The sequence below is a fragment of the Oncorhynchus mykiss genome, chromosome 12, assembly GCF_057628025.1.
Source record: "Oncorhynchus mykiss isolate SJ-2025 chromosome 12, ASM5762802v1, whole genome shotgun sequence".
Lineage (NCBI taxonomy): Eukaryota > Metazoa > Chordata > Actinopteri > Salmoniformes > Salmonidae > Oncorhynchus > Oncorhynchus mykiss.
This window is the reverse complement of record NC_143033.1, coordinates 52,312,377-52,600,734: the sequence shown is the minus strand read 5'-3', so window position 1 is coordinate 52,600,734 and position 288,358 is coordinate 52,312,377. Positions and strand designations below refer to the sequence as shown.

Sequence of the window (288,358 nt, the reverse complement as noted above, 5' to 3'; positions counted from 1 at the left end):
CTTAATGTGAAAAGGCTTTGTTGTCAAAATCCAGGATTTAGTGTAAAATTAACATTCCCAAATTCCCAAGAGAAACTACCCATCAAATATTTTTGGGGTTTCTTAAAGGGCCATTCCACCAAAATGGTACAAATGTAATATTTTGTTACTTTACCTAAGAATTTTTAGAGAAAGTAGTGTTGTTGGCAATCAGCATATCAAATATACCTTCCTTGGCAGATGTAGTGTGAGTGGATCGTTGATGGAGTGATGTGGTCATGCAAACTGCAACGCCGTCTCTATGGGTCGTTTATATTGACCTGTCTTTAGTCAAAGAGGAGAGAGTGTTGCTGTGTCGCCTGGGGCCCAACCCTGAAGGTATTGGTCTGTTTTGTCACAACAGTAGAGGAAGAGGACAGAGCAATTCCTTCTGAGACAACACATTCCCTCTATTCAGAGAGTGAGAGAGAGATGCAGAGAGACCCAAGAAACGTACAAGAGGTTGACCTACAACTCAGAGCAGAACAGAGCAGTACCTTCAAGCTGCAGACTGGACCCTATTCCAACTAAACTACTGAAAGAGCTGCTTCCTGTGCTTGGCCCTCCTATGTTGAACATAATAAACGGCTCTCTATCCACCGGATGTGTACCAAACTCACTAAAAGTAGCAGTAATAAAGACTCTCTTGAAAAAGCCAAACCTTGACGTAGAAAATATAAACTATCGGCCTATACCGAATCTCCCATTCCTCTCAAAATGTTTTGAAAAAGATGTTGCGCAGTAACTCACTGTCTTCCTGAAGACAAACAACGTATACAAAACGCTTCAGTCTGGCTTTAGACCCCATCATAGCACTGAGACTGCACTTGTGAAGGTGGTAAATTACCTTTAAATGGCATCAGACCGAGACTCTGCATCTGTCCTCGTGCTCCTAGACCTTAGTGCTGCTTTTGATGCCATTGATCACCACATTCTTTTGGAGAGATTGGAAACCTATATTAGATATTAGATATTAGATATAGATATATAGATATTATCTGTTGGAAAGATATCAGTTTGTCTCTGTGGATGGTTTGTCCTCTGACAAATCAACTGTAAATGTCGGTGTTCCTCAAGGCTCAGTTTTAGGACCACTATTGTTTTCACTATATATTTTACCTCTTGGTGATGTCATTCAGAAACATAATGTTAACTTTACCTGCTATGCAGATGACACAGCTGTACATTTCGATGAAACATGGTGAAGCCCCAAAATTGCCCTCGCTGGAAGCCTGTGTTTCAGACATAAGGAAGTGGATGGCCTCAGATGTTCTACTTTTAAACTCGGACGAAACAGAGAAACTTGTTCTAGGTCCCAAGAAACAAAGAGATCTTCTGTTGAATCTGACAATTCATCTTGATGGTTGTACAGTTGTCTCCAATAAAACTGTGAAGGACCTCGGCATTACTCTGGGCCCTGATCTCTCTTTTGATAAACATATGAAGACTGTTTCAAGGACAGCTTTTTTCCATCTACATGAAACTGTCCAAAAATTCAGAAAAATGTATCCATGCTTTTGTCACTTCTAGGTTAGATTACTGCAATGCTCTACTTTCCCGGATAAAGCACTAAATAAACTTCAGTTAGTGCTAAACATGGCTGCTAGAATCTTGACTAGAACCAAAAGAATGTATAATATTACTCCAGTGCTAGCCTCTCTACGCTGGCTTCCTGTTAAGTCAAGGGCTGATTTCAAGGTTTTACTGCTAACCTACAAAGCATTACATGGGCTAGCTCCTACCTATCTTTCCGATTTGGTCCTGCTGTACATACCTACACGTACGCTACGGTCACAAGACGCAGGCCTCCTAATTGTCCCTAGAATTTCTAAGCAAACAGCTAGAGGCAGGGCTTTCTCCTATAGAGCTCCATTTTTATGGTCTGCCTACCCATGTGAGAGACGCAGACTCGGTCTCAACCTTTAAGTCTTTACTGAAGACTCATCTCTTCAGTAGGTCATTTGATTGAGTGTAGTCTGGCCCAGGAGTGTGAAGGTGAACGGAAAGGCACTGGAGCAACGAACCGCCCTTGATGTCTCTGCCTGGCCGGTTCCCCTTTCTCTGCCTATAAACCTATTACAGGGGCTGAGTCATTGGCTTACTGGTGCTCTTCCATGCCATCCCTAGGAGGGGTGCGTCGAGTCACAGACGTGATCTTCCTGTCCGGGTTGGCGCTCCCCCTTGGGTTGTGCCGTGACGGAGATCTTTGTGGGCTATACTCGGCCTTGTCTCAAGATGGTACGTTGGTGGTTGAAGATATCTCTCAAGTGGTGTGGGGGCTGTGCTTTGGCGAAGTGGGTGGGGTTATATCCTGCCTGTTTGGCCCTGTCTGGGGATATCGTCGGACGGGGCCACAGTGTCTCCCGACCCCTCCTGTCTCAGCCTCCAATATTTATGCTGCAGTAATTTGTGTCGGGGGGCTAGGGTAACTCTGGAGTATTTCTCATTTCTTATACGGTGTCCTGTGTGAATTTAAGAATTCTCTCTCTCTCTCTCTCTCTCTCTCAGTGGACCTGAGCCCTAGGACCCATGTCTCAGGACTACCTGGTTGCTGCCAGGTTTCAACTGTTCTGCCTGAGGCTATGGAACCCTGACCTGTTCACCAGACATGCTACCTGTCCCAGACCTGTTGTTTTCAACTCTCTATAGACAGCAGGAGTGGGAGAGATACTCTGAATGATCGGCTATGAAAATCCAACTGACATTTACTCCTGAGGTGCTGACCTGTTGCACCCTCGACAACCACTGTGATTATTATTATTTGACCCTGCTGGTCATCTATGAAGATTTGAACATCTTGGCCATGTTCTGTTATAATATCCACCCGGCACAGCCAGAAGAGGACTGGCCACCCCTCATAGCCTGGTTCCTCTCTAGGTTTCTTCCTAGGTTATGGCCTTTTTAGGGAGTTTTTCCTAGCCACCGTGCTTCTACACCTGCATTGCTTGCTGTTTAGAGTTTTAGGCTGTGTTTCTGTACAGCACTTTGTGACATCAGCTGATGTAAGAAAGGCTTTATAAATTAATTTGATTGATTGATTTCAGGTCTTGAAGTCAGTCAGTGCTGTGTATATCAGCATAGTTGAAAGTCCTTATTGGTTATATTCCTATAGACAAGTTAATATAGGCCAATCAAAGATTAAATCCATGAACAATAATACAAATCTACAAAACTCATGCCAATGTTGAACAATAAACAGTACTATTTAATTTGAATCTGACAAGGTTTAGCCAACATTAGGTCAATTAATACAAACCACTATCACTGTGTAACAACCCCAACCCTAGGTTGTAAGCTGAAAATAATGTTTTTCCCTTTCCATGGCTGATGACAGCACACATCAACAATGATACTGCTGAGCATGAGACGCCTGCCCATGTCGCACAACTGTCTCCTCACATCTCTCCGTATGCACTTTTTTATCTTCTTCAGCACAAAATGGTCAGTGTGTGAGGAGGTCTCCCATCTGGACGTATGGAAGATAAACAAACCATCCTTTAATTTATTTCAACTTTAGATTTACCTCTATGTGATTTGACATGCTGTTCAAAAAGTGATGCTTGGAACATAATGTCTACAGTGTACTACTCAAAAGAACAGCTGCAGAAACTAGAGCATTCAAAGCTATGTTTTTTAGGCCACAGAATTCAATCAAATATCTGGACGAACAAGTCTTACTGTTTCTCTGTGTGCGTGCGTGCGTGCATGCGTGCGTGTGTAATATACTCACATACACTACCAGTCAAAGGTTTTAGAACACCAACTCATTCAAGGGTTTTTCTTTATTTTTACTATTTTCTGAAATGTAGAATAATAGCGAAGACATCAAAACTATGAAATAACACAAATGGAATCATGTAGCAACCAAAAAAGTGTTAAACAAATCAAAATAGATTTTAGATCCTTCAAAGTAGCCACCCTTTGCCTTCATAACTTTGCACACTCTTGGCATTCCCTCAACCAGATTAATCACCTGGAATGCTTTTCAATTAACATGTGTGCATTGTTAAAAGTTAATTTGTGGAATTTCTTTCCTTCTTAATGAGCCAATCAGTTGTGTTGTGAGAAGGGGGTGGGGTAGCCCTATTTGGTAGAAGACCAAGTCCACATTATGGCAAGAACAGCTCAAATAAGCAAAAATAAATGCCAGACTATCATTATTTTAAGACATGGTCACACTAAAAAAAGTTGTTGCGATTAAGTCAAAATAACTTCTTTCATCTATTCAAGTCAACTAAATTAAGTTAAATCGGCTAAGATCTATGTGTTCATTTAACTTTTAAGTCAGAACCAACTACCTCTGGTGCACATGTACTGTTGTGTGGGTTTGAGTCTGGCTTTGAACTTCTTAATTATTGTGTACCTATTGTTTAATAGTGGAAAACATTTTTTTATTTTTGAAGAAAGGAAATTGTGGAATATGAGCCCTGTGTGATTGACATCAAATCTAGATGGCCAGCACTGTCCACTTGACAGACAAGTGTTTATCTAAAATCTGCACAAGGTCCAAGGTCAGGAGCTTGTCTCCCTTTCAGACCTTTGTGCATTTTGAGATGAAGGTGATTAGAGAACTACAAAAGTTAATGTAATACGCTTTCAAGAAACGTATTCCTTTTATCTGTAGTGCTCCTAGGCTGGGTGTAAAAACTCTGACTGTTTATACGTCACACAAATGCAGTGTAAGCGTTTCACTGACATTTATGGCTATTAACCATTGTTGTTTTCAAAGTATTTCTGCCATTTAGTTTCATAGCTTGACTCTGAATCCCTTAACTTTATTTAACAATGAGCGCAGTGGCAGTCACAGGCTGTCATAGATACATTTTTCAATTATCCCAACTCAGACTTAGCTAGTTTCCTAGTTATGTATATTTTAATCACACGCTTCTGGGTTTTTCGGTGGTAGTTTCAGTTTAAACTGCAAAATCAAGATATATTTCCCCCAGTATAAGTACTGTAGCTCCATTACCATGGTAACCCTTTGGTATGAAATTGGCAACGGATCATTTTAATCACTTTCCTACATTAAATGCTTATAGGCTTTTTAACAAGTGTTTTTTGAGTTTTGTAGCAATGTAATTGGCTATTTTGCTTGATGTCCCTGGTGCTCTGGCAGATTAGGCACCCCCTTGAGGCAGAGCGGGGCGGCAGGGTAGCCTAGTGGTTAGAGAGTTGGACTAGTAACCGGAACATTGTAAGTTCAAACCCCTAAGCTGACAAGGTACAAATCTGTTGTTCTGCCCCTGAACAGGCAGGTAACCCACTGTTCCTAGGCCGTCATTGAAAATAAGAATTTGTTCTTAACTGACTTGCCTAGTTAAATAAAGATAAAAAGTGGTCTTGTCCCTAATATTCCTTCCCTGGTATGTTATGCTCTTCAAACATGTTGCTCTGGAGCGTATGAGACTGGAGTCTGTGGACCTAAATAATAGATTTCATGAAGGCCTGGACAGTCATCTTTCCAAGCTCGTTGAATTCTACCGGGCCAAGAGTGGTGGAGGGATGGAGCTAAAACACCTTTTGGACAGTCTTGACAGTCTTCTCTACAGTTACCTACATTTTGGTGTATTGATAATTGCATTTCTTGAGGACGTGAGGTATACAACCCTAGAACAAAACCTTATGCTATCTTCCAGGAGAGACATTTCCAATGAATCATGATGCACTGTAACGTTCAATGGAGTCAAGTTGAATATCTGTCGCCATCTGAAGTGAATATAACACACAGGCCAAATCAAATGTGAACCAACTACAGTATGTAAGGACAACTCTTTTAGCAATCTTTTACATTTACTCAACCTTTCTCCCTTGCTAGACATTCAGTTGAGAATAGTGATTTAGCATGCTTTTTGTCCAGAAGAAACTACATCTTTATCTTGGACAGCAAAGCAATAATCACAACCATACATTAAAAACAATACTAGGTTTGGGCGATAATACCTAACTACCATGTAAACAACTATTGGTAGCTGTTGTTGACAGTTGTGAAATGTAAGTATGCTCAAGTTGTAGCATATTTGAACGTATCGCACACAGAACTGCAGTGCTCTTAATGATACAGTTGATCTCAGAAGTTTACATACACTTAGGTTGGAGTCATTAAAGCTCGTATTCAACCACTCCACAAATTTCTTGTTAGCAAACTATAGTTTTGCCAAGTTGGATAGAACATCTACTTTGTGCATGACACAAGTCATGTTTATTTCACTTAGAATTCACTGTATCACAATACCAGTGGGTATAAACACCATGGGTCCACGCAGCCGTCATACCGCTCAGGAAGGAGACGCATTCTGGCTCCTAGAGATGAACTTACTTTGGAGTGAAAAGTGCAAATCATTCCCAGAACAACAGCAAAGGACCTTGAAGATGCTTGAGGAAACAGGTACAAAAGTATCTATATCCACAGTAAAACGAGTCCTATATCGACATAACCTGAATGTCCGCTCAGCAAGGAAGAAGCCACTGCTCCAACACCGCCATAAAGAAATCCAGACTACGGTTTGCAACTGCACATGGGGACTAAGATCATACTTTATGGAGAAATATACACTGGTCTGAAGAAAAAAAAATAGAACTGTTTGGCCATGATGACCATCGTTATGTTTGGAGGAAAAAGGGGGAAGCCGCTTGCAAGCCGAAGAACACCATCTCAACTGTGAAGCATGGGGGTGGCAGCATCATGTTGTGGGGGTGCTTTGCTGCAGGAGGGACTGGTGCACTTCACAAAATAGATAACATCATGAGACAGGAAAATGATGTGGATATATTGAAGCAACATCTCAAGACATCAATCAGGAAGTTAAAGCTTGGTCGCAAATGCGTCTTCCAAGTGGACAATGACCCCAAGCAAACTTCCAAAGTTGTGGCAAAATGGCTTAAGGACAACAAAGTCAAGGTATTGGAGTGGCCATCACAAAGCCCTGACCTCAATCCTATAGAACTATTATGGGCAGAACTGAAAAAGCGTGTGCGAGCAAGGAGGCCTAGAAATCTGGCTCTGTCCGGAGGGATGGGCCAAAATTTACCCAACTTATTGTGGGAAGCTTGTGAAAGGCTACCCAAAACGTTTCACCCAAGTTAAACAATTTAAAGGCAATGCTACCAAATACTAATTGAGTGTATGTAAACTTCGGACCCACTGGGAGTGTGATGAAAGAAATAAAAGCTGAAATTAATCATTCTCTATACTATTATTCTGACATTTCACATTCTTAAAATTAAGTGGGGATCCTAACTGACCTAAGACAGAGCATTTTTACTAGTAATACATGTCAGGAATTGTGAAAAACTCCAAAAAAGGTGTATGTAAACTTCCGACTTCAACTGTATGTCAAATTCCCTACTGTTAGAAATTTAACATAATTAAAGTGGCACTGTGAGGAATTCCAAGTTATATACAAAAGCTGTCAAAACAATATTTCTTGCTATTTCAAAAGTATAAAAGACGATTTTGATAGGACAGTTAATCCCTACACCACGGTAGTGCTGATTTTGCCATTTGAACAGGAATTGCAATCAGTTTTGCTTCAACATTGTTTGTAAGTGGGCTCACTCCAGTCCGTCTTCAATATTAACTTTGCATTATAGGCTGTGATTTTGTGTAACGAATAATTGTCCGATCTAAAGTATTTATATTTTTTAAATATCTAGAAAAATCGTTTTGACGGCTTTTGTAAGCTGGCTCCTCTGTCCTCCACTCGTTACCTGTATTAATGGCACCTGTTTGAACTTGTTATCAGTATAAAAGACACCTGTCCACAACCTCAAACAGTCACACTCCAAACTACACTATGGCCAAGACCAAAGAGCTGTCAAAGGACACCAGAAACAAAATTGTAGACCTGCACCAGGCTGGGAAGACTGAATCTGCAATAGGTAAGCAGCTTGGTTTGAAGAAATCAACTGTGGGAGCAATTATTAGGAAATGGAAGACATACAAGACCACTGATAATCTCCCTCGATCTGGGGCTCCACGCAAGATCTCACCCCGTGGGGTCAAAATGATCACAAGAACGGTGAGCAAAAATCCCAGAACCACACGGGGGGACCCAGTGAATGACCTGCAGAGAGCTGGGACCAAAGTAACAAAGCCTACCATCAGTAACACACTACACCGCCAGGGACTCAAATCCTGCAGTGCCAGACGTGTCCCCCTGCTTAAGCCAGTACATGTGCAGGCCCGTCTGAAGTTTGCTAGAGAGCATTTGGATGATCCAGAAGAAGATTGGGAGAATGTCATATGGTCAGATGAAACCAAAATAGACCTTTTTGGTAAAAACTCAACTCAAAGAAGAAAGAATGCTGAGTTGCATCCAAAGAACAACATACCTACTGTGAAGCATGGGGGTGGAAACATCATGCTTTGGGGCTGGTTTTCTGCAAAGGGACCAGGACGACTGATCCATGTAAAGGAAAGAATGAATGGGCCATGTATCATGAGATTTTGAGCGAAAACCTCCTTCCATCAGCAAGGGCATTGAAGATGAAACGCGGCTGGGTCTTTCAGCATGACAATGATCCCAAACACACCGCCCAGACAACGAAGGAGTGGCTTCGTAAGAAGCATTTCAAGGAGTGGCCTAGCCAGTCTCCAGATCTCAACCCCATAGAAAATCTTTGGAGGGAGTTGAAAGTCTGTGTTGCCCAGCAACAGCCCCAAAACATCAATGCTCTAGAGGAGATCTGCATGGAGGAATGGGCCAAAATACCAGCAACAGTGTGTTAAAACCTTGTGAAGACTTACAGAAAACGTTTGACCTCTGTCATTGCCAACAAAGGGTATATAACAAAGTATTGAGAAACTTTTTGTTATTGACCAAATACTTATTTTCCACCATAATTTGCAAATAAATTCATAAAAAATCCTACAATGTGGTTTTGTCTGTCATAGTTGAACTGTACCTATATGATGAAAAGTACACGCCTCTCTCATCTTTTTAAGTGGGAGAACTTGCACAATTGGTGGCTGACTAAATACTTTTTTGCCCCACTGTATGTGGCTGCTAAGTAGTCATTACTGTAGCTACAAGGAAGTGTAGATGACTTTGGAATAGGAAAAATGGTTGGTTTCGTTAATGGTGATAGAATCAACACTGCGAGAGAATAATGGCAAACAAGCTGCAGGGGTAGAGGGTGATGAGAGATGTGATGAATCAGAAATGGCCCCCAATTACACTCTACCAGGTTTAATTTAATCCACCATCCACCCGGAGACATATGAGTACACAAACGCACGTGCACACACAAAGCATTTTTTTTACTATCCTTGTGGGGATATAAAATTGAGAACCATAAAAAAATATATTTTTCCGAATATTAACCCCCCCCCCCCCCCACACACACACACACACACACACACACACACACACACACACACACACACACACACACACACACACACACACACACACACACACACACACACACACACACACACACCACACACAGCTGTGACAGAGACAGCTGGAAACTGTTGACTTGCGCTTGTTAATCACAACGATTCTCATGGTTGCTTACATGATGACATTGTCCGTGGTGTGATGGGCATCCTGCAGGGGTATTAGGAGGCATTATATGGCCAGCCCACTAATGTGGCTAAAGACTCACCGCCACAACTCATTTGTTTAATTTCATGAATTATTAATCATTCCATTGAACTTCTGTATGATATGACATTGATTTGAATGCTTTTTTATGTTCAATGTGGAGGGAATTCAGTTGCAGACAGAATTACGGAAGAAAGAGTCATTACAATATACATCCAAAACATACATCCAATAATTGATTGGTTGAGATCAAAAAGAGGCAAAAACAGTGTCTTAATTTTATACTTCTTTGGAATCCCAATGATCAATGGTAATAATAGAATGAGTAAACTTTGTATAAAAAAATTATCCTGAAGCCTGGATAATTTGCATTACTCACAGATTTTGTGCCTTCTACCTGACATCCCTGCAGTGCTAACTAAAATTATAATTTGGTCTGTGAATAACTAGACATGTTCACTCAACACTCCCATAATTGCTTTGAGAAATGTTTTCGTCCCACCTGTTCCGTGAAAAATCGAATACAATCAAACCCAGTTTAGGGAATGATTGTGGTTTTGTGGGATAATTGTGAAATTCTTAGGGTGAATTACCCAGTTACGAAAGAGGATCTGACAAATCCACTACTTCATGCACCAAAACCAAGCATATCCAATAGTTTTTAGTCACAGCTCCAGCATGGGAATAGCTACAGTGCAGGCTAATTCAACTGTGTGTGGGCCTAGGCATAAAAACTCAATTTACGACCATCAGAAGAAGTGGACCAAAGCGCAGGGTGGTGAGCGTACATTACTTTATTTTTAATGTCGCCAACAAAAACAATAAACGATACAAAACGACCGTGAAGCTTAACAGGGCATTATTGCCACTAACATAGATAACTAACTACCCACACTGAAAGGAGGGAAAAATGGCTACCTGAGTATGATTCCCAATCAGAGACAATGATAGACAGCTGTCCCTGATTGAGAACCATACCCTGCCAAAACATAGAAAACAAAACATAGAATGCCCACCCCACCCCACATCACACCCTGACCTAACCAAATAGAGAAATAAAACGGCTCTCTAAGGTCAGGGCGTGACGCCAGGGGCAAAATAAGGCTGGCATTTTACGTGAAGCTGATGTGCAACATGCTGCAGAAATGTTATACGGGAATGTAAAGGTAGTTATGTGTAACAATGTACGCTGAGAGTCGGGAAGTAAGTTCAGGGAGTGAATACATTTAATTAATAAATAGCTGAACAAAACAAGAAACACAAACAGCGCACCGACATGAAACCGCAACAATGACGACTGGGGAAGAAACCAAAGGGTGTGACATATAAAGAAAGGGCAGGTAATCAAAGAGGTGATGGAGTCCAGGTGAGTGTCATTATGCATGTAACTCTTGTGACAGGTGTGCGACCTAACGAGCAGCCTGGTGACCTAGAGTCCGGAGAGAGAGCACGTGACACTATGTTTCTTCGCCAGGAGAAGGCTAATCACATTGTGGGATACTGACTTGGGGAATGGTTGGTTCATGCGTGTTGCAGGGTTGGAAATACATTTTGGTCGTTTTTGAAGTAGTTGGATGTACTTTATTATAATTTTTTTTAAATTAAGTGTGACATTGTTTATTGTTAGTGGTGGCACCACTTTAAAGTCGCTAAATAGAATTCTGCACATGAAGAACAGCAATTACGGCAACATTACCACATAACATTTTACACATTCATATGAATACAAATTGCTGCTGAGGCAGAGGCATTTTGCAGCAAAAGTGTAAAATAATGATTCAGAATAACAAATGTTCTGTGCCACTGATACTATACCAATGACTTACATTTGCCCTTCAGTCAAATACAGAACATCTGTTCATATATATCCATTACATTTAGACATCTTTTAAAAACATTTATCGAAAATTGTATGTTTAGACTTTTGGGGATTATTAGACACTTTCAAGCAAGGCTGGATTAATGCAGTGGTTTAATTAAATGGGATTTTTTTTAAATCCAACCACAGGAGCCCGCTCTTAATCTTCAAAATACACCAGAGAACATAATTTAACCACAGAGGATCAATAGTTTCTAAAAAGTACTGTGGATTAAGTTTTTTCACAAGCACATACAGGAAACTGCCAAAATAAAGGAAACACCAAAAACAGCCTCTTAAGGGTTGATCCGATCATTCTGTCCTAACAACACCAGTCAAGCACCCAAGATAACTGTCTAACTTTGGCTAGCTTGCTAGCCACTTCCAGACACAAATCAACAGCTCACTCTGACCATTTTACTTACCCTAGCAGAGCTGGTTAGGCTGTTTTTATGTTATCCAGAGCGTTGGTGATTGCAACTGTGCCAACGTTTACTCACTCCGGCCATATTCAACGGGTGTTGAGTGTTCGTAAATTTGTCAGTTATTCTCTGCTCTGGCACACTCACATGAGAGTGCTCTGAAATCTTAGTAAATAGCCAGAGCGAATTGACCAGCTATGTCTATCAACAGCTGTTGCAGTGACATCATGAACATTCTATTAAAATGGATAGTACGTAGTGGAGTCTTTAGTTAAGACATGTAGCTAGCTAGTTAGCTAAACAATTAACCATATTCCCAACTCATAATGTTGCTACCCTGCATGAATCTGCAGGTAGCCAACCGACCAGGTTCAATGTTAGCTAGCTAACATTAGGCAATAACTAGCAAAGCACATGGCTCTGATATACGAATAATAAGATCATACACGTAACGTTAGTATACTTTAACTTGAAATGAAAATGACTGACAAAATTATAAACGGGTAATATCTGAAAATGTAGCTAGCTAGACTATCTTGCTGGATGGACACTTCTCCCTCTCTGTCACGGATGCCATGGTTGCCCTTAGTTTGAAGATGTAATCCGGAGACAGGTATCTTCTCCATCATTTTAGTTATCATACTCTAATTTCAAAACTCGGTCCTCCAGAAAGTGGAGAGCAACACTTATCCAGTTCTACTACGCAATATATTTTTTTAAAGCAGCGTTTGACAGGATTACCTAGACATACTGACCAGCTCAAACAGACAGAAGGGTGCTACATGGCAGACCAATCCGAACTCATCTCTCAGCATATCCAGCCCAATCATGGTTAGTGGGAAGGTTGCTCGCTTTTTTTGTGGCTAAACCAACTAAACTTGTAATTTACAATTTTATTAATATTTACTGATGGCATGAAAGTTCACATGTTCCCAAATGCATTTCTGCCAAAATACGCAATTTGATTAAAAAACATTTACACTCAAATGGCTCTTCTGAGCTCTTCTGAGAAGTATTGACTATTGATTGATACGCCTAGTTTCCTGCAACGAGCAATGGCATGGGCGCCCGCACAATTCTTTTTTATCTGAGTTGTGAAATTTGCGCCATCGGTTTTCTATCCCTCATTTGCATGTCACGTCAATGATATCATGTCACCATGTGGGACTGTGGGTCAATAAACATTGTCGGAGTGGGCGCCCTGATTCTAGTTTGTGAGCTAGGCAGGCTACTGCCTGGGAAGGTCTCCCACTCAGAAATATGAGATGGGGAGGGAGCGGGGGTAGGTTGACCTCAGGTCTCCCCACTGGAAGCCTGAGGTAGGGGGAGCGGTGGAATCTATCAAATAGCCCACCTCTAACTGTGTACAGTACTAATGCAATTAGTTGTGCAATTTAGATTGTGTGTTTCCTGTTTGAAGTGCAATAGTGTAATAATCAGGTTCTCTTCTTTATAAGTGTGTTATAGGATTTGTGCGTTTTTTGTTAATAGGGTAATAATTTATTATCTTTTCATTTGAATTTATATACTACAATTTGTTTCTATTTGTCTTTGTTACTTCTTTTTGATATTTATGAGTTATTTTTGTATTTATTTTAATATTTCTATAGTTTTAAAAGTTATGATTATTTATTTGTGTTCCAAATGTCTGAATTAAAATTACATTTAGTGCAGAATGGTGGTTTCTTTTGGGGCAGGTAACCTAGTGGTTAGAGCGTTGGGCCAGTAACCGAAAGGTTGCTAGATCGAATCCCTGAGCTGACAAGATAAATATCTGTCGTTCTGCCCATGTACAAGGCAGTTAACCCACTGTTCCTAGGCCATCGTGGTAAATAAGAATTTGTCTTAACTGACTTGCATAGTTAAATAAAGGTTTAAAAAAAATCCCAAATAAAAAACAAGTCACATATGCACTTTGAAAAGGTTACTCGCAATTACGGAACTGTTTCTTAAAACCTCAGATGTAAAGTCTCCTGTTTTGGGGACCTGCATATGTCACAGCCACTAACATATGCCTGGAATCCTAACATAACGCAGCAGGGGAGATTGGTTTCATTGCTGTAGTATGTTCAGAGATCGGTTTATTACAACCACATGGGCTGGCAAATGGCAGGTCAGGGCAGGCAGGGGTCAATAATAAGAGACAAAGGCCTGTGAGACATGGGTTTAATTCTAGACACATGAAAAGTAGCATGTACAGTATACAAAGGGTACCGGGCAACAGAAGACGAACAGCAGAGGACCTAATGATCTTGGAGCGAGGGATAATGATATCGGCTTCCAGGGGTGTAGCTGCGGCTATAGCGGAGTGCCAGCGCATCTGGCTTGACATTCTTGGATACCGGCCGGTGCTGCGGAAGTGAAGTGACCTGGGTCTTACTGAACTCATTCCGGAGGTCCTGGTACTCCATGGGAATGGTGGAGAGGTCCGGGGCAATTTCCATGGTCCCAGGAGGACGTTCCAGGGCAGGCAGAGCTAACTTCAGGCAATGAGCGTGGCAGCTGTGCCATCAGAGTCCCTGGGTTCGCGCCCAGGCTCTGTCGTAACCGGCCGCGACCGGGAGGTCCGTGGGGCGACGCACAATTGGCCTAGCGTCGTCCGGGTTAGGGAGGGATTGGTCGGTAGGGATCTCCTTGTCTCATCGCGCACCAGCGACTCCTGTGGAGTTGTAGCAATGAGACAAGATAGTAGCTACTACAACAATTGGATACCACGAAATTGGGGAGAAAAAAGGGGTAAAATTCAAAAAAATAAATTTAAAATAAATTTTAAAAATTACGGGAAAATCAATACCACAAAACAAACAATACCTCACAATGATGGGGTGCAAAGAACTGAACTAAATAGTTTGTGATAATGACATAGTGGTGTGTTATCGGGATTGTGAGCTGCGTTCAGGGGATCTTTTTGTTTGAGAGTGTGAGCTGGAAAGTGGGCTGCATTCAGGGGATCTACGTGTTTGAGTGTGTGAGTTGGAAGCAGACATTACACACAGAGAGTCCTGCCGAAGCTGTGGTAACTTCCAGGCAGCCTCTCTCCCAGACAACCGAGCCTCAAACTTTTCTCATCCCCGCCACAAATTCCTCCGGGCCGAAGCATGCGATTGTTGTTCCCAAATGTCCGTAGCCCAGGCAAGAGCCCTCCCAGACATCAGCATGATTAGATACGCCATCTTAGAGCGATCAGAGGGAAAGGAGAAGAGCTGCAGCTCGACGACGAGGGAACTCGGAGTGAGAAATGCCTGACAGGTTCCCGTCTCTCCATCGAAGCGTTCAGGGGAAAGTGGGGTAGCGGCACTGCTAATGCCCAAGTTACTGAGGGGCTGGGAGGGTCCCATCGTGGTAGGCTGCCTGACAGACAAGTCGCGGAATTGCTCCAGCAAATTGTTCAACGCATGGGCCATGGTGTTCGGCCAACGTCTGGAGCCCTTCCATAAGACTGAAGCAGCTCCTCGTGCCAACCAATGGTGGCTCCTTGGGAGGAGATGGCGTTGCGGAGCTGGTCCGAGTCTGCTGGGTCAGTCATGACCAGTTCGTACTATCACGTAAGACCCAGATGCAGACAGTGTAGAAGTATCAGGAGTTTATTACAACCACAGTGGCAGGCAAACGACAGATCAGGGCAAGTAGGGGTCAGTAATCCAGAAAGGGTGTAAAGGGTCCAGAACGGCAGACAAAATTAGGGAAGGTAGAATGTCAAAAACCGGGAAGGACTGGAAAACAGGAGCAGGAAAACAAACACTGGCAGGTATTACGAACAAAACAAACTGGCAACAGACAAACAGAGAACACAAATATAAATACACAGGGGATAATGGGGAAGATAACCATTTTCACCAGAAAGGTGAGATTTTAACTGTTCTTGGGGTATGCAGCATTACTAGTTATTGTTTATGTCTCTCTCATGATAAATAATTAATTTAGGTGATTATGTAGATTACATTTTCTATTATATTTAGTTACATTTAAGAGGTTCAATGTATGCCTTGCAGTGTGAAACAATGATTGAGTCAGATGGAATATTGATGATGGCATTATAAGCTCAGTTAAAAAAGGTACAACTTTGTTATGGATAATTTGTGTAAGCCAAAGTAGCTATTACCCTGGGGCATACTCCACGTAGGCTATATGCTGTCTAATTAAAATATTGATAGTTGAATTAGAACCTCATTATTTCAACAGAAGGGCAGGTGATACAAATTCTCAGAACCTATTCATAGAACCCAGAGTCCCTTTACAGAAAGGTTTAGTCTACCATAAAAAAAAGTCAAGTGAATTGATATTCAAGGCAGGCAAGTGAATGACTGGCTATTCAAGGCAGGCAAGTCCTCTGTTCCATCTAGTCATCTCATAACCATGGAAACATACAGTTTATGACAGGTCTTTCTTTCAATCAAGATCCAGGTTGACCGATATGGTTTAGCCACAGAGGGCTGGCGATCACTGTCCTAGAGGATGCCTGATGAAGAAAGACTGGACTGACTGCGGAGCCTTCCTCCCCAACCTTTGAAGTCCAGTCAGAGTCCCTCCCCTCAGTCAAATGTACACTACATGGCCAAAAGTATGTGGACACCTTCTCATCGAACATCTCATTCCCCCTTTGCTGCTATAATAGCTTCCACTCTTCTGGGAAGGCTTTCCACTAGTGGTTGGGACATTGCTTCAGGGACTTGCATCCATTCAGCCATAAAAGCATCAGTGAGGTCGGGCACTGATGTTGGGCGATTAGGCCTGGCTCGCAGTCGGCATTCCAATTCCTCCCAAAGGTTTTTGATGAGGTTGAGGTCAGGGCTCTGTGCAGGTCAGTCAAGTTCTTCCACACTGATCTCGACAAACCATTTCTGTATGGACCTCACTTTATGCATGTGGGCAATGACATGCTGAAATAGGAAATGGTCTTTCCGAAACTGTTGTCACAAAGTTGGAAGCACAGAATCATCTAGAATGTTATTGTAAGCTGTAGTGTTAAGATTTTCCTTCACTGGAACTAAGGGGCCTAGCACGAACCATGAAGGTTGTAGTGTTCTCACAGGTAGTGTTCTCACAGATTTGTCCATCACACCGTCAGATGGTGAAGCGTGATTCATCACTCCAGAGAACACGTTTCCACTACTCCAGAGTCCGATGGCAGCGAGCTTTACACCACTCCAGCCGACACTTGGCATTGCACATGGTTTATCTTAGGCTTGTGTGTGGCTGCTCAGCCATGGACACTCATTTCGTGAAGCTCCCGACGAAAAGTTATTGTGCTGATGTTACTTCCAGTGGCAGTTTGGAACTCGGAAAAAGTGAGAGTTGCAAACGAGTACAGACGAGTACAGAGTACAGCTTCAGCATTCGGCAGTCCTGTTCTGTGAGCTTGTGTGGCCTACCACTTCACGCCTGAGCTGTTGTTGCTCCTAGACATTTCCACTTCACAATAACAGCACTTACAGTTGACCGGGGCAGCTCAAACAGGGCAGAAATTTGTTGGAAAGGTGGCATCCTATGATGGTGCCACGTTGAAAGTTACTGAGCTCTTCAGTAAGGCCATGTTACTGCCAATGTTTGTCTATGGAGATGGCATGGCTCTGTGCTCAATTTTATATACCTGTCAGCAACGGGTGTGGCTGAAATAGCTGAATCCACTAATTTGAAGGGTGTCCACATACTTTGTATATATAATGTATGTATTGCACTACAAGTAAGTAAGCCTTGTCTCCATTTCCTGTTTCTGTAGCGTAAGGTTGGTTAATGTATGCCACATGGACAGGACGTTACTCTACAGGTAGATGAAGGAATCATGTCTGCTCTCTCTAATGACAGTTCGGTGATGCAAAGTAGTTCCATATACCACACAAGGCAATTACTGTACATAATGATGCCACATAGGATCACAGTATAGCTAACAGTCACTGAGAGAACAGAAAGGTTAAACTTGTGACCTCATGCGGCATGCAACTCTCTCGTGTTTGTTTTAGTTTTCTCATCATCCCCCGTTAGGTGGCAGTCACCTGGTCCACCCTCAGAGAGGCTTCACCCCAGAACCCACAATCCCGATCATGGTGAACACTGACCTGAATAGAATCGTGCAGTAAGGAAAATGGGTTGAGCCCTTAGTGGGATAGATCTGTAACTCATGTCAACTTAGGACATTGATATTACATTTGGAGCACACGCAACTACACACATAAACACAGACAGAAACACACATACACACACACACACACACACACACACACAAGCTTAAGACAAGCTGTCTTAAGCGAAGAGACCATAGGGTCACATTGCCTGACTTGTCATATGAAGTGACAAGGCAATAATACGGTTGGTAGGGAGAGAGCAATGAAGGCTGGGCTGCATGCTTATTCTAAGTTCAATTCTTAGCAACAGAGAATGAGCTTCAAGAGTTCAAACCTTAATTTTTTTAGTTGGCAATAACCAACTCCAATCAATTCACTGAATTGGGGAAAGTAGTTACAATTTAGGAGCAATGGTGCAGGATGATGGGATCGTTTCATTGAGACTTTCACCATTGACAAACTCTCTAAATTCCTGCAATAGCAGAGTAGAGTCTACGCGGGCAGAAGTCTGCAACGAGTTGCGCATTGAATTTGTAGTAGTCTGCCTCTGCAAAACGACCCGTTTCACAAAGCCTCCCCTTCTGTGATCTGAATTCCAATTATTTGTTTGCCTCCCAATTTGTATTGGCTCTCTGTCAGGAAACTGGAGCTTGGCGGTGCCCCTCTCTCTTTTTCACTCTCCTCCCCACCAACTCTCTCTCTCTCTCCCCATAGTGTTGACTCAGCCTAATGAGTGGAAAGCCTTGGAAGTTGCTCTGTGGAAAAGCCTATTGCACCATGGCAATGTTGCTGCTCATCATTAACTGTGTGGCCACGCATAATTTATATATTTATTTGTTTATTTATTTGTCTGCCAGTTGGGCTTTGGTGGCTTTGGTCAGGCACTATTGCTCCACCAGTTAGCCTAATCCCAGGATGCATTAGGCCTGGTCCCATGCTGTCTATTGAATGGTTACGAATATAAATAGCATATTTCTAAGGAAATAGTATGGAGTTGTAATGGGCTGCCGATAAGAGAATATGCCCAAAAGGCTAAATATTACTAGAGTTAACTTTCTCCAAACTTAAAAACGTTATTACACAATTTTAAGATTAAACATAGGCTACCTTTAACATCTCTCTTTCACTTTTATATTGTTATCGGGTTATTAATCAGGCCTCCACATCTATGTAATTATGTACAGTAATTGCCTTGTGTGGTGTATGGAACTACTTTACAAGACAGAAAAGAGAGCAATGAGTGCTAAGTCCTGTCACGTTCGTCATATTGATGAGACCAAGGCGCAGCGTGATTAGCATACATGCTTCTTTTAATGAAGGGAAAAACACAAAGAACACTTAAACAAACTAACCAAAACAACAAAGACCGAACGTCCCGCTATGACCAACGTGTGCAGACACAGGCAACTACACATAGACAATAACCCACAAACTATCCAAGGCATATGGCTACCTAAATATGGTCCCCAATCAGAGACAACGATAAATAGCTGCCTCTGATTGAGAACCAATCGAGGCAACCATAGACATAAAGACACCTAGACTGGGTAACCCCATAAACATACAAAAACCCTAGACAGGTAAAAACACATACAGTATATCAACCTTGTCACACCCTGACATAAGCAAAATAATAAAGAAAACAAAGATAACTAAGGTCAGGGCGTGACAAGTCCTGCTTAATTGCAAGCACTTTATACATGCAGTAGTTGGTTACGGTATTGTAACTACTGTATATAGTGTTGCCTTCAAAACCATAAATTCTCCTTAGTATTTAAGATAAATTGTGAGAAACTATTCACAAAGGCCCATGTGATAGCAATGGGGACTTAGTGGAATATCATTGCATGTCATGTTGTCTTGTCGCTGCATGCGTCCTCTAGCCATTAGAATCATTGCCATGCTCCCTTCCTTTGCCAGGTAGAGTAAATAAAACTGAATTTGAGGCTATGGGTCCTGATCAAAAGTAGTGCACTAGACAGGGAATAGGGTGTTATTTGGGACACAAACTAAGTGTGTGCTGTATGTAGCACTACTGATCCTCATGGGCATGCATCAAACTAAAAGAACCTGGAATAATGGGCTGCAACAAAGCTGCATGTTCTGACAAAGTGCATCAGTTTAAGTTAAACCTCTCCAGTTGGAGCTGAATTGCAGATGAAGAATATCCAGAATTCATTGCATGTGACTGTACATGCGCACATTGGGCTTAATCCTATTTTAGAGATGGGTATGCATAACTCTAATTTGGACGCAAATCTCCCATTGACACCAATGCATGCCGAGGGCGAGACTTAGAGTTAAATGTGCATACGTATCTTGTTTGGTTTAGCACAATATTGACATAGGGACTCTTTGGGGCATTCCGACATAGCAAACCAAGTGTTACCAAGTCTGTGCTCGTCTGTATTATCCTATTTTTCATGCAAAGCATGACTAGCCTCACGCTGTCATACTTCACGTGGGATGGGGAGTGGATTTCTAGAATATAAATTAAACTAATTAAGATCATCAAATTATGATAATTCCAGTATGAGACAACTGGTGTGTTATGCATGTCAATGTCAAATTAAGGGTTATGGTGTTTAAGTGATGCCAAGTAAAAAAAAATATACTGACAGACAGGCTAATTTACATAATTGAGTTTTAGTCAGTGCAGGCATTGGTTTATATTCTCCTGATTTATTTATAGAACATTTAAACCTGTACAGCCATTCTCACTGCTGATGGCAGCAGTCTCTTCCTTTATTCGCATAATGACCTAAAGTACTCATTCTCCAGGTAATAGAAAATACAATGTATTCTGTCTCTTTTGGTTGATCACTTTCACTCACAGCCATGATACCCCAACATGTGCATCTGATTTACCTCTAAACAGAACAACAGTGAGTCATGAGTCGCAAAGTTCACTGCTACAGTAGCTAACTCCTACATTCATTTTAATGTCAAAAGGAAAAGCTACACACATGACGTGGAAAAGGTTGTGTCATGGTCTCATCTGGTTTAACCAGTGTTAATCCACACCTCTTTGACCCTGATCGGAGGTGTCATCATCTCCGCTCCATCACCCCGCACCCACACTGTTGCCCCCCTGCACCCTGTATCTGCTTCGCTGGGACTGGGCTAAATCACATTGCTCTAGAGTTAAAGGAGATGGGCCAGTGTAATCTCTACAGTGAGACTGGCCTTTCATTTCAAATGCTAACCCCTGTCCCCCTGTGGGACCAGATAGGAGGAAAATGGGATATGGAAATAATGATGGAGCCATGGAGGGGCAGCCTATACAGTCCTCTTCACCCCGGGACCACTGCCCTGCCATGGCCCTGTATAATACGATGTGGAATTGGTTACTGTGGCTCAATGTGAGTGATACTATGACTCCAGACTCTGTTCGAGTCAAGCAAACCCAAAACATCTCCTCGTGACGCGGCCCAGTCTTTCTGTAGAGACAATCAATCACTCTCAGAAAAATATACACACAAACAAAACCTATTAACTCCCCACCACTTACGTATGTAGGTTTACATAAAGAATGCATTTGTTTACTTTCCCCTTCGCTATGATCAATGCTGCTCTTCCCAACGTGTTGTCTCGGCTTAACCTTGATTGACTTTGACTCAGAGTTCTCATGATGCTGAACAATGGAGGGCGGTGGTTGCGGTACCTCCTTGCCCGTCCAAGAAAAATTGTGATATATTGATCATTTTTTTGACCCGTGACGCGCGCCAACAGAAAGACACATCAATCCCAGATTAAGCATCCGAGCGAATGAAACAGCGCCCCTCGGTCTCAATATGTGTAGACCATGTATCTGATGCTGACAGGAAGACGTGAAGCAAGAGGGCTCACTCTCACGAAAATCTGTCCTGAACAATGTGTTTCTATGGGTTTCATATACAGATCTAAACTTGTCGCCTGCCCCACTTGTCGCCTGCCCGTTGGGACAACGACTCCCACTGTTAGGGCGGAGACATGAACATCTCGGCGTCATACATTTTAGTCATTTAGCAGAAGCTCTTCCCCAGAGCGACATACAGGAGTAATTATGGTTAAGTGCTTTGCTTAAGGGCACATCGGCAGATTTTTCACCAAATTGGCACAGGGATTCAAACCAGCGACATTTTAGCACAATGCTCTTAACTGTTAGACTACCTGTTGCCCATTATATATAGATCTCAGGTTTCAGGTAGCCATTTACTGTCACGACTTCCGCCGAAGTCGGCCCTTCTCCGTGTTCGGGTGGTGTTCGGCGGTCGACGTCATGGCTTTCTAGTCACCACCGATCCATGTTTCAGTTTAGTTTTGTCTGTATTACACACACCTGGTTTCAATTCCCTTATCATGTTCCTTATGTAACCCTCTGGCATTCTGTTCTGTCCGTGATTGTTGGTGTCTTTAGTGGTTGTTGATTGTGCTAGTGTGTATGTATGTTCCTATTTGGAATTTGACTTTTTTGAGTAAACTCAGTTGTGTTGCTCAAAACCTGTGTCCTGCGCCTGACTCCGCTACATCTCTGCACCCAATCGCTGACATTTACGAATTGGAAAGGAAAGATGCTGTGTGCACAGTGCACTGTTCGGATGCTGGTTTGCCAAAATTATATAATTACTACTGTCTAAATTAAATCATTCAAAATACTTCACCAGAGAGCATGACTTAGCCACAGACGAACATTAGCTTCTTTAGAAAAAATTGATGTGGATAGTTTCAAATCACAAGCGCGTAGGCCTATTCCTATTTGGGAAGCCAAGCTGATTATTGAGTTGCAGCTGTCACTGAAAAGCATCTAACATATGTGTGAAGATAAAGTGTCTTGAGGATAATTTAAAATGTTGGAGACAAAAAGAAGGGGAGGGGTGTGTTGCTAAGATACGATGCATCTCTCTCAGAATGCACTCAGCTGTCTCCCACCAATTATTGCGCATTCATTGTGTGAATTGTTTGCCCTTCAATAGTTTATTTTTATCATTTCCCATTACATAAGTTGGCCTAGTAAATGTACCATTAATACACGTCATTTGGTTACATACATCTCTGTTAATGCACGTATTAATTAGGATACAGTCATTTACCATTCTCATTCTTGGAGTGGAAACATTGTTTGTCGAGTTCTCAACGTGCTACACTTGTGAGAAACACGTTTTCGTTGATTTTGAAGTTATTTAAAATTTGTTCATTACCTTTTGTTTGGAGTGCTCCATGTGAGCAATGAGAATGTGTCTGGTTCCTCTGTCCTGATAATGTTGAGGGAGCGCTCGCCTGAGCACACATAGAACTAGCATACCTGGCCTGCTACTCGCAAATGAAGGAAAGTGCCCATTTGGGGATGTCTAAGGTCAGATTTTTTAACTCACCTCATCCACTCCTAATAAGCTGAGTTTCTCCGTATTTTTGTTCTTCACATCACACAGTATCAAATCAAATGTATTTGTAAAGCCATTCTTACATCAGCTGATGTCACAAAGTGCTGTACAGACCCCCCAGCCTAAAACCCCAAACAGCAAGCAATGCAGGTGTAGAAGCACGGTAAGTCAAAGAGGTCTGTTTTTTAACATCCATTGCGAATGATAATAATTCCTCAGTCTTTGAAAAATCTTTTCAATACCCTCCCGGTCTTGATAATCACCAAGCCTCTTTGTGAAAGAGTAAAATATCATAATATGATGATCCCATATATTCAGTGTAACTGTCATAAAATACCTTGAACATTTTTCTCTTACACAAAAACAGCTGTCTGTCCTGAGCTCACTGGTGCAGGACACTCTGAAGACCTGGAATAGACTGTTGCAAGTTGCTGGCAAGAGCTTCGGGCAGGACCCAGTTGATTGATTTGATACAATGCACTTCACTAGTGATAGAAAGGGAGGAAGACCGAGTAGGGCAGTGGTGGTTGGTGCTGTTTAAGATGAGGAAGGGACATTTTTCTATTCCAGTCACCCAGCTCAATGTACCATAGATAGGTTTAGGCTACTACATGATACTCATATTTCCCTATACCCATAATGAGGTTGCTACAAACTAGCCTGTGAATGAAAGTTTACAACGTAGGTACACGGGTCCAGATAATGCTTTTGAAATTAAGGTGACAGACATTGACACAATCAATACCGCCTTTCACACTCTTATCTGATCTACGGTGTAATCATTAGTTCAACAGTTGCAAATTTCTATTGGACAAATTCTAGTATGTTTATCCCTGTTTTGTTCCATTTGCTTCCGTTTAAGAAATGTTTTTCAACATTATCAGCAGAATGAATACACCCATGATCAACGCAAACACAGTTCGCTGTCATAGCAGCCACATGCAAACAGAATGATCTTTTGCTCATTGTATAATTCCTACTCACATCCACACGCTCTCCTCCTCTCACCTTTTCCCTTCGCTTGTGGACTTCAGTGCACAATACAACAGCTGTCTGTAACCAGGTTACAGCAAGCAGTTTAGCACATACACCGGCTGGCCAAAAGCTTACCTTGACTTGTAAGAGTTCCAGTGTTGGATAGCCATAGCCAGCCAGCTAAGATAGCCTCCCTCTCTGTTTGAGCCAGGCGTTTGAGTAGGCTAAACTAGCTAGCTGCATTCACTAGCTGTAGTAGGCAATGGAAAGTGAAAGGGAAAAAAATACTTAAATATAGCTCTCTCTCTTCTCCTTCATTTTTGAATAAATTAGTTTTCTCAAAACTGTTCAACTATTGCCTTTCTCTCTCTTTGAGTCAACTATTCACCATATGTTAAGCACTGTAGTGTAAGCTAGAAGTAGATTTTGTTTTCAGTGCTAGATTCATTCACTGATCCTTTGATTGGGTGGGCAACAGCTCTGATAGGTTGGAGGATGTCTTCCGGAAGTTGTCATAATTACTGTGTAGGTCTATGCAAGGGGGTGAGAACCATGAGCCTCCTAGGTTTTGTATTTGAGTCAATGGACCCAGAAGAGGACGGAAACTAGCTGTCCTCCGGCTACACCATGGTGCTACCCCAGAGAATGCTGTTGAGGCTACTGTAGATCTTCACAGCAAAACAGTGTATTTTAATAAATTATTTGGTGACGTGGCTATATTTAGTATTGTTTTGTCTAAAAAGGATAACATTATTGTTTCACTATTATATTTATATGAAATTCACTGAAGAGGATCCTCCCCTTCCTCTTCTAAGGAGCCTCCACTGGAGTAGAGAGATTAATGTGATTGAAAGAACCTGCATTCTCAGTAGGATATTTTCTACTGTTTTGTTGTGTTGGCTTTAGGCCTATGTATCATACACATCTTCGGCACACGAGGAACTGCCTTGCTCAGGGGCAGAACGACAGATTTGCCTTGTCAGCTGTGGGATTCGATCCAGCAACCTTTCAGTTACTGGCCCAACGCACTAACCACTAGAAGTAATAGTCGTTCTTGTAAATCTACAAATCTCTGAACCCTCTGCTCTCTGCGCCTGACTCCTACCCACCACTCCTAGTAACCCGTGACAGAATCCCGCACCTGTTTTATGGAGTCAACAGGAGCAGCCGCACCTCCTCTCCCATCGATGGAGGGTCCTTCATCATACAACCATTCTCCACCGGATTGGGTTGGCTATGGACCAGATGATGGAGAGGATGGACCGATGGGAGAGGAGTAGTCTCCCTACCTCTCCTCCAGCGCCTCTTCCACCAGCACCACCTACCCCTCCTTCAGCGTCCGGATCCGGTGCCTTGCGTCTGGCGCTCCCCAGGGAGTACGATGGGACGGCGGCTGGGGGCCAGGAGTTCCTACTACAGCTGGAGCTGTACCTGGCTACAGTTTGTCCGACTCCCTCGGGGGAGGAGAGCGTGAGCGTTCGTCTCCTGTCTGGCGGGTCGAGCCCTGGAGTGGGCCAACGCAGTGTGGAATGGCCCAGACTCGGCGAGGCCAGACTGTGCCGGAGAATTAAATCTACAAATCACTGAACCCTGACTCCTACCCACCACTCCTAGTAACTCGTGACAGTTCTGCTACGTTGGCCTCTTGAGTTCCAATCGCTCATTACTTTAGCCACTAATGGATCATGGTGTTTCAACATGTCCATATGGCAGAGGTTGGTTCTCTTGCATTAGTTGAATTTTTACTTTTAGATTTTTATCATTTCACTTCAGATTTTTATGATTAACCACATGATAATGACTTTGAGATGAAACTGTTCCAGATGAAAATCATAACTGGCACGCAGATCGATAGATACTGTATCATAGGATAAATTGCAAGCTTCCCTAGACTTGAAACCCACGCCTCGCCTATGGACTTTACTATTACATCCATTAAAAAAGCTTCCGTGAAAAAAATTTGCCCCCTATGGAAATCAAATGCCCGTCCAACTGATTAATTCTGGCACTGGCCCTGGGTGGTTGTTTCAAATCTGAAGGGTAAGATGAACAGTGACATGCTTCCTCTCCAGCATGCCTCAGCTCTATGCAATTTATTTATCTGTATTTAATTGCCACATTACACTCAGTTGTCATATATAGACAGCAAGTAGACAGAGAGAGTCTGTGTCATCACTTTACCTTTACAAGTGATGCATATAGATGGGGAGTGGGTAAACAACATGTCCGAATTAATCCTGCTGGCGCTCCATCGGCCTCATGCTCTCTGGGAATCGCCATACCATTACTTATACATGCCAGAGTTATTTGCAAGTAGCAAATAACACAGTGGGTCAAATGAACCAAGGCCACAACACTATTATTTTTAGTATATATCACATGGAGCCAAATGGCTGGAGAAAGCAAACTCCACTGCTGATGCTGCTTATTCCATTATCATGGTTCAACAATGCTCTTTGCCATGATCCTAGTTGTTCTGAGTGGGAATGCTGGCTGGTGAGTGGTGAGTGATTTCTTTAATAGCCACCCCAGGGCTGAATATAGGCCATCGATTTCCCTCAGAGTGAATTCTATTTTAGGGCTGCCTCCCTGTGTACTCACTCTCTCTCCCAGCTCCGACCCCCAGCTATAACTGCAGCCAAACCAAATCACATGCCCAGCCGCGGCTCCTACTGTTTGTGTGTCTATACTCTAGTCCAGGGGTGCACAGTTAGAATTCAAGCATTAAAATGTCTAACGTGCGCTATGATTTGGGGGCATATGTAGTTCTTGTATATGTATAGCTAATAAACAAAGTACTACATTTCAATAACATTGCAACAATATTTATTGCACATTTTTAATGCAGACACATGAAACATGAGGTACAATTGTCACGCCTTGACCGTATAGAGCCTTTTCTATGTATCTTTTTGGTTTGGGTGGGCATTCTATGTCCTTTATTTCTATGATTTGTGTTTCTATGTGTTGGCCGGGTATGGTTCTCAATCATGGACAGCTGTCTATTGTTGTCTCTGATTGGGAATCATACTTAGGTAGCCCTTTTTCCCCTCCTTTAGTGTGGTTAGTTTACTTTTGTTAGTGGCACTATAGCCCTGTAAGCTTCACGGTTGTTTCTTCGTTTGTTGTTTTGTTGGCGACATTTTAAATAAAAGGAAAATGTACGCTCACGACGTTGCACTTTTGGGAATGCTAGCTAGCAACTTACCTTGGCTCCTTACTGCATTCGCGTAACAGGTGGGCTCCTCGTGAGGCAGGTGGTTAGAGCATTGGACTAGTTAACCGTAAGGTTGCAAGATTGAATCCCTGAGCTGACATGGTACAAAAAAAAATAAAAAATCTGCAAAATCGGCGTCCAAAATTACCGATTTGCGATTCTTATGAAAACTTGAAATCGGTCCCAATTAATCGGCCATTCCGATTAATCGGTAGACCTCTAGTTCATAGTGGAGAAAGAAGACTCACAACTGTATGTGGAGCCAAACATGGTCAAGGTGTGTAGTGCTACTTGGGTTAGACCAGGGAAAACAGTCTCAGACACAGCCTGCAGCCAGAAAGTGTCATGATCAGTTAGTTGAAAGTGCTCTCTTAGTGCAACATTTGCTTGTAGACCAATCAGTTCCAGCTGTAGAGATCCAGCATGTGCCCATTTGAAGGTCTTTGTCACCTCCTTTAAAAATCCCCTGACATCTGTGATGAAGAATGGATTCTCAATTAGAAGAAGGAGCTGCTGTCCAAGGCTGAAGCTGTCAAAGTGATTTCTGAAGTTTCCAATCAGCTTGTCTATGAAGTCAACATGAGAAGAAACATATCTCACATCCTGAATCTTTTCCTGCACTTTTGGGAAGTGTGCACAGTCTCCTTGAAGATCTTCCTTGAACACTTCCAGTTTCCTCTGGAAGGAAAAGGGAAAACGATGTTGCCTTCTGACTCTTGAGCTCTACTAGGAAAGCTGTTATTTCCTTTCGAATGGACCAAAAGCGTTCCAACCCCCTGCCTTCACTGAGCCATCTTACGTTGTCGTGCAGCAGTAGGTCATTTGCATTTGCCTCAGCTTCTTTCAGGAATTCTCACAACAGGCCGCGCGGTTGATGAAATGAGGATTCCCTGAGGAAGTTGATGAGTTTCATCATTGTATTCATCACTTCACTCTCATGACAGATTGGCGCACAGGACAGAATGATGAATGATGCAGTGGTAAGCTGTGCGATCAGGGTTGTCCTCATTCAGCCGTGCCACAGCTCCTAACTCGCTTCCTGTCATGGCAGGGGCCATGAGGTGATAGAGACCACAAGTTTTAGATCTGTCGCCCTCTTCTCAGCTTCTCCTTTATGGGCGTGTATATGTCCTTTCCTCTTGTATGTGTCTCGAGTGGTGTTACACCCAACAGGTCTTCACATAATTCCTTCTTCTTTGTGTGGTAAAATCTAACATACACCAGAAGCTGGGCATTATCACTCACATCAGTAGGTTCATCAACAGCTAATGCTCTGCATGGTTCACTCCGAATAGCCTCATCAAGCTGTGTGAATACATCCTCTGCTAGTATTTCTCTTTCTTGCTGTTGTTGTACGTGGCAGTGGGATTTGCTTGATCTTTTCACACAGCTCGTCTTTTTGCTTTTACCGTCAAGTAAAGTTACAGCATTCATGCACTCCATCACCACTCCCCCGTCAGTAAATGGCTTTTGGTGTTGACCCAAAACTCCAAGCTATTTTTAGGGAACATTAGTTTGCACTTTGTTGGGCAGTGAATGCATGGGAGAGGACACTGGTGAACGGATCATACTGGGCTTTGAGTTTGTTTATTTTGCGTGCCCTCACCTCAGACTGCTGTGGATATGTTTGCTCAAAAGATCTGTGCTTTGTCTCGTTGGCTTCACGTTGGCACTTTTTATTCGAGCCACGGTCTCTGAGCATATCAGGCAGAGTGGTTTGGCACTCCCTGCAGGAAGGATAAAGGCATATTTGTCTGTCCACTCTTCTATGAAAACTCAACTTTCCTGACTTTTGCGCACGCCATTCTATAATTTCTCCTCTCGCTTCCGCTTCTCTCACTGTCTCTCTCTCTCTCTCTGACAACATCAGTCTCCTAACATGCATTGTAAACATTCTCTTTGATTGGCTGAGTTTCGTGAAGTGATTTAAATAACGCACGTGATTGGACAATATGGGGCGCTGTCTGGGACCTTTCCAGCTGCGCTGAGCCAGCACAGTATGTGTACATTGAAAAAAAAGGGTTGCATCATCAGTATTTCATTTAACAATTATTTGTGAGAAATATGTCGAGGTCCAGATAGAACCTTCACTCGGTCCGGACCTGGACACCTCTGCACCTCTAGTCTATGTGGGTCTACTCTGCTGTCTTCTGGAGTCACTTTGATCAGATCTGTTTCATGTGGTAGGTCATGCTGTGCCTGGATCGCTCATTTTTTCACAGCAAGGACTCATGTTGTGTCGGTGTATGAACTTAGTTCGCAAAATCAAGGCTGATTTCTTCTTAGGTGGTCATTGTCAATATTTCTGTTCAATAGTGATGTTATAATATCTATATATATATATATATATATATATATATATATATATATATATATATATATATATATATAATAGCTTATTGGATCCATTTCAGCTGATGATAATTTGAGAAAGCCACCTCATGGCCTGTCTAGGGTTTCAATAAAAAAAATAGGGCAAATCTGTCTTAGTTGTGTATTACATTGAGATGTATGCGAAGAGAAAAAGGGGAGGAGCCTTCCAGTTTCTGTTCCATCAGCTGTGGCCCACAGGATTCTGGGTCACTTAAGCAGAACATTTCACATTAGCAAGGCTGCAATCTTCTGTGTGTGTGTGTGTGTGTGTGTGTGTGTGTGTGTGTGTGTGTGTGTGTGTGTGTGTGTGTGTGTGTGTGTGTGTGTGTGTGTGTGTGTGTGTGTGTGTTTTTTTAACTATACTAGTAGGGACCAGAAGTCCACACAACAATAGTAAACAAACAAAAATGTAACCAACTGGGGGAATTTTGTTGGTCCCCACAAGGTAAAATGCTATTTCTAGGGGATTTAGGGTTAAGGTTAGAGTTAGTGTTAGAATTAGGTTTAGGGTTAGGAGCCATGGTTAGTTTTAGGGTTAGGGGCTAGGGTTAGATTTTCGGGTTAAGGTTAGGGTCAGAGTGTGGGTTAGGTTTAGGGTTAGGGGTTAGGGAAAATAGGATTTTGAATGGGACTGTCCCCACAAGGTTAGTTGTGTGTGAGACCATGAGGACTAGGATTTCTCCCTCAAAAAGACACAATCAGGAGACTTGTTTGCATAAACACCTCTAATTTGTTTCTCTTTTTTTCTTAAGCAAAAACGTTTATCTTGCAGACAGTCGGTGTCCTAACTGCACTGAAGAACCAAGATGTAGCAGTTCAAAGCAAACACCAGTTTCTCTATATTCTGTTTTTATCTGTTCCCATCATTGCAAGCAGCCTATGTAAGCCTGATTCAGATGAGAATGGACCATTTTCCAGCACCGCAGAGCCTCAGCAGGAGGCCTGCGTAAGCCCCAGCCAGTCGGCAGCGTGATTTTGCAGTAGTACCATGCATGTACTATGTGACTTCTCTCCTGGCAGTCTAATGGCCCCTGATTCACATTCAGATATGCTATAGCATTGCTGATTTGACCTTGACATTTTCTCCAACATCTGTGAATCTATTTTTCTTCTTTTTATTTCTTACAATGGAGGGTACTGAAATAGGGGCCATTGTGTTTGGCTAGCTGCCATTTCCTGCTTGTTCAAATACATTATGGACATGTGGTTTAATAGTTGGCTTTAGATTTAGTTGATTGCATTGCGTAAGTGCTCTGTCACTTTAAGTGTCTGCCTCAAGCTATTTGTTAACTGCAGTTTAGATTGTGGATCTGTGGATGAGATGAATTCCTGCATGCACACAGTGTCTGACTGATTGAAGCACTCCTTAAATTAGAATGCAGATTGCTTCTGACTTCTGATTGTATGCAGGAGACACACAATACTGTATACATAGCAGTATTGGCACCTCAGTATCAGCAGCATCTTGTCTGACTACAGGAAATAGAAGGGGTGGGGGGTGGGTGAGACGAAGTAAGAGTCACTTAAGGGGCCTGAGCGGGCAGGTGCTGCCACCCAATCTGCCAGTCCGTCACGCCGTCTGTTTCGCCCCGCCAAAGTCCTGGCGTCACCCACTCAGATCCCAGCTTCCTGCCTCTGCCCGCTTCCCCCTCTTCCCCCACACCCACCCTGGCCTCCATATGGCCAAGCAGTTTGGAGCCACCAATGGGCCCCAGAACCCTGACTTCATACCTCTGTGGCTCAGCCTCCCTCTGCCTAAACATATGGCCCTGCTTCGGTCCGATGATACATGATCCACTGATGCCGGCCACTACGCACAAGGCCAGCCAACAGACGTTTTATCCCGCATGGAGGTCAGTGCTACTGGGTTACCAGAGTGTTTGCTTTCTCCATTTTGGTCATGCGGTTTCACTCATTTTTTCATTTATTTTCCTCTTGCGTCTTCCCCAACAGTGCTGGGTTACGATATGATGGGTTGTTGTAAGTGAGCTGAGGAGTGAGGATGATCCCATGATGCCATGTAGCCTCTATAGTGTCTCTCAGCAGTCCTCTATATCAGTGTTTTGGTCCAGGGGACGCCAAAGGGTGATGCTTTTTGTTTTGCCTTTGCACTATAAAATCAATCTTTATTATTCACATACACATATTTAGCATGTTATGTGCTGTTATTAGATGTTATTGCGGGTGTAGCAAAATGCAAAACTCCATGGCTGATTCAATGATCAACTCATCATCAAGCTTTGATGATTTGAATCTGCTTTGTAGTGCTAGGGCAACAACAAAACCCTAGAACCACTCCAATTTTCATACCGCCCCAACAGATCCACAGATGATGCCATCTCAATAGCACTCCAGGCTGCCCTTTCACACTTGCAAAAAAAGGAACACCAATGAGAGAATGCTGTTCATTGACTACAGCTCAGCGTTCAACACCATAGTGCCCACAAAGCTCATCACTATGCTAAGGACCCTAGGATTTCACACCTCCCTCTACAACTGGATCCTGGGCTTCCTGACAGGCCACCCCCAGGTGGTAAGGGTAAGCAACAACACATTTGCCATGCTGATCCTCAGCACTGGGGCCGGGGGTGCGTGCTTAGTCCCCTCCTGTACTTCCTGTTCACCCACGGCTGTGTGGCCAAGCACAACTCCAACACCATCATTAAGTTTGCTGACTACACAAGGTTTGTAGGCCTGATCACCGACAATGATGAGACAGCCTATAGGGAGGAGGTCAGAGACCTCCCTCAATGTGAGCAAGACAAAGGAGCTGATCATGGACTACAGGAAAAGGAGGGCCAAACAGGCCCGGCCCACATTAACATTGACAGTGTACACATCTATCATGGTCCAAACACACCAGGACAGTTGGAAAGAGGGCACGACAACACCTTTTCCCCCTCAGGAGACTGAAAAGATTTGGCGTGGGTCCCCAGATCCTCAAAAAGTTTGACAGCTGCACCAAGTTATTTTATTCTGTTACTTTTTATTTTATTTAGTCAATCTTTTCTTAACTCTTTTTCCTTGAACCGCATTGTTGGGTAAGGGCTTGTACGTAAGCATTTCACAGTACAGTCTACACCTGTTGTATTCAGCACAAATCATTTGATTTGATTCCATTTTTTGATGGGGGGGTAGAGGAAGTTGTTTGTAGGGGTTCACTTCCAGAGTCTCATTAACTATCTCTGACAGAGATAGATACTGTCCCACTCAAACAGTGGATCAGCTAGTCACTTAGATCCACCTCCTAGCTTCATTTCACTGTTGATCAAATGCGTCAGAGTCCTTGCTTCCAGTGAATCTGGTATATTTGCTCCATTAGCCGTTAACGGTTTGGGGTAGCACAGAGCATGTTCGACCAACCTTAACTTGGTGATACTTCCTCAATTCCCCACTTAGATGACAACCAATGTCTTCTAAACGTCTATGTCTAGTTGCAGGGTGTTTGTTCGATATATATATATATATATACACACACACAGTACCAGTCAAAAGTTTGGCCACACCTACTCATTTCAAAGTTTTATTTGACTATTTTCTCATTGTAGAATAATAGTGAATACATCAAAACTATGAAATGTCACATTATCAAGGCACAGGGCGAGACCCAAATGCAGACCCAGGAGGCAGCTGGTTGGAGTCTTACAATGTGTATTCCTCCAAAGGGTATGCAAGAGACTGGTTGTTGACAGGCAAAAGGTCAAAACCAGATCAGACTTCAGGAGGTACAGAATGGCTCATGGTCAAGGCAGGCTGGTACAAAGTCCAGAAACAGACATGGGTCAAAACCAGGACAACTAGAAAAAGGAGAATGCAAAAAGCAGGAGACCGGGAAAACCGCCGGTTGACTTGGAAACATACAAGACGAACTGGCACAGAGAGACAGGAAACACAGGGATGAATACACTGGGGAAAACAAGCGACACCTGGAGGGGGTGGAGACAATAACGAGGACAGGTGAAACTGATCAGGGTGTGACACCTATGGAATCACGTAGTAACTAAAAAAGTGTTATCCAAATCTATTTTATATTTCAGATTCTTCAAAGTAGCCACCCATTGCCTTGATGACAGCTTTGCACACTTAAAATCTTCTCTCACTGATCGAGACAGGTAAGAGTCATCATGATATGCGGCCCTGGTGATGTGCAGGTTGACTCATAACTTGCGGCGGGTTTAGGGTCATGAAATATTGTGTGAATTAATGGGTGGCGGGTTGGATGAATAAATAGAAAATTATGCATTGAGAAATCCATAAATGTGTCATTATTGTGCAATTCATATCTATATGCTACATTAAGGTTTTCTTTCAAGATTTCTATCTGGCATTAGTGCGTAAGCTTATACTTTAGGACCTAACTTTACATGCACCAAGTACAAGTACATGCCAATGAAAAAGGTGACATCGATCCATTGAGGCAAAAAAGGACATATGAGTTTAATTCAATTACAGAAAAGCTAAATGGCAACCTGGACTCAGGGGTAAACTTAACATAGTAAATGTAAATCCGAGCCCCACCAATTGGTATGGTATGTAACGTTTCGAATGGTATGTGTTAATTTGTGGATGTCCATCATCCATTTCTTATGATATGTTACGATTTACAATTCCTAATATATATTACGAATTGCAATTCACACAATAAATATTATGAATTCGCAAAACTTATGCTATGTTACGAATTCCAATTTGTCAAATTCCAACCATAACATTAGCTAGGTGGCTACAGGGTTAGGGTTTGGGTTTAAGGTTAGGGTTAAAGTTAAGGTTAGGAGTTAGGTTAAAGGGTTAAGGTTAGGGTCTGGGCAGTGTTTGCCAAACTCGGTCAGGCGTGATCCCAAGGGGTGCATGTTTTGTTTTTTGACCTAGCATTACACACCTGATTCAAATAGTCAAAGCTTGATGAATAGTTGGTTATTTGAATCACCTGTATAATGCTAGGGGAAAAAACTAAATGTGCACCCTTTGGGATCATGAGGACCGAGTTTGGGAAACACTGGGTTAGGGGGAAGAGTTAGCTAAAATGCTAAGTAGTTACAAAGTTGCTAATTAACTAAAGTTTTCTGTGATGAGGTTGAAACATTTTGGTTGCTAGACATTCGCGTTATATGCCTTCCCATCCACCTAGACCAACCACCTTACTTTTTGGGGGGTGGCAGGTAGCCTAGTGGTTAGAATGTTGGGCCAGTAACCAAAAGATTGCTGGATTGAAGTTAAGCCATTAAACCACTGTTCCCAGGTAGGCCGTCATTGTAAATAAGAACTTGTTCTTAACTGACTTGCCTAGTTAAATAAAAGTTATTTTTTAAATTTACATTTGTTTTTGCCTTAGGTAAACTTTTGTCTCACGTAACCATACCAAACGTAACATACAGTATCATACTAATGTGAAGGTCGCGGATTTACATTTACTGTGTTACGTCTAGTCTATGAGAGCAGGCTGGAAATGAAAAGTTGAAAATAAAGAGAAGGTAGGGCCAGAACAGTAAAGATTTGGTAAAGTTGTAAAAGAAGGTGATAGCAATCAATATGTTATACTATATATACAAAAGTAAGTGGACACCCCTTCAAAGTAATGCTTTCGGCTATTTCACCCACAACCATTGCTGACATCGAGCACACATTGACAAATATTGGCAGTAGAATGGCCTTACTGAAGAGCTCAGTGACTTTCAATATGACACTGTCAAAGGAAGCCACCTTTCCAACAAGTCAGTTTGTCAAATATATGCCCTTCTAGAGCTGCCCAGGTCAGTGCTGTTAGTGTGGAGTGGAAACGTCTAGGAGCAACAACGGCTAAGTTGCGAAGTGGTAGGACACTAAAACTCACAGAACGGGACCACCGAGTGCTGAAGCGCGTAGCCCGTAAAAATCATCTGTTGTAACACTCACTACCAAGTTCCAAACTACCTCTGGAAACAACGTCAGCACATGAACTGTTCGTCGGGAACTTCATGAAATGGGTTTCTAAGGCTAAGCAGCCACACACAAGGTTAAGATCATCATGTTCAATGCCAAGCGTCGGCTGGAGTGGTGTAAAGCTCGCCGCCAATAGACTCTGGAGCAGTGGAAACGCGTTCTCTGGAAAGAGGAATCACACTCCACCATCTGTCAGCCCGATGGACAAATCTGTGTTTGGTGGATGCCAGGAAAACGCTACCTGCCCAAATGCATAGTGCCAACTGCAAAGTATGGTGGAGGAGGAATATTGGTCTGGGTCTGTTTTTCGTGGTTCAGGCTTGGCCCCTTAGTTCCAGAGAAGGGAAATCTTGATGCTACAGCATACAATGAATCTGTGCTCCCAACTTTGTGGCCACAGTTTGGGGAAGGCCCAGAAGAGTGGAGGCTGTTATAACAGCAAAGTGGGGACCAACTCCATATTAAAGCCCCAATTTAGCAGGTGTCCACATACTGTTGGTAATGTTGTGAATGTGTGACGGTTGTGAGGCGCTATACAAATTTGGCAGTCACAAGACGGGGACTTAAAATATGTCAAGTGAACTGTAGGCTACTGTTCAGATGAGTTATATGCAATAGTAATTTAAATCTGGAGACTGCCTGTAGGTCTATAGGATAACCTCTCACATACCCTTATATTCAGAGTGGGTGGGTTAAATGCGGAAGACACATTTCAGTTTAATGCATACAGTTGTACAACTGAATAGGTATCCCCCTTTCTCTTTCCCTTATATGATCCCTATAAATATATTTGCTCCGCAAGAGAATCAGATACGACAGAGAACATTACTGAGGTAATTGTATTGATATAGGACATTGTTCTGGTGAGCAAGGATTTATGTCGTCTTCAAGGGCAACAAGTAATGGCAGAAGAGAAGCTGCTTGTATCAAATTTTTGACAAAAAATGATCTACTAAAATGTTGGAAATTACAAGGATAAACATTGTCAATTTTTTTTTCCTGTATTTGTGCTTTAGGGTCAAATCAAATCAAAATCTAATTTGATTTGTCACATACACATGGTTAGCAGATGTTAATGCGAGTGTAGCGAAATGCTTGTGCTTCTAGTTCCGACCATGCAGTAATAACTAACGAGTAATCTAACCTAACAATTTCACAACAACTACCTGAAACACACAAGTGTAAAGGAATGAATAAGAATATGTATTATGGCCAAACGGCATAGGTAAGATGCAGTAGATGGTATAGAATACAGTATATACGTACATATGAGATGCATAATGTAGGATATGCGGCCCGGAGATTTTCACATTATCACAAATAGTCGATCGATTAACACCAATTGCAGGATAACAAACATCTGACCCAAGCATCACTAGTGGACACCCACTTCATTTTAATACATTTTATTTAACCTTTATCTAACTGGGCAAGACAGTTAAGAACAAATTACTATCTACAATGACGGACTACCCCGGCCAAACCCTAACACAGATGGCGCTGGGCCAATTGTGCACCGCCGTATGGGACTCCCAATCACGGCCGTTTGTGACACAGCCTAGAATCAAACCAGGGTCTGTTGTGATGCCTCTAGCACTGAGATGCAGTGCCTTAGAGAGCTGCATCACTCAGGAGCCCCTTATCTCAATCAATGAGACATTTCAAATAGGCAAGATGGTGGTGAGCATATTGTTGGATGACAAAAAGTCAGAAAATATCAAATCAAATGTTATTTGTCACATGCGCCGAATACAACAGGTGTATGTATACCTTACAGTGAAATGCTTCCTTACAAGCCCTTAACCAACAATGCAGTTTTAATAAGAAAATAAGTGTTAAGAAAGTAAACAATGATAAATACAAATAAAAAAAATTCAAAGAAAAAAATGAAATAATTAAAGAGAAACGTAAAATAGCAGAAACAAGGCTATGTACAGGGGTTACCGGGGGCACCGGTTAGTCAAAGTAAATGGTAATATGTACATGTGTAGGTAGAGGTAAAATAGTCAAGGTATTTGAGGTAATATGTGCATGTGTAGGTAGAGGTAAAGTGACTATGCATAGATAATAAACAGAGAGTAGTAGCAGCGTAAAAATGGTGGAGGGGGGGTCAATGCAAATAGTCCGGGTAACCATTTGATTAGCTGTTCAGAAGTCTTATGGCTTGGAGGTAGAAGCCTTTTGGACCTAGACTTGGCACTCCGGGACCGCTTGCCGTGCGGTAGCAGAGAGAACAGTCTATGACTAGCGTGGCTGGAGTCTTTGGCATTTTTTAGGGCCTTCCGCTGACACCACCTGGTCTGGAGGTCCTGCGTGGCAAGAAGCATGGCCCCAGTGATGTACTGGGCCGTATGCACTACCCTCTGAAGTGCCTTGTGGTCGTAGGCCGAGCAGTTACCATACCAGGCAGTGATGCAACCAGTCAGGATGCTCTCGATGGTTCAGCTGTATAATTGGAGGATCTGAGAACCCATGCCAACTCTTTTCAGCCTCCTCAGGGGGGATAGGTGTTGTTGTGTCGTCTTCACAACTGTCTTGGTGTGTTTGGACCATAACATTTCGTTGGTGATATGTGACAGTTCGTTGGTGAGGGCCCTGTTTGGCCGTCATTTTCCTGTAGTTCACGATCATATCCTTTGTCTTTATCACATTGAGGGAGAGGTTGTTATCCTTGCACCACACTGCCAGGTCTCTGACCTCCTCCCTATAGGCTGTCTCCTCGTTGTTGGCGATCAGGCCTACCACTGTTGTGTCGTCGTTGTCCAACTTAATGATGGTGTTTGAGTAATGCTTGGCCATGCAGTCATGGGTAAACAGGGAGTAGGACAAGAGGGGACTGAGCAAGCACCCCTGAGTGGCCCCTGTGTTGAGGATCAGCGTGGCAGATGTGTTGTTACCTACCATTACCACCTGGGAGCGGCCCATCGTGATTTCCAGGATCCAGTTGCAGAGGCAGGTGTTTAGTTCCAGTGCCCTTATCTTAATGATGATCTTTGAGGTCAGTATGGTGTTGAGTGCTGAGCTGTAGTCAATGAATAGCATTCTCACGTAGGTTTTCCTTTTGTCCAGGTGTGAAAGGGCAGTGTGGAGTGCTATAGAGATTGCATCATCTGTGGATCTGTTGGGGCATTACGCAAATTGATGTGTGTCTAGGGTTTATGGGATAATGGTGTTAATGTGAGCCATGACCAACCTTTGAAAGCACTTCATGGCTACAGACTTGAGTGCTACGGGTCAGAAGTCATTTAGGCAGATTACCTTGGTGTTCTTGGGCACAGGGACACTGGTGGTCTGTTTGAAACATGTTGATATTACAGACCCGGTCAGGGATAGGTAGAAAATGTCAGTTAAGACACTTGCCAGTTGGTCAGCGCATGCTCTGAGTACATGTCCTGGTAATCCGTCTGGCCCTGCGGCCTTGTGAATGTTAACCTGTTTAAAGGTCTTAGTGCCAGCATTGGTTTGTGGTGGTAAAGAGACAGCTATGAAAAATATAGATAAACTCTCTTGCTAAATAGTGTGGTCTACAGCTTATCATATGATAGTCTAAATCAGGCGAGCAAAACCTTGAGACTTCATTAATATTAGATTTTGTGCACCAGCTGGTATTGACAAATAGACACAGACCGCCACCCCTTGTCTTACCGGAGGCAGCCATTCTATCTTGCCGATGCAAGGAAAACTCAACCAGATGTATGTTATCCATGTAGTCCTTCAGCCCCGACCCAGTGAAACATAATATATTAAAGTTTTGAATGTCCCATTGGTAGGATAATTTTGATCTGAGCAGTTTATTATGAAATGATTGCACGTTGGCTAATAAGACTGATGGTACAGGCGGGCCCCCCCGACATATGGCCCCTATATGTTTGTCTCTTCATGCGAATGACAGGGATGTTGTCCGGTGTCCGAAGTAAATCCTTTGCGTCCGACTCGTTAAAGAATAAATCTTTGTCCAGTATGAGATGTGTAAGCACTGTTCTGATATCCACAAACTCTTTTCGGTCATAAGAGACGATGGCAGAAAGATTATGGGTTTGGCCTTCGAAATAACTATGCATACACACAAAACACATCATGCCTACTGTAAAATATGGTGGTGGATCTTTGTGGTTAAGGCGCTATTTTGCTACCACTGGTCCTAGGGCCCTTGTTAAGGTCAACGGCATCGTGAACTTTACCAAGTAACAGGACATTTTATCCAAAAATCTGGTTGCCTCTGCCAGCAGGCTGAAACTTGGCCACAAATGAATCTTCCAGCAAGACAATAACCCCAAGCACACATCAAAATACACAAAGGGGTTAATTTACCACAAAATCGACATTTTGCAATGACCATCTCAGTCGGACTTTAACCCCACTGAAAACATGTGGTTTTAATTGAAGAGGGCAGCCCATAAGAGCAGACAAATTATGTCAAGAATCTGGAAAGATTCTGTATGGAGGAATGGTGTAAGTACCTTCACTATGTTTTCTTCAATCTCATAAAACATTTTAGAAAAAGTGTCATTGCCCTCTCACTGGGAAAGTGTTGGACTATTGAAAACAGGGGATTCAATCATTTTGACCTTTATATTTTTTTGTTGTTAAACCCAAAATCTCTTTATCTGTGCATTTGTATTAGTTTAAAATAATATAATAAAAATAGCCAACAATATAGGTCACTATTATATTATTTAGTTCATACAGTCTTATTTGCTCATCTTTATCAAGGAATCAAATAATTCCAGACCCTGCTGTATATGAAAGGAGTGTTACAAAATAGTTTTACAAAACTTTTAAAAATCACTATATAAAGAGGAAAAGGAATTCAATAATTATAATTACTTACATGGTATTACTTCTTCATCGTGAGAGAAATATTGAGTTTAAAATGTATTGATGTACAAGCTACTGAAGGAACCGATTTGTTTTCTAAATCAAGCATATTTCCCTCGAAAATCAGTTTTAGTTCACATCACTTGAAATGCAATCAGAAAATGTCAGACAAAAATATGTTTTGAGCAGCCACACGTGAATAAAAAAAATACACATACACTGACAATAATACAATACAATGTCTCTCTCTCTCTGTCTAATCCCACGCTACTATCTGTGCAGTGTTTGGCAGCGGCTGCAGTCTGGTCACGTCCTCTGTGCTGGATGCCGTTCAAAGATGTGTGCTGTGCCACTCACCGTGTGTGTCCTACTCTGTGCCGCACCTGTTCCTCTGCCCTACACCACGCAGCACTGGCAAACTGACAAAGTCCCCCCCCTCCCCACCCCACAACAGCTGCCACGGCAGGAGGTTGGAGGAGTAAAATAAATGACAAACATCTGCAGCACACAGAGTAATTGGGCAAAGTATCTGTAAATTGGGTCTGGTGGTTTTCTATCTGCTTGTCCAAACGTAGTGATGAGACACGGAAAGGAACCGGGAAGCGACAATATGACAGTCATCTCGCCAAATATGGCATTTATTTATTTGTTTTTCCCATGAAGGAAATCTAATTTGGAGTCGATGAAACTTATGCCACAGCAGCCAGAATTAAAACGACTTGAAAGAATCCTATATATATCCTATATTATGTTTATTATGGGTGATTCAATTCGCCAGTATTTTGAATTAGATTATATTTTTTATTACCGGGATGCAGATTTAGTGGCACAGGATTAATAACCCAGATACCATAATCAGAATATTGCAACCAACCCCTATGGCTAATTGCCATATATTGAAGTTTGAAGCCCCATCCAATCTTTCATGCCAGACCTCACTGTCCTTGCTGTCCCCAAAGTTGAGGCCATAATTAGGTACAAACCTATTACTTTGATTAGGACTGGTTTGTGATTGCATTGCCTCGTGCTGGGTTAATCAGGACAGGGAACGTGGTCATCAGCGTCGAGGGACTTCTGATGACTGTGTGCCATCTGGGCTAACGATATAGGAAACTTTCTGAAAGCCTTAATCATCGTTGCCCTGTCAGAGGTCTCTGAGTGCTGTATCTAGCACCAGGGGCTCTGCTGAAAGCTGGACAGACAGAGGAGAACTGCTCTACAGGGGATGGCCAGTCTCTGAGAGTTCAGAAAGGGCCCTGTTCATCCACTGATAAAGGCTTCTGTGCTTGCTGGCAGTGGCTGTACAATATCTGCTGTGCTAGTTGTGGCTAGCCATTTGCTCAGCTCCCTGGCTGTCCAGCGAGCCCTTGTGTGGAAGAGGAAATTGAATAATAAGCTCATCTGGAGATCTACTTTGAAGTGGGGAACATGTGCTCCCAGCTTCCAGAATTTAGGTCATGTTTGAAATGCTAATCAGGCAGCATGTAGTCAGGGTGCTTGTGTACTTTGCCGGTGCAAAGTACGGGCCTGTGTGATTTGTTTTTATTGTATATATATTTGATTTAATCTTAGTGAGAGGGGTAATGCTTGATATCTTCTTTGACACTCTTGCCCTTCTTGCCTCTTTACTGTAGTCTTTCAAACTTAGTGATTGGAGAACATGCACATACAGTATACATTACATCTTCATCTTATAGGCACCAGTTGAAACCAACCAGTTGAGTGTCAAGGGGACATAAATGCAGCTGAGGCCCCTGTACCTAAACATCACTTAGTAGAGTTCAAGAGAAATAGATTTTCTTTATTTAATTAGGATCCCCATTAGCCGACACCAATGGCGACAGCTAGTCTTACTGGGGTCCCACACATAATGAAAAAGACATTACAGACAAAATACTTCACAATTTACACACATTTAAAACATTAACATGTCGAATGCGTATGTGTGCATGTTCTTTGACTCAGGGGGTTGACTAGTAGAGCTGGAGGAGGAAAAAGATAGAACTCTAGAATCAGTATAGATCTCGAGGGAAAAATCATGTCCTTGGTGGCACCAGACACAGTGACCCTTTCACCTTGCACTAACAAGTACCTTCTATCACCACGAGGGTCAACTGCATGTCAACTCCTCTATTCCCTCAGGCCAGGGGTGTCAAACTTATTCCATGGAGGGCCTTGTGTCTGCTGAATCTTTTTCTTCTTCTTCAATTAAGACCTAGACAACCAGGTAAGTGGAGATCCTTACTAATTAGTGACCTTAATTCATCAATCAAGTACAAGGGAGGAGCGAAAACCCACAGACAAACATTGGAATGAGTTTAGACACATGTGCCTTAGGCTAACAGTGGAGCATGATGGGGCCAATGGAAACCTTTAAGGCAGATGGAACACCTCTGGTTCATCCCAGACGTGGAGGTTTGAGGGTTGTGGGCTGTTGTCCTTTTGGTGGTACTCACCTCTCTCCTCCAGTTGGTTATTTTCCATCGTCCGCTTACTAAAGCTTGTGATGCAGAGAGATTTCCTCATGAAAAGGAGCAGTGGAGAGTTTAAGATCAAGTATACATGGCTTTTATTAAATGCAGCACATGCAGAGGGTGAGAAAAAGCTGCAGGCAGACCCTCTGTCACCGTCTCCTCATCCCTCACTCTGGTTCCAATCATGGGACTCCAGTCTGGTGAGGGTTGCATTAGCTCTGCACCACTGGCCACAAGGACCGCTCTTGCATAGTTATGTTACCCTTCACATTCCTCTCTACAAAGACTCCCCAGAAATACTTTTCCTGCCAATAACAGCGCTGTCGGTGGTGGATAATACTTTTTCCCACACTCACTGTCTTGCCCTTTGATGGTTTTGAGAAGACAACAGATGTGGATAAAAGTCAAAGCTCAGCTCTAAGTGGAAATCATCTTTGGAGAGACTTTTTGAAAGTTATTTGATGTTTAAAATAGTAATTAACGTTAGAGACAAAGAACGCCCAATTTAGCAGTCAGGTGAAGTAGAAATCAGAGCCCAGAACAAATTATTATCATTACATTCAGTCACAAAGCCAAATTAGGAAAAAAATATATATTCTTTGGCTTTATAAAACAACTCAGAGATGAATTAATGTTCCAGTCATTTTTGTAACGCTCAATAAAATGTCACTATAATTATCCTGGAGGCATTGAGTACTGTACATGTTCATAAAAAGCCTTGTGTTCTCAGCCTAGACTGACCCCTCTCCTTCAACTCGGCTTGATCTCAATTATCTTTTGTGGAAGGAAACAAGAACACAGAGAATTAGTAGAGCTTTACAGATTATCAGATTATCTCCCTGTTGTTGCTCTCCTCAGAGACAGACCATTTAATGTGATCAGATGCACATTGAATCAATTAAAATGTCATCCTGTAAAACTATACGCTCTGACAGACTTTGAAAACAAAATACACCAAAAATCTAATTATTCACAGTAGACAAACCTAGCTTTTTCATTTTGCATGGAAAAAATGAAATCCTCACAGCTATCATTTCCAGTGACCATCAGCTTGTTTGTGCATTTGATATGAATTATACTTAAGTCAATCTGACCATGACTCCATCTTGCTCCCCTCCTAAAGGCAGAAACGAAAGCAGGAAGCACCATGCTTAGGTCTAGCCAACGTTGGTCTGACCAATCGGATTCCACGCTTCAAGATTGGTTCAATCACGTGGACTGGGATATGTTCCGGGTAGCCTCAGACAATAAGATTCACGTACACACTGACTCGGTGAGTGAGTTTATTAGGAAGTGCATTGGAGATGTTGTACCCACCGTGACTATTAAAACCTTCCCTAACCAGAAACCGTGGATTGATGACATCATTCGCGCAAAACTGAAAGAGCAAACCACGCATTAAATCATGGAAAGGTGACTGGAAACATGACCGAATACAAACAGTGTACTTATTCCCTCCGCATTGCAATCAAACAAGCAAAGCGTTGCAATTAAACAGTTCAAACACGAGACGTATGTGGCAGGGTCTACAGACAATCACGGATTACAAAAAGAAAACCAGCCCCATCGCGGACATCGACGTCTTGCCCCCAGACAAATTAAACAACTTATTTGTGCGTTTTGAGGACAATATACTGCCACCAACACTGCCCGCTACCAAAGACAGTGGTCTCTCCTTCTCCGTGGCTGACGTGAAAACATTTAAACGTGCTAACCCTTGCAAGGCTGCCGGCCCAGACGGCATCCCTAGCATCGTCCTCAGAGGCTGGTGTGTTTACGGACATATTCAATCAATCTCTATCCCAGTCTGCTGTCCACACATGCTTCAAGATGGCCACCATTGTTCCTGTTCCTAAGAAAGCTAAGGTAACGGAACTAAATGACTATCGCTTCATAGCACTCACTTCTGTCACAAAGAAGTGCTTCGATAGACATGTCCAGGATCACATCACCTCACACCTGACACCCTAGACCTAGACTCCAATTTACCTACCGCCCCAATAGGTCCACAGACGATGCAATCACTTCTGGACAAGAGGAATACCTATGTATGAATGCTGTTCATTGACTACTGCTCAGCATTCAACACGAAAGTACCCTCCAAACTCATCAGCTATTATCTTTACACCTTTGTCTGGTGAAAAATGTATAGGGGTCTACTGTTAAAGGTCTACCGCCCTCCCTCAGTTAACCTTTGTGCACTCTAGCAGTTAGCTAATTTGTTGTCTTATTTTACTAAATCTGTAGTTATAAACTAAATTATGATTGAGAAAAGCTTGCGCAAGGCTACCTAAAACGTTTGACCCAAGTTAAACAATTTAAAGGCAATGCTACCTAATACTAATTGAGTGTATATAAACTTCTGACGCACTGGGAATGTGATGAAAGAAATAAAAGCTGAAATAAATAATTCTCTACTATTATTCTGACATTTCACATTCTTCAAATAAAGTGGTGATCCTAACTGACCTAAGACAGGGAATGTTTACTAGGATTAAATGTCAGGAATTATGAAAAACTGAGTTTAAATGCATTAGGCTAAGGTGTATGTAAACTTCTGACTTCAACTGTGTGTGCAGATGTGTATGGCGGGTGTTCTGCAGTGAGTTCTCCACTGAGTTCTGCAGTAACATCTAAAATGCTTTGAATTAATCAGCTCCTTGGAGAATGCTGTCCATTCCAGCACCATAGATAATAGGCTACTTGGGTGTTTACCCTGTCTGCTGCGCTATGTTGTGTTTGTCACTTTTTTTCTCATGTGTTCCGATACCTCAGAGCCCCCGGAATCACCATTCCCTCTTGCGGTCACTATGCGTTCCGGGACGTCCTGATTTACAAATGAACACTTGCGTTTCCACAGGCAGCCCAATTCTGATCTTTTTCCAGTAATTGGTCTTTTGACCAATCACATCAGATCGTTTCCCATCAGATATTTTTCAGAGCTGATCTGAATGGTCAAAAGATCAATCAGTGAAAAAAGTATCAGAATTGGGCTGCCTGTGTAAACACACCCCAGGTTCACAGTCCATGTAGTTAAGTCTTGTTGCTTTTTGTGCTATGTTGCTCTGTCTGCATGCCATGTCTTGCTTGTCCTGCGTGTGCTCACTGCTCATTGATTGTCTGTATTGTAATTGTTTAAAATAACCTGCCCAGGGACTGCGGTTGAAAATTAGCCAGCTGGCTAAAACCGACACTTTTACTGAAACGTTGATTAATGTGCACTGTCCCTATAACAATAAACTCAAACTCAATGTTGCCCCTCACTTCCTCTATCCAAGGACCCTTTCAAATCAGTATTATTCCTTATGAAGTGATGTAGTGCGTCTTTAAATTGGACATATGATCATGTTCGTTGTCAGCTTGAACAGTCCACTAATAATGGTATTATGATCATAATGGCACATTTGGGACATGCTGCTGAGTGCGCTAGAATGAGCTGATGATGTTGACCATGGTCATGTGACCTGTCCCAGCTGAACCTGCTACTGTAATTGGGCCTGGAAGCAGACGTATAGAAGATGAATGTATGTTCCACACATGTATGTGTTCAGGACAAATGTACTGAGCAGAAAGAGAAGGCACAAGATAATAGCGACCATTTCTGGAAATGCATAGGCTAGTGTACTTTCATACTACTAAGGTCAATCCAATATCTCTGGGCTTTTTTGCAGATAGAACGCCATGATTGTGAGTTCTGAGGCTGCATTGGCAACTGCCCTTCCCTGACTGGAGTGGACTTTTAACGGAACACATGCTAACCACCAACATACTGTTCCCTCATTTGGTCACTCAGTTTACCATAATACCAGTTAACCTCATGCAGCCTGATTACTGTGATTAAGACTCAACATACATGGTAAGACTCTAAGGATCAAGCAGGGCTTTCTTAAACCAGGAAACTTGATAAAAATGTCCTCTTTCTTTGGCTATCTGCATATGGGTACAATGATCATTGATTGTGAGTTACAAGCATCAGTATCACATGTTGTTTGAGGTCAACTGGTAATGTGTTTTTCATTTTCCTCTCTAAGCTGTCTCCTGTCTCCAGAGATAGACTAATATTATTTTCCTACAATTATTTTGTCACAAGAAAAAAAGTGCAATTTTCTGAGTATGAACTGTGAATTAATTTCATGTTAATGAATTGGCCCCTGGCAATGTGACTATTCTCCCTGAAAGGGAGACTGTCTACGGGACAATTACATGCTAACTAATAAATACTTTTTAAAATCAGTACTACTGACACACTCATAATCTCAGACTCACTATTAAGACAATCAAAAAATGTCCATAATGATGGTACAACTGGGTGCATGCAAGCATCTACTGGTAAGATTGATATGGTTTGTGGTTTAGCACAAAGGGCATAAGTGCTCTTATACCTGCACCCGAGTGGAAATGAAGGTTGCTCTATGCCCACTCAGAAAATGGAGAAGGCTTGAGGATGGCAGGGGATTAGTTTTGTCAGGAAGAAGAAACCCACTGTGCACTTCAATTCAGTGTCTATTTCATGTTGGTTCAGTGTAATTTCATTGAAATGATGTGGAAACAACATTGATTCAACCAGTGTGTGCCCAGTGGGAAACTGTAACGGTTTTCTAGGTGTGAAGGAGAGTCGGACCAAAATGCGGCGTGTCTATTGCAATCCATGTTTAATGAAGTAACACACTAAACACAAACACTACCAAAACAATAAACTTAACGAAAACCGAAACAGCCTATACTTGTGTAACCTAACACAGAACAAGGACACTAAGGACAATCACCCACGACAAACTCAAAGAATATGGCTGCCTAAATATGGTTCCCAATCAGAGACAACGATAAACACCTGCCTCTGATTGAGAACCACTTCAGACAGCCATAGACTTAGCTAGAACACCCCACTAGCTACAATCCCCATACATACACACCACATACAAAAACCCATGCCACACCCTGGCCTGACCAAATAAATAAAGATAAACACAAAATACTTTGACCAGGGTGTGACAGAAACGTAGAGTCTGTCGTAGACTTACTGCAGACATTTCAGACAGAGTTCTTTGAGGGAAAATCTAATAAGTCCACTCATTTCTGGCAATATTGCAATAACAATATAAGAAGCAGAGCCATTCTAGATACTCCTCATTTCTCTTTTATCAGATATGTGTGAATTGTCAGGTGGATTGCGTGTCAAACAGTAGATGTTGAAAAGGCTGCCCTGGCTGACTTCAAGGTGGAGAGTAAAATTACAAGTTTGTAATACTCTTTTAATTCATATTTCATGGACTCTGCATGGTAATCATACTTTCTAGTCCCTTTTTCTTATCATAACCAGAACAAACGACTCTAGGTTCTTTGTCAATCTATTTACACATCAACATGTTACATATCTGGTAAACCCATAGACCACCCGCTCACAAACAAAATCCAGTCACCCCATGGACAAACAAAGACAGCAACTCAGACACACACATCTTCACGCTAGCAGGCAATTCCATTCAACCACTGTTTGATAAAAGGATAAACAACAATGGAAAGTTAACTTTAAGCTTTGTAATCTTCATTTCACTATGAAATATGTCTGTGCATCAGCATGGCGTTCATATAAGAAATTACTCATAACAAATTTTACACTTACAGTAAAGTGAGCTGATGATCAATAGCGATGAAGGTCGTGTCAGACATGCAGTGCATTGTGAATGGATGAGTGTGAGCTTATGCCTCCTCCTGTGTCCTTCTCTCTCTCTGAGAGGTGAACTCATACAGTCTGTTAGTGTCCTAACATCCCACCAGGTCCCAGTTGGACATCTCTATCTCTGTGTTTAATGTTGCATGAAGTCATCTGAAAAGAGTAAACATTTGTTATGTGAGCTGGGTTTTACCCAAATTATTTGCCATCCATTACACATTTGGCCATGGGAAGCCATGAAAGCAATAGCACCTACAGCAGGGATGGACAACTGGCGGCCTGCAGCCTCCCTTTTGTTGTCCCATAGATTAACCCCCCCCCCCCCCCCCCCCCGAAAAAATTAAATACATATATTTTAGGAACTCAGTAAGGGTCTCAACTTACTGCTGAGAGGTAGAATAGTAGAATACACAAGGTGCACATTCAAAATTTGATTGTGCATCAGCAGTTTTTCTCTTGTTATGTCAGTCACCGACAGTCACTCAATTAGCCCATGTCAGCATTTTTTATAAATCCATTTTTATTTGTCTTCTGCGCCAAATACAACAGGCAGACCTTACCGTGAATGCTTACTTACAAACCCTTAACCAACAATGGAGTTAAGAAAACTAAAGTAAAAAGTAAAAAATAAAAAGTAACACAATAAAATAACAATAATTAGGATATATACAGGGGTTACCGTTACAGAGTCAATGTGCGGGGGTACAGGTTAGTCAAGGTAATTTGTACTTGCACGTAGGGGTAAAGTGACTATGCATGGTTAATGAACCGTGTGACATTTTCTTGTTTGCTTATGACCTTATACAGCTCATGAGTGCCAGCATCGGTTTGTGGTGGTAAATAGACGGCTATGAAAAATATTGATTAAAACTCTTGGTAGATAGTGTGGTCTACAGCTTATCATGAGTACTCTACCTCAGGCGAGCAATACCTCGAGACTACCTTAATATTAGACATTGAGCACCAGCTGTTATTGACAAATAGACACACACCCCCACCACTCGTCTTAGCTGTTCTGTCCTGCCAGTGCACGGAAAACCCAGCCAACTGTATATGTGACCCATTTCAGGAAACTAGTCGTATGTCGCTGGTCACTACATCCCAGGAGAGCCGTTTGAACGTAATCTTATTTTTTTAATCAAAATACGTTTTTTGTCAGAAATGCCTCCTCAAACATGTGAACTTTCATGTGCCCTAATAACAAACTTGTATGCCATCTGTAAATACTAATAAAATTGTTAAATTACGAGCCTAGTTGGTTTAGCCACAGAAATAGGCAGCAACCTTCCAGATAGCCATGATTGGCTGAGATAATATGTGGGATGGACATGCCGAGAGATGAGTTTGGATTGGTTTGCTACATAGACTGTAGTGTGCTATTTGAGCTGGTCAGTATGTGTTGGTAATCCTGTCTAACACTGCTTTAAAAATTTTTTTATTGCGTGGGTAAAACTGCGTAAGTGTTGCTCTACATTTTCTGGAGGACCGAGTTCAGTGGAATTCAAGTACGACACCGGAGATGGAGAAAACCACTGTCTCTGGATTACATCTTCAATCTAATGGCAACCATGACAGAAGGCGGGTCCATCTATGATGTATACTAGTAAGAAAGTGGTTTCATTGTGTACTGTTAGCTAGCTAATGTTCGCTAGCTAACGTTACATGTATGACCTTATTATTCGTATCTCAGAGCCATTTGCTTGGCCAGCTATTATTGAACCTGGATGGTTAGCTACCTTCAGATTTATGCAGGATAGTAATGTCATGAGTTGGGATTATGGATCATTGTTTAGCTAGCTAGCTACATGATTTAACAAAAGACTCCACTATGCAAGTATCCGTTTTAAAAAAATGTCACTGTGACAACTGTTGATAGACATTGGTTAGCTACCTGCAGATGCATGCAGGGTAGTAATGTCATGAGTTGTAATTATGGTTCATTGTTTAGCTAGTTACATGTCTGAACAAAAGAGTCCACTATGCAAGTAATATTTTCAATAGAATGTCACTGCGACAACTGTTGATAGACATTGGTGAGCTACCTGCAGATTCATGCAGGTTAGTGACATCATGAGTTGTGATTATGTTTCATTGTTTAGCTAGCTACCTAGCTAGCTACCATGGCTTGTGAAAGTTTTCACCTCCCTTGGAATTTTTCCTATTTTGTTGCCTTACAACCTGGAATTAAACTTGATTTTTTGGGGGGGGTTTGTATCATTTGATTTACACAAAATGCCTACCACTTTTAATAAGCAATACAACTTCAGCATGCATAGCTATTATCCCCCCCCCCCCCCAAAGTCAATACTTTGTAGAGTCACCTTTTGCAGCAATTACATCTGCAAGTATTTTGGGGTATGTCTCTATAAGCTTGGCACATCTAGCCACTGGGATTTTTTACCATTCTTCAAAGCAAAACTGATCCAGCTCCTTCAAGTTGGATGGGTTCCGCTGGTGTACAGCAATCTTTAAGTCATACCACAGATTCTCAATTGGATTGAGGTCTGGGCTTTGACCAGGCCATCCCAAGACATTTAAAGTTTCCCCTTAAATCAAGTGTTGCTTTAAACCACTCAAGTGTTGCTGGAAGGTGAACCTCCGTCCCAGTCTCAAATCTCTGGAAGACGGAAACAGGTTTCCCTCAAGAATTTCCCTATATTTAGCGCCCTCCATCATTCCTTAAATTCTGACAAGAATCCTAGTCCCTGCCGATGAAAAACATCCCTACAGCATGATGCTGCCAAAAACTGTGGGGGTGATGGGAGGTGTTGGGTTTGCGCCAGACATAGCATTTTCCTTGATGGCCAAAAAGCTCAATTTTAGTTTCATCTGACCAGAGTACCTTCTTCCATATATTTGGGGAGTCTCCCACATGCCTTTTGACAAATTGCTTATTTCTTTCTTTCTTTCTTTTTTCTAGCCACTCTTCCATAAAGCCCAGCTCTGTGGAGTGTACAGCTTCAAGTGGTCGTATGGACAGATACTCCAATCTCCGCTGTGGAGCTTTGCAGCTCCTTCAGGGTTAATTTTTTAATGATTTTCTTTCACCTTTATTTAACCAGGTAGGCTAGTTTAGAACAAGTTCTCATTTACAACTACAACCTGGCCAAGATAAAGCAAAGCAGTTAGACACATTCAACAACACAGAGTTACACATGGAATAAACAAATATACAGTCAATAATACAGCAGGAAAAAAAATGTATACAGTGTGTGCAAATGAGGTAAGGCAATAAAATAGGCCATAGTGGCGAAGAAATTACGATATAGCAATTAAACACTGGAGTGATATATGTGCAGAAGATGAATGTGCAAGTAGAGATACTGGGGTGCAAAGGAGAAATATAGATAAATAGAATGGGGATGAAGTAGTTGGATGGGCTATGTACAGGTGCAATGATCTGTGAGCTGCTCTGAAAGCTGATGCTTTAAGTTGGTGATGGAGATAAGAGTCTCCAGCTTCAGCGATTTCTGCAGTTAGTTCCAGTCATTGGCAGCAGAGAATTGGAAGGAAAGGCGGCCAAATTAGGAATTGGCTTTGTGGGTGACCAGTGAAATATAACTGCTGGAGCGCGTGCTATGGGTGGGTGCTGCTATGGTGACCAGTGACTTGAGAAAAGGCCCCTGCCTTTACCTAGCAAAGACTTGTAGATGACCTGGAGCCAGTGGGTTTGGCGACGAGTATGAAGCGAAGGCCAGCCAACAAGTCGCAGCGGTGTGTAGTATATGGGGCTTTGGTGACAAAACAGATGGCACTGTGATAGACTGCATCCAATTTGTTGAGTAGAGTGTTGGAGGCTATTTTGTAAATGACATCGCCGAAGTCTAGGATCGTTAGGATAAGTCAGTTTTACGAGGGTATGTTTGGCAGCATAAGTGAAGGATGTTTTTTTGCGAAATAGGAAGCCGGTTCTAGATTTATATTTGGATTGGAGATGCTTAATGTGGGTCTGGAATTAGAGTTTACAGTCCAACCAGACACCTAGGTGTTTGTAGTTGTCCATATATTCTAGGTCAGAACCATCCAGAGTAGTGATGCTGGATGGGCGGGCAGCTGTGGGCAGCGATCGGTTGAAGAGCATTCATTTAGTTTTACTTGCATTTAAGACCAGTTGGAGGCCACAGAAGGAGAGTTGTATGGTATCGTCTGGAGGTTAGTCAGCACAGTGTCCAAAGAAGGGCCAGAAGTATACAGAATAGTGTCATCTGCATAGATGTGGATCAGAAAATCACCAGCAGCAAAAGCAACATCATTGATGTTGACAATTTTGGCAGATAATTTTAGACAGAGAGGGTCCAGATTGTCTAGCCCGGCTGATTTGTAGGGGTCCAGGTTTTGCACCTCTTGGGGCAGGGCCAGGTGGAAAGCCAGGTGGAAAGCATGGCCAGCCGTAGAAAAATGCTTATTGAAATTCTCAATTATTTATCGTTGGTGACCGTGTTTCCTAGCCTCAGTGCAGTGGGCAGCTGGGAAGGAGGTGCTCTTATTCTCCATGAACTTTTTTGAGTTTGTGCTACAGGATGCACATTTCTGTTGGAAAAAGCTAGCCTTTGCTTTCCTAACTGCTTGTGTATATTGGTTCCTAACTTCCCTGAAAAGTTGCATATCACGGGGGCTATTTGATGCTAATGCAATACACCATGGAATGTTTTTGTGCTGGTCAAGGGCAGTCAGGTCTGGAGTGAACCAAGGGCTATATATCTGTTTCTGGTTCAACATTTTTTGAATGGTGCATGCTTATTTAAGATGGTGAGGAAAGCACCTTTAAAGAACAACCAGGCATCCTCTACTGACGGAATGAGGTCAATAGCCTTCCAGGATACCCGGGCCAGGTCGACTAGAAAGGCCTGCTCACTGAAGTGTTTTCGGGAGCGTTTGACAGTGATGAAGGGTGGTCATTTGACCGCAGACCCATTACGGATGCAGGTAATGAGGCAGTGATTGCTGAGATCTTGGTTGAAGACAGCAGAGGTGTATTTGGAGGGCAAGTTGGTTAGGATGATATCTATGAGGGTGCCCGTGTTTACGGATTTGGGGTTGTACCTGGTAGGTTCATTGACAATTTGTGTGAGATTGAGGGCATCAAGCTTAGATTGTAGGATGGCCGGGGTGTTATGCATGTCCAGTTTAGGTCATCTAGTAGAACGAGCTCTGAAGATAGATGGGGGACAATCAATTCACATATGGTGTCCAGGGCACAGCTGGGGGCAGAAGGTGGTCTATAGCAAGCAACAACAGTGAGAGACTTGTTTCTGGAAAGGTGTATTTTTAGAAGTAGAAGCTTGAATTGTTTGGGCACAGACCTGGATAGTATGACAGAACTCTGCAGGCTATCTTCGGTCTCTTAATTTCCTCCTCTGATTAATGCCCTCCATGCCTGGTCCGTGTGTTTTGGTGGCTTGGCAGGTTTGTTGTCATGCCATATTATTTCAATTTTAATATTGGATTTAATGGTGCTCCGTGGGATGTTCAAGGTTTCTGATATTTTTTTGTGACCCAACCCTGATCTGTACTTCTCCACAAATTTGTCCCTGACCTGTTTGTAGAGCTTCTTGGTTTTCATGGTATTACTTCCTTAGTGCTGTTGCAGACTCTAAGGCCTTTCAGAACACATGTACAGTGGGGCAAAAAAGTATTTAGTCAGCCACCAATTGTGCAAGTTCTCCCACTTAAAAAGATGAGAGAGGCCTGTAATTTTCATCGTAGGTACACTTCAACTATGACAGACAAAATGAGAAAAATAAATCCAGAAAATCACATCCAAAGGGAGGAGAATTTGATTCTAGAAAAGGTGTTTTCCATGAGAGGACTATACATCCTTCATCTCAACCTTAGAAGTATTTTTCCCAAGATTGAGGAAATTCGCCTACTCTCCAGTAACTGTAAGGTGTGAGTGCTTTGCCCAAAACATTGTATGATGATTCGATTAAAAAAAATTGTTGTAATCTGTTTGCCTTATACCAGCTGATTAATGAGCCCACCAGGGTCTGTCCTTCGACCCAAACCATCATTGACCTTGTGTTGGGGTCGGATCGATCAAAGGATATCAAACAGTGGGGTTGTGTGCTCAATGATCATTCCATAATTTTCTGTAGTAGGAAGATTCAGAAAACAGTTTTTGTCATAACTCAATAAAAATGATTTAAAAAAAAATTAAGCAAAGAACAGAACCATGGATAAATGATAAAAAGTTTGTCACATGTGCTCCCTCTCCGGTCTCTAGGTCACCATGCTGCTCGTTATGGAGCACACCTGTCACCATCGTTACGCGCATTATGACACTCACCTGGACTCCATCACCTCCTTGAATACCTGCCCTTTACATGTCACTCCCTTTGGTTTCTTCCCCAGTCGTCATTGTTGCTGTTTCATGTTGGTGCTCTGTTTGTGGTTCTTGTTTTGTTCATTTATTAATCAAATGTATTCACTCCCTGAACTTGCTTCCTGTCTCTCAGAGAACATCGTTACAATTTTAAAGGCAATTAAGCGTGGAAATGAATGCTTTCTGGAGTTCAGGAAATCCAGGGCAGATTATATAGTTAGAGACTAAGAAATTAGGTTAACAGGATGACATAGAAGGCCAAGAAAGATTATTTTAATGACAAAATAGTTGAAAATAGGAACAATCCAAGTAAATTATGGAAGTGTCTGAAGCTGTTAGGCTACAATAACAGATTAAAGACCAAAACTCAATCTTAGCTTGGACAGTGGAAGAAAGGTTACATCAGATAAAACCATGATTGCAGGCAGTCTGAATAGCTATTTTAAAACTATAGCAAATACATTAGTTAGCAAGTTGTCAATTTTGTTCTTTTTTTATTTGATCAGGTAGGCTAGTTGAGAACAAGTTCTCATTTACAACTGCGACCTGGCCAAGATAAAGCACAGCAGTTCAACACATACAGCAACACAAAGTTACACATGGAATAAACAAACAGTCAATAATACAGTAGAAAGAAAAGTCTATATACAGTGAGTGCAAATGAGGTAAGATAAGGGAGGTAAAGGCAATAAATAGTCCATGGTGGTGAAGTAATTACAATATAGTAATTAAACACTGGAATGGTAGATGTGCAGAAGATCAATGTGCAAGTAGAGATACTGGGGTGCAAAGGAGCAAGATAATAGTATAGTATGGGAATGAGGTAGTTGGATGGGCTGTCAATCAGGTTGCTATGGGGAGAGTCATGTCCAGCCGTTTTACTCATAGCAGGGGGTTCAAGTAGATGCTTTTTTATTTGAAAAGGTGCCTGAGTCAACTGCTAGAGAAGCTGAAAGAACTTGACCATTCCAAAGCAACTGGCCTTGACAACATCCCTGACAGATTCTAAAGGATCCTGCAGTAGTTATCCGACCCCCCCCCCCCCCCCCCCGTGTAACTCACATTGTAAATCTGTCTATTGAACTATTGTGTTTTCCCAGTGAACAAAAATTTGCAATTGTCATTCCTTTATATAAAAAGGGAATAAGTTAGATCATGGAAACTATCGGCCTGTCTCAATCCTGTGTGTTTTATCGAAGGTCATGAAAAAGATTATGTTCATGCAGATTGACAGTTATATTTCCTTACATAACCTGTTATATGAGCTCCAATCTGGCTTTAGGAAATCCCATTCCACTGACACTTGCCTACTATATCTAACTGACCAACAAGGAAGGAAGTCGACTGAGGGAAATGTTGTGGTATGGTTATGTTAGATCTCTAAAAGGAGTTTGATACAGTGGATCATGAGATTCTGTTAATCGAACTAAGAGCCATGGGCTTTAACAACTTAGCAGTAAAATGGGTTATCTCTTATCTGCAAGGAAGAAAACAGATTGTGGATTTGGATGAGACCCTGTCTAAACCCAAAATCTTGAACTGCGTGGTATCCTAAGCGAGTTTGCTGGGTCCCACTTTTCTTTTTATTTTATATAAATGATCTGAAATCTGCCTGGACATGTGACCTTTTCCTCTATGCAGATGATTGCACTGTTGGTTTACCAAAACAAAAATGTGGTTGCAAAAGCCCTCAGTGCTGAACTTCTGAATGTCAGTAAATGGCCGTATGACAACAAGCTGTCACTTCACCTTGGAAAAAGAGAGTCCATCTTGTTCGGTGAAACTGTGGATATCCCCTTGATTTTAAGGTGGTAGTAATCACAGCAAAATACTCTGTTAATTATCTTGGATGTGTGCTAGATAACCGTTTGACAGGGGAGAGCAATGGCACAAAACGTTATCTCCAAAGTGAACCATAAAACATGGTTTCTGGCGAGAACCTCCAAATACCTGGATAATAATTCAATATGGGCATTAGCAGGGGCTCTTGTTCAGTGCCACTTTGACTACGCATGCTCTTCTTGGTACAATAGTGCCCCCAAGAGAATAAAAAATGAATTGCAGACATCTCAGAACAAATTAATCAGGATTATTCTTAAACTCCAACAATTATGCTGTGGTTAGAGCGTTGGACTTGTAACCGGAAGGTTGCAAGATCGAATCCCCGAGCTGACAAGGTAAAAATCTGTTGTTCTGCCCCTGAACAAGGTATTTAACCCACTGTTCCTAGGCTGTCATTTAAAATAAGAATTTGTTCTTAACTGACTTGCCTAGTTAAATAAAGGTAAAATAAAAATATTAAAAAACATAAAAAATCTTTACCATTCCCAGGTTGAAAGCCTGTTTTCTCAGAATGCCATTTCACATTTCTAGTTACAGCCTAACGTTAGACAGCTAACTAGCTAACATTTAACTTATTTGTTTAACTTTAGCCAGCTTTGACAATCGGTTTGAGTTGATAGTACTCTATGGATTGTGCTTATGGTTCACTATTTAGCTTTCTACACGTCTAAACAAAAGACCCCAAATTAAAGCTTGCTGTTAGCTAGATAAGGTTAGCTGAAGTTAGATGGCTGGCTAGCTAGCTAACATTACGTGTATGAACTGTGTGTAGTGATATCTCAGAATGCCATTTTGCATCTATTGTATAATAACGCAAAAATGATTGTATCGGGAACTTGTCTTTCAGCATCAGTAGAACATGCCTGAGTCTCCTCCACCAGTCATACCAAAATAATGTTCTAATGCCTCCCATTAGAAAGAGAGCTTGCTTGGGCCAGCTCAAGTTACACTTGAAGCATGAGGACTTGCAGCGAGTGGTGAACTTCATCAACAACTACGCAGAAGATAATGCAACAGTATTACCTGGGCGCCACCCAGGACACAAACACTTTGGTGGAAAGCTGCTGCCATCCCATGTGGCAAAAGCAGCAGTGTGGCGTCTCTACAAGGAACCGATGACAACACTTGGTATGTAAAGCGTAAACACATTTTGATTATTTAATTGACTTCCAACGTAATTGGCACTATTGATCTCGCATCATTTCTGTCTCTGGGGGCCCGTACTGAACCAGCAAACAGTCTGGACCTTCATTTCCTGATCACAGGCCACACCAAGTTTGCTTCGGCCTCATCAAGCAACGCTTCAGAAAGACCAGAGTGAATACTTTGTCAGAGATTGCTGGTGTTTTGAAGGACAGCACTGTGACAGGGGTCAACATCCCACAGCTGGTTGGACTGGAGGATGATACGGTGTTGGTGGAAGGCTATGGCTGGCAACAACCCCTGACTCCGTACTTCAGGCCGCTGCCACAGATCAAGCAATACCAGCACTTCAGGTGAAAATCATTTTCATTGCATTATATGAGGTTATTCTTCTTATCTAAACTTGGGAGGTGAATTGATGTTGTGCAGGGTAGTAAGGTCTTCTGATTTTTTGTTGTTGTTATTCCCTGTTAAACAGCTTCAATGCTCTGGAGCCTGGGGTTGTCGCCAAAGAGCGTTCGGACTGTCAGGAACAGGTTTCCGCTGCTGCGCAACGCTGACATCCTTCGTCCCATAGATGGTCTGCCTGAACACGCACCACCTGGACTGGACACAGCTATGCAAACATATCATTTTGAGAAGAGCAGGGAGCTTTGTGACAAAGAGGCTATGGACATCACATGCCCTGCACCAAAGGCAAGGGCAGGACAGAAACAGGCTCTCCGAATATAGATTCCCTTGTTCATGGGTGGTTTGGAGGGACCAGTCATCAGCACTATTTGCAGTGCCTCATTTTAAATTACTCCCTCCTAACACACACGCTATAGTTCCTGCTACTATTTTTTTTATCCTGCTGCTCAGCCACTTTACCCTTGATTGAATGCATATAACTACCTCGTCTGTCACTGATATCATCATTGATATTGTTCTTGTACATACTGTATAATATTTTCTTTATATTGACATTATTTCTGATATTGTTACTATGCAAGTAACCATTTGTCTGTACCGTTTACACCTTCTGTAGAGACCATCCACTTAGCAAGATTTAGCAAAATATTGATATGTAAAATTAATATTGATATGTGTGGTCATAACATGTTTTTGTGGCATACCACAACAATATAAAGTGACCGTATCGAGTGTCCACCACATAAATATATGGTGCATGCATCTGCTTATGTACTGTACATGTGCACCTCACTCAGGTTTCAATTCAGGTTACATGGCCTTAACTTATGTATGGAATACTATGTGATAAGTGCGTGTGTAACGGTACATAAAGTATGCTAATGTCCTGGTGTGAAGTCATTTGGGCAGTGAAGTAAAGTACTTCAGTAAAAATACTTTAAAGTACAAACGTTTTTTGGGGGGTGGGGTGTATCTGTACATTACTTTACTATTTATATTTTTGGCAACTTTTACTTCACTACAGTCCGAAAGAAGATAATGTACTTTTTACTCCATACATTTTCCCTGACACCCAAAAAGTACTCGTTACATTTTGACAGGAAAATGGTCCAATTCACACACTTATCAAGAGAACATCCCTACTGCCTCTGATCTTCCAGACTCACTAAACACAAATGCTTTGTTTGTAAATGATATCTGAGTGTTTGAGTGTGCCCCTGGCTATCTTCAAAAAACAAAATTACAAAAATAGCAATTGTGCCATCTTGTTTAATATAAGGATTTTTTTTATTATTTATACTTTTACTTAAGTATGACAATTTAGTACTTTTCCCACCACTGGATGTGGCTGGGGGTTAAAGCATTTCTTTCACATGACCCATCAATTTAGATAACTGTGTCTGGGTAAGCGTCATCCAATATGTATTTTAAAAAAAAATTCTGGACACTTTCTGTTTACCTGGAATTTTTCCTTATTGTAGGCTACTACCACTTTCAGTCTTAATCTTTACTACACTACTCACTGTTTACCACATGACCTCACATGTGAATCTTTAAAGAGATGGGTGGGGCTGCCTTAAGAGGGTGTGAACAATGCTGAGTGTGTGCAGACAAAGGAGAGCTCTCCAGTAGGTACCAAAACATTTAAAGGCCCTTTTCTCAAAAGTGAGTTTACAAGTTTATCAACATTCAAAGCAGAATTACGTTCCCATTGTTACTCAAAAATGCAGTGTGTGATATACCATTTTGTAGCTCTGAGTCTCTACTTTTATCCAATGTTTTACCCAACAAACACTTTTGCTACATAAGACCGATTTGAGCCGGTCAGTCACATATGGTCTGCCTTTTTGGTGCCTGTTGTTAATCTTATTGTGATTGTCTTGTATGTATTAGGGATTGATTGTTTTATATATTAAGGGTATGTGAGACAAGGGAGATGTACCTGTCCATAGTTGTTTATTAGGAATGGGAATTGTACAAATTATCTCATGTTATGAAACAAACAATTTTGTCTGTCATTGACTGTTGCCACTACAATTGCCGCCCAACCTTGTTGCATTCGCCATTCCCCATTCCCTCTTCAAAAGGACCACAATGGAAATAAGCTTTTAAGCTTTATTGTGTTATCCTTGATGATTTTCTTAAATTGTATGTGGAGGTGTCACCGGCTAGACGGCCTTATATATGTATATATTTTTTAAGTTGTCTAATATCTTCAATCAATCAATCAAGAGAGATGACAAGTGCCTGAATTAGGACCTGCTCCGCTTCCTGTGTGAGGAAAGGTATTATTCTACGGATGTTGTAGAGCATGAACCTGCAGGAGCGACTCACTGCTTTGATGTTTGCAGAGAATGACAGGGTGTTGTATCCAGGATTACACCAAGATGCTTTGCACTCGGGGTGGGGGACACCGTGGAGTTCTCAACTGTGATGGAGAGGTCTTGGAGCGGGCAGGCCTTTTTGTAAAGGTTGAGCTTGAGGTGGTGAGACTACATCCAAGCCGAGATGTCTGCCAGGCATGCAGAGACGACTGTTGCCACCTGGGTGTCAGAAGGGGGAAAGGAGAAGAGTAGGGGACACAGACACATGCATACACACACACACACACACGATAGCATACGCACTATACACACATGTATAGTTCAACTCAGAAGTTTACATACACTTAGGATGGAGTCATTAAAACTTGTTTTTCAACCACTCCACAAATTTCTTGTTAACAAACTATAGTTTTGGCAAGACGGTAAGGACATCTACTGTGTGCATGACACAAGTAACTTTTCCAACAATTGTTTACAGACAGATTATTTCACTTCTAACTCATTGTATTACAATTCCAGTGGGTCAGAAGTTTATATACACTAAATTGACTGTGCCTTTTAACAGCTTGGAAAACTACAGAAAATTATGTCATGGCTTTAGAAGCTTCTGATAGACTAATAGTTATAATTTGAGTCAATTGGAGGTGTATCTGTGGATGTATTTCAAGGCCTACCACAAACAGTGCCTCTTTGCTTGACATCATGGGAAAATAAAAAAAATTGTAGGCCTCCACAAGTCTGGTTCATCCTTGGGAGCAATTTCCAAATGCATGAAGGTACCACGTTCATCTGTACAAACAATAGTATGCAAGGATAAACACCATGGGACCACACCGCTGTCATACCGCTCAGGAAGGAGACGCGTTCTGTCTCCTAGAGATGAACGTACTTTAGTGCGAAAGGTGCAAATCAATCCCAGAACAGCAAAGGACCTTGTGAAGATGCTGGAGGAAACAAGTACAAAAGTATCTATATCCACAGCAAAATAAGTCCTATATCAACATAACCTGATAGGCTGCTTAGCAAAGACGAAGCCACTGCTCCAAAACCGCCATAAAAAAGCCAGACTACAGTTTGCAACTGCACATGGGGACAAAGATCGTACTTTTTGGAGAAATGTCCTCTGGTCTGCTGAAACAAAAATAGAACTGTTTGGCCATAATGACCATAGTTATGTTTGGAGGAAAAAGGGGGAGGCTTGCAAGCTGAAGAACACCATCCCAACTGTGAACCACAGGGGTGGCAGCATCACGCTGTGGGGGTGCTTTGCTGCAGGAGGGACTGGTGCACTTCACAAAATAGATGGCATCATGAGGTAGGAAAATGATGTGGATATATTGAAGCAACATCTCAAGACATTAGTCAGGAAGTTAAAGCTTGATTGCAAATGGGTCTTCCAAATGGACAATGACCCCAAGCATACTTCCAAGGTTGTGGCAAAATGGCTTAAGGACAACAAAGTGAAGGTATTGGAGTGGCCATCACAAAGGCCTGCCCTCAATCCTATAGAAATTGTGTGGGCAGATCTGAAAAAGCAAGGAGGCCTACAAACCTGACTCAGTTACCCCAACTCTGTCCGGAGGCATGGGTCAAAATTCACCCAATTTATTGTGGGAAGGTTGTGGAACGCTACCCAAAAAAGTTAAACAATTTAAAGTTAATGCTACCAAATAATAATTGAGTGTATGTAAACGTCTGACCCATTGGGAATGTGATGAAAGAAATAAAAGCTGAAATAAATCATTATTTCTGATATTATTCTGATATTTCACATTCTTAAAATGAAGTGGTGATCCTAACTGACCGGGAATTTCTACTAGGATTAAATATCAGGAATTGTGAAAAACTGAGTTTAAATGTATTTGGCTAAGGTGTATGTAAACTTCGAATTCAACTGTACACATGGATTTTGTACTGTATATGTGTGGTAGGGGTTGAGTAGGGGCCTGAGGGCACACAGTCTGTGAATGTATTGTCATGTTTTTAAAATGGTATAACCTGCCTTAATTTTGCTGGACCCCAGGAAGAGTAGTTGCCTTGGCAGCAGCTAATGGGTATACATAATAAATACAAATACAAATAGTCAAGTGTCAACGGCATAGCAATGATAGGAGAGACCATGTGAGGATATGCCAGTAAAGACAAAATCGGAGAAGGCCTTGAACTGAGCCCTGGGGGACACCAGTAGAGAGCCTGTGATGCAGACAGAGATCCTCTCCATGCCATCTGGTTAGAGGACCAGCCAGGTAGGATGCAATCCAGGAGTGTGCAGAGCCTGAGACACCCAGCCCTGAGAGGGTGGAGAGGAAGATCGGATGTTTCACGGTGTCAAAAGCAGTAGATAGATCCAGAAGGATAAGAAAGTCAGCTCTACACAGAGGAGAGCGGTCTCAGTTGAGTGAGCCACCTTGAAGCCTGACTGGTCAAGAAGATTGTTCTGAGAGAGATAACGAGAGAGTTGGTCAGGGACAGCACGCTCAATTGTTTTGGAATGAAAAGAAAGATAGGATACTCGTCTGTAGTTTTGGACTTCAGAGTGTTGTTGATTTCATGAGGAGGGGAGTGAATCTGGCCATCTTGAAGTCAGAGGGGATGCAGCCAGTGGTCAGTGGTGCGTTGATGAGGGAAGGGAGAAATAGGAGTAGGTTTCCAGAGATGATGTGGAGAAGGGAAGAGGGGATGGGTTCGAATGGGCAGGTTGTCAGGCGGCCAGACATCACTAGCCACAGGATTTCTTCTGGAGTGAGAGGGGAGAAAGAGATCAAGGCATAGGGTCAGTTGCAATTTTAATCATGTAAATCTTGGTGGGCCAAACCAAAAATGTATTTTTTTTAGATGCATATCAGCAAGGCCACTACACAACATAACACTAAACAATACATGAATTGAATACAGTACATGAATACAAACAGTGCCCACAAACTGTTAGGGCCTACATAAAGATATCCCAACACCTTACCACTGCTACACCTGGCTATCAGCAGAGCCTTGTCCGGCAGCGAAACAGTTAATTCAGCCTCATTTACTGCCTTTAAAAAAAACATAGCTGATATGGCTGACTTGCTTAATTAAACAAATGTGGTTTCTACTGACAAGTGAGATGTACAAACTATTGCATAAGGGAACGACGAGTGGATGAGAGGTAATCCGTAATTTCGATTAAGACATTAATGAGCGAGCTAGGACGGACGTAGTAAATATAACTCTTTGTTCAGCACTTTTACGGTATTCTCCCTGTACACCAAGTCAGCACCGTAGGATAAATAAAGGGGGCACATAAGCAGACAGTGAAAGCTCTAACAATATTAAATAATTATATTATCCTAAAACAGGCTATAGGCTACATGTGCACCACCAGTCAGAACAGTAGGCAGAATTAAGAGGGGGAAAAGGGAACAAATTATTGGGGTGAAGCACATGGGCTACTAACAGCTTACTACACAACATACAATTAGTATTACTTTCTTATCTACAGTATACATATCTCCCTGGCATATTACATCATTTATACAGCAGCATACAAGACATTGTTGGACTCACCTTGTTGTGCTGTGCTCACTTGAACAGGAAGGTGTTGCGGCGGTCCTTCTTGGGCAAATTTTGTCATCAAACATTGTAATTCTCTGGATTTATGGTGCTTTCAAGACAACTGGGAACAAGGTTGAATTATGATAACGTCACTGATCTTCCGATCGGAGCTCAAGAAAGAGGCCTGAGTTCCCAAGAGTGTCTCAATAGTGTGGGTACAGCTGTAGAAGCACTGAGCGTATCCCTGCCTCAGCAGACACTGGTACACATCCCCTGTGATGTGTGACAGCTGTCTCTCTTTGTGTTCCTCTGCCAGGTTATGGGTTACTTGTCATATCATATCAGTGCTCTACCTCATCATCCTGCCTCACTCTTCTGTGTGTGTTCTGTGCAGCCAATGGACTCCTCCAGATGGAGCACAAGTGTTTTAGAGAATTCACATGGGAGGGTTTTCGCCTGCCTGGATTTGAGATCAAAATGAATGAGTAGGGGAGAATGGGGTGAGATGAACCATTTTTTACATTCAACATCACTACATCAAGAGAAATATGGTATTATTTATTTCAAAGATTTCTACATAAGGTACCAATTAACATTTTAGTAACAAATTCTCATTCCAGGGATTTTCTTTATTTTTACTATTTTATACATTGTAGAATAATAGTGAGTACATCAAAACTGTGAAATAACACATTGAATCTTGTAGTAACCAAAAACAGTGTTAAGCAAAACAAAATATATTTTATATTTGAGATTCTTCAAATAGCTACCCTTTGCCGTGATGAAAGCTTTGCACACTCTTGGCATTATCTCAACCAGCTTCATAAGGTAATCATGAGGACTACAGGAAAAGGAGGATCGAGCACGCCCCCATTCTCATCGACGGGGCTGTAGTGGAGCAGGTTGAGAGCTTCAAGTTTCTTGGTGTTCACATCACCAACAAACTAACATGGTCCAAGCACACCAACACAGTCGTGAAGAGGGCACGACAAAACCTATTCTCCCTCAGGAGACTGAAAAGATTTGGCATGGGTCCTCAGATCCTCAAAAAGTTCTACAGCTGCACCATCGAGAGCATGGTTGCATCACTCTGCTCGGGCTCTGACCACAAGGCACTACAGAGGGTAATGCGTACGGCCAAATACATAACTGGGGCCAAGCCTCCTGCCATCCTGGACCTCTATAACAGGCGGTTTTAGAGGAAGGCCCTAAAAATTGTCAAAGACTCCAGCCACCCCAGTCATAGACTATTTGTCACGTTACGACCTTAGTTCCTTTGTTTTGTCTTTGTTTTAGTATGGCCAGGGCGTGAGTTGGGGTGGGCAGTCTATGTTATTTTTTCTATAATTTGGGATTTCTGTGTTTGGCCTGGTATGGTTCTCAATCAGAGGCAGCTGTCAATCGTTGTCCCTGATTGAGAACCATACTTAGGTAGACTGGTTTCACCTTTGAGTTGTGGGTGATTATTTTCAGTTTTGCGTTTTGCTTCACCGTTCAGGACTGTTAGTTTTTGTCGTTTTATTATTTTTGTTCATGTGTTCAGTATTCGTATTAAATACAATATGGACCACGCTGCGCATTGGTCTGACATTTCTTACTCCTCGTCTGAGGAGGACGAAGACAAGCGTTACACTGTTCTCTCTGCTACCGCATGGCAAGCGGAACAGGAGCGCCAAGTCTAGGTCCAAGAGGCTTCTAAACAGCTTCTGCCCCCACGCCATAAGACTCCTGAACATCTAATCAAATGGTTTCCCAGACTATATGCATTGCCCCTTTCTACGCTGCTGCTACTCTCTGTTTATTATCTGTGCATAGTCACTTTTATAACTCTACCTACTTGTACATATTACCTCAATTACCTCAACTAACCGGTACCTCCGCATATTGACTCTGTACCGGTACTCCCTGTATATAGCCTCGCTATTGTTATTTTACTGCTGCTCTTTAATTATGTGTTACTTTTATTTCCTTTTATTAGGTATTTTTCTTAAAACTGCATGTTGGATAAGGGCTTGTAATTTCACTGTGTGGCGCATGTGACGCATGTGACAAATTTGACTTGATTTGACCACCTGGAATGCATTTCAATTAATAGATGTGCTGTCTTAAAAGTTCATTTGTGGAATTTTTTTCCTTCTTAAAGTGTTTGTTCCAATCAGTTGTGTTGTGAAAAGGTGGGGTGGTATACAGAAGATTTATTTGGTAAAATACCAAGTCCATATCATGGCAAGAACAGCTCAAATAAACAAAGAGAAATGACAGTCCATCATTACCTTAAGACCTGAAGGTCAGTCAATACGGAACATTTCAAGAACTTTGAAAGTTTCTTCAAGTGCAGTCGCAAAAACCATCAAGCGCTATGATGAAACTGGCTCTCATGAGGACCGCCACAGGAATGGAAGCGCCAGAGTTACCTCTGCTGCAGGGGATAAGTTCAATCGAGTTACTATTCCAAATAAATGCTTCACAGAGTTCAAGTAACAGACACATCTCAACATCAACTGTCCGGAGGAGACTGTGTGAATCAGGCCTTCGTGGTCCAATTGCTGCAAAAAAAACACTACTCAAGGACACCAAAAAGAAAGAGAGACTTGCTTGGGCCAAGAAACACGAGCAATGGACATTAGAACGGTTGAAGTGTGTCCTTTCTTCTGGAGTCCAAATTTGAGATTTTTGGTTACAACCACCATGTCTTTGTGAGACGCGGTGTGGGTGAACGGATTCTCTTGGGAAGTAATACGGTCTGCATTTTATTTTTAGGTTTTCTTTGTTTGGTGCACAAAAGGAGTTGAGTTTTTGTGCGTTATTGTAAAGGTGGAATCCCATGATGGTGCCACTTTGAAAGTCACTGACTTCTTCAGTAAGGTCATTCTACTGTCAATGTTTGTCTATGGAGATTGCATGGCTGTGTGCTCGATGTTATACACCTGTCAACAACGGGTGTGGCTGAAACAGCCGATTCCAGTAATTTGAAGGGGTGTCCACATACTTTTGTACATATAGTATATGAGAGGTAGTGGAAATGTGTACATCATTCATGCTCAAGGGGTAATCCTATAGATTCCTATCTTTCAATGAGACTAATTTTAATTGGATCTGATAAGTGTGTTGTAACTGTTGCCAAATAATGACATTAACATGTATTGCTAGGAATGTGATAGTAGGGTAACTCCACTAGCGGGTCTCGATCCCAGGCCACCAGCACCAATGATGAATTCCCTAACCAATGTCCCAATAAGGGATATCACTAGGGCATGTGCTTATTGGGCCAGTATAGTTAGGCCCTGCCCTTAAGAATCCAAAACCCCTCCTCCCTAGGCACTTGTGTAGATCTGAAACAACTTGATAGGTTTAATCAATACAGTAAATGCACCTTAAAGTAAATCTCAGCCCTGTTAAAGTGCACTCAAGAAAATATTTTATTGATCATTGTGATTCAGGAGTATCAATAAAACAGGTTAATATGCCCCACCCACATTAGAAAACTACACAGAAAACCCTAAAATTGCTGAAATAAGTTTTTTAAAAATCAACGATGAGAGAATAGTCAGATTAACTGATACCTTACAGTATATGGACATGTTGGCATAGGAGGAAGATTGGAGTACTGCGAAACAAGAAGTTGAGTTCAAACCCCAGGCGAGAACATGTTGAACAATAAGTACCGATTAATTGAACATGCACAATGTAATCATGTATGTCAAAGTGCGTCAAATATGTCAATTGAAAATGTTGTATCTTAAATGCACTGTGAGTATCCTTAACCTTACCAACAGACAAAAAGCTTTGAATGGATCAGTGGTTCAACAATCAGGGCTCTCATTGGCTCGGCAACAATAATAAGACGTGATATTTAATGAATTTTTGACAAATGTTTTTGCAACGTTCCAATGAAACCTGTCGAGAACATTCATATTTTACTTTCTGAGAACATGGCAACCATGTTCTGTGTATGTTCGGTGGGACATTGATGGAATATTCCCATAACCCTCAGAAAATTGTACACGTGAATGTTCTTGCAAAGTTTTCAGGAAATGTTTCTAGAAAGTTCATATCTTATATTCTGAGAACATGGCAGCCATATTTTTTGTATGTTTGGTGGGATGTTTATCGAATATTCTCCTAACCCTCAGAAAACTCGACGCATTAATGTTCTTGCAACGTTCCCATGAAACATGTCGGGAACAATCATATCTTGTATTCTGAGAACATGGTAACCACGTTCTGGGTAAGTTATTGCTTGTAACATCAAAGGAATATTCCTATGAAAACATTAGTTAATGGCCGAATGGGTCTTAAGGGAACGTTCTCTAAAGTTGTGGGAACATTTGTTATCAGTCTTGGGCAATGACAGAGTTGTGGGTTCAGGACTCTTGTTCAATTTCTATTCAAGTGGATTTGGAGTGGAATGGGTAGATAAAGGCAGTGAGTCTCAGATGATGTCCTTGACGCCAGCCAGGGACAAACTCCATCCCCACCAAAAAAGGGTTTCTATTAGCTTAAACATTCCTCACCTGATGCCTCACTCACCCCTCCCTCAGCTCACTGCCTATTATTTCACATGATGGCCCCAGAATCCATAAATATACTCCTTTATTTATACGCTCAGTTTACCTTGAAAATGTTTTTCCCTCTCTCCCCTTGAAAAACAACTTTATCTCTGCGCTGAGGTGGCCATTACCATACAAATGAAAGACGAGCACCTGAATTCCACAAAAACAAAATGGAGTGCTGAGAGAGAGAAAGTTTGGAGTTGCAGAGACAGAGATACACTCTCTGGCCAGAGAAACGTAAAATGCCACTAAGTATGATTAATCATGGGGCTGATTGAGAATCGTGTGATCCATTCAAGCCACTTGTATGTTCGATTTTTTTTCCCTCACTGATTGTGCCACTCTCCTGCACTCTGTGACTTTGCACATTTTTTTTACAGCTCTTCTTTTCCAAACACATTTCTACTGGAAAAGGAGGTCAGCCCAACCCTTTGCATCTGGTAAAAGTCGTTTCGGAGTTAGGGATTTGAGTTGAACTGAAACTTTGAGAATTTATTGAACTGATTGAGAATCGTTTGATCCATTCAAGCCACTTGTATGTTCGATTTCTTTTTCCTCACTGATTGTGCCACTCTTCCTGCACTCTGTGACTTTAGTATTTTTTTCTTACAGCTCTTCTTTTCCAAACACACTTCTACTGGAAAAGGAGGTCAGCCCAACCCTTTGCATCTGGTAAAAGTCGTTTCGGAGTTAGGGATTTGATTTGAACTGAAACTTCAGCTTGGATACATGTTTTATGAATTTACATCTTGCGATGGAGAGGATTGCAACATTGCCCTTGTGACAGGGATCTCTTCCCCTGACACCTCTTTCCCTTTTGCCATACTCATGACTTGACCTCACTGTCATGGCTGTACACAGCTTATTATTGTGTCAGAGGAAGGCCCAAAGAATTGTCAAAGACTCCAGTCACCCAAGTCATAGATTGTTCTCTCTGCTACCACACCGCAACGGAGTGCCAAGTCTAGGTCCAAAAGGCTCCATAACAGATTCTACCCCCAAGCCATAAAACTGCTGAACAATTAATCAAATGGCCCCACAGGCCCCGTGCATAGTCACTTTACCCTTACAGTACCTGCATGTACAAGTTACCACGACTAACCTGTACAGGGGGTATATAGCCTCATTATTTATTTATTTTTTTTATTTTTATTGTGTTACTTCTTATTAAAAAAAATACTTTAGTGTATTTAGAAAATATTTTCTTGACTCTGCATTTCTTGAACTGCATTGTTGGTTAAGGGCTTGTAAGTAAGCATTTCCCGGTAAGGTATTCGGGACATGTAACAAATAACATTTGATTTTATTTGAGTCTCTCCATGGACTTTAAGTGACGAGAAACACTACTTCCCAACCCACCAGCACCAGCCCACCTAGCTGTGGAGAGAGGAGAGGTACATGGAGTTTACATGTTCCAGCACATGCTGTGTATTTACCCAGCCTGGTTTTTCACTCTTTAACATCCTTGCAAGTGTCAGGGAGGCAGAACACAGGGATGAATTACAGGGTGCATTATGAGTCCTCAGCATTGCGTTGACGAACTGGTTCATATGGAGATCCTACACCAGGCAGCCTACATCAGAAGCTGCATGTTTTATGAGAGAGATCTTCACTGGAAGCTCTTATTTTTTTCCACTTCTTCCCTCCAAACACAACTCCACCACACACACCCTTCCTCCTGCCGGCCCACCTCCTGGAGTCACAACACCTGCTAAATGCAACTGGGTTATTCTGATCTGGAGGACCTTGCATTGCACTGATGGAGCTGAGTGAACAGACAATGAGATGCAATGGACAAATCACAGAGCAGTGTTCTGACTCAGTTTTTGAAGCGTATACATATTGTCCTACACAATTTCCCAACCAATGGAAAAGGGGCATTGCCATGCTTTATACTGTAAGAAAAGAAAGGTGGTACTGACAGATAGGGCAGCTGGGCTGTTTTTTAAAATGTATTCTAAAAACCTGTTTTCACTTTGTCATTATGGGTACTGTGGGTACTGTGGTATTATGGGTACTGTCATTATGGGTACTGTGTGTAGGATGATGAGGTAAAAAATAGTGTGATCAATTTTAGAATTAGGCTGTAACGGTAAAAAATGTGGAAAAGGGGAAGGGGTCTGAATACTTTCCCGGAAGCACTGTAATTCAATATAAAATACATGGTTAAACATTCACACTGATGTAGTGGCTAGGCCTACCGGAAATTGCAGTCTGGACATGAACATGCCAAATGTAGTCAATAAGCAAGATTACATTTACTAGGCTATTGAGGCCAAAAAGACAATGCATAATTCTAATCAAATTCTAATATAAACGAAACAACAACTTGTTTTAAATTGGCCTTGTCTGAATACAGTTACAGGCAACATACTTGCTATAATATAATAATTGCTATAATACAGATAGAGCCACCTAGAATATGGAGGATTTTACACACATCCAAACTTTTCACAGGAACTGAATATAGATTCAATATGAAGAGACTGGGGGAATGTCCACTCAACGTTATACTGCTCGCAAATGTAAAGTTTTCTAAACATCACAGAACCATCTTACAGATCATATTTCCACTTCTCCAGAAATAGCAGACAAAATTGCATTGCATTCGAGCCATGTACAGTATGTTCTCACTGTCAACCCATGGATGGTGAATCGTTCTAATTAGTATGATTGGTTTTTAATTAAATGAAACAAAAAACAATCTGTTTTTTAAACCTATTTCTAAATAGGATCGGGTCACAAGCATGATATAATATATTGCTTCTCTCGTTCCATGGCACTGTGTGCACAAGTTGACCTAAATGTCTTTACTCATAACATTCACACATCTATACATGAATACTAGGCTCCAGTCAATTGTATCATTGCCTATGTGCGAGGCAGATTGTCCCAAAAAATCTGTGTTTATACTGAACTGAATAGCTTGGAGGTGCATGTCTTTGGTAATCGGTACGAGAGGCCTGAACCTGGTGTTGGGGCTGGAAAAGGCCAGTGCGCCAGTTTTTACCTGACAAAATTGCTAACTAACGTGCGTTTGACACTTGCGCCTCCTTAGCACCAGCTGAAAATAGAGCCCCATGTCTTTGATATTTTTTGGGAGAATATTTTCTACACACTTTTCCCCAAACAGAAGGGACCCATATTGGGACCACTTTTCACAAAATCCTTAATAAAGAGTTGCTAGCATGTAGTCTGGGAGGGTAAGAGAAGGAGCAAAGGAGAAAGTGTTGTACTGAGTGACAATCCCCTGAGAAGTCCCAGCCAGTTGATAGATATGTTAAGTCTCAGAGTGTGAGGGTGTGAGTGGCCATGGGGATCTGCTGTGTGGAACATGTGTTAATGTGTCTGAGAGGATGATGACATCTTTCTTCAGATGTATGTTTTTTGGTCTCATACCCTTGGCAGTTTAGAACCACTCAGACAGTATCAACTTTTTATGAGTGGCATTGAGTTGTTATAAGAAACATTCATGCAAGCTCAAGAAGGGTTTTAGAGTGCAACAGCAGTCATCTTTTGACATTCTCCTTCCAAGAGTTGGCATTGGGTGGAAACTCTTTCCGCTCTGTTGCCATCTGATTAAGGGCAGCTGAATCAGTGTTTGCTAGATTTACATTACTACTCCTCTCTCCTCTAGATGAATCAGATGTGTCCAGTTTGGTCGTGAATAGTTCTGAATAAAATAACAATACCTACTGTTAAAGGAGACACGTGACAATTATAATGATTGTTGGTTTTCTCCTGCTGGGGAGTGGGGACGGTACAACCATTTTTGTGTGTGGACCTCAAAATTACATTTTATTTAACCAGATATAGTTACTATTAAAAGTTATCAGAACTCAGAATAAGACCCAGATGCAGACAGCGAGAGTCACGGGTGTTTATTGACCCAAACAGGGGGCAGGCAAAAGACAGGTCAAAGGTAGGCAGAGGTCCGTCATCCAGGTCAGAGTCAATAAGGTACAGAACAGCAGGCAGTCTTGGGGTCAGGACAGGCAGAGGTGCGTAAACGGGTCAGAGTGAGGCAGGTACAGAATGGCAGGCCAGGTCAGGGCAGGCAGAATGGTCAGAACCAGGGAAACAGAACTTGAGAAAGCAGGGAGACAGGAAACACGCTGGTAAGACCTGACAAGACGAACTGGCAACAGACAAACAGAGAACACAGGTATGTATACACTGGGGATAATGAGAAAGATGAGTGACACCTGGAGGGGGTGGAGACAAGCACAAAGACAGCTGAAACAGATCGGGGTGTGACAGTTATGACATTAGAATTATCGACAGTGAGAATTAATCATGCTAGTCAAGGAACAATTGAGTGCTGGACAATGTTCTTTACAGAGTCAAGTATAATCTCATCTAATGCCCCACACATACAAACCAATTATATATTTTGATTTAGACTTCAGATACTTTCTTCGCTTTCAGGCCCATGGGGAAGGGGTGGTAGGGGAGGACTGATAAGCAACCTTGGTTCCTGGGTGGGATGGAAAGGAGTGGAAAGCAAGCTTTCTTCAGGTTTGGGAGATGGAAGGATATGAGCAGGTGGGGACTGAGGGGGGAATGGGTTTGTGTTACCTTTGTATGCATTTCTTTGATTATTTTTTGTACCTGTAACCCCTATTAGAATAAAATACACAACTAAATATTTTTTTTATTATATCTATGTGTCCACCAGATTGTCCAAAAAAGATCACTGATTTGCAGATGTTACATAATTTGTATGTTTTTCTACTCATGTATGAATACGAAATATAAGAGAACATTATATGCTCAGACTTGTCTTCTTGTGCTTTTTCCCCATTTTTCTCAGTTGTTCTCCAGCATTGATAAGAATAAGAAAGTTGAATAATTTATCAGTGTCTAAAGGCCTATATCCCTCAGCTTTTCAAACAAGGATCTTTCTGTGCTTCTTAATTTAATTATATTTCTGTTACTGAGGGGGTTGTACAGTCGTGGCCAAAAGTTTTGAGAATGACACAAATGTTAATTTTCACAAAGTTTACTGCTTCAGTGTCTTTAGATATTTTTGTCAGACGTTAATATGGAATACTGAAGTATAATTACAAGCATTTCATAAGTGTCAAAGGCTTTTATTGACAATTACATGAAGTTGATGCAAAGAGTCAATATTTGCAGTGTTGACCCTTCTTTTTCGAGACCTCTGCAATCTGCCCTGGCATGCTGTCAATTAACTTCTGCATAATCAATGCTTGGAGTTTGTCAGAATTTGTGGGGGTTTGTTTGTCCACCTGCCTCTTGAGGATTGACCACAAGTTCTTAACGGGATTAAGGTCTGGGGAGTTTCCTGGACATGGACCCAAAATGTAGATGTTTTGTTCCCGGAGCCACGTAGTTTGCCTTATGGTTAGGTACTCCACCATGCTGGAAAAGCCACTGTTCGTCACCAAACTTTTACTGGATGGTTGGGAGAAGTTGCTCTCGGAGGATGTGTTGGTCCATTCTTTATACATGACTTTGTTCTTAGGCAAAATTGTGAGTGAGCCCACTCCCTTGGCTGAGAAGCAACCCTGCATGACACAGGACTGATGGTAGCCCTAAATAATCTGAAAGGGGATTCATCAGAGAAAAGGACTTTACCCCAGTCCTCAGCAGTCCAATCCCTGTACCTTTTGCAGAATATCAGTCTGTCCCTGATGTTTTTCCTTGAGAGAAGTGGCTTTTTTGCTGCCCTTCTTGACACCAGGCCATCCTCCATAAGTCTTCACCTCACTGTGCTTGCAGATGCACTCACACCTGCCTCCTGCCATTCCTGAGCAAGATCTGTTCTGGTGGTGCCCCGATCCAGTAGCTGAATCAACTTTAGGAGACAGTCCTGGCGCTTGCTGGACTTTCTTGGGTGCCCTGAATCCTTCTTCACAACAAGAGGAGGCACGCACAACTCAGGAGGTGCGCACACCATCAAACGCTTCCGAGTATATTACTCATTAATCTTCAGTCTCTAGATAATAAAGTTGACAAGCTCAGGGCGAGGATCTCCTTCCAGAGAAACATCAGGGATTGTAACATACTCTGTTTCACAGAAAAATGGCTCTCTCAGGATATACTGTCAGCCAGTTGGGTTCTCAGTTCATCACGCAGACAGGAATAAAGATCTCTCCGGGAAGAAGAAGGGCGTATGTTTCATGATTAATTAGTCATGGTGTGATGTGATAACATAGATAAGCTCAAGTCCTTTTGTTCACACAACCTAGAACACCTCACAATCAAATGCTGACCATATTACCTCCCAAGAGAATTCTCTTTGGTTATAGTCACAGCCTTGTATATTCCCCCTCAAGCCAATACTACGATGGCCCTCAAAGAATTACACTGGACTTTATGCAAACTGGAAACCACATATCCTTAGGGCGCATTTATTGTTGCAGGGGATTTTAACAAAGCTAATCTGAGGAAAACGAGAGAGCACTCGCTCTGAGAAAACATTGGAACACTGCTACTCAGCTTTTCGAAATGCCTATAAAGCCCTCCCCTGCCCTCCATTTGGCAAATCTGATCACAACTCCATTTTGCTCCTCCCTTCCTATAGGCAGTAACTCAAACAGGAAGTACCCATGCTACGGTCTATCAATGCTGACTATCAATGCTGATATTACCAATCGGAATCAAATGCTTCAAGATTGTTTTGATCACGCGGACTGGGATTTGTTCCAGGTAGCCTCTGAGAATAACAACTTTGAATAGACGGATACGGTGACTGAGTTCATCAGGAAATGTGTAGGAGATCTTGTACCCACTGTGACGATTTGAACCTACCCAAACCAGAAGCCGTGGATAGGTAACTGGGAATATGACCAAATAGAAACAGTGTAGTTATTCCCTCCGTAAGGAAATTAAACAGGCAAAACATCAGTACAGAGAGAAAGTGGGGTCACAATTCAACAGCTCAGACACGAGACACAGGTGGCAGGGTATACAGACAATCACGAACTACGAAGGGAAAACCAGCCACGTCGCAGACACCAAAGTCTTGCTTCAGGATAAGCTAAACACCTTTTTCGCCTGCTTTGAGGATAACACAGTGCATCCGACGCTGCCAGCTACCAAGGACTGTGGGCTCTCATTCTCCGTGGTGGACGTGAGTAAGAGATTTAAGCGTGTTAATCCTGGTAAGGCTGCCGGCCCAGAGAGCATCCCGAGCTGAGTCCTCAGAGCATGAGCAGACAAGCTGGCTGGAGTGTTTACGGACATATTCAATCTCATCCTATCCCAGTCTGCGGTCCCCACATGCTTCAAGATGTCCACCATTGTTTCTGTACCCAAGAAAGCAAAGGTAACTGAAGTAAATGACTATCGGCCCGATATAATAATAATCACAGTAGTTGTCGAGGGTGCAGCAAGTCAGCACCTCAGGAGTAAATGTCAGTTGGCTTTTCATAGCCGATCATTAAGAGTATCTCTACCACTCCTGCTGTCTCTAGAGAGTTGAAAACAGCATGTTTGGGACAGGTAGCACGTCCGGTGAACAGGTCAGGATTCCATAGCCGCAGGCAGAACAGTTGAAACTGGAGAAGCAGCACGGCCAGGTGGACTGGGGACAGCAAGGAGTCCTCATGCCAGGTAGTCATGAGGCATGGTCCTAGGGCTCAGGTCCTCCGAGAGAGAGAAAGAAAGAGAGGAAGAGAGAATTAGAGAGAGCATACTTAAATTCGCACAGGACACCGGATAAGACAGGAGAAGTACTCCAAATATAACAAACTGACCCTAGCCCCCGAACACACAAACTACTGCAGCATATATACTGGAGGCTGAGACAGGAGGGGTCAGGAGACACTGTGGCCCCATCCGATGATACCCCCAGACAGGGCCAAACGGGAAGGATATAACCCCACCCACTTTGCCAAAGCACAGCCCCCACACCACAAGAGGGATATCTTCAACCACCTACTTGCCATCCTGAGACAAGGCCGAGTAAAGCCCACAAAGATCTCCGCCACGCCAGACAGGAAGATCACATCAGTGACTCAACCCACTCAAGTGATGCACCCCACCTAGGGACGGCATGAAAGAGCACCAGTAAGTCAGTGACTCAGCCCCTGTAATAGGGTTAGAGGCAGAGAATCCCAGTGGAAAGAGGGGAACCGGACAGGCAGAGACAGCAAGGGCAGGTCGTTGCTCCAGAGCCTTTCCGTTCACCTTCACACTCCTGGGCCAGACTACACTTAATCATATGACCCGCTGAAGAGATGAGTCTTCAGTAAAGGCTTAAAGGTTGAGACCGAGTCTGCGTTTCTCACATGGGTAGGCAGACCATTCCATAAAAATTGAATTCTATAGGAGAAAGCCCTGCCTCCAGCTGTTTGCTTAGAAATTCTAGGGACAATTAGGAGGCCTGCGTCTGGTGACCGTAGCGTACGTGTAGGTATGTACGCCAGGACGAAATCAGAGAGATAGGTAGGAGCAAGCCCATGTAATGCTTTGTAGGTTAGCAGTAAAACCTTGAAATCAGCCCTTGCCTTAACAGGAAGCCAGGCTGTCACTGGAGTAATATGATCAAATTATTTGGTTCTAGTCAAGATTCTAGCAGCCGTATTTAGCACTAACTGAAGTTTATTTAGTGCTTTATCCGGGTATCCAGAAGGTAGAGCATTGCAGTAGTCTAACCGAGGAGTAACAAAAGCATGGATGAATTTTTTCTGCATCATTTTTGGACAGAAAGTTTCAGATTTTTGCAATGTTACGTAGATGGAAAAAAGCTGTCCTTGAAACAGTCTTGATATGTTCGTCAAAAGAGAGATCAGGGTCCAGAGTAACGCCGAGCTACTTCACAGTTTCATTTGAGACGACTGTAGAACCATCAAGATTAATTGTCAGATTCAACAGAAGATCTCTTTGTTTCTTGGGATCTAGAACAAGCATCTCTGTTTTGTCCGAGTTTAAAAGTAGAAAGTTTGCAGCCATACACTTCCACTTATATCTGAAACACAGACTTCTAGCGAGGGCAATTTTGGGGCTTCACCATGTTTCATTGAAATGTACAGCTGTGTGTCATCCGCATAGCAGTGAAAGTTAACATTATGTTTTCGAATGACATCCCCAAGAGGTCAAATATATAGTGAAAACAATAGTGGTCCTCAAACGGAACCTTGAGGAACACCAAAACTTACAGTTGATTTGTCAGAGGACAAACCATTCACAGAGACAAACTGATATCTTTCCAACAGATAAGATCTAAACCAGGCCAGAACTTGTCCGTGTAGACCAATTTGGGTTGCCAATCTCTCCAAAAGAATGTGGTGATCGATGGCATCAAAAGCAGCACTAAGGTCTAGGAGCACGAGGACAGATGCAGAGCCTCGGTCTGATGCCATTAAAAGGTCATTTACCACCTTCACAAGTGCTGTCTCAGTGCTATCATGGGGTCTAAAACCAGACTGAAGCATTTCATATACATTGTTTGTCTTCAGGAAGGCAGTGAATTGCTGCGCAACAGCCTTTTCTAAAAATTTTGAGAGGAATGGAAGATTCGATACAGGCCGATAGTTTTTAAATATTTTCTGGGGCAAGGTTTGGCTTTTTCAAGAGAGGCTTTATTACTGCCACCTTTAGTGAGTTTGGTACACATCCGGTGGATAGAGAGCCATTTATTATGTTCAACATAGGAGGGCCAAGCACAGGAAGCAGCTCTTTCAGTAGTTTAGTTGGAATATTGTCCAGTATGCAGCTTGAACAAGCTTTCTAATAATCATGATCTTTTCCTCAAAGAATTTCATGAATTTATTCCTGCTGAAGTGAAAGCCATCCTCACTTGGGGAATGCTGCTTTTTAGTTAGCTTTGCGACAGTATCAAAAATAAATTTAGGATTGTTCTTATTTTCCTCAATTAAGTTGGAAAAATAGGATGATCGAGCAGCAGTGAGGGCTCTTCGATACTGCACTTTACTGTCTTTCCAAGCTAATCGGAAGACTTCCAGTTTGGTGTGGCGCCATTTCCGTTCCAATTTTCTGGAAGCTTGCTTCAGAGCTCGGGTATTTTCTGTATACCAGGGAGCTAGTTTCTTATGAGAAATGTTTTTTGTTTTTAGGGGTGCAATTGCAAGGTTAAATTGAGTTCCTCAGTTAGGTGGTTAACTGATTTTTGTCCTCTGATGTCCTTGGGTAGGCAGAGGGAGTCTGGAAGGGCATCAAGGAATCTTTGTGTTGTCTGTGAATTTATAGCATGACTTTTGATGCTCCTTGTTTGGGGTCTGAGCAGATTATTTGTTGCAATTGCAAACATAATAAAATGGTGGTCCGATAGTCCAGGATTATGAGGAAAAACATTAAGATCCACAATACTTATTCCATGGGACAAAACTAGGTCCAGAGTATGACTGTGACAGTGAGTAGGTCCAGAGACATGTTGGACAAAACCCACTGAGTCGATGATGGCTCCGAAAGCCTTTTGGAGTGGGTCTGTGGACTTTTCCATGTGAATATTAAAGTCACCAAAAATTAGAATATTATCTGCTATGACTACAAGGTCCGATAGGAATTCAGGGAACTCAGTGAGGAACGCTGTATATGGCCCAGGAGGCCTGTAAACAATAGCTATAAAAAGTGATTGAGTAGGCTGCATAGATTTCATGACTAGAAGCTTAAAAGATGAAAACACCTTTTTTTTTTGTAAATTGAAATGTGCTATCGTAAATGTTAGCAACACCTCCGCCTTTGCGGGATGCACGGGGGATATGGTCACTAGTGTAACCAGGAGGTGAGGCCTCATTTAACACAGTAAATTCATCAGGCTTAAGCCATGTTTCAGTCAGGCCAATCACATCAAGATTATGATCAGTGATTAGTTCATTGACTATAACTGCCTTTTGAAGTAAGGGATCTAACATTAAGTAGCCCTATTTTGAGATGTGAGGTATCACAATCTCTTTCAATAATGGCAGGAATGGAGGAGGTCTTTATCCTAGTGAGATTGCTAAGGCGAACACCGCCATGTTTAGTTTTGCCCAACCTAGGTCGAGGCACAGACACGGTCTCAATGGGGATAGCTGAGCTGACTACACTGACTGTGCTAGTGGCAGAATCCACTACGCTGGCAGGCTGGCTAACAGCCTGCTGCCTGGCCTGCACCCCATTTCATTGTGGAGCTAGAGGAGTTAGAGCCCTGTCTATGTTGGTAGATAAGATGAGAGCACCCCTCCAGCTAGGATGGAGTCCGTCACTCCACAGCAGGCCAGGCTTGGTCCTGTTTGTGGGTGAGTCCCAGAAAGAGGGCCAATTATCTACAAATTCTATCTTTTGGGAGGGGCAGAAAACAGTTTTCAACCAGCGATTGAGTTGTGATCACTCCCCCTAACTGGTAGGGGGCCAGAGACAATTATTCAATGCCGACACATCTTTCTATCTGATTTACACGCTGAAGCTATTTTGCGCTTTCGTCTGACTGTTTCATCCTAACAAACTTAATCCAAGTTTATACTTTTAAAAGGCTAATTGATCATTAGAAAAAAAAAAAAACAATTATGTTAGCACAGCTGAAAACTGCTGTTCTGATTAAAGAAGCAATACAACTGGCCTTCTATAGACTAGTTGAGTATCTGGAGCATCAACATTTGTGTTTGATTACAGGCACAAAATGGCCAGAAACAAAGGACTTTCTTCTGAAACTCGCCAATCTATTCTTGTTCTGGGAAATGAAGGCTATTCCATGCGAGAAATTGCCAAGAAACTGGAGATCTCATACAACGCTGTGTGCTACTCCATTCACAGAACAGCACAAACTGTCTCTAACCAAAATAGAAAGACGAGTGGGAGGCCCTGGTGCACAACTGAGCAAGAGTACAAGTACATTAGATTGTCTTGTTTGAGAAACAGACGTCTCACAAGTCCTCAACTGGCAGCTTCATTAAATATGCTGGCCGTCTTCAGCCTCAGGAGGCTGAATAAATTTGGTTTGGCACCTAAAACCCTCACAAACTTATACAGATGGACAATTGAGAGCATCCTGGTGGGCTGTATCACTGCCTGGTACGGCAACTGCACTGCACTTCTATCTCAAGGCCATCAGACTGCTAAATTGCCCTCAGTAAGAATTTAGAGGCTGCCGCCCTATATACAGACTTGAAATCACTGGCCACTTTAATAATGGAACACTATAGTCACTTTAAAAATGTTTACATATTGTGCATTACTCATCTCGTTTGTATATAGCGTATTCTATTATATTCTACTCTCTGAGTCTATGCTTCTCCGACATTGCTCGTCCAAATATTTCTATATTCTTAATTCCATTCCTTTACTTTAGATTTGTGTGTATTGTGTGTATTGCTGTGAAATTGTTAGATATTACTTGTTAGATATTACTGCACTGAAACACAAGCATTTCGCTACACCAGCAATAACATCTGCTAAACATGTGTATGTGACCAGTTACATTTGATTTGATATGCATTGTAGCTGACACTCTCAACATCACATATTGGGCTCTAGTTTAACAAACTTAAATATTGGTGCTGACGGTAGCGTTAAAGGTTTGGGGGTGTGTCGGAAATATGTTAGCTATTTTCATCATGGGCGCAGTCGCTGGCGGTGGTGCGAAAGGGCTGGGGTTTGATGAATAAACAAATTGTAGGTGTGTCAAGGCTTGACCCCTCACTGGCCAGGAAACGAAGCATATGTCACACGTCACTACTTCACAGGAGAGGCGTTGAGCATAAACATTTATTTTTGATGAAAATGCCTTTTTTTGACAGAAATGTTTTCGGAAACATGTGAACTTTCATCTGCCTTAAAACCTCTTATGACTGGGGAACAGTATTTTCATTTTTGGAAAAATAACGTTTCCAAAGTAAATGGGATATTTTGTCAGGACAAGATGCTAGAATAAGCATATCATTGACAGTTTAGGATAGAAAACACTCTAAAGTTGCCAAAACTGTAAAAATATTGTCTGTGAGTATAACAGAACTGATATTGCAGGCGAAAGCCTGAGAAAAATCAAATCCGGAAGTGCCTCATGTTTTGAAAGCTCTGCGTTCCAATGCGTCCCTATTGAGCAGTGAATGGGCTATCAACCAGATTACTTTTTCTACGTATTCCCCAAGGTGTCTACAGCATTGTGACGTAGTTTTGTGCCTTTATGTTGAAGAATACCCATAAGTGGTGTAAGTGGTCACCTGATGGCTCTCAGAGTGATTCTCGCGTAAAATACAGAGGTAGCCATTTTTCCAATCGTTCCTACTGAAAAACCAATTGTCCCGGTGTATATATTATCGAATAGATATTTGAAAAACACCTTAAGGATTGATTATAAACAAAGTTTGCCATGTTTCTGTCGATATTATGGAGCTAATTTGGAATAGTTTTCGGTGTTGTCGTGACCGAAATTTCCAGTCGATTTCTCAGCCAAACGTGAAGAACAAAAGGAGCTATTTCGCCTACAAAAATAATATTTTTGGAAAAAAGAAACATTGGCTATCTAACTGGGAGTCTCGTGAGTGAAACATCCAAAGCTCATCAAAGGTAAACGATTTAATTTGATTGCTTTTCTGATTTTCGTGACCAAGTTACCTGCTGCTAGCTGGACATAATGCTATGCTAGGCTATCGATAAACTTACACAAATGCTTGTCTTGCTTTGGCTGTAAAGCATATTTTGAAAATCTGAGATGACAGGGTGATTAACAAAAGGCTAAGCTGTGTCTCAATATATTTCACTTATGATTTTCATGAATAGGAATAAATTCTAGTAATATTTATGCCCGTTGCGGACCCGGGATGGGGTGTCACTAGAGGTTAATAACAAACTAGTATGCTATCTGTAAATATGAATACAGTTGTTAAATTACGAGCCTAGTTGGTTTAGCCACGGGATGAAATCAGGAATCTTCCCTCTAGCCATGATTGACTGAGATAATGGGTGGGCTGAACAAGGTCCCCCAGTGACAAAACAAACCACTCAATCAAATTGCTCAATGTTGCATCATTCCTATTTAAAACTCAGGCTGCAGATGAGAAACTGACACATTTGAAAACTTAAACAAGAGTTATACTTTCTCTCAATAGTTTTTAAGAGAAGGAATTACAAGATTCCTCATTTCTCCTCAACACAAAAAACTTTTTGTGGCACATTCCAAATTCACATCATTGTTATAAATATAATGGTTGTGTGCACAACCTGAGGGCATGTGTATTCAGAAACACTTAGGGCAAACTGTCTGCAGCCTCCTGCTGATTGCAGTCTGTTCTGCACACCAATTAAGGAGTCCTAATGTTATTCTTAAAAATAACCCAAGTTACCCCTTTGCCTATTTATAGCTAACACCCTGAGCGGCTTTCGGCTAGTGGAGAGAGCCTGTGGTCAGCAGCTGACCAGGGGACTGACTGGTTCTAGAAGAGGTCAGGGACCTGGTTACACTGTCAACCTTAATCACATATCTCATTAGCATTTTGCGGCGCAGGATCGATCGCATCCACATTCCCTCAGCATGTTTAACCCTTTGTTCAATCACACTTGTCTGATCCAAATCTGCTCTAATTTATTTGTCTTGAAAGTGGTACCAACGCCCTACCCGACTCAACTTAATCTCAGCGGAGACGGGATGAATTGATCTCGCGTTCTTCTCATCTTAGTTTGTCCAAAGTAAGAGAGGTGATGAAGCTAGCTGCTATGGTGATCACTCCATGTCGTTAATAAATCCTCCTGACGTCGTTGTAATCTGCTACAAATAAAGTCTTATAAGGGGAGCTATGCAGGAACATGGTCATTACACATTAAATACAACCGCTTTTAAAAGATGTCAGATAATACATATTTGAATTATCTATTCTATTCAATGGTTTGCTTATGATCGATCCACCATGAGATTTGTTGTTGATGCTGGGTCAGATATCTATGCAAGGGTCACCAGTCAATAATGTTTACAGTCCGAAGACAGAATATGTTTTGCATATCTCAGACCAAGCAGCTGAAGTGTATTGTAATGACTTCCCACTGTAACGGCGTTCTTCGTTTGTAGAGAGAGAGGACCGAAATGCAGCGTGGTGATTACTCATGTTCTTTAATCAATAATAGACGATACATGAAATAACTAAATGAATATGAAAACAACAAACGGAACGTGAAACCTAATACAGCCTATCTGGTGAACACTACACAAAGACAGGAACAATCACCCACAAACAAACAGTGAAACCCAGGCTACCTAAATATGGTTCCCAATCAGAGACAATGACGAACACCTGCCTCTGATTGAGAACCATATCAGGCCGAACATAGAACTAGACCAAAACATAGAAAAACAAACATAGACTACCCACCCAACTCACGCCCTGACCATACTAAATAAATACAAAAACAACGGAAATAGAGGTCAGAACGTGACAGTACCCCCCCCCAAAGGTGCGGACTCCGGCCGCAAAACCTTGACCTATAGGGGAGGGTCTGGGTGGGCGTCTGTCCGCGGTGGCGGCTCTGGCGCGGGACGCGGACCCCACTTTGCCATTGTCCTAGTCCGCCTTATTGTCCGCCTCCGTGGCTTACTCACCCTGCCCACCCCTCTCAATGACCCCACTGGACAGAGGGGCAGCTGCTCGGGACAGAGGGGCAGCTGCTCGGGACAGAGGGGCAGCTGCTCGGGACAGAGGGACAGCTGCTCGGGACAGAGGGACAGCTGCTCGGGACAGAGGGACAGCTGCTCGGGACAGAGGGACAGCTGCTCGGGACAGAGGGGCAGCTGCTCCGGGCGGAGGGGCTCTAGCGGCCCCTGGCTGACTGGCGGCACTGGCGGCCCCTGGCTGACTGGCGGCACTGGCGGCCCCTGGCTGACTGGCGGCACTGGCGGCCCCTGGCTGACGGGCGGCACTGGCGGCCCCTGGCAGACGGGCGGCACTGGCGGCTCCTGGCAGACGGGCGGCACTGGCGGCTCCTGGCAGACGGGCGGCACTGGCGGCGCTGGGCAGACGGGCGGCACTGGGCAGACGGGCGGCACTGGCAGCGCTGGGCAGACGGGCGGCACTGGCGGCGCTGGGCAGACGGGCGGCACTGGCGGCGCTGGGCAGACGGGCGGCACTGGCGGCGCTGGGCAGACGGGAGGCTCCGGCAGAGGCGCCGGGCAGACGGGAGGCTCCGGCAGAGGCGCCGGACAGGCGGGAGGCTCCGGCAGAGGCGCCGGACAGGCGGGAGGCTCCGGCAGAGGCGCCGGACAGGCGGGAGGCTCCGGCAGAGGCGCCGGACAGGCGGGAGGCTCCGGCAGAGGCGCCGGACAGGCGGGAGGCTCCGGCAGAGGCGCCGGACAGGCGGGAGGCTCCGGCAGAGGCGCCGGACAGGCGGGAGGCTCCGGCAGAGGCGCCGGACAGGCGGGAGGCTCCGGCAGAGGCGCCGGACAGGCGGGAGGCTCCGGCAGAGGCGCCGGACAGGCGGGAGGCTCCGGCAGAGGCGCCGGACAGGCGGGAGGCTCCGGCAGAGGCGCCGGACAGGCGGGAGGCTCCGGCAGAGGCGCCGGACAAGAGGAAGGCTCTGGACGGATGGGCCGGAGAGACAGCCTGGTACGGGGAGCTGCCACCGGAGGGCTGGGGTGTGGAGGTGGTGACGGATAGACCGGGCCGTGCAGGCGCACTGGAGCTCTTGAGCACCGAGCCTGCCCAACCTTACCCGGTTGAATGGTCCCGGTCGCCCTGCCAGTGCGGCGAGGTGGAATAGCCCGCACTGGGCTATGCAGGCGAACCGGGGACACCGTGCGCAAGGCTGGTGCCATGTAAGCCGGCCCAAGGAGACGCACTGGAGACCAGATGCGTAGAGCCGGCTTCATGGCACTTGGCTCGATGCCCACTCTAGCCCGGCCGATACGCGGAGCTGGAATGTACCGCACCGGGCTGTGCACCCGCACTGGGGACACCGTGCGCTCCACAGCATAACACGGTGCCTGCCCGGTCTCTCTAGCCCCCCGGTAACCACAGGGAGTTTGCGCAGGTCTCCTACCTGGCGTAGCCATACTCCCTGTTAGCCCCCCCCCAAGAAATTTTTGGGGCTGACTCCCGGGCTTCCATCCACGACGCCGCGCTGCCTCCTCATACCAGCGCCTCTCCGCTTTCGCCGCCTCCCGTTCTTCCTTGGGGCGGCGATATTCTCCTGGCTGAGCCCAAGGTCCTTTACCGTCTAATTCGTCCTCCCAACTAGTATACTCCATGCCATTGCTGTCCATAACGTCCTCCCTTCGCTGCTGCCTGTTAACACGCTGCTCGGTCCGGGTGTGGTGGGTGATTCTGTAACGGCGTTCTTCGTTTGTAGAGAGAGAGGACCGAAATGCAGCGTGGTGATTACTCATGTTCTTTAATCAATAATAGACGATACATGAAATAACTAAATGAATATGAAAACAACAAACGGAACGTGAACCCTAATACAGCCTATCTGGTGAACACTACACAAAGACAGGAACAATCACCCACAAACAAACAGTGAAACCCAGGCTACCTAAATATGGTTCCCAATCAGAGACAATGACGAACACCTGCCTCTGATTGAGAACCATATCAGGCCGAACATAGAACTAGACCAAAACATAGAAAAACAAACATAGACTACCCACCCAACTCACGCCCTGACCATACTAAATAAATACAAAAACAACGGAAATAGAGGTCAGAACGTGACACCCACCTTCCCCTGTCCTTCCTATGTGTTCTTGTTACTCTACAATGCAGCTCTAAATCACCCAGGCCCTCAGATCTCATATGAATGTCGTACCATCTGTCTCAGTTCAGCACTACTTTTCAGTCCACAGCTGTACATCTGAATTTTGTAGTTGTCAACCTGAAAGGAAAAGTATGACACGCTTTACAATTTATTCATCTAACTCTCAAGATGTACTGCACATTGAACATTACCTGTACATAATCTGTATTTTGTTCTGACATCAGAAGTACAGTGTTTATCACTCATGTCACTCAACATGCAGGTAGGCAATCTGTTATAAGTCCTAGTTGTGGGGGAAGTTGCATACTGTAAAAGCTGATATTTTTTTTTGATACTTGTGAAGGGACATGAACATTCACAAAATCCAGTGGAATATTTTTATGCAATGTTTCTATAGTGTACTTCACAATGTCTCCTCTCAAAATGTTGCATTATTTTGGAACCCCAATTGGTCCTTGTTTTGCAGTTACACCATACAGCCAGACAAGGGACCTAACAGCTTAGCCAAAAAACTTCCAGCCAACCAAATTACACTTTAATACTATCAATTTTCTTTGTTTGGGAGATTTGTATAATTCAAAGTCAACATGCAAAGTCAACTGCCATCCTTGAGTACTGTGATCCCTACACACCTGACGGATGGAGCCTGTGATTCCCCCCATAGAGGTACAGCTAGGAGAGGGCCTAGGGTGTGCTCCCAGCAATACGTCAGCCTGGCAGGCCCCATTGGTACAGTAGGAGAACAGGGAGGGCCACACTGCACTCTTCATGTGCAGCACAAAACAATTGTCTTGAGTGCTGTCTGTACTGTACTTTTGGATTCATTGCCAGTGAAGATAATGTTAAGAGTCACCAAATAGAGTATTTTCAAAAGGTGATTCATGGGGATTCCTTACGTCCTTGTGCAGTATTTTTCTCTCTCTAGTCTGAGGGGTTTCATAACAGGAACTTGATGCCCTTTGATTACACTTACTCAAGTTATACTCTGAATAATATGCAGTGCATGCGGAAAGTTTTCCGACCCCTTCCCCTTTTCAATGTTTTGTTACTTTACAGCCTTGTTCTAAAATGGATTTTAAAAAATGTCCATCAATCTACACACAATTCCCCATAATGACAAAGAAAAAACTGCTTTTAAGACATTTTGAAATATCTGATTTACAAAAGTATTCAGACCCATTGCTATGAGACTCGAAATTGAACTCAGCTCTATTCTATTTCCATTGATCATCCTCGAGATGTTTCTTGCTAATTCATTGGAGTCCACTTGTGGTAAATTCAATTGATTGGATCTGATTTGTAAAGGCACACAACTGTCTATATAAGGTCCCACAGTTGACAGTGCATGTCAACACAACAACCAAGCCATGAGGTCAATGGAGTTGTCCGTAGAGCTCCGAGACAGGATTGTGTCGAGGCACAGACCTGGAGAAGGGTACCAAAACATCTCTGAGGCATTGAAGGTCCCTCAAAACACAGTGGCCTTCATCATTCTTAAATGGAAGATGTTTGAAACCACCAAGACTCTTCCTAGAGCTGGCTGCCCGGACAAACTGAGTAATTGGGGGAGAAGGGCATTGGTCAGGAAGGTGACCAAGAACCCGATGGTCACTCTGACAAAGCTCCAGAGTTCCTCTGTGGATATGGGAGAAACTTCCAGAAGGACAACCATCTCTGCAGCACTCCACCAATCAGGCCTTTATGTTAGAGTGGCTAGGCGGAAGCCACTCTTCAGTAAAAGGCACATGACAGCCTGTTTGGAGTTTGCTAAAAGGACTCTCAGACCATGAGAAACCATTCTCTGGTCTGATGAATCTAAGAGTGTTCTCCTTGGCCTGAATGCCAAGCGTCACGTCTAGGGGGAAACCAGGCACCATCCCTACGGTGAAGCATGATGGTGGCAGCATCATGCTGTGGGGATGTTTTTCAACGGCAGAGACTGGGAGGATTGAGGGAAAATGAATGGAGCAAAGTACAGAGAGATCCATGATGAAAACCTGCTCTAGAGCGCTCAGGACCTCAGACTGGGGCAAAAGTTCACCTTCCAACAGGACAACGACCCTAAGCACACAGCCAAGACAACGCAGGAGTGGCTTTGGGACAAGTCTCTGAATGTCCCTGCATGGCCCAGCCAGAGCCCGGACTTGAACCCGATCGAACATCTCTGGAGAGACATGAAAATAGCTATGCAGCGACACACCCCATCCAACCTGACAGAGCTTGAGAGGATCTTCAGAGAAGAATGGGAGAAACTCCCCAAATACAGTTGTGCCAAGCTTGTAGCGTCATACCCAAGAAGACTGAAGGCTGTAATCGCTGCCAAAGCTGCTTCAACAAAGTACTGAGTAAAGGGTCGACTTATGAATACTTATGTAAATGTGATGTTGATTAATTAGCAAACATTACTAAAAATCTGTTTTTGCTTTGTCATTATGGGGTATTGTGTGCAGACTGATGAGCGTAAAACAACTACTTTAATACATTTTAGAATAAGGCTGCAACATAATAAAATGTGGGAAAAGTCAAGGGGTCTGAATACTTATTGAATGCACCGTATACCATGCTAAATAGTGGAACATGTGCCAAGTTCCCCAGGTGTGTAGGACAAAAAAAAGAGACTTAAAAGAAGACAGCAGGGAGCTCACAATGCAAGTCTCATGTGAGCTAACCATTACACGCATTGTCTAGGCTGAACCTTCTATTGTTGAGGGACACATTTGGTCACCAAACAGCTTTTCGGTACGCACACTCCTGGGCCAACACCAAAGGTTATGGATTTCGTGTCAGGCCACAGTACTCTCCACAGAGTTCCTTTTGGCTAGTTTCTTTCTGAGCTGTGTGTCTGCATGTTAGCATTCCATTAGGCTGGGAGATACAGCCTGATAGATCACCTCGCCCAGATGTCACAGCCATTCTCACTAGCGTGGAAGCAAAAACACAGAACCAATCATCCACCTCACTGAGTGTTCTGAAACACTCAGCTCTGCGTACTTCCACCAGGAGGTTCAAATGCTCCGTGTGGAGGCTGTGGCACTTTACTGGGGAACTGCCATGGAGACAAGCTAGCTAGGATTAGGACGTCCTTAACATTCAATCACAGCTTATTGTCTGTGCTCTTTACAATCAGTTTGGGATATGTTAGTACCCAGCAACAATCATGCAAACAGGAAGCAGAGAGCGATGGAGTTTTAATTGTATTTATTTATGACATTTTAGGGTCCTACTTATCGCCACTGACGTCCATGCAGATTCAGTAGTTCGTAATTGCTCCATAATCACTCAGCAGTTGGTAAACAATTAAGAGCCAGATGATTAAGTGTGGTACGAGTGTTCCTGCTCACTGGCAGAAACATCATAGAAACCTTTGATGAGCTCCGAAGACACTTTTGTCAATACAATAGTTGACCTGTTTTTAGGCTGGCGATGGTTTCTACTAGGAAGGGTTTTGTTGCTAAAATCACTCAAACAGTCCTTCGTGATGTCAATGTATGCATTCAAAGCACTGCCCTACTTCTTTTATCAATTTCAAAGTACAGACCTAGTTGCCATGGTTCCATTGCTTTTCAGAACATATCTATATCGGTGGTGGAAATTCAATGCAATGTGCCTTTTTATTTCAATCCCATCTCAGTGCACTTTCATCACTGTGAAGTGGATATGAGATATTCTCCAACACCTGGATGCTGTTAGCCTGTTGTACTGAACCTTGTGGGACTGGGACCCGTCATCAGAGCCGTGTAGCCTTGGGATCTTTCCATTCACCACAGCCAAAAGACGGTCACAAGGAGAAGGCATGTGGGGTCGAGGTAACCTGATCCACAAACGGAGAGGGAATACTAAAAACAATGGGCAGACAACCCAATTGCCTGGCTGGAGCGGTGGGTGCATTGTTTACACGCAGCAATGTAACCCCTTTCATGTATATTTTGGAGACTAGAGCGCACTTGGCCGCGGAATGTGAATCACTCTAGCTGTCATGTACCTTGGTTTTAGCGCCGGGAGCATGAGAGATAACGCTAATGCGGATCGATCCCTAATTTCTGCTATTTTGTGGGCTGATTGCAGGCATGGAGGCTTGTGACCAGGGGCTGTTACATTGCACACTCAATGTCAGGGCAAATTATAGTTGAAGCAACAACAATACATTCTGGAAGGTTTTCAAAAACGTCCAATATTCCCTGTGTTGAGAGCTAATATCTGCTGTTGTTGTGGATATGAAAGACTTCAGGCAATTGCCTTTGAGGCGATATGATTCACGTTTGTAAAACATAACCTTTGTTCCTGTTCACTAATCCTACAAATGCATCAACACAGACAAAATAATCAAGTGTTTTAACCAAATGTGGTGGAAAACAATAGAAAGTATATTTTCTTGCTCATTCTAGGAATGAGACTTTGTATGATAAAACCACTTGTGACTAGCCCTATAACTCTCGAGAGGCTAAAGTACACTACTTTGGCCTGAAATCATTTCTTGAGCACTGCATGAATGAATGATTTACATTTATTTTCATGTCAAATTGCAAGTTGGCAACCCATCCCTTATGGGAATAATTGACACATACAGTAAACAAACATAACAATAATTCACCATGATATTTCAGTGATAATACTTCTTCCGGTTTTCTCTGCAGTTCGATTTGCATAGAGTGCGTGTGCGGATGAGTAGATTATTAGCTCACATTTTTATTACTGTAAATACAGACTAACACACAGCACCATGGGAGTCTGCAACAGATTCACAGAAGCTGGCGCTGCAGATGGCAATATGTCTGCACCAGCAATGACAACAAAAAAGGGTTTCAGGAATCCCATTTCTCCAGGGAAATAGGTTGTCTCAGTCCACGATACAGGAAGAGAAACAGATTGAGAAGACACAGGGTGGATGGTGATGATTTATCTGTAAAAACCTTTGTAAGACCACTTCTCAGGGTCTTCTTCCCCTCTTAAATTGTGTTTCTTCCTCAAGTGATGTGAGTGGTAGGCCGGTGGCCACGGGTGAACAATAACCAGTTGAAAAGTTAATGGTCTCTGAAATGGTCAGGAAACACTACAGCAATCCCCAAATCCTGGAACAAAATGGTGGAGTTTTTTGGGGGGGAAATGTAATAGATTTGTCCCACTTAGACCTCTAGGTCCTCTGTGATGAGAGAATTGGCTGCAGCGAGGAGGGTTGGATATGTGTGTGTTTATCTGTCTCCCCTGGCTCTCAGCTTTAGCATGTGTCACAGTTTGATCAGAGACGGTGATGAGAGGCTGTCAGAGGTAAGCTGATCCTCGCTATCCTCTCCTTCACAACTCAAATAGGCCATGAGACTTTTATCTATTAGGACTATCAAGTATTTTGGGGGAAAGGTATGATGTAAAAAACTGTAAATTAAAAAATGTTGATAACTTGTTTTCTTAGGATTATTGAAGGTCATGTTGCTCATTTGACTATAAGCCTACAAACCTCCGGCCTAATTTCCACCAAAAAAAACAACTAGACCAACTTTAGTTTTACATTTTTCAACTATATTTCCCTTGTATTTTCAGTTACTTACAAATGACTAAATCTTGGAAACATGCCTTTTCATTTCGTATTATAAAGGTTTCTGTGTGGTCTTTACAACGGGTACACCAGTGGTGGTCAGTGCCGTTTCAGATGAGGGAGGATGATTTTCTTTCATGAGCACAGCCTTATTTCTATTACAGCATATTGGATGACTGTCATTCATATTCCATCACCCAGTTCAATGTAACAGTGATAGGTTTAGGCTACTACATGACACCAAAAAATGATCTACACCCAACGTAGGTGCACACAGGTCGAGAGACAAATTGGATGTGACAGGCAGTGACACATTCTATAACGCCTTGCACACTCTTGCCTGCATCTAGCTGATAGTGGGTGTAATCATTAGTCCAACAGTTGCAAACAAGAGTTTCTATTGGCCAAATTCAGGTATGTTTATCCCCGTTTGCTTCTGTTTAATAAATGCTTTCCAACAGAATCAGTGGAATTAATACACCCCTGATCAGGCGTAAACACAGTTCATAGTTTCATAGCAGCCACGTTGTATTCCTTCTCTCATCTATGTTATGCACTCTCCTCCTTTCACCTTTTCCCTTCGCTTGTGGACTTCAATGCACAACACATCAGCTATATGTCACCAGGAGAAAAAACGTTTCCAAGCCAAACCGCTACACAGTCTACATTGTTGTCACCATATTAGCTAAAGTAACGTCATAGTCCGCATAGCTAATAGAACTAACGCATTAGTAAAGCCGCTATAATGATGCAGTAATGTTAGTGTAGAGTCAGTAAGCAGTTACACTGGCGGGCCCCGGTGGCAATAAATTAGTCAAACCAAAAGCTTAGCTTGACTTGGAAGAGTTCCAGTGTTGTGTTGGATAGTCATAGCCAGCTAGCTAACATAGCATCCCTCTGTTTGAGCAGGGTCTTTTTGTTAGGCTAAACTAGCTTGCTGCATTTGCTAGCTAAGTAAGTGAAAGTGGAAAAAATGACACTCTCTCTCTCTATTTATCTCTTGCTTCTCCTTCATTTAGGAATAAATTAATTTGTTCAAAACAGTTCAACTATTTTCTTTCTCTCTCTTTGAGTCAACTACCTACCACATTGTATGCACCAGCTGTATAAGCTAGCTGTAGCTTATGGTTTCAGTACTAAATTAATTCTCTGATCCTTTGATTGGGTGTACAACATGTCAGTTCATGCTGCAAGAGCTCTGATAGGTTGGAGGACCTCCTCCGGAAGTTGTCATAATTACTGTGTAAGTCTATGGAATGGGGTGAGAAAATGGTTTAGTACGTACTGTCAATGTACTGTAGTCAATGTACAGGAGGACGGACGCTAGCTGTCCTCCGGCTACACCATGATGCTACCCTACAGAGTGCTGTTGAGGCTACTGAAGACCTTTGCAAAACCGCGTATTTAATCAATTATTTGGTGATGTGATTTATATTTAGTAAAGTTTTATCTAAAATGGATGACTTTTTACATTTTCATGAAATTCACTGAGGAGGATGGTCCTCCTCTTTCTCATCTGAGGAGCCTCCACTGGTGCAGTTGACTGAAGCAGTTTAGTTATATGTAAATGACTTGAAACGGTCCACAGTGAAGCAGAGTGATATGTGTTCCACCCGCTCAGAGATGATGGAGGGTCTGGGAAGGCCCTATCTTCCTCCACACTGTCTCCACAGCACCGCTACTCACAGTAAGCAGCAGACCAGAAAATCACCCTAAACACAGCCTAGTGGGAGTCTTGTATGCGAGAGAGAGACTTTATTTGGATAGTCCATCTGTAGATGCTTTACAGACTATCAGTAACATTTCAACTAACTGGGAGAAAAAACGTTTCCATAACCCTAGGATGACCCTAGCCCTCGCCCTGACATCAACCCTGATCTTAACCCTAACCTTAACCCTTACCCTAGCCCTTATTCTAAACCTAACCCTAACCTTAGCAAGCAGTTGCTTATCAACAGATTGTTTGTTGATAGTACGACCATCTGTAGAGCATCTACAGTATAGATGGACTATCCGGAATATCCAAATAAAGTGTGACTGAAAAGAGAAAAAAATAAGAAGAGAAAAACCGAGATGAGAGAGAGAGAAAGAAATGGGTAAAAGTATGGGAGCAGAAATACACAACACTCACACAAAAGAAGAATATAACAGAGTTGGAGTGCTACAGAAAGAAAGAGAGTCCAAGAGAGAGAGAGAGAAGAGACTCCCAGTGGCAAGTCACGATTATGTGACAACCAATATCTGTTCTTCCAAAATCTGGTCACCTATTCTAGCACGTCAACCCTATTCCCAAGAGCAGTCAGTTAGCTTACAGTGTTCCTAGTGTCTTTATTATCTTCACAAGTGCTGAATGCAATCTGTCTTTGACTATCCGTGATGACAGCCACTCTTGTCTGACACGAAGAATGTTCCCAGATAATCTGAACGCGTGTGTATCGGCACTAACAGACAATGAGAGGGGGTGAGGAGAGAAAGAAGAATTCTATGCCAGTGGGGTCCAGCCAGCCATGACATTTTCACTGTGTTTGACTGGAATTTCTGCTGCAACCACAGCTGAGCTGGGGACACATGGTGAGTCACTGACCTCTCCATTAAGCTATTGACTCCTCATTGGATGCTTGGCTGGGAGGTAAGGGATGTCAATAGTGACACCTGTATGGATCCACTGCCATAAACTCAATGCAAGAGAAGGTCACAAACAAGTTCACAAACCGTCACAAACAACACAGCCAGCCTTTTCAGGGAACGATAGATTGTAAACACAGAAAGTATGAATTAAAGCAATATGGCAGAGGTGAGACTGTGGGATATTTAGGAGCAGAGAGGGACAGAGTGATGGCTGCCAGAACCCTCATTTCAGCTTACAGCACTGATGACATCTCCCCATTCCCAATCTCATCACACTATTTCAGCTCCTTATCAGCCGGTACCATGATAGTGTGTGTGTGTGTGTGTGTGTGTTGGTTCTTCTATCCTTGTGGGGACCTAAAATCCAAAGTCCCCACAAGGATACTAAAACAAGGAAAATTCTCCCTCATGGGGAAATGTCCCACTTCCCCATGAGGACAAAGGGTTTTTTAAGCTTAGGGGTTAGGGTTACAATTAGGGTTAGGGTAAGGGTTAGGTTTAGGGTTAAGGTTAGGGTGACGTTTTGGGTATATGGTAAGGGGTTAGAAAATATGATTTTGAATGGAAATGAATGTAATGTCCCCACGAGTGTGTGCGTGCTTGTGTTTGCTTGTGAGTTTGTATTTCTCTTGCAGGATGTGCAAATCAACTTGTCATGTTCCAGTCAGGCCCAGTAAGGACGTCAAGGCAAGGGGCTACCGTGTGTCTCTGTCCCCTGGGTATGGAACATTTCCTGTTCTCACTTTCTCCTCTCATCACTGTGCACACACACACACCACTGGGGCACAGGGATACAGGGAACAGTCACAAGGGCAGGGGGGGGGGGGGGGGGGGGGGGGTGCTGGCAGCCTGATAGATGTTAACCCTTCCATGACATGTGGGGAGGACACACCTACATTTGCTCTCATCACAAGCATTTCGCTACACCTGCAATAACATCTGCTAAACATGTGTATGTGACGAATCAAATTTGATCTGATGTTCAGGTGCGCTCGCTCACACACACAAAAGCTCAAAGAAAAACAGACACACACACAGGTTATAGACATTGACACACACTGGGTCATCCCAGAGAGAGGACAGCATGGTCAGAGGCCCCAGCGTCTATAGAAGGGTCAGAGTTGGCGTATCTGTTCAGACTGTTCAGACTGTTCAGACTGTGCTGGTACTGTTACTTGGTTGTCATTGTGTTCCTGCTCCCAGTTAACCAGTCTCATCCTGTTACTGAGGGGGACTAGTGCACATGTCCACCGTGGATGACTTTGTGGAGGAGAGAGAGTGCCCTTGCCTAATTACGAAGATCAGTTGCTCGGTCACCCTGGCAGAGCTGATTCTCCCCGCCAGTTATTGTTGTGTTCATTATTCTGAATGCTCTTTTTCCTCTCACCTCCCCACACATGGCTCTACAGTTAAGCAGTAAGCCACACAGTAAGCCACACACGGCTAAGGGCTGTTCTTAAGCACGACGCAATGCGGAGTGCCTGGATGCAGCCCTTAGCCGTGGTGTATTGGCAGTATACCACAAACCAAAGAGGTGCCTCAATGCCATAATAAACTGGTTACCAATGTTATTAAAGCAGTATAAAGAAATGTTTTGTCATACCCATGGTATTCGGTCTGATATACCAAGGCTGTCAGCAAATCAGCATTCGGGGCTATAACCACCCAGTTTATAATATGTGTTAGTGCACATCCAGAATGGAGTGCGAGCAGCTGCTCTATACAGTGAGTCTGTAGTGTTATCCAGTGGAACAGCTGCCAGTAGGCATTGCATGTATGATTTCCCCAGCACCTGGACCATGTCAGAGCACCCCACCGCTCCTGTTTTGCAGAGCTTTTGTGGGGAGGGGGGGTTTCTCCCAAAACATTCTATGACAAGCCAGAGAGGCATGTGTGCCCATGCGGAAGGGGATACATTGGAGGCAGGCAGGGAGGCAAGGAGGGGGAGAGGGAAGTATGTTGATGGGCAGGGATGCAGGAAGGCAGGGAGGCTCTAGCTTGCCAACCCCCAAAAAGTCCAGTCAGATCCAAAAGCCTGGATGTGTCACATAATGTGAGGGGCCTGCCCTGGGTGACCGGGGGTCAGTCTCTTTCCATCCCATGACTGACAAACTGACCTTGACTCTGTCCCCAGGAACATGCAGTTAGAGACACATCCAGTGTCCCCTACTATTCAGATTCACTACGATTTGATTGTCCTCAGCAAAGTCATGGCTGAATGATTGTATTCCTGTACGATAGTTGTATTCCTGGAATTGGGAGAGTAGTGAATACAATTCTTTATTTATGCAGTACCTGGCTCAGAGAATGACTTGTGTGGCAGTAAACTTGAATTTCCTGCAGCACGTATCAACCTAGTGAATAATTTCTAATGGATACAGATGTATACCTTTAGAGAATGGCACCTGATGTGACCCCTGCATGAGTCAGGATTTTTTGGGGGCAGAATAATTCCCTGTTAATATTTCAGGATGTTAGGGTCACGGGTTAAAAAGCCTGGTAAACACTTTCTTCCCCAGTAACAATTGACCAGAGGAAGGACAAGTTGCATGAGGCTAACCTTTGATACTGCAGCTCTCTAGAGGATCCCAGAGAAAATATGCTTTTTGGTTTTACAGCAAGGCAACAAATATTTAACAAATTAATACCGCCTCCCTGTCACGCCCTGACCTTAGTTCCTTTTTTTGTCTCTATTTTTGGTTTGGTCGGGGCGTGAGTTGGGGTGGGCATTCTGTTGTTTTTCTATGTTTTCTTTTCTATGTGTTTGGCCTGGTATGGTTCCCAATCAGAGGCAGCTGTCTATCATTGTCTCTGATTGAGAACCATACTTAGGTAGCCTTTTCCCACCTGGTGTTTGTGGGTAGTTGTTTCCTGTTTTTGTGTTTTCACCTTTCAGGACTGTTTCGATTTTCATTTCTTACATTCACTTTGTTATTTTGTATTTTCGTGTTCTGTGATAATAAATAATCATGGACACTTACCACGCTGCGTTTTGGTCCGATCCTTCCTACTCCTCATCCGATGAAGATGAAGATAAGACTGGACAATATTTCTATTAGAATTTAAGAAAAGACACAGACTGTATATAGTCACAACTTGTCAGAACAAATTTTCCTTTGGCCATTCAACAAACTCTGTAGAGTTAGTTACAGTATAGCTGCTATTTGTTGTTTGCTGTCAGAGTTTGTAAGCTGGTCTATCATTGACTGCATCCCCCTCCAAGCACTTAGCAATCCTACAACAGCATCTCATCAACTGGGAACCTTATACATGTAACTCAGACATAAGGAACATATTTAGTGTAGGGTTCCAAGACACCCGGGTGCAGGATGAGGGGACTGGAGGCAAGCTGAGCTATGACCCCGTGGTGGCATATGGAGATGGGCATTGGCTCAAAAGGGGCTCTCTCATTGGGGCAGCTGCCATGCAGTTTGTACTGCACCTCCTCTCTAAAAGCCTTGGGGAGGCAGGGCCCGGCCTGGCTACGCAGGTCACCGTGGCCCCAAGATGTCGGGCAGGAAGTAGGCCGAAGCCAGACACAGTGAGGGCAGGTGGAGTGTTGGGGTTGGAGGAGATGGAACGGTGTGCCCCCCCCCCCCCCACTTAAAGTAGGTCATGTAGATAGCAGGGCATTTGTCATTTATGACAACCCTATTAATCATGGGAGGAGTTGTGTCAGAGCCCCAGGGGCCCCATGGGCCAGTTCTGCAGGTAGGATGTTCCTCTGGGTGTCTTAGCCCAACCTCCATCATGTGTTGTGTCCCTGCTCTCTTGCTCTCTTCTCCCAGGTCTCCGCTAGAAAGTGATTCTCCTCATATCCCATCAGTGTACCCAAGTATCACTCTCTCTGACTCTCTCGTTCTCCTTTACCTATTCTCTCTCTACAGTATGTATCTGTCCTCCTCCTCTGCCCCTCTCCGCTCTTGTCAGATCTGCTGTTTGTAGACATGTCTGCATGTCGAACTGTTGTGGCAGTCAGGGGTTCCTGGCTTTGGCATGTTTTGGGTTCTCATTAGCCCTGACCAGATAACTCTACCCAGCCCTCCCGTTTTACACCTCCACCCTGTGTGTTGTGTCTGGAACGTGGTGATAGGATGGGGGTGTGAATTTGAGACACCTGTTTGAAGGTGGATCTGACCAAACAGGTCGAAGTTCCCGTAGATGAGGACTGGAACACAGAGAAACAAATTGAAGATACAAATAATCAGGTGTTTTCAAATAATCAAATAATCAGGTGTTTTCAATGTGTACTCTGCCTGTGATAATGTTTTCCCTTTGATTATGAGACTAAAATGATTCGCGCCCTTGATAAAGATAAGCAAAAAGACTGTATAAAATAATAATACAATACTGAGCTATTCTGTTCTATTTGAAAATTCATATTCAATGTTTTTTAAACTCCCTTGTCCTTGCCAATGACAAGCATTACCCATAACTTGATGCAGCCACCACCATACTTGAAAATATAAAGAGTGGTACTCAGTGATGTGTTGTCTTGGATTTGCCCCAAACATAACACTCTGTTTTCGGGACAAAAAGTATATTTCTTTCCCACATTTTTGCTCAAAGGGATATTTTTACTCCTGAACATATTTAGGCTTGCAATAACAAAGGGGTTGAATACTTATTGACCCAAGACAGCTTTTCATTTTGTATTAATTTGTAAACATTTATAAAACCTTAATTCCACTTTGACGTTTTGGGGTGTAGATCACTGACAAAAAAAATCAATTTAATCCATTTTAAATTCAGGCTGTAACACAATGAAATGTGGAAAAGGTTCACGGGTGTGAATACCTTCTGAAGGCACTGAATATCTTGAACCAAGCAAACTTAATGGACAAAGGCCCATGCTAAATGAAGGGAAATTACTAAGAGAAAGTTATTATTCACAACAGTGAAAACAGCTATGGATATAAGAAAAGTACAACAAGTAGACTTAAGTTTCCATGGTGATGGAAACGGGTGGTGAGACACAGTTGTCTGTGCAGAGAGCTGATGATGATGATGATCCATACATGACTCCACTGAGGGGCCTTGCTGCCTGGGCCGTCTACTGATAGGCGCTACATATTGCTGTGTGATTCCACAGTCATATTACCTGGGTGTGTTTGAGACACCAGATAAGAAGGGATTTATGACGCCAGTCCTGCCAAGTCAAGGTGAGCTGCAAAGATATGTGGCATGTGGGAGGAGCTGAGGAGTGAGCTCCACCGCAGATGTGTGATAAAGTGTCCGTCTCCCGCCATTAAAACTAAAACACGCCTCTCCATTATCATACCAGCCATGCAGGCCAGTGGGGGCTGGGATAGGTGCAGTATATTGTAGAGACAGTGTATCCTGGTCTCATTCACCCTCTATCCTCAGACCCATGCAGCAGTTATGCTCACACGTTCATACACACACTGCCTGTCCCTGTGGTAGTTGGTTATTGTTGGATTTGTGTGTGTGTGTGTGTGTGTGTGTGTGTGTGTGTGTGTGTGTGTGTGTGTGTGTGTGTGTGTGTGTGTGTGTGTGTGTGTGTGTGTGTGTGTGTGCCAGTGTCTGTGTGTGTCTCAGGTTAAGTGAAAGCATTCTCAGAGTGGTAAATATGTTGAACTCTCCTGGAGGCAGCTCCTCTGGTCCAACTCGAGGGAGAAGGTCCACGTCAGTCCCTCCTGGACATGGCTGCCTCGCCGTCCTGTCCGCCTGCTGGCCGTCGAGTAAAGCTCCAGCAATGTTGTTCCTGCCCTCTCTCTCTCTCTGTTCCTGCCCTCTCTCTCTCTCTGTTCCTGCCCTCTCTCTCTCTCTCTCTCCCTCTGTTCCTGCCCTCTCTCTCTCTCTCTCTCTCACTCTCTCTCTCTCTCTCTCTCTCTCTCTCTCTCTCTCTCTCTCTCTGTGTTCCTGCCCTCTCTCTCTCTCTCGCTCTGTGTTCCTGCCCTCTCTCTCTCTCTCTCTCTCTCTCTCTCTCTCTCTCTCTCTCTCTCTCTCTCTCTGTGTGTTCCTGCCCTCTCTCTCTCTCTCGCTCTGTGTTCCTGCCCTCTCTCTCTCTCTCTCTCGCTCTGTGTTCCTGCCCTCTCTCTCTCTCTTTCGCTCTGTGTTCCTGCCCTCTCTCTCTCTCTCGCTCTGTGTTCCTGCCATCTCTCTCTCTCTCTCTGTGTTCCTGCTTTCTCTCTCTCTCTTTCTCTCTCTCTGTGTTCCTGCCCTCTCTTTTCCTCTCTCTGTTCCTGCCCCCCTCTCTCTCTGTTCCTGCCCTCCTCTCTTTCTCTCGCTCTGTGTTCCTGCCCTCTCTCTCTCTCTCTCGCTCTGTGTTCCTGCCCTCTCTCTCTCTCTCTCTCTCTCTGTGTTCCTGCTTTCTCTCTCTCTTTCTCTCTCTCTGTGTTCCTGCCCTCTCTCTTCCTCTCTCTGTTCCTGCCCCCCTCTCTCTCTGTTCCTGCCCTCCTCTCTTTCTCTCTCTGTTTCTGCCCTCCTCTCTTTCTCTCTCTGTTTCTGCCCCTCTCTCTCTCTGTTCCTGCCCCCTCTCTCTCTCTGTTCCTGCCCTCTCTCTCTCTGTTCCTGCCCTCTCTCTCTCTGTTCCTGCCCTCTCTCTCTCTCTCTCCCTCTGTTCCTGCCCTCTCTCTCTCTCTCTCTCTCTCACTCTCTCTCTCTCTCTCTCTCTCTCTCTCTCTCTGTGTTCCTGCCCTCTCTCTCTCTCTCGCTCTGTGTTCCTGCCCTCTCTCTCTCTCTCTCTCTCTCTCTCTCTCTCTCTGTGTGTGTGTTCCTGCCCTCTCTCTCTCTCTCGCTCTGTGTTCCTGCCCTCTCTCTCTCTCTCTCTCTCTCTCGCTCTGTGTTCCTGCCCTCTCTCTCTCTCTCTCGCTCTGTGTTCCTGCCCTCTCTCTCTCTCTCTCGCTCTGTGTTCCTGCCCTCTCTCTCTCTCTCTCTGTGTTCCTGCTTTCTCTCTCTCTGTGTTCCTGCCCTCTCTCTTCCTCTCTCTGTTCCTGCCTCCCTCTCTCTCTGTTCCTGCCCTCCTCTCTTTCTCTCGCTCTGTGTTCCTGCCCTCTCTCTCTCTCTCGCTCTGTGTTCCTGCCCTCTCTCTCTCTCTCTCTGTGTTCCTGCTTTCTCTCTCTCTCTTTCTCTCTCTCTGTGTTCCTGCCCTCTCTCTTCCTCTCTCTGTTCCTGCCCCCCTCTTCCTCTCTCTGTTCCTGCCCCCCTCTCTCTCTGTTCCTGCCCTCCTCTCTTTCTCTCTCTGTTTCTGCCCTCCTCTCTTTCTCTCTCTGTTTCTGCCCCTCTCTCTCTCTGTTCCTGCCCCCTCTCTCTCTCTCTCTCTCTCTCTCTCTCTCTCTCTCTCTTCCTGCCCCTTCCTCTCTCTCTTCCTGCCCCCTCCTCTCTCTCTCTCTCTCTCTCTCTCTCTCTCTCTCTCTCTCTCTCTCTCTCTCTCTCTCTCTCTCTCTCTCTCTCTCTCTCTCTCTCTGTTCCTGCCCCTCTCGCTCTCTCTGTGTGGAGTGAATGTGCTTCGACTGCAGGGAGTCACTCGCTGTGAGAGGCTCTTTCTCCATGAACACCTCAGAATATGCTGCAAATAAATCTGCTCTCACTAGGGTAGGCCTGAATGCAGTCACATACATCTCTCTATTTGCACAAAATAAGACTCTAAGACAATAATAAGACATTGCATTTGTTGTGACATGATCACACAGTTTCTTTCAGCCAGTTTTCTATGAAGGAATGTCAGTATTTTCTGTATATGTGGCCTATTGAGACATACAAGGCTATATGTGTGCCACAGTTGGCCAGTGGCAGCTTAATTTGGGGAGGACCGGAACAGAATTAATGGAATGGTGTCGAACACATCCAACACATGGTTTCTGTGTGTTTGATACCATTCCATTCACTCCATTCCAGCCATTATTATGAGCCATCCTCCCCTCAGCAGCCTCCTGTGACGCGTGGCATGTGGCCTTACATGCAAGAGGATCAGTAAGGTCTCCTGCCAGGTTGTATTGACCCCAGAGCAGAGCTTCTCTTACAGCTATTTAACTCTGGTATTAATGAGCTCTCCTAGGAGTGGTTGGATCTCGTCTGACTCCGCGCTATTGAACACAACGGGTTTTATGTATGTGTACATTGCTGAGCACTCATCTAATTAGCTGGTATGTATTTGTACTCATTTCTCTCCGCTCCTGCATCGATAAATGCACATGCACATGTTTCTATCCTCACCGCCATCTCTCAGCATCTGTGACTAAATGCCTTGGCCACTTGAGTGCATTATTTACTGAGGCTGTATCCTCCCCGTGGCGCTCTGTTGGCTGTAGTAACGTATCTAAATGTTAGATCTGTTGGATAGCAGGACGAGTGAGGAGGAGACGAGGTAGCTAGGCAGCTCCAGGAGATCATCATCAAACGTGCTCTTCTGCCAAGCCTTGTTTGTCACAGCCGCGACACACCGTTTCATGGATTTCAATTTTGATACAGAATCAAATGAAAAAAGGGGAGAAACTATGACAGCACGGATTATTAATAAGCAAACTGATTTTTTTTTCTCTTCAGTTGTTTGAATGATCACGTTTCCTGGCATGAGAAGTCGCTCTGATTAACCTCTGTGTTCCATGCTGCAGCAACGTGCTTCTCTCTCTCTCTCTCTCTCTCTCTCTTACTCTCTCTCTCTCTCACTCTCTATCTCTCATCAGCCAGCCAGCCATCCTTCACCCGTAAGATCTTTCTGCCATCTAGAGGCCAATCTAATACCATGTGCTGCACTGTCATCCCAGTAGCAAAGCAAAGAGCCAGTATCAAACCTCACTCTTCATTTCAATCATTTTACAGAGGCACTTTTTTTTAAATGATGACACCTTTTAAAGATACTTTCATTATCTGTGATATCTATTGTTTTATTTGCTGATATTTTGATGCCCAGTACACACCAACGATCTGACTAACTATCCAAATAAGGATATGGGTACATTCTCTCTAGTCCATCTGTGTTGAAGATGTGTTGTCGTTCTGGTCTTTTCTTGTCTTTTCTCATCTCTCTGTTTCACATTGCGTCTCACCGTTTTGCATGTGAGAATTTCACCCAGAGTGTTACATAACTTGTATTCCCTTACAAGGATCTGTTTTTCTGTAAGACGGGTGTGTGAGCATCACTTTGGCTTTAACTATGTGTGCTATCGGTGTTCACAAAGTGTAATTATACATAAAGTCTGCGCGGAATAACTTTATCAGCCAAGTGTGATGTAGAAATACAGTAATTATAGATACTGTGGGTGTAATTAGGAGCTTCTTAATGAACAGACTTTCAAATTGGATGTTGCGTGCATGATGGAGTCAGACTTGGGTAGATGTGCCATCTTGTGTAGCCTATTTTCAAAGAGCGCATTTACACATTTACAGTGAATCTTTGGAAGCAACACTGCATCATAACTTTAGCAGTCCAATGTTCTTAGAAGGGAGGTAACAGAAGTTACTTTGCAGTCTAAATGGATTGATAATCAAACGTTCTTTTAGTAGCTTCTTCAATGTAAAAGCTGTTGAATTTGCCACTGTTGAAGGGGCAGCTGGGGGTGAACAGCTAACTGTTGCTGCAGGCTTCATGGACAGGGCAGATATTTCATTTGTTCCTCTGAATGTGTGAGCAGTAGTTTAAATGCTCCTTGGAGTCCCCTGTTGTCATCAAGTGGTAATCAGGGTGACAGACTGACTGAGATGTGTTGCATATGCCTCTACACTGAGCACTGCTCCTCCTCCTCATCTCGCCGCTCGCTGCTCCACCATGACTCTCCATCCTCTTCCTCATCAAAGCGCAGGGATGTGGCTTGGCTCTCCTGCTGTGATTCATATTTTCTCCACCTCGCCGATCCGTCATGATCTGCCCCCTCTCCGCTTTGATCCATATCTGATTGACCCGTGTGACATTCACCTTGCCTGCCATGTCAAACAGCTCCCTCTCTTTGCTCCTACAAAGCCCCTTTGAAGTCCGGTACATGTTTTACCCATGCAATTCTCCTGGGAGTCAGAGGTGTGGCCGTGTCGACCGCAGTGGTCACCTTTCTAGTCAACGACTGGAGAGACACCTGGCATTCATGTTCATTAAGTGCTCAAAAGCAAATGACTTGTCTTGTCACGTGCTCGGTTCAATTCTCTTTGTGCTGACGTTACAGCAAAATCAAAGTAAAATGTCACAAAGGCCACCTGAGCATAACTCTAAAATGGCACCATTTATCCTTCATGTTATACAAAAGCAGTAAAATATACAGCATTAACGCACATCACTCGAAATGGTAGGTCTACCTGTTGCTATGGTGAACCATATATTTCGGACCGTGACACAGTATCCAGAGTAAAATGTGACTCATGGAGTATCCGATATTTGTAATTTCTCAGACATGTTTTCCTACTCCCCTGCCCTGACATCTTCATTATACAAGTGGAAACAATAGCCTTAGTTTACAAGGACATATTTAATCTCCTTCCTCATTTAATTTCACCATGACTAGGAGTCAATCAAACCAGTTCATTTACTGACATAAACAACATTGCTGACATCTGCTTTTTCTTTATTAGATGGGTTTAAATCTAGCCAATATACAGAGGTGAAGTGTGGGAGGCTTTGGGTCCAGTCTATTACACCGTTTTCTGAATCAGGCCTTCAACACGGTCCACGGGAGTTCAGGGGTTCAGGGATGCTGAAGGGCATTTGCGAGATGTGCTGTCTGTGTTTTGAGAGGCGATCAGTTTTCCTGCAGGTGTCGAGAGCTAGACATGTAACTCGACTTCAGTAGCATACATTCCCTCTCCATGTGGTGTACTGTACACGGAAACCATGTAAGTGGAACACATTAGCCGTGTTACAGTGCCCCCTGATGGACACACCTGGGAAAAACACTCCTCCGAACTCCTCTCTTCCCTGAGGCAGTCTGCCTGAGCCCCCTCCCCAAGTCCCTCAGATATGTTTACAGATCGACTCGGCCAAGTGGTCATGACTTGGAGCTGTGTTGAGATAGCTGATTTGCACAAAGCAGAGCTCCAATCCATCATGTGCTCCAGCATTTTGTGAGACAGCTCTTTTCCCCAGCTTTGAGAGAAATCAGGCTTTGCCAAGTAGCTGCATAGCTTCTAAAGCGGTGAAATATCACAGTGGTCCTTCTTCATTTTGTCTGCCAGTGGTTTGTGACTCCCACAAAATTGCTTGACCTCAACCTTTACAGGGAACTGTCCCTCTGTGGGCCTTATCCTTAAAGATTGTTAGGCTTGAATGTCATTTTATGTTGCCCTCCATTTTGTGAAAGGGAGCGGGGAGTCAAGAGAATTAAAATGTATTTCAGGTTCTGGAGCAAGTGGTGCATTGCTGCAACTCGGGGAAGGAGGGAGTGTAGGGTAGAGAAGGAAGGGGAATGCTGCGGACACACTGTTGCTAGGAAACACTTGTGGCTTCTCCTCTTCTCTCTCTCTGTCTCCTTGAAGAAGCCAGAACAAAGTGACTGAAAGAAGCAGCCAGAGTGAAATGTCACTCGTATCCTCCGAGGAGTTTTAGGGAATGTGGCGCATGTACCCAAAAGGCACTCTGAGCCAACATACCCCCATCTCTAATTCCTTGCCATATGTCTATCAGCATAATCCCCCGAACAGATATTTGATTATCAAAGCCGCCCGGCTGAAAAGGCTCAACTCTCTCTGCCACCAAAACCCCTTTTTTCTCCCACCACATTAAGATTCAGAGTGTGTCGACACACCACCAGTGGCCTGGTCCAGTCCTATAACTCCCCCAGGGGAGGGAGGGACTATAACCCAGCTGTACTAGACATAACTGGTGCTGTGCTGTTGGGCACACTTGGTCATCAAAGAGGCTCCCTACAGATTGCCCATCATGTGCTATGTTCACGTGGCAGCATTTGAATGGTCAAAATAGAGTGGAGTGAATTCATTTTATTGATTGAATGGAGTTGCATTGTGTGCCTGCCTGAAAGCTAATTATCTCGTGAACTCGAGAATAATGTATTTTTTAATTTTTATCTTGTTAAGTAAAGCTCTGACAGGCGGGCATGCAGCGGTGAGATGTACTCACGAGACTCAAAGGCTTCCGTCCATACTAACACTGACGTGGCACGGTCGCATGTAAAACCGTACTAGTGCAGGATGAAACACTTGTTTTGGAGATATGATTACACCGGTATGGCGCTGAAGGAGAAAAGTACTGTTTTGGTTCTGAAGGAGAGTTGAAGATGCTGAGTACGACGCTGACGCTGATGAAGATTTACAATGAATAAAAGTCATAGCGGCAATGGATGCGTAGATCTGGTAAGGTTAGCCTGGGTATAGCAGTTTCTTTAGGAGCGGAAACACAGTGGTCCCTTCAGGAGAGAGAGCGAGAGACTGGGCGGTGGATATGTTATTTTAAATGCCAATATCAATATTGGCTGTGGTGGAATGTCCTGTGGCCAGGAGGGATGCACACTCAAGACTGGGCTGACCTGGTTTCACACAGTCTTCTCTTTGTGTTGCCCTCACGACACCCACACAACTCCTCCACAGGACTGGTAAGCACTGCATACACTTTACTATCAAGACCTAGCTTTACACGTTTGCCTATAGTAAAGTCTCTATCTATTTGAGAATGTATTCAGTCTTCTATTTTGAATCAACTCTTCAAAATCGAATGCTTGCCGAACATTACGTAACAATTTTTGTTCCTATTCTTGTTTTTGTAGGTTTTGGAGTTCCCTGTCCAAACTGCCAGAATGCTGTTAAGAATCTCCATGATCTCAGCTCTTCTTGCATACTGTAAGTATATTGTCCAGTAGTAAATGCAGGCTACTTTACCAGCCTGTTAGAGCATGCACCATGGAAGAAGGGTTGCATTTTAAAAGTGGATTTCAGTCAAAACAATAAACACACTCCGTGCCTAGCACCCCCACAACAACAGTGCATGAAGAGAACCATATTAAGTGGCTGTAAATGAATGTCAACAGAATCCTCGGGGGGTTGCATCAGCTTATTGGTGGAATGACTGTAATTTACAGCATGATGGAGTGTTCCGTGCAACATTGCATCTAACTCAGGGTGCTAGGCGCTAGCTATCTGAGTGGCTTTGAAGGACTGGTGAGCAACAGGCAGCATCCCTTTTATTTTCTTTTTTTTCTCCTTTTTTTATTTCACCTTTATTTAGCCAGGTAGGCTAGTTGAGAACAAGTTCTCATTTGCAACTGCGACCTGGCCAAGATATAGCCAAGCAGTTTGACACACACAACAACACAGAGGCACACATGGAATAAACAAACATTACAATCAATAATAAAGTAGAACAATCTATATGCAGCGTTTGCAAATGAGGTAGGATAAGAGAGGTAGGGCAATAAATAGGCCACGGTGGCAAAGTAATTACAGGACAGCAATTAAACAAAATAACACTCGTATTAAGGCAATGAAACTATTCAACTGTCTGTCTCAGTAAAATAAGACACTCTACCATGTAAATAGTTGTGTTGTCTAAGTATCTGGAAACAGGGCTCTGCCTGGTTGTATAAAAACTACCAGTGAGTGCTATTTAACCTAACAACAAGTCCATGTGGACCAGCATGTGCAGCTAGTTGTGTTTGAGATGTGTGTTCATATCAGGGGCTGCCTGGGTAATCAATTAGTATTGATTTATCTAGAAAATCCAACCCCACTGCATTTCCTCGAGGTTACAATGGTGTCGGCGTGTGCCAGAGAAAATTGCTTTCCGTAAGGCCTGACTATGCCTCAGTGATAAGTAGCTAATTTCAATTACAAGGGCGTTCAGGTGCCATGACTGATTGGAAATTCATTGTGCAGAGTAATAGAGTTAATGAAGATCCAACACTAGTGTTGAGGCCTGGGTGGGAGCAATGGATGCCGGTCAGAATAACTACAACCTGCCCATTAACCCCTAAGATTAGAAGTTAGCGCCTTGTTACGGTTTTACCTGTGGAGGCCCCTGCATGCTTTTTACAGCGTTGTTGCAGGACAAGTTAATTAATTGAGAGTGATTGAGAAGTCAACCCCCCCCCCCCTCCCCTCTCTCTCTCTCTCTCTCTCTCTCTCCTACATCCAAGTCCTGCTGTTTGGTTTTGCTCTTGAACGTGAAAAGCAAAGGGATGGAGGGGTGAAGAAGGCCGGAGATGTCATTGAAGTAAAAAAGGATTTGAAGGTGGGAAAAGACAATAAAGGAAAGAAGAAGAAGGTGTTGTTGAGGTCAAAAGAGATCCAACAGTGGGAAACAACAAGAAGGGAAAGAAGCTGACCCAAAACGAAAAGGTCAAAGGGAAGGAGACAGGAAGTCCAAAAAGGGACAAGGAGTTAAGGAACGACACTGTCTGCTCCAGCATCGGTGGCATCTGCCAACGCAGTTCCTACGTCTGTCAGGGGAGGTACCTGAAGGACAAGTGTGCTGCACCTAAGACACACCAGTGCTGTATGCCAGGTGACACACTACTCCATAACACTCTGCTTGGTAGTTCACATTAGGAGTCTTTTGGCTTTCTGCTATGTTCAGTGGTAACACAGTCTCATGTCTTGTCCCTACAGCCGGTGCTTGGAGCGTCCTGTGTGCCGGTCACCATAACAACAGAGTGAGGGGTTGTGACTTGTTTGGCTGTGGGGGCTTCAACTCTAGAAGGTCTCTGACATGGGCGGGGGCCTATTTTATCCTCTTTTGGGGACGTTTCACAGAGCTTATCATACCTCTCTGAGTGTGACACTGCTCTTGTTTAAACCACAGAAAGATGGGTTACGTTACATTATTGACACTATAGGTTGAAACACACGTCTAAGGCGGCAAGTAGCCTAGCGGTTAAGTTTAAGAGTATTGGGTCAGTAACCGAAAGGTTGCTAGTTTGAATCTCCAAAGCCAACTAGGCGAAAAATCTGTCAATGTGCCCTTGAGCAAGGCACTTAACCCTAATTGCTCCTGTAAGTCACTCTGGAGAAGAGCGTCTGCTATATGAGTAACATGTAAATAGGCATGTCTAAATATGCGTTTGCATCAAAGGTTAAACATATTTTGTATGTTTTCTCTCACAGAGATGATGACAGCCTCCACAAGGCAGTGGATGTGGTGTGTGACGATTACAGCATTGTCAACGCCCCCTTCTCAGGTACCCTGAGGGGGCCAGTGGTGGGTATCCAGTACGATGGCGTTAAACTTACCAACTCCGGTGAGCACTTCATACTGTACAGTATACACTTGTAGCTTCATTGATGTAGATTTCACATTCAGCGAAAAAAAACAACACAAGAGACTGGTAACTCAAGGATGCTCCTACACCATGACTGTGAGAGTGGAACCTTGAACAGCACTAACTAATTATTATAACCTTTCTAGACGATCTAGTAGCGTGTAATGGGGCATTAGGTAGGCCTGTGTTCTGTCCAGGCCAGAGGCTGATGTCACGTTATGGAGGAAGTAACGAGGGATTTGGAGGGATTAGCCACGCGAGTGGAGGAGGGCTGAGATCCCACTGAACTCCCCTTTGCCTTTGACACTTGGACCTGGCTGCTTTTGAATTCCCATCAAAGGCAGCTAACGCATAATGATCTCCAGTAATGGCCGTCGTTAAGGCCGCAGCCATGCGTCTGCATTAGCCGTGTGCATCCTGGCCTGATAAGCAGCAGCGCGGGAAACGGGGTAAACAACATTATTCTGGTCCTCGCTACCTCTAATTGAACCGCAGTATGGGAGGGAACACATGTTCTGTCAGACTCTTTCATCTTTGTGCAAACTGTGGCGTGATTAGACCTCACAGGGAACAAATGAACGATCATCTGATTGCAGTGCAGTGTTGAAGAATGAGGGAATAAGCCGTTTTCCACGGCTTCCTAATGTGTGTTAGTGCCAGTTTGTTTTTGCTATCATGGCAAGAAGATCTGGGACTAAATGGGTATGGTTCATATTACTATTGTTTCACGCTTTATCATAACCACGGTCTGATGTGCATCACAAGATGGTATTGTCCCATTGAGCTAAAGCCTGGGCAAGTCTTCAGGTCTTCAGGCAAGGTTGCTCAAGGTTACTCATCACGCAAGGGTCGTTCACCGAGTTATCTCCCTTCCATTAACAGTATTTTCTTAATTTGTATGACAGAGTACTGTGTGAAGATCTTCAACATCCGTCCGTACCGCTACATGGGGCCAATCTCTCAGGGAGAGGCCCTGGGTTACCTGCTGCCCCTACAGGAGCGCTTCTCTGGCATCACTTCACACATGGAGCTGCAGATGTGTGACCGCTCCGACCCATCACCATACATCTGAACACTCCTGGGCCACATGTGACAGGCCTCTATAGACTGAGGCTGGGGACACAGATACTTTTCTGAATCCCAAATACTGATTTCCCTAATATGTGATGGGAAAAAAAACTCTATATATAAACTACAACCATATTTCTCTTGGTATTCGTCTCTATGGTCCTCCCATGTGAGTGAATAGGCCAGGTACAACTGCAATTCTCCTTTGCACCAACAGAGGGCATTAAACAACTAAATGTTCCTAGATGCGGTATTCATAATGTACCACAAGATGATGCTACATCTCAACACAAACCTCTGTGTTGGGCTGAAAATGTATCACAAAAATAGCTCATCCATGCCAGCTTCAATTAAAGTGTGTGTAGGGCCTTCTATTTGGATGGCACTCTGAAGATAACAAAAAAAAGAAGGCAAACACAGTGTACAAGCAGTACACTGTTTTTCAGCTAATTTTAATATTTGTGTCTTTCTAAATGTATCTGTGTTTTTCCATATATGAATGTAGTGCATGTTCAATAAAAAAGGCTATTATAAACTGGTTACTTAAGTAATTAAAGCAGTAAAAACAAATGTTTTGTCATACCCCATGGTACACAGTCTCATATACCACAGCTGTCAGCCAATCAACATTCAGGGCTGGAACCACCCAGTTGATTTTTACAACATCATTTCACATTAAGAGCATATTATTCATGGCACCACTCAGATTCAAGGCAAATTATAGAAGTGTTTATGTCAGATTTATCTTGTGGGAAAACGTGCCAAAAGCCATTTGGTCTGTATCACCTGATCTACCTCCTCACGGTACATATCTGAAATGGGACTTTTGAAAGGATTCCAAAACAGAATCTCTATCACTGAGGATGCCAAATCATCAACATCTTTATCCATTGTATTACCTTCTACAGTTTCATATTTTAGTCAATGCTCTTATCCAGAGTAATTTAAAGGCACAATTGGGGTTGATTTGATTTGATTTGACGTGCCTTGCTCCAGGGCACATCGTCAGATTTTTAACCTAGTCGGCTCGGGATTCAAGCCAGCAACCTTTCAGTTACTGGCCCACCACTTTTAACCACTAGGCTACCTGCCGCCCAGAGCCAACCCATTATACCTGCATTGTTTTTATGCTCGGCTCAGAGTTATACAGTGTGTGCACAGAGTGAAGGAGGTTTTGTACATACACCAACCCCCTGTTGGTGACATCCATGGGCAACAGCTCAGCTGCAACTTGAGTGAGTAGCAGCAGCTTGTGTGAATTTTGGCTCACCACCACCACAACCTTCAAGGAGGGCTCATCCTCATCACTTGATGTGTCAACTATATTTAATGATGACCGAGGCACAAAGACCAGGCACTGATGTTGAGTAACATTGGGTTTCTACCCCCTGTTGTTGGTCTAAAATTATTGTGGGCATGAGGGAAACTTGCCAGGCACATGTGTGGCATTCTTGAAGTTGTGCCTTGGTATACAGTCTTTGGCTGATTCTTAATAAGGATATTTATTGATCTTGTTTCACAGTAGATATTACAATGTTTACATTATAAAATCATATTGAATTATACAGGATACACGGAGTGTACATAACATTAGGGACATCTGCTCTTTCCATGACATAGACTGACAAGGTGAATACAGGTGTAAGCTCTGATCCCTTATAGATGTCACTTGCTAAATCCACGTCAATCAGTGTAGATGAAGGGGAGGAGACAGGTTAATTAAAGAAGGATTTTTAAGCCTTGAGACAATTGAGACATGGATTGTGTATGTGTGTCATTCAGAGGGTGAATGGGCAAGGCAAAATATTTAAGTGCACCAGTTTGTGTCAAGAACTGCAACGCTGCTGGGATTTTCACACTCTGGTGAGTCCATGTCATGTTTCATTCACAGTATATTAAAGGCTAATCACAAAATAACCAGAATGTAAATTAGTTAAAATAAAGAGGCAGGTTAGCATTTTTCATCATGAATCTTGTTCTGGTGGCAGCTCTGCAGAGTGGTCACTAGCTGGCACAGCCACAAAGTCATTTAAACCTAACCATAACCTTAACCCTAACATTAACCACACTGCTAACCTTAATGCCTAACCCTCACTTTAAAGTAAGACCAATAAACTCATTTTAGTTTTCATGAATTATTACGATGTAGCCAATTTTGACTTTGGCCCATCTAGAGAGAAGGGTGTAAATGTGACCTACAATTTGGGGTGTCCACTTTGTACCTCTATTTTTGAAACTAGGAGGCGGGGCACTGCTTTCCCGCAGTTCTGTTAACAACGGCGAGGGCAGGTGTTTGGCAGGCTGGAGCAAGGGACACTGTGTGATAGCTAGGACTCCGGTACACAGCAGGAGAGTGCTGGGATAGATAGCTAGAGAACTAGGACATCGGTAGACAGTGTCCTTCGCCTATTGGGCACCGACCCTATCTTGCACTGACCCTACGCACACTCACTAGACTATATATACACACCATATACACATTCACTCACACACTAATTTATACTCCCAAACAAAACCCAAACACGTTCACATACACTACATACAGTACCAGTCAAAGTTTGGACACACCAACTGTTCAAGGGTTTTTCTTTATATTTCATATTTTCTACATTGTAGAATAATAGTGAAGACATCAAACCTATGAAATAACACATGAAATCATGTGGTAACCAAAAAAAGTGTAAAACAAATCCAAGCATATTTAATATTTTAGATTCTTCAAAGTAGGCACCCTTTGCCTTGATGACAGCTTTGCATACTCTTGGCATTGTCTCAAACGGCATAAGGAATGATTTTCTAACAGTCTTGAAGGAGTTCCCACATGTGCTGATCACTTGTTGGCTGCTTTTCCTTCACTCTGCGGTCCAACTCATCCCAAACCATCTCAATTGGGTTGAGGTCGGGTGATTGTGGAGGCCAGGTCATCTGATGCAGCACTCCATCACTCTCCTTCTTAGTCAAATAGCCCTTACGTAGCCTGGAGGTGTGTTGGGTCATTGTCCTGTTGAAAAATAAATGATAGACCCACTAAGCGCAAACCAGATGAAATGGCGTATTGCTGCAGAATGCTGTGGTAGCCGTGCTGGTTAAGTGTGCCTTGAATTCTAAATAAATCACTGACAGTGTCACCAGCAAAGCACCCCACACCATTACACCTCCTCCTCCATGCTTCCCGGTGGGAACCACACATGCGGATCTGTTCACCTACTTTGCGTCTCACAAAGACACGGTGGTTGGAACCAAAAATCTACATTTTGGACTCAGACCAAAGGACAGATTTACACCGATCTAATGTCCATTGCTCATGTTTCTTGGCGCAAGCAAGTCTCTTCTTATTAGTGGTGTCCTTCAGTAGTGGTTTCTTTGCAGCAAATCGACCAGTCTCCTCTGAACAGTTGACGTTGAGATGTGTCTGTTACTTGAACTCTGTGAGGTATTATTTTGGGCTACAATTTCTGATGTTGGTAAATCGAATGAACTTGTCCTCTGCAGCAGAGGTAACTCTGTGTCTTCCTTTCCTGTGGCAGTCCTCATGAGATCGTTTTTGCGACTGCACTTGAAGCAACGTTCAAAGTTCGTGAAATGTTCTGCGTCGACTGACCTTCATGTCTTAAAGTAATGATGGACTGTCATTTCTCTTTGCTTATTTGAGCTGTTCTTGTCATAATAAGTACTTGGTATTTTACCAAATAGGGCTATCTTCTGTATACCACCCCTACCTTGTCACAACACAACTGATTGGCTCAAACGCGTTAAGAAGGAAAGAAATTCCACAAATTAACTTTAAACAAGGCACACTTGTTAAATGAAATGCATTCCAGGTGACGACCTCATGCAGCTAGTTGAGAGAATGCCAAGAGTGTGGAAAGCTGTCATCAAGGCAAAGGGTGGCTACTTTGAAGAATCTAAAATATTAAATCTATTTTGATTTGTTTAACACTTTTTGGTAACTACATGATTCCATATGCGTTATTTCATAGTTTTGATGTCTTCACTTCTACAATGTAGAAAACAGTAAAAATAAATAAAAACCTTGGAATAGCAAGTGTGTCCAAACTTTTGACTGGTACTGTACAAACACATACACATACACATGACACACACACGCATACTGACACAACACACACACACACACACACCCTTTTACACTCATTATTTGCTGTTGCTATTCTGTTCTTTATTTTACTCTTATTATTTTGTATCCTGCCTTCATGTACATATCTACCTCAAATGCCTTGTACCTCTGTAAATTCATCTGGTACTGGTACTTCCTGTATATAGCTCCATCCTTGTGTATTTTATTTTATTCCTCTTGTTACTATTTTTTAAATATTTTTTAAAAACTCTGCATCTTTGGGAAGAGCTCGTAAGCAAGCATTGCATGGTAAAGTCTACACCTGTTGTATTGGGCACATGTGACAAATAATATTTGATGCAATTTTTCCTTCAGTTCTGTTAAGGACGGCGAGGACATGTGTTGGGCAGGCGTTAGTGAAGGACACTGTGTGCTAGGTAGCAAGCTAGCTAGGACACCGGTAGACAGTGTCCTTTGCCCCAGAAAAATTCTGATAATACATTTATTTCAGAGGTACTATCAAAAGGGTATCAAAAGGGTCACACAAGCATGAAGATAGCATGCTCCAGGGGGGCCTTAATGCAGGAACAAATGGGATGCTCGAATGGGGCGTTTTTACAGACGCAGCATTGCCCACATGCAGGAACGCCCGAATTGCTGGCCTCAATCACACACTATTGGATCAAGCAGAAATCGCTCAGTTCTGCCTCCAGGACAAGACTCATCCCAATAAACGTCAACCTGATTTAAAGTGTCGCAGGCAGGGCTGGTCTGTGGTGGAGGCTTTCCAGTTATCAAATTAGAGTCGGTGAGCTGGGATAGGCTGGGAGTTTGGTTCAGAGAAGTTCGGACATAGCCTACTGCGGGACGGGGCAAGAAGAGTAGCGACTGAATGTGGGACAGGAAATCTGACGTGGACCATCTACGAGAAATAATCGCATTTGTTGCATCCAGCAATCAAGGATCTCACCCGCGTGAATGACAAAGGTTGGGTGGGTAAACTTTGTCATTCGGGTCTGATCGTTCTAAAACCGGGCTGTTGTTTTTAGTGGAAGCGCTGAAAGAGAACATCATGCCAAGGCGGACCGTGCACGAAGTAACAGTTCAAGATGTCCAGAAGAGGAGAAATCCGAACAAACACTATGTGAGTCAACAAGTCATTTTTTTCTATGGTAGAGGACCGACCACATCTGTATATTGTAGGAAAGTACACGCCACAAAACCCTTATTTTCTTCGATTAAAGTTCAGTTATTATATTTTTCGTTCGCTGGCTGCGCTGGTCAGGAAAGGTAAAAACAAAGGGAGTATCAAATTACATTTTACCAAAACAGTTGCTGCAAAAAAAAAGATTACAGTGCGACTTTGTTGCATTAATCTAAATAAAATTAGAATGGAGGATATATATATATATTTCTAGATTTATTTTTTCTTAGACCTGAACACTTGTCAACATCTGGAAATAACGGGGCGTCATGCATGCACTTTCCAGATGCTGGGTGTTATTTTACATACAAATTCAAATACCTTTTAGGCCTATACTAGGCTACTAGTGAAATAATGATAGTAAAGCCTTTTGAACACTGCTAAGAATGTACACCTGCTTATGACTTTATTTTATTTAACTAGGCAAGTCAGTTTAAGAACAAATTCGTATTTACAATGACGGCCTAGGAACAGTGGGTTAACTCCCTTTTTCAGGGGCAGAAGGACAGGCTTTCACCTTGTCAGCTTGGGGATTCGATCCAGCAACCTTTCAGTTACTGGTCCAAAGCTCTAACCACTAGCCGCACAAACTTTAATAAACATACACATCACAAGACAAATATGAATAAGTGTGTTTTCCAAAACTGCTGCAACTTGGATGTTATATGACTATTACAGTAAAGTAGAGTAAAATTCTATGCACCTGAGAAAGAACAATGAGGTCAACATGGCGGTTTTGAAAGGAGTGGAGGGCATGATAGGTGTCTGTGTTTAGAAAACCTGACAGACTTTTCCAAACATCCCGAGGACATTGGTCTAATGTCTATTTCAGAATGGTTGCGAGACAACCAGATTTCTTTCCTGAAGTGGAGAATCTGTGCATTACAGTATGATTATTTGGGTAGCCCTACCTACCAGGCCTTTATGCTCTCCTATAGAGGGCTTGCAATTGAGTCACAAATGTATTTATATTATTTATTGAACCTTTATTTAACTAGGCAAGTCAGTTAAGAACTAATTCTTATTTACAATGATGGCCTAACCCGGCTAAAGCCTAACCAGGACGACGATGGGCCAAATGTGTGCCGCACTGTTGGACTCCTAATCACGGCCGGTTGTGATACAGCCTGGAATCAAACCAGGGTCTGTAGTGGCGCCTCTAGTGCTGAGATGCAGCACCACTCGGGAGCCCAAATCACCTAGTAACCGCACCAGGCGCCATGTTGGAAGACCAGAGTCAGTCTGGTGGAAGTCCTCCTCATCGTCCACATGACTGGCTGTGTTTAACTTCTGGAAGGTTGCCCATTATTTCGTTTTTCTAAGTGTAACAGTATAATTTTAAACCGTCCCCTCGCCCATACCCGGGCGCGAACCAGGGACCTTCTGCACACATCAACAACTGACGCCTACGAAGCGTCGTTACCCATCGCTCCACAAAAGCCGCGGCCCTTGCAGAGCAAGGGGAACTACTACTTCAAGGTCTCAGAGCAAGTGACGTCACTGATTGAAACGCTATTTAGCGCCCACGCTAACTAAGCTAGCCGTTTCACATCCGTTACATAAGGACCCAGAAAACGGAGGCAGTGGGAGAACCTATTTAAGTAGGTAAATATATTTTTAACATGATAGCTACAGGAACTTTGTGTGCAGGCTAACTCATATGAGCTGCTAACATAATGTTTGCTAGCTAGCCAAGTGAATTAAATATCACCAGCTAGCTAACTTAATATTAGCTAGTTACCTAGCCATCTTGAATTATTTATTGTTGTAACTTGAAATGCATTTGTAGCTAGGTACGTTAGCTAGCTAGCTAACAGCCGTGGAAGAGGGTGAAATGACTACTAGCAGTTCCAGCTGTCAGAGAAGAGGGCGTAGTTTACTCTGGATAAGGCAGGTACTGTACCTTTGTGGGAGGATATTCTGAAAAGGTTAGTGAGGAAAACTGAGGACAGAGAGCTAGAGCAACATAATATTCAGTGCTGTCTAATTTGAGTATAATGCAGCCTGTTTCTTTGTGATGTTTTCTGTCCGGAGATACCCAGTCTGCAGATGAGGTCCAAATGACTGTACCAAGAGAATAAGGGTACATCCTTGCATACCATGGATTATATGTGTACCTATGTTAGCAAATTTTGTCAATAAAAATACAGTTGAAGTCACACACAATGTATAAACCTATTACAGCTAGGGCAGGCCAACCCTGCTGGGTGTGCAGGCTTCTGTTCAAGCCCAGCACTAACACACCTGATTCAATTTATCAAACCTAATTAGTTGAAAAACAAGTGTGCTATTGCTGGTCTGCAACAGAAGTCTGTTCACCCAGTAGATCAGGGATCAGTGGAGCGAGTTTGGCCACCTCAGGTATTTCCTTTTTTTTGTTCACCTGAAATGAAGCTTTAGTAATAGCCTACCTGTTACTAAGATGTCTAACCTTTATGAGTTAGCTTACTTGTATACTTTGAAATGATATGAAAGTGTTGTTTCATTGAAGTGAAGTGTATAACTTAATATAATATTCTATGTTGATTTAATCACAATCCTGGAATAAAGATGGGAAGGGAATCTGTCTGGTTCTGTGTTTTATTCTTGACGGAACCTTTTTGGTTCAGTCATAAGCTCTCCAAATTAGTTGTATTTGATTGTCACACTTTTTTCAGGAGATTAGGATATATGTGAATCCATTTTGCAGCTGATAATGACATGCAATGCCAATGCAGCCATAGGCCTACAGTACTACAGCTTTAGCCTTCTGGGCATTTGCAATGCACCCCTTGACATTGTGCATCTGAAGCAGATAATAGCCTCACACACTGTTTACATATTGTTCAGCCATACAGTTGAAGTCGGAAGTTTACATACACTTTCGCCAAATACATTTAAACTCAGTTTATCACAATTCCTGACATTTCATCCAAGTAAAAATTAATTCCCCGTCTTAGGTCAGTTAGGATCACCACTTTATTTTAAGAATGTGAAATGTCAGAATAATAGTAGAGAATGATTTATTTCAGCTTTTATTTCTTTCATCACATTCCTAGTGGGTCAGAAGTTTACACACACTGAATTAGTATTTAGTAGCATTGCCTTTAAATTATTTAACTTGGGTCAAACGTTTCAAGTAGCCTTCTACAAGCTTCCCACAATAAGTTGGGTGAATTTTGGCCCATTCCTCCTGACAGAGCTGTTGTAACGGAGTCAGGTTTGTAGGCCTCCTTGCTCTCGCATGCTTTTTCAGTTCTTCCCACACATTTTCTATAGGATTGAGGTCAGGGCTTTGTGATGGCCACTCCAATACCTTGACTTTGTTGTCCTTAAGCAATTTGCCACAACTTTGGAAGTATGTTTGGGGTCATTGTCCATTTGGAAGACCCATTTGCGACCAAGCTTTAAATTCCTGACTGATGTCTTGAGATGTTGCTTTAATATATCCACATAATTTCCCTTCCTTATGATGCCACTTATTTTGTGAAGTGCACCAGTCATTCCTATAGCAAAGCACCCTCACAACATGATGCTGCCACCCCGTGCTTCATGGTTGGGATGGTGTTCTTCGGCTTGCAAGCCTCCCCCTTTTTCCTCGAAACATAACTATGGTCATTAAGGCCAAACAGTTGTATTTTTGTTTTATCAGACCAGAGGACATTTCTCCAAAAGTATGATCTTTGTCCCCATGTGCAACTGCAAACCGGAGTCTGTTTTTTATTGGTGGTTTTGGAGCAGTGGCTTCTTCCTTGCTGAGCGGCTTTCAGGTTATGTCGATGTAGGACTCGTTTTACTGTGGATATAGATACTTTTGTACCTGTTTCCTTCAGCATCTTCACATGGTCCTTTGCTGTGGTTATGTGATTGAGTTGCACTTTTCTCACCAAAGTACAAACATCTGTAGGAGACAGAACGCATCTCCTTCCTGAGCGGTATGACGGCTGCGTGGTCCCATGGTGTTTATACCTGCGTACTAATGTTTTTACAGATGAATGTGGTACCTTCAGGCATTTGGAAATTGCTCCCAAGGATGAACCAGACTTGTGGAGGTCTACATTGTTTTCTGAGGTCTTGGCTGATTTCTTTTGATTTTCCCATGATGTCAAGCAAAGACGCACTGAGTTTGAAGGTAGGCTTTGAAATACATCCACAGGTACACCTCCAATTGACTCAAATGAGGTCAATCAGTATCTTCTAAAGCCATGACATAATTTTCTGGAATTTTCCAAGCTGTTTAAAGGCACAGTCAACTTAGTGTATGTAAACTTCTGACCCACTGGAATTGTCATACAGTGAAATAATCTGTCTGTAAACAACTGTTGGAAAAATGACTTGTGTCATGCACAAAGTAGATGTCCTAACCGACTTTCCAAAACTATAGTTTGTTAACAAGAAATTTGTGGAGTGGTTGAAAAACGAGTTTTAATGACTCCAACATAAGTGTATGTACATTTCCGACTTCAACTGTATGTTCTCAATTTAAAAAACGACACCAGTAGACAATGTTTGAAACGTACACACAACTACTACTACCAAGTTCAATGCCCGATACTTTTCTCCCAGAAGGTCTGACTGGCACTTGGAGGAGCCACTGTGATAATGAAGATGGTTTGGCTAAGACTAGCACAACAATAACATTGTCAATGCTAAATGTGTTTAAATTGTAAAATTAAAATAAGAGTCTATTAGAAATACATTTTATTCAATGAGGCAAGGCAAAGCAGAGATCACACACAATACTTTTCATTGCACCATTATTAATGTCCAGCATGTTTACAATGTCATAAACAATAGCCTTTTACATGTTGTACAAAATTACATTTTATATATTCATACGGTTTAAGGGGGCATTTCTGGCATGATGACAAGGTGAAGGTGCTCTCTTGTAAAATATCTGTGTGTAGCTGGTGCAGAGGAGTCAGGTGCAGGACAGCAGAGATGAGTTAAAAAAAAGTAACTTTACTCAAAATTACCCAATACATATAGTAATACCAAGCCCACACAATAGGACCGAAATACATAAAACAAACACGCACAAAAACCATGGGGAAAACAAAGGGTTAAATAATGAACATGTAATTGGGGAATTGAAACCAGGTGTGTAAAACAAAGACAAAACAAATGGAAAATGAAAAGTGGATCGGCGATGGTTAGAAGGCCGGTGACGTCAACGGCCGAACGGCGCCTGAACAAGGAGTGGGACTGACTTCGGCGGAAGTCGTGACATCTCTACTTAAATGGCACAACAAAATCATTCAGATTGACCAAAGCACAGCATATGACAACCACGTTGTATAACTGAGGGAAAGGAAAGGGACAAAGTAGTGGAAGTAGAAACTGATGCTGCTGCAGCGTTGCTCGTCTTCACAGTGGGAATCCAGTCGACATGGGTGTCCTGATAGAGGTCAGCTGGTGAACCAACCGTACATAAACAAATGAGAAGCACACCTGATGTTAGAATATCACTTCTTCAGGTCACCTGTACCGTCAGGGCTCTTAATTGTTTTGTTGTGTTTAATTCAGTCAGGGGTTTTTGTGTCATATAAAGATCAAATCTAATGTTGGGCTGGAACAACCAATAGTCAACACAGCATTACAGCTTCGTCCTATGCTGTAATGTCCATATATTTTCCCTCTTATGAATAAAGTTCTCAACAAATTATCATTGGGTCAGTGCCACTGGAGTTTTTTGGGACAATAATGTCTCCCTTTTTCATGGTCAAGGGAATTTACGCAGCAGGTTAGGAGAATTAACGTAGCAGGTTAGGATAATTACATTAAGGTTAGGAAAAAGGTTAGGGTTAGCTAAAATTAAAAGCATTTACTTTTGATGTTAATTTGACAATAGCTCAATCCCTTCTAGCTATGATCCCTTTTCATAGGCCTAGATTACATGGTTTCGTTTTTATTGATTTGTCGTCAGTGTCAGCAGCGTAGGCATAGGCTACCATCGAATTAAAAAAAGATTATGCTAATGTCTCCAGTCATATGAAGTGTAGTAGAATTGCATCAAATGTTTATCAGAGGGCACATTTTTCCTGTGCAAAGTAATTTAAAAAAAAACATCTCTGATATTGCCTAAATTATGACTATCCAATCTACTCATCACATTAGGAATAGGTTAGTATGCTTACATTAGCCTGCAAATGCGATGAGAGACTAATGCAATCCTGCATTTTTATGGTGAAAAAAGTAGCTTCCCCAAAACTTGAATCTCATTGACACATGCTAATAGCTAGACTACACGCTATCTATCTAGCTAGATAATGTTGGCTAATTTAGTCTTGCTGTTAACACCTGGTTGACAAACCGCTAAACTAAACTATAAATCAATCAGACTTACCAGTGATGAAATGATCGGAGCAGATCCTGTACTGACAGCTGTCTGAGTGCAGGTCTGGATGGGTAAAAAGGTTTCTTCGGTTTTCTGTCAGTTCTTGAGTCTTATCTCCTTGGTGTTTCATGATTGCGTGTTATCTGTAAAAAAACTGTTGTCTTTCCTATCTTGTTGCAGAAATTGACCGTGGTGATGAATCAACTTGTTTTAGGCACTGTTATCATGCAGCTTGGGTTAGCCACTCAGCAGTTGTTGTCGAAAGAATTGATGCGGTGGTCTTCCAACATGGCCGCCAAAGTAAAAGTCAACTGGCAACCCTCTATAGGCTACAAACACTGGGGTAGAAAACCATGGCCTTCGGCATGGGTATTTGTTAACCAGGAAGCATACTACTCACTCGTCTATTCCTAAGGTCATTGTCAGCTCAGAGTACACAAGGCATTGATGGAATGTTTGAACAAGGGAGGCGCTTCTGCACACTTCTGTCTGGGATAGAGAGCAGAAGCAGAATATGTCGTTTGAGACTGTTTGGCCCATTTGCGTTTAGTCCTGACTGCGACTTTTTGTGGTGCAAGCTTAACTTCTACAAATGGGCGGTAGGCCTACTACGAAGTCCCTGAGCCATCAGAAAGAGATTGAGAATACCTTGTGTGCACATTGCACAACGTGATGAAGCATGCCTACACGATACAGTATTCTACTTTCTGATGGTGCTATGATCAGTGCATCACAACACTGTTTCCATCGCTGCATCCAAGCCACCTCAGCTTTTCTGTTTTGAATTATCTCTAATGCACAGGGAAAGGGTTAGGAGCTGAGCGTGGGCTGAGGCAGATGGAGGAATGTTTTTCCTATTTAAAAAACCACTCCTCAGTCCTCCTAGGAGATATGGGGTGTGAGTATTGGATGTACGGTGATAATGATGACTAGTTACATAATACTAACATGCCAATGCACAGTGAGCAGCGTGAGGTGCAGGATATAAAGTTCTTGAGCTCCTGTGTCTGCTCCATCTGCTGTGTTTACTGGTTCACTGGTCGTGTGCCATGCGTTGAGTCCTGCATTGAGCTTCGTCCACAGCCTTAGTCACCTACAGGGAAGGCAGGGGAAAAGGGACAGGCCGAGCTGGCCCATCCTGGGACAGAGGCCAACAGAAGCACTCAGCCAGACATAATCACTCTGGAGAGTTTACGTCCGATCACCTCCCAGCCTCTCTTTCGCTCTTCCTCTTTAAAAAAAAAAGTGTTTGTTGTGCTTGTATGCCAGCCAGCACCAGCAGGCCATTATTGCATGACGACAGTCGACAGGCTGCAAGATGTATTATTTTTTATTCACGGTCTAGTACGTTGATCTTTACACACAGGGCTGTTTTCATTGATGTCACAAGCGGAATACCTAAGCCTCTAGTTTTTCATTGCACCCCTAAAGGGAAGATATAGATGAAAATAAAGATAAAGACAGACGGGATCGGTCATTTTGGCTGTTTTTGACGATGAAAACTTCCGGTATTTAGCAATGTAATACAATGTTCTGCTGTCTCACAGTGGTGGTATGTCACATGTCCGTGCATCCTTTGTAAGACTAGACTTCAATAGTGTTTGCCCAATATGCGTGAGTAGTAGGCATGATCATTTCCTATTTCATTGGAAATTATGATCTTAAGGTGTGGGAAGTGAGCTCAGAAGGATATCCCTTCTGTGTCTGTGGACAAGACAGACATCACACTAAATTACCACACAATGAACCAGCTCTATTTACTCAAATGTCATCTTCAAATGTCATCTTCCCTCAAAACCACGTCATTGTGGACTATTGTGTGACCACGAATTAGAAAATAAATCTTGGGATTTTACCAATTCCTTACAGAGATTATTAGACTGTTATTGTTGTTACTATGACAAGAGCATAAATACATGCCAATTGGTATGGATCCTGGTCGTTACACCTACCTGGTATGGCTCTGTAGGGGAAAAAAGGTTTAAAGATAACACCCTTTTTTTATTTTTTTTTATTTTGTAGGTTTACATCATCAAAGTGTCCTGGTCTGATGGCAGCACAGAGGTCATCTTCAGGCGCTACAGCAAGTTCTTCGACCTGCAGGTGAGCTGGGAACTGTTATGGGAAAACCACTGTGCACACCTTGTAGTACAATCGTAGTTTCACACTATATGTCCTTGTCTCAAATGGCACCCTATTCCCTGTAGTCCACTACTTTCTACCAGGGACTACAGATGAAAATGAGCTATCTAGTTAAATCTGGTGCAATGGTTGTACATTGTCCCTGACAAATAACAAAATCAATAAATAATGCCCCTAAGGGCTAAAATACCATTGTGCTATGCCATCGTACAGGTGTACCAATAGGAATACAGTGTTAGTGTCTGTGTTAGTGTCTTGAACCATGTGACTTGGTTTGGTAATTTATATGAGTCGATTCTGAAAATGAACTAATTCAATGGAGCCTGGAGAAGCTAAATGTGGATTCCAACAGATAACCACAAAAATATTTATTTCAGACGAGAACGTCACACAGGCCGTTTATTGCATGTGGAGGGAATTTCATCAGAGTTCCAGTTCCTTTTTTCTGTGGCCATCTGTGTTAAATAGATCATCCAATACTGACAAATGCTATTTCTTCTAATAACAAATTCATTATTATGTCAATATTAACTACTTACAAATAATATAATATATAAAAGCATGATACATCATGGTTTGGTAAGGCTATGAAATATAAGACTATAAACAGTTAGGGCAGAAAGATGACCGTAATCTCTTTCAGAATCTACACTGTACAAAATATCCTGTTGTCTTTAAAGTAACTTTACGGTGCCATTTAGGATGCGAACTTGCACAGTGAAGGAGCGATGAGTCATTTAATCTGGCTGTTGCTGCTCCTCTGCAGCAACAGCCAAGTGCACTGACCCACCTGGATGCATCTCTCTGAGAGCCTGCCAAGGCTGGTGTCAGTAGGGACATAAAACCAATGAGATGGCCCGGGCTGGAAAAGTGCCTCCCACTGTGGAACACTTCACCTGGCTGCTTCACTATTCTCTGGTATTGTAAAGCATCAATGGAAAAATAGTCTCTCTGGGTTCACAATAAGGCACCCATTATTTTGGAAACTATTACCCCCCCCCCACCACACACACACACACACACTGTTCCTCTTTTCCTTCCACTGTCTCTCGCTGGGTCATCATCCCTCACTCCTCTGATGTCACTGCTGCCTACCCTGCTGTCCATCCTGGAGACAACCATTGTTGAATATGAAAGGTTGAGATGAACAGATTGGGCTGGCAAAAAAAATGAAAGATGACATGGTCATACAGGCTGTCTCGTGCATCACATCCCATCAATAGTGGCAAATGCTGTGTGAACCAGACCTCAGCAGAAAATAGTTGTATTTTGTAGTTTATTTGAAAATATCAACTTTTCAAATACTTGAGGTAGTCGAATAGAGGTTATATAGAGTTATCTAAAAGGCAACTATTTTCTTTGATATTCAAATGCAGGTATTAAAAAACTAATAATATTTGAAGGTATATATATATATATATATATATGTATATATATGTATATATATGTATATATGTATATATGTATATATGTATATATATATATATATATATATATATATATATATATATGTATATATGTATATATGTATATATGTCAGTTATTTGAAAACAAAAATATTTATTTGATGAAGAACCAAAAACTATAACAGTTAGTTGAATTCGTCTAAATATACTCTGAGTATACAAAACATTAGGAAGACCTGCACTGTCCATGACAGACTGACCAGGTGAAAGCTTGTTAATGTCACCTGTTAAATCAACTTCAATCAGTGTAGCCTACCAGACTTTTATGCTCGCTTCGAGGCAAGCAACACTGAGGCATGCATGAGATCATCAGCTGTTCCGGACAACTGTGTGATCACGCTCTCCGTAGCCGACGTGAGTAAGACCTTTAAACAGGTCAACATACACAAGGCTGCGGGGCCAGACGGATTACCAGGACGTGTGCTCCAGGCATGTGCTGACCAACTGGCAGGTGTCTTCACTGACATTTTCAACATGTCCCTGATTGAATCTGTAATACCAACATGCTTCAAGCAGACCAGCATAGTCCCTGTGCCCAAGAACACAAAGGCAACCTGCCTAAATGACTACAGATCCGTAGCACTCACGTCCGTAGCCATGAAGTGCTTTGAAAGGCTGATAATGGCTCACATCAACACCTTTATCCCAGAAACCCTAGACCCACTCCAATTTGCATACCTCCCAAACAGATCCACAGATGATGCAATCTCTATTGCATTCCACACTGCCCTTTCCCACCTGGACAAAAGGAACACCTATGTGAGAATGCTGTTCATTGACTACAGTTCAGCGTTCAACACCAATAGTACCCTCAAAGCTCATCACTAAGCTAAGGATCCTGGGACTAAACACCTCCCTCTGCAACTGGATCCTGGACTTCCTGACAGGCTGCCCCCAGGTGGTGAGGGTAGGTAGCAACACATCTGCCACGCTGATCCTCAACACTGGAGCTCCCCAGGGGTGCGTGCTCAGTCCCCTCCTGTACTCCCTGTTCACCCACGACTGTATGGCCAGGCGCGACTCCAACACCATCATTAAGTTTGCTGACGACACAACAGTGGTAGGCCTAATCACTGACAACGACGAGACAGCCTATAGGGAGGTGGTCAGAGACCTGGCCGGGTGGTGCCAGAATAATAACCTATCCCTCAATGTAACCAAGACTAAGGAGATGATTGTGGACTACAGGAAAAGGAGCACCGAGCACGTCCCCATTCTCATCGACGGGGCTGTAGTGGAGCAGGTTGAGAGCTTCAAATTCCTTGGTGTCCACATCAACAGCAAGCTAGATTGGTCCAAACACACCAAGACGGTCGTGAAGAGGGCACGACAAAGCCTATTCCCCCTCAGGAAACTAAAAAGATTTGGCATGGGTCCTGAGATCCTCAAAAGGTTCTACAGCTGCAACATCGAGAGCACTGGTTGCATCACTGCCTGGTACGGCAATTGCTCGGCCTCCGACCGCAAGGCACTTCAGAGGGTAGTGTGTACGGCCCAGTACATCACTGGGGCAAAGCTGCCTGCCATCCAGGACCTCTACACCAGTAAAAATTGTCAAAGACCCCAGCCACCCCAGTCATAGACTGTTCTCTCTACTACCTCATTTCAAGCGGTACCGGAGTGCCAAGTCTAGGACAAAAAGGCTTCTCAACAGTTTTTACCCCCAAGCCATAAGACCAATGGTTACCCGGAATATTTACATTACGCTTCTGCTACTCTCTGTTTATCTTATATGCATAGTTACTTTAACTATACATTCATGTACATACTACCTCAATTGGCCCGACCAACCAGTGCTCCCGCACATTGGCTAACCGGGCTATCTGCATTGACTAACCGGGCTATCTACTATCTCAATAAGCCTGACTAACGGGTGTCTGTAAATAGCCTTCCTACTGTTATTTTCAAATGTCTTTCCAATGTTGTTTTATTTCTTTACTTACCTACGCACACACACACACACACACCTTTTTTGGCACCATTGGTTAGAGCCTGTAAGTAAGCATTTCACGGCCTCCCGGGTGGCGCAGTGGTTAAGGGCGCTGTACTGCAGCGCCAGCTGTGCCATCAGAGTCCCTGGGTTCGCGCCCAGGGACTCCGTTTGCTACTGGGGTCTCCTCTCTCCATATACACACAACAAGCCCTGCCCCCTGTCACTCAAGGAGAGCAGTTTTTTCTCTACTATGAGTCACAACCACTTGCTGTTCACTGGCAGGGACAGCCTTTATGGTCAATGCTGCAGATGCAACAAGATATTGGTGACGACAATGCTGATTTCCTTGCTTCTTAATATGAATCTGCAATCGTTCTATATTACACCATCAGTTTTTGTATCTTACTGGCTGCAAACACTTAGTTTGTGTCTTCTTAGCAAGTTGTGGCCAAAATAAATTGTGTTAACTGCCAATGCTAATCGCTAGTTAGCTGGATACCTAGCGAAATGTACTTAGTCAGAGCAAAGGTAGCTAGCTAATACACCCTGATACTAGTGCTCGTGTACAGTAGGCCTACATCAGTAGGTTGTTTGTGCAATGGTATATTCTAAATCAGAGAGGAATAGGCAAAGCATTAATATTTTAGCTACATCAAAGCTAGCTACATCAGGTAAGAGAAAATAAGCTCTGCATGTTTACTCCTCTCTAATTAGTAATGCAGAGTTGGTCTTTAGATTCCTTGAAGCCAGAACCTTTGTGTAAACCAGTGTTTCCCAACTCCAGTCCTCGAGTACCCCCAACAACACACCTTTTTGTTGTAGCCCCAGAGAAGCACACCTGATTTAACTTGTCAACTAATCTTCAAGCCCTCTAAACTCTAAAAGCATTTTCGACTAGATACAAAATCCCATTCCTATGCATAGGTGTGATGTATAGCTGATACTTTGCTACTTTCTCACAGAATCTCACAGCTGTCACATATTTTCCACATGCGGTAATGGAGCAACAAAACCCTTTAAAAGTGGAAACAGCACAGTCCTCTGTTGAGATCATTGGGCTGCCTGTTGTGAGCAGCATTTTGCACAAAAGCTAAACATGCCCCTACTCTCTGGCACACTAAGATGCTGGACTCTGCAATAAATTGCATCCCATGCTATTCTTTTTAATCTGGAAACAATTAGATATAACATATGCCTAGACTTAAAAATGCTGAACGGAAGATATCTGGGTCTTTATATACAGTACATAGCAGTACTGTGTACTATGGAAATGAAGTGTGAATTCAGCAGTTGTGGATTGAGTGGTTTTCAATTCTGGAATGCTTTGGAAAGGGGGAAAAAATCCATGTGGAAGACTTAACAAGTTAGCATAATGATATATACATATCTAAAGCACTTCAAATGATACATTTTCTGATATAATATAAAAGACAATAAGGAATTCAATAGCGCAGGGATGATCAACTAAATTCAGCCAGGGGAAGATTTCTTCTTGAGCGGATGGACGGGGGGCTGGAACTTAAATAATTACAAATAATTAATAGACAAAGAATTGACTGCAAGAAGCCCAAAATGATATATTTGACTTAAACAATAATTACAAACCTTGAAACAGATTTTCAATTGAAAATCACCTGGAGCTGATTTCCTGGTTGTAAAAACACCAGGAAATCAGCTCCAAGTGATTTTCAATTGGAAATCTTTTACAGTCTTATCTCCAACAATGAAAATACAATAAGAAAAAAAAAATTCAGAAGACTTGGTGGGCAAATTAAAACACCCACGGGCAGAGGTGGGTAGAGTACCACAAATCTGTACTTAGTCCTTTTAAGAAACTACTCAAGTAAGAGTAAAAAAGTATTTGAAAAGTACTTGAAGTACTAGTGTCAAATTTTGTTTGGATTTTTTTTATACCATATAGCAAACAAAAAGAACAATTTAGTGCAATTGACATTTACTTATTATTTAAGCCTGCCAGCATCATCTTGCAGATGTTCTCCAGCACAAGTAGTCTCCAATGAAGACTAACATATAACAAAGTCCGTAGGCTGTACAGTTTCAATTATGGTCTTATTCAAAGTTGACTTAATATCTATCAATGTGCTCTTTCATAAAAAGGTAAATGGCACTCAAGACATTGGAATAATTTACCAATTTCAGTAGCATTAATGAAAATGTATTTCACAATATCATTTAAAGCACATGTAATGGTGAATCCATACTAAAAAAGATTTACACCAAGTGTGAGTAGTCCTTTTTTTGCTCAGAATGAAATGGAAAGGAGGTCAGGTAAGTTTTACAACTGTCAAACAGCAATCAATATCGAAATGTCACTGTCAATCATGTTACTAGAATGCAAATCAGACACATTGGAACAAAACATCAATGTGGGTATTCAGGTAAGAATCATGTAAGTAATACAAATAATCAAACATTGCAGATATCAGTCTTTTTCCTGCCCTGGTAGGATTTACCCTGCATCCTCCTTCTCTTCCGAACCTCTCTTTTCCACTTTGAAGGGTCTTTTCTTTTCTTGGTTGGCCCATTCTCCTCCCCCTCGGTTGACTTGATTTCTAGTAGCTACAGTATATGGGCCAAAAAGCTTACTGAGATGATGTACTGTATGACAGATGTGCTTAAAGGTATTGTCATAAAAACAGAATGACATTTTAAACACACACACACACACACACACACACAGTGAGAGACAGCAATGGAGTGGGAGGATCGGTTGATCTAGGAAACATTAGCTAACTACATGGTTGACACCCCAGCTAGCTTGCTAGCCTAGCCAGTTTATCTAGTGGCAACCTAATGTGTTAGCTATTGCCACACACATCTCATGAATCTGTTCAGTCTTTATGCCAATGACAAGGTGGCTAGTTAGCTAACAAGCAGAGATCATATGGGGAGCTAAAAACAGGAGATTAAACATTCTGTCAGATTCTGGGTTAGCTACCTAGCCATTTAATTTGCACTCTCCCTAAAAACAATTTCAACAGCAGAATTATATCCGGTAAATACATATCTTACTCCAGAAATATATAATATTACAAAGGCAGAAGCTAATTAAGGTGTGATTTACCTCTGATCGCATGTGGCTAAGAGCACACAAACAAAAATCTCCTTAGGAGTGGAGACATGCGCATCACTTCAAGAGCTGTTGTGAAGATACAGGAATGATGGACAACTTTGAGAGCCAATGGACTTGAAGAGTTTTGATGACAAGCTATTTTGAATACATTTCATTGGTCAAGGGGTCGGGAAACATTCTTACAGATGTAAAGGGGAACCAATAGACAAAATGGTGCTAACAGAGAGTGCTGCCTCACTTCTAGTCCTTTGCAGTATTTTTTTCTTCTTACATTGTTAGCCCAGAAAATCTTTAGTGTTATTACATACAGCCGGGAAGAACTATTAGATATCAGAGCGGCGTCAACTTACCAGCACTGCAACCAGGAATACAACTTTCCCGAAGCGGATCTTTTGTCCGAACTACCCAGGGCATTTCAGCTGATTCCAGAGGCTGACCCAAAACAACGCTGCCAGAGAAGAGGTAGACGGAGCGGTCTTCTGGTCAGATTTCGAAGGCGCGCACACCACCCACCACTTCTGAGTATATTACTCACTAATGTTCAGTCTCTAGATAACAAGGTAGACAAAATTAGGGCAAGGGTTGCTTTCCAGAGAGACATCAGGGATCGTAACATACTCTGTTTCACGGAAACATGGCTCTCTCAGGATATGCTGTCGGAGTCGCTACAGCCACGTGGATTCTTTGTACGTCTCGCCGACAGGAATAAACATCTCTCCGGGAAGAAGAAGGGCGGGGTGTATGTTTCATGATTAACGACTCATGGTGTAATTGTAACAATATACAGGAACTCAAGTCCTTTTGTTCACCTGACATAGAATTCCTCAAAATCAAATGCCGACCGTATTATGTCCCAAGAGAATTCTCCTCCGTTATTTTCACAGCCATGTATATCCCCCCTCAAGCCGAAACTACGACGGCCATCAAGGAACTTCACTGGATTTTATGCAAATTAGAAACCATATATCCTGAAGATGCATTTATTGTAGCTAGGGATTTTAACAAAGCAAATTTGAGCACAAGGCTACCTAAATTCCATCAACATATTGACTGTGGTTCACGTGCTGGCAAAACTCTGGATCACTGCTACTCTTACTTCCGTGATGCATACAAGGCCCTCCCCCACCCTCCTTTTGGCAAATCAGACCAAGACTACATTTTGCTCCTCCCTTCCTATAGGCTGAAACTCAAACAGAATGTACCCTTGTTAAGAACTATTCAAAGCTGGTCCAATTGGAAAATCCACGCTTCAAGATTCTTTTGATTAAGTTGACTGGGACATGTTCCGGGTAGCCTCAGATAATAATATTGATGTATGATTCGGTGAGTGAGTTTATAAGGAAGTGCATAGGAGATGTTGTACACACCATGACTATTAAAACGTAGCCAAACCAGAAATCGTGGATAGATGGCAGCATTTACACAAAACTGAATGTGCTCAATATTGAAACCACCGTATTTAACCATGGAAAGGTGACTTATGGCCAAATACAAACATTGTAGTTATTCCCTCCGTAAGGCAATTAAACAGGCAAACCGTCAGTACAGAGACAAAGTGGAGTCACAATTCAACAGCTCAGACACGAGACGTATTTGGCAGTGTCTGCAGACAATCAAGGACTACAAAAAGAAAACCAGCCACATCACGGACACAGACGTCTTGCTTCCAGACAAACTAAACACCTTCTTTGCCCGCTTTGAGGATACTACAGTGCCACCAATGCGGCCCGCTACCAAGGACTGTGGGCTCTCCTTCTCCGTGGTCGACGTGAGTAAGACATTTAAAAGTGTTAACCCTCGCAAGGCAGTCGGCCCAGATGGTATTCCAAGCGGCGTCCTCAGAGCATGCGCAGACCAGCTGGCTGGTGTGTTTACAAACATTTTCAATCCCTCCCCATCAGTCTGCTATCACCACATGCTTCAAGTTGGCCACCCTTATTCCTGTACCCAAGAAGGCAAAGGTAAGTTAACTAAATTACTCTTGCCCTGTAGCACTTCTAGTCAAAGACCATATCACCTCCACCTTACCCGTCACCCTAGACCCACTTCAATTTGCTTACCACCCCAATAGGTCCACAGACGAATCAATGGCCATAACACTGCACAATGCCCTATCCCATCTGGACGAGAGGAATACCTATGTAAGAATGCTGTTCATTGACTATAGCTCAGCATTCAACCCCATAGCACTCTCCAAGCTCATCATTAAGCTAGAGGCCCTGGGCCTAAACCCCGCCCTGTGCATTCGGGACCTGGACTTCCTGACGGGCCGCCCCCAGGTGGTGAAGGTAAGAAACAACTTCTCCACTTTTCTGATCCTCAACACTGGGGCCCCACAAGGGTGCATGCTCAGCCCCCTCCTGTACTCCCTGTTCACCCATGACTGCGTGGCACGCCTCCAACTCAATCATCAAGTTTGTAGACGACACAACAGTATTAGGCTTGATTACCGACAATGATGAGACAGCTTACAAGGAGGAGGTGAGGGCACACTTGAGTGTGGTGTCAGCAAAACAACCTCTCACTCAAAGTCAACAAAACAAAGGAGATCGTCATGGACTTTAGGAAACAGCAGAGGGAGCACCCCCTATTCACATCGATGGAACAGCGTTGGAGAAGGTGGAAAGTTTTAAGTTCCTCAGCGTACACATCATGGACAAACTGAAATGGTCCACCCACACAGGCAGTGTGATGAAGCAGACGCAACAGCGCCTCTTCAACCTCAGGAGGCTTAAGAAATTTGTCTTGTCACCTAAAACCCTCACAAACTTTAATAGATGCACAGCTAATTCACCGGGGGCAAACTACCTTCCCTCCAGGACACCTACAGCACCCGATGTTACAGGAGGCCAAAAAGAGCATAAAGGACAACAACCATCCGAGCCACTACTTGTTCACCCGGCTACCATCCAGAAGGCGAGGTCAGTACAGCTGGGACCGAGAGACTGAAAAACAGCTTTTTCTCAAGGCCATCAGACTGTTAAACAGCCATCACTAACACAGAGAGGCTGCTGCTAAATGGATCAATAAATGGACTTTAATAATGTCTACATATCTTGCATTACTCATCTCATATGTATATACATCTGAAGTTGGAAGTTTCATTAAAACTCATTTTTCAACCACTGCACAAATTTCTTGTTAACGAACTATAGTTTTGTCAAGTCGGTTAGGACATCTACTTTGTGCATGATAAAAGTAATTTTTCCAACAATTGTTTACAGACAGATTATTTTATTGTTTCACAATTCCAGTGGGTCAGAAGTACATGCACTAAGTTGACTGTGCCTTTTAGCAGCTTGGAAAATTCCAGGAAATTATTTGAGACAATTGGCGGTGTACGTGTGGATGTATTTCAAAGCATACCTTCAAACTCAGTGCCTCTTTGCTTGACATCATGGGAAAATCAAAAGAAATCAGCCAAGACCTCAGAAATGTTTTTGTATACTTCCACAAGTCTGGTTCATCCTTGGGAACAATTTCCAAACACCTGAAGGTACCACGTTCATCTGTACAAACAATAGTACGCAAGTATAAACACCATGGGACCATGCAGCTGTTATACCGCTCAGGAAGGTGAAGCGTTCTGTCTCCTAGCGATGAACGTACTTTGGTGCGAAAAGTGCAAATCAATCCCAAAACAACAGCAAAGGACCTTGTGAAGATGCTGGAAGAAACAGGTACAAAAAATATCTATATCCAGAGTAAAATGAGTCCTTTATCGACATAACCTGAAAGGCCACTCAGCAAGGAAGAAGCCACTGCTCCAGAACCGCCATAAAAAAAGCCAGACTACGGTTTGCAACTGCACATGGGGACAAAGGTCGTACTTTTTGGAGAAATGTCCTCTGGTCTGATGAAACAAAAATAGAACTGTTTGGCCATAATGACCATCGTTATGTTTGGAGGAAAAAGGGGGAGGCTTGCAAGCCGAAGAACACCATCCCAACCATGAAGCATGGGAGTGGCAGCATCATTTTGTGTGGGTGCTTGGCTGCAGAAGGGACTGGTGCACTTCACAGAGTAGATGGCATCATGAGGTAGGAAAATTACGTGGATATATTGAAGCAACATCTCAAGACATCAGTCAGAAAGTTAAAGCTTGGTCGCAAATGTGTCTTCCAAATGGACATTGACCCCAAGCATACTTCCAAAGTTGTGGCAAAATGGCTTAAGGAACACAAAGTCAAGGTATTGGAGTGGCCATCACAAAGCCCTGACCTCAATCCCATAGAAAATGTGTGGGCAGAACTGAAAAAGCCTGTGCCAGCAAGGAGGCCTACAAACCTGACTCAGTTACACCAGCTCTGTCAGGAGGAATGGGCCAAAATTCACCCAACTTATTGTGGGAAGCTTGTGGAAGGTTACCCAAAACGTTTGACCCAAGTTTAACAATTTAAAGGCAATGCTACCAAATACTAATTGAGTGTATGTAAACTTCTGACCCACTAGGAATATGATGAAATACATAAAAGCTGAAATAAATAATTCTATCTACTATTATTCTGACATTTCACATTCTTAAAATTAAGTGGTGATCCTAACTGACCTATGAAAGGGCATTTTTTACTAGGATTAAATGTCAGGAATTGTGAAATTGAGTTTCAGCGTATTTGGCTAAGGTGTATGTATGTAAACTTCTGACTTCAACTGTACTGTATTTTATACCATCTATTGCATCTTGCCTATGCCGCACTGTCATTGCTCGTGTATATATTCTTATTCCATTCCTTTACTTAAATTTGTGTGCATTAGGTAGTTGTTAAGGAACTGTTAGATTACATGTTAGATATTACTGCACTGTCAGAACTAGAAGCACAAGAAACTCACTACACTCTCAATAACATCTGATAGCCATGTGTATGTGACCAATAATATTTGATTTGATAGTATCGATTCATGTATATTGAAAAAAATACACAACATTTGGAGGTTTTCAATTGACAGCGACAATATAATACTATCAATCTAGCTGAATAACTGAATTGATTTGGTAAAGTGTAACAGAGTAAAAAGTAAGTTATTTCCTTTAGACATTGCTTGAGTAAGAAGGCAAGTACAGCCCACAGAGAGTAACTAGAAAAGTACTAATTCATCAGTGGACTTAAGTACCTGGAATGCGTTACAACCCACCTCTGCCCGCGGGCCGCCAGTTAGGCAATCCTGCAATAGGGTATTCTATTCTCCTTGACGTAGCAATTGTGGTCCATTACTTCATTTTGTATGTATGTATTCATGTTTGATGACAATTATTATTAATAAATACAACATATTATAAATGATGTTATATTGTCTGTCTCAGTGAAGCTGATCTATCATAGACAGACTAAACCTTGAGGAATTTTTACTTCAACAGGACAAATGAGATGGGAGTGGTATCTTTGCTTTGCTCCACATTTTTGCCCCAAGCTAGCTTACTGGTGTCTCCTGCCTTTGTTTATGACCGTTGGAAGTGGTTTCTAGTGTTCGTCCAGCCGTCACTATGCCAGACTTGAAATGTGAGAGTTTAGTTTGCTGCTTTCCCTTTTGAATTTTATTTTCTCCCTTTCAAAAAAATCAGCAGTTTGTAAACCATGTGGTGAGCCAGCACATTGCTTACAGGGCTGACCGATGCAGTGGCAGGAAATGCATGTCTAAACCAAGTCTCCTTGCCTCGCGTGCTGTCCGTTGACGTTTCTCAACAGCTAGGGGGGAGTGTTTTCAACAACCCTGATTGAAAACACATGTTGGTCTTTTTAGTATGATTCACTCCTTTTAAACAGCATTTTTCCAGAACCCTTGCAAGGCACAAAAAAAGTTTGATAATGGAGCTAGTGAGTTTGGTGTTTCCTGCTGTTGTCAAAGACAACGTAGTTTTTTTTTCATATCCCCATCGGAATAACAACATTGGTTGTGGAGATGGAAGCATCCCTTTATGATCTTGATTGAAGGAAGCCTTGTGGAGCCAGTCTTCTCTGATCAGCTAAAAGCTGATGACATCAACTTCTCTGCTATGCTTCTCTGACAACTTCTGGGTCTCTTGTGTCCTCCCTCCCTGCTCAGCATTGGTATGTGTCACACTAAAGTAGATTTCTCAATGAGAGATATAGCCCACATCAGAGAGTTTTAGCATGAAGATATGAGTAGGGGTGGGTGAGTGATAGCTGGAGCTTGTAAGGAGGGGTGTTGTGTGTTGGGAGGGGTAGAGTGAGTGAGAGGGAGATTGTAGTCTACTGTTGAGCCGGTTTAACATTCTAGAAAGAGATGTGGTTGTCAGAGGAGGCATGGAACACACTCATTCATGTCCCATTCATTCATGTCCCACTCTCAGATGAAGAGCAGAAGGCTATGATGAGACTGTGTGATGTCACAGAGGAGGATATGAACCAGACAAATGATAGCCGGCAGCCGCAAATGAACTTACTCTCTGACCAAACAAGAATTTTCTGTCCAATTAGTAGGCCTGTATTCTGTTAGGTATAGTAATATAACCCACAAAGGAATGCCTGTTATACTCCCCTGGCTGTGATGTCATACCTCCCAGCATACATCACACCTGGGGCCACATTCGCTGTGGTATCCTTGTTTACTCCTTAACAGTCATTAACAGCCCTCTTTTTCATCAGAATTAGTTAGTTTGCCCTCAAAGTTAGTTCTCATGTTATTGTCATTACACGTGGTAATGTAGGCATTTATACATTCATTCAGAGTAATAAAAAAAACTCTTTAGATCTAACTTAGTTTTTCTCAATTCTTCAATCTGCACCGTAATCCGTAAAGTATGTAGTACTGTTTTGTTTTGACTGAAATAAACAGTACCAATGCCAAGAAAACTCCCCTTGTCCCCTTGTGTTGCTTGAACCCTTAAACCTATCCTCAAGTCATTCATGTGAGTGACGTGTACATGATGTAACTGGCTGTCTGCAGCAGCAGAGACTACAATATACAGACCCCTTTATCCACATTTTGTTACGTTAGTTTAATTCTAAAAATGGATTTAAAAATATATATACATATATCATCAATCGACACATAATACCCCATAATGACAAAGAGAAAACAAGTTTACAATTTATGCACGTTGATATAAAAAAAAAACTGAAATACCTTATTTGCATAAGTATTCAGACCCTTTTCTATGAGATTCGGTGCATCCTGTTTCCATTGACCATCTTGAGATGCTTCTACATCTTGATTGGAGTCCACCTGTGGTAAATTCAATTTATTGGACATGATTTGTAAAGGCACACACCTGTCTATATAAGGTCCCACAGTTAACAATGCAAAAACCAAGCCATGAGGTCGAAGGAATTGTCCGTAGAGCTCCGAGACAGGATTGTGTCGAGGCACAGATCTGGGGAAGGGTACCAAAGTACAGAGATATCTTTGATGAAAACCTGCTCAAGACCTCAGACTGGAGCGATGGTTAACCTTCCAACAGGACAACGACACTAAGCACACATCCAAGACAATGCAGGAGTGGCTTCAGGACAAGTCTCAATGTCCTTGAGTGGCCCAGCCAAAGCCCGGACTTGAACCCGATCAAACATCTCTGGAGAGACCTGAAAATAGCTGTGCAGCAACGCTCCCCATCCAACCTGACAGAGCTTGAGAGGATCTGCAGAGAAGAAGGGGAGAAACTCCACAAATACAGGTGTGCCAAGCTTGTAGCGTCATACCCAAGAAGACTGTAATCACTGCCAAAGGTGCTTCAACAAAGTGCTGAGTAAAGGGTCTGAATACTTATGTGAATGTGATATTTCAAACATGTTTTTGCTTTGTCATTATGAGGTATTGTGTGTAGATTGAGGGAGAAAAAACCATTTTGTCAAATTTAGAATAAGGCTGTAATGTAACAAAATGTGGGAAAAGTCAAGGGGTCTGAATACTTTCCAAATGCTCTGTATTCCCTTCAGTCAGATGGTTTTTCTCATCTGAGACAGCAGCTCTGATTACAGGCCACAGACAGGGTGTTGGAGCGATGGTGAAGAGAGACAGAGTCAGTCAGGGTGTGGCTCCCCGCTAGACGCATGGGAACAATTACAGCGTGTGGGGTATTATTTTCTCTCTCCCTCTCTCTCTAAGGAGGATCTGTGAAATGAGGCATCTGCCTCTTTAGCCAGACAGATAGTCGTCAAGTGTAGTCACTCAGAAGTCTTTTTCCTCTGCTTTCTCTTTGTTCCACAGAGGAAGGTATGCTGTGGTTGGAAGTATGATTTACCAAGCGCTTCCCTAATTGCCATTTACAGGACTGGTGTCCTTGGCTCCTTGCTGATCTTGTCTTTTTCTCCTATTTCTGCACCAGTCTGTTCTTCTCATACTGTAGCTTTTGTTGGGTTTAATTAGAAACAGCTCAGTACATTTTCATTTCATGGGGTGGGTATTATTGGGTCGATCTATCGGAATATGGAGGTGAATGATTTAGTTAAAACTAAATTAAGATGTACATTACATAGGGATTTTTATTTGAAGAGCTTTAATAGATGATTAACTTAATAAACATGTTTAAATCTTGTTTATTGGGAAATATATAGCACATGGTGTGATTTGAATAGTCCTTGGAGTATTAGGTGGAGCATTAGTTTCTGGAGAGATGAAGCGTTGCAGATTATAGGAAAGGATACAGGATAATTATGGATATTGAATCGGGAGGTGCAGGAAGTAACAAGGTTGACAGTAAAATAGGAGTATTTGACTTCCAAGCAGGTAGGGTTTAATATGATGGTAAAGTGGATAGTCATTCATGTAATTAGTGTGGTCAGTAGGCTGTTGATTAACCATGGTTGCAATAATGAGAGGAAGATGGGCACAAGAGAGGTGTGGATATAACATTAGAGTACTTTAAGATAAGATCAGTGACGATAATTAACAAGGTATAGAAGGTGCTTTTTACTCTGCGAATAAAATGTTCTTTACCTCCTTGACACCCATCATATGTCTTTGCCAAACATCCCTTTGGATCCACAGCATTGGAGCACAACCATAACCTTTCTCTCACCTCAAGCCTCTTCACTGCTCACTCTTCTCTGTTTGCTCTGGCCTCACCCACCAACAGACTTATGGTTCCTTTCACTGACAGCCATTTGCAGTGTGGCTATAGCTTTGCATGGAGTTAATTTATGCAGCTGCGTGTAGACTGCGTATTCCCATAGGACAGGACACGGGGTCAAGAACTCTGCTGTTACTGGTCCAAAACCATAGTGCTGACTGTGATAGCAACATTATTGCACGAGTCTTGCAAGGGATTACAAGGGATACCGAGAAAGCTTTACAGCTAACTTTACTGGCATTTTTTATGTATTATTTATTTATTTTTTACCCGTTTTTCTCCCCAATTTCGTGGTATCCAATTGGTTGTTAGTCTTGTCCCATCGCTGCAACTCCATTACGGACTCGAGATAGGTGAAGGTCGAGAGTCCCGCGTCCCCCGAAACACAACTCAGCCAAGCCACACTGCCTCTTGACACAATGCCTGCTTAACCCAGATGCCAGCCGCACAAATGTGTCGGAGGAAACACCGTACACCTGACGACCTTGTCAGCGTGCATTGCGCCCGGCCTGCCACAGGAGTTGCTAGTGCGCAATGGGACAAGAACATCCCTGCCGGCCAAACCCTCCCCTAACCGGGATGACGCAGGGCTAATTGTGCATCACCCCATGGGTCTCCCGGTCACGGCCTGCTGCGACAGAGCCTGGACTCGAACCAGCATCTCTAGTGGCACAGGTAGGTGAAGGTCCACTTAGACCGCTGCACCACTCGGGAGGCCCAACTTTACTGGCTTTTAAGTTGTAGTAAGACCACTAGTAAGACAGGTTTGAGAGAAAAGGCCCCTTCTCTCTGTGAGTCAAATACAGGCCCTTCTAAACAAGCCCATCTATAAATCCAAGCTGTACTTTGGAGAAGACGCCACCAGTGTTTCCTATTGCATGGGCCTTGTGATGGGATGGTCCAGTAGTAATTTTCCACCAGTGCAGGAAGCGGAATGCTCCAAACAGACAGTGTCGACATCACCAGCCCCACCAGCCCCTTCTCTGTGTAGAAGACGTAAAACAAAAACAGAAATCTAGTATTTGTGAGGTCTGTCTATTCTCCAAAACAATGTGAAGAAATCCCCCCCCCCCCCCCCCCCATCTCCCCAGTTCTGACACTGACAATCCACTCTAGGCTCGTAAATTTAATGTAATAGGAAATGAACATTCCTCTTTAATCTAGGAGCACTGTTGTTCTCTTTGACTCCAGGACACGTAGCATATGTAGCCTAGCTACCCCATCGAGAAATGCCATCTGTTGAGTGTATTTCTAATAATTGGCGAAGCCAGTCCTTCTAGGAATTGCTGAATTGTACAAAATGTACAACCCCCCCTGCAGTGATGTTGTTTTGTATGATAGCATGTGTTTAACTCCCTGCGTTGTTGACACACTGTTTTCAGATGGAGCTTCTGGATAAGTTCCCTGTGGAAGGAGGGCAGAAAGACCCCAAGCGCAGAATCATCCCTTTTCTACCAGGTAAGAGTTAAAACACACTGCTAATGGCTGACACTCCCAGCTCATTTGATGCTGTAAGGATGGATGGATGGTAGGCCCCTTACTTGCCCTGGATGGTTGGAGCTGTCTGGCTAATGTTGTCCGAGGCTTGGAGCAGGTGTAGGTTTTTTATAAAACATACAAATCATCCAACAATATGCCTGGCTCAAAGTAAATAAATGGATAAAAAAAAAGCAAGTCAAATGAATTTAAATGACTGAAAATCAGTCTGACTAGCCCACTAGAGCTCAGAAAAACCCTAACTAACCCATGCAGAGACTGGCTGCCATCTTCCTCCCCCCAGGAAGCTCTACACCTGAGCATTTATAACCTGACAGAGACCAGGTGACAAGAAACACTTGTAATTGAACACATTTTTTCAACCTAGGCCAATAAACACTTAGCAAAGTAACAACTTTACAGTTTAGATACTATAGCCTGTACAGTACAGAAATGTACAGAATACTTTTAAAGAGCTCGACTAGAGAGGAACCCCCCCCAATTAGTAATTGAGTGTCATCTTAATGAGCAGACCATGGTCACCTGCACACTTGGTGGCCACACCCATCCACATGCTACAAGACAGATCTCACACAAACTTTTGTAAGTACTGCTTTAGACGAGCAACATAACTAATACACCTTCTGATTTACTTCTCCTGTCTTCTATCATTTAGATTTTAAGGTTTAGAAATGTAGACTAGGTCAAACGGGTAACACACTCAACCAAGATGTATTGATTTGGTGATGTGCCCAAGCAATTATATCACCATGTATACTGTGAAATGGGACTTGGAAGGATACACAGAGTTCACTTTCTAACAGGTGTCATTATGCCTAAGCATCCAAATCAACAAAGCAGCAGAGTTAAGAGAATTAAGAAAGTACGAGCTGCTACATTAAAGTACGAGCTGCTACATTAAAGTACGAGCTGCTACATTAAAGTACGAGCTGCTACATTAAAGTATGAGCTGCTACATTGCACTCTGTGCAATACACCAATGGAATCCACACCCCTCATGAGCACAGTTTTGTTTTTGTCTATAAACTGATTGGCAAAGTAAATTGCTACTCATTTTAGTTCCTGACAGATTGAATTAACACTTGGCTCACTTATTAGCAACTCTTGAAACAAAGCCTTTAGTGTCTCATGCGAGTTATCCATGTGAGGTTTAGGTGTGAAGGCCTCGCCTCGAAAAAGCCCTACCACTGGCCCCTCCCCTGCTGGGTTTGGTAAGGGGGTGTGTGTGGATGGTAGCAAGGTACTAGGTGAGCTGTCGGTCTGGAACTCATTGAGGGGGTCGCACACAGGGTCAAGGGACATCAGGTGCTCAGCTGTGTTTGTTTAATAAACTCTGAAAGGAGAGAGAGAACGAGAGAGGATAACAGCGTAAGAGGGAACAACACAGACCAGGGATACTAGACCATATTACTCCCACGTTGATTAATATACTGTTATAAATATATGAATTCCGAGTACTCTTAACCACGTTTAGTTTCGTTCTCTGTAATAAACTCCCACTAGTTCCAGTCACACAGAGTACATCTGTGGCGACCTGGGAAAACCAGTCACATGGTGGATAGATTTTTTTCCAACTTCTCATTGTTCTGAAAACTACAAAATTGTCCCCAATCCAGAGCTGTTTAAATCACTGAAATGCAGTATGTTTACATTAGAAACCAAGTTGAGCTTTTAAAGTGAGAAAATGATTCAAAGATTATTTTATTCTAATTCCATTGAGGCATGAGAGAAACACCAACACTCAAGCTTGATTGTCACTATTTATTTTTTAAACAGCAACTGCTGGTGAAAATGTGCATTACAGTGCCTTCAGAAAGTATGCATACCCCTCGACTTATACCACTTGGTTGTATTACAGCCTGAATTCAAAATTGATTAAATATACAGTTGAAGTCGGAAGTTTACATACACCTTAGCCAAATACATTTAAACTCAGTTTTTCACAATTCCTGACATTTAATCCAAGTAAAAATTCCCTGTTTTTGGTCAGTTAGGATCACCACTTTATTTTAAGAATGTGAACTGTCAAAAAAATAGTAAAGAGAATGATTTATTTCATCTTTATTTCTTTCATCACATTCCCAGTGGGTCAGAAGTTTATATACACTCAATTGTTATTTGGTAGCATTGCCTTTAAATTGTTTAACTTCGGTCAAGTAGACATCCTAACTGACTTGCCAAAACTATAGTTTTGTTAACAAGAAATGTGTGAAGTGGTTGAAAAAGGAGATTTAATGACTCCAACCTAAGTGTATGTAAACGTCTGACTTCAATTGTATATATTTTTTCTCACCCATCCACACACACATACACAACCCCATAATAAGTAAGTCAAAAATGTTAGACATTTTTGCAAATATATTTAAAATGAAATACGTAAATCTCAATTGCATAAGTATTTACAAGCTTGAGTCAATACTTTGTAGAAGCACCATTGCAGCAATTACAACTGTGAATATTTCTGGGTAAGTCTACAAGAGCTGGATTGTGCAACATTTGCCCATTATTTTATTTTCCAAATTCTTCAAGCTCTGTCATATTGCTAAACAACTATTTTCAGGTCTTGCGATAGATTTAAGTCAAAACTGTTACTCAACTACTCAGGAACATTCATTGTCTTCTTGGTACTCATTAATGTGATGTTTTGGATTTGCCACAAACATAAAACTTTGAATTCTGGAAAAAAAAATATTGCCACATTTTTTGTAGTATTACTTTAGTGCCTTATTACAAACAGGATACATGTTTTGGAATATTTTCATTCTGTACAGGCTTCCTTTAACTCTGTCCATTAGATCATTATTGTGGAGTAACTACAATGTTGATTCATCCTCAGTTGTTTTCTCCTATTCCAGACATTAAACTAAACTGTTTTAAAGTCACAATTGGCCTCCAAGCAATTTCCTTCCTCTTCAGCAACTGAGTTAGGAAGGACACCTGTATCTTTGTAGTGACTGGGTGTGTTGATACACTAGCCAGAGAACACTAAGGCACTGCATCGCAGTTGCTAGCTGTGCCACACGCATGGCTCTCGACCTTTACCTCTCCCGAGTCGGTACGGGAGTTGCAGCGATGAGACAAGACTGTAACTACCAATTGGATACCATGAAATTGGGGAGAAAAACGGGTTTTGATACCCTTCCCCAGATCTGTGCTTTGACACAATCCTGTCCCAGTGCCCTACGGACATTTCCTTCGACCTCATGGCTTGGTTTTTTCTCTGACATGTACTGTCAACTGTGGGACCAAATCAATTGAATTTACCACAGTTAGACTCCAATCAAGTTGTAGAAACATCTCATGGATGATCAATGGAAACAGGATGCGCCAGAGCTTATTTTCGAGTCTCATAGCAAAGGGTCTGAATACTCATGCAAATAAGGTGTTTTTTTATTTGTAATACATTAGCAAACATTTCTAAAAACCTGTTTTCCCTTTGTGATTATGGGGTATTGTGTGAAGATTGATGAGGATTTTTACATTTAAAAAAATCAATTTTAGAATAAGGCTGTACCGTAACAAAATGTGGAAAAAGTCAAGGGGTCTGAATACTTTCCTAATGCACTGTAGCTATGTAGAGAGGTAAGTAAAATAGCACAGTACCAGTGTGTAAAAGAGCAAATCAATTTACTGGGTAGTAGTGTCATGTGTTAATTGCGACCTGATCTTGTTGAAGGCCTAGATGGCAGTGGGCACGAAGGATTTACCCCATTTTGAGGTAAATTGATTTTATTCTGACAAACACAAGTAGATCTTTAAACACACAAACTACCTAGGTCATCATTCCTAAAAGTTTACTGACAATTCCATAATTTTAGCTAATTGATTGTGATTTATTAAAGTCCACTGTATTTCTCGCTGTTTGTCAGCCTTTACAACAAACAAATAACTTTTAAAAAATCATGAAAAATTCACTTGAAAATTTTGAATATGTTGTCAGACACGTGGTGTTTCACATTAATTTCTCACGTCACCCCTCAAATAAAAAAAAAAGCATAATAAAACTCTCCATTATTTTTTTATATTTTTTTTAATGTTTTTTTTCAAATGATTATTTTCACCACTTCCAGCTACATATGTTCTCCCATCCAGGGACCGATCCCTGCAGGATGCTATGTTGCTGGAATAATAACCTAGTCAGTGAAACATTTAGGCCAGCTAGGAGCTTTTCGTCAAACTGCAAGCCTGTCTCCCACAACACTAACATTGACCTATCTTGAACAAATACAAAGTAGATGCAGGTAGTCTGATCTCTATAAAGTCTGGCTAACTAATGCAGTTGTGTACTTAGCTAGCTTACCTTAATTCTATTTGAAGATGATCTCTCCATGATGAGGATATATAATTGGATTCCTCACTATTGTTGACCATCATTGGGACCACTCATAAAATAATAATTGATTGCTGGTAATTCAGAGTGTATTAGCTAGCTAAATCAAACATTGCTATTTATATGAGAAGTCAGTTTATATCAGCTTCAAAGATGATTGATGACTGAGAAAGCAGGAACTGGAAGACTTCATGCACTAGGCTACTATTGGATGACATGAGCCCAATCTGAATTCTCACCCCCTCAACGATTTAAAAGCAGTGGATTGGTGTAAGTATTGGTAGACATTTCATCAACACCTATCTAATACTATTACATATTTGAGGTGAATGAAGGCAAATGGAAAAGGCATCGCAAGAAATGGAATGTGGCTCAAAAAAGGACTAAAGATGACCAAAGCTGCCTTGCTTCCAACAAGTTTACGATGATATCGATTGCTTGCTACTTACAATCTAAATAACCAGCCTGATTTCATTGATCCGTAGCATGTTATCTTGAGTGGGCCAAGTCAGCTGCAACACTCACACGGGGAAGTTTGAGCTAGTGTTTTCACATTGGATTGGTCATGCTAGCTAACATGTCAACCTTGGAAATGAACCATTTCCCTGTAGTAATCATAAAATATTTTTTTACTGAACAGAAATACACTGCCTAAAAAAATAAAGGGAACACTTAAACAACACAATGTAACTCCAAGTCAATCACACTTCTGTGAAATCAAACTGCCACTTAGGAAGCCACACTGATTGACAATAAATGTCACATGCTGTTGTGAAAATGGAATAGACAACAGGTGGAAATTATAGGCAATTAGCAAGACACCCTCAATAAAGGAGTGGTTCTGCAGGTGATAACCACAGACCACTTCTCAGTTCCTATGCTTCCTGGCTGATGTTTTGGTCACTTTTGAATGCTGGCGGTGCTTTCACTCCAGTGGTAGCATGAGACGGAGTCTACAACCCACACAAGTGGCTCAGGTAGTGCAGCTCATCCAGGATGGAACGTCAATGCGAGCTGTGGCAAGAAGGTTTGCTGTGTCTGTCAGCGTAGTGTCCAGGGCGTGGAGGCGCTACCAGGAGACAGGCCAGTACATCAGGAGATGTGGAGGAGGCCATAGGAGGGCAACAACCCAGCAGCAGAACCTCTACCTCCACCTTTGTGCAAGGAGGAGCAGGAGGAGCACTGCCAGAGCCCTGGAAAATGACCTCCAGCAGGCCACAAATGTGCATTTGTCTGCTCAAACGGTCAGAAACAGACTCCATGAGGGTGGTATGAGGGCCCGACGTCCACAGGTGGGGGTTGTGCTTACAGCCCAACACCGTGCAGGACGTTTGTCATTTGCCAGAGAACACCAAGATTGGCAAATTCGCCACTGGCGCCCTGTGCTCTTCACAGATGAAAGCAGGTTCACACTGAGCACATGTGACAGACGTGACAGTCTGGAGACGCCGTGGAGAACGTTCTGCTGCCTGCAACATCCTCCAGCATGACCGGTTTTGCGGTCATGGGTCAGTCATGGTGTAGGGTGGCATTTCTTTGGGGGGCCGCACAGCCCTCCATGTGCTCGCCAGAGGTAGCCTGACTGCCATTAGGTACCGAGATGAAATAATCAGACCCCTTGTGAGACCATATGCTGGTGCGGTAGGCCCTGGGTTCCTACTAATGCAAGACAATGCTAGACCTCATGTGGCTGGAGTGTGTCAGCAGTTCCTGTAAGAGGAAGGCATTGATGCTATGGACTGTCCCGCCCGTTCCCCAGACCTGAATCCAATTGAGCACATCTGGGACATCATGTCTCGCACCACAGACTGTCCAGGAGTTGGCGGATGCTTTAGTCCAGGTCTGGGAGGAGATCCCTCAGGAGACCATCCGCCACCTTATCAGGAGCATGCCCAGGCGTTGTAGGGAGGTCATACAGGCACGTGGAAGCCACACACACTACTGAGCCTCATTTTGACTTGTTTTAAGTTGGTAAATTTGATTTCCATTGATAATTTTTGTGTGATTTTGTTGTCAGCACATTCAACTATGTAAAGAAAAACGTATTAAATAAGAATATTTCATTCATTCAGACCTAAGATGTGTTATTTTAGTGTTCCCTTAATTTTTTTGAGCAGTGTATAAAACGCAACATGTAAAGTTTTGGTCCAATGTTTCATGAGCTGAAAAGGGCCCAGACATGTTCTATACGCACGGGAAGCTTATTTCGCTCAAAAAATGTGCTTACATCCTTGTTAGTAAACATTTCTCCTTCACCAAGATAATCCATCCACGGGACAGGTGTGGCATATCAAGACGCTGATTAAACAGCATGATCATTACACAGGTGCACCTTGTGGTGTGGATATTAAAATCCCACAAAATGTGCAGTTGTGTCACAGCACAATACCACAGATGTCTCAAGTTGAAGGAGTGTGTAATTGGCACGCTGACTGCAGGAATGTCCACCAGAGCTGTTGCCAGATAATTTTTTGTTAAATTCTCTACCATAAGCCGCATCCAATGTATTTTTAGAGAACTTAGTGGTATGTCCAACCGGCCTCACAACCACATGTAACCACGCCATCCCAGAACCTCCACATCCAGCTGCTTCACCTGCGGGAAGGTTTGAGACCGACAGCTGATGAAACTGGGTTTGCACAACTGAGGAATTTCTGCACAAAACTGTCAGAAACCACACGAGGGAAGCTCATCTGCATGCTCGTCATCCTCTCCAGGGTCTTGACCTGACTACAGTCCAGCATTATAAACAACTTCAGTGGGCAAATGCTCACATTCGATGGCCACTGGCACACAGGAGAAGTGTGTTCATCACAGATGACTCCCAGTTTCAACTGTACCAGGCAGATGGCGTGTAAGGCATTGTGTGGGCGAGCGGTTTGTTGACGTTGTGAACGGAGTGCCCCATGGTGGCAGGTATGGTATGTGGAGGCATAAGCTACGGAGAGTGAACAGAATTGCATTTATCAATGCTAATTTTAATGCACAGAGATGCCATGATGAGATCCTGAGGCCCATTGTCGTGCCATTCATCTGCCGCCATCACCTCATGTTTCATCATGTTAATTCACGGCCCCATGTCTCAAGGATCTGTACACAATTCCTGGAAGCTGAAAATGACCCAGTTCTTCATTGGCCTGCATGCTCACCAGACAGGTCACCCATTGAGCATGTTTGGGATGCTCTGTATCAACTTGTATGGCAGCATGTTCCAGTTCCCGCCAATATCCAGTAATTTTGCAGCCATTGAAGAGTGGGACAACATTACACAATCAACAGCCTGATGAACTCTGTGAAGGAGATGTGTCACACTGCATTAGGCAAATGGTGGTCACGCCAGACACTGACTGGTTTTCTGAATCACTCCCCTACTTTTGCATGTCTGCGACCAGATGCATATCTTCATTACCAGTGATGTGAAATCTATAGATTAGGGCGTAATGAATTTATTTAAATTACTGATTTCCATATATCTTTGAAATTGTTGAATTTATATTTTTGTTCAGTGTACATTAATAAATGGTTTAAAGCAGGGTTCCGCAACTGGCATCCTACGGGTTGAATTTGGCCACCCAAGTGCTAAGCAAAACATAACATTTATTAGTTGTTGGACATAAGACTAATAACACCAGCATGATTTTAATGTAGGAAATCTGTTCCACGGTATACCCACACATATCTACAGTATGTGACTGTATACAAATGTAAGCAAGGTTTGAAATTGTTTTAGTCAAATATATCAGTTTTGCGGTCTACAAATTAAATGTTATTGCAGTGCTGTCGGAAAATATTCTGATCGCTTGACTTTTTTCCAAATGTTGTTACATTAAATCATTATTCTAAAATGGATTAAGTCAATCAATTTCCTCAGCAATCTACACACAATATCCCATAATGACAAAGCGAAAACTAGTTTTGGGGCATTTTTGCAAATGTATTAACAAAAACTTAAAGATTCGGCCCCTGACCATCTGCTCAAGAACATATCTGCCTGTGGCTGAATCTAGTTGAGGATTCCTGGTTTAAAGTATTCAAAAATGTTCCAAAACTAAAATGTAGAATTTCTTATTTTTCCCAACAATGAACGGTGCCGACATTGGAATGGTTATCGTATGCCGCATCACATCAACATCTAGGCCTGCTGTTTTGAGTCGTTGGTCTCCCTTGAATGAAATGTCATTGAAGTGGGCAGGTCAAAATTATTTCAGGTGGTTCCCATTTGAACTCCTATGTCTAAATCCTCCCCTCTCCGCACACTCGTCTTTCAGAACGGGACCGGAAAGACATTCTGTTAGTCTTTGACAACCTGCTATGCGAAGCCTTCCAGCAGGGTCTAGTAGCCTCGGATTAACTTCTGCTGCTCTTTGAGAACTGTGGCATGCATGGCCCGATTTGCACAGCAAAGTTCTGTCTGCACTCACGACTACATGGTCAGGGAAACAGTTGCAGAACAAATGGCAAATCAACAAGACACGGAAGTGGTTTTCCTGTCAGGACTTAGTTTTTACTTCAAGGCCTCTCATTTTGTTTTCACTTCTTTGGCCTCTTAGGATCAGAAAAGTCATTCTGTGGCATCTACAAAATGTCTGCTTAGTGTTCTCCCCCCCCCCCCCGCCCCGCCCCCTCACCGTGGTTATGATTCGGCATACAAGTCAGCAGTCGACTCTTCAATGTTGTGAATGAGATCAATTGAATCAATGTTGACAGAGGATTTAATGATGAATGTTTGTATATCCAGGCTGTCTGACGACCTCAGTGACTGTCACAGCACGGAGCTATGTCAGCTTCCACACAGCTTAATTTATTCATACCAGGAGCCAAGGCAAATTTGCTCTTAACTTCAAAATATCAGCTACACAAATGGCGCCATGGAACTGAATAATTCCATGGAACTGCATAAATTGTCTCTATTAAGAACCTATATTTATGTAACACTTGTGTAGCCTATGTCATTTGGTCATGCTTCCCCTAAAGAGAATAACAAAGTATTTTGTACTTAAGTGCTGTTTACCGGTAAACAAAGCAGGCCATTCTACAGCAATATGGGAAGTGGCTGTATGTTATCAGTCAGCATCTGGAACCCCTGTAATTACTTAACACACATACCATCTACCCTCTCCACAGACATGCCTCTTTCCAGCACTCAGCCCCAAACGCAATTCATTAGCCCAGGGGTTCACAAGCTTTTTGCGACTCGGGACCCCTTTTGTGATAGCAAATTCATCAGGAACCCACTTAAAATCATAACACAACTCTGACTTGTGTGTGATTTAAAAATAGCATACAAGGAGTTACACTGTGACTGCTGCAGCGCGTGGCCGGACTAACCAAGTCTCAGGCCTTGGGAAAGAATATTAAAAGAAAAGAAAAGTCCTAGTCTTTGTGTCAAAGAATTTTGCAGTTCATGGTAATGTCTCAATTCTACACATTTTGCCATGGGACAGCAAGACAATTTAGCAGTTAAAGCTTAAATTAGTGCAACATTGTTTGGGGGGGGGATTGTGCATCTAAGGGTAGCCTCTAGTGTAGATTAACAATATTACATTGTATTGTACCCTCTAAACTTGTTCTACAGACCCCTTGGCCAAATTCGTATAATATGTTGTTGCCAACAACACATTTTTAAAAGACACTATTTCACATGACAGTTTCCTGTGCCTACCCTGGGTAGGTATTGTGTTGAGTAGAGGACTTGAGATAAGTTGCTCTCTGGGCAATAAAAGTTGTTTTATACCTCACTAGACGTCACAGATTTGCCATGAAGTCTGCCTATCTGGCCCAGCCTTGACTCTGAACTGTAACAGCCATTTTATTTTGCCCTAAAAATAGACCGTTCATCGAATGCACCCATGATCATGTGGAACATACAAAGAGGGCAGTGTTGAGTCGATTTTCCCCTTGACCCCAGAGAACTTGGAAAAGTGTCAAGAAAGCTTTCTATTTGAGGACTGAGAGTGAGAATAGTGGTCAACTTTCAAGTCTCCTGACTCAGTTTTAATAAACTGTTCTGGGAAAGTGTCTGGACTGTCAGCAAGCCAAAGTAGAGAAAATATAATTCACACCTTTAAGAGGAGAGAAGATGGGGGGGGGGGGGGGGGGCTGTAGCTGATGTCAATGGTGTGCTATCAGCCAGATGGAAACCACATCTTTTGTGTTGGAGACCATTCCAATTACTCCATTCCAGCCATTATTATGAGCCGTCGTCTCTATTTTATACACTCGTCAGCAACAGATGTGGCTGAAATAACCAAAAGCACTAATTAGAAGGGATGCCCACATACGTATGGTACGTGTGTGCAAGCGCGCGCACATGTATGTACAGTGCATTCGGAAAGTATTCAGACCCCTTCCCTTTTTCCACTGAAATAATTCCCCCCCCTCATGTACACACAATACCCCATAATGACAAAGTGAAAACAGGTTTAGAAAGTTTTGAAAATGTATTAAAAATAAAAACACATACCTTATTTACGTAAATATTCAGACCATTTGCTATGAGACTCAATTGAGCTTAGGTGCATCCTGTTTCCATTGATCATCCTTGAGATATATTTTTACAACTTGGAGTAAATTCAATATATTTGACATGATTTGGAAAAGCAAACACCTGTCTAGTTAATGGTCCCACAGTTGACAGTGCATGTCAGAGCAAAAACCAAGCCATTAGGTCAAAATAATTGTCCATAGAGCTCTGAGACAGGATTGTGTGGAAGCACAGATCTGAGGAAGGGTACCAAAACATTTCTGCAGCATTGAAGGTTCCCCAAGAACACAGTGGCCTCCATCATTCTTAAATGGAAGAGGTTTGGAACCACCAAGACTCTTCCTTGAGCTGGCCGCCCAGCCAAACTTAGCAATCGGGGGAGAAGGTCCTTGGTTAAGGAGCAGACCATGAACCCGATGGTCACTCTGACAGAGCTCCAGAGTTCCTCTTTGGAGATGGAAGGACAACCATCTCTGCAGCACTCCACCAATCAGGTCTTTATGGTAGAGTGGCCAGAACTCTACCATTATGGTAGAGTGGCCAGAACAAAACCACTCCTCAGTAAAAGGCACATGACAGCCCACCTAAATGACTCAGGCCATGAGAAACAAGATTCTCTGGTCTGATGAAACTACATGAGATTTTTGGTTCACCGTGTCTTTGTGAGACGCAGAGTAGGTGAACGGCTGATCTCCGTATGTGTGGTTCCCACCGTGAAGCATGGAGGTGGTGGTGTGATGGTGTGGGGGTGCTTTTCTGGTGACACTGTCAGTGATTTATTTAGAATTCAAGGCACACTTAACCAACATGGCGACCACAGCATTCTGCAGCGATACGCCATCCCATCTGGTTTGCGCTTAGTGGGACTATCATTTGTTTTTCCAACAGGACAATGACCCAAAACACACCTCCAGGCTGTGTAAGGGCTATTTGACCAAGAAGGAGAGTGATGGAGTGCTGCATCAGATGACCTGGCCTCCACAATCACCCGACCTCATCCCAATTGTATTTTTTATTTAACCTTTATTTAACCAGGTAGGCTAGTTGAGAACAAGTTCTCATTTACAACTGCGACCTGGCCAAGATAAAGCATAGCAGTGTTAACAGACAACACAGAGTTACACATGGAGTAAACAATTAACATGTCAATAACACAGTAGAAAAAAAAGAGAGTCTATATACATTGTGTGCAAAAGGCATGAGGAGGTAGGCGAATAATTACAATTTTGCAGATTAACACTGAAGAGATAAATGATCAGATGGTCATGTACAGGTAGAGATACTGGTGTGCAAAAGAGCAGAAAAGTAAATCAATATAAACAGTATGGGGATGAGGTAGGTAAATTGGGTGGGCTATTTACCGATAGACTATGTACAGCTGCAGCGATCGGTTAGCTGCTCAGATAGCAGATGTTTGAAGTTGGTGAGGGAGATAAAAGTCTCCAACTTCAGCGATTTTTGCAATTCGTTCCAGTCACAGGCAGCAGAGAACTGGAACGAATGGCGGCCAAATGAGGTATTGGCTTTAGGGATGATCAGTGAGATACACCTTCTGGAGTGCGTGCTACGGGTGGGTGTTGCCATCGTGACCAGTGAACTGAGATAAGGCAGAGCTTTACCTAGCATAGACTTGTAGATGACCTGGAGCCAGTGGGTCTGGTGACGAATATGTAGCGAGGGCCAGCCGACTAGAGCATACAGGTCGCAGTGGTGGGTGGTATAAGGTGCTTTAGTAACAAAATGGATGGCACTGTGATAAACTGCATCCAGTTTGCTGAGTAGAGTATTGGAAGCTATTTTGTAGATGACATCGCCGAAGTCGAGGATCGGTAGGATAGTCAGTTTTACTAGGGTAAGTTTGGCGGCGTGAGTGAAGGAGGCTTTGTTGCGGAATAGAAAGCCGACTCTAGATTTTATTTTAGATTGGAGATGTTTGATATGAGTCTGGAAGGAGAGTTTACAGTATAGCCAGACACCTAGGTACTTATAGATGTCCACATATTCTAGGTCGGAACCATCCAGGGTGGTGATGCTAGTCGGGCGTGCGGGTGCAGGCAGCGAACGGTTGAAAAGCATGCATTTGGTTTTACTAGCGTTTAAGAGCAGTTGGAGGCCACGGAAGGAGTGTTGTATGGCGTTGAAGCTCGTTTGGAGGTTAGATAGCACAGTGTCCAAGGAAGGGCCGGAAGTATACAGAATGGTGTCGTCTGCGTGGAGGTGGATCAGGGAATCGCCCGCAGCAAGAGCAACATCATTGATATATACAGAGAAAAGAGTGGTTTGGGATGAGTTGGACCACAAAGTGAAGGAAAAGCAGCCAACAAGTGCTCAGCTTATGTGGGAACGCCTTCAAGACTGTTGGAAAAGCATTCCAGGTGAAGCTGGTTGAGAGAATGCCAAGCGTGGGCAAAGCTGTCATCAAGGCAAAGGGTGGCTACTTGAAGAATCCAAAATATATTTTGATTTGTTTAACACTTTTTTGGTTACTACATGATTCCATATGTGTTATTTCATAGTTTTGATATCTTCACTATTATTCAACCATGTAGAGATTATTCTACAATGTAGAAAATACTAAAATAAAGAAAAACCCTGGAATGAATAGGTGTGTCCAAACTTTTTACTGGTACTGTGTGTATATATAGTAGTCTGTAGACTGAATGTCCCCCAGGCGGTTTATGCCACCAGTCATAGTATGTACAGACCAGGATGTGACAATTCCAAAAGGAAGGGCAGAAAGTGTATCAGCGAAGGAATCGCTGTCAGCAGTGGCGGAGCTGTGGTGAACACAGTCGGTTCATTGCTCTTGCCTCATGAACTGCGCTCCACCCTGTGAGTGAGTCTGGCGTCACCACCTCGCTCGAAGACACTAACCCTAGGGAAGTGCCCGAAGCAAAGATGGAGAGGGTCTTCCAGTGACGGAGAGCCGAGAGACAGTCTGTGGTCAACTTACATCTTTTGATTGTGGTGCAGACGTGGACACGGGCAATGGAGCAGTTACCCAACGCTCAGTAGTCCTAGTGGTAGTACCAAGATGGACGCCATCAACCCCAGCACTAGGTGACACGTTTTGAGCGTGTCCGAGCGCCCCCCTGTTGAACAGGGAGAGGCACTGTCGGAATGATGTGATAAGGCTGTCAGAGAGTGTGGCCCAACGAGAGATAGAATCCATCTTGACCCGTAGGTATTCTATTCTCTGTGCTGGCACCAAACAACTCTTTCTAGTTTATCTTGAACCCTAGCTCGTTGAGGTGGGTTACAAGAGAAGCCGTGTCTCGTACCACTTGCTCCTGTGTCGGGGATCAAAGCATGTAATCGTCTATGTAAGCAGATACTCTTAGTCCCTTGATTCTCAGGGGTGCTAGAGCTGTCACTACACACTTGCTGAACATTTGGGTAGCGAATGTTAGCCCTAAGGGGACAGCGAGGTATTCGTAGGCTTTTCCTTGAAAGGCAAACCTGAGAACTCCTGCGTGTCGGCAGAGTACTTTGTACCCTCTACTTTTCCAACTAAGTTACAGCCTGAATTAAAAATGGATTACATTGAGATTTGTCTCTTCCCTACACACAATACCTAATGTTAAAGTGGAATTATGTGGAGATTTTCTTTTAAATTAAAAGCTTTGGTATTCAACCCCTTTGTTATGACAAGCCTAAATAAGTTCAGGAGTAAAAATGTGCTTAGCAAATCACAAGTTGCATGGACTCAATGTGTGCAATAGCTAGAGTTTTTAAATAACTACCTCATCTCTGTACCCCACACATAATGATCTGTAAACTCCTGCAGTTGAGCAGTTCATTTCAAAACAGATTCAACCGCAAAGACCAGGGATGTTTCCAATGCCTCACAAAGGGCACCTATTGGTTTGCAACAAAGGCACTAAAGTAAAACTTAAAAAAAATGTGGCAAAGCAATTTAGTTTTAGTCCTGAACACCAAGTGTTATGTTTGGGGCAAATCCAATACATTACCAAGTACCATGCTGCATATTTCCAAGCATAGTGGTGGCTGCATCATGTTATGGGCATGCTTGTAATCGTTAAGGACTGTGGAGTTTCAGAATAAAAACAACAATAAACTGAATGGAACTAAGCTCTGGCAAAATTGTAGACGTTCACCTGGTTGTCTGCTTTCCACCAGACACTGGGAGATGAATTCACCTTTCAGCAGGACAATAACCTAAAACAAAGACAAAGTAACACTGGAGTTGCTTACCAAAAAGGCAGTGAATGTTCTTGAGTGGCCGATTTACAGTTCACTTAAATCTGCTTGAAAATCTATGGCAAGACCTGAAAAAGGTTGTCTAGCAATGATCAACAAACAATTTTATAGAGCTTGAAGAATTTTGAAAATAATAATGGACAAATGTTGTACAATCCAGGTGTGCAAAGCTCTTAGAGACTTACCCAGAAAGATTCACAGCTGTAACCGCTGCCAGGGGGGGTTGAATAGTTATCTAAATCAAGATAGTGGAAGAAAAATGCTAACATTTGTTTAAAAAAAAGAATGTTTAAAAAAAGAGCAGTTGTGTCAAGGGACAATTAAGTTCATTATAATAAAACGTCAAGGGGTGTGAATACTTAAAGGACTGTATATGAAAATAAGCGTTGTGCAGGTCGACGCAGCGAGTTGCCCACTAGTCAGATGACTCTTGCTCACCAGTGGTGCCTTAGCGCTCTTTTGTTGTATTTATGCTCTGTTCCCTCGGCAAGATGCTTTAATGCGACAGAGACTTTAATTACAAAGGGCAGCATTATATCACTGGGATTTGGGGATAGTTCATATTAGCAACAGAGCATTTGTCTTCCTGCCTCAGCTGCTGTGAAAGTGTTGAGGGGAGAGCTGTAGCACGGGGAGCACTTGGGTGTCAAGTTGACCATTGACCAGAACAAATGTGACCAACCTGATAAGAGCATATATATGCTCTTATCTAGCCCTGATTATAATAAAATAAAATAAAGCCCTACAAATCTTACTACTCCCATTCCCCCCACCCAAAATACCACCCAAACCCCATTCCCATCCAACCTTTCTGACCCTGTCAAACAAACTTGCCCTTTCTACAGGGCTTCAGGAGCATTAGAGAACTCTTCACAAGGAAGAGAGGTGAGAATGATGAGAGGTGGTGTGAGCCCTCTCTGTCTCCAACAGACGCTGTGATTGGTACTTCAGTTAAAAATATATCTTTCAAATGGAACTCAATACTTTTTCGGAGGCCTATTTGTATCCATTTCTTGTTATTGTTGGTGACCTCAAACCCAGACCAGCCGGTGGCCATATCTGTGGCTGCGTGGTATGGACCATATATTTTAGATGTCATCCACTATATTTGATCATGAATTCATGACAAGACACAAGAAGGCAAAACTATTCACAGTGCACGTAACAACTGTAATTGTAGTTTCAGAGTTGGGTTATGTATGAGGCCAGCCACTGTATTAGCCTGCTAGTAGATCTCCATTCTAAAGGAATGGACTACAGTTGTGGCCAAAAGTTTTGAGAATGACACAAATATTAATTTTCACAAAGTCTGCTGCCTCAGTTGTATGATGGCAATTTGCATATACTCCAGAATGTTATGAAGAGTGATCAGATGAATTGCAATTAATTGCAAAGTCCCTCTTTGCCAAGCAAATTAACTGAATCCCCCCAAAAAATGTCACTGCATTTCAGCCCTGCCACAAAAGGACCAGCTGACCTCATGCCAGTGATTCTCTCGTTAACACAGGTGTGAGTGTTGACGAGGACAAGGCTGGAGATCACTCTGTCATGCTGATGAGTTTGAATAACAGATTGGATGCTTCAAAAGGAGGGTGCTGCTTGGAATCATTGTTCTTCCTCTGTCAACCATGGTTACCTGCACTGAAACACGTGCCGTCATCATTGCTTTGCACAAAAAGGGCTTCACAGTTAAGGATATTGCTGCCAGTAAGATGGCACCTAAATCAACCATTTATCATATCATCAAGAACATCAAGGAGAGCGGTTCAATTGTTTTGAAGACAGCTTCAAGGCACCCAAGATAGTCCGGCAAGTGGCAGGACCGTCTCCTAAAGTTGATTCAGCTGCGGGCTCGGGGCACCACCAGTACAGAGCTTGCTCAGGAATGGCAGCAGGCAGGTGTGAGTGCATCTGCACGCACAGTGAGGAGAAGACTTTTGGAGGATGGCCTGGTGTCAAGAAGGGCAGCAAAGAAGCCATTTCTCTCAAGGAAAAACATCAGGGACAAACTGATATTCTGCAAAAGGTACAGGGATTGGACTGCTGAGGACTGGGGTAAAGTCATTTTCTCTGAAGAATCCCCTTTCCGATTGTTTGGGGCATCTGGAAAAAAGCTTGTCCGGAGAAGACAAGGTGAGTGCTACCATCGGTCCTGTGTCATGCCAACAGTTAAGCATCCTGAGACCGTTCATGTGTGGGGTTGCTTCTCAGCCAACTAAGTGGGCTTACTCACAATTTTGCCTAAGAACACAATTCCTTTTCCAGCATGATGGTCTGGCTCGGGGAACAAAACATTGATGTTTTGGGTCCATGGCCAGGAAACTCCCCAGACCTTAATCCCATTGAGAAGTTGTGGTCAATCCTCAAGAGGCAGGTGGACAATCAAAAACCCACAAATTATGACAAACTCCAAGCATTGATTATGCAAGAATGGGCTGCCATCAGTCAGGATGTGGCCCAGAAGTTAGTTGACAACATGCCAGGGCGGATTGCAGAGGTCTTGAAAAAGAAGGGTCAACACTGCAAATATTGACTCTTTGCATCAACTTCATGTAATTGTCAATAAAAGCCTTTGACACTTTTGAAATGCTTGTAATTATACTTCAGTATTCCATAGTAACATCTGACAAAAATATGAAATTAGTAAAGCAGTATGTAAACATTAAAGTGACCGGTGATTCCCTGTCTATGTATATAGGGCAGCAGCCTCTAAGGTGCAGGGTTGAGTAACCGGGTGGTGGCTAGTGATGGCTATTTAACAGTCTGATGGCCTTGAAATAACAAGCTGTTTTTCAGTCTCTCGGTCCCAGCTTTGATGCACCTGTACTGACCTCACCTTCTGGATGGTAGCAGGGTGAACAGGCCGTGACTCGGGTGGTTGATGTCCTTGATGATCTTTTTGGCCTTCTTGTGACATCGGGTCCTCTAGGTACCCTGGAAGGCAGGCAGTGTGGCTCGGGTGGTTGATATGTTGGACGGACCACACCACCCTCTGGAGAGCCCTGCAGTTGTGGGCGGTGCAGTTGCCATACCAGGCGGTGATACAGCCTGACAGGATGCTCTCAATTGTGCATCTGTAAAAGTTTGTGAGGGTCATATTTATATTGCTGTTGTGCCTTCTTCAGCACATTTTCTGTGTGGGTGGAACATTTCAGATTGTCAGTGATGTGTATAATACTGTGGTCCCATCAAAGTGGATAGCGGCGTGCTCCCTCTGCTGTTTCCTGAAGTCCACAATCAGCTTCTTCGTTTTGTTGACTTTGAGGGAGAGGCTATTTTCTTGGCACCACACCGCCAGGGCCCTCACCTCCTCCCAGTAGGCTGTCTCATCATTGCTGGAAACCAGGCCTACCACTGTTGTGTCCTCTGAAAATGTGATGATTGAGTTGGAGGCGTGCATGGACACGCAGTCATGGGTGAGTAGGGAGTACACACACCCTTGTGGGGCACCTGTGTTGAGGATCAGCGAAGTTGAGGTGTTGTTTCCAACCTTCACCCCTTGGGCCTGTCAGGAAGTCCAGGGTTCAGACCATGGGCCCCGAGCTTAATGATGAGCTTGGAGGGTGCTATGGTGTTGAATGCTGAGCTGTAGTCAATGAACAGCATTCTTAGATAGGTATTCCTCTTGTCCAGATGGGATAGGGCAGTGTGCAGTGTGATTGCAAGTGTATCGTCTGTGGATTTATTGGGGCAGTATGCAAATGTAAGTGGGTCTAGGATGTCAGGTAAGGTAGAGGTGATATGATCCTTAAAATAGTCTCTCAAAGCACTTCATGATGACAGAAGTCATTTAGTACCTTTGCTTTCTTGGGTACAGGAACAGTGGTGGACATATTTAAGCAAGTGGGGACAGCATACTGGGATAGGGAGAGATATGTCCGTAAAAACTCCAGCCAGCTGGTCTGCACATGCTCTGAGGACGCGGCTAGGGATGCCTTCTGGGCCGGCAGCCTTGTGAGTGTTAACATGCTTAAATTGTCTTACGTCGGCCACGGAGAACAAAAGCCCACTGTCCTTGGGAGTGGGCCGCGTCGGTGAACCTGTGTCATCCTTAAAGCGAGCGAAGAAGGTGTTTAGCTTGTCCGGGAGCAAGATGTCGGTGTCCCCAACGTGGCTGGTTTCCCCTTTGTAATCCGCGATTGTCTGTAGACCCTGCCACGTACTTCTTGTGTCTGAGCCGTTGAATTGCGATTCCACTTTGTCTCTGTACTGACGTTTTGCCTATTTGATTGCATCATAATGTTTGTATTCGACTATATTCCCAGTCATCTTGCCATCGTTAAATCTGCTGGTTCACGCTTTCAGTTTTGTGCGAATGCTGTCATTTTTCCACGGTTTCTGGTTTGGGCAGGTTTTAATAGTCACAGTGGGAACAACATCCCCTATACATTTCCTGATGAACTCAGTCATCGTGTCCGTGTATACGTCAATGTTATTGTCAGAGGCTACCCGGAACATATCCCAGATCAAAACAATCTTGAGACATGGATTCCAATTGGTCAGACCAGCGTTGAATAGACCTGAGCACGGGTACTTCCTGTTTGAGTTGCTGCCTATCATTTTCTCGAGGAAATCTCAGTAGTCCCGGACCACATAGACATGTCCCAGAGATGCCTATAGACAGCTGTCGGTGGGGTTTCTCTGAACAGCCCTTACCCATCACAGCTGTTACCCTCTCAAACTTGTCAATGGCTTCTCCTGTCAGTGGTCATTATCTGTAGATCGACGGGTGGTGGTGGACTGAACCCCTAGATAACGTTATAGATCGAGAAACTCCGCTCACACAGAACTGTCTAGGGTATTCTTTCAGACACACACCTCTTTCACATCACACATAATCCCTATATAACATTATAAAGCTTAGGTTTTCACATCCACAACACTTCATGTGCATCTTCAATGATTCTCTGTCAGTACATCCTAAGCAGCATATATTTCTTCAATGGTTCTTGCCGCTACTTCCTATACATATAAAACAGCACACCGTGCTCAATAACACCTTGTGTTATTACTAGTATTTTTTTATTTATTTTACGTTTATTTAACTAGGCAAGTCAGGACGACGCTGGGCCAATTGTGAGCCGCACCATGGGACTCTCAATCACGGCCAGTTGTGATACAGCCTGGAATCGAACCAGGGTCTGTAGTGATACCTCTAGAACTGTGATGCAGTGCCTTAGACCTCTACGCCACTCGGGAGTCCAGAGTAGTACTAGTAGTCCCAGACTATGATGGGCGGTGGAGGACAGAACCTCTAGCTAACGTTATATATCGAAACGTATTATCCAAACACACTCAGTAGTCCCAGACCACATATACAATTCCCAGAAATGCCTATAGACAGCTGTCAGTGGGGCTTCTCTGAACAGCCCTTACCCACCTCAGTAGTCCCAGACGACTTTAGCCTCCCAGAGACTATGGTACCTTTCTAGTAGTCCCAGACTACAGTGGTCCCAGACCAAATAGACGTCATTTCATTTTAATGTTTAGTTTAATTTATTTTGTAATAATTTTCATACAATTGAATTGACATACTGAAATCAGTTGCCGTGTCCCTCAACCCTCGCAGTAAGGGTCTGGTCTGGGCGGGTCCTCATCGTCTTTTGCTCATTTGGGAATTTCCCTCATGCTACAGAAAATGGGCCACCGGTTTTCCTCCCAGACCCTCACTAGAAAGCTCCACAGGCACCAAACTGTTGTGGAAATGACCACCAGGAACACCTGGTTTTCACCTATTAAATGAAGCATTCTTTATTATCAGCATGCTGAAGAAGATTCCAACAAACCATAGTACACGTCGGTTGGGAGCTCTGCCGGGGCAGTCCCGTTAGTTCTCTTATATACTGTTTACACAGACAAGTTATAATTGCATGATTTACATTATTCATTATTCATCATTAATTCATCATTAACGTGTGGTTCCTGCATGTGAATGACCAATACCTCAAGAGGCTTCTTCTCTCCAAGCTGAGACCTTGAAACTGAGATACCTCTTTCGGTACTCAAAACAATGTTCTGGGCGTACTGCCAAATTGCTTATACTGATAGTGAGGATTCCTCACATGCACGATCAATCAGTCACTTGCGTGAAACAAGTCTAATTGGTTATTAGAAAAGCACAAACGTAACATTTTCCATCAAAAGTGAATATTGTAATCCGTAAAAACGGACTATTGCAGTTATGGAGTATTTATAATTGTTTATGTCTGCTTGTATAATTGCTAATGTGAATCCACACCATTCAAATACTGAATTATCATACAGTTTGAGTATGTACTATATATAACGTGAGACTATTGGTTGAGGACTAGGATAAGAGGGGAGGCTAGAGGGCTTTGTATCTTTGTAAGACATGTACATTAGATCCTAAAGACTGTTGTTCTTCTTCCTTCCAGGGAAGATCCTGTTCAGGAGAAGCCATATCAGGGATGTGGCCATGAAGCGCCTGAGGCCTATTAACGAGTACTGCAGGGTGAGTAGGCTCTGACTGAGACCACTGCTCAGCTATTGGGGAAATTCAGGGGTATTACATCTTCCACATGACCCAAACTTGAACCCCTAAAACCTCCCATGGGGAAGAAGCCTGGAGAGGAACCTAAATCTCAGGTATTAGGACATTAGCACTGTGGTAGATAGAGCTTCAGACAAGAGCCAGGGGTTTGCATTCATGATCCTGCTGACCGGTTTACCTCACTGATAGCATGGCAGTCAGAGTTAGACTGTTTTGGATTTCATACACCCTAGTTTCTAGTTCCACTGACCTGTTATAGCCATTCTGTTTCTCTATACAAAGACCAATGCACTAGCAATGTTAAAAACATGCATATTTTATACGTTTATCATTACCCACTGGGAAATATACGATAACAAAATCAGTCATCCTCGAAAATGATATTTTCTTCAGGAATTAGACATTGCGGAAATTCCGAATAAAACAAGTGTAGACGTTAGCGTGAAATGCTTGCTTACAAGCCCTTAACCACTAGGCACACACTGGTTGAATCTGCATAGTTTCGACATCATATTAATGAAATTATGTTGAACCAACGTGGACTAGACGTTGAATTGATGTCTGTGCCCAGTGGGCCATGTTTACTTTTAAAGGGCTTTCCTATAAACCAGAACTGCCTTTTTATGTTGCCTGGGGAATTTTTGAAAGGTGGTTCCATCTCAGTCATGCTCTTAAAAAACAACATATTCCCTGGCATGTTGCCAGAGAACCTTTGTTTATGAAGCCAGGACACTGGTGAGAGAGATGGGGTACACATGGGAGGGGAGGCCTAGGGGTCAGGCTACCTCAGGGGGTCATTTTGGGAAACTAAGGTTCTAGAGTTGATGTGTTGTGGGTGTGTTTAGGTTTATGTGAATAGTTTTAGACTAAGTTTGCACCACTTCTATGGGATCACATAGAACTTCCTCAGTCTGGTCTGCAGTCACATTTGTTGTTGTTCTGGGTTCCATAGAGGACTTTGATATACTGATTTAGTAGCATCCTCAATACAAATTAACACATTGAATACAAAGAAAATGTTTAATACAACTGCTCTCCTCTTTGTCAAGGAGGGCTTAACCTCTCTAGGTTATGTGGGATGCTAGCGTCCCACCTGGCCAACATCCAGTGAGATTGCAGAGCACCAAATTCAATTACAGAAATACTCATTATAAAAATTCAGAAAAGATACAACTATTTTACATAGGTTAAAAGATTAACTTCTTGTGAATCCAACCACAGTGTCAGATTTTAAAAATGCTTTACGGCGAAAGCATACCTTGTGATTATTTGAGAACATCACCCAGCAGACAAATCATTACAAACAGTAACCAGCCAAGAAGAAGAGTTACACAAGTCAGAAATAGAGATACAATTAATCACTCACCTTTGATGGTCTTCATATGGTTGCACTCAGAAGATATTCATTTATTCAATAAATGTTCCTTTTGTTCGATAAAGTCAATCTTTTTAACCAGAAACCTCTGCGCGTTTTCTTCAGTAATCCACAGGCTCAAACGCAGTCACAACAGGCAGACAAAAAATCCAAATTGTATCCGTAAAGTTCATAGAAACATGTCAAATGATGTTTATATTCAATCCTCAGGTTGTTTTTCGCCTAAATCATCGATAATATTTCAAACGGACAATAACGTCGTCAATATAAAAGGTAAACAAGAAAGGCACTCTCTCGGTCGAGCGCATGAAAAAGCTCTGTGACACGGCAGGGTCCACTCATTCAGACTGCTCTTACGCCCTCATTTTTCAGAATATAAGCCTGAAACAATTTCTAAAGACTGTTGACATCTAGTGGAAGGCATAGGAACTGCAATTTGAGTCCTAAGTCAATGGATACTGTAATGGAATTGAATAGAAAACTAAAACAACAGCAAAAAAATCCTACTTCCTGAATGGATCTTTCTCAGGTTTTCACCTGCCAAATCAGTTCGATTATACTCAGACACTATTTTAACAATTTCGGAAACTTTAGAGTGTTTTCTACCCAAATCTACCAATTATATGCATATCCTATCTTCTGGGCCTGAGTAGAAGGCAGTTTAATTTGGGCATGCTTTTCATCCAAAATTCCAAATGCTGCCCCCTACCCTAGAGAAGTTAACAAAGTCGTCTGGATACAGCATTGAATAATTAAATGTTTAGATCTACGGCCACCTATGATCGATAGTCCTTTGTTGACTGTGTTGATGGATTGCCTTTATAGACTCAATGCATCTGTTTTTATCACAATATCAAAACATTTTTGGGTAACAATTAATTACCTTACAGTTCTTATTTCCATAAAAAAATTGTCAAAAATAAACAAAAATAGCTTCTTAGCAAAGAGCATTTTCTTAAGCAAAAATGTAGCTAGGACTGTCTGGGAGTGGTATGAGTAACATGCTGACCACACCTCTCATGTCACATGCGCGAGCGTTGCAAAATACATTTACACATACATACATGTTATTCAATCATTAAACCCACACTGCTCACACGTGCCAACGAGTGTCTGCGCTGCCAAGCGCTAAAATAGAAGTCAGTTCTATTTGTGACTCTGAACGCGGTGCAAGTCCTGCCTCTCCCATCTCTTCATTGGTTTATAGAAGCAGATACCCACGTGCCATCTCCTCATTGGTTATACCCACATGGGGGATTGAAAGATGAACAGAGTTCGATCGGTTGTTGTGGTAACACTATAAAAGTAACACTATAAATATGCCAATTGCCATATAAAGTACAAAGAAGAAAAAGTCTGGAAGGAGGAGAGATGACTAGAAACGAATCGGTTGACCGTTTTATGTGTGGATTAATTGTCGGTGTAGAGGACCATTTCAACATTTATATCCTAGGACAAATTGGCTTGCAAGCTAGCTAAATAGGACAAATAAGCTAGCAACTGCAAACTAGCTAGCTAAATTGCCATAAATATTTAATGCTTTTGGACCTGTCCCCAAATTAATATAATTGGTTCAGAGTTTTTTTAAATATTTCAACCTGCGTGTCATGATCGCATTTGGTGTGGGGGGACAAAATCTATTTGCGCACGATGGTGCACGCACACGTCCGGTCTGGAAACTAGCTGTTATTAGCAGCGATGTTTGAAACTGACTTTGTTATCGTTTTATTAACTTACAGTAAATTAATAAATAGTATTCATTCTTTATATCTGGGTCCATATTGTCCATGAATTTATAGTAGATAGACCATATGGTTCAAGAGAAAATAGCCTAATACATATGTTTAAAGCATCTAATCAGCAATGACATTGTTTTTGTTATTTTGAACTCTGCACCTCTTTCAACTATTGACTTTTTTCAGAACTGACACCAGTTTGAGGTCAAAACATTGAAAACAAATCCATATTGACATAGTAAAATAAATAAATGTGTGTAAAAAATGTCATGCTGAAACTTTCATGTTAAACAAGAATGGTATTCACTATGTTGATGTATGTTGTCATTCTAATTATTCATTTTAAAATCATCAAGTACCCAAATGAGCCACTAGGTATTTTGTAATAGATTACATAAAATAACAACATTCTGGTAGTTTACTGGTAAAGTTTGAAAGTTTCCAGTACCCCGTCTTTGCAACCATACCACTGGGTGAGTGTCTTTAATGGGGGAGGGGGGGTCAGATCAAAGGTCTGTGGTTCTGTCCAGTCTGGCTGGCTAGTTTGGAGAGAGGGGGGTTGGGGGGTGGCACCCCTCTGTCTTGACCCTGGTCAAGACAGAGGGCTGAACGAGTGAAAAATGTAAGGTGTTTACTTAATATACTGAACAAAATGTAAAGTGTTGGGTCCATGTTTCATGAGCTGAAATAAAAGATGCCAGAAATTTTCCAAACCGCACGAACCTTCTTTCTCTCAAATGTTGTGCACAAATTTGTTTACATCCCTGTTAGTGAGCATTTATTCTTATCCAGGATAATCCACCCACCTGACAGGTGTGGCATATCAAGAAGCTGATTAAACAACATGATCATTACACAGGTGCACCCTGTGCTGGGGACAATAAAAGGTCATCTAAAATGTGCAATTTTGTCACAGAACACAATGCCATAGATGTCTCGCGTTTTGAGGGCGTGTGCAATTGGCATGCTGACTGCATAAATGTCCACCAGAGCTGTTTCTCTACCATAAGCCGCCTCCAATGTCGTTTTAGAGAATTTGGCAGTACATCCAACCGACCTCACAACTGCAGACCATGTGTAACCACGCTATCCCAGGACCTCCACATCTGGCTTCTTCACCTGTGGGATCTTCTGAGACCAGCTACCCAGACAGCTGTTGAAACTGTGCGTTTCCACAACAGAGGAATTTTTGCACAAACTGTCAGAAACCTTCTCATGGAAGCTCACCTGCATGCTCAGCGTCCTCACCAGGGTCTTGACCTGACAGCAGTTCTGCGTTGTAACCGACTTCAGTGTGCAAAAGTTCACCTTCGATGGCCACTAGCACGCTGAAGTGTGCTCTTCAGATTAATTCTGGGTTCAAATGTACCGGGCAGATTTCAGAAAGCGTGTATGGCATCGTGTAGGTGAGTTGTTTGCTGATGTCCACATTGTGAACAATGTGCCCCATGGTGGCGGTGGAGTTATGGTATAGGAAGGCATAAGCTACGGACAACAAACGCAATTGCATTTTATCAATGGCAATTTGAATTAATAGAGATGCTGTGACGAGATCCTGAGGCTCATTGTGGTGCCATTTATCCTCCCCCATCATCTCATGTTTCAGCATAATAATGCACTGCCCCATGTCACAAGGATCTGTAGACAATTCCTGGAAGCTGAAACTGTCCAAGTTCTTCCATGGCCTGCATACTCACCAGACATATCACCCATTGAGCATGTTTGGGATGCTCTGGATCTTCATGTATGAACGCATGTTCCAGTTTCCGCCAATATTCAGCAACTTCACACAGAATTGAAGAGTGGGACAACATTCCGGACGTCACAATCAACAGCCTGATCAGCTCTATGTGAAGGAGATCCAGATCCCTACCTTTTTTTTTAAGGTATCTGTGACCAACAGATGCACATCTGTATTCCCAGTCATGTGAAATCCATAGATTAGGGCCTAATGCATTTCTTTCAATTGACTGATTTCTTTATTGACTACAACTCAGCAAAATATTTGAAATTGTTGCATGATGCATTTATGTTTTTGTTCAGTGTAGTTGCTTTCATGTTTGGCTCAGAGGATCACCATTTCGACCTTTCTGTCAAAATGCTGAGTGAGTCCTAAACCTGAACTTGACTCGCATGGAATGACCTTTGCTGGAGTTTCTGCTGTTGGAGAGGAGACGTTGATTCTTGGAGGATATAGGTTTTCACTCCAGGTTTGCCCTTTTACCATTGAGAAACAATCTTCAGATTTGCCATTGTTTGGAAAGGGTGGGCTATAGAATGCTGGTGTATGCTGTTTAAGAAAGGGAAAAGGGGATACCGAGTCAGTTGTACAACTGAATGCTTTCAATTGAAATGTGTCTTCCGCACTTAACCCAACCCCTCTGAATCAGAGAGGCTGCCTTAAATCGACATCCACGTCTCGGCGCCTGGGGAACAGTGGGTTAACTGCCTTGCTCATGGGCAGAACGACAGATTTTTATCTGGTCAGCTCAGGGATTTGATCCAGCAACCTTTCAGTTACTGGCCAAACGCTCTAAACACTAGGCTATCTGCCACTCCTATAATCTACTTGTATATGCATGTAATATATGTGTGTTCTCTCCCCACCTTCACTGTTTTCTGTTTGACTTGCACACATGCACTCAACGCCACACACACACTTCCCCACACACACAATTAGGTTAATGCTGACGGCTGTAAAGAGCACCAATAAAGTCAATTTGCTGTAATGTGCCTTCCGGCTCCCAGTCTCTGGGGAGAATACTAATGACTTACCAGGTCACAGGCAGAGTGAAGGGGTGAGAAATACAGGGGGAGTATGTTCTTCCTAACCCCATACACAGTGTACCAGATTCAGTCAGAAGGACCAGGGGATGAAGGGGCTCCTCTGGAGGTCAACACTTAAAACATTTATCATCTGTCTCTTAGCTGACTCCAGAGAATCATTTTGATTTTTCTCCCATTAAAAAAGGCATTTTAATCTTTGTAATTGACCACTGGACAGTCACACACGTACGTATGCACGCGCACACATGCACACCCTCTTGCCCCGACGCTAATGGAGAATAGGGTTTCAGCTAAGCCTATGGCAATCCTCCCATACTTTTAGCATGGGCAGTCTGTTGGCACGGCTTCCAATACGGTGAGTCAAAAAGGGCTAGGTGCCACACTGGACAAGGGCACCTTGAACTCTGGCTGGCCAGTATTTTATGATACGGGCCAGCCATATCATAATTCAGGCTGTCGGGGAGCGAGAGAGAGCTGCCCCTTTCTGGGTGGACAGTACTGAGGCACTTAGCCTTATTAAATGCAGACGTACGCTGGGCCTGAGGCTGAGATGGATAGCTTTGAGAAATGCCTCATGGCAGCGAGGAGTGTGCTGCATGCTTGCCTCTCTGCACACAGTGATAATAAGGGCTGTTTTGTTGGAGAGACCCACCAGCTGCTTCTAGGCATTGGATCAGTTGGATCACTGAGGTGCTGAGGCCTTTGAGGCTGAGAAAGGGAGAGAGATATCTCAGGCCAGTTAGCCTTTCATCTCCTGAGGAATGGCCCTGTCAGCCTGCATGTCTCCCCCACCACTAGATTAGCCACAGAGCTGTGGTCAGAGCCACAGCCCTGCGGGCCCCCACAGGGAGAAAGGATCACTGATGTTAGATTAGAAACAGGAAATAGAATAGAGTGGACTTGGCTCCATTTAGGTACAGTAGATGCTTTTTCTATGTTGGTGTGGTTGGGTAGTAATGCCTGCTGTATGTTGTTTTGCCTACGCAAGAGGACGTGGTATTTGAATGTAGCATCTGTACTATAGCTGTCATTCACTTTGCTGTATCACTATTTGTCATGTAGTAGTTCCCTTGGGAAACAGGCTACATATTTCCTAGTGAACACCACTACTCCCAATACCACTGCCACTGGCATAAATACAATAGCAGCATTTGAGTTTATTTCCAAAATGCTATATCCACAAATATTTAATGTGTTCTTTCATCAGAAATGATTGCTTATGGGTAAGTTCATGTGTGTGTAAAATATTACTGTGCTCAGATGTTTAAAACATGTAAATGAAAATGTATTTTATTTTGCACAACTCTATATCCATTGTTTATCTGGAATGGAATGTTCGTATCCTGTATATTTCACTGTGATATGTGGTTGTGTCACCTGGCTATCTTAAGATTAATGCACTTATGTATTTCTCTCTTGTGGTGAATACTCAGGGAGAAAAAGTTGTAGGTTCACACGCAGAGCACAGCAGATGTTTCGTAAGCCTTCGCAGAAGGCAGGAATCGTGGTCACAGGCAGACAATGGTCAAAAACAAACAATACCGCACAGCCATACAAACAGAAAGAACTGAACTAAATAGGGAAGCTGATGAGACCAGGTGAGAAAAACGAACAGGTGAAATCAAAGAAAATATGAAAGACAGGGCTACATTCCAGAACACAAAGAAAAAGAACAAGGTTGGCTAAGAAAAGGAAAGCAGAACCTTACAGCCTTGGATAAGAGCATCTGGTAAATGTAAAATGTAAATTCTTTAAATACAGATATCATATTACTACTATATTGACTTATAATATATACAGTTGAAGTCGGAGGTTTACATACACTCAGGTTGGAGTCATAAAACTAGTTTTCAACCACTCCACACATTTCTTGTTAACAAACTATAGTATTGGCAAGTCGGTTAGGACATCCACTTTCTGCATGACACAAGTAATTTATCCAACAATTGTTTAGACAGATTATTTCACTTACAACTCACTGTATCACAATTCCAGTGGGTCAGAAGTGTACAAACACTAAATTGACTGTGCCTTTAAACAGCCTGGAAAATTCCAGAAAATTATGTCATGACTTTAGAAGCTTCTGACAGGCTAATTGACATAATTTGCATCAATTGGAGGTGTACCTGTGGCTGTATTTCAAGGCCTACCTTCAAAATCAGTACATCTGCGGAAAAGCAAAGGAAATCAGCCAAGAACTCAGGAAAAGATTGTAGACCTCCACAAGTCTGGTTCATCCTTGGGAGAAATTTCTAAACACTTGAAGGTACCACGTTCATCTGTACAAAAAATAACACACATGTATAAACACCATGGGACCACGCAGCCATCATACCGCTCAGGAAGGAGACGCGTTCTGTCTCCTAGAGATGAACGTACTTTGGTGCAAAAAGTGCAAATGAATCCCAGAACAGCGAATGACCTTGTGAAGATGCTGGAGGAAACAGGTACAAAAGTATCTATATCCACAGTAAAACGAGTCCTATGTCGACATAACCTGAAAGGCCACTCAGCAAGGAAGAAGCCACTGCTCCAAAACCGCCATAAAAAAGCCAGACTATGGTTTGCAACTGCACATGGGGACAAAGATCGTACTTTTTTGGAAAATGTCCTCTGGTCTGATGAAACAAATAGAACTGTTTGGCCATAATGACCATCGTTATGTTTGTAAGAAAAGGGGAGGCTTGCAAGCCAAAGAACACCATCCCAAACGTGAAGCACGGGGGTGGCAGCATCATATTGTGGGGGTACTTTGCTGCAGAAGGGACTGGTGCTCTTCACAAAATAGATGGCATCACGTTTGGGATGGTGGTATTTGGCTTGCAGGCCTCCCTCTTTCCTCCAAACATAACAATGGTAAAACCTAGCAGTACTACTTATTTCTGTGAGAGTGAGGTGGATATGTAGCAATACATGTCTGTCATTGAACAACCCCATACCATGATTAGATAGTGAATTTTTTTAAACAATTTCTCAATTTCTTTAATCAATAAAAGCAACTTTACCAACAATTTGGAAAATGGATATACTGCATAGCTTTTTGGAATGAAACTCTTCATTTGGTTCTGATTAACATTCAAACCTTCGTGTGTTTCTGTGTTTATGCGCAGGCTCTGATTCAGCTGCCCGTGTACGTATCCCAGTGTGAGGAGGTTCGTCTATTCTTCGAGACCCGTCCTGAAGACCTCAACCCACCTAAAGAGTAAGCTACACATCGCACCATTCGTCACCTTCTTGTCAAAGGAACACACTGTCACACAGTCTGACAAGCAGCACAAATACATATAAGTTATACAGTAGGCACATTCAAACATTCAACGTGTGTGTACTGGGCCAACAACAAACACTACAAATAAAGAAAAAGAAGCACAATGCTTTGTGCAGGCTTTGTTTCATGAAGTAGCAGAAAGGACCTCCTCCTGACCACCATTTCATTTCATGTTGAAACAAGCCAATCCATCAGTAATAGGTTATAATAGAGTGTAATGACCATGATGTCATGCTCCCTCTGGTATTGCTGTGTTGGAGGGGGGAGCGGTTGGTTTGCCCTGAGTGAGAGCTACATAACATGTAGCCTAGCGGAGCAGTGTATGAGAGAACTGCTGAGGCGGCATGAACTCTTGTAAATCTCACTCAACACATTAGTGTCATAGTCAGCCTGACAGTTACAACGTGCCAACACAAGTCATAAAGTCACCACGCCATTTACCCCCCATCACGTATGTGTTGTTGAGCTACCAGACGCCTGGAGAGCAGGAGGGGTTACTAGTGGTTACAGGTGACTGCTTTTGACTGCACTGGGCCTTTAATCTACTGCTTGCCCAGTGATGGCTGGTGAAATGTATCAAACCTGCTGGTGAAATGTATCAAACCTGCTGGTGAAAAGTATCAAACCTGCTGGTGAAATGTATCAAACCTGCTGGTGAAAAGTATCAAACCTGCTGGTGAAATGTATCAAACCTGCTGGTGAAATGTATCAAACCTGCTGGTGAAATGTATCAAACCTGCTGGTGAAATGTATCAAACCTGCTGGTGAAAAGTATCAAACCTGCTGGTGAAATGTATCAAACCTGCTGGTGAAATGTATCAAACCTGCTGGTGAAATGTATCAAACCTGCTGGTGAAATGTATCAAACCTGCTGGTGAAATGTATCAAACCTGCTGGTGAAAAGTATCAAACCTGCTGGTGAAATGTATCAAACCTGCTGGTGAAATGTATCAAACCTGCTGGTGAAATGTATCAAACCTGCTGGTGAAATGTATCAAACCTGCTGGTGAAAAGTATCAAACCTGCTGGTGAAATGTATCAAACCTGCTGGTGAAATGTATCAAACCTGCTGGTGAAATGTATCAAACCTGCTGGTGAAATGTATCAAACCTGCTGGTGAAATGTATCAAACCTGCTGGTGAAATGTATCAAACCTGCTGGTGAAATGTATCAAACCTGCTGGTGAAATGTATCAAACCTGCTGGTGAAATGTATCAAACCTGCTGGTGAAATGTATCAAACCTGCTGGTGAAATGTATCAAACCTGCTGGTGAAATGTATCAAACCTGCTGGTGAAATGTATCAAACCTGCTGGTGAAATGTATCAAACCTGCTGGTGAAATGTATCAAACCTGCTGGTGAAATGTATCAAACCTGCTGCTTTTCAGATGATATTTTTCTTCCTTCACCATTTGACAAGTCCCACATTTGTCTTACTAGTTTTTCTGCTATAGCAAACAGCTTCCTATCTATGTGTACTTTGACATGCTCAGCTACAGTCTTCTCGCCACCTAACTAGGTCTATGTGTTCTATTTATTTATGTAGAGAGGCGTTCGACTCACACATCCCAAAACTACTTCAGGGTTTATGGGAGTAATGTTACAATCTTATCTAGGCTGTCCAATCTTAACCGGACACTTTTCTGCGCTAGTTTGTCGATTTAGCTTTTTTTTTGTTGCTGTGCGCCATTTGACGCACAAGTCAAAGAATGTGACTGAACATCAACAATATAATTCTGCACCGTCAATCAGTGATTTTGCACAAGGATGCTTATCATTCCTCAGAGTTTGTTGGCCATCGACATTATTGCAGCATGAGTACCTTGGTCGAAATCCAAAATGGCTGCCTGGTGCCTGATTGTTTGATACAATATGTGTTCAGTAACTGCAGAGGAGATGAATCTCTGTGGAAGGAGAAGAATACAAGGCCTGTCACTGCTCTGGCCACTATGAATGGCTGCTGTCAGGTCACCTCCTTAGACAGACAGATGGAGGAGAGCTAGTTCCCTCTGGCCGTTGCCAAGGACACATACCTTATTAGCTACCTCTCAGACAGACAAACTCCAAGCATCTGCTTCTAGGGACGGGGGAGGGGAGGATGGAGGGTCGGAGGGAGAGGCAGATGAATTTAGAAAAGACCTTGGTTTGTCTTTATTAAAATTGGATTACAGCTCTCTTCTAATGCAGACTGTGTTCAGCTGGGCTGACATCGTGTCACCAGCCCTTCTCTCTTGGGTCGCTATACAGCCCTCTATAAATCTACCAGAGTAAGGAGGGATGTCACTGTCTGTCCATTGGCGAGATTGAAGTAGCAGGCATGAGAGAGTAGTGGAGAGATAGGAAAGGGAGCGGTAGAGGAGGGGAGATATAAAAGACAGGCGAGGAGAGGAAAGGAGAGATAGTGGAGAGGTATAAGGAAGATGTAGAAGAGAGGATGAGCCCCCCGTATTGCTAGCTCGTCATTGGTTAGGACCTCTTGTGGTCTGGCACCTGGTAGTGGAATGGGCTTGCTCTAGGTTTTAAAGCTCCATATTGAACACAGTCCTCTCATCCCACCACGGATGTGTTGGTCCTCCTATTCAATGTATCCTTGACCATGATTGACTCATCCATGGTCCAATACAACCTCATTTAGCGTGAGGGGGAGGGCTGATTTGATCTTATGGAAAACTCTTGTAATGTACTTCCGGAATACAGAATACTGGACAGTACATTGCCTTTCTGACCCTGTTCTGACTCCAGTCTGCCACTAGCTGTCTGCTTCCCTTTGATAAGTCAGGCTAGTGGTGGAGCTGTGGCTGTCTTGGCTGGAGACTCTTGACAGTACGCTAATAGTCAAACTAATGGCTGTAGATATATTACATTTAAGTAATGTAGCAGATGCTCTGTGGCTAGCGCAATAACAGAGTTGCCTGGCGAACAATACATTATGTGATTGAGAGTGAATTTTATTCAGGAGGAAAATAAGATGGACAGTTTGTGTGTGTGTGTGTGTGTGTGTGTGTGTGTGTGTGTGTGTGTGTGTGTGTGTGTGTGTGTGTGTGTGTGTGTGTGTGAGAGAGAGAGAGTATAGAAAGAATAGAAAGTCAGGCTGAATTAGCCACCTCAGTCTCCCTGGGCATCTGGGCATTGAATCGGCTACCACAAATGAGAATGGCTAGAGGATCGCAGTCCAAATGGATAAAGCAGACTGAGCGGATATAGTATCATGTTCTCATTCAGCCTAGTTTCAGAAACTCACTATCAACCATATCCCCTCTCATCTGGTGCAAAGGTCAACACATCTGTAGATATGTAATGGATCTCGCAGAGTTTAGTTTCACTCATCTAGACTAGAGCTTGCATGACTAGCAGAACAAATGTATAGCTGAGATTTGAATGTGATTGTGTAGTGGTCAAATTGAATCGAGTCCCAAAACTTGCCTGAATTAAATAAATAGAATCAGTGTGGTTATTCACAGGGTTAACGTTTGATATTTTTAGAGTTTTCAGAGACATATATCCGTCGTTACGTAGGTGGAAATATTTTCAAAGTGTTTCGAAGTAATAAAACGTTCCAAACTCCTTTACTGACTCTGTCCAAGTAGTATATTTCCTCTTACTTGATTCTAATGATTTTTTTTCTCTCTTTTACAGGGAACCCATCGGAAAGAAGAAGCCAGGTAAGGAAGTTTTGTATTACATTTTGGTATAAGTTATTATTGTTTGTGGTATTACGTTTATGTGGGCAATATCATCTGGAATAGATTAGGATTAGCATATCCTGCACCAGTATTTAAAGAGTCCAGCCATAGTACAGTCGTGGCCAAAAGTTGAGAATGACACAAATATGAATTTTCACAAAGTCTGCTGCCTCAGTGTCTTCAGATATTTTTGTCAGATGTTACTATGGAATACTGAAGTATAATTACAAGCATTTCATAAGTGTCAAAGGCTTTTATTGACAATTACATAAAGTTGATGCAGAGTGTCAATATTTGCAGTGTTGACCCTTCTTTTTCAAGACCTCTGCAATCCGCCCTGGCATGCTATCAATTAACTTCTGGGCCTCATCCTGACTGATGGCAGCCCATTCTTGCATAATCAATGCTTGGAGTTTGTCAGAATTTGTGGGTTTTTGTTTGTCCACCCGCCTCTTGAGGATTGCCCACAAGTTCTCAATGGGATTAAGGTCTGGGGAGTTTCCTGCCGTCGACCCATAATATAGATGTTTTGTTCCCCGAGCCACTTAGTTATCATTTTTGGCTTATGGCAAGGTGCTGGAAAAGGCTGGAAATTGCATTGTTCATCACCAAATTGTTCCTAGATGGTTGGGAGAAGTTGCTCTCGGAGGATGTGTTGGTACCGTTCTTTATTCATGGCTGTGTTCTTAGGCAAAATTGTGAGTGAGCCTACTCCCTTGGCTGAGAAGCAACCCCACACATGAATGGTCTCAGGATGCTTTACTGTTAGCACGACACAGGACTGATGGTAGTGCTCACCTTGTCTTCTCCGGACAAGCTTTTTTCCGGATGCTCCAAACAGTCGGAAAGGGGATTCATCAGAGAAAATGACTTTACTCCAGTCCTCAGCAGTCCAATCCCTGTACCTTTTGCAGAATATCAGTCTGTCCCTCATGTTTTTCCTTGAGAGAAGTGGCTTCTTTGCTGCCCTTCTTGACACCAGGCCATCCTCCAAAAGTCTTCGCCTCACTGTGCGTGCAGATGCACTCACACCTGCATGCTGCCATTCCAGAGCAAGCTCTGTACTGGTGTTGCCCCGATCCCGCAGCTGAATCAACTTTAGGAGACGATCCTGGTGCTTGCTGGACATTCTTGGGCGCCCCGAAGCTTTCTTCACAACAATTGAACTGCTCTCCTTGAAGTTCTTGATGATCCGATAAATGGTTGATTAGGTGCAATCTTACTGGCAGCAATATCCTTGCCTGTGAAGCCCTTTTTGTGCAACGCAATGATGACGGCACGTGTTTCCTTGCAGGAAAACATTGTTGACAGATGAAGAACAATGATTCTAAGCAGCACCCTCCTTTTGAAGCTTCCAGTTTGTTATTCAAACTCAATCAGCATGACAGCATGATCTACAGCCTTGTCCTCGTCAACACTCACACCTGTGTTAACGAGAGAATCACTGACATTATGTCAGCTGGTCCTTTTGTGGCAGGGCTGAAATGTAGTGGAAATGTTTTTTGGGGATTCAGTTCATTTTCATGGCAAAGAGGGACTCAATTCATCTGATCACTCTTCAAAACATTCTGGAGTATATGCAAATTGCCATTATACAAACTGAGGCAGCAAACTTTGTGAAAATTAATATTTGTTTCATTCTCAAAACTTTTGGCCACGACTGAAAACTCAGAGGTCCTATTGCCTCTGGCAGAGAAAAAACTGTGTGGTGTTTGCATCCATCTGTTTACATTTCTCAATGGGGATCTGAGCGCCCTCTAGCTGTATTGTTGCATACTCTCCATTACTTTCACTCTAGATTGCTATATAAAGATGTAAGACTATCATTATTACATGTATTTGAAGTTAGATACACACCACTACTTCTACATAGTGTTTTGTTTCAGAGTTTTGCCTCTTCTTTTTTCATCTAACCAACCCATATATTTTCCATCCATGTCAAGTTTCAATTTCCTTCATTTTTCCTTCATCAGGGATTGTGGAGAGAGCGACTACTTTCCTAAAGAGAGGTAGTAACAGATTCATGCTTGGTCATACTTTGTATGTGACCCCTGGGTTGCTAGCCCTCCGTTAGGGGCCCTTGGCTTTTGGGCCTTTTAGCTGGGACGTGGCTCTGAGGTGGGCCTGGGCAGTGCGGGGTCGAGCGGGGGAAGGGATAGCCTTGTATGTGATTCAGCCAACGCATCTGTCTCTATATCAAGCTAAAGCAAATACAGGTCTGGGACCAGGCTAGGGACAGGTGGGGTAGAGAGGGCAGGGTGGGGCAAGCTTGGTGCTCACTCTGTGTGATGTGCATGGCGGTGTGTTAGTTATGTCAAGAGGGCACCAGATGGTGTGTGTCTGACTGTACACCCCGCCCAACTCCCTTGCTCCTGTGCTGAAATCAACCCTGTCTTGGTTGTGGGAAATAATCGTCACCTTGATAGATGTGCATGCTGTGCCACAACAACAACAACATTACCATCCTCATTCTGTGTCGTTGGCTCTTGGGGTATCAGACGTGACAGTTTTCATAATCTATAGTATCTAGTTCAAGAGACGTGATGCAGGATTATTTAAATACAAGGCTCCATCTCTGGACAATTATGCATTTAGAGGATATTATGAGTGCATCACACTCTGCATCCCCAGGGGTAGCTCTGGTTGTCATCCCATCAAGGGCACATTACAGAGCAGGCCCTCTTGTTGTTCTAACCTACAGCATTGTAGTAGTCTAGGTGTTGGGGTGTCCTGGTGGTGGGTTGTCTCTGTATCTCTGTGGCAGCCACGCGGTTGATTAGCATAACCCTCCTTCCTATCCTGTCGTCTGTCATAACATCTCCCCCTCTCTGCTCTCTGACCACCATTTTATTCTTCCTTCTCGAAAACCATGCCTGCTTCCTCTTCATCCTCATCCTCTATCTGCGGTGGTGTGGCTGATAGAGAGGTCAGATCTACAGTACCAGTCAAAAGTTTGGACACACCTACTCAATCCAGGGTTTTTCTTTATTTTGACTATTTTCTTCGTTGTAGAGTAATAGTAAAGACATAACACATATGGAATCATGTAGTAACCAAAAAAGTATTAAACAAATCAAAATATTTTTGATTTTAGATTATTCAAAATAGCCTCCATTTGCATTGATGACAAGCTTGCACACTCTTAGCATTATTTCAACCAGCTTCATGAGGTAGTCAGTCACCTGGAATACATTTCAATAAACAGGTGTACCACAACATTCTGCAGCAATACACCATCCCATCTGGTTTGCACTTAGTGCCACTATCATTTGTTTTTCAGCAGGACAATGACCCAAAACACACCTTCAGACTGTGTAAGGGCTATTTGACCAAGAAGGAGAGTGATGGAGTGCTGCATCAGATGCATTAGCCTGCACATTCACCTAACCTTAACCCAATTGAGATGGTTTGGGATGATTTGGACCACAGAGTGATGGAATAGCAGCCAACAAGTGCTCAGAATATGTGGGAACTCCTAGTGTGCAAAGCTGTCATCAAGGCAAAGGGTGGCTACTTTGAAGAATATAAAATATGTTTGGATTTGTTTTACACTTTGTTACTACATTGTTCCAAATGTGTTATTTCATAGTTTAGATGTATTCACTATTATTCTACGATGTAGAAATTGTAAAAATAAAGAGAAATCCTTGAATGAGTAGGTTTGTCCTATTGACTGGCACTGTACATGTATGTGTGCTCTGTGTACCTCCCTGCAGGAGACTCCACCTCAGCTGACCCTCTGCTCCTAGACCAGTATGTGGCCGTCACTGACTATGAGAAACAGGAGAGCTCTGAGATCAGCCTGCACGTGGGACAGACGGTGGAGGTCATCGAGAAGAATGAGTCTGGTACGAGACCTGGATCAGATGGCGGCACTTTAGCTAAATGACTGAGGTTGCGTCCTAAATTACACTTGTTTATATAGCGATGGCCCTGGTCAATAGAAGTCCACTATAAGGGGAATAGGGTGCCATTTGGGACCCTTAACGTGTTTTATAAAACAACACCCCCCCCCCCCCCCCCCCATCAACTGAAAGAATGTTATCATACTTGAATGCACCTGAGATACAGGTACTTTAATGTGTACCAAGACGACTGCCAAATAGCAGCAGCATAATGCTATCACGTTGTCCTCAGAACCTTCCAAATAGCCAATAGAGGCCAATACAGGACCTAGAGCGAGCCTCTGCTGTGTGACGGACTCTTCTGTGTTTGTGTGTGTTTTGCTCTTTGTGTGAAGGTTGGTGGTTTGTGAGTTCAGACGAGGCCCAAGGCTGGGTCCCTGCCACCTGCCTGGAGGCCCAGGATGACCCTGACGACTTCTCCCTTCCCGGCGAGGAAGGTAACTCGCTCCGTGTGTCGCACTGCCATAGGCCACATTGAGTCAAAACATAGGCCTACTGTAATTACTGATCACATTGGCAGCCATAAGGAGCAGCTCATAGTCAAAACTCAAGGTTTGCTGCCAAGTCATTATGACGCAAAACAGTGTGTCCTCATTGATTAAGATGTAGGAGAAATGTGGAACTGTAATGAATCAATCTTGGAAGCAGGATGTCTTGAAATCGTTACATTACGTAATGTATGTGGGAAAATGACCTCTGACTGTCTATCACCTTCACCTGTCTCTGCCCGTCGATGATGCTGCGTTCATAACCAAGTGGGAAGGTGGTAAATACCAATTGTGAAGTTGGATGCTATCATGTGCTTTGAACCTGTTGAGAACTGCCAATTGGCTAATGGCCAACAAGCTGCATCAACTATAAACAAGAAATACAGCTATCATGCTTGTAAACAAAACAAATCGGAGCTTTGGGATGAAACATGTGTTTCCCACGAGTTCCCAATCGAATGTAGTACATTCCACCTTTGGTTATGAACGCAGTGTTCGAACCAACCATAGAGATAAATAGAGGACTCTAGTGCCCAAATGCCCTTTTTAGCATGGAGTGCCATTGAGGACTTCCTATGGGTTAAGGAAGGATCACATAATTCCATCTGGGTCAACAGGAGGGATTAGCCAATTAATTATGCTTGTGAGCAAACATTCCATAACTGCAGGTGGCAATTAATCGCCAACCTTGACTTTATACTATAGCTGTTCAAACAACACACTCCAGATGGCAGTATGCACCCTTTCAGTTTGTTTACCAACTCATAGAAGTAGAAGAAAAAGAAAATGTAATACTTAAAAATGGAGAAGCCAGTGCGCTCACAGAGGCCATAATGGGGCAGATACAATGAAGAGTCCTCTATAATCTTCTATGGAACTAAGAAAACAGAGCCAGCGTATTTACTTCCTCTTTACTTACTTCCTGCTGCCCACTGTGCTCTGCTGTCAGTGTCCCGGAGATACTGGTCACTGCCGAGCCTTGTGGGCCGCCGGCGAACGTTAGGGGATCTGTTCAGCACAGGCTTTGGGCAAGGTGGAGGCGCACGACTCTTTTCTCCCTTTTCTCTATCTGTGTGTAAAATGTAATGTTTAGCATGAAAAACCCATGCATGACCAACCCAAGCCTAAGACATGCATGTGTGGCATGGATTGTAATGGATGCTACCTTTATGTTGGTATGATTTGTTCTCTCGATGGCATGCTGTGGAGAAAAACAGTTTCTCACTTTTACTGTTATTTCAGTGAAATATGACATTTGAGATTGTTACACAAATATTCTATTTAGAAAGAACAAACAATCACTTTAATTCAGTAGACCTAAAATGGACCCGTTATGGATTAGTTATAAAAACCATTTGTTACAAGTGAAGGGCATTTCCATGTAAAAGGACCCATGAGCACCAACATGTGAAGTTCATAGGAGCATGTCAAATGGAAGCTAAGAGTCTATATTTTTGGGAAACGAATGCATAGATACATTTTAGCCATTTTCCATCTTAAACATTTGGTATATTTAAAAGGCTTTGATTTCTGAATAAACAGATGGGAAAGGGATCTTAGAAAACATCTAGCAGAAAAATTCTTAAAAGGAATCAGAAATGCATCAAAACACAATGTTGACATACAGACCCCTGCCAACTAATAAAGACTTTTATATTTAGCTTTGGAGAAATTATTTACCTTCTGTAAGTAAAAAAATATATTGCGTAGTGCCTTGTAATTATGTTACCAGAAACCACATACACTCCATGACCAGAAATATGTCGACACCTGCTCGTTGAACATCTTATTCCAAAATCATGGGCAATAATATGTAGTTGGTCCTCCCCCCCCCCCCCCCCTTTGCTACTGTAACATCCTCCACTCTTCTGGGAAAGCTTTTCACTAGATGCTGGAACATTGATGCGGGGACTTGCTTCCATTCAGCCACAAGAGTATTAGTGAGGTTGGCCACTGATGTTGGGTGATTAGGCCTGGCTCGCAGTCGGGGTTCCAATTCATCCCACAGTTGTTTGAAGGGGTTGAGGTCAGGGCTCTTTGCAGGTTATTCTACACCGATCTCAACATACCTTTACTATATGAACCTCGCTTTGTGCACGGGGGCATTGTCATGCTGAAACAGGAAAGGTTGTTCCCAAAACTGTTGCCACAAAGTTGGAAGCACAGAATTGTCTAGAATGTCATATGCTGTAGTGTTAAGATTTCCCTTCACTGGAACTAAGGGGCCAAGCCCGGACCATGAAAAACAACCCCAGACCATTATTCCACCACCACCAAACTTTACAGTTGGCACTATGCATTGGGCAGGTAGCGTTCTCCTGGCATACGACAAACCAAGATTTTTCCGTCGGACTGCCAGATGGTGAAGCTTGATTCATAATTTCCACTGCTCCAGAGTCCAATGGCAGCAAGCTTTACACCACGGCAGCCGATTCTTGGCATCGCACATGGTGATCTTAGGCTTGTGTGCTGCTGCTTAGCCATGGAAACCCATTTCATGAAGCTCATGACGAACATTTATTGTGCTGACGTTGCTTCTAGAGGCAGTTTGGAACTCAGTAGTGAGTACTTCAACCGAGTACAGACAATTTGAGCGCGCAACGCTCTTTAGCAATTGGCGGTCCCATTTTGTGAGCTTGTGTGGCCTACAACTTTGCAGCTGAGCCATTGTTGATCCTAGACATTTCCACTTCACAGAATGGGACAGCACTTACAGTGAGGGGGGGCTGCTCTAGCAGGGAAGAAATTTGACATACTGACATGTTGGAAAGATGGGATCCTATGATAGTGCCACATTGAAAGTCACTGAGCTCTTCAGTAAGGCCATTCTTTTGCCAATGTTTGTCTATGGAGATTGCATGGCTGTGTGCTACATTTTATACACCGGTTAGCAACGGGTGTGGCTGAAATAGCCAAATTCACTAATTTGAAGGGGTGTCCACATACACACAAAGGTATCTTTAAGATATTTTCGCTCTCTTGTGAGGGAGGATAATGAAAGTTCATGTAACGGATGTGAAACGGCTAGCTTAGTTAGCGTGGGCGCTAAATAGCGTTTCAATCAGTGACGTCACTTGCTCTGAGACCTTGAAGTAGTAGTTCCCCTTGCTCTGCAAGGGCCGCGGCTTTTGTGGAGCGATGGGTAACGATGCTTCGAGGGTGACTGTTGATGTGTGCAGAGGGTCCCTGGTTCGCGCCCGGGTATGGGCGAGGGGACGGTTTAAACTTGTACTGTTACATTCACAGAAGTAACAAGTATTGGTAGACCTACCAATTAGTTATAATGATTTTACTGATGCAAATTAAGTTTATGAATTATGAAGTGATTAAAATTAAACGGAATTACTGCACCTGAATTGGCTACAAAGGGAAATCATAATAGTCACAAATCACAGTTGGGTCACCTGCTACTGTCCTCTTGTCCACTGGCATACTGCTGTGTCCAGTTCATAAATGTTTTCTTTTACTTTCTGTTTGGTGGTCAAACCAAGAGTGTTAAAACTGAGTCTGGAAAACCCCTCTCACTCTCGCTCTATCCAATTAATATCACCTCTCCCAACGCTTAATGACACCTACCCATGTAACCCCTCTCTTTCCATTTACTGTAACCAGTTTCCTCACCCTCTGAGCACCGACTGACACCGGACGTTGAAATTTGGTCAGTCTACCCTGGCCTTGATATTAACGTCCACAGATGGACTGGACCAAATCTGAACCCATCATAGACGCATGTTTCACAAGTTTGGATAACATAGTACAGTGTTGTTACTGTAGTTCAATAACCAAAATATATATTGAACTCAAGGTGCCATGTCATAGCTTTACACCCCATTCTTTCTGTAGACATCTTTGAATCGTAATTTGGAGCAAATATTTAAAAGAACCTGAGGGAGATTTTACCGTAATCTGTTACCAAAGTTTGCACCTGCACAGTTCTTCCACAGAATTAGTTTTTTTGTTACAAAAAAATAATAGAAATTGTTAAAAGTAGTCCGTGTGGATATAGTTCTATTGTTAAACCTTTATATCAATGTTTTTTTGTTTGGCATACATTTTAAAGTGAAAAGACTGAGTCAAAGCGCAAATATGTTACTGTGCAATTGCCCTGAACTCCTAATGCTAGCGTAGTTGTAATTCTGTCTTGTGTCTCACTGATGTTTTGTGTTATGATCTGGGAATGGTGTACTGGGGGCTAACACATTACATCCACTAGCAGATAGTGGGAGACTAGGTTCAGAAGAAAGTTGCAGCTTATTTACGGAATTTCTATACAATTTTGGAGAACAGCCAAAAACAAACATTGTTTGCTGCAGCTTCACCTCAGTCGATCTACAAACACGTAGCCTATTAGCTATACAATTAGCCGCTATCCATTTACTCAGGGCCTGGATTAAAAACAATTTCATACGTCCAGAGGGATCTGTTAGCGGAAAAATGTATTTTTTATTAACAAACGGTAAACCGATACATTTTGCTTTACAGATTTATTTTATACAGCTAATTTCCTGCAATTCTACACATTTTGCAATGACATATGCAATGTTAATACGATATCTCAGTGAGAGTGACTAACAAAATCAAAATGGGGGCCCCCTGGAGGTCAGGGACATGGTTGGTAATTCGGCACTGATTACACTGAGTTTAGGTTGACCGTTAAATTAGTGTAGCCAGCTAACATTTTTTTTTACTGTTTTCCATCCAGAATATGCACATTTTCCCACTAGTGGTGTATTCATACCAAACAGACTTGTTGCAAATACAAATCAGTGAGTGATGTAGTGCACACAATCAACTTTTCTGCTTAAGTTTTCACGTACCTAATAAAAATCCAATGTTCAATGTGTTTCTATTGCATTTTCAACTATACCGATAGTTTTGTCACAGAAACTGTTGTGTTCAATATCAAAATGGTACTTGCGCTCTAGCGAACAGTTTGCAGATACAGTACGGCTTAGGCTGTGCGGGTAGGATAGTCAACATGATGAGATTATTATGGATAAGATCTAGAATGTTTTGATTTGTCAAGACGGTAGTCAAGCATCTATCATCATGTCACCAAAATAAGACCCTAAACATTTATTGGAAGTAGGAGCATCAAACTCATACCATGCACTTTTTAAATAAGTTGTGTTCATCATCAACTTATTTAAACTGTAGCCTATTAACAGCATGGTTTCCCGAGGCATAGTGGGAGGACCACAAACCATGTCATTGCGTGACTCCAACTTTACTTCAATATGTTTATTATAATCGATATTTGCTCATAAAGGCGTTTCCACCGCCATTTCTCGCATAATTAATTTTACCAACACAAAAATATCCTACCATGTCAAACTAACAAATGTGTCAGCATTTATAAAATTATACTGAGACTTCCTGTTTCATCACAGCTGTTGCTTTAGTTGCATAAAAACTGTGGATGGAAACGTGGTTACTGAGTGTCAATTAACAAGAGGAAAACTGCTGATGCACAACCAAGTTTCGAAAATTGCACCTCGTGTATTCTACTATTGTTACTCTCAACAGTAAGCTAAGATCCCCAGACTGAGTGCCTAAAAAAAAAATATATAAAAAAGTTTATTTGCATTTCATAAAAAACAATTGTACTCATATGTAGCTATGGCCCTGGGTAGGTTATTAGGATTTGGTATAAAGATAGCATATCTAAATAATGGTGTGTATGGACAGTATATGAATAGAAAGTGTGTACTGTACATAAGTGGGTAAAGCAGTATGTAAACATTATTAAAGTGACTAATGTTCAATCACTATGTACATAGGGAAGCAGTCTAAGGTACAGGGTAGAGATGCATTTATATATGAGTTGTACTGTATTTACATATACTTGCACTGTCTAGACTGCCTCATTAACTACTGTTGTTGTCATCACTTACTGTTGCATAACTCAACAATTGTGTCAATAGCAGGATACTCTCAAATTTACAATCTATACATTTGGCACTAGATTACTGCTTTACATTGTTTGCGAGATCAGACATAGGGCGGTGCCAGAGCGGTTACATACGCTCAACACCTGTTGAATATGGCCGGTGTCAGTAAACGTTGGCCAAAAAAAAAGCGTAATTAAATTGTTGCCAGCAGCAGTTAGTCACCAACACTCTGGATAGCGTAAACACAGCCTAACCAGCTCTGCTAGGGCGAGTAAAATCAGAGTGAGGTGTTCTCTCATTTGTGTCTGGAAGTAGCTAGCAAGCTAGCCAGTTAGCTTGGGTGCTTGACTGCCGTTGTGATCAACCCTACTGATCGGCCAGAGCGTCCAGTATTTTTCCTGTGTTAAATTGTAACTTAAACTGTATTCAATTATTCCTTTTTAAAAATTCCACGAAAAAATAACACCCATCAAAAGTTTTTTTTTTTTGTGATGTGTCGAGACGATGCGTTAAATCCCCGACGAAGCTTTAGCGTTCTTATAAACTGATGTTACCCACTCTTCTGCCAAGGCACCTGCAGGTTCCTGGACATTTCTGGGGGGAATGGCCCTAGCCCTCACCCTTCGATCCAACAGGTCCCAGAAGTGCTCAATGGGATTGAGATCCGGGCTCTTCGCTGGCCATGGCAGAACACTGACATTCCTGTCTTGCAGGAAATCACACACAGAACGAACAGTATGGCTGGTGGCATTGTCATGCTGGAGGGTCATGTCAGGATGAGCCTGCAGGAAGGGTACCACACGAGGGAGGATGTCTTCCCTGTAAAGCACAGCGTTGAGATGGCCTGCAATGACAACAAGCTCAGTCCGATGATGCTGTGACACACCGCCCCAGACCATAACAGACCCTCCACCTCCAAATCGATCCCGCTCCAGAGTACAGGCCTCTGTGTAACTCTCATTCCTTTGACGATAAATGCGAATCCGACCATCGCCCCTGGTGAGACAAATCCGCGACTCATCAGTGAAGAGCACTTTTTGCCAGTCCTGTCTGGTCCAGCGACGGTGGGTTTGTGCCCATAGGCGACGTTGTTGCCAGGTATGTCTGGTGAGGACCTGCCTTACAACAAGCCTACAAGACCTCAGTCCAGCCTCTCGGGCAGTTGTTGTTGCCATCCTGTACATGTCCCGTGGGTGTGATGTTTGGATGTACCAATCCTGTGCAGGTGTTGTTACGTGGTCTGCCCACTGCGAGGACGATCTGCTGTCCGTCCCGTCTCCCTGTAGCGCTGTCTTAGGCATCTCACAGTATGGACATTGCAATTTATTGCCCTGGCCACATCTGCAGTCCTCATGCCTCCTTGCAGCATGCCTAAGGCTTGTTCACGCAGATGAGCAGGGACCCTGGGCATCTTTCTTTTGCCGTTTTTCAGTCAGTAGAAAGGCCTCTTTAGTGTCCTAAGTTTTCAGAACTGTGACCTTAATTGCCTACCGTCTGTAAGCTGTTAGTGTCTTAACGACCATTCCACAGGTGCATGTTCATTAATTGTTTATGGTTCATTGAACAAGCATGGGAAACAGTGTTTTTTTTGTTGTTGCTGAGTTTAGATGTAATGGAAAGACGATGTATTCCATTGAGCCAATTTCAGCCATTACCTGGGTGTGTTTGACAGCTCGTTAAACGTTAAGTGACACGTGAATTATTCACCCCTCAAACACAGGAAATAGATGGCTGAAATAGACCGATCCTCAGATAGGAGGGGCATGTGCGTTGCTACATAATGTGCTGTCCCTGCCAATTTGTTGACTCCCTTGTTGACTCCCATCTGCTTGATTGACATTATTTTAAAAGTTAGTATGCAAGATGAAAAAGACATCACCTAATGTCATGTGTTCTTTGCCATTTCCAGAGGAGAAGTACACAGTGATCTACCCATATGCAGCGCGAGACCAAGATGAGATCGACCTAGAAAGTGGCATGACGGTGGAGGTCATGCAGAAGAACCTTGAGGGCTGGTGGAAGATCAGGTAAAACACAATACCCCAGAAGTGTGTCTGTATACAGTGAATGCATGTTGGCTCTGTGTGCATGTGCATTTCATTGAGTGTGTGGATCAGAGTTGGTTGCTTGTTTCTACTAAATAAGGCCTTTGTTGTTGTTTCTCTCTCTATTGAAGCTGTGAACGTAACCTCTCTGCTGCCCTCTACAGGTACCAGGGACAGGAGGGCTGGGCCCCGGCGTCCTACTTGAAGAAGGCCGACATCCTGAGCCAGAAGCTGGTGGCAGGGGCAGTGGGCCACTCCAGCACTAACGACCTGGACGGATTCTCTAAGCAGCAGAGTCAACAGAACCAAGCCAAGGAGAGCCGAGGAGACAACAAGGATCAGAAAGACAAGGGCTTCTCCCCCTTTGCCAAGCAGCACAGTGAGTAGGAACTAGAAATGTAAACAACTAACTAGTTTAACAACAAACAGCTGTAACGCTCTACTTCATGCCTGCATGTAGGCGTTATTAAAATACATAAACCCTATAATATATAATAAAGCATTATACATTATGCAGGCTTTATTATGCAGGCTTAAGTAGTGTTACCAAGACGCCCCATCTGTATGAGGGATGCTTCCTCAGTCTCCTTCCTGCGAGGCTCTCTAAATCAATGCCTGAGTAATGTAAAACATCCCCTTTTTATTCCTACAGTGTGTAAGTAATTGAGGAGCTGAATGCTTTCCACCACTACACCTCCATCAGTGAGGATGCATTACACATCGCGTTAGAGCCGAAGTCCCCAGTCTCCAGATTTAATTAGTCTGCATCAAACAGTGCTCTCTCCTTTCTCTCTCTCTCTCTTGCTCTCCTTTCTCGCTCTCTTTCTATGGTCTCTCTCACTCTACTCACTAATCTCTCTCTCTGCCAACTGTGCACCAACTGGCTGAACCAATGTTGTTTCAAAGTAAATTGTCAACGTATTGTGACGTGGAATCTACGTTGGATTTGCAAAAAAGTCCTCAACTGTTGTTTTGAGGGTAATTTTTTTTAGCACAGGATTATGTCCGTGTATAAAATGTTAAATGTTTTCCTTTGAAACAACGTCAGATTTTCAACACCATATCCACTACAATAATAAAACAATGGGCCGGGCGGCACCTCCTACTGGAGAGTTAATCTACAGCTATCCCTTTGGTCTCTCATCCAGGGTTTTAACTGTCACGCTGGTATGAAGAGTCGGGAGACAGGCGCAGGAATGCGTAATAAGGGTTTTTATTAAGCCCCAAATTACAGCGTGCCGTGTAAAGGTACGGGGACGAAGACTAAACAAATACGTAACAAAAACACAGGGTTGAAACCCAAACAAAAGAGCGAGGAGTACCTCGAATAAATAACACAAGCGCCCAATGATTATCACACGGGACGAGACCCATAATCATCTGTGCAATCCACAAGGGCACGAAAGCCCAAAACACACAGCACAGGTACTCACACGCACCAACGGACATAGTAACAATAATGGACACCCCAATGGAAACCAAATGTCATGACAATAATGACTTTAAAACAATCAGAGTTTAATGGCTATGATAGTAGAAAAGTGAGGATGGATCAACAACATTACTCCACAATACTAACCTAAATGACAGAGTGAAAAGAAAGAAGCCTGTGCAGAATAAAAATATTCCATGCTACATGTTATAGGTATGCTTGTCATCGGCAAGGACTAGGGAAAGACATGGCATAGAGCTAAGCACAGGCATAATCCTCACAGAAAACCTGGTTCAGTCTGCTTTCTAACAGACACTGGGAGACAAATTCAACTTTCAGCAGGACAAATCTCTGGCTGGGCCACTCAAGGACATTGAGACTTATCCCGAAGTCAGTCCTGCATTGTCTTGGCTGTGTGCTTAGGGTCATTGTTCTGTTGGAAGGTGAACCTTCACCCCAGTCTGAGGTCCTGAGAACTCTGGAGCAGGTTTTCATCAAAGGATCTCTCTGTACTTTGCACGATTCATCTTTCCCTCGATCCTGACTAGTCTCCCAGTCCCTGCCACTGAAAAACATCCCCACAGCATGATGCTGCCACCATCATGCTTCACCATAGGGAAGGTGCCAGGTTTCCTCCAGATGTGACGCTTGGCATTCAGGACAATGTGTTCAATCTTGGTTTCATCAGACCAGAGAATCTTGTTTCTCATGGTGTGACACTCCTTCAGGTGCCTTTTGGTGCACTCCAAGCGGGCTGTTGTGCCTTTTAATGTGGAGTGGCTTCTGTCTGGCCACTCTACCATAAAGGCCTGATTTGTGGAGTACTGCAGAGATGGTTGTCCTTCTGGAAGGTTCTCCCATCTCCACAGAGGAACTCTGGAGCTCTGTCAGAGTGACCATCGGTTTCTTGGTCACCTCCCTAACCAAGGCCTTTCTCCCCCGGGCGGCCAGTTCTAGGAAGTGTCTTGGTGGTTCCAAACTTCTTTCATTTAAGAATGATGGAGGCCACTGTGTTCTTGGGGACCTTCAATGCTGCAGACATTCTTTGTCACCCTTCCCCAAAACTGTGCCTCAACACAATCCTGTCTCGGAGGTCTACGGACAATTCCTTCAATCTCATGGCTTGGGTTTTTGCTCTGATATGCACTGTCAACTGTAGGACCTTATATAGACAGGTGTGTGCCTTTCCAAATCATGTCCAATAAAATTTAATTTACCACAGGTGGACTCCAATCAAGTTGTAGAAACATCTCAAGGATGATCAATGGAAACAGGATGCACCTGAGCTCAATTTCGAGTCTCATTGCAAAGGGGCTGAATACTTATGTAAATAAGGTATTTCAGTTTTTTATATATAAATATTTCTAAAAACCTGTTCGCTTTGTCATTATGGGGTTTGGTGTGTAGATACAAAAAAAAATCAATTTTCGAATAAGGCTGTAATGTAACAGGTGGAAAAAGGGAAGGGGTCTGAATACTTTCCGAATGCACTATATTTATACTGAACAAACATAGAAATCCACCATGTAAAATGTTGGTCCCATGTTTCATGAGCTGAAATAAAAGATCCCAGAAATGTTCCATACGCACAAAAAGCTTCTCTCTAAGAATGTTGTGCACAATTTGTTTTACATCCCTGTTGGTGAGCACTTTTTTGCCTAGATAATCCATCTACCTGACCAGTGTCGCATTTCAAGAAACTGATTAAATAGCATGACAATTACACAGGTGCTCCTTGTGCTAGGAACGATAAAAGGCCACTCTAAAATGTGCAGTTGTCAATTGGCATGCTGACTGCAGAAATGTCCACCAGAGCTGTTGCCAGACAATTGAATGTTGATTTCTCTACCATAAGCTGCATCCGTCATTTTACAGAATTTGGCACTACATCCGCCCGGCTTCACAACCGCAGTTTGCTGATGTCAACGTTATGAACAGAGTTCCCCATGGTTGCGGTGGGGTTATGGTATTGGCAGGCATAAGCTACAGACAACAAACACGGATTGCATTTTATTGATGGCAATTTGAATGCACAGAGATACTGTGACAAGATCCTGAGGCCCATTGTCGTGCCATTAATTTGCCGCCATCGCCTCATGTTTCAGCATGATAATGTACAGCCTCATGTCGCAAGGATCGGTACACAATTCCTGGAAGCTGAAAATGGCCTGCATACTCAGACGTGTCACCCTTTGAGCATGTTGTTTGGGATTCTTTAGATCAACGTGCTCCAGTTCCCGCCAATATCCAGCAACTTCGCACAGCCATTGAAGAGGAGTGGGACAACATTCCACAGACCACAATCAACAGCCTGATCAACTCTATGCAGAGGAGATGTGTCGCTCTGCATGAGGCAAAATTAAAGTTAATAATATATTGGATTCACTCCATTTTAACCAAAAGTTAAGGTTAACGAAAAGGACTAAATCAAAATCAAACTTTGCGTAAAGTGCATTTAAAGTTTGATTTGACTGGATTTAGTCCTATTCTTTAATTTAGATGTTTGGTTGAGATGGAGACGTGAATCCAACATATCAATGATTCATTTGTAGACAAACATCTCCTTCAATATCCAGTATCTTCTGGTTGGATAATTCATTCTGTGCCACGGACTTAGTCTGGCTTTAATGCCAGTTTGCCTACAAATGTAATAATTGATATGTTGGATTCACGTCTTCATCTTCAAAAATCTAAGTTACAAGAGTTGGACTAAATCAAATAAGGTTTGACTCTCTCTGAAAACGTAATGACAACTAAACAAAAAAAAATCTAATTGTTTTTACCATTGGAATTTGGTTGTGCTTTACATCTCCTCCTTTAAACGTTGATAATTGGTTTTGTTGTCAACCTTACACAATTCAATATTACTTTAATACAGTTAATAATTTTAGGCTATTAACTGTATGTTAAATTCATGTGACAGTTTGTATTCAATGCTAAAATGAGTAACGCGCCCATGGCCACATTGAGGTTATTGTAATTCTAGATATCTTTATGTAAATCGTAGAAAGTATGCATGTTCAAGATAATGCAAGGGTCACAGGTCTGTGGAGATCTTCACAATTGCTGTAATAATCTGTGCAGGATCTCGAACCGCAGTGATCACTTGCACTATGTACTTTTAATGTAATCTCAACTGCAATCCAGATCGTGTGGTTCTGCTATTAGATGAAGCACAGTGATAAGCACATTAAGTTGTTGTATAAATAATCAAAATATCTGACATTGTATTCCTATTTGAACTATGTTGTGCTTTTAAAATGGTTGAAAGAGCAGTGATAACTAGGGATGGCACAATTACCGGTTATGGATGAAGACGGCCATGAATATAAAATAAGTCATAGGGAACGAACAGCTCACTGAATACAGGACAGCCAGGCATTCGTGCGTTTCTGCAATAACATGGACTTTTAACAATGTAATGAAACTTTGTTGCCCCTTGCTGAAACAAGCAAGGTGGTGTAGCAAACGATGAATAGAATGGGCTTGGAACCTCAAACCCTGGCAATTTGATTGGTAAACCCATGGGTATACTCACAATGACTGCCTGGTATTTTGATGGAATAAACTCCATGGTAGAATACTAAATGTAGCTCATGTATTTTTTTGTAATGTCAGTTGAGTTGAATCAACAAAATCACAGCACCTATTGATGCGTGCTCTGCGCCCATGGGCAGAGACGAAGAGTCAAAGCAAGAAGTTTTACTCAGCCCAGAATCTGTCCACAAAAAAATGTTTTTTTTGTACGGAGGTCAATGAAAAGGTTTCGAATTTGGTTAACAAATCATTTAATTGCTACGTGACGCTTATATTGATCGAATGGTCGCACTGATATAAACTGACGCATTTCGGCAACTTTGAAAAAAACGACTTCATATCGCCGTTGTGCCTGTTGTCATAGTTTTTTTTTTGTTTTCATCATTGGCTGATTTGCTCTACTTCAACATTTTAAAGTAGGGGGATAAAGCTGGGGATTTTTTTATTAACCTTTATTTAACTAGGCAAGTCAGTTAAGAACAAATTTCTATGACTTCACAGCCCTAGTGATAAGACATTTAGATGACAACTAAACCCCAATACCCCAAAAAAAACTCTGGTATTGTTTTTCATTTCGAATTTGGTTGTGCTTTTAGATGGTTGGTGGTTTAGATAGATGGTTTAGATAGATGGTGAAAACACATTCAACAAACTTATGTCTGTCTTTATGAGTTTCTGAATAAAAGGTTGAAATGTCAGAGTAACACAACCAAACATTACCAAAATGTCCACATTGAAATGACGTGGTGTGCCCAGTGGGTAATCTCGCTCTCTTTGGGTCTCTTCAATCTGTATGGCAGAAGTTCACCTTTACAGTGTGGTTGAAATTTAAAGGCAATGTTCCCACTTTTAGCGGAGACTGCATTCACGGTAAACGCTGCTAATGTTGGCGCAATCATCACCTTTTAAATTTAGGAATATTTTCAGATTGAATAAAGCCCTTGGTTTCCCTCTGTCTGGAACTAATATCTCCTGATATGAGCAGTCGATGTCAATGCAGGCAGTGTTTTGAGACTGATGAGGTGTGCTGTGCCTTTTCCTCTACAGAACAAGGGGCTAGACAGAGACCACCTCCACGCAGGGATCTCACCATCGTAAGTACCCCGCTACAACCAGTTAACCGCACAATGAGACGCCAACAGCACTCAAAGACATTTGACTAAATGAGTTTTGCATTGTTTTGTGTTGACCTGCCACAAGTCAAACCTGATACTGACTTACTCTTTCTTCACACCCTCCCTCCGTTTAGCCGAGGGGGCAGAACCTGCCCAAGCCACCCACCCCTCCCCAGGTGGAGGAGGAGTTCTATACCATCGCAGACTTCCAGACCACCATCCCCGACGGCATCAGCTTCCAGGCTGGGGTCAAAGTGGAGGTGAGACTCGTCACATCTCATCACACATTGGTAGATGGTTATTGCTTGAATGTGAACAGCCTACTAAATTCAACCTAGAGAACCGTTTTTGATTGAATGGAAGGGCATTAACTGCTTCCCCTGCTGTGTATTGATTCCTGATTCCTTGAATTCTCACTAGTTTCTGTTTTTCAGGTGATAGAGAAGAACTCCAGTGGCTGGTGGTACATTCAGATTGAAGACAAAGAGGGCTGGGCCCCTATCACCTTCATCGACAAATACAAGAAGACCAGCTTGACCCCGCGCCCCAACTTCCTTGTACCTCTGCCCAACGACTTGGTCCAGCTGAAGCTGGAGGATGGCACTGCTGGCGGTGCAGGGCAAGAGGACAGCTGGTCCAAACCGCTGCCAGACGAACCCACGGCGGGGAGCGAGTCCGTAGCCCGGCCCAAGCTCAGGGACTGGAAGTCCAGTGCCAGTAAGGCGGCATCTGCTTTTTCCGCTCCCCTGCCCCCAGCCCCGTCTGCCCCAATGACTGAGGAGAAGCCAGCCCTGCCACCCCGCAGGGAGTCCATCAACAAGAGCACGGACATTGAGATTACTATGGAGAAACCCAGGCCAGACCTATCCAAACCCTTGCCTTTGAAAACCCCTGCCCCGGGGGTCATCATGCCCCTGCTCACCCCCAAAGCTGCCCCCTTCAAGCCAGACAAGCCCCCCGAGCCCAAAAGAGAGGTCACGAACAAACCTCTGCATTTGAAGAATGAGATGGGACTGGAGTGTGGCCACAAGGTCTCCGCCAAGGAGGTGAAGAAGTTCAACTTGAAACCTGTGGCTAAGCAACCACCCAAGCCCATGCCTGATGCACCGGAGGAGAAACCAGAAGCCATTGGCCCTGCACTGTTCATGAAGCCTAAACCCATAGTCCGGCCCAAACCCGTCCCAGCTGCCAAGCCAGAACCGCCAACTGAGAACAAGCTGGATATCACCAACCTGAGGAGCAAGCTGAAGCCTTCAAAGCCAGCTGAACCAGGCTCTGGATCAGCAGAGACAAGCCAGCAAAACGGCGCTGCTCCAAACAACGGCCCTAGCAACGCTCTCCCCAAGATGCCGCCGCCCAACCTCCCCCCTAATAATGCTTTACCCAAGATGCCTCCTGGTAATGTACCCCCCAAGATGCCCCCTCCTAATAATGTTCTCCAAAACATGCCGCGTCCCAACAGCCCCCCTCTCAATGCACTCCCCAAGATGCCCCCGGCCCCCAATGCTCTCAATGGCAAGGCCAGCGACGAGCCCAAGTTCCCCCCCAAGCAGCAAAACGGCCACGGACAAGTGAGCCAGGATGTCCCCAAACCCGCCGTCCCTCCCCCCAAAGAACCTCCAGGGAGGCCAGCCGTCCTCCCTAGGCGACCCCCTCCACCCAAAAAGACCTCAGAGCCATCCAGCCCCACAGAAACCAAAGCTCCCCTGAAAGAGCTCCCAGACACCAAGCCTGCTCCCCCCCAGCTCAGCAGACCACCTCCCCCTAAACCTAAGGCCTTCATGCTGCCCCCGCCTAAAGACAAGGACAAGGGGGAGCCCAAGGCAAAAGTGCCTGTGGCCCCAAAGCCCCTGGTTAAGATTGAGAAACCAGGCCCTCCGAGGGATAAGCTGCCTCCTCTGATCAAGGATCCCAGTAAAGAGGAGCTGTTCTTGGCCGTGGCGGACTTTGAGGGCGACGATCAGATGGGTGGCTTCAAGGAGGGCACCATGTTCGAGGTGATGGAGCGGAACAGCAGCGGCTGGTGGTTTTGTAAAAATCTAGGAGAAGGGCCAATGAAAGAGGGCTGGATCCCCTCCAATTACCTGACCAAGAAACCCTAGGTAACAGGTTCTGTTGGCCTTTTTAATAAAAATATTACTAATTGTATTTAATTAGCTTTTTATTTATAGGTACCTTTTTGATTGAGATTTGTTACTTTGTTAAATTCCATTTGTTTAGCAAGAATGAACCAGCAATGTTTGTCTTTTTGCATATTGTTTAGTTCTTTTTTTGTACTTTTTATCCTCGTTACAAATTACTAAGCATAAAATCCGTAACAAGCAAATGTTCCTCATGTTGTTCACCTTTTGTGCCATATGTTACTCAACAAGCCTATAATGTAATTTTATGATACAGTAATGTTATCACAAGCTTTGTAATAGAACAGATGAATGTCTTTCCAAGCCTTCTATAATATTGTGCCTCAGTATAGTGCTTCAAGCTTAAATATATGCAATTTAGCTTGTTAGTTTCTCAGTTAGTATATCAAAAGATACTTAAATCTAATGAGTGGAGTCATAACTGACAGTGCAATGCATTTGGAAAATAAATCAGACCATACACCAGAGGAACCAGGGTTCGTATTCAAAGCATCTGACTAGGAGTGCTGATTTAAGATCAGTTTTGCCTTTTAGATCATAATGAATAAGATTACATGGATAGGGGGTACCTGATTCTAGATCAACACTCCTACTCTGAGAATCTTTGAATACTGGCTGAGATAATCACAAAACAAACAGCCAAAACCAGCCTAAGGCAGAAGGCCATGGATACTCAAGATTCCTCAAAGAACACCCCTCCTCCACTAAGGCTGCAATGGAGGTTACAATAGGAGTTCAAGAGGACATTTTGGCTTTCAAGTACTAAAATATTAACACTTCAAGCAACGTTTTTGACGAGTGCTAATACTAAACATTTATACAGATCTTTTCAGGTTTGTGAACGCGTTTATTTTTCTTTCGGGAACTGCATAATACTGATGCGGCTGATTTGTAACAGATGTGCACTTTTCAGATTATTCAGCCGTTCAGACAGTTCAGGTTTGCAATCTGGATTACCAAACTGGGGGAGTGACCCTGTCTTTCAACTCACTCTTGAACGTTGTAATAGAATGCACAAGGTGCAATTTTTAAATTAGGCAGTGCATCAGTTTTCCTCTCGTCTGTCATTGCATACCATAGAGGTATTTATAATTTCTCAGAAATGTCCAGTGAAAAGGCTTGGGAACCCCTGGCTTAATAGACCGATGGAGAGGAAGTATAGAATGTACAATTGAAAGCCACAGCCATGTTTTAAAACACTCAAATAAAAAGGTTGCTGCAAGACTTTGGGAGCTGCATTGTATACCAGGGTTGGAGTCCAACTCCTTTCAGGAAGCACTGAATTGAAATGAAAATGGACCCTTTCCCTGGTGTTCACAGTACAATAGGTGGAAAACACCCTATTGATTTCATAAACTGTAGGTCTACCATTATCAATACAGCCCCTAAATATGATAATTGACCTGCGATTGATATAATAATAATAATAATAATAATAATAAATATAAACAGCGTTACTGGATCACAAAAAAAAGGTGCTCAAATATGTGTGATAACTATAAAAAAAACATTTACATTAGTGTTTGACTGGTTTCAAGCACAGACTTAGCAAAAGTTAGTTTTATCGTACTTCTAGAATGAAGTAATGTCAGCTGTCGTTTACTTTTCACCCTTTGCCAGGCCTGGTTTGCCGTAGTTGGAACTTAATCATGCATTGTTCCTACAGCCGAAGTAGTAACATGTGTTTCCCAAAACACCACGCAGAGAGAACATTCAGCAAGAGCGTCGTTGGAACATGTGTCGACACTATTAGGTTCGAAAGAAAGATAGCGGATCCTAGAGAAGCGCTTTCTCCATTCAAATTTGACCTTTAAAATAATTGTCACAATACTGGACGACAGATCAGCTCCTTGAGAGATATCGCCTATGGCTGCAAAGATCGAGGTGGCCTATTATAATGGTTACCCGTTAATGCATTACATCACAGATTTGGCACATCATTGCATTAATGTTCCTACACATTACATATATAGAGGGAAATAGCAGACATTAGCCTACGATTAGATAAATAGAACATGATGTTGATTTAAATATGATCAAAATACATAAGCAAATGTAGTGTGTACTTCATTTATAGTCATCTTGGTTTTCATTTGAAGCATATTTTGTTACAATTGCAAAGACATTGCCCACTTTGTAGCCTATTTAAAGTTATTGGTGGTCACAGAGATGGATAAAAATCCATTGATTGTGTGTTTAACAGAGGTCTTCTGTGTATAAAGTGACGTGGAAGGACAAAAAAAGCATGTAACGATGCACTTGGCTTTAAGTGGTGTGAGGCAGTCGGTAAATAGGCCTAACAAGCCTTTAAGTGTGACTAGTAACAATGGCTACTACGAAGGATCTAACAAACTTAGCCTTAAGATACTTCTGGGAAACTGGGCCATGGTCATGGAGAAAGAGGGTTGGTCTCCTAGGAGACACACTGACAAGGCTGGGAGTGCCTGTAGCTCAGGTTAATTGGAGAATCTCAGAATATGGTTGATCTGATTCTGCTCCTAGTTGCTTGGATACTATGTTACTATAAGTAACTTGGAGTTTTCCGTCTTTGGCAGTGTGCATAGTACACAAGTAATGATATTCATGTCAGATTTGTAATGATCAACACTAGTGTCAACTCATTGAGTAAGACCTGAGTTAGTGGAATGTGAGTGAAACCTAGATTGGGTTAGGGTATGGGTTGGAAAGACATGCATTCAACAGTTTGGTTACTGAAGCATAAGGAAAGGCACACAGGGATGTCAACGCTACAATAAAACAGTATGGATTGTCTTCTTGCTATAAGTAATGCTTTACCCTAAACTGGTCAATTTTATTTGAAAATGTATCAAAAGAAAACTGCTCATTCTTTATTCTGAGATATGCAGCATAAACACCTTTCCCGCTGACATATTGCGCATATCCCATCTTAGTCCTGTAATGTATTTGTAATACTTGTGTATTTCCCCTCATGGTTCTCTTTCATATTAAGTCAATAAACTTTTTTTTTTTAAAGTTACATGGTATCTTGGTTTTCCTTGGAAAGGTTCCTTTATTTTGAGGAAACGGATGCAACCTAGATCAAGAGTTAACCGCTGATAGCAGACACTGCATTGGGGCTGTCAAAATCGGTTGAGCAGCTGCTCTTCATTGTCATGAAGCCACACCCATCCCACTCGCTTTAGAAGTTCAGAACAAGAACGTGTAGGTATATAGAAATGACGCTCAAATTGAAAACCAGTCAACAAAATGAGGATTTCTATCAGCCTAATCAATGTTTAACTTACAGATCACATTCCAATGTTCGAACTTATAAACAAGGCTGCATGGGATTTCTCATTAATGCAACTCTGTGCAGTCAATGGCAATGTACGCTTTAGGTATAAAGCCGGGGGCCACATGGATTTGACAGTTTATGCGGGTGTCGGCCATTGCGGCTCTGCTAGAATTACTTACTTGAGGACAAGCGTAGACATTAGAACGTTTGCATTTATTATTAGACTCATGTACAACAATGGTTCCTTCTGCTGAACAGTCATTCACTCACACCGCTTACAAAATAAACTTAAAAAAAAAAAAGGTGAAAAAGACAGTCATTGCAAATGACAACAGAAAAGAGAAAAAACAAACAAATTAAAATACATCTTGAGAGAGTAGTTGTACCTGACAGTTGACCAAATTACTGTAGATTAACACAGCGCTGTCAAACCCATTCCATGGAGGGCCTAGCGCCTGCTGGCTTTTCCTTTGAATTAAGACTTATACAACCAGGTGTGGGGAGTTCCTTACTAATCAGTGACCATCATTTATCAATCAAGTAGAAGGGAAGAGCGAATATCCGCAGCCACTTGGGCCTCCAGTGATCTAACAGGTCTAATTGGTCAAGAAAACAAGCCCCATTTTCAAAAGCAGCAGGATACATATTAACTGCAAAACAGCTCCGATGCACTACCTCATAACTTAATATACTCCTCAGTGCAAAGAAAGGCACATTTGGTGGAGGAAAAATTACATATTGCACTTTCGTTAGCAGACAGTACATGTATTATCAACAAACAATGGAAAATAAACCCAATACCCTTATTTAAATGTAAAACTTATCTCTTAAGATTCCTACAAAGACAGTATTCCACTTTGCCTTTTAGTTCCCATCCAGTGTGCTAGTATTGCCTTTACAGTAAAAATGCAGCACAGAAAAACATTTGAGACATGAACACAATCAACTCAAAAAAATATCAATTTTCTTCAACCCTCAAATTAAAAAACAAAAACAAATTGGACTACAAATTACTTTTCCCTGACTTCTCATGTATTCATTACGTGTTTAAGCTTATCTCAAATTGGAAAACTAGGGCTCTATTCTGATCGAAACAAGGGCAAATGATCTGAGCATTTTAATGCAATTTTAAGTTAATATATAATACAATATGCCATTTAGCAGATGCTTTTATCAAAAGCGACTTACAGTCCAAGTTAGTTAAACTGATTTCGCTGGGAATTCTATTAATTCACTGTGTTAACAGAAAGAAAGTGAATTCTGAAGATCATGCTCTGTGCTGATCTTTGTAAAGTAATAAAGAAATGTCAAAATAAAATTTGTCAACTTGATATAAACTCAGCAAAAAAAGAAACGTCCCGTTTTCAGGACCCCGTCTTTCAGAGAATTCGTAAAAATCAAAATATATTCACTGTAAAGGGTGACTGTTTCCCATGCTTGTTCAAGGAACATGCACCTGTGGAACGGTCATTAAGACTATCAGCTTACAGACGGTAGGCAATTAAGGTCACAGTTCTGAAAACTTAGGACACTAAAGAGGCCTTTCTACTGACTCTGAAAAACACCAAAAGAAAGATGCGCAGGGTCCCTGCTCATCTGTGTGAACAAGCCTTAGGCATGCTGCAATGAGGCATGAGGACTGCAGATGTGACCAGGGCAATAAATTGCAATGTCCGTACTGTGAGACGCCTAAGACAGCGCTACAGGGAGACAGGACAATCAGCTGTCCGTCCTCGCAGTGGCAGACCACGTGTAACACCTGCACAGGATCGGTACATCCAAACATCACACCTGCAGGACAGGTACAGGATGGCAACAACAACTGCCCGAGTTACACCAGGAACACACAATCCTGCCATCAGTGCTCAGACTGTCCGCAATAGGCTGAGAGAGGCTGGGCTGAGGGCTTGTAGGCCTGTTGTAAGGCAGGTCCTCACCAGACATCACTGGCAACAACGTCGCCTATGGGCACAAACCCACCGTCGCTGGACCAGACAGGACTGGCAAAAAGTGCTCTTCACAGACGAGTCGTGGTTTTGTCTCACCAGTGTCGGTGGTCGGATTCACGTTTATTGTCGAAGGAATGAGAGTTACATAGAGGCCTGTACTCTGGAGCAGGATCAATTTGAAGGTGGAGGGTCCGTCATGGTCTGGGGCGGTGTGTCACAGTATCATCGGACTGAGCTTGTCGTCATTGCAGGCAATCTTAACTCTGTGCGTTACAGGGAAGACAACCTCCTCCCTCATGTGGTACCCTTCCTGCAGACTCATCCTGACATGACAATGCCACTAGCCATTCTACTCATTCTGTGTGTGATTTCCTTCAAGACTAGAATGTCAGTGTTCTGCCATGGCCAGTGAAGAGCCCGGATCTCACTCCCAATGTCCACGTCTGGGACCTGTTGTATCAGAGGGTGAGGGCTAGGGCCTTTCCCCCCTAGAAATATCTGGGAAATGGCAGGTGCCTTCGTGAAAGAGTGGGGTAACATCTCACAGCAAGAACTGGCAAATCTGGTATAGTCCATGAGAAGCACTGCAGTACTTAATGCAGCTGGTGGCCACACCAGTTACTGTCTTGTTTTATTTTGACACCCCCCCATTCAATTTATGTTAGTCACCTGTCTGTGGAACTTGTTCAGTTTATGTCTCAGTTGTTTAAGCTTATGTTCATACAAATATTTACATGTGACGTTTTCTGAAAATAAAGGCAGTTGACGTTTCTTTTTTTGCTGAGTTTATGTGCACCATACTTGGGTGTGTTCATTAAGCGAGAAACTCTTTGGAAGGAGACTGATATTGCAGTGAAACAAAAGTGCGTTTTCATTGGCTCCCACCAACACAGCATTGTCTGAAGTACATTTTGTTCTTGTGTTCCACATTGCACCTAAACTACTGCTTCTCAACTGACCCTCTTTGGGATATGGGATGCATCTCCCCAACACACCCTTAACTATTAGGTTAGTCTCATGCTTATTGGGTAGACAAACCAATGGGGATCTGAGTCAATTTGGTGCTGGAGGCAATGTTAATAAGAATGAAAAAGGAAACACTGCATGGATGAAGAACACCCTAACTATCAAGCAGCCTGATGCACATGTGGAGTTAAAGACAATCCTCAAAGAAAATATGACCAATCTTTGCCATCTTGGGTTAATAAAATGATAAAATCTTATAAACAGGACTTAAAACATAACTATTCCTTAAAAATGAAATAAAAGTTCAGGAGGAATGAGGAAGCTGACAGTGGTCCTTCTGGGCATGATGTGGGATAAGGGTGTTTGGGGGGGGGGGGTGAGATGCCAGTCTACGTGGTAGAGGATTCAGAGTAAGGGAGGAACTTGGTGAGTTTGTTTGGGGAGCTGGGGCTCAGGCACTCAGAGTTCTCACTCATCTTAAAGAACACCTCCTGTTCCCTCTTCCTCTGGGTCAGCTCCTCTTCCAGAGCCTGGGAGAGAGGGGGGAGGGGGAGAGAGAAGAAAGCGAGAACAAGGGAGAGATAGGAGGGCGAGAGAACGAGAGATGGGTAGAGAAAGACACTTTAAAAAACGATCGCCAGCCATTTCAAACTTTCTGCTGAAAAATAATATACCAAGACTAAATAGAGTTCGTACACAAACTTAAAAGGGGCAAGCTGCAGTTGAAACAATAACATATACTCCCACCTCTGTTTTGGTAAAATGCTGGGGGATGGGCCTGGAGAAATAACCACCCAAATACACAGACCGAGCTATGGATGCCAGGACTGACCATCCAAGATACCCAAATTATAGTTAAGTATTTGAGGCTAGACAGCATGTTTACATTTAAAATGTTTACAAACGAAGTAAAAACAAGCTTATAATATGGGATTTTATTTTTGAAACTGTGCGATTTGTTTTGATTCGCGAATGAATCCATGTGATTCGGTTTGTCACAACGCACTAATATTGTTTAGCATAAAACTCATTCATTTTCCATTCTAAATTCAAATCTGCTGCTGGTGGAGTTTATAAACTGGGGCTCTCTGAGCAGGATCTGCCTGAGCTGACTTTTGTGTAAATTATGTATGTACTATGTAGGCACGTGTGACTAGGCATCTACCACCCCACTATCAGATTAGGGGGCAATGTAGCATGTTTTTCATCCCCCCACTTTGGTTCTGATATCACCATCATCCACTTGTCATTTTTGCAGATTAAGTGTTAGAGCTAATAATGCATCAATATTTATCATTTACAAACTAGCTATGACATCGCCAATGAATATATAGCACAACTTTGGAACATTTTTGCAAATGTTAAGGGGAAGGCCATTCAAGGAGTTGTGCCTTGGCATACCTGGCCCACTTATTGAGCTATACCATTTGTTAAGTAAATCAAGTGACAAATAAAGGTGAAAAGAATACTGGAGTAGGACTTTAAATCTTGTCTAATGGCAACAACAGTAATGGACATCAACGTAAAGTGCAAATGACACCCAATGTTAACTTTTCAATGTCAACAGTATGACCGCATACCTTCTTCCTAGGCTTGAGCTGCTCCCTCCACTCCTTGAGATGGTGGTTGTGCTGCTCATCCAGAGACTTGAGCCTCTGAGTCTCGTTCTCAATGAGTAGGTGGCACTTCTCATTCTGCTCTCACACCACAATACAGTCAGTCATTACATAACACTTTTCATGGAGCACCTGTGGAACTTATTTCCCTACTTTACAAACCTACTGAATTTGTGGATCTTCCCATTATTGTACATTATGCCACATACATGCAGGCAATCTAATGCAGATAGGTTCTCATGGCTTTCAGGCTGGCGGGTATGCTCAGGACAAAAATGATGCGTAAGGGTTTGACACCCAGGGTCAATTAACATAAAGATATAGATGGACATTATTCAGAGAGTTGTGTACTGTGGTCACCTGTAGCTGCTGGAGCTCCCTGACGTTGCCCTCACACTGGCCCACCATGTCCCTCATCTGGTGCTCATGCTTCTGCTGCTGGTGCAGCCGCTCAGCCTTCTGACGCTTGTCCTCCTGCTGGGCAAACTGGGGAGGAACACACACACACACGAGAGGGAGAGAGATGGGGATTCGTTTACACCACTTAGGCCTGATACAGTTCTGTGACACGAGTATGATATTACTATTTTCTAGCTAACACTTGCACGTGTTTTCTGACCGCTTGAAGAGACGTCAGCGCTCATCTATTTGCCCTTCTCTACCCTCCATCCCACGTAGCTACACTACTACAAGTTTGATTTATTCCGCCCCCCCCACCCCACCACCACCAGGCCGTTCTGTAGTTGTCTGGTACCTGTTTGATCTTCTCGCGGTCCTCCGACGTGCTGCCCGTGGAGTTGATGCGGAGGCTCTTCTTGAACATGACCATGCGGGTCTTGCCCTCGCTGCGCTGGATCTTGGGCAGGCGACCCTTCTCCTGCTGCTGCCGGGCCTTCAGCAGCTCAATCATCCTCTGGTTGTAGCACTGCATCTGCTCTTGTTCCTAGGGAGACAGTCATGTGTGAGGATGCGCACACACACACACACAGATAAGTGCCCACACACACACACTACGCAAAGGTAAGGGGTTGTTTGAGGATATTAGCTGGGCATGACAAGGTTTAACCCCGATAACTGCAGGAGGTTCCTTTCCCAGCCACACGGATAGGGTTGCTATACCTTCTCATGCTTCTTGAGCAGCTGGTGCCGTTGGAGGAAGTACTGGTCTTTTAGCTGCTGTTTCAGTAACTGGTGCTTCTCGTGAAGGTTCTTCTCATCTAGGTCCCAGATAGTAGCTTCCCTGTCTGAGAAACAAAAAGTGGAGACAGCCAGTGAATGAAAATAGTTTGGAAAGCAGTTGGAAGAAGAGAAAGATTCTCACAAGTCAGAGATAAAAATATATCTGAGGTGAAAGATAAAACACTAAGTAAGCATTTGTTAAAAGTTGAGGGCTTAAAACAGAGATCAAAGGTGTACTTTACAGGGACAGTTTGAGATTTAGGCAATGAAGCCCTTTTTTTCTACTTACCCAGAGTCAGATGAACTCATGGATAAAAATGTTGTGTGCTCAGTGTGCAGTTGGAAGGAAGTTAAAGGTTGTTTCTGGAGACATTGATAGCTGCCTCATGTAGACTTCCAGTCATTGCGCTAATGGAAGTTAGCAATGGCTCCAGATACTGCCTTCAATGTGCAACCTTCAAACTGCACAGAGTTCATCTCTCTGGGTAAGTGGAAACTACCAAAATCTCAAACCATCCCTTTAACAGATCTCAGGGAGTTACTAGACCCCTTCCCAGAGGAGCAGCTACTTTCATTCTAACAACAGTGTTGATGGCACCCAGCCATCCAGTGTGACTGATGCTTGTACCTCTGACAAGGTTCTGCTTCTTGTTGAGACACTGCCTCTCTGTCTCGGAGATCTCCCTCTTGTTCTCCGAAATTATCCTCTTCAGCGTTGTGTCCAGGTGGTTCTTCTGGGCCGACAGGAAGTTCTGCTCCTAAACCACAGGAAACAGTCAGTGATGCGACTTTAATATGTGATTATAGCTAGCTACCGTTAGCATGTTAAGTGGATTTAGAGGCCAGTGGTGGAGCGATAAAGAACGCCGCTTGTGTTTACCTCCGTTTGTTTCATCTGTGTAAAGGTGTTCATGCTCTGTTTCATGCTGTCTTTCCGTGACTTTCTGGGGAGCTTCTCAATCTCGTTCTTCACCTGGAAAGATGATTGTAAGACGTATGGACTTAATAAACACTCCTTTCATTGTTATGCTCACCGTCCACTCCCTCACCTCTTTTTTGTTGCGCTTCATCTGATCCTGGAACTTGTTGTAGTCGCGGTCCTGTTCGGAGCGGATGCGTTTGGTCTCGTCCCTGAGCTTAATGGCGTGGTCCGTCTCCATCTTCTCGATGGTCTGCTTCTGGTGCTTCTCCAGGCTCTCCAGCTCCGTGTCGTAGAACTTCTTCTTCGCCTGGGAGGAGCAGAAAGAAGGAATTAAACCTGTTCACCATATTTATATCATAAGTAGCCATGATCCTGGAGGGGACAAAGCTGGGAAGGTTTGGAAAATGTCAAAAAGGATAGAGACAGGAGGCTGGTGGAAGGAGCTATAGGAGGACGGGCTCATTGTAATGGCTGGAATGGAGTCCAAACGTGGTTTTCATATATTTTATGTGTTTGACTCCGTTCCATTTATTCCATGCCAATGAGCCCGTCCTCCCACCAGCCTCCTCTGCAGAGGATATCCTCTATTTGTTCATAGACCGATGTAACGCGTGTTTCTTTTGGCGAGGGGAGGGTTGTGGAAAAGGGATTCCCTTAACCAGTCAGCTATCTAAAGGGATGTTGATATGACACGAGTGTGGGTGTTAGAGTTAATTCAGGGGTTCTGTCCTGCCATAAACAGCAGAAGAGAGATATTATGGTGTTGGTGTGGATTGGAGAAATTCTGGTATTTTACACATTAGTGGGCGTAGATACAAAAAACAAAAAAAAACAAGAGACCATTGGTATGTCAATTGGTATGCCTCTCAGTACACACCAGCCCCAACAATTACGAACACCACCCGATATTAGGACAGATTTTTCTACATAACCCGACCCACCAGCATAGAATTGTTCCCGAGAGCCGATCCGTGAGTCTCTAAATATAGCCAATTCAACCATTCTCGTATGTTTAAAATCTCAGCTCCTTTTCAGTTGTCCCAACTTTTCTCTCTACAAAAAAGGGCCCCATTGTCAGCAAGACGCATCAGTTAAATTCAGGCTACAAGAGTTTAGGCCAGGGTTTCCCCAAACTTTGTTTTTGTCCACAACCCCATTTTCATATCTGAACATTCTTGCGACCCCAACCATGGGAGAAAAAAAATATATGTTATTAAACAGCCGTGGGTATCCAAGACTATAGTGTCAGTGGGTGTGGGTGTGTCTAGACCTACGTTCATCTCCTGGTCGAAGCGTCGCTGCATCTGCTCCTTCTGAGCGTCCAGCTTTGTGTTCAGTAACGCTTGGGCACGGTGCTCCTCCTTCTGCAGCAGCCGCAGATCCCGGAGCTCCTGACGCCTGCACACACACACAGTTCAAATACTCTTACGGTCTTGACCTTGACAGACTTTTTGACAATCTGAGGGAGATGACATTGCCTTGGAGTAAAAACAGTTGGAGGCAAATAATTCCACATCAAAAGATCTAATAAATATCCAAAACAATGTACACTGAATCAATTCTAAGCACCATGAGACAAATTGGCCTCTCGTATCAGAAGACAGACTGGGTAATATAATCTCGAAATGGAGAGAGAGGAGAGTAGAGTTCATGAGAAAGCCTTGCTCCCTCCGTCACAATGAGAACATAGAGCTTAGAGGAATCTGACTACCAGGTAGTAAGTGTGCAAGTCATCACCAGTCTCTGACACTGCCTGAACCAACAGTGTGGTGTCAAATGATCACCACTAGATGGCAATGACGGCACACTTGGCTCCGGATCTTTAACTCATGACGTTTCAGAAACCTCTACCAAGTTTCAATTATTTGTTGTCAAATTGGAGCAGTTTAGGGACTCGCACATGTTCATGCAAAATAGTGAAATATTTGGCCCATATCAAAACCAGTGACTGGTATACATTGTTTACTGGTGTACTGAATATCTTATCACTGTTAGGAACTTATCACAACCCTTCCTTTTCACTCACAAAAATAGTATGTTCCATGCTATGTTGTTCACACTTGACTCACATGATCTCAAAGGGCAAAGACCAGACCAGGATGGACAAAATAGGACATCTGAACACCACCCCAAGCACTCAACAACTCTCAGTATACCAAAGATCCTGTTTTATACAGAGAGGAGTAGACGGGGCCCCTTTTCCTGACCTTGATTCAGGGAGAAAAAGGGTTTTCAAGGAAGCAGTGTGACTTGCCTGAGAAACCTCATCTCTTCATCTTTCTTCTCATCATCGCCGATGATCTTGGATGTGGTCACGCTGACCTCCAAGCCGTCAATGACAAACTTCCTGGTGCGCTTCAACGTCTTACTGGAGAAACGAGAGTCCTGGAGGAGACAGGGAGTTATTAGGGGGCACAGTGTGTGTTTAGTGTCATAATACAGTACCACGATTGAGTGACTGCAGTAGTGTTATTTTTACCATTAGGACAGTAAAGAAAAAAAAAAAAAAAAAGTAATTTTCTTGTTATATATATATATATATATATATATATATATATATATATATATATATATATATATAAAAACAACAAGTCAGGGCGTTCAGTCTCCTTGGCATGATACATGACGACAACACACTAGTGTGTCTTTAAAGGAGGTGGTGGTGTATGGAGAGCACTGTACATAGTCTGCCTGCCACTTGACAGGAAAGAGCAGTAGTGGAAAGGCATGGACACACCGTTGACGTTTACCGGCTGAGAGCACTTAGCAATTCTAAAAACAGGGTGCCGGCAGTAATTTGCAAACCAACTCTACAGCGGGTGGTCCCTAAAACACGCTACGCCGAACGAACTGCAGATCAACATTTGGTGCGTGTGTGTGTGTGTGTGTGTGTGTGTGTGTGTATGGTCCCTAAGACAGGGTGATCCTGCTGGGCCGGTCCTCTTTAATTACCCTGCTCTGTCGTACAGGGAGGGAGTGCCAAGCAGGAAGTTGGATTCTCTATGACAACAGAGCTCTCATCCCCCAGTACAGAAACTGAGACTCAACACTGTTTCTTACTAGGTCACTGGTCCAGAACCACACCAGTCTCTGCCCAGGAAAAGTAGCACAACCCTGGGTGACATGGCTACTTTAAGGGCTTTTTCGTGGAAATAATGATCATCCTATTGATGAAAAATGAAAACGGAAGGGGCCAGCAGAACAAACACCGTTCCCTGTACGTCTCTCACCAGAGAAGGTACTGTAAGTAAACATGTCCTGTTGTAGTCATTCTTCTAAACCTTTGACAGAGACACTGTGTGCAAGGGTGTGTGTGTGTGTGGGTGTGTGCGTGCGAGCGAGAGTGATGACATCGGTGCATAATGTATGTGAGCACACATCCAGCGTGCTCCGAGGGCACAGGTGTATGTACTGCTGCAACAGCTCAGATGGGGCCTAGCCTCCCTCCCTTGATCCGTGTTCTCTCATACAGATCCATTCATAAACCCCTGGTTTTCCTGACATGCCCATCTCTCATAGGCTCACACTGTTACTGGGTCAAACATAGATGTCCCATTCATCTAGCCCGGCGGAAAATGAACTGCTGAATAATCGGTTCTGGAAAAATACATATCACAAATGGAACACAAGTCCAATGAATAGATGTCCAGTGATGGCCAGTCCATAAACAACCAGAAGCACCCCAAGCAACAATGGCTGTATAGAAATGACATCCACAATACTGAATAGAGCTCAAAACAAAGAGCCATTGGTCATAATGGATGGGAAATGGAATTGCATTAGTGCAAACAGACTCGTTATTAAAGGATGGGGTGTGTCCATTTTACAGAGAACATCAGTCTGATTCCATCCCAGAGCCTCTTCTGCTAGAAATGAAGCTTTTGCCACAACACTTTGAACGTAGCAGCTTATTTCAGTGGAGTTTGACTCATTGACAAGTGCATGTATGAATGCAGGTTCAGGGTAGTTTAAGACGAGCTGTTCTTTGTTGTGAGATCACACCCTAGGACAGGGTTCCCCGACTGACGGCCCGCGGGTGGTTTTATTTGGCCCCCAAAGTTCTCTGAGCAAAAGAAAATAAAATGATTTATTGGACATAAGAAATCAGCTCCAAGTGATTTTATTTCAAGAAATGTATCCATAAGCATAATGGAGACGTGATCATATTCAAATGTAAGCAAGGTTTGAAATGATTATGTTTTAGTCAAACATTATACACTATATATAAACTCGGAAAAATACAAATAACTTCACAGATCGTCATTGTAAAAGGGTTTAAACACTGCTTCCCATGCTTGTTCAATGGACCATCAACAAATAATGAACATGCACCTGCCCGGACGACACTGGGCTAATTGTGCACCGCCTCATAGGTCTCCCAGTCGTGGCCGGCTGCGACACAGCCTGGGATCGAACCCTGGTCTGTAGTGACGCAGTGGCTTAGACAGCTGCGCCACTCAGGAGGCCTCACAGCTAGCCATTGTTATGTAAAATGTTGCCCAAAATATCCCAGTGGTCTTGCCTTGGCCCCAAGCCAGAGCAGGTCTGCCGAGACCATGGCCCAGAAAGTCACTGGAGCCAGGCCGTGGAAATACAAAAGTCTGAGGTTTTTTGGTAAAACACTAGGATAAATCATTGGAAATGTGACATTAAACATGGTGTTACTCACCACCCTGGGGCAGAGGGATCCATCGTCCTTGTTGACTGACATGTCTCCTGACAGGTTGAGGCTGATGTCCATGCTCTCAGAAGCAGACACGCTGCCCGCGTCAGAATACCTCTTGGAGATCATGCCATTGGCATTGTGGTGGGCCATCGGGTTGTCCATGTTAGCCCCTATGGGGACCCTCTCCCTTTTCGAAGGCCCTCTCTTCGTGCTGCCATTCAGCCCGATCAAAGGTGTGGGGTCTGGGGTAGGGGTGGGGGGCCCTTTTTCCCCAATCACGGGAACCACCCCACTGGCCATGCTGGCGCTTCCTCCCTTCACCACCAACTGGCTTTGGGGTATTTTTGGTACCATCTCGGGCTGTGCCAACAGGGCCGGGTTCTCTGTCAGAGGGGTGTCCACAGGCTTGCCCTCATCCGAGGTGCTCTTCCCATCCTCGATGCCAGAGTCGGAGCTGGAGAAGACCTTGCCAGAGGCCTCACTCTCGGGCTTGTCAGAGTCCACAATGCTGATGCCCTCATCAGGGAGCTGTCGGTCAATCGGCTGGCCATCCCTCGTGCGGGAAGGTCTCACGGGGGGTTTGGCCTCGGCCCCCACGGGGGTTTTGGTGAGTGTGTCTGGGGCACTGTCCCCTTGTAGACTGGTCTGACTGGTTTGAGACGGGTCCTTGCCTGGAGGCTGGGGAGAGGAGAGGAACATGGTTATGTGTGGCAGTGACAAAGCATTTCAACATGGGTGCCTTTTTCGCACCTTTTCCCCAGAAGCACCATCGGCGCCTATGTTGAAAGTAATCCCACTAATACGAGCCAAATGAAATGGACTTCGCCTTAATGCTCGATGGTCTGATTCTCTTGGCTTTCATATTGCAGTGTTGACCTTTAGTGGTACTGTCTGTAGCAACGCAGATGTTCCTTTCTAAACTCCTACCTATACAACATACTTTATCTCCGGTGCGCAGAAGAGGTATGTCATCAGTGATAACACACTAATAACAACAACAGGTGCAGATCCTGTTGACGTCCCGTGGCTCTCACATGCAGAGAGCCATCCCGGAGCGTTAAGCTAACAATGGTCATCAGCCACCTTTACGACCGGGGCCAGCCTTTCGAAAGAACTCTAAAAAAGACACAGTCGGAGAGAACTGGCTGGCTGCTCTCCAGGCCCCGAGACAACTGTTTACAACCTCTCCGCCAATACACCCGCTGCTACGCTCTGTGTGTTTCAGGGCCGCCAGCAAAACGGGTGGCGAGCAGGCATTGGCCCCCAGTACTTTTCAATTAGGTGGGGGCAGAACTCCACCACTTCAGATTTAGTTTAATGCAAAATTACACAAAAGCGTTGAAAACAGGGACAAAGTAGGCTTACTGTTTCTTTTTATAGATGGCCTTCCCTCATAATTCGTCAACTCGCACACAATTTTGTAGCCAATGTTTTTCTCACCAGAGTGCTGCAGGGTGTGTCGACCAAATCAGATTTACAGAAAATGCGGGTCTGGCATGTGCAAGGCTATAGAAAGCAGTGCGCACTCTCCACTTCACGCCAGTATTATTTTAGCGAACGGGAAAATAACTCACCCCCCCGACACAAGCAAAAACACTTTACAGAAATGTTGTGGCAGCCTACACCTAAAACAGTAGCGATGTGACACGCTGTATCACTCTGATCAACTGTGGCCTACACCTATGCGCCCTGCCCTGTCCCATTTGGCCAGGGGAAACTGGCTCTTCCTAATGGAACAACAAATCAGGCTCAACTAGCCCGGCTGCCATTAAATTGTCCGTCTTTCACTTAAACAATGGGGATGATCCAGAAAGACCAGTTTTAGGCTTGCTGAAATTCCTTACATTTTTGTGCTTTTCATTTGATCACCTGGGCAACTTTAGAGCAGGCTCAACTTGCCCGACTGCTCAGTTTACTTGCTCCAGACAATAGGGCAACTCTTAAGGTCCCTGCTACAACTAGGTTCTAGAGTTTTACCAGCTGGTAAGCATCAGGAATAAAAATATGGCACGACCACTCTGGGACCTGTGGTGCCACCTCTGACCGTACATGATACAGACGACATCTTGGAGTGTCTACACTCTGAAATCCGATTTTACATATTCATGTATTCAACTTTACAAATATCTCAAAACAACCCTTTTTGATCATACTGTACCTCGTGTGTGTGTGTGTGTGTGTGTGTGTGTGTTGTGTTGTGTGTGTGGTGAACGACGACTAAGAATTCCTGAAAGCTGCACTCTCAGGCCTTGCATTTCCCTCTGGGGGGGTTCTGTCATGAGGAGGAATGAAACATGGTGATCTCGACTGCGCAGTAGCTAGAATGCAAGAGGACAGGACAGACCGCTGACTATACTGATGCTCTAAGGGTAGCAATAATGAAGACCGCTACGGCCCATCCAAAATTACCTCAGGTCCATATCACATAACAGTTATGAATGACTTATTTTCACCTAGAAACAATCCAATCTAACGTCCAACTTCAGTACTGTTTGATTAGGAAAACATACAGTTTAAAGGCAAGTGTATATGTTTACCTAAAAAGGTCACGTCTGTGGAAAAGAAAACATGTCAAACGCGATACGTGTGCCAGTGTACAGGACAACAAACAGCATCCATTTTTAACGGTGGGTAACGGGGTGTGTGAAAGCAAGTGTTCCAAATTCTGTTCCTCGGTTTGAGCACCAGTGATTTAGTGCCCTCTGATTTCCCCTCGCTTTCTAATCCAGTCCACCCACACATTCATATACAGTAAACCCATTAGGCTCAACCTGAATAAAACGGTTAACTGGAAGCGTTTGATTAGTAGATGTTTTAGGGCCGGTTTCCCGGACGCAGATTAAACCAAATCCTGAATTCAAACCCATTTTCAAAAATGGAGATTCTCCATTAGTCCAGGACTAGGCTCAATCTGTCTTTGAATAGTAGAAAGACCATATGGAGTCCTCATCAGGGACATAATGACCACGGCAGCTGGAGTTTGAGGTCGCCCAGGGAGTGTGTGACTAGCAGAATGTGCTCTAGTATGTGTGTTCTATCCTCTCAGTGAGAAGTGTGTGTGTATGTCCTCCTCCCCCATCTCAGTGTGCGATCCGAACACCACAGAAACACCCCCACTCTTTAGAGAGCGCTGCCCTGCTGAGTCAACACCAAGTTTTCCCAATCTCCGTCCTGGGGGCACCCGTTGTGTTTTTTTCCCCTTAGCACGACACAGCTGATTCAAATAACCAACTCATCATCAAACTTTGATTATTTGGATCAGCTGTGTAGTGTGTGCTAGGGCAAAACCAAAACATGTAGCCAGGGTGGGGGGACCCCAGGACCGAGTTTGGGAAACCCTAGTCTAGACCACACACACACACACACACACACACACACACACACACACACACAGGAAGTTGCAGATTCTGGGGTGTGGGGCACGCTAGCAGAAACTATCAAAAGAAAATAGAACATTCCAAAAGTAGATGTACTGTACTTTGATTCAGCTATGTACATATCACAATATCCTCCCTTAATGTCACATACAACATGACTGCTAAACAGAATGTATTGGATGTATAAACCAAACTACTTTGAGGCCTACGTGAAACGAGAACTTCAGGAAACAATAAGAAAACTGCTAAGAATTGATGTGAAAGTTCATCGTAAGAGAGAGGAGGATATAGGATAAAAGGAATGCAGGGAAGGAGAGAGACAGGAGAGAGTGAGAGCAGTAAAAGGGTCTTACCACGGGGACTGAGAGCTCAGCGGTGTCCTCCTCCTCTCCTTCCTCTCGATTGTCCTCGATTTCCTCCATGACTTCAGCCTTCGCCTCAGCAACCAGCTCTCGCAAGGGTCTGTTGGTCTTCACCGAGCAGACAAAGGGGTGCTGGGGGGACAGGGAGGAGGTCAGGACAACCATGTTACATCCATAGAACAACACTTGATTGACAGGGGCATAGAAAGCAAACAGGGGGAAAAGGTACTTTCACAGGAGAGTGAAACTTAATCTGCCACCTGTATCTACCCATGGCCGTTTCTAAACCGTAGCAACCATCAATGAGGCCAGGGTATGAGCTCACCCTGATGAAATAATGAAGATGACCCCAAATCCTCATGTACTTATAATACCAAGTTCCTAGATAAGACAGGGCAAAAAAAAAAAAAAAAAGAAGATGTAATTAGCATAATAATAGGAGCAGGCTTGAGAGGGGATAATTTGACAGCCACAGACAAGGCTGTGAAAATGTAAGTGCAGCGAAAATAAAAGAGCAAGCATCTATTATTCAGGTGATTTGAACAATGGCTAATTTAATTGGCCCAGCTGGCACAGGCAGGTAGGCAAGTGACAGGAGTGTGGCTGAGGCAGAAAGGGGCCCTCTGGGCTGCCTCCATCCGGGTGGATAGCATTAGCGATAGCTTTAAACTTCTCCAATGACAGAAAATGCATCAAGTCAACAATGACTCGGTGAAAGCAGAGTGCCAGCTATCACACAGGAGAGGAAAAACCTCCAGTCAAAGTGCTACACTTGAACACCACAACGCAGTGTCTGGGGTATCAAGGAAAGCAGGGAGAAGCATTTGAAACACCTCACTAAGACTTATGGACTTGGCTCACTGGAAGTCCAACAGAACTCATTTGGACGCTCTTTGAAACGTCGCATCAACACTTCCAGGGTATACATGGTAGCTATCTCTATAACCGTTATAAAAAAAAAAAACACTGGTTTGGTTTCCGGCTCAACTAAATGGTGAATCTTTTTCTGGCAGGTAGTGGTAATTCTGTTGATCCAACACATATCACACCGCAGCACCTCTCTGGGACCCCATGAGACCCTCTCCCCATGCTCTGTCTCACAAAGGAGCTTCACAACTCAGGGCTAGTATTCATAAAGCATCATGGAGTAGGAGTGCTGATCTAGGATCAGTTCCCTTGTCTATGTAATGTACATAATGAAAAAAAGGCAAAGCTGATCCTAGATCAGCACTCCTATTCAGACTTTACTCTGCCCCTCCAGCTTCAACAGGTTTACTATGAAAACTGAGCCTGGACCACCACTGCTACACTAAGCAAAATGTTCACTGGGTGAAGAAAGCAAACGGACCAGCATTAGTTCCCAGCCATGTTTGATCCAGCCATGGCTCAGCCCGGCTTAACAGCTCCCTCTGATGTTTGCAAGGGTGGGGCTGGTCTGGATGGCTGGTCCGAAATGCTTCAATGTGAACCACATGGCCGGCTTCAGAGAGGTAGAGGCACAGAATGGCTGGAAATGGGTGATGTTATTCTTAACCCCTGGTCCAGGGTAAGTTATCGTTTGTTCCTCCTAATGGTTAACGTTGGGACTTGGGCTTGGGCAATCTGATCCTAAATCTGTAGTTAGGGACCAATGTTTACAGCTGTGGTGAATTATGATACTTCATTCATGTGGTTGTGTAGACAACATGTATACAACATTCCCCCACATGGGATGAGGCGGCCATGGACATAACAGAGTAGGAGAGAGGAGAGCTACAGTCACATTGACTAGACTTAGTACGTGTCAGGGGACAAACATATCACACATGGACACCGTCCAAGTGTTGACTGGAATAATGGATGTAAATAAACTGACTTCTAACGATGAGATTTCCAGCAATCTCAATCAATGGGTGATCCACAGACCAAGTAACCCCCAAAACCTCCTCCCCGTGTCACAATGCATGCCAATAAGCCACAGCGGGTGCTGTTGGCAGCTGTTCAAGACGTCTCATTCCCATCAACGCCATCTCACTGGGGTTAAAAACAGCCGTGGTATGATAGAGATCAAAACCTACAGTGTGGCACCGAACGTGACCACTCCTGTCTCTCTCCGGTGCAATTTAAAAACTCTCAGCAGGCTTTTGGCCAGGATCCTCGGCCCCTGTAATTGTCCAGGGGTGGAGAGAATATGGAGAAAAAAAAATCCCAAAGTGCCATTCACTGGCAACATTAATACAAATTACTAGCAATCCCCCCTTGCTTTTAAACCCAGACAGGAAGTAGTGGGTCCTGCATTTTAATAGACGCCTCATCTCTAGTCTTTCCTCGTGCTCTCTCGCTCTCTTTCTCCCTCCATCTCCCAGATGCCCTCTGTATGTTACTGCTCATTTGCCCATTGTATCATCTCCCTAATCCTTGTGTCTGAAAAAGCTGATGTTTGGGGGTGATTAGAATGTGGACCTGTGAAGAATGAGATAAGGGAAAACCGTCCTCATACATCAAAGAGGCCGAGCTAGAGTATAGTGTGACCATCTTACCTCCAGGAGCTGGGCTGCGTTTGGCCGACTCTCCGGATTCTTATCCAACGACTTTTTCAGGAAGTCCTTAAACTCCTGTGACCTTAAACACACAGAATTCCGGGAACATTAATCAAAGGAAGACAGAAAGGAGGAGATAGGGTGGTGGTATTTTCACTACACAACATCTTGACAATCTGAGGCTGTAACGGAACAGGCTCAGAGTTGAATGGCTGTGATAGGAGAAAACTGAGAATGGATTAACGTTGTAGTTACTCCATAATACTAATATAACTGACAGAGTGAAAAGGAAGCCTGTACAGAATAAAAAAATATTCCAAAAATATGCATCCTGTTTGCAACAAGGTTCTAAAGTGATACTGCCCGAAAAAAATGGCAAATAGCACTTTGTATCCAGGACAAAAACTGCTTGGGGCAAATTCAATACAACATATTACGGAGTATCACTCTCCATATTCGCAAGCATAGTGGTGGCTGCGTCATGCTATGGGTGTATTTGTAATCCTTAAGGACTGGGGAGTTTTTCAGGATAAAAAAAATAAAGGGAATGGAGCTAAGCACAGGCAAAATCCTAGAGGAAAAACTGATTCAGTCTGCTTTCCACCAGACACTGGGAGATGAATTCACCTTTCAGCAGGACAATAACCTAAAACACAAGGCCAAATATACATGATTTGCTCACCAAGAAGACAGTTAAAACTGTTACTCAGCAACATAGATTTTCAAGCAGATTTAAGTCGATGGCAAGATCTGAAAATTGTTGTCTAGCAATGATCAACCACCAATTTGATAGAGCTTATAATAATAAAAATGGGCAAATGTTACACAAACCAGGTGCGGAAAACCCTTGGAAGCTTACCCAGAAAGACAACTGTAATCACTGTATTTGGATAATTATCTAAATCAAGACCACTTGTGTAGAGTGTTGACAAAAAAAGACAATTATATCCATTTTAATCCCACTGTAACAACATTTGACCCACCACCTGGATTCGGTCCTATGTAGCAAAATTTCAAATCATGTTTTTTTTTTATATTGGATAAAAGTAGAAACTAGAAAATGGTAAATCGTACACTGCAGTTGAGGAACAATGGGGAAAGTAATTCTGCTTTGAAAGTTGATAAACCTGTAACTCCACTTTTGAGAAAATGGCCGTTGAATGTTTTGCTACAGCTACTGGAGAGCTCTTTGTCTACACCTAATTCAGCATTGTTCACACCCTCTTAACCTTTAGCCCCAGGTAAAAATACACTATCTAGTCCTTGGACTAGATCCCAATCTGACTTTGAACGTGTCCATATAAAGATACTGTATACATATTTTATAATATCATGCTTACTCAGACACTTAAAAAGTCTATAACAACCCCCCAGCCACATCTAGCTATGTGGTTGGATCACTATTGTCTAGACATGTACACATGTTCATGAAATACAATAGATGGCCGTAATCACCCCTAGACACACCTGGCTAACTTGATGGGTCATGTAATCATTCTCTTGCGAAGTCAAGTCTTTTGTTTAGACATGTAGCTAGCTAAACAATGATCCACAATCCCAACCCATAGCTACAGTACAAACAGATTGGCATAGCTAATCACCATTCATGAAATGCTTGAGTATGAATATGCAGGTAGCTAAAGCTAACCAAAAAGGTTCAATGTTAGCTAGCTAGTTAACATTAAACTATAACAAGCAATGCAAATGGCCTTCTAAGATACAAATAGTATTACTACACAGATCATACACATAACATTAACTAGCGAGCCAGCTAGCTAGCTAACGTTTGCTAGCTAGCTAACAGTATGCTTTAACTTGCAATGATTGGCAAAATTAGAAAGATATATCTGAAAATGTAGCTAGACTCTTAGCCGTATACATGGATGAATGAGTCACGGCAGCGTGTCTTTTCCATTTGGTTTGTAGCTAGCTACAGCTTGTTTGGCCCGTTGTTGTGTCAAGTCACTGCAGTCAATCATGTGCAGAAAGTAACGTTTGTCCATCCCACTGATCTTTGAGGGCCGTAGCAACACTTTGTCAGTTCTCTATGGCTAACATTATATCTTTCAAGAAAGCTGAGGTATCAATGGTTATTTACACATACTGAGCAGCTCATGTTATAGACATGGAAGAACAATCCGAACTCATCTCTCGATATGTCCAGCCCATTCATTATCCTCAGCCAGTCATGGCTAGTGGGAAGATTCCTGTCTTTTTCAGTGGCTAAACCAACTAGGCTCGGAATTTAATAATTGTATTCGTATTTACAGATGGCATAAAAGTTTGATATTAAGGCACATGGAAGTTCACATGTTTTACAAGGCATTTCTGCACAAAAAAATGCATTTTGATTAAAAAATACAAATAATAATAAAGCGTTGAAATGCCTCTCCTGTGAAGTAGTGATGTGCAACATACGCCTAGCTTCTTGAAACGGGACATAAATGTGGAAAAAGTCAAGGGGTGTGAATACTTTCTGAAGGCACTGTATTTCCTTAGAAAAATAAAGCTTTCACTAGGAATGCTCTTCCCATCTGGAGCATAGCTCTTGGCGCCTAGCGAGTATAGGCCCAAGCTCTTGCATCTACTGAGCGATGGAACGCACCGCCTCAAACTGATTAGAAAAGCCACAGCTATGCACACTCAAAGTCCTATCTTCACTGGCTTTGGCCTAGGGTTTGGACCTATACATCATCCCCCCCCCCCCGGGTCTCACCACTTGTTGGGCTGCTCCAGGGTAGGGGGCTCAGACTTGGCTATCTTCAGCAGGACCCTCATGGGGTTGAGTTCGTGGTGCGGGGGCTCGATCTGGGCCAGCTCGATCAGGGTGATACCAAGGGACCAGATGTCAGCCTTGTAGTCATACGGAGCGTCCTTCATGGTCTCACACATCACCACCTCCGGAGCCATCCTGGAATACAATATAGCACAAAATGGTTAGCCTCTAAATGCCAAATCTGGTGCACATGTATATTTTGTGTTTGACATGTCAACGCACTTTGGATTCAGCTATGTTTACAGACCAAGTGAAGAGTAGGCCTATAAACTTCAATACCAGAGGCCTATCCAGTGTTTGCCTACAATCAAAAGTGCCATATTATCTTATATCATCTTCAGAAATAGGATACTGCTTGGCTTCACATTCACTGTAAAATACATAGAGTGAAATTGCATCTGTTACTCATTTATGAAGCTAGTGAACAGTGGGCAACACCTGGGCAGGTTGACTGAGAGGCCATTTCAGACGACAGTCATTGCCTTGGAGGAGACCTGCTCTGGTCAATAGTTAACTTCAACCTGACCATGATCGGAGGACCAGTCAGAGCACAAGGTCCAGAACCACAACAACACATATCAGCTTTCACAAGAGCCTTGTAAAAGGTTTACGATCAAACCATAACGACTGAGCACTACTGTACGGAACGCTCTTATGATATCAAGCAGGGCATACAACTGGTTCAACAAGGCGTCGTGGATAGTAGGAAGGATGTTCTTAACTTCGTCATGCAGTACCATCGTAATCCCATTAAACACTGTGCGCTCAACTGGCACCCATGGCCCCTGGTCAAAAGTAATGCTCTTTAAAAAGGGAATAAGGGGCCATTTGGGACACACCCAGTGGCAGGCACCTATTTACATTACTCAGTTTTCATGTGTATGTACCAGTACTTACCAGTATGGTGTCCCTATGAAAGAGTCCCTTCTTTGTAGGGTTTTGGTATTTTTCGCTGACACCCCAAAATCCGCTGCAAGCACAAAGAAAAGTGTTGTTAAAAAAAAAAGTTTTAATTCAATTTCTTGGTAAAGGGAATGATTAATGGGCCAGTGTTATAACCTGATATCTTATTTCGGGGGAGGAATACCGTAAAATAATTAATAGCCCGGGCGCTTATTTCCTTCAAAATCACTGAACACAACTGGCAATTATTAGAGACGGGCTTCCATTGGAGCCAGGCGTCTATTTCCTTCAGACGCATAGCTTTTGTTCGATAAAACATTCAAAAGACTACCACATTGTTTATTGTGACCAGTATAAACATAATATCAAATCCATCGCAGAGCAGACTAGTCTTCCTATCATACACTCCCGATGTCACGTTTAAGCATCATATTTGTTTCCACAGCGTAAACTGCCATGACATCATTGAGGGGAGACGCAAAGCTGAAATTCAATTTACTGAACAGGCACAATATCCCAAATTTCCCCAGACAAGGTGTCAGTTTCCTGTTAAACCTTGAGGAATTTTTTAGAGGCCAATGACTTTTCAATGAAAGATGAATGGGAATACCCTATAAACTAGGAGCAAAATATTCAATAACTTTCCCCATCCGTGTGATTAAATAGATACCATGGGTCTCCCACCCGATGAACAAAACTAAAATGGTCTAAATCTGTGGAACAAAAAAAACAAAAAAAAAAAAAAGGAAAACGCATAACAGACTCGCTCCGTATGACACGTCAGAAGTGTGCTGTACATGTCGGCCGTATTTGGATAACTTGTTGTTAAAAGCTCTCTGTTAAGCAGCAACAGGGGTTTTTCTGAGACCGACTGGACTGAGACTTAATGACTCCAGAGGCAACTCCCAGTCAATAAATCAAAGCTCTGGTGTCTCTGCTTGTGGAAATATTTAAGGGCATTGAAGAGGGCCTTGTAACATGAAGGATCAGTCAGACTGCACAAAGTTTCTGAACGGGGCCGAGGCCCATGCCTGGTCAAAAAGAAGCTGAAAAGGGGAGTACACAGAGGTTTCTTAGTTATCGGGCAGCCCTGTAGAGTACAGTACAGTTCCATATCCTGCTCCTCAGTTTCTCTCCAATTGACATTTATAAAAGCTATTATACTGTAGGCTCCACAAAGCAGGGTTATTGTTAGGCAAGTGGTGCTTCAACAAAAATCTGATATCAACCGTTTTGACCCAAATCCTCAGCACAAAGAATTTCAGGAATGCTGAAAATCAACAGAATACTAGCAACAAATCACATTTAGCAGAAAAAAAAACTTGTCAGAACGCCGTTTTCCCACACTTCTCACATTTTATGCTTCGGAGAGGTCTCAGGGAATGATTTCTTCTAAGTGGGTTGGTTGTGCGTTCACAACATTCATGTAAACATTCCCACCCCGCTCTTGCTGACCAACAAGATAACCCCAAAGACAACGTGATCATTACACACTGTCCAATGAGAAGACTGTTGCTTATTGGAGTATTATTCCCCCAAAAAATTGATTAAGGTGGATAACAGCCCTGGTCTGTGGGATGGACACTTGATAGGAAAGGGGCATAGAGGAAGAGTAAGGATGGCTAGATGCTGTGGAATCTAGAAGATCCAATGAGAAGAAATTTGGTTCTAGTATTCTGGAAACTAGTGGAGGTCTCAGTGTTCTAGAAGAGGAGTACATTATAGGAGTAAAACATTGTGGAGGGAGAAGATGGTCTCACCTAGCTTGATGTCTCCCTCCAGGGTGAGGAGGATGTTCCCGGCCTTCAAGTCTCTGTGGATGATCTTGATGCTGTGGAGGTAGACCAGGGCCTCCAGCGTCTGTCTGCAGATCACCTGGATCTGAGGTTCCATCAGGCCCCGGTCCAGCTCTGCAGACCAGAGAGAGGGGAGGACACAGGTTAGGGGAAACTGACATCACTAACGCAGTGACATCAATGGCTAAGGTTTTACCAGAACAGGAAAATGGTACAACTCAACAACTTTAACTGAGAACCAAAGTCCCTCTAAAAAAAAAGGCAAGTTGGGTTTGTTGAGACACCCGAGTATTTCCCATGAGGCAGATGGAGCTGCTGCCAGTACAAGCTGTAAGAGAACGTAAATTGGCTCTGATAATACATTTACATGCTAAAACAGGACCGTGTTTAGTTAGTTGTATTTGGGGCCAACAACTGTGGTATGAAGAGCTGGATTATCAAAGGATAAGCAGCGCAGGGGTGTTTCCCACAGTGTGTGGGTCTCGGTCTGCCCCTAGTACCTTGCTACAATGGCAGACTCATTACAACGAGACATCACTTGACCCCGTTCGCTAATCCTTTCATAATAAAGCAATATCCTTAAGAGCAACAGTGCCGTGGCAGTTGTAGCTACAGCCGCAGGTACGGAATGTGAAACAAAAAACTGGAGAGGCGAGGAGCTTAGGAAAACAACGTTCCAAGGGACGGAGCACATATTATAGAGCGCACACCTATAAAGGAATACCCCAGCCTACAGCAGTGCATGTCTCCTCACCTAACATAGTAGCGTCTACGGCTCCTCCAGGGCAGAACTCGATCATGATCTGTGAGGAGGAAAAGGAAAAAAAAAAAAACAGCCAGCGTTGTGATTTACAGTTTCTTTTCAGGAAATTCCAATGGGAAGACAAAAACTTCTCCGGAAATGCAAACATACAAAACATCCTAACAGGGTGGAGGGATTCCATGGAATGTGAAAACACTACAGAACTATCAACATGACAACATAACATGACAATGTCAAAAAGGTAGACGTTAGAACCTCATTGTGTTTAACTTTAACTGTGATTGCATAAAAATAAAAAAATATTTAAATAAAAAAATTAAAAGACTCCCAAAGAACAGGACAAGGGGTAAAGAAAAAAAAAAAGAGGGGGCTGAGAGGAGACAAGAGGGAAGGTCCACAGAAGAAGTGACAAGTGGTAGCATAACTGTTTTCAACATCACTGAGGTGCAGCAGAGAACAGGTATTGTATCACCCTGGGAGAAGATTTGAACTCAAGAGAAGAGGGGGAGACAGACAAACAGGAGTTCTGGGAAGTGAGGCCTCTTAGAACCCAGTTGATCTGTCTAATAAAAAGACAGCACTTAGACATGTCAGCAGACGGGCTGACACTGCCCAGTCAACAGGAGAGAAACCAACATCTCCCTTTCTAGTTGTACACTCCAGTCTCTGACACCTGTGGCGAAAGCCTTCTCAAACACTCTGCACTGCCTCGTGTCAATGAAGGCAGAACACACCGTGGCCGTGCAGGACAGGACTACGGTCAGTGTGTTTAGCGATGGATGCGAGGGTCACTAACTCCACAGCCTTCCAAGACACATAAACCAAATACCAACACTGCTAAGGTGAAACAGCAAGAGGGAAAAGGCCCACTGAAAACAAGTCTGAAAAATGTACTGTCGGAGAGACTTAATCCAGCTGCCAAAAACGTAATCCTTGTTTCCTCCTCTCACACACACACGAGCACAAGTCCCTCCACACTGTACTTTCAAAAGCTACTCATGAATGAGTCATGCAAGTCAACGGGGGGGCCTAATCACAAAGCCAGAGTATAAATAAGTGTTTTAATAAAATTCCACGATTCTAGAGGGTCACTGTGGTACATTAACCTATAGCCAGGAGTTCAAAGTGGTGTGTGTGTGCGCGTGCGAGCAATGTGTTTGGTCTTGGGCACTCAGAAGGCTTGTGACAGCTCAATAGCGTGCATACCTGCCCTGTGATCTCACAGTTACATAATTCCCTGCTGATTGGGCAAACACAGATGTACGTCTTGTTTTAACACAACACAAAATGCCCTCTCCAACCTATTCACTCGCCCCTATGCTATGACACCATTATCAAAGCATTGGCAAACCCTGCTGGACAGGGTGGAGGAGTTTCGTACTGAACAAAAAGGAGGACAAAACGGTGGCTTGTTACCATACATCTAGACACACACACACAGCTGGGGATGGTGTACCAACCTTCACGCCGAGGGAGGTGCCCATGTCGCCACAGTAAAACAAGGGCCTCTTATGATATTAAAAATAGGTTTTGTGAGGTCAGCTTTCTGAATCCCTGCCAATCTACCCGTCAACAAATAATTCCGATGTGGATGACAAGCCATGTACTGTACATAGGATTAAGGCGGCGGCGAACACCTAAAGGCTTAGTCAGATTTACGTGTCACACCAGGTCGTTTTTAGGGGAATTTAATGATGACTATCTATTGCTGCTAGGTCGGTAACTTCCCCTCCCCTTTGAGGGATTGTTTCCTCATGACGTGAGCAATGTTGCACTGGTGATCCAACTGGTCAGATCTACAGCCTGTATGGGCTGCACATGTACGTACATACAAAAACGTACACGCGCTCACGCAAATAAAATTGTACATACCGCATTCTTCCACCACCTACTCACACAGCTCCGTCAACAGAGCCTGGCGTAGGCAGCCACAAAATACATCCGGCGTACAGCCCAATAGACCTAGGAGGGTAGACATTGGCTGTACACAACCACCGAATCTTTGAGAGGGCTGTGTTATGGGTTCCGTGAAAAGGACATTGAGCAATATTCCCAGATGTTCTATAGCATATGTGATAATCCACCTCCTTTTGTTTCGTTGGAGAGAAATTGGTTAATTAATGGCTGTTAAAAGATGTAGTTTCACTGGCTAAGCCCTTTTTAAAATTCCAGCCATTGACTGCTCAGTCGGGCAAGTTAAGTTGAGCCGATACTGGCGTGTGGACCTGCAAAACACTATTAGATATACAAGTAAACTGGCTGAGGCAGCACCTAGGAGACATTGACTTAAGTTTATTCAACTGTCCGACACCGATTTACAACCTAATTTAACGAATCTCCTGGGTATTAAATAGTGTGTCACTTGTATTTAAAAAGACCACCATGCTTTCTCCATCATGTTCAAAATCAGCAGTATTATGCGTTGTGACACCATGGAAAATGAGTATCGTTTCAGTGACAGATGGGTGCATAACACTTCCCTCAGGAGTGATTCAGAACGGAAGGGGAACAGGATGATAGACAACACACTGCTCCATGCAACGTTGTACTGTCGGTCCACCGGGACGGTGGAAAAGTGGGAGTGAGATAAAGTGAACAAGTCGATAACGACAGATTTACCGTACACGGAGTGAATCTGTGCGGGGGGAAAGACTCAAGAACAAGGAACCTACACTGACATCATTCACCTCCTGTTTAATGGACTCTTTCTGCCTCTGATTGGTAACAGAACACAGCAGCATTCCTTTACGTGGAGAGCCCTCTCCTCGTCAAGACGGAGCCTCAAGGAGGGACAGACGAGGTATAGACTATACACGCACACGGACGACACCCAGACTGTGCAGCAGGGATTTATGTTGGCCCTGGCAGCTGAACGCGATGCCCATCTATTGACACCCGTTAATAGAGATTTATTGGTTTACCATGGGATGATTTCCAGATGAAAGCATTATCATGGCTGGCTGGCTGCAGTCGTGCGTGTTAATGTCAGCAGTCAGTGGCAGCCCGATGTTATAAGGCCCCCTATTTCTCACACTGTAGAGCGGGTTGTTCCCAAACTAGAACAAACAGCCTTCTCTCCCTCTCTACAGAGCAGAGTGGGTGGGCAGCGGAATGTGCCACCCCTGCTCTCCGGCTGAAAAAGGGGGGTTTGAGGTACACAGCCCAACCGCTGGTTCAGTCTGCAGCATGTCGTCAGCAGAGACATCCCGCCCAGGCAGAGTGGCATGCTCCAGGGATCACACATCTTTAGTCATCCCCTCGGCACTGGCCCTTAGCCAGGGAGAGGCTCTCAGTTTGTGGTGCCAGTGTTTGTGTGGAGGTTTTATGATCGAATGCCTCATCCACACCCAGAAATGTATGAGTTGTTATGACACTGTAGATAGATTGGCGAGAGAGAGTCTAAAACTAGAACATGCTTCTTTTGTAATGATATCCAAGACAGTTCTATTTATGAGTCATCTACACCTACAAATATTTTTTGAAATATATATTTTTTAGGGGGTAGTTCAGCTTTAATATTGCAGATAGAAGCCACAATCTATCAAATGTAATTATCTGCATAATATCCAATCGCCCATTTCTGGGTAAAAAAAAAATAATAATTCACATGTTCCTTCCTTACTATTTTCACCTAACCCCCATCATCCCTCCCCTAATTGGAGTAAACTAATGGACAACAATACTTAGGCTTCTACATACTATATACACATTTTACAGACAGTATATTAGTTCATTTTGTTAATTTTAGTCCCACCCTTCAGCTCCCCTCAACCCCTCTCTGAACACCATCCGATTTTGATTTCTATATATTTTTCAACTGCGCCGTGATGTTTCACAAAGATTAAAAACTTTTCTACAGATAGTAAATAAAATTAAAAACACTTTTGCTAAGAGCATTATTGATTGACTGACTTTTCAAAATCACCCAGCAGGTGCTATTTGCGGCATTAGCTCCAGGTAAATGTTGCAATTCTTAAGTCATTCCTGAACCTGCGACCAAAAACAACCTACATACGCACATTACCAAAACAAGTGAGATATAGATAGAGATTATTCGATAGAGAGATAGATCTAAGAAAAAACGTTAAATGAGCAGGTGTTCTAAAACTTTTGACACAGAGACCGAGACAAAGAGTGTGTTCATTCACGGGTTTCTTTTTTACTATATTGTAGAATAATTGTGACGACATCAAACTATGATATAACACATATGGAATGTGTAGTAACCAAAAGTGTTAAACGAATCAAAATATTTTATATTTGAGATTCTTCAAATAGCCACCCTTTGCCTTGATGACAGCTTTGCACACTCTTGGCATTCTCTCAACTAGCTTCATGAGGTAGTCACCTGGAATGCATTTCAATTAACAGGTGTGCCTTTTAAAAAAAGTTCATTTGTGGAATTACTTTCCTTCTTAATGCATTTGAGACCATCAGTTGTGTTGGGACAAGGTAGGGGTGGTATACAGAAGACGTTTTTTTTACCAAATAGGGCTAAAATAGCCAATTCGGAATGCTGGTGAGTTACCGCCACTGATATCCGAAAGTTATTTCCGTCTGTATGGAATAGTGCATAAAACTTTGAGCTAAAATTGTAAGAAACACACACACACACAAAATAATACTGCAAAGTTGCTTAGGAGCTAGAAGCAGAGCTGCCATTTCTATCGGCTCCATAATAAAGGTCACTTGTATTTGTCTTGGCAGACATGGGCTGATTACAAAGTACATGCAAAACATGCCATCTATTCAATAATAAGAAAGCAGGGGAAAGCTCAAATAAAGTGTACCCTACAAAAAGGGAGGAACTGAAAGATCTAGCTTGATCCTCCTAGTAACCTATAGGGTTCACCATCAGGTCAGACCAGAATCTATTCTGTAATAGAGGGCTATGGAGGGGATTAAACCATTGATTTAGGTAACAACAGAACAAACTCCACACGGCCCAGTTCTGGCCCACTGTTGGCCCCTACATTCTTACCCAGAGCTTGGCATCATGGTAGAAGGCGTCCAACAGCTTGACGATGTAGCGGTGGTCACACTTGGCCAGGATATCTATCTCCACCATGTAATCCTCCAGCTCCTCTTCAGTCTTCGTCTCAATGACTTTGGCTGCAGCCAGCGCTCCAGTCTCCTTATTCTTGGCCTAGAAGACAAACGAACATTTACAGAACACTAAAAAAAAAAAATGGGGAGAAGATTGGCTCTATCCTCCATCACATGACATTCAGAAGCCTAGATTCAGTCAATGGGCCTTCTCAAATTGCCATAACATATGAATTTTGAGATTCATTCTTAAAAGGAGTTATTATCTATTGAGACACTGGTAAAATAGCATAAGGCGAGCACACAGGTAGTACACAAATGATTTCTGCACAAGGGGGCTGTTTCAACAGGCTATACAAGGACAGTGAATTCTATATTGGTTAATACTAAGAAACATCATAGGTAGGGGCCGGCAGTGTGGCGAACTAGTGGGGGTGTTAGGAAGGAAATTAAACTTTAGAAAACACAGAAGTGAATTACGAATGTATGTGACTACAATTGGAAAAAAGGTATTGAATAGATCATTGAGACCATCATAAATTGCTAAATTAATTCAATTTTCTTAAATATATGTTTATTACACTTCACATCGATAATATACTGGAAACAGTTGACAGTAACGATCGGACTTCAAAACCATATCTTGGCCCTGCCCACTCAGTGAATTTCTCAGAGCGCGCAATACTTTCTCATGAGAAGAGAATCCAATCAAAGCCCTAGGAGAGTAAATTCTCTGACAAACACGAGAGTCTAATTAACATGTTACTTAACCGCACTTTAAAAAGCACAACAGGAAAGGAAACTCCACACCCTATAAGAGATGTGGAGGAGGAACCACTGTAGCCAGCCAGCCCATCCACATTGAAAATGGCACTACACATTGGTTAAACACAAAACAGATTTTTCATGTCCCCAACAGAATGATAAACAAGCATCAAAACAGGAGGGTGAGTCAGTGGTGAGCACATAACTAGAAGGAAAGTATGTTTTTGTGTCATAGTTATAGTTCTGAGAATGAGGGGTAAAGGTAGGGCTGGGCAATATGACCAAAATATATACTTTTTTTCACGGTATGGCAGTATTTCATGGTTTTTGAATAATAAAAAAGTTTGACATTTACTTTGAGTAGTGATTGACCCTAGGGAGGCAACAAATAAATTGTAAGCGATTTCAAAAATGGGGCTTTCTCCATTCTAATTGATTGATGCCTTTCAATCCAACAGTATACAAATGTGCATTTTCTGTGCAACTCTAAACATGGGGCCCCACCCAATTTTTTATTTATTTTATTTAGCAAATATTGCAATTGCAATTTGACTTGCGATTTAGACCAAAGCACTTGGGTGAACTCTTGTAATCATAGAGATAGAATGATTATTCTAATTCTATAGTTGGAATATAATGGGCACCTTGAATAAAGAGTTGTTTGACATGACAATGAATGTAAAAGCAAGGGATGCGTTATTGTGACAGGGTAGGAACCAAAGTGTTGGTCAATGTTTCCTCAGGACCCTATAACCTTTGGCTAGGTGAAATGTTCTCTTAGCTAATTCATGTAGCTAACATATTCATGTTTTGCCTATTCCTCTTATTTGGAAGATACTGTTGCACAAACATACTGATTTAAGCCTACACCATCACTGGTATCAGGAAATTATTAGCTAGCTACTATCTCTGACTCACAGTTAACTAGCAATTAGCGGCTAACAGAATAAATTTAGACAGACATACATGTTATTCAATTATTGTGTGCCCGCCAACAAGTATCTGCGTTGCCAAGGGCTAAAACAGAAGTCAGTTCTACTTGACGCAGATCGCGCTGCAAGTCCTGCCTCTCACATCTCCTCATTGGTTTATAGAAGCAGGAACCCACGTGCCATCTCCTCATTGGTTATACCCACGTGGGTGACTGAAAGACGAATGAGGTTGGTGGCAGTAATGCACCTAATTTATGAAAGTTGCCAACCGCATTATAAAGTCAAGAGAAGAAAAGGCCTGGAAGGAGGAGAGATGACTAGAAACGATTCGGTTGACTGTTTTGATTTGTGCGTGTATTTCAAGTAAAATACAACTCAATGTTTATATCCCAGGACAAATTAGTTAGAAACAGTGAGCTAGCTAAATAGGACAAATTAGCTAGCAAGTGCAAGCTAGCTAGCTTAATTGCCATAAATGTTTAATGCTTTTCGACCTATCCCCAAATTAATATAATTGGTTCAGAGTTTGTTTTGATATTTTAACCTGGTGTCGTGATCGCGTTTGGTGTGGGTGGACGAAATGCATTTATGCACATTGTCACACGATGGCGCACATGTGCAGCCGGTTTGGGTTCCATATAACACAATTTATTTTTGCCACAACTTGCTAAGACAAACTAACCGTTTGCAGACAGTAAGATACAAACTAATAGTGTGATTATAGACCACTTGTGGATTTATTTTATGAAGCCAAGCAGCATCATTGTCATCAACATCTTGTTGCATTGACCATCAAATTGTTTTTGTCACATGCACCGAATACAACAGGTGTTACCTTACTGTGAAATGCTTACTTACAAGCCCTTAACTAACAATGCAGATCAAGAAAGAGTAAAAACATTTACTAAATAAAGTAAAAAACAAGGTTATATACAGGGGGTACAGGTTAGTCGAGGTAATTTGTACATGTACAAATGTTGAAGGTTTGTGCAGCTATTCCAAGTTTATACATTTAAAAAAAGGCTAATTGATCATTAGATAAACAGTTTGCAATTATGTTAGCACAGCTGAAAACTGCTGTTCTGATTAAATAAGCAATAAAACTGGCTAGTTGAGTATCTGGAGCATCAGCATTTGTGGGTTCGATTACAAGCTCAAAATGCCCAGAAACAAAGCATTTTCTTCTGAAACTCGTCAGCCTATTCTTGTTCTGAAAAATTAAGTATTTTCCATGCGAGAAATTGCCAAGAAACTGAAGATCTCGTACAGCGCTGTGTACTACTCCCTTCACAGAACATCGCAAACTGCCTCTAACCAGAATAGGAAGGAGTGGGAGGCCCCGGTGCACAACTGAGCAAAATGACAAGTACAACAGAAGTCCTCAACTGGCAGCTTCATTAAATAGTACCCACAAAACACCAGTCTCAACATGAACAGTGAAGAGGCGACTCCGGGATGCTGGCCTTCTAGGCAGAGTTGCAAAGAAAAAGCCATATCTCAGACTGGCCAATAAAAATAAAAGATTAAGATGAGCAAAAGAACAGACACTAGATAGAGGAACTCTGCCTAGAAGGTCAGCATCCTGGAGTCGCCTCTTCACTGTTGATGTTGAGGCTGGCATTTTCATTGTCAAAAACTGTATTTCTAGGGGGATTAGGATTAAGGTAGAACTAGCGTTAGGATTCAAATTTGGTTTAGGGTTAGAGTTAATAAGGTCATGGGGTAAAGGGAAAATAGGATTTTGAAGGGTTATAAAATTGTGCCACCCCCCACCAGGTTAGTTTGGGTTTGTTTGTGTGGCTTTAGCTCCTCCCAATGACCTGTGAGGCTGCAGACTGAACAGCCTGGTGGGGTCCAATACTTGAGGGGGCTGTGGGAAAACATATGGGTAAACACTGCAGTTAGGCATCGAGATACTAGCCTACCATAGTTACAGACCTGAGGTTTCCTGAACACATGATCTCACCTGGAATAAGTCCAGGGATTTTTTAAAACATGTTTTTCCTGGTGAGGTAACAAGGTCAGGAAACCTAACCTAATATTTGCATACAGTGTATGACCGGAGAGAGAGAGACATGCTAGTGTATCTGACAATTCGTCACTGAGCATTTGCATTTCAAAACCACCATCAGGAACTTGCTCTGCTCCCACCATCGGAGGCAACAGTGCGCAACATTATGTTACCAGTCCCACTTTACAAGCCTTCACAGCCAAGATCTCCATCCCCCCTCCCCCTCTCATTGTGCCTCACAAGGCAGCGCTGACTTCCTGGAAGGCATCAAGGCCCTGGAGACTCTCCACTGGAGGAGGGAAGATGCAGGGAGAGGAGAGGTGCTGCTTGAGGATAGAGCTGTGTAAATCACACTAACCTAATTATACTAACAGAAAAAAGAAGCGGGAAATGGCTGCAAAACAGGCTCACACCACCGAGTCTCCCTCCCATTATCGTAGGGAGCTCAGCTTTGGACTTCTTCGCTAACTCAATCATCATACTGGGGAACAAAACAACTGATCAGTGGTTTGTTTTGCCCAACGTTTCCATGGATGTCAGTAACAACTGATTGACACTGGCCCCTCTCCTCTCCTCTGCTAGCCCGCCTGCCTGTATGTCTGTGACACTCCATGAGAACAGTCTATCATCCTCTCCCTGCAAAAAAACAACACCAATGCTCCACGAAGTGGCAGAGGTTGAAGAAGTTAAACGAGGGATCAGCCATTGTTTCCTGCCATTTGGGTAAATGGCTGTGAGCACACACACTGCTGCCCCCTCACACCCTACCCCAAAGTAAATCATCCTGCTAAAACACTTAAGGAGATAATCTGTTCAAATAGAACATAGAGGTCATAAATAAAGCCAGGGAAAGCCTGAGATCCAGTTGGAGGAGTGACTGTGCGGATTACTACACCTGGCTGTGAGAGGAGAGGAGCAGACACACTGGGTGGTGCGTCTCTGCACTCTGCTGCTGGCACAGCCTCCTGGGGCCAATTACCTCCAGGCTGAATCAATAGTGTCAGATATCAGCATACAGTAAGCATGGGGCGGTGTGCTGAGGCGTGGGCCTGTCTGCTGGTACACTGTAGTATGCACTCTGCCAGCGCACACACAGTGCCACGCACACTGACAGGACACAGATCCCATCCCCAACCCGTCTCAAGATAATGCATGTGCTTAACCTTAGCCCTGCCGTTAAGATGTCTAGAATTATTGTTAACATTAGGCTGCCGAGTAAATCTTGACCTCAGCCTACAGATAGATGACTTAGACATTATGACAAAAATTAAGAAAATAAAAAAAGATATCTCCAGCAGCTTTGGACTGGGGCACTAGGGCTGTGTGTTAGATTATTGAATGACTTGCATTAAAGGTCTAGCTAATGTAGGTGTTAACTGTCAGTCGCTTGAGAACTGTCAGACGCTTGATAATAAAGCCTCTCTCACAATATGTGGCTATCATCCCATTCTATTTATCAGAGTAGGACTAGGCTTCTCCATGAAGTATGCCAGAGTTCTCCAAAAGCACAAAGAACGTGATAACGATCAAAAGGCATGTGTCCCATTGAACATAAAGAACACACTAATACTAATGATAACTAGTTATTTATTAGGTGTTAAAAGCTACTGTTACGTTGCTGCTGCACAGAGAATGCGTCCCAAATGCATCTATACCCTCTATAGTACACTACTTTTGACCAGGGCCCATAGGGCTCTGTTCAAAAGTAGTGCAATCAGAATTACCTTTATTCACCAACTACATTTATACTACTATTCAAAGGTTTGGGGTTACTTAGAAATGCCCTTGTTTTTGAAAGAAAAGCACATAAAAAAATGATCAGAAATACAGTGTAGACATTGTTAATGTTGTAAATGACTATTGCAGCTGTAAACGGCATATTTTTTATGGAATAAAAAGGCCCATTATCAGCAACCATCACTCCTGTGTTTCAATGGCATGTTGTTAGCTGATCATTGTTGATCATTTTAAAAGGCTAATTAATCATGAGAGGACAAGTACATTAGTGTGTCTAGTTTGAGAAACAGATGCCTCACAAGTCCTCAACTGGCAGCTTCATTAAATAGTACCCGCAAAACACCAGTCTCAATGTCAACAGTGAAGAGGCAACTCCGGGATGCTGGCTTTCTAGGCAAAGTTCCTCAGTCCAGTGTCTGTTATTTTGCCCATCTTAATCTTTCATTTATATTGGCCAGTCCGAGATATGGCTTTTTCTTTGCAACTCTGCCTAAAAAGGCCAGTATCCCGGAGTTGCCTTTTCACTGTTAACGTTGAGACCGGTGTTTTGCAGGTACTATTTAATGAAGCTGCCAGTTGAGGACTTGTGAGGCATCGGTTTCTCAAACTAGACACTAATGTACTTGACCTCTTGCTCAGTTGTGCACCGGGGCCTCCCACTCCTCCTTCTATTCTGGTTAGGGCCAGTTTGCGCTGTTCTGTGAAGGGAGAAGTACACAGTGTTGTACGAGATCTTCAGTTTCTTGACAATGTCTCGCATGGAATATCCTTTATTTATCAGAACAAGAATAGACTGACGAGTTTCAGAAGAAAGTTTTGTTACTGACCATTTTGAGCCTGTAGTCAAACCTACAAATGCTGATGCTCCAGATACTCAACTAGTCTAAAAGGCCAGTTGTATTGCTTATTTAGTCAGTACAACAGTTTTCAGCTGTGCTAACATAATTGCAAAAAGGTTTTCTAATGAACAATTAGCCTTTTAAAATGCTATTATATAATCCCCCCCAAAAGAATCTGCCATTTCCAGGTAGAACAGTCATTTACAACATTAACAATGTCTACACTGTATTTCTGATCGATTTGATGTTATTTTAAAACTGACAAAAAGTGATTCTTTCAAAAAACAAGGACATTTCTAAGTGACCCCAAACTTTTGAACGGTAGTGTACATAGACGGAATTTGATTTGGTAAATGATGCCAAGGTAAACAGAATATAGAAGATTAACATACTATTACAGACAGTATATAGGGAATAGGAGGGCATTTGTGAGAAACACAGATGTCACGTCCAGATGCAATCTGTGGCATACGATGCGCTTCCTCTCAATCTTCTTCTTGAACTAATGCCAAATGTGTCTCTTGTCTCCACAGGATGCTTGGCTCTAGTCCCCACAGGATGCTTGGCTCTAGTCCCCAGAGGTCAGGAGGACAGGTCAGGGGAGATCACAAGTGGTCATACAGCTCAAAATCAGTCCCCGGGCAGACAGACATGGCAGGAAAGACAGAGCCAGGGGATTGGTTAGTGTACACTAAGCCCTCTGCAAATAAGCTTTAGCTTTAGAGGAGATAATCATTAGCGTCTTCCAGGAATCTTCCAGGAGCTTTCACTGCTGGCTGTGTATGTAGACACTAATGTGTTGTTATTTAGGCTACCTGCCTTTCCACTGGGAACATTTTATTTCTCGTCTTACATTTTTGGGGCGGTAGGTAGCCTAGTGTTTAGAGCGTTGGGCCAGTATGCGAAAGGTTGCTGGATAGAATCCCAGAGCTGACAAGGTAAAAATCTGTCATTCTGCCCCTGAACTGTTCCCCGGTATGCCGTCATTGTAAATAAGAATTTGTTCTTAACTGACTTGCATAGTTAAATAAAAATAGGCTGAGGATTACACACAGGGTTAAACTCTTACTGTATCTTTATTTACAGAGAGTTGTTCAAAATGGCCGGGGGACGCAGCAGGGAAGTTCAAACTTTGAACCCAGAGAGGTACGGTGCTGTCGTCTTTCAGGATGTGGTAGTTTCGCTGCGAGGTATTATGAAAGGTTTCCCAGTGAAGAATTCACCACAGCAAATCTCTTAAGATGGGCTCTGAACATGGAGCTGTTGTGTACATTTAGCTGATGTTTGACTGGATAAAACATAGTACAGTACCAGTCACTCGTGTAGAAAATGTCACCCATCTTGATAAAAACGTGAAACATGGTGCTTTGATAGACTACACAAAAAGGCATACGTTCGATCACTTTTCAAAGCACTGCTGTTACACCATGTATTGTGCTAAAACAGTAGGCTACGAATCGGATTTAAGCTAGCTTCAATGTATTCCAAAACCAGTTATGACTTGTTAACTCATGATTTTCTCAGTCTCACAAAACATCCCTCCCTCGCCCACACTCCATCTCAAGACAGTCACCACTGAGGCAACCTGCCACATACCGACAGGGGGCTGGGGAGTCATGGGGGACAAGCCTCTACAGGAGAATCCTTATCAGGCCGGTCACAGCTGGGCCCCACAGATTACCAGCCCTGGAGCACAAACATGTGCTTTCACCATGCAGGCCTCCTGTATTACAGGAAAACCCTTGATCTCCGTCCCAAATGGCACCCTATACCCTACATAGTGCATTATATAGGGAAAAGGGTACCATTTGGGATGGCGCCGTCAAGTAATGCTATGCTAACTAATGCAACTCACAGTACAAGGCAGCAGCTGCCAGGGAGTCTGCTCAGCAGCACGTGTCCCATTAATAAGTAAAAGGGACCGATCGGCACTTGTGCTTCGGCCATACCAGCAAACACAACATGCTGTGACACAGGGATCAGCAGGAAGTGACACATTCTCCCATCTCAGCAATAGCCATCATGTGGGGGAGATTTACGCAACTCCGCTCTCGTCATGACTACCTGTAGTCCTGGGAAATCTTTGGTCTCTGAAGTGAACAAGTTGATGCACACGTGCGTTTTAAGAATGATAGTCGAGGCCTCCCGCCTCCTGGTTAGTTCAGACAAGATACAGATACCTGTATACTGTTCAAAGAGCAGCTTTAAGTTAACTACTGCTGCGTGACACTGACTACTAGGTCCTCCTTACCATCTGGTGACAGTGACAGGCCAATGGGGCACATTAACCTGAGAGTGATACCTAACCGTGACACCCCCATGACAACCTGAGAGAATATCAACAAAGCCCTGTTGTTCACCCGGATGTGTACAGCCAACCCAGATCATGAGGCCAGCCAGACTGACACCGACACTCTCCCAGACATTACTGGAATCAAAAAGGAAGCATGTGACCAGCAATGACCAAGCAAACAGATGAATCAACGAGTTGATTTGTTTCACAGGTGTTCTAAAAGGAGTTGTTATAGCCAACATTTGAACTAGATCTTGCCGGCCCTGGAGCAGTGAACAGAAGTGTCCTCCATACTGGTATAATTGACTTGTAGTTATGGGAGTCATCTAGTGGCTTCCTGAACTCCCTTGATATGTCCCAAATGGTAACCTATTCCCTATATCGTGCACTACTTTTGATGGGCTCTGGTCCAAAGTAGTGACCTATAAAGGGCATAGGTTACCATTTGGGACGAAAGCTAGTCTGGACAGGCTGTGGAATGGAGCCCCCGAGACCCCATCCCACAGACGGATTAGTCAGTAGCCCGAGGGACACATAGGATGTTTCCATCACCCCTCCGGCCCATAGCTTTTCTCCTGACCCTGACTGCTCCAGGTGAGGAGCACTGACTCCTCCGCAAGCACTCCAGGACAGCCAGACTTCTGGCGACTGGAAAACACATTTAGCCAAGGGGAAGATTGTAGAGACAGTATTGTCACGTGTCAGTCTTTATTGAAAAGTGTTGTTTCCATTGTAAGTGTACATTCCAAAGATATCTTCTAGTATACTAAATTCTATTCTGAGTACTAAAGTGTATGAGACATGAAGCGATTTTAAAGTATCCCCTGGACAGAAAACTGCTTAGTCAATAGCCACTGTTAAAATTGGCCTACATGCAGCATAAGGTGGTGTATTTTGGAGGTAGGGGTAACTGAAGGGATCCTTTATTTCTATTAGGGTGGCTCCATGTTATTTTTCCTTTCAGTGTCGTCAGTGAAATCCCACATGGTGTTCTCACATGCCTGTTCACAAGGTATGAGTGGGGGCACTGTACTCTGGTCGGGCCTCACTTCTTCCACTGGCCCCCTAAGTCAAAGACACCCACTGTACTACACTGGGCACGAGCAGATACATTTTCCTGCCATGTCGCAATGTGAGGACTAAAAGACAGATTAAATATAAACCCATAACCCAAACTACAGCTGGGTTTGGATGAAGCAAACAGTGGAGGGTAATAGTGGGGTCTCCTGGGGAGGTCCAAATGGAGCCCAGTTAGTACAACAGCTCTACAGGAGTTGATCCGTCTGTATTGGGCATGAAATCAGAGTGTGCTGCCCTTCAAAAGGAAGCAATAAATTGGTGAACACAATCGGTACAAAAGCACCTTCCAAGATGTTCAATGCAGTTAGTTTTGACTAGGGTCAAAATGCTTTATTCTATCTTTATTTAACTAGGCAAGTCAGTTAAGAACAAATTCTTATTTTCAATGACGGCCTAGGAACAGTGGGTTAACTGCCTGTTCAGGGGCAGAACGACAGATTTGTACCTCGTCAGCTCAGGGGTTTGAACTTGCAACCTTCCGGTTACTAGTCCAACGCTCTAACCACTAGGCTACCCATTCTCTCGACCAGCTTCATGAAGAATGCTTTTCCAACCGTCTTGAAGCAGTTCCCACATATACTGAGCACTTGTTGGCTGCTTTTCCTTCACCTCTGCGGTCCAACTCATCCCAAACCATCTCAATTGGGTTGAAGTCAGGTGATTGTGGAGGCCATGCCATCTGATGCAGCACTCCATCACTCTCCTTCTTGGTCAAATAGCCCTTACACAGCCTAGAGGTGTGTTGGGTCATTGTCCTGTTGAAAAGCAAATGATAGTCTCACTAAGCGCAAACCTGATGGGGTTGCAAATTGCTGCAGAATGCAGTGGTAGCCATGCTGGTTAAGTGTGCCTTGAATTCTAAAATCATTGACAATGTCACCAGCAAAGCACCCACAAACCTCCATGCTTCACAGTGGGAACCACACATGTGGAAATCTTCTGTTCACCTACTCTGCGTCTCACCAAGACACAGCAGTTGGAATCCATAATCTCCAATTTGGACACATCAGACCAAAGGACAGATTTCCACTGCTTGTGTTTCTTAGCCCAAGGAGGTCTTCTTATTGGTGCCCTTTAGTAGTGGTTTCTTTGCAGCAATTCAACCATGAAGGCCTGATTCACACAGTCTCCTCTGAACAGTTGATGTTGAGATGTGTCTGTTACATATTCACTCCAAGATCGCATAGCAGTTCAGACGTCTTTTGTCCTCGTCTTGTCGTATATATATATATATATATATATATATATATATACAACTTTTTTCACATACATTTTATTTTTATTTTCCATCAACTCATCTTCTAAACACTCTCCTGCAACCAGCCTCACCAATTTATATTTATAAAAAAGTATTATTTACCTCAGATCTGTAATCCTCCAAGAAGCTAGCCAGAAACTCCAAGAAGCTAGCCAGAAACTAGCCAGAAGCTAGCCAGGAGCTAGCCCAGAAGCTAATCCAGAAGCTAATCAGAAGCTAGTTAGCTTCTTTACTGGCAAATCGTTAGTATTCAGCTAACCACGGTTTGTGGTCATCAGCTATCCTTTAGCTCGAAAATCTATCGAAAATCTATCGCCAGTTTTGTACGGCGCAGCGCGGCTCGGAACGGAACATACCTCTACGCAGACGACACCATTCTGTATACTTCCGGCCCTTCTTTGGACACTGTGTTAACAACCCTCCAGGCAAGCTTCAATGCCATACAACTCTCCTTCCGTGGCCTCCAATTGCTCTTAAATACAAGTAAAACTAAATGCATGCTCTTCAACCGATCGCTACCTGCACCTACCCGCCTGTCCAACATCACTACTCTGGACGGCTCTGACTTAGAATACGTGGACAACTACAAATACTTAGGTGTCTGGTTAGACTGTAAACTCTCCTTCCAGACCCATATCAAACATCTCCAATCCAAAGTTAAATCTAGAATTGGCTTCCTATTTCGCAACAAAGCATCCTTCACTCATGCTGCCAAACATACCCTTGTAAAACTGACCATCCTACCAATCCTCGACTTTGGCGATGTCATTTACAAAATAGCCTCCAATACCCTACTCAACAAATTGGATGCAGTCTATCACAGTGCAATCCGTTTTGTCACCAAAGCCCACCATTGCGACCTGTACGCTCTCGTTGGCTGGCCCTCGCTTCATACTCGTCGCCAAACCCACTGGCTCCATGTCATCTACAAGACCCTGCTAGGTAAAGTCCCCCCTTATCTCAGCTCGCTGGTCACCATAGCATCTCCCACCTGTAGCACACGCTCCAGCAGGTATATCTCTCTAGTCACCCCCAAAACCAATTCTTTCTTTGGCCGCCTCTCTTTCCAGTTCTCTGCTGCCAATGACTGGAACAAACTACAAAAATCTCTGAAACTGGAAACACTTATCTCCCTCACTAGCTTTAAGCACCAACTGTCAGAGCAGCTCACAGATTACTGCACCTGTACATAGCCCACCTATAATTTAGCCCAAACAACTACCTCTTTCCCAACTGTATTTAATTAATTTATTTATTTTGCACCCCATAATTTTTATTTCTACTTTGCACATTCTTCCATTGCAAAACTACCATTCCAGTGTTTTACTTGCTATATTGTATTTACCTTGCCACCATGGCCTTTTTTGCCTTTACCTCCCTTCTCACCTCATTTGCTCACATTGTATATAGACTTGTTTATACTGTATTATTGACTGTATGTTTGTTTTACTCCATGTGTAACTCTGTGTCGTTGTATCTGTCGAACTGCTTTGCTTTATCTTGGCCAGGTCGCAATTGTAAATGAGAACTTGTGCTCAACTTGCCTACCTGGTTAAATAAAGGTAAAATAAATAAAATAAATAAATAATAAACTTGAACTCTGTGACGTGCAATCTGTGGTGCTTTTAATTGGCAATTTCTAATGCTGGTAACTCTAATGAACTTATCCTCTGCAGCAGAGGTAATTATGGGTCTTCCTTTCCTGTGGCAGTCCTCATGAGAGCCAGTTTCATCATACCACTTGATGCCTTTTGCGACTGCACTTCATGTCTTAAAGTAACGGACAGTCATTTCTTGCCATAATATGGACTTGGTCTTTTAGCAAATATGGCTATCTTCTGTATACCACCTCTACCTTGTCACAAATGAACTTTGAACAAGGCACACCTGTTAAATGAATTGCATTCCAGGTGACTACCTCATGAAGCTGGTTGAGAGAATGCCAAGAATGTGCAAAGCGGTCATGAAGGCGAAGGGCGGTTACTTTAAAGAATCGCAAATGAAACACTTTTGGTTACTACATGATTCCATGTGTAATTTCATTGTTTCATTTTATGGTGTCTTCACTATTATAATATGTAGAAAATAGTAAAAAATAAAGAATAACCCTAGAATGAGTAGGTGTCCAAACTTTTGACTTGTACCTTCATAGAACAAATATAAAACATGTAAAGTGTTGGTTTCGTGAGCCGAGATAAAAACAAATCACAGAAATGTTCCATACACACAAAAATATTGGAATACTGGAATACTGGAAACACTAGACAACTAAAAGTTTCTCAAGACATAGCAAATATTGATTTCACTCCTGTTAGAATAAAAAAAGTATTCGGGGGGAAAAAAACTACCTGGATTAAATCCCACTTTTCAAGTAAGAAAATAAACCATCAAAACACGTTATAAAAGATTGAATCAGGCATGCTGACGGCATGACAATGTCACTGTGCACAAAGCAAGGTTCATTAAGAAATAGTTTGAGATCGGCGTGTTAGAACTGGACTGTCCTACACAGAGAGCCCTGACCTCAACTCCATCGAATACACCTTTAGGATGATTTGGAACACTGACAACGAGCCTGGCCCAATCGCCCAACATCTGTGCCGGACCTCACTCACGCTCTTGTGCCTGAATGGAAGCAAGTCCCCGCAGCAATGTTCCGACATCTAACTACTGGAAAGCCTTCCCAAAAGGGTGGCGGCTGTTATAGCAGCAATGGGGAAAACAACTCCATATTAATGCCATGGTTTTGGAATGAGATGTTTGACGAGCAGGTGTCCACATTCACCACATGACTAAAAGTATGTTGAAACCCATATTGCTTACCTTGTAAACTTTTCCAAAAGCCCCATCACCCAACTCTCCGATAATTTCCCATTGGTCATTAGGATTGATGTCTCGATGAACGTGTTCATATTGTTTTGCCTTCTTTTTTATGTCAAAATTAGACAGGCGAAGTATTTTGCTGAATTTAGCAAAAGCCATGGTTCGCCGCAAAAATGCAATAAAATCTGTTCATAAAAGCCACGTTTCTCAAGACACAGCAACTATTCTGAGTTTCACTTGTTAGAATAAAAAAGTATTCGGGGGAAAACTACCTGGATTTATAATCACACACCTTTCAAGTAAGAAAATAAGCCGTAAAAAACACTTTCTAAAATATTGAATCACGCGTTGTCATAAAAAAAATAATAATAAACGTAATATTTCCATTCACATGACTTGTCCACTGCACACAATGACCACCTGCTGCAACATAGTAACCAGTTATGGAGAATAACTTGTTGCTTCCGAGTAAAAAGACAGAAGCCCCACCTTATTGCCATGTTCAAATGCTAATCGGAACTAGAAAACTCGGAAAAGTCCGACTTGCTAAAAATATTGTAGTTATACAAGTGCCGCGTTCAAACAGTTAAAAAGTCGGAAATTTACAAATGTCCTAGTTCATACTAATATTTAACGTAGCACAGGCCTATAGCTCCCCAACGCTCCCACAGTGTCATGGAAATGTCGTTTTCTGTGCGCAGATCCGTCATCTTTACGCAAGATATGTAGTTAAAATAATTTCACTTCCCAGTTTAGATGTACATGCCGTTTTTAAAATATCTGTCAAGTGTTTCCAGATTTTTATGAAATATGACCTATAATTAATTACAATATAAGTGAAATAGCCTTTCTTATCATTTTGGGCAATGACAACTATATTAAAAAGCAGCTCTTATGTTTTAGAACGGTGTGGGCATACCACAACAACAGTATGGTGTCCTGTATGCAGGACATAAAAAATATTCACGTGAAAAGTCCGCTGATTGGTCAGCTCATGCTCATTGAGAGGATGATATCATTCTCTATTAGGAAATATAAAGCATTTATGAAACAGTCCGTTTGAAATAGGTGGGGGTTTTGAAGTGTTTTATCTCCAATTTATGCTTTGGCCTCAAATATGAGTATAGGATAAGTCTACCACAGGAGCTTGGTGCACTTTAATTGGGGAGGGCGGGCTTGTGCTAATGGCTAGAGCTGAATGCGTGGAATGGTATCAAATACATCAAACACATGGTTTCCATGTGTTTGATGCCATTCCATCAGCTCAGTTCCAGCCATTATTATGAACCATCCTCCCCTCAGCAACCACCACTGGAGTCAACCACATTATTTGGGTATGAGTCAGTAGCGATTGTAGCATGTAAATCTTGGATGGGCAAACCAAAAACATTTTGGGGGGATGAATGCCAGCAAAGCCACTACACTATACAACACTAAATAATACATTAATTGCACTATAACAGTGACAAACGGTGCCCACAAACTGTTAGGGCCTACATAAAGCTGTCCCAACAGCAGTCCCAACACCTTAACACTGCTACACCTGGCTATCAGCAGAGCTTTGTCTGGCAGCGAAACAGTTCAGCCTCATTTACTGCCTTTAAAAAAAACATGGCTGATATGGCTGACTTGCTTAAACAAATGTGGTTTCTAATGACAATTGAGATGTACAAACTATGGCATAAGGGGACGACAAGTGGATAAGAGGCAATCCGTCATTTTGATTAAGACATTAATGACTGAGCTAGGACGGATGTAGTCAATATAACTATTTGTTGAGCACTTTTGAAATGTACAGCAACAGAATTCAGAACATGAGCTGTTCTTACAGTGTCTTACATGTACACCGAGTCAGAACCGTAGGATACATAAAGGGGGCATATAAGCAGACAATGAAAGCTCTTACAATATTCAATGATTACATTTCTCTAAAACATGTTATAGGCTAAATGTGCACCATCAAGTAAGAACAGTAGGCAAAATTAAGAGGGGAAAATAGAACAAATTACTAGAGTGAAGCACATGGCCTACTAACAGCTTACTACATAACATACACTTAGTATTACTTTCTTAGCTACAGTGTACATGTCTCCTTGGCATATTACATCATTTATGCAGCAGCATACAATACATTTTTGGACTCACCTTGTTGTGCTGTGCTCACTTGAAACTTGAACAGGAAGGACAGTCCTTCGTGGGAAAATTTTGCCATCAAACTTTGTCATCGAAGTCTGGCATTCTTTGGATATATGGTGTTTTCAAGACAAATGGAAACTCAAAAAAAAATCAAAAATCGAATCATGATTACGTCAGTGATCTTCAGGTCGTAGCTCTAGAAAGAGGCCCAAGTTCCCGACTTATAATTCTGAGTTGGATGACCGTTCAAAACATATTTTCCCAGTTGTCTTGAACTCACTGAAGTCATATTTCCCAGTTCTGAGTTAACAGTTGTTTTGAGCGCAACAGAAATCATGCTTGATTTAAAATATGGCCAATTTTGAATGTTTATAATTTTAAGCTTGGAAAAGAGGTCCTTGATCTGAGAATTGGGACCACACACCCACTTCACTGAATAGCAAGCTAGTGATTGCTTTGCTATGCTTTCAGTTAGCCACTGATTCCTTCCAAACCACTCATAGTTTAATTTTACAACTTGTTGTGTAATGTTTATGTCCAATGGCCGATGAGCACCGATACGTTTTATCTATAATTTATCTTCAGTATTTCTCTTCATTTGACAAGGATTAAATAGGTTTGCCAGTAGATTGTTGACTTTCATGATGATGACTGCTAGCTAAGATTTTCAAAGTATGATGTTGACATGATCAGTCCAATCAAAGCTACTGTAGATAGAACGTGATTTTAAATAATTTTTTCTGTTGCCAATGACCCTGAGCCTTCTTGGTGGGCACTTCTAATGTAACTCTATGGCAGCACCCAAGGGGCTTGCATTTTCAAGCTCTACCCTTAGATATGGAAGTGACATAGTGTCCCCATGAGTTACAAAACACTGATCCAATAATGGCGCAACTAGAGAACATTACTAACCCCTACGCTCCATATTTTCCACTGGCTGCCCCACCACCACCACAGAAAGCACAGAGCTAGGCTGAAACACCTGCATTTTGGAGCTGCCTTACTCAAGAAAGCAAAAAAGAGACCATGTTTGTATGAAGGCTTTATTAACTCAATGATATGTGACATGTATTAATGCAAAAAATAACATGCAAAACAGGCAACCCCCACAAAACTTTTTTTTTTTGTATTTTTTTTTTTTTTAAATGTGGGGCTCAACACAGGTGGGGCAGACCTGACTGACAGGTTGTCACTGGTATGAATTAACAGAATATTAACTTCTAAAAGAGAGATTTTCACTGGACAGTTACTTTAAGTTGCCTAGGCCAGTGGTTCCCAACTAGGGGTACTAGGACTTCAGGGGTCAACTGGCCAGAGCAAAATTCAGTTGGTGGTACAGTAACCAAAAAAGTTGTGGTACCACTTGCCTATGCCACCCCTTCCATGTGGCCACTGACAGGTATTGAAAGCAAAAAACACCTGTCATTAGCAGGCCAGATAGGGCACAACAAAACAGGTACAGCACAGTTTTCTATCATGGACATATAGTCTTATTCAAATACGTTTTCAGACGTTTAAGGGAAAAGCAATGGGGGAAAGTATGTAGGCCTACAGAAAGGGGTTTTATTGGAATTTTGGAATTTTGTATAACCTCGGATTTTGCCGAAACGGTCCCCAAAATTGGATTCTCAGTCTACAGTAAGGTACAAAATACATAGCTGTTTCACAAGTATTGCTTTGCATAATGCAATATAAAATAGAGGTTACAAGGATATATTTTGGTGCACTCTATAGCTCACAAGCACCACTAGGTGGCAAAAAATCATAGTACATGTATTTTTGTGGAGCCTGTTGCTGTCATCTACCATTATGTGAGAGTTATGTCGTTTTTACATTAGAATTCACAAGGCTATTTTATATTTCTCACAGAACTTTCGGGAAGTCATATCGCATCTGGATCGATGGATGATGGATCATACAGTGTATCATATAAGGACGTTTTATTAAAATAATTGCAGGCCATGAAGTAACAAAAAAGTGCAAATAGGCTACCACTCAAACCCAGGCTTTCGCACATCAGATCAAATCAAACTGTATTTGTTATGTGCTTTGTAAACTACAGGTGTAGAATAACAGTGAAATGCTTACTTACAGATCTTTTTCCAACAATGCAGAGTTAAAGATACAAATATATATATTTTAAAATTGAAATAGTTACAGTGAATGACAAATATATAACAATAAGTACAAATGCATGGCTATATACAGGGAGTACCAGTAATGAGTCAATGTGCAGGAGTATGAGGTAATTAAGGTAGCTATGTGCATATACTGTAGGTAGGGGTAAAGTGACTAGGCAACAGGATAGATAATAGACTGAGTTGTAGCAGCAGTGTATGTGGAGCAGTAGCAGAAGCGTAAGTGGTGAGTGTGAAAGCTTGTGTGTGTGTGTGTGTGTGTGTGTGTGTGTGTGTGTGTGTGTGTGTGTGTGTGTGTGTGTGTGTGTGTGTGTGTGTGTGTGTTAGAGTGCACTGGCCTGTGCTCATAGATGCCAATGGAAGCCAGGCTTCCCCAAATAATGTACCAAGAAAAAAAATATCAAATAATGTAACTTTTGTCTCTCTGTGTTTCATAATTTTCCTCCTCTGCTCCAGAGTCCAATGGCGGAGTGCTTTACACCAATCCAGCAGCCGCATAGCATTGCACATGGTGATTTTAGGATTGTGTGCGGCTGCTCGGCCATGGAAACCCATTTCATGAAGCTCCCAATGAACAGTTCATGAGTTTGGAACTTGGTAGTGAGTGTTGCAACCGAGGACATACGATTTTTACGAACTAAGAGCTTCAGCACTTGGCAGTCCCGTTCTGTGAGCTTGTGTGGCCTATCACTTCTCAGCTGAGCGGTTGTGGCTCCTAGACGTTTCCGATTCACAATAACACCACTAACAGTTGACCAGGGCAGCTCTAGCAGGGTAGAATTGTATTTTTGACTTTTCACCCCTTTTTCGCCCCAATTTCGTGACATCCAATTGGTAGAGTATTGACCCATTACGGCCACTCCCGTACGGACTCGGGAGAGGCGAAGGTCGAGAGCCATGCGTCCTCCGAAACAGGATCCTGCCAAGCCGCACTAGCAGGGCAGAAATATATATGAACTGACTTGTTGGAAAGGTGGCATCCTATGGCAGTGCCACATTGAAAGTCACGAAGCTCTTCAGTATGGCCATACTTCTGTAAATGTTTGTCTATGGAGATTGCATAGCTGCTCGATTTTATACACCTGCCAGAAACGGGTGTGGCTGAACTAGCCAAATCCAATAATTTGAATGGGTGTCCACATACTTTTGTATATTTACTGTATCTCAACAGAGAAAGCATCCGGGTGAGTGAAACAGCACTTCTCTATCTCTGTATGTGTAGGCCATCTATCTGATGCTGTCTGGTCAAAAAGAGTATGACATTGTTGCTGCCTGTAAAATTGAATGCAATGGAAGCCAGCGAGCATTTGGCCTCCCTTGATAAAAAAAACTATTAAATAATAGCCAATCAGCGTTGAGCTAAACTGAGTGAGCTCAACTGTGAATGGTCCTGGCACACCAAAAAAAAGTGTCAAGGGAAGCTAGTTTGGATTTGGCTTCACTCCAATCACATCACATCAAGAACAATACTTAATTGACAGAAACAACTTGAATTGTTGCATCTTGTTGTGTTGTTGTCCTTCGTTGGCTAGCTAGCTAAAGTTGGTCCTTTCCTAAATTATCCATGGATGGAGCTAGGGATTTGGACTTGTGGTTTTACTTAATTCTCTATACTGGCCAGTGATTATAACAGTGATTCTGATCCAAACTTAAATTCATACATTGTGCCCCTGGCCTGAGAGGATGGAAATTCAATATGTAGCTAGATGTAGAAGGCTAATGTTAACTAGCTAACGTTGCCCATGAATGGAAGTTAGGCTAGCGAGCAACCATTTTAGTCAGGTAGCCTAGGTCTAGGACAACAAAACAATAAAAGTGTGTACTGTATGACAGAGTCATAGACCCTTTCATCAACATGAAAGAGTAATTTGTGTTTCCCTAGGGTGAGTCAACATTATTTTGTACTTTTGTACACACACACACACACACACACACACACACACACACACACACACACACACACACACACACACACACACACACACACACACACACACCCACACACACACACACACCCACACACACACACACACACAGAGAAATCTGAACATGGACAGCCACTTCATATTTACCTTACAGTGATTGGACTCAATTGTTTTTGGTATATTTTAGTTATCACTGTATTAGAATAAGCATAGGTGATTTGATTTTTGAAATCTGACATTTTGAAGTTGAAATGTTGCTGGAGTAGTGGAGGCAGCTCCTGTTTTCTTTGTGACTTGCGGTAACTCTGTGGTTCTAAATCCATAGTTATTTAGTAGTCTGAAAATGTTGGAAACATTAACTTGCTTGACCATGCTGTAGCTCATGTAACTGTTTGTTACGTGCAATATGCTTTGTGCTCTCTGGTTTTGTGATGAAACAAATGTGTGGTTGAATTTTTTCTGCCACTTTGTCTTCTTACTGTCTCGGTCTTAGGCCTATATATATCACGGTCTCAAGGCATATGAACTAACAGGTTATAGAGCAAACAACGCAATTATCACAACACATACAGCAGGTTGTAATATGGCTTTACTTTTCCTGGCTTGGCTTCCTCAGAGATTTTACCCACGCACCTCTACTGTGTTTGAGTGTGTGTGTATGTGGCATCAATAGGCATGTGTGTGCATGCTATGTGTGTGTGTGAGCGTATGTAGTGTATGTGTTTGTGTGTGTTGGAAGGTCAGTATAAGTATGTGTGAGAGTGTGGATAAAGTCCAGTGTGTGTGCAGAGTCAGTGCTAGAGAGTTAGTTCAAAAAAGAGTCAATGAAGGTAGTCTGGGTAGCCATTTGATTAGCTATTTAGCAGCCTTGTTTAGCAATCTTATGGCTTGGGGTAGAAGCTGTTCAATGTCCTGTTGGTTCTAGACTTGGTGCACTGGTACCACCTGCCGTATAGTAGCACAGAGAAGAGTCTCTGGCATGTGAGGTTGGAGTCTTTTAAATAGTTTTGAACCTTCCTCTGACACTGCCTGGTATAGAGGTCCTGGACGGCAGGGAGCTCAGCCCCAGTGATGTACTGGGCCGTACTCACCACCCTTTGTAGCGCCTTGCGGCTGGGTGCCTTGCAGTTTCTGTACCAAGCTATGATGCAGCCAGTCAAGATGCTCTCAATGGTGCAGTTGTAGAACTTTGCCAGGTCTCTGACCTCCTCCCTATAGTCTGCCTCATCGATATTGGTGATCAGTCCTACCACTGTTGTGTCGTCAGCAAACTTGATGATGGTGTTGCAGTTGTGCGCTACCACATAATTGTGGGTAAACAGGGAGTACAGTTGGGGACTAAACACACACCCCTGAAGGGCACCTGTGTTGAAGGTCAGTGTGGCAAATGTGTTGTTGCCTACCCTCACCACCTGGGGGCGGCTCGTCAGGTGGGTGAGCGCAGTGTGGAGTGCAATAGAGATTGCGTCATCTGTGGATCTGTTGGGGTAGTATGTGAATTGGAGTGGGTCAAGGATGTCTGGGATAGCAACCAGTCAAGCATTATCTCTCTATCTTGTCCCTCCCCCCTTCTCTGTTTCCCTATCTCTGTCCCTCTCCCTCCCACCCTCCCATCAAACAAAAACATTGACATTTCAGGCTCCAGCTCATTTGTGATCCAAGGCTGCACGATCATCGGCGGTGAACACCAGCTACTAAACACAGAGGCATGTGATGCCAGTGCCCTAAAACAAGAACCCAGTATAGCTTTTAACGTGACATTAAGCAGGGATAATGGCCTTTTTAGTAAATACAAAAATACAGTGCCCACTGCCAGAATTATGGTGCAACATGAGGGCAGTGGCATAAAAAAGAGGATGAAACTATTCTGTCATTTCAGAGGATATGAGAGTGCTGATTTTCTAAAAGGTCATTTCAGTTTATGCATTTCCTTGACCAAATACAGTAGAAAGGCAAAAATTCCAGAGAACACTCTGTACATTTAATCATTTGCACCAAGTTCACCATTTTGTACCCGTAAAAGTTATATTTTAGCATTGCTAGTCATTTTCAATTATTTGTTTCGATATCTCACATGTGGTGTTTCGCTAAGGACAGTTTACTCTTGGAAGTAACTATCAAAAGCATCTGTTGGAGACAGACAGGTAGAGTGGCGAATGAGGTGAGACCCTCACTTCCTTAAAAGGAGCCACTTTCCCACCCTCTGGTTATTCTTGCTTCTCTTCCTCACGAAGTATCACTACTCCAGCTCTCCTCATATCAACTGGATATCTGTTTTCCCACTTAACGCTTGTGTAGTCTTAACACTCTGTATACTCCCCTTGTCTAAAGGGTAAAAAATGACTTGCCTTCACTAAACCCCTAAAATAAAGCAGTTTGATTGAATTTTATACCTCAAATCTATTTCGAATGAAGAAACAACCTGTCATTCATCACAAACTTTGCAAATATCTGGGTTTTCCCTTTTCACAATGCATAAAGACTGAATTTAATCAGATCCATAATCCATAAACCACCGTCAACAGAACAATACAATAAATGGGTCTAACAAAACCCGGTAAATACCAGCATACTGTTGTATAAGCACTACAAGAAACAGTTACCGACAAGGACATGGGGGGAACAGAGGGTTAAATACACAACATGTAATTGATGGAATTGGAACCAGCTGTGATGGAAGACAAGACAAAACCAATGGAAAATTAAAAGTAGATCAGCGATGGCTAGAAGGTTGATGACTTCGTCCGCCGAACGCGGCCTGAACAAGGAGAGGGACCAACTTCGGCGGAAGTCATGACAATCTCCTCCTTTTGCCTGCCCCAGCTGCAGCCTCAGGTGGATCAGGACAAGATTCAGCCCACTGAACAGCTTTTACAAGCGCTGCAGAGACTGCTGTGTGGACAAAGCGCTCCCTTCTTTGAATGTGTAGGATTACAAGTGCCTTTCCCAGCTGCTCCAGGAACACCCTCCTCTTGCATCAGGCATCCAAGTTGGGTTGATCTGGTTCCATATCACAAAAGCATTGTATGAGGACACATCAATGATGTTATGGAAGATGACCAGTCGTCATTTGGGCAGTCATCCTCCTGCAGCTGTAAGTTCCAATCACCTTGTCCAGGTCATCCACGCCTCCTTTGTTGTGATTGTAGTACAGGATAATGGCTGGCTTCCTGTGCTCACAATCACTAATCTCAGCCGGTTTGGGCAGTGTGCTAAGGAGGACCACATTCTTCTTCCTCTTTGGAAGGTAAGAAACTATAGTGGGGGTGAAGGCAAACGTTGATGAGAAAGCCTCTCTCCCCCTTGTTGCGAGGAGTGCAGGGAGGAGCTCAGGCTTGTTATTTCTAACTGTGCCAACCATGGTGATCTTCCTCTTCAGGAGCTGCTGGCTGAGTTCAATCAGTAGCACACATAATCTCAATTTCTCCTTGTGTGTGTGTGTCTTTGTGGTTTTTGTGGTGTGTAAATGATTTCTAACTGCCGGGTCAAAAATGACCCTAAGACAATCTTTGTACCCTGGTGGTGTACAGTGTTAGAGTTGTGTAAATTCTAATCTGGTATCAGGATAAATATAACAATGAGTCACCGATTTTATACTATGTATTTTATTAGCTAAGTAAAAAATGGTAAATGCAACTTTCGTATATACGGCTCACTGTAATACCACGCAGGGCAGAACAGGGAACTGACATTATGTATGTAAACAGTATTCTTTATACTGTGATAGACAGTTCCAACCCGTCTGTTGGCCTATCACAGTAGAGGCTGGGCGTGGTTTAAACTTGCTCAGCCTATTGCAGGCGCTCAGGCGGGTCCCCGCCTCTTGGCGCTTCTGTTGATAGATGTAACTGTTGCTGTGAAGAACATCCATGCGCTCATGCTCGATACCATTATCTCGCACCTGGCTCCTGTTATCTTACAAAAGACTGCTTGTCTCGCAACACCCCGTTCTGAATGTGCCCCCCCCCCCCCCCCCCCCCCCAACTCATTGAACAGTTCCTGTCTTCTGTATTTTTCCATCATGAGAAAGGCCCATGGCCCTGAAGCTTTTAACAATGTTTCAAGTCAGCTATGTTGCATAACACATACATACATCCACACAAGCCAACAGCAGATAATATTAAATCATATATATGGTAATAAATATTATGTAAAACACAGGATCCAACAACAGCTTACATGGTAATATGAACAAATGTTTCACTTTTTCTAATGTTGGAAAAGGAAAGTCATCAAATTTGAAGTTGAAAAAATATAATTTAGAGAGTTTTCTCTGCTGTTAAACGTATTGGCAGGTCATTTTTTACCCTTTAGACACACAAGGGTTAACTGCTCACAAGTGAACAGTGAAGGATATCGCTAAAGAGTGTAGGTCTTCAAACCATGTCGAGAGGTTGAGTACTAACCGGGGAGGTTTTGTTTTCGTGTAGAAATACCTTTTCTACTTCTCAGTCTCTGTTGGTAGCTAGCGTCACGGCTAGCTATTTAGACCTGGTTAGCCCACGCTGCAAGGCTAACTTGGCTAGCTTGCAAAGAGGCACTTCACGAGCATACCCTACCTGCAACACAGTAGCATTGCTAGCTCCCCTCTCTCTTCTAGTTTAACCTGCGTTCACTCGTTGCGTTAACACTAGAACCGCCATAAGCAGACGGTTACTGACATTTGATTTTGTAAATATAAAAAAGCTGCCAAAAAAGCTCACCTGCTCCTTCCTGATTTTTCCTAAATGTTTGTAATTTACACTGCTTATTTGTCAGAATTTATAAATCACAAAAAGAAAATTATTTATTGCCCTTTTACCTATTCCCAACTTAATCTGCCAATAATGATGAGGGTGAAGAGGTTTATTTAATTTAGAAAGACAATAGTGTAACGAGGAGTTTGTTATGCCTATTTATCAGCAGCACATAATTTGACCGCACGCCTTGCGGTTGATCCCGTTCTCTTTTATGTTTTACTTCATAAAAATAAGCTGTTATGGGACTGTTTCAGTCTATTACTCTATTACTAATCACATTTATTGTAAGGGAAAACGAAAACATGCTACATGTTGCAGTAGGCCTTTAGAATAACGCAAAAACATATCCTTGACTCTATCCAGTGATGCAACTGATGCCAGCCCACTGAATGACAAATGGATAGAATGGGCGGTAATTGTGCAAGTTACTTCACAATCAAATTTTAATTAGGCCTAACTGAATGTTGAGGTTGATTTAATATAGAAAAACAATAGTGTCATGATAAGTTTGTGTTATGCCTATTTATCAGCGTTGGCGTCTCATGTTAATAATTGACCTGTAAAAAGAAGCTGTTACAGGACTGTTTTATTTACTGTAACTCTATTACTAATCTAATTTATTCTAAGGGAAACGAAAACATGCTATGTGATGCAGTAAGTCTTTAGAATAATGCAAAACATATCCTTGACTCTATCCAAGTTGATGTGTGGGAAACGATGCCAGTTAGCCTGCACAGCTGGCCCATTGTAACTACACCAAAACTAATTTCATACATAATAAGTGTCCATCTGTATACAAGATTACATTGACATTAATCTGATGAGTGCAAAATATGAGTTGTCAAATTGTACATGAAGAGATGGGCGCATCTTGTAATTGACAGATGCAGGTAAAGGTGCAGTTTTATCAAATCCTCCTTTATAGTCACATGCAGGTAAAACATTGTAATTTCTATATAGTATCTGAAATACCATATTCTGCAGTTAGTTTCTATGACACTTACCTTTGTCAAATAACTCTTAAACTTCACGAGGTGCAGCTTTCTCCAAATTCCACTTCTTCCAAGAATATCCGTGCTGTCCATGCATTCAGCACATAACCACTCACTCACACGGCAGCATTGCTCTGGCTACTAAGCAAAAACTGGTAATATAATAAATATAAATTACAATATGCTATTCTGTCGTCTTCAAATACATTTCCCTGGGAGAAAAGTTGATTGCAAAGAAGACTAGCCTGCTCGGAACAGTGAACAAACAAAGGCGGGAGCTGCCCCCCTCTGCGCAAAACAACATACTGTAACCCACATCAGTGACGGAGAGTGGCAAAGCAACACTCATGGTGTACAGGTGCAAAATAAATAAGAGCGTGTCTATCTTCTGCACCATGCATCCCACTGGATCTGACATCTGAGCTTCGTGAGAACCACATGAACGCCAAGAAAGAAGCTACAACCGCTAAGCAGGCCGCCAATGCAGTAGGTCCTATTCTCCCTTTTCCCCAAGCACCACAGCTCCCACTCAGGAAAGATAAGACACAATGTCAATTCGGTAGGTGCACACGAAACAAGGCATATGAAAACGGTGCAAAGTGCAACCGATTTGTTTGTGGAACTTGATCACACAAAGCACTGAAGCTGTGTGCTGACTGTGGACCCGAAGCATAAAGAGAAGACGGGATTGATTCATGTGTAAAGGCCCGGGAATAAGGGCACAATCCAGTGTCTGATACAATCAACAAATTACTGTTTTTATATCTTGTGATGAATATATTTCCACAAATATGTATTTATGCAATGAATCCTTTACAATTGTTCATGCACTGGTGCTTTTGTTTAGGAATACAGCAAATAATTTCACCTGCACACCTGGCTGGTTATATTATTATTATCATCATTTTTTTGGTTTCCACTTTGTCAAAAGAAGCTGTAACTGGACTTTATCAATTGCTATACCTCTATTACTAATCAAATCTACAAATAAAGTTGATCAAATGGAATACACTGTAATGTTTTTATTTTAAGGGGAAACGAAAATTGTCTATAGGGCTACGTTTTTCCCGGGGCTTTGTAGAATTACACAAAACATATCTTTGAATCTAAACAAATAACTGTTTTTATTATTTTAAAGGTATATATTGCCATTAATTTCTTCATGTAATTAATCCTTTACAATAATTGATGCATTATGTATTAATCATTTATTTATGTTTGCGCACCTTGCAGGTTATATGCATCTATAGCCTTGCGGCTATGGCTTTATGCGGTGCTCAATATTGCTAGCTGTTACATTTGAAGTCGGAAGTGTCCATACACCTTAGCCAAATACATTTAAACTCAGTTTTTCACAATTCTAGTAATCCTAGTAAAAATTCCCTGTCTTTGGTCAGTTAGAATCACTACTTTATTTTAAATATGTGAAATGTCAGAATAATAGTAGAGAGAATTATTTATTTCAGCTTTTATTTCTGTCATCACATTCCCAGTGTGTCAGAAGTTGACATACACTCAATTATTATTTGGTAGCATTGCCTTTACATTGCTTAACTTGGGTCAAACGTTTCGGGTATATTTCCACAAGCTTCCCACACTAAGTTGGGTGAATTTTGGCCCATTCCTCCTGACAGAGCTGGTGTCAGTCACTGAGTCAGGTTTGTAGGCCTCCTTGCTCGCACACTTTTTCAGTTCTGCCCACATATTTTCTGTAGGATTGAGGTCGGGGCTTTGTGATGGCCACTCCAATACCTTGACTTTGTTGTCCTTAAGCTATTTTGGCACAACTTTGGAAGTATGCTTGGGGTCATTGTTCATTTGGAATACCCATTTAAGACCAAGCTGTACGATCTTTGTCCCCATGTGCAGTTGCAAACCGTAGTCTGGGTTTTTTATGGCGGTTTTGGAGCAGTGGCTTCTTCCTTGCTGAGCGGCCTTTCAGGTTATGTCGACATAGGACTTGTTTTACTGTGGATATAGATAATTTTGTACCTGTTTCCTTCAGAATTTTCACAAGGTCCTTTGCAATTGTTCTGGGATTGATTTGCACTTTTCGCACCAAAGTACGTTCATCTCTAGGAGCGGTAAGACGGCTGTGTGGGCCCATGGTGTTTATACTTGCGTACTATTGTTTGTACCGATGATTGTGGTACCTTCAGGCATTTGGAAATTGCTCCCAAGGATGAACCAGACTTGTGGAGGTCTACAATTTTGGTCTTGGCTGATTTCTTTTGATTTTCCAATGATGTCAAGCAAAGAGGCACTGAGTTTGAAGGTAGGCCTTGAAATACATCCACAGGTACACCTCCAATTGACTCAAATTATGTCAATTAGCCTATCAGAAGCTTCTAAAGCTATGACATCATTTTCTGGAATTTTCCAAACTGTTTAAAGGCACAGTCAACTTAGTGTATGTAAACTTCTGACCCACTGGAATTGTGATACAGTGAATTATAAGTGAAATAATCTGTCTGTGAACAATTGTTGGAAAAATTACATGTGTCATATACAAAGTCCTAACCAACTTGCCAAAACTATAGTTTTGTTAACAAGAAATTTGTGGTGGTTGAAAAACGAGTTTTAATGACTCCAACCTAAGTGTATGTAAACTTCCGACTTAAACTGTAGCTGCAAGGCTCCTAACTAGCTAGCGTGGTACGCTGTTTACACAAGCTACTATTTGCTAGCCACCAGCCGCAAGGCTTCTATCTAGCTAGCCTACACGTCTATACATTGTTCTTACAACAGGCGTTACTCGGTTCCCCTTGCAAGCCTTGTTCCTTAGAATGGCCACTGCTATCCCACTGAGCCCAGTTGGTGTGAGGTCATGAATAGCCTTGACCCTCTCCCCTCACTGTCTGACAACGTAATGTCAGGGGAAGCAAGTTAGGGTCTGACGAGGATGATGTTGGAATTAATCTCACGGATATCCTTGAGATAGCTCAGGAGATGGGGACTGATGACCCCATTCTCCCTCCCTCTCGCAGACCTGATGACCCCAAGAGAAGGGGAGCTGCACCTCCTCCAGTAACATTTGGGCTCCTTTGTGTTTGCAAGTGGGCGCGTGGCCAGACTCGGCATGGAGTGGCCGTCTCCTGGAGGTGCTCAGGGCCCGTCAAATGACCTATACGATGGGAAGAGACTTACGTCCCATACAGCCCAGATAAAATAACAGCTCCCTGGAGTACCAGCTTGCCTCAGGGAAGCTAAGAGCTTGTGGGAGAAACCCCTCATAAGCAATATTCTTGCTAAGGGTACCACTGTTTTGTTTTTTTTCCATTTATATTTTGTTAGCACGTTAGTTACTAATGACACCAGCGCTTCACTCCCTGGGATGGTGGAGCGCTTTACTGGCTCCGTTTTTCAGAAGATGTGCAAGGCATCAGCCCAAGCAATTAGAGCTCTCAATGTGACTTCTTTAGTTACTGGAGGAGGTGGAGAAGCACCTGGAAGACACCCTAGACCCAGATGTTTGGGATTACAGACCTGAAAGCCCTTGCCTCCCGTAGTGCCATCCAAGGTTGTGGTCATATCATGAGCCTAGAGGTGTTGGCAGAAAGGGCGCTGATCTTATCAAGCAAAGGAAAAAGTGGACCTACTGGATTCCCCTGTGACACCCAGGGTGTTGTTCGGGCCCACAGTCGCCACTATGCAGCAAAAGTGCTGGTGCTGGACCCAGGCTGGTTCGGATCCGAGAGACCTGTTCAGGTCCAAGAATATAAAGAAACCTCCAACTGGGTGCTGCCAGCGCCATCAATTTTTTATTTTACCAGGCAAGTCAGTTAAGAACAAATTCTTAGTTTCAATGACAGCCTAGGAACAGTGGGTTAACTGTCCTGTTCAGGGGCAATACAACAGATTTTTACCTTGTCAGCTCAGGGATTTGATCTTGCAACCTTTTGGTTACTTGTCCAACACTCTAACCACTTGGCTACAAGCCACCACAATGAACAAGTGAATTTGGCAATAATTATCCATTCACTTATGTGTCCTTAAAAACTTCCTATAATAAATCACCCAACAACTATTTATTGTGTTTCGATGTGTGGCATATTTGAAAAGTTAAAGCCTATTGTTCAATTGGTTTTTACTTTCCTAAAACAATAATAATCCACTGTCAGAGATTTGAGCGCTAAATGCATCAGGGCATTGCATGCATATAGGCTGATAGGCCAAGGCATCCACTGTATATGAATATTTAAAAAGTAAATATAAAGGAAGATAAGTTTAGGCCTAGCCCTTGAGAGAAAGATTGAGATATGCCGGCCCCATGTTCCTGACACCAACACGCATTCTTTATCATTTTCAGATAGGCTACTATTATACAGACAGGCGTACAGGAGGAGGCTAATACATACATTTTCAATCCAAGTATTTTTTAAATAAAGATAAGCATTATATTGTTACATTTAAGAAGTAACTCTGGTCGGCCTAAAACATTCCTCCTCACCTCAAATTCAACTGTTGGAGATAGTTGGCACACCAGTGAGCACTGCCTTGATAGACCTGCAGTAGCTAAGTCTAATAATAGCCATACCATATCAAACCAAATTCCGGAGGACATCGTCTCCCACCGTGGCCACCAATTTACGTCGCGAGAATGGAAAGCCTTCATGGAGAAGCTGGGGGTCATGATCAGCCTCATTTCCGGGCACAGGCCTCAGTCTAACGGGCAGGTGGAGAGGATGAACCAGGAGCTGGAGAGGTTCCTGAGGATTCACTGCCAGGCAGGCAGTGGCAGTGGGCCCATTCCTTCCCATTCCTTATCAACCAGACTGAAGCTCCTGTGGTGGACTAGTGGTTCAGGCACGCAGAAGAGGTTTGGAGCAATGGCACCGTGAGGCTCCAGCGCACTGTCCGCCGCCAGAAGGAGCGGGCGGATCGCCACCGCAGTAAGGCTCCCGTGTTCCATCCTGGTGATTGTGTCTGGCGATCATCCCAGTTTTGAGGCCATTCACGGTTCTCCGGAGGGTCAACGAGGTGACATATAGATTACAGCTCCCCACGAACTACCGGATCTCACCCTCTTTTCATGTTTCCCTCCCCAGGCCGGTGGTTCTTGGTGCCCTGGCTGAAGCCGTCTCGCACAACACCCCTCTGCCTCCCCTGGACATCGAGGGAAGCACCGCCTATGCCATCACATCCCTCCTGGATATCCAACGTTGTGGGGGTTGGCTCCAGTTCCTAGTGGACTGGGAGAGGTACGGTCCAGAGGAGCAGTGTTGGGTTCCGGTGGACGACATTCTAGATCCAAACATCTTCTGGGATTTCCACCTTTGCCATCCGGACCGGCCCACACCTCGCCCTCGGGACCGTTCCCCTGGCCTGCGTCGTCCTGCGCGTGGAGCCGCGCATCAGAGGGGAGGTACTATCACGTCTACTCCTGCTCTGGCGCTCGACGTAGCCGGTTTACTAACCACTGGTCCTGGCAACCAGTCATTACCCACACCTGGCAACCCTCATTACGCACACCTGCGCCCCATCATTAGGCACACCTGGACTCCATCACTACCCTGATTACACCCCCGTTATCTAGCACTCTCTAGCATCACTCTTCAGGCAGCATTGGTTCTGTGTTCTTGTCCCAGACGCGGCTCTTGTTTTGTATCGCTCGATTGTCATCATTATTATTAAACTCACCAGCTGCATCTGCTTCCTGACTCCCAGCATCATTGTTACACTTCCTGTACTTTCTTCTCCCATTGTCACATCATGGAGCCTATGGCTTTTTGCCTGTGGCCTTCCCTAGAAGGGCATCACTGTCCAGTATTTGCGGTTTGCATCTTCTTGGATTGTAGGACAGTTCAGGCAAGGGTGTCATGGTCTTCGCCCATTGGGCTTGGGTTGCCACCCTCGGAAGTAAGTAAGACAATTACACACATTTTTTTTAGATTCCTTTGTAGTCTTTGTTGTGTTTAATTTATCTGTTTCATTTCTGTGTTGAAGGGGGAAGATCATGCATACACACACACACACTTGAACAATAAAGTTGCTTGAGTCTTTGTTGATGTTTATACTTGTTTCGACCCTCTGGCTTTTGGATTAACCTCTCTGTTTAGGGGAAAGAAAAAATGTGTGTACATATTGTTTACTGTATGTGTATTTATGTGGTGTGGAAGCCACAAAGTCGTTGGTTTTATGTTGGCGGAATTTCCTCTTCAATTCATGCTCTTTTGTTGTTGCCCATCAGGTATCACTCCAAACAAAATGAACATATGTCAAATCTGACATTAAATGCTGTGTGGTTTTCCACAATGGAAAATGGTGTGAGACATGCTATTGCATGCTGGATCTTTTGTTGATGCAAAACTATTATAAACATTGGTAATTAACAGCAAATATATGGCAATATATTGTAACTTCGGTAATTTAAACTTGAATACCTTTTCTTTTTTTTTACCCCTTTTTCTCCCCAACGTTCAAGAGAAAATAGCTTAATTAATGAAAAAGGCATCTAATAAAAAAAAGTGTATTTTCTATTAACTCTTTAACTTTTCCAATTATTGACTTTTTTCACAAATTCCACCAGAATGACTCCAAAACATTGACACAAATGCATATTGACATAGTAAAAGAAATGTGTGTAAAACTATAATATTAAACACCAATGGCATTCACTATGTTATTAGTTTATATTTAGGGGTCCTCAGATCCTCAAAAGGATCTACAGCTGCACCATCGAGAGCATCCTGACTGGTTGCATCCCTGCCTGGTATGGCAACTGCTTGGCCAGAGGCCGAGGGTAGTGGGTACAGCCCAAGCTACCTGCTATCCAGGAACTCTATACCATGCGGTGTCAGAGGAAGGCCCTAAAAAGTGTCAAAGACTCCAGCCACCCTAGTCATAGACTGTTCTCTCTGCTACCGCATGGCAAGCGGTACCGGAACGCCAAGTGTAGGTCCAAGAGGCTTCTAAACAGCTACCCCCAAGCCATAAGACTCCTGAACATCTAATAAAATGGCAACCCAGACTATTTGCATCCCCCCCTCTTTCACGCTGCTAGTACTCTCTGTTATTATCTATGCATAGTCACTTTAATAACTTTACCTACATGTACATATTACCTCAATTACTTCAACTAACCGGTATTTTACTACTGCTTTTGAATTATTTGTTACTTTTCTTTCTTTTTTTGTGTTATTTTTTAAAACTCCATTAGCCTACGTTAGCTCAACTGTCCCGTGGATGGGACACTGATCCCGAAATGAAGGGATTGTAAGTAAGTATTTCACTGTAAGGTCTATCTATACTTGTTGTATTTGGCACATGTGACTAATGTAATACTATTTGATTTGATTTGATACATGAGTAGGGACTATTGGACTGCTTGTCATTCCATTTTTGAGAGAGCTATCCACTAGATGGGGCTAATTTCACACACATAGCTCTGTATGACTCCACGTCCAAGGAATCCTCTGGAGCTAAAGAGGCTCATTTAAAATGCAAAGGATCACACCCATTATAATTGGTATCAGCTTTACAAGGGAGGAGTTCTTCCTTCCATCCCGCTATTTTCAAAAGCGAATTTGATTATATCTAAGAAATTAAAAACCAATTATGATGATTTTAAAATGTTTGTTTTTTAAAACTAAAGTCTACTTAAAGTTTACAACAGTGCCCACAATAAATACCAATTAAACAGCACAGTAGTCGCATGACAGAAGCATCATCATTAATTCCAAGTGGCTAATGGTGGTCTGGTCTTATTTTGAGGGGTGCCATTTGCCTCGGAGAGTGGAGGGGTGAGCCCTGGTCTCATGAAGATGGATCGTTTGGACTGAAATCATTTTGGCATGATCCACTAGTAGTAATAGAGAGTGTGCACTGTAAGCAAATCCCTCACCCAGTCAATCCCATGACCTTGGACGGGACCACACAATTAGGAGGTAGGAGGCAGCAGTGCCATGCAATTCCTAACGGATGGTTACACTATGGAGCCATTAGTTAATGCCACCTCAATTCAAGTCATGACAGATTTGGACGCAGTCACAGGGAGAACTCTGTCCCAAAGCTGCCCATTCTTTTCTCTGCCATGATTTAACGCATTGCTTAGGCTTCAGAGGCTGCGTTTACACAGGCAGCCCAATTCTGATATTTGTTCACTAATTGGTCTTTTGACCAATCAGATCAGCACTGATAAAGAGCTGATGTGAAAAGATCTATGATTGGGCAAAAGACCAATTAGTGAAAAAAATTGCAGAATTTGGCTGCCTGTGGAAAGTGATGTGGAGCATGCAATCCATGTGTGACCTGTGACCTCATAACGTTTGAGGACTATAAAGATTATCGCATCGTAAAGTCATGTGTGTGCTACATTTTGGCATGGTAAATGCTGATATGGAATTAATTAAATTGTATAGTTTATTACACAATTAATTATGAAGGTGTTAACCCCCAAAATGTGTTTCAAAACAATTTCCACAGTCATATTTTGGGTTCTCTGTAGCAGTGGTTCCCAAACTTTTTATATTCCCGTACCCCTTCAAACGTTCAACCTGCTGCGCACACCCTCTAGCACCAGGGTCAGCACACTCTCAAATGTTGTTTTGTTGCCATCATTGTAAGCCTGCCATCACACACACTATGCATTTAATAAACATAAGAATGAGTGTGGGTTTTTGTCCACAACCTGGCTCGTGGGAAGTGAGAAAGAGCTCTTATAGGACCAGGGCACAAATAATAATATAATTAGTAATCAATCATTTTGCTTTTTATTGAGCCATCTTTCATTTCCAACTTTATTTGCTCATCGAAAATTGTGAATAACTCACCACAGGTTAATGAGAAGGGTGTGCTTGAAATGATGCACATAACTCTGCAATGTTGGGTTGTGTTGGAGAGAGTCTCAGTCTTAAATCATTTTCCACACACAGTCTGTGCCTGTATTTAGTTTTCATGCTAGTGAAGGCTGAGAATCCACTCTCACATAGGTACAGTACATGGTTGCAAAGGGCATCAGTGTCTTAACAGTGCAATTTGCCAAGGCAGGATACTCTGAGCACAGCCTAATCCAGAAATATGGCAGTGGCTTCTGATTAAATTACATTTTCATAGAAGCGCTTGTTGCAATTTCGATGAGACTCTCTTGTTCAGATGTTGGTAAGTAGACTGAAGGCAGGGCATGAAAGGGATAACGAATCCAGTTGTTTGTGTCATCTGTTTTGGGAAAGTACCTATGTAATTGCGCACCCAACACACTCAGGTGCTTTGCTATATCACATTTGACATTGTCCGTAAACTTGAGTTCATTTGCACACACAAAAATCATACAATTATGGAAGGACCTGTGTGTTGTCCTTGTCAATGCAGACAGAGAAGAGCTCCAACTTCTTAATCATAGCCTCAATTTTGCGGAGAGTCCCTGCAATCCTAGATTCAGATCATTCAGGCGAGAAAAAATATCACCCAGATAGGCCAGTCGTGTGAGAAACTCGTCATCATACAAGCAGTCAGACAAGTGAAAATTACGGTCAGTAAAGAAAACTTTAATCTCATCTCTCAATTAAAATAAACATGTAAATACTCTGCCCCTTGATAACCAACGCAATTCTGTATGTTGTAAAAACGTTACATGGTCGCTGCCCATATCATTGCATAGTGCAGAAAATACATGAGAGTTCAGGGGCCTTGCTTTAACAAAGTTAACCATTTTCACTGTGGTGTCCAAAACATCTTTCAAGCTGTCAGGCATTCCTTTTTCAGAAAGAGCCTCTCGGTGGATGCTGTAGTATACCCAAGTGGCGTTGGGAGAAACTGCTTGCACGCACATTACCACTCAACTATGTCTCCCTGTCATGGCTTTTGTGCCATCAGATACCAACACATATTGACCACCAAAGTCCATTTGATGTCACAAAGCTGTCCAGTACCTAAAAGGATGTCTCCCTTAATTGACGCCCCTTAAAAGTAACTGGCATATACCAGGAGCTCTGCCAGGCCCGCCACGTCTGTTGACTCATCCAGCTGTAACGCATAGAATTCACTGGCTTGTATGCGAAGCAGTAATTGTTTCAAAACATCTCCTGCCATGTCACTGATGTGTCGTGAAACAGTGTTGTTTGATGAAGGCATTGTCTGTATAGTTTTTTGGGCCTTTTCCGCCAGCATTGTCCCAGCCATATCCACAGCAGCAGGAACAATTAAGTCCTCTACAATAGTATGGGGCTTGCCTGTCCTTGCCACTCGGTAGCTCACCAAATAAAACGCTTCTAACCCCTTCTTATTAATGATATCTGTTGCTTTTATACATGTCTTACTACTCGAAAGTTGTCTTAATTTTTGATCCAAAAACTCCTGTGGCTTGCCAAGAGTGAAGGTTTCATCCAGTTGGGAGGTAGTACTTTTGAACATATAAACACACTGTGGCTGAGGAAAGGCACTACTCTAATATAAGTGAACCCCAAATCAATGTAGTTCTCATCATATTTGCACCTCTTCGATGCGTTTGGCTACATACAGACCGTTAGAGGAATTCCCAAGAGAGAGTAACGGTTAAGATGATTGGATGTTAATTATTTGTCTAGGCTACCTGTATTTGACATTGTGTTGTTATTTTGCTGAATGCTAGATGGTTTAATGTATAGCCCCGTTGGAAAATATAAATGGTTTGTTTGAAAGTGTGAAGAATGTCTTTATTTTGCAAACATTTAAAAAAAAATGAATCACATTTTTATTTGGCGTACCCCCGACGACATTCCGAACATATAGTTGCTGAAAATAAATACCTGCGAATAAATCGCCTCATAAAAATCATAAGGCGAGGGTGAGTAGGCAAGGCAACATTCCATATGATGAGGTGAGCTTTGCGAGACGCACGAGGAGGGAGTTCTATACAGCGTAGCGCCAAGTATCTTAATTATAGTCCAGTCGAGATACCGGTGTGTGAAGTGTGGAGGTCTCTATTATTCTGCCGTCTGCTGATCTCGTGCAACAATATAGCAGTGTTCTGTTTTGCTTCATGATACAATTGTATCCTCAGCAGCAACAATAATTTTGTCCGAACAGTATAGAAAATACGAGAACACTAATCGCACTTTTATTTGTATTATTTTGTTTTACGATCAATCTGCGCATCCTTCCCTCATCACTCCAGACAGTCCTTCTTGTGAGTCGGGGCAGGTGTATGGTTGCGTCGTCCTAAGAAGCAAGTGATGCCGTGAACTGTCCTCTTCTCTTCAAATAGGCTACCTTACATTTTTTTTTAAACTGGACATGCTATTTACCTAAAAGCCCCGCGGAATTTAAAGGTAGGTTATGATGGTGTCTGCTTGAATGCCTAGGCTACTTTCTATTCAGTGCATGCTTTCTATTTTGTCACTGGATTCTAAGCGGAATGCCACCCCCGTTTGCCTCTAAGTCAGCAATGCGATTTCTATGTACTTTAGCGTTCAAGTGGTTTTTAAATTTGTATTTAGATTCACTAGGGTGACCTTATCAAGGATACCAGAAAATGCATAAAAAAATCTAAATCTGATTTCTTTTTAACTTTGTTTATAGCTACCACTAGGATAACACGCAAATTAAAATAGTAAGTTTGCGTTACATTCCGTTATAATGGAGTGCAGTGTTTTTTGAGTGCCCATGCCACGCAGGCTGTGTCATACATAGGAATCATACATGCGACTTAACTTAAAGGGATAGTTCACCCAAATTACAAAATTACATATTGGTTTACTTACCCTGTCAGCAGTCTATGGACAAGGTATGACAGCAATCCATTATTTTGTTTTCCTGGCACTGTTAACACATGCTAACCTTTTAGCATTTGTGGCACAAATACCATTCAAATCATGGGACCGATATTAGCAATTTTGCACCCATGTCCAAATCATCTGAAGTATCTCAAATTGATTGTGAAGCTCAATAAAATCACTTGGACAATTTAAACATTATATCGGTGACTTGAATGGGCTTTGTGCCACAAATGCTAAAACATCGGGAAGTATTGTAGCATTAGCCACCCTAGCATGGTGTTGGAAAATTGTGTTTTATTAAACAGATTAAAGTTACATTTTATGGAAGTAATTTAGCCAAATGTCTAATATATATTTATTGTATAGGTCTACAGTTTGGGGGACTTTATTGGAAAATTTGGAACAATACTTTTTTCCTGCCTTTAATTTATTACTATTATCTAGTGACTGCATTTGATTCTGGGGAGTGGACAGTGCATTTGGAAAAGTATTCAGACCCCTTGACTTGTTCTAAAATTGATGAAATATATATTTTTTCCTTTTCAATTTACACACAATACCCCACAATGACAAAGCAAAAACAGGTTTTTAGATAATAATATTTATAAAAAAGTTGAAATATCACACGTACATAAGTATTCAGACCCTTTACTCAGTACTTTCTCGAAGCAGCTTTGGCATCGCTTACAGCCTTCGTGTTCTTGGGTATGATGCTACAAGCTTGGCACACCTGTGTGTGTTTCTCCCATTCTTCCCTGCAGATTCTTTCAAGCTCTGTCAGGTTGGATGGGGAGCGTTGCTGCACAGCTATTTTCAGGTCTCTACAGAGATGTTCGATCGGGTTCAAGACTTGTCCCGAAGCCACTCCTGTGTTGTCTTTGCTGTGTGCTTAGGGTCATTGTCCTGTTGGATGGTGAATCTTTGTCCCAGTCTGAGGGCCTGAGCGCTCTGGAGCATGTTTTCATCAAGGACCTCAATGTACTTTTCTCCATTAATCTTTGCCTCGACCCTGACTAGTCTCCCAGTTGCTGCTGCTGAAAAACATCCTGTCAACATGATGCTACCAACACCATGCTTTACCGTATGAATGGTGTCAGGTTTCCTGCAGACATGACGCTTGGCATCCAGGCCAAAGAGTTCAATCTTGGTTTCATCAGACCAGAGAATCTTGTTTCTCATGGTCTGAGATTCTTTAGGTGCCTTTTGGCAAACTCCATACGGGCTGTCATGTGTATTTTACTGAGGAGTGGCTTCCGTCTGGCCACTCTACCATAAAGGCCTGATTGGTTTAGTGCTGCAGAAATGGTTGTCCTTCTGGAAGGTTTTCCCATCTCCACAGAGGAACTCTGAAGCTCTGTCAGAGTGACCATCGGGTTGTTGGTCACCTACCCTTCTACCCTTCTCCCCCTATTGCTCAGTTTGTCCGGGTGGCCAGCTCTAGGAAGAGTCTTCGTGGTTCCAAACATCTTCAATTTAAGAATGATAGAGGCCACTGTGTTCTTGTGGACCTTCAATGCTGCATAATTATTTAGGTACCCTTCCCCAGATCTGTGCCTTGACACAATCCTGCCTCTGGGCTCTACGGACAGTTCCTTTGACCTCATGGCTTGGTTTTTGCTCTGACATGCACTGTCAACTGTGGGACCTTATATAGACAAGTGTGTGCCTTTTCAAATCATGTCCAAACAATTGAATTTACCACAGGTGTACTCCAATCAACTTGTAGAAACATCTCAAGAATGATTAATGGAAAACAGTGCACCTGAGCTCAATTTACAGTCTCATATCGAAGGATCTGAATACTAAAACCTGTTTTTGCTATGTCGTTGTGGGGTATTGTGTGTAGATTTCTGTGGGGAAGAAATACATGTAATCCATTTTAGAATAAGGCTGTAACGTAAAAAAATGTGGAAAAAGTCAAGGGATCTGAATACTTTCCAAATGCACTGTATGTAACGGGGGTCAGTGTGCTGCTAACAGCTTTGCTTCCACCACTGTCCGACTGCCCCACACTGGGCTCACACCAGTGATCCTCTGCTTCGCAACACAGGTAACTGCCCTCCTTGACAACGTTGCAACGAGTTGAGCCACCAATTGGATGGCTCTACCATCGACATTTCAAGTTAGCGTGTGGAGTGAGTTTACGGCACGTTCTTATCTCCGTTGCACTCACCCCTTCGACACTCGCTACACAGCGAGCTACCCCGGCCGTTGAGTCCAACTGTCGATCTGGGTCACAGGCCCTCCTTGAAAACATTCCAATGGGTTGACCCACCTAAGAGCCATCCAATTAGTACCTTTATCTGCGACATTTTAAGATAGCTGTGGAGTGAGTTTATGGGCACGTTCTTTACGCCGTTACACCTATATGCAGATTACGCTGTTATGACTTAGAAAAGTATAATCATTTAGACATTTTGGAGTGAGTCAACAGTTTTCCAATAGTCACTCAAATAATCCTCACCAAATTACTGAGTAAACATGCAGGGCATGTGCTCAGGGGCCCTGACCATAATAGGGCCCCCATATTTTTTTTTTTGTCACTCTCACTCAGATAGTATATGAACATGGCAAAATGTGTAGAATTGCAGGATATTACCTTTGAGACTGCAAATGCTTCTCTCCGTCACATGGCAAAATTAGAAGAATTGCTTGAAATTATTTTCAACACTGAAAAAAAAAAAACCCTACTGAAACTATTCTATTTTATCCTCATACTCAAACAATAATCAGTGTACCACACCAATAATTAAGTATTTCAGAGAATGTATTTAGCTTGCCTGATTTGTCAGACAGTTTTCAGGTTATCAATTTCCTTAGGGTTAGTATGAAAGCAACCTAATGTAGCAGGTGTAAAATAAACTCCTGAAACTAGATTCCCTGCATACTAGTCTAGACAGGAAGAACAAAAACTGTTGGGAGAGGTTCTCTTCTGTACTGTTCAACTAATCCAGTAAAAATTGAGGAGGAGTTACGATGGATTGTCTGTCGCCTTGATTTGATTAATCTGGCCCGTGCTCCTGAGTAGGCGAAACACCAGGTGAACGTTGATTGCGTTCGTTTTAGAACTGGACTGCCTCCTGGCCATGAGCCAGCAGTTAAAAAGCTCACGGGATCAAGATTCTGTGTTTTCACATTCAAAAGTGATTACCTTTGATTACCTTTGATATAAATGCTGTATCTGCCTTCCAAATGAAAACTAGTTAGAAAATTCAAACATATATTTTATGGAAAAGAGATGTATGTTTCTGGATGATGCACCATGCTGCCTTATTGACAACATGACCGAGCGGTGCAGATTACTGTTCCTTTTGAGGAGGGTGCTCTTCCCTCACTGCTTCTGTCCATTCAAGTCACGCGCCATAGACCGGTGCCCCTCGGCTCAGCATAATCAAATCCACCCTGTTGTTGGGAACTCGGCAGAGGCTAGTATGAAAGTAGCCTGTCCAGCAAACCGGGAACATTCCCAGAACATTAGCTAAGATTCCTGTTAGGTTCTAGGGTTTTATCTAACATTGGGATGATAACATTCCAAAAACATTCAAAGAATGTGCAACAGAAGATGATGAGTACAGCCCAGTACATCACATGGGGCTGAGCTCCCTGCCGTCCAGGACCTCTATACCAGGCAGTATCAGGAAAAAAACAAAAAAATGTGTCAAAGAATTCAGCCACCCAAGCCATAGACGGTTCTCTCTGTTACCGCACGGCAAGCATTACCAGTGCACCAAGTCTGGAACCAACAGGACCCTGAACAGCTTCTACCCCCCAAGCCACGAGACTGCTCAACAAGACTGCTAAATAGCTCATCAAATGGTGACCCGGACTACCTGCATTGACCCTTTGTTGCACTAACTCTCTTGCGCTGAATCTATGCACACACACTCACACATACTTACACTGACACCCCAACACACATACACACATTACATACGCCCACACATAACATTAACACAAAACATGCGCACACATGCATACTGATGCCACACACACACTCACACACCTACACACACACTTTCACACTCACCATGTACGTCACATTACTCCTACTTACATGTTCATAGCGACCTCAATAACCTCGTACTCTTGCACAGTGACTCGGTACTGGTACTCCCTGTATGTTATAGCTATGCTATTTTTACTTCTTATTGTTACTCGTTATTGTCTGTGTATTTATTCCTCGTGTCACTATTTCATATTTTTCTTTTGTTTTTTTTCTTCATCTTTAACTCTGCATCGTTGGAAAAGGACCCACCCGTAAGTAAGCATTTCACTATCACATGTGACAAATAACATTTGATTTGATTTGTATGATTACATGCTGTTAAAATGTCCTATGACTGAAATAATGTGCAGATTGTCAACATAAGAAGTGTAAAAAAAATAGGGTTGTGTTTGTACTGTATGATTAAAGACTGTTAAAATGTCTTATGAATGAAAGTAAAATGCCATGTGTCTCTATATCACCTACTACTGTACAATATACACTAACATTCAAAGGTTTGGGGTCACTTAGAAATGTCCTTGTTTTTAAAAGAAAATCACATTTTTTGTCCATTAAAATAACATCAAATTGATCAGAAATATAGTGTAGAGTAAACATTGTTAATGTTGTAAATGACTATTGTAGCTGGAAACGGCAGATTTTTTTATGGATTATCTACATAGGCGTACAGAGGCCCATTACCAGCAACTATCACTCCTATGTTCCAATGGCATGTTGTGTTAGCTAATCCAAGTTTATACTTTTACATTTTTAAAAAGGCTAATTGATCATTAGAAAACCCTTTTGCAAATATGTTAGCACAGCTGAAAACTGTTGTCCTGATTAAAGAAGCAATTAAACTGGCCTTCTTTAGATTAGTTGAGTTTCTGGAGCATCAGTATTTGTGGGTTTGATTACAGGCTCAAAATGGCCAGAAACAAAGCACTTTCTTCTGAAACTCGTCAGTCTATTCTTGTTCTGAGAAATGAAGGCTATTCCTTGTGAGAAATTGCCAAGAAACTGAAGATCTCATACAACGCTGTGTACTACTCCCTTCACAGAACAGCGCAAACGGTCTCTAACAAGAATAGAAAGAAGAGTGGGAGGCCCCGGTGCACAACTAAGCAGGAGTACAAGTACATTAGATTGTCTAGTTTGAGAAACAGATGCCTCTGGGATGCTGGCCTTCTAGGCAAAGTTCCTCTGTCCAGTGTCTGTGTTCTTTTACCCATCTTAATCTTTTATGTTTATTGGCCAGTCAGTTCTTTGCAACTCTGCCTAAAAGGTCAGCATCCTGGAGTTAAAAGTTAATTTGTGGAATTTCTTTCCTTAATGTGTTTGAGCCAATCAGTTGTGTTGTGACATGGTAGGCGTGGTATACAGAAAATAACCCTATTTGGTATAAGACTATGGTAAGAACAGCTCAAATAAGCAAAGAGAAATGACAGTCCATCATTACTTTAAGACATAAAGGTCAGTCTATCCGGAAAATGTCAAGAACTTTGAAAGTTTCTTCAAGTGCAGTCGCAAGAACTTTCAAGCGCCATGATGAAACTGGCTCTAATGAGGACCGCCACATGAAAGGAAGACCCAGAAGTTCATTAAAGTTACCAGCCTCAGAAATTGCAGCTTAAATAAATGCTTCACACAGTTCAAGTAACAGACACATCTCAACATCAGCTGTTCAGAGGAGACTGTGTGAATCAAGCCTTCATGATCGAATTGCTGCAAACAAACCACTACTAAAGGACACCAATAATAAGAAGAGACATGCTTGGGCCAAGAAACATGAGCAATGGACATTAGACCGGTGGAAATTCTGTCCTTTTGGTCTGATGAGTCCAAATTTGAGATTTTGGTATCCAACCGCCATGTCTTTGTGATCTCAGCATGTGTGGTTCCCACCGTAAAGCATAATTCAAGGCACACTTAACCAGCATGGCTACCACAGCATTCTGTAGCAATACTCCATTCCATCTGGTTTGCGGTTATTGGGACTATCATTTGCTTTTCGACAGGACAATGACCCAACACACCTCCAGGCTGTGTAATGGCTATTTGACAAATAAGTAGTGTGATGGAGTGCTGCATCAGATGTCATGGCCTCCACAATCTCCCGACCTCAACCCAATTGAGATGGTTTGGGATGAGTTGGACCGCAGAGGGAATGAAAAGAAGCCAACAGGTGGTCAGCATATATGGGAACTCCTTCAAGGCTGTTGGAAAAGCTTTCCAGGTTAAGTTGGTTGAGAGAATGCCAAGAGTGTGCAAAGCTGTCATCTAGGCAAAGGGTGGCTACTTTGAAGAATCTAAAATATATTTTTATTTGTTTAACTCATTTTTGGTTACTACATGATTCTATATGTGTTATTTCATAGTTTTGATGTCATCACTATTATTTTCAATGTAGAAAATAGTAAAAATAAAGAAAAACTCTTGAAGGGGTAGGTGTGTTCAAACTTTTGACTGATACTGTACATTACAGAAGACTGAAATATAACAAAACTGTTTGACATAGAAACACCAGATTTTCAGCTGGTTTTTGAAGTTATGTTAATAATTTTTTAAATTATGAAAAATTGTAATAAGGCCACTAGGTAATTTGAGGCCACTGGGTAATTTGACTGCAGGAAAGGGCTTCTGAAATGTTTTGGGAACCAAAACTTGTGCCAACGTTCTTACAACATTATAGGAATGTCCTGTGCAACCTAACTTAAACATTGTATGAATGTCATCACAACTGAGTACATTTGTGGTTTTGGATCCTATCTCTTGTAATGTACCCACACTGTTCCCACAACCTAATTAAATGTTCTGGGATCCTTTAAAGATCTCAGAAAGGCTGTTCTGTCAACATTCTTGCAACATCAAAGGAATGGTTTGTGCACCCTGATACAAACATTATCTGAATGTCAGCACAGCTGGACAGTTTTTTTGTGTTTTGGGAACACACAAAATGTTTTCTGGGAATGTTTTTGTAACCTCAGGTAAATGTGTTTTGTGATATTTTTTTTTGCAGCCTAAAATAAACATTGTAGAATCATCTGCACAACTGGACATGTTTTTGTTGTTGTTGTGAATATATTTTGTTATGTCACCCCAATGTTCTCACCAGACTGTTCCCACAATATAATTAAACATTCTGGGGACTTTTAAAGAACAGATTAAATGTTTTCTAGGTACATTCTTGCAAAATCAGGCAAATGTTTTATACAAACATTCTATAATCATCATCACGACTGGACAGTTTTTGTGTTCGGAGAACATTTTTTGCAACCTAACGAATGTTCTGGGAACTTTCACAGAACCAATTTTGGTTTGCTGGGTTTAGTCCTTCGAAGAATTTGGCACGTTCACAATCGGAAAGAGCATCTCTCGACAATCTCCTACCAACACGAGTAGAGCATTACCGTGATGTGTTGGCTCAACCTCTCAGCCCCCTCCCTTCTTGATTTTGACACATTGTGTCATGTTTGTGTGTTCTTCTCTTATATAGTTTGGTTTCCTGTTAAGGGGGGTCAGAGATAGATCCACACCCCTGGGTGTGGAACCATAGAGTACAGAGAAGAGTACAGGCCAAGTTCCAATCAACCCAACTGGTGGATCTAGGGAGGTTGGTCCAGCCCAGGCTCCAGGCTATGTCTCCCTGGCTGTGGGACAGCTATTCCATACTGAGTTGAGAGGGACCTGCCTGGCTGGGGACTACAGGAACAGACATGGGGCTGGGACAATCCAACAAGGCTTCCGTCACCGATGACACAGAGGAGGGTGAGTAATGACCGAGCCTGTTATAAAGTGGGCAATGAGGACTATTAGACATTTCTCCTTTTGAATTTGTCTTCTCTGAGTGTACTCCAGTAGCCTCTGTATCAAAAATGAAGATGATAGATTGAACAAACAGATGAAGAAGATACAGTACATCGATAGAAATGTAAGCATCAGTAAAGCCACGGTTCCTAACAGATTTCTTAAAGTCTCATAAGATAGCTATGTGTTTCTGAAAAGTGTGATGGTAGTTATCATTCAGGTATGCAGACATTGTGTCATAGAGATCATATAATTCCTATGATATAGCGTTCTATATGTAATTATGCACTGTGCTGGGCTTACAGTATATACTAGCTAAGTGGAATTCAACATCTTTGAATGTGACAAATCCTCTAGGTTGAATTCACTCACTTTGGCAAAACGCCAACAAGTCGACAGAGTTAAGAGTACATCAGCAATTCAAGGGCTGTCACTTGGTTCCCTTTTAATTAAAGACACAATGTTTTTCTATATATTACATAATGAATCAGCTGTCATCTGAGGGTGTTTTACATTTTGGAAGCCAATAAGTGATGATCTAAGGTTTTCTACAGCTAACCTTCTTCACTCACTAGAATACAGTTACTGTAACAGCTTATAGAGCACATCAGTGGGAGTAGGCTAACGTGTTATGCAAATGTTTAGCTGTATCAAATTAATGAAGGTGACAAAGCATTTGCAAAGGATTATTTATTGGTAGGTCAGCTGTGACAGACAGAGTGAATGCTCTCCTTTTCAGAGAAAAACACACATGCATGAAAGCTGACATACCTGTACCTATGGATACATTTACAGTTTAAGCAGAAGTTTACATAACCTTAGGTTGGAGTCATTAAAACTTGTTTTTTAAACACTCCACACATTTTTTGTTAACAAACTATAGTTTTGGCAAGTCGGTTAGGACATCGACTTTGTGCATGACACAAGTAGTTTTTCCAACAATTGTTTACAGACTGATTATTTCACTTATAATTCACTGTATCACAATTCCAGTGGGTCAGAAGTTTACATACACTAAGTTGACTGTGCCTTTAAACAGCTTGGAAAATTCCAGAAAATGATGTCATGGCTTTAGAAGCTTCTGATACACCTGTGGATGTATTTCAAGGCCTACCTTCAAACTCAGTGCCTCTTTGCTTGACAACATGTGAAAATTAAAAGAAATCAGCCAAGACCTCAGAAAAAAAATTGTAGCCCTACACAAGTCTGGTTCATCCTTAGGAGCAATGTCCAAACACCTGAAGGTACCACGTTCATCTGTACAAACAATAGTACGCAAGTATAAACACCATGGGACCACGCAGCCGTCATACCGCTCAGGAAGGAGACCCGTTCTGTCTCCTAGAGATGAACGTACTTTGGTGCGAAAAGTGCAAATCAATCCCAGAACAATAGCAAAGGACCTTGTGAAGATGGTGGAGGAAACAGGTAAAAAAGTATCTATATTCACAGTAAAACGAGTCCTATATCGACATAACCTGAAAGGCCGCTCAGCAAAGAAGAAGCCACTGCTCTAAAACAGCCATAAAAAAGTCAGTCTACGGTTTTGAACTGCACATATGGACAAAGATCATACTTTTTAGAGAAATGTCCTCTGGTCTGATGAAACAAAAACAGAACTGTTTGGCCATGATTACCATCGTTATGTTTGGAGGAAAAAGGGGGAGGCTTGCAAGCCGAAGAACACCATCGCAACCGTGGAGCACGGGGGTGGCAGCATCATATTGTGGGGGTGCTTTGCTGCAGGAGGGACTGGTGCACTTCACAAAATAGATGGCATCATGAGGTAGGGAAATTATGTGGACATATTGAAACAACATCTCAAGACATCAGTCAGGAAGTTAAAGCTTGGTCGCAAATGGGTCTTCCAAATGGACATTGACCTCAAGCATACTTCCAAAGTTGTGGCAAAATGGCTTAAGGACAACAAAGTCAAGGTATTGGAGTGGCCATCACAAAGCCCTGACCTCAATCCTATAGAAAATTTGTGGGCAGAATTGAAAACGCGTGCGCGAACAAGAAGGTCTACAAACCTGACTCAGTTACACCAGCTCTGTCAAGAGGAATGGGCCAAAATTCACCCAACTTAGTGTGGAAAGCTTGTGGAAGTCTACCCGAAACGTTTGACTCAAGTTAAACAATTTAAAGGCAATGCCACCAAATACTAATTGAGTGAATGTAAACTCCTGACACACTGGGAATGTGATGACAGAAATAAAAGATGAAATAAATCATTCTCACTACTATTATTCTGACATTTCACATTCTTAAAATAAAGTGGTGATCCTAATTGACCAAAAACAGGGAATTTTTACTAGGATTAAATGTCAGGAATTGTGAAAAACTGAGTTTAAATGTATTTGGCTAAGGTGTATGTAAACTTCTGACTTCAACTGTATATCTGTACAATTGTACAGTATCTTTTCTAGAGTGTACACTATGGACATTGTTTGCTGTGACTCCAGCCACGTGGTATTCTTATGCCGTTGCCAGAATAATCGTCATACATTTCTTTCAACATTTGTTATTTCCTTAAATTTTATACTTGGGAGTTCAAAATAACTGGAGTGCTCCTTGACATTGTTGTTGTGGCTTTGACATTGCAGCTGAGTATTCAATTTTCCAATGCCCTGAATTTACTGCCTGGGCACCTGGGATTAGTGTTGGCCAGAGAAATAACAGGACAAATGACAGATAGAGAACCATAGAGAGAGATTTAGTACATCAACAGGACTGAGTGCTTTATAAGTCTATTAAGAATGGGATTGGGAATTAAGTGTTATTTGTTCTATGACTTTGTTCTGTTGACAATCATGCCAAAGCTGTGACCTGTCCCCCTCCATGTCTGCCTGTCTGTCTGTCTGTCCCCTGGGGCTTTCACTTCTCTTAATGGGCACGCCTGTCTGGTGATCATGCTTTATTCACGCTCCGGCTGACTGGGACTTGTGGGTTCTGTTTCAGTCACCACAGCAACCGCATGACTTACTCAGTCATGGCTGCGTACTAGTGTATATGGGGCTCCGCTAGAGCTTCCTGCCTCTGTGATCATCACAGAGAGGGGGAGGGGAGACAGACAGAGACATAGAGAAAGAGTAACTAACCGGCACCCGCAGCCTCTGTCTCTGTGCACCCGCTGCTCTGCTCTCCTCGCAGTCAAACCACAGCTGTCCTTCCCTAAAACCCCATCAGAACCAGAGTTAGGCTCAGAGCCTGTAGTGAACAGTGAAACACAAGTAGCGGAGAGGGGAAGTGCCACTGATACAGGACTAACAGAGCATATCATTAACTGTCACATCCAATCCATCCACTCGGAGGGGATGTGAGGTGTCGCTGCTCGACGGGGGTACACCGGACAGGTCACATGACCGGGGCCAGAGCGAGAGAGAGAGTTGGTGGCAGCTGCACATCACCCTGGGAGATGGCAGATAGAAAGAGGGATAACCCTATGTTTCGATTGCCATGGCTGTGAAGACAGGCCACAACTGGTTCCAATTGAATTTAAATGTTTTTTGAGATTAGACTGATAACTGGTGCAGGTTCGGGTTAAATTGGGACTGGGAGCAGGGGCGTCCTGCACCCCAAAAATCATCAGTACATTTAGTTATTGCTTGCCAGCAGGCATGCCAGCTAAGATAGTTAGACAAGCTAGCTACTCTAACTTCATTAATAACCTTAAATGGCTTCATTGCAGATAGTTATGAGGTGTGAGATTGGGAACCTATCTGGGCCAACTTCATAAAATTGCTAGTTGACAAGCAGTATTACAGAAAAACAACAACACATTTAACAAAAAAATGCTCAATTAAAACTATATATATATACAGTATATTTTAAAACAGGATAAATCTGAGGGGGCACATGCCCCTGTGCCCCCAATGGGCATGACACTTTTGACTGGGAGTGTAGTCCCACTTACCCCGGCCAAAATGACTTCACATTTAGATCCTTTTCCATTTGAGATAATAACACTGCCTCACATAAGTTAAAAAGGACACTGAATGTCAATTGTTTCTAGTGCCATTTAGTGTTTTCTCGTGCATGCTCTATGTAATACAACAAGATTGTGATTGTATGAAATTGTATGCTGTTTGCCTGCGAATATGAAAATAAAGAGATGCTCCTCTTCTTTCCCCAGTCAATTTTGACCACTTCCAGATCCTAAGGGCTATCGGGAAAGGAAGTTTCGGGAAGGTAAGTCTGTTTTGGTAAATTGCTGAGTCCAACCTCCACTTGAAATAATCGGTTCTTAGTTGTCTTGACAATAGGAGCCACAGATGCAGTAGAACAGTACTTTCACATTCTATCAAAGAACTTTCTTACAGCTTGTGTTTACATCTAAGTAAAACCACAATGCAATGATCAGCAAGGAACCCATTCAGTAAACTCAGTTGATAGCAGGATGTATGCAGAGCTATTGTCTGTTTCTCTCTAGGTGTGCATTGTGCAGAAGAAGGACACAAAGAAAATGTACGCCATGAAGTATATGAACAAACTGAAGTGTGTGGAACGGAACGAGGTCCGCAATGTTTTCAAGGAGATGCAGATCATGCGGAACCTCGAGCATCCTTTCCTTGTCAACTTCTGGTAAGGCTCATTCTCTCTCTGTGTGTGTGTGTGTGTGTGTGTGTGTGTGTGTGTGTGGTGGGGGGGAGCATTCGTTAAAGAAAGAAAGGAACAAGAAAGAAAGAAACAACAGCAACTGTTAGGAACAATGGCTTTGAATACAGTGATAAAGCATCTGTAGCGAGAGGACTCTCACCTTGAAAGTGGCAGAAGCTTGAATGCCCTCTCCAATCTAACATTTATGTTTGCTCAGCCAAGGCTTTGACATATAGAATGGAGGAGGACAAACAACACAAAAAAAGTGGAACAAAACCTCAGACTTTTTGTCTTTGAAAATTCTGTGGGTAGTTACTTGTGAAGGATTATTGAAGTACAGTACCAGTCAAAAGTTTGGACACACCTACTCATTCAATGATTTTTCTTTATTTTTACAATTTTCTATATTGTAGAATAATAGTGATGACATCAAAACGATGAAATAACACATATGGAATCATGTAGCAACCAAAGAAGTGTTAAACAAATCAAAATAGGTTATACAGTGCCTTGCGAAAGTATTCGGCCCCCTTGAACTTTGCGACCTTTTGCCACATTTCAGGCTTCAAACATAAAGATATAAAACTGTATTTTTTTTGTGAAGAATCAACAACAAGTGGGACACAATCATGAAGTGGAACGACATTTATTGGATATTTCAAACTTTTTTAACAAATCAAAAACTGAAAAATTGGGCGTGCAAAATTATTCAGCCCCTTTACTTTCAGTGCAGCAAACTCTCTCCAGAAGTTCAGTGAGGATCTCTGAATGATCCAATGTTGACCTAAATGACTAATGATGATAAATACAATCCACCTGTGTGTAATCAAGTCTCCATATAAATGCACCTGCACTGTGATAGTCTCAGAGGTCCGTTAAAAGCGCAGAGAGCATCATGAAGAACAAGGAACACACCAGGCAGGTCCGAGATACTGTTGTGAAGAAGTTTAAAGCCGGATTTGGATACAAAAAGATTTCCCAAGCTTTAAACATCCCAAGGAGCACTGTGCAAGCGATAATATTGAAATGGAAGGAGTATCAGACCACTGCAAATCTACCAAGACCTGGCCTTCCCGCTAAACTTTCAGCTCATACAAGGAGAAGACTGATCAGAGATGCAGCCAAGAGGCCCATGATCACTCTGGATGAACTGCAGAGATCTACAGCTGAGGTGGGAGACTCTGTCCATAGGACAACAATCAGTCGTATATTGCACAAATCTGGCCTTTATGGAAGAGTGGCAAGAAGAAAGCCATTTCTTAAAGATATCCATAAAAAGTGTCGTTTAAAGTTTGCCACAAGCCACCTGGGAGACACACCAAACATGTGGAAGAAGGTGCTCTGGTCAGATGAAACCAAAATTGAACTTTTTGGCAACAATGCAAAACATTATGTTTGGCTTAAAGCAACACAGCTGAACACACCATCCCCACTGTCAAACATGGTGGTGGCAGCATCATGGTTTGGGCCTTCTTTTCTTCAGCAGGGACAGGGAAGATGGTTAAAATTGATGGGAAGATGGATGGAGCCAAATACAGGACCATTCTGGAAGAAAACCTGATGGAGTCTGCAAAAGACCTGAGACTGGGACGGAGATTTGTCTTCCAACAAGACAATGATCCAAAACATAAAGCAAAATCTACAATGGAATGGTTCAAAAATAAACATATCCAGGTGTTAGAATGGCCAAGTCAAAGTCCAGACCTGAATCCAATCGAGAATCTGTGGAAAGAACTGAAAACTGCTGTTCACAAATGCTCTCCATCCAACCTCACTGAGCTCGAGCTGTTTTGCAAGGAGGAATGGGAAAAAATTTCAGTCTCTCGATGTGCAAAACTGATAGAGACATACCCCAAGCGACATACAGCTGTAATCGCAGCAAAAGGTGGCGCTACAAAGTATTAACTTAAGGGGGCTGAATAATTTTGCACGCCCAATTTTTCAGTTTTTGATTTGTTAAAAAAGTTTGAAATATCCAATAAATGTCGTTCCACTTCATGATTGTGTCCCACTTGTTGTTGATTCTTCACAAAATAATACAGTTTTATATCTTTATGTTTGAAGCATGAAATGTGGCAAAAGGTCGCAAAGTTCAAGGGGGCCGAATACTTTCGCATGGCACTGTATATTTGAGATTCTTCAAAGTAGCCAACCTTTGCCTTGATGACAGCTTTGCACACTCTTGGCATTCTCTCAACCAGCTTCATGAGGTAGTATTTCAATTAACATGGGTGCCTTGTTAAAAGTTAATTTGTGGAATTTATTTTCTTCTTAATGCTTTTGAGCCAATCAGTTGTTACAAAGTAGTGGTGATAAACAGGAGATAGTCCTATTTGGCTAGTAAATATTATGGCATGAACAGAAAAACGACAGTCCATCATTACTTTAAAACATGAAGGTCATTCAATCCGGAAAATGTCAACTTTATAACAGAAAGTTTCTTCAAGTGCAGTCGCAAAAACCATCAAGCGCTATGACGAAACTGGCTCTCATGAGGACCACCAAAGGAAAGGAAGTCCCAGAGTTAACTGCTGCGGAGGATACGTTCATGACAGTTAACTGCACCTCAGATTGCAGCCCAAATAAATGCTTCACAGAGTTCAAGTAACAGACACATCTCAACATCAGCTGTTCAGAGGAGACTGCATGAATCAGGCCTTCATGGTCAAATTGCTGCAAAGAAACCACTACTAAAGGACACCAATATTAAGAAGAGACTTGCTTGGGCTCAGAACATGAGCAATGGACATTAGATTGGTGGAAATCTGTCCTTTGGTCTGATGAGTCCAAATTTGAGATTTTTGGTTCCAACCGCCATGTCTTTGTGAGACGCAGAGTACGTGAATGGATGATCTCCGCATGTGTGGTTACCACTGTGAAGCATGGAGGAAGAGGTGTAATGGTGTGGGGGTGCTTTTCTGGTGACACTCAGTGATTTATTTAGAATTCAAAAACACATTTAACCAGCATGGCTAGCACAGCATCCTGCAGCGATAGCCATCCGATCTGGTTTGCACTTAGAGGGACTATCATTTGTTTTTCAACAGGACAATGACCCAAAACACACCTCAAGGCTGTGTAAGGGCTATTTGACCAAGAAGGAGAGGGATGGAGTGCTGCATCAGATGACCTGGCCTTCGCAATCACCCGACCCCAACCCAATTGAGATGGTTTGGGATGATTTGGACCACAGGGTGAATGAAAAGCAGCCAACAAGGGCTCAGCATATGTGGGAACTTCTTCAAGACGGTTGGAGAAGCATTCCTCAAGAATCTTTGTTGGGATTTGTTTAACACTTTTTTGGTTACTACGTGATGTCTTTTTTCATAGTTTTGATGTCTTCACTATTATTCTACAATGTAGAAAATAGTAAAATTAAGAAAAACCCTTGAATGAGTAGGTGTGTCCAAACTGTTGACTGGTACTGTAAGTACATTGTAAAGAGATACTGAACTTAGTCAGAGAGAGAGAGAGAGCGAGAGAGAGAGAGAGAGAGAGAGAGAGAGAGAGACACACACACACACACACTAGGCATCCGACCCAGAGCCCGACTCAGCTGCACATCACTCACTCTACCAAGGCAAGCATGTATTTTTACTATTGATGATGCAAAAGTGCCTACTCAGAGACAGACAGGGCCTTTATGGAAACTGGCTGGTGTGGGCGTCATCCTGAGCTGTTGCTGTCAGTGAAACTGGATGGAGCGGAGACAATGATGGAAGGGATTTTATTGAAGGTGAATTTTCTATCTCACTCCACATCCTGTGGCGAGCATCACAAGGCAGAAATAGCTTTACTGAATCGACAATGAAGAAGAACAAGGACTTGAAGTTAATGAAGTGCATGGACAAGAATGTTCATTGGCATCAGTGAGGTAGGGAAGTGTCTCATGTCTTTCATTCAACATGCTTATTTTGTAATGGTCTCAATGCGTCAAAAACAGTTCTTCACTATTTGTCCTTTATTTAACCAGGAAGGTTACCTGCATACAGTAAACACGCCTATTAGTCTTATTGCCATACAATCTGCAATACCTTGTGTACCGAACGACCCAGGGAGTGATCCACAATCCCCATAATGCACACGGGGGCCTCTCTACATAACGTCACTGTTCACTCAGTGTCTTGGTTTATTCAAACATCACGTTATGTTACAGGACACTAGTATGCCCTTCTTTTGGCAGGTTGTCAGGTCAGTTAGTGGAAGGTCACAGTGCTGGGATGGTCTCGCTGAGGGGGAGGCAGCTCAGTGGACTGCAGATCAAGCGCATTAAGGCAGAAGACAGTGGCGTGACCTTGATGCCTCATATTGTAGTTTGTGCCTCCTCAGCCGGGGCTGCTGGGATGGGGCGAAATTTCTCCCCACGGTCGACAGCAGCTGAAGGAGTATTAGCCTCTGGCTGATGGGAGCTGTCAGTCAACCGAGGGACCGGAATCAATGTAACACCGTCACATTGGGGGGACTCATCCAGGTCTGTTCTGCAGAGGCAGGCTTAAATCAGCTACTTCTGAGCTGGCCTCAGTTCTCTCTCTAAGTGAGTGTGTGTGTGTGTGTGTGTGTGTGTGTGTGTGTGTGTGTGTGTCAGTGATTGCTTTTTGTAGGCTACCTGATTGTGAAAGTTGTTACAGTATTTCTATCAGCACTGTGTTGACTTTGTCAATTAAATTGAGCTGAACTATAAGCTATTCATTAGACTTCTTGTTATTGATTCAAGGTGTGTTTGTTCTGTCTAAATATGCAAACTCCAACGTAAACCAGAGAGTAATGGCCTTGGAACATTTAATTGATTTGGAGGCAATTACAGATACAAAATGGGAGTCAATTAAACATACATTATAGTAAATGTGCTGTAAATGTGCTAGAATATACATTATGTTGTGCATTATAGGCCACTTTGCGAAACTAATATCTGGATTTACAGTGCCTTCAGAAAATATTCATACCCCTTGACTTATTCCACATTTAGTTGTTATAGCCTGAATTCAAAATTGTTTGTTTTTTCTCACCCATCTACGTCCAATACCCCGCAATGACAAAGTGAAAACCTGTTTCTAGATTTTATAGAAAATGAAATACAGAAATGTATTTTTTACATAAGTATTCACACCCCCAGGTCAATTCTTTGTGGAAGCACCTTTGGCAGCAATTACAGCTGTGAGTCTTTCTGGGTAAGTTTCTAAGAGCTTTCCACACCAGGATTGTGCAAATTGTTCCCATTACTCTTTTCAGAATTCTTCAAGCCCTGTCAAATTGGTTGTTGATCATTGCTAGACAACCATTTTCAGGTCTTGCCATAGATTTTCAAGTAGATTTAAGTCTAATCTGTAACTCGGCCACTCAGAAACATTCACTTTCTTCTTGGTAAGCAACTCATGCTGAAAGGTGATGTCATCTCCCAGTGTCTGGTGGAAAGCAGACTGAAACAGATTTTTATTGAGGAATTTGCCTGTGCTTAGCCCCATTCTGTTTCTTTTTTATCCTGAAAAACTCCCCAGTCCTTAATGATTACAAGCATACCCATAACATGATGCAGCCACCACTATGCTTGAAAATATGGAGAGTGGTACTCACTAATGTGTTGTATTGGATTTGCCTCAAACATAACGCTCCGTATTAAGGACAAAAATGTCATTTCTTTGCCTCAACTTTTGTTGTATTACTTTAGTGCCTTGTTGCAAACAGGATGCATGTTTTAGAATATTTGTATTCTGCACAGGCTTCGTTCTTTTCATTCCATCAATTAGGTTAGTATTGTGGAGTAACTACAATGTTGTTGATTCATCCTCAGTTTTCTCCTATCACAGCCATTAATTCAACTCTGTAACTGTTTTAAGGTCCCCATTGGCCTCATGGTGAAATCCCTGAAATTCATCATGCTCAAAGGGATATTCATGGTCTCAATTTTTTTTTACCCTTTTACTGTACCAGTAGGGGACCTTATTTGTGAAGCATTGGAAAACCTCCCTGGTCTTTGTGGTTAAATCTGTTTGAAATTCACTGCTCAACTGATGGACCTTACAGATAATTATATGCCTGTGGTACAGAGATGAGGTAGTTATTAAAAAAGAATGTTAAACAATATTACTGCACACAGAGGGAGTCCATGCAACTTATAATGTGACTTGTTACACATTTATTCTCCTGAACTTATTTAGGCTTGCCATAACAATTTGTTTAAAACAATTATGAAAAACAGAATTCCACTTAGACATTATGGGATATTGTGTTCAGGCCAGTGACAAACTATTTAAATTTAATGTATTTAAAATTCAGGCTGTAACACAATAAAATATGGAAAAGGTCAAGGGGTGTGAATATTTTTCAGGAAAAACATCCAAAAATCCATCCATCCCTTTGGTCCACAGTCCATTACTTTTCTTTGCACGGGATTCCACCTCTCAAGTAGCATACTGTGAGATATGCTGGTTCCTAATTGGCCTGAATGGTGTTTTCAAACTGCATGTGCGGTAGAACAAACTGACCTGGGTGGGAGACTCCATGCCAAGAAAACTAATCAGAATCCCAGGCTTGTTGAAAATAATGAACAGGTGGCAGTTTATGCCACCCTCACAACCTGCTGGGGATGCTCTTTCTCTCTCTCTTGCTCTCTACATAAGTTTGTACTGCCTCATATGTGGCTCATTAGGACAGTATAGTCTTAGTTCTACAGTAAGCTGTGGTGATTGCTTGTAATTTATCGAGGCCATTACGGCAGATGACCATTTCAGCTATGTATTCATACATATTCAAAGACACTTGAGTTCTGTAGCGTGCATGGTGTGAGTGTAGGGACAGAATTGCTGAAGGCCGCCATAGGTGGATGTGGTAGATTGAGATGCAGCCCATCTCTAGTTTAAACTGACAGATTTTGATGGGATTTTTTCATTATGTTACTTAGATTGTTGCACAGGTGCGTCAATTGACTCTAGTTTTTTTTTAAAGTATCTGTGACCAACAGATATGTGAAATCCATAGATTAGGGCCTAATTTATTTATTTAAATTGACACATTTCCTTATATGAACTGTAACTCAGTAAAATCTTTGAAGTTGTTGCATGTTTCATTTATATTTTTGTTCGGTGTAGGAATAAAGTGACGATGCAACATGATTGATAATAAACAGTAGCAGCAGCATACAGTATGTGATGAGTAAAAAAAAAGGATCATTTCAGATAGTCCGGGTAGCTTTTTGGTTAGCTATTTAACCAACTTTTTAGCAGTCTTACGGCTTCGAGGTTTAGTAAATATTTAGTTTTGTTTAGTAAAAGTATTTGGACTGTACGAACCAAGTCTTGGAACATTTTAAAGGCCCCTCTGTTTTGGCATCGGAGATACATTTTTGCCATTGTCAAGCTCCTGCATTCTCAAAATGTTGTCATTGGGCAGAGAGATTTCCTGTTGTTGCAGCTTTAAAGCTATTATCCTGCAATTCTACCATTTTGCCATAAGGCAGAGAGAAAGTTTAAAGCTTAAATTGCAGTGCATTTCTGTAAAAAAAAAAAAAAAACATTTTTGGGGAGCGCAATTGTATTGAATTGAACAATGTGTAATTGGTAGAAGAGTACTTTGGATACCAATATGAGCCTCCCAGGCCCATGTTGCCCAGGGTTAAGAACATAAATTATAGATTATTACATTTGGTGTTTCTCAAAATGCATACTACCGTGCTCCGAGCACACATATTGGAGCACTGGAGGGTCAGCCGCTGAGTCCAAATCCAAGTATGCGAAACGGAGCATGGAGGGCACTTCTCGATTGCGTACTCCATTTGTAAATATTTTGAAGCATGCATTGACGCAAGCTTCAATGGAAAGTATGCAAAGAAATATGACGCAACCAATTAAGAGCAATGCAAAAGTTCTTGAAATCAATGGCTGCCATTATTTGAGCTGAAGCGAGAGAAAATACACTCCGACTTCAGAATGAAATGTTGCCTATACATCTCATATGTTGCCTGACTAAAATATGTTATCTTGATACATTAATAAATACATGCTTTTTTAGTTTTTGGCATGTTTACTTGCCTACGTACCCTAGATTGCAAGCCCATAATATGTCAAAAGGGCTAACTGACTAGTTATCACTGTTAGCTAGCCAGATAGCCACGAAGAATTGACATCTATTTTGCATACAATTCGTTTTAGTTCACTTTGCCTGTTAAACTGTCTGGTTAACTAGATTATTACGATTCACATATCTAGCTGATAGTTATGAAATTAAACGTTTGCTTTGTGTATATTTTGTTTCGTCTATTGTTGCCGTTGACCTGGCTGGAAGAAAGTTCAGTGAATGGGAGGTGAAGCGTGAGGTAATATAGTAGGGGGAGTGCTTCTCAAATGTAATGTTTTATGCATTCTCAACACTCTCATCCTCACAAGAACGTACTCAAAAGAACATTGTCAGAGACTACACTCGGAACATGAGAGTGTGGAGCACGGTTGTTTGCATATTGAGAAACACCCATTGTATTGTATTACACCCTATAAATGTATTTCCCCCACCGCCGCATAAGATTCTATAATGGTTAGGTTTCACCAACTTCCCACTTTAGTAGAGTGTGCTGTGGGAACAAGAATAATAAACCACCAGTGAAACATAAGAATCTGATTTTCTACTAGATTAAGCTTTAGTAGGCTACGGACTCTTCGTGCACTATCGATTCCCGGTAGGAACTGCTATCCCCCCTTCTCCAGGCCACTCCAGCTAAACCAACACGTTCCTTCATGAATATTCCGACTGGCTTTAGGAGGGGAAGCTGGCTGGATCATGCCACTACATTACAGAAAAATAAATAACATTACTTTTCTCCCCCATAAGTGCCCACAATGTAAAGGAAAATAAACTGATATTTCTCCTGCAGGAAACAGGGCAATTCTTGTCCCTCTCCCTATGTAAGTGCTAGTGACAGCTCCCAGACGCTCTCACCTCGGCAGACTCCGCTGAGCCAGGAGTATTTTTCCAACATCAGAAGGAGCTCTGTAGAGAGAAATAGAGAGCACTGCCCTGCAGAGCACAGCACTACTGAGATGCTTAGATTCTCTTAGATCTGACTGGCAAGCCCTTCTAAACACATCTAACTCGCCAGACAAGGTTTTAGTCCTCAGAATGTGTGGCAATCACTTCTTTGGTTCCATTATAAACTAGGTTTCCATCCAATTGGTGACAGATTTTCATGCGAATATTCTAGAATCTGCACAAAGAAAATATGCACGTGTTCCCACCAGTGGTGTTTCCACCAAATTGACTTGTTGCGATAAAAATCAGTGTGACGACATAATGCACACAAAATGTACATTTTCGCTTAAGTTTTCGTGTACTGAATACAAATCTAAAGTTCAATGTGTTCCCAACGCATTTTCAACTCTACCGATAGTTTTGTCACAAAATCTGTTGCGTTAAATAGAAAATGTGCCTACTCTGGTCTTGGCACGTTCGCTCTAGCTAAGTAGCCAACAGCTCGAGGATACAGTGCCCGTAGGCTGTGCGGGTAGGATAGTCTACATGATGAGATATTATGGATAAGAGCAGAATTATTATTTTTTTCAATGCCACTCAAGCATCAATGATCATGTCACCGGAAAAGGACCCTCGATATTTATTGGAAAGGAGCGTCAAGATCACTGTGCACTTTCACCACCTTGTGAAGTTCATCATCATTTATTTGATCTGTATCCTAATAAACTCCATGCTTTCCCGAGTCATAGTGGGAGGACCACACACCATATAATCAATCGTATTACTCCAAGTTTACTTCAATATGATGGTTATTATATCAATATTTGCCCATAGAGGCTTTTCCAGTTTCCACTGCCATTTCTCACATACTTAATTAGTTGCAGACGCACAAATAGCATACCCCAAAGACACGCTGACCTCTCATAATTATTCACGATTTATTCAGTATTATTCGTAGTCATTGTAGCATCCACATTCAT

General features: G+C 42.7%; 4 protein-coding genes and 1 long non-coding RNA gene across 9 annotated transcripts in view; 3 read left to right on the top strand and 2 right to left on the bottom strand.

The window, feature by feature from the left end:
- Nucleotides 1-106,423: 106,423 nt before the first annotated feature.
- On the top strand, nucleotides 106,424-111,406 carry LOC110537750 (leukocyte cell-derived chemotaxin-2). Of its 2 annotated transcripts, none has more exons than XM_021624110.3 (6): nucleotides 106,424-107,145; nucleotides 107,317-107,389; nucleotides 108,682-109,049; nucleotides 109,154-109,244; nucleotides 109,649-109,782; nucleotides 110,709-111,406. In XM_021624110.3, exons 3-6 carry the CDS (start codon nucleotides 109,043-109,045, stop codon nucleotides 110,873-110,875), a joined length of 399 nt encoding a protein of 132 aa, XP_021479785.3. In that variant the 5' UTR covers nucleotides 106,424-107,145; nucleotides 107,317-107,389; nucleotides 108,682-109,042; the 3' UTR covers nucleotides 110,876-111,406. The 2 variants fall into 2 exon arrangements, with proteins under 2 accessions (XP_021479785.3, XP_090047613.1); XM_090191487.1 differs by having other exon boundaries at nucleotides 106,442-106,906.
- Nucleotides 111,407-115,319: 3,913 nt separating this feature from the next.
- On the top strand, nucleotides 115,320-199,577 carry LOC110537747 (SH3 and PX domain-containing protein 2B). 4 transcript variants are annotated; one of them, XM_021624108.3, is made up of 15 exons: nucleotides 115,564-116,090; nucleotides 124,489-124,569; nucleotides 141,512-141,587; nucleotides 163,057-163,133; nucleotides 172,181-172,272; nucleotides 175,975-176,000; nucleotides 177,995-178,030; nucleotides 179,738-179,869; nucleotides 180,262-180,363; nucleotides 181,364-181,447; nucleotides 188,215-188,332; nucleotides 188,515-188,729; nucleotides 194,367-194,413; nucleotides 194,569-194,694; nucleotides 194,869-199,575. In XM_021624108.3, exons 1-15 carry the CDS (start codon nucleotides 116,019-116,021, stop codon nucleotides 196,534-196,536), a joined length of 2,952 nt encoding a protein of 983 aa, XP_021479783.3. In that variant the 5' UTR covers nucleotides 115,564-116,018; the 3' UTR covers nucleotides 196,537-199,575. The 4 variants fall into 4 exon arrangements, with proteins under 4 accessions (XP_036793661.2, XP_021479783.3, XP_036793660.2 ...); XM_036937765.2 differs by lacking the exon at nucleotides 181,364-181,447 and having other exon boundaries at nucleotides 194,869-199,577; XM_036937766.2 differs by lacking the exons at nucleotides 177,995-178,030; nucleotides 181,364-181,447 and having other exon boundaries at nucleotides 115,320-116,090; nucleotides 194,869-199,577.
- On the bottom strand, nucleotides 120,819-122,868 carry LOC149979208 (uncharacterized). Its single transcript, XR_016485112.1, has 2 exons — nucleotides 122,476-122,868; nucleotides 120,819-121,541 (listed from the first exon to the last, which is right to left on the bottom strand). It is a non-coding gene; the product is annotated as an uncharacterized LOC149979208 (long non-coding RNA).
- Nucleotides 199,578-200,025: 448 nt separating the features above from the next.
- On the bottom strand, nucleotides 200,026-243,334 carry LOC110537746 (serine/threonine-protein kinase 10). Its single transcript, XM_021624107.3, has 19 exons — nucleotides 242,410-243,334; nucleotides 228,607-228,771; nucleotides 223,617-223,665; nucleotides 222,827-222,976; nucleotides 221,061-221,133; nucleotides 220,104-220,298; nucleotides 217,388-217,469; nucleotides 214,860-215,000; nucleotides 211,133-211,807; nucleotides 208,718-208,848; nucleotides 207,738-207,861; nucleotides 206,591-206,770; nucleotides 206,422-206,514; nucleotides 206,170-206,299; nucleotides 205,482-205,606; nucleotides 205,117-205,305; nucleotides 204,723-204,848; nucleotides 204,327-204,440; nucleotides 200,026-203,276 (listed from the first exon to the last, which is right to left on the bottom strand). Exons 1-19 carry the CDS (start codon nucleotides 242,566-242,568, stop codon nucleotides 203,136-203,138), a joined length of 3,042 nt encoding a protein of 1,013 aa, XP_021479782.3. The 5' UTR covers nucleotides 242,569-243,334; the 3' UTR covers nucleotides 200,026-203,135.
- A 30,177-nt stretch (nucleotides 243,335-273,511) lies between these two features.
- The window catches only part of LOC110537745 (serine/threonine-protein kinase 32A-like), a 57,974-nt gene continuing 43,127 nt past the window's right edge, over nucleotides 273,512-288,358 (top strand). The window contains exons 1-3 of the mRNA XM_036937763.2: nucleotides 273,512-273,785; nucleotides 277,960-278,015; nucleotides 278,257-278,408. Coding sequence (XP_036793658.1) covers nucleotides 273,734-273,785; nucleotides 277,960-278,015; nucleotides 278,257-278,408 — 260 coding nt within the window. The 5' untranslated portion in view covers nucleotides 273,512-273,733. The remainder of the gene's footprint in view (nucleotides 273,786-277,959; nucleotides 278,016-278,256; nucleotides 278,409-288,358) is intronic.

Coding starts and splice junctions, on each gene's coding strand:
- LOC110537747 (XM_021624108.3), top strand. CDS start 116,019: ATGCCAAGGCGGACCGTGCACGAAGTAACAGTTCAAGATGTCCAGAAG. Junction 181,448..188,214: donor CAGCACAGGCTTTGGGCAAG/GTGGAGGCGCAC, acceptor TGCCATTTCCAG/AGGAGAAGTACACAGTGATC. Junction 194,414..194,568: donor CACGCAGGGATCTCACCATC/GTAAGTACCCCG, acceptor CCCTCCGTTTAG/CCGAGGGGGCAGAACCTGCC.
- LOC110537746 (XM_021624107.3), bottom strand. CDS start 242,568: ATGGCTTTTGCTAAATTCAGCAAAATACTTCGCCTGTCTAATTTTGAC. Junction 204,849..205,116: donor ACCGCGAGAAGATCAAACAG/GTACCAGACAAC, acceptor GTTCCTCCCCAG/TTTGCCCAGCAGGAGGACAA. Junction 203,277..204,326: donor AGCTCAAGCCTAGGAAGAAG/GTATGCGGTCAT, acceptor CCTCTCTCCCAG/GCTCTGGAAGAGGAGCTGAC.
- LOC110537750 (XM_021624110.3), top strand. Junction 109,245..109,648: donor GGGGGCTTCAACTCTAGAAG/GTCTCTGACATG, acceptor TTTCTCTCACAG/AGATGATGACAGCCTCCACA. Junction 109,783..110,708: donor CGTTAAACTTACCAACTCCG/GTGAGCACTTCA, acceptor TTTGTATGACAG/AGTACTGTGTGAAGATCTTC.